The sequence below is a fragment of the Clarias gariepinus genome, chromosome 24 (assembly GCF_024256425.1).
Source record: "Clarias gariepinus isolate MV-2021 ecotype Netherlands chromosome 24, CGAR_prim_01v2, whole genome shotgun sequence".
Classification (NCBI taxonomy): domain Eukaryota; kingdom Metazoa; phylum Chordata; class Actinopteri; order Siluriformes; family Clariidae; genus Clarias; species Clarias gariepinus.
This window is the reverse complement of record NC_071123.1, coordinates 6,691,323-6,979,680: the sequence shown is the minus strand read 5'-3', so window position 1 is coordinate 6,979,680 and position 288,358 is coordinate 6,691,323. Positions and strand designations below refer to the sequence as shown.

At 39.0% G+C, this 288,358-nt stretch overlaps 11 protein-coding genes across 21 annotated transcripts; 9 read left to right on the top strand and 2 right to left on the bottom strand.

Moving 5' to 3' along the window:
* Positions 1-2,519: 2,519 nt before the first annotated feature.
* Positions 2,520-5,818, top strand: LOC128512511 (uncharacterized). Of its 3 annotated transcripts, none has more exons than XM_053485825.1 (6): positions 2,520-2,648; positions 2,769-2,959; positions 3,044-3,131; positions 4,813-4,914; positions 5,040-5,072; positions 5,244-5,818. In XM_053485825.1, exons 1-6 carry the CDS (start codon positions 2,579-2,581, stop codon positions 5,390-5,392), a joined length of 633 nt encoding a protein of 210 aa, XP_053341800.1. In that variant the 5' UTR covers positions 2,520-2,578; the 3' UTR covers positions 5,393-5,818. The 3 variants fall into 3 exon arrangements, with proteins under 3 accessions (XP_053341800.1, XP_053341798.1, XP_053341797.1); XM_053485823.1 differs by having other exon boundaries at positions 2,769-3,131; positions 5,244-5,306; positions 5,399-5,818; XM_053485822.1 differs by having other exon boundaries at positions 2,769-3,131.
* A 9,162-nt stretch (positions 5,819-14,980) lies between these two features.
* On the top strand, positions 14,981-19,314 carry LOC128512421 (uncharacterized). The gene is made up of 6 exons (XM_053485689.1): positions 14,981-15,093; positions 15,328-15,690; positions 15,802-15,909; positions 16,383-16,421; positions 17,188-17,250; positions 17,369-19,314. Exons 1-6 carry the CDS (start codon positions 15,030-15,032, stop codon positions 17,413-17,415), a joined length of 684 nt encoding a protein of 227 aa, XP_053341664.1. The 5' UTR covers positions 14,981-15,029; the 3' UTR covers positions 17,416-19,314.
* Positions 19,315-20,912: 1,598 nt separating this feature from the next.
* On the top strand, positions 20,913-24,638 carry LOC128512627 (uncharacterized). Of its 2 annotated transcripts, none has more exons than XM_053485982.1 (6): positions 20,913-20,968; positions 22,466-22,828; positions 22,940-23,056; positions 23,211-23,255; positions 23,871-23,918; positions 24,096-24,638. In XM_053485982.1, the coding sequence occupies exons 1-6, from the start codon at positions 20,917-20,919 to the stop codon at positions 24,200-24,202; spliced, it is 732 nt and encodes a 243-aa protein (XP_053341957.1). In that variant the 5' UTR covers positions 20,913-20,916; the 3' UTR covers positions 24,203-24,638. The 2 variants fall into 2 exon arrangements, with proteins under 2 accessions (XP_053341957.1, XP_053341956.1); XM_053485981.1 differs by having other exon boundaries at positions 24,093-24,638.
* A 7,174-nt stretch (positions 24,639-31,812) lies between these two features.
* Positions 31,813-44,742, top strand: LOC128512448 (smoothelin-like). 2 transcript variants are annotated; one of them, XM_053485726.1, is made up of 22 exons: positions 31,813-32,359; positions 35,275-35,377; positions 35,458-35,577; positions 35,703-35,876; positions 36,041-36,283; positions 36,378-36,500; positions 36,596-36,856; positions 36,949-37,254; positions 37,344-37,529; positions 38,081-38,317; positions 38,417-38,656; positions 38,781-38,876; positions 39,055-39,234; positions 39,776-39,883; positions 39,971-40,228; positions 40,770-41,000; positions 41,074-41,136; positions 41,220-41,283; positions 41,401-41,517; positions 43,047-43,167; positions 43,433-43,584; positions 43,667-44,742. In XM_053485726.1, exons 1-22 carry the CDS (start codon positions 31,853-31,855, stop codon positions 43,791-43,793), a joined length of 4,017 nt encoding a protein of 1,338 aa, XP_053341701.1. In that variant the 5' UTR covers positions 31,813-31,852; the 3' UTR covers positions 43,794-44,742. The 2 variants fall into 2 exon arrangements, with proteins under 2 accessions (XP_053341701.1, XP_053341700.1); XM_053485725.1 differs by having other exon boundaries at positions 38,399-38,656.
* Positions 44,743-50,037: 5,295 nt separating this feature from the next.
* On the top strand, positions 50,038-52,135 carry sebox (SEBOX homeobox). Its single transcript, XM_053484756.1, has 3 exons — positions 50,038-50,137; positions 50,566-50,768; positions 51,473-52,135. Exons 1-3 carry the CDS (start codon positions 50,038-50,040, stop codon positions 52,133-52,135), a joined length of 966 nt encoding a protein of 321 aa, XP_053340731.1.
* Positions 52,136-55,764: 3,629 nt separating this feature from the next.
* Positions 55,765-78,425, top strand: poldip2 (polymerase (DNA-directed), delta interacting protein 2). Of its 3 annotated transcripts, none has more exons than XM_053485625.1 (11): positions 55,765-55,965; positions 59,827-59,908; positions 60,992-61,089; positions 63,455-63,554; positions 63,691-63,766; positions 65,922-66,029; positions 66,846-66,982; positions 68,136-68,162; positions 68,330-68,455; positions 69,971-70,050; positions 76,228-78,425. In XM_053485625.1, the coding sequence occupies exons 1-11, from the start codon at positions 55,787-55,789 to the stop codon at positions 76,340-76,342; spliced, it is 1,128 nt and encodes a 375-aa protein (XP_053341600.1). In that variant the 5' UTR covers positions 55,765-55,786; the 3' UTR covers positions 76,343-78,425. The 3 variants fall into 3 exon arrangements, with proteins under 3 accessions (XP_053341600.1, XP_053341598.1, XP_053341599.1); XM_053485623.1 differs by lacking the exon at positions 76,228-78,425 and adding an exon at positions 72,242-76,087; XM_053485624.1 differs by lacking the exon at positions 76,228-78,425 and adding an exon at positions 72,242-76,086 and having other exon boundaries at positions 59,833-59,908.
* Positions 78,426-81,526: 3,101 nt separating this feature from the next.
* Positions 81,527-108,998, top strand: LOC128512352 (leucine-rich repeat-containing protein 75A-like). Its single transcript, XM_053485585.1, has 5 exons — positions 81,527-82,124; positions 83,496-83,789; positions 86,324-86,452; positions 91,675-91,787; positions 107,957-108,998. Exons 2-5 carry the CDS (start codon positions 83,559-83,561, stop codon positions 108,429-108,431), a joined length of 948 nt encoding a protein of 315 aa, XP_053341560.1. The 5' UTR covers positions 81,527-82,124; positions 83,496-83,558; the 3' UTR covers positions 108,432-108,998.
* Positions 108,999-117,900: 8,902 nt separating this feature from the next.
* Positions 117,901-127,392, top strand: LOC128512397 (adapter molecule crk-like). The gene is made up of 4 exons (XM_053485655.1): positions 117,901-117,983; positions 118,096-118,428; positions 121,163-121,740; positions 122,510-127,392. Exons 2-4 carry the CDS (start codon positions 118,209-118,211, stop codon positions 122,642-122,644), a joined length of 933 nt encoding a protein of 310 aa, XP_053341630.1. The 5' UTR covers positions 117,901-117,983; positions 118,096-118,208; the 3' UTR covers positions 122,645-127,392.
* Positions 127,393-129,935: 2,543 nt separating this feature from the next.
* Positions 129,936-148,968, top strand: LOC128512143 (14-3-3 protein epsilon-like). Its single transcript, XM_053485267.1, has 6 exons — positions 129,936-130,154; positions 138,560-138,759; positions 139,780-139,886; positions 142,178-142,384; positions 145,378-145,514; positions 147,859-148,968. Exons 1-6 carry the CDS (start codon positions 130,094-130,096, stop codon positions 147,909-147,911), a joined length of 765 nt encoding a protein of 254 aa, XP_053341242.1. The 5' UTR covers positions 129,936-130,093; the 3' UTR covers positions 147,912-148,968.
* A 5,388-nt stretch (positions 148,969-154,356) lies between these two features.
* LOC128512142 (sodium/potassium/calcium exchanger 3) lies at positions 154,357-202,309 on the bottom strand. The gene is made up of 17 exons (XM_053485266.1): positions 201,901-202,309; positions 189,991-190,101; positions 169,136-169,212; positions 167,230-167,304; positions 166,736-166,820; positions 166,191-166,294; positions 162,903-162,977; positions 162,705-162,730; positions 162,424-162,477; positions 160,924-161,066; positions 158,676-158,845; positions 158,183-158,387; positions 157,925-158,091; positions 157,691-157,805; positions 156,821-156,933; positions 156,597-156,662; positions 154,357-155,210 (listed from the first exon to the last, which is right to left on the bottom strand). Exons 1-17 carry the CDS (start codon positions 202,007-202,009, stop codon positions 155,100-155,102), a joined length of 1,806 nt encoding a protein of 601 aa, XP_053341241.1. The 5' UTR covers positions 202,010-202,309; the 3' UTR covers positions 154,357-155,099.
* Positions 202,310-211,683: 9,374 nt separating this feature from the next.
* Positions 211,684-286,101, bottom strand: zmp:0000001168 (signal-induced proliferation-associated 1-like protein 2). Of its 5 annotated transcripts, none has more exons than XR_008356261.1 (17): positions 253,823-254,051; positions 248,032-249,595; positions 244,474-244,598; positions 243,488-243,676; positions 241,790-241,964; positions 241,532-241,635; positions 239,764-239,921; positions 238,362-238,959; positions 236,514-236,788; positions 231,933-232,310; positions 230,910-231,039; positions 228,730-228,862; positions 225,399-225,497; positions 224,563-224,644; positions 222,481-222,559; positions 222,133-222,302; positions 216,295-216,434 (listed from the first exon to the last, which is right to left on the bottom strand). XR_008356261.1 is itself a non-coding variant. In XM_053485264.1 (16 exons), exons 2-16 carry the CDS (start codon positions 249,122-249,124, stop codon positions 216,291-216,293), a joined length of 3,762 nt encoding a protein of 1,253 aa, XP_053341239.1. In that variant the 5' UTR covers positions 249,125-249,595; positions 285,818-286,101; the 3' UTR covers positions 211,684-216,290. The 5 variants fall into 5 exon arrangements, 3 of the variants coding, with proteins under 3 accessions (XP_053341239.1, XP_053341240.1, XP_053341238.1); XR_008356262.1 differs by having other exon boundaries at positions 222,133-222,209; XM_053485264.1 differs by lacking the exons at positions 222,133-222,302; positions 253,823-254,051 and adding an exon at positions 285,818-286,101 and having other exon boundaries at positions 211,684-216,434.
* Positions 286,102-288,358: the final 2,257 nt, after the last annotated feature.

Below are 288,358 nucleotides of genomic sequence, written 5' to 3'. Positions count from 1 at the left end.
ACTTGCTTAGCACTATTGTCACGAATGGGGTGTAATGGCGGATGTTGTCGCCGTGGGCGAAAAGAGCAGGCATAAGCGCAGAGGGGTTTTGTAACCAAAAAGAGTCTTTTAATAAGGTCCACAGTATATAAATAATTAAGACACACAAAACAAACAAAGGAACAAAAACTCAAATACTCAAAAACATAGGGTGAAACATGGGCTCTCTGGCAAGACACAGGCAGTGTCACTCGTTACACGAAGCCTAAGCCCTGTGGCGAAACACAGGCTTAAGGACGAGACACATGACATGACTCAAACTAGGCATGGAGCTGAAACGGGACAAAACATGACGAGAGACTAGAGACACGATGAGACGAGGGACTAGAGACAGGACTAAGGCTAAAAACTAGGGGACACTCAAAGGCTAAAGACACAGGGAAACCAGGGAGACTAGAGATACGAAAAGGCTAGAAACACAAAGGGGCAATGGCTAGAAGCATGACAGTTAGCTAAACCTGATAATTAGCTAAACCTAGCAGTTAGCTCAAAATGTTTTTTAGCTAACCAAGCTCCTAGCCAAACACACCTAGCTACTTACCTATCTGGCTAAACACACAAGTAAACAGGAGGACAAACAACAATACTTACATACACATTAAACACACCACACTTGACATGACTGAGTCAGCTCCATAAACTTAATTACATTTACAATCCATGTTGGCAATGATAACATTTACAGTTAACATTGCCAACATGAGAGCCAAACCCTACAAAACTTAAATCAAAATATAAACTGAACCAAAACAAAATGGCCACATAAATGACAGTAGTACAACCAACAATGCTCGACCCAGTTTCCCAAACAGCTATTTATAGATGGTCTAATGGGCTACCTCGGCTCAGGTGTGCACGCGCGTCACCTGACCGAGGTGCCTTCTGGGAAACTGAGTCAAACTAAAACTACAAAAAACAAACTGCGACCGCTAGTGGTGGTCGCTTACAACTATGTGTAAAAGTAACACCACTCTCTTGCTCAATCATAAATGAACTGAGATTAGCTACATTTTATAAAAAGCTGAGTTACAGATCAGCCTACCAAAATATCTAGAACAATATTTAAAAACTTGCAGGCCTACTTGGCCATTAGTTTGTGACCTTGTTGTAAATAAAAATTAAATCTTCTGGATCTGACCAGAGCATTAGATGATCAAGGAATCAGGAGACTCAGAGCCAGGATTCAGTTGGAGAAGATAGTTTTAATTTGCATGCATGTGTCAATCAGTCAGCCTGGGCAATGAAATCCGAACATAAATGGCAAAACATCCATTTTATACTACGATGTAAACATCGACCCAAGGCCAAGAAAGGAAAAACAAAGGAAGAAAAATACAATCGAGGTTAAAAACATCATGTGAGAACTAAGTAAACAAGGACACTTATTAAGTAAACAAGGACATGTATTAAGTAAACAAGGAACTTATAAAGATCACGCTGACATAAGTCCGTTATTAATGATTAGTGCCATATTCATACAAAATATTAAGGAAAATTAGAAATAAATCCCTCAAGCTCAAGCGTACTTGATTTATGCAGCAGGACAATGATCTAAAACACCAGCACTTCTGAATTGATCACAAAAATAATAATAATAATAATAATAATAATAATATTTATATTTATATATTAATTTATATACCTAATTTAGACTTAGTTTCTTAAACAGGCCATTCATGATTAAAAAACACAAATGTGACTGAATTAAAACAATTCTGGTAAGAAGAGCGGGCCAAAATTCCTCCACAGTGACATGAAAGACTTTTCTCCAGTTATGAATACAATCAACGCAGATGCTTGATTGCAGTTGTTGCCACCAAGAGTGGCACAACCAGTTAGGGGCAATTACTTTTTTCACATAGGGCCAGTTAGGTTTGTACAGATTTTTTGAAATCATCATTTTAAAACTGCATTTTGCATTTACTCAGGTTATCTTTGTGTAATATTACATTTTGTTTCATTATTTGAACCATTTAAGCGTGACAAATATGCAAAAAATAAAATAAAATAATATTAATCAAGGAGGAGCAACTGTAGTTTGCCTATAAGAACCATTGTGTGGCTTTTGTTTACAATAATGTGATTTATGTTTTTTTTCTTCTTCTTTTTCTAACTACTATGATCTTGATGAATGTATTAAATCTAACTGGTCATTAAATGTACAATTCTAATATCTACAGTGTCTCAAAAGTCTCCATACATAGTTTTTTAGCAAACTGTTTTCCATTTTTTCAGATTAGCTATAAAAGATAGCCTTTACACGTGCATTTGTCAAAAAAAATATTTCGAATTCATTCCCAGGGCTGAATCTAAAGTGTGGTTACAGTCAAAGTGTAATCACATTTTGCTTAAATTAGCTTCATCAACTTTGTTTTTAGCGGTGTAAACTCTGTCGTAACTGGAGCTTGGTGTCTGTGGTTTGTTGGGTTGTAGCATTTCAGGAAGTAATGTTCTCAGTCACATGTTCTCACCATCATAGTTCTCACTATCACTGCTTTAAAAGGCTCATTTTAGAAAGCTGCAGCTTAATGTTCATATAATGGTGCAGCTTCTTAACACAATATGTTTCAGTCTGTGGATTCTCTGGTGTTGCTTGCTGTTTGTTCAAGGTAAGGTACATTCTGAATGTGGAAAAAGCAAGCAATCCATGTTAATCTGTTTAAACGTGCGTGTTTTTCCAGTCAGCTAGCTGTTCCTCAATAGTGATTTTGTTATGGGTTTATATGCAGGAGCTGAATGGTGTCAAAACCGCTGCATTAATAGAAGCAACATCTCTACTGAGCTCCAGTCTGATGTCCTGCTGCCGTGTAACTTTAGTCCAACTCTCCTAGGATCAGATAAGTCTGCGGATATAGCAGTAGTCTGGAGTCAGATAAACACAACAACACACAATCTAGTGGAGATCTCTCTACAGGGAATTGTGAGTTCCTGGGATTACAAAGGTGGACGTATCAAGTATTTCTTTAAGCCCTCTGAATCAGGAAACTTCTCCATCCTCATTCAGAAAGTGCAGCTGTATGATGTGAGTCTCTACCAATGTGAGCTGTTTAATGGGACCGGCTGCATCATCGCTTATCAGGAGATACAGCTTGGTTAGTTATTGCACTTTTAGACAATAAAGTGTTGATAAATTTTACTAAACAGTAGTCTCAGCTATTATTGTTTCTATAGTAACAACTTACACAGGGACTTGTATGAAAAAAAAGGAGGTCATTCTTTAATTAATAATAATTGTTAATAATTTATAATTAATTGTAATTGTTGGTAAAAAAAAAAAACTTTTTCTGTAGGAGAAAAATAAATAACTTTTTTATTTAAATAATTAACATTATTCCATTATCCACTAAGGTAGATGATTGCTAAGGTGGAAAAACTACAAAAACTCAATACTCAAGTAAAGGTACAAGTGCATACCTTAAAATGTACTTAACTACCAGTGCAGCCGTACCCAATTGTTTTGAGAATGACACAAATGTTAATTCAATTCTACCATCAGTTCTATGTCATGGTCATGGTAATGGTAAAGCATCCTGAGACCATTTGTGTGTGGGGTTGCTTCTTAGCCAAGGGAGTGGGCTCACTCACAATTTTGCCTAAGAACACAGCCATGAATAAATTAATGGCACAAAAACATCTTCAGAGAACAACGTCTCCCATCCATCCATCCAAGAACAGTTTGGTGATAAACAGTGCCTTTTCCAGCATCATGGAGCACCTTGCCATAAAGCAAAAGTGATAATTAAGTGGCTCTGGAACAAAACATAAAAATTTTGATCATGCAGGAACGGGCTGCCATCAGTCAGGATGTGGCCCAGAAGTTGATTGACAGCATGTCAGGGCAAATTGTAGAGGTCTTGAAAAAGAAGGGTCAAAACAAAAATATTGACACTTCACATAAACTTAATGTAATTGTCAATAAAAGCCTTTGACATTCATGAAATGGTTGTAATTATACTTGAGTATACCGTCTGACAAAAACACTGAAACAGCAGACTCTGTGAAAATTAATATTTGGTTCGAGCCCCAGCTCCACCAGGTTGCCACTGTTGGGCCCTTGAGCAAGGCTCTTAACCCTGTCTGCACCAGGGGAGCTGTGCCGAAAATTTCACAGTGCCGTAATGTATATGTGACAAATAATGGCTTAACGTTACTTAACTTAGTACACACTCTAAAATGTTATTTAACAACCAAAAGTACAAGTACTCCACAAAGAAACAGATCTTTTTGGATATTTCACTGACTGAGTTACTGATAAATGGGAGTTTAAGGGATTTTTAAACCAAGCTAAACTTGCTGGTGTTGATAACATGAATATACAGATTGATAACAACAACATGTGACATTAATTAAAGTAGCGCGATAATAAATTACATAAATTGTGCGGAGTGTTTTGGTAAGCTAATTGCTACCATTGCCACTCTGTAAAATTGTACAAGTATTTTATGTAGTTAAAAATGGTCATACTGCAAGCAAATATAGGATACAATAGAGTCAAAGAATGGACCTAAACATTCTAAGCGTAAATGCTGATGTTTAGATTAGAAAATCAACTCAATCGTTTGTGAAGGAACAAATCTAGTGAGTAAAAGTAGAGGTTTTTCAACAAAAAATGCAGTGAGTAAAAGTAAAAAGCATTACATGGAAAATACTCATTACAGATACAGATAGATTAAATACATATCTCTGCTCGGTTGTTTTTCGACAATCATTTCCTGTCATTACTTAACAGACTGAGATTACTGCCAGATTAATCTGCTTTATAATATTCCGCAGGTCTTGCTACTTTTTTCCATCGAACAGAAATCATCGCAGGAGCATCAGCAGGAGCAGTTTTTCTGTGTTTATTCATAGCATGTGTCTTTATTGGAACAAAGCGTAAGTCTTTTGTACAAACCCCCACATTAGTTACTTTTAGACATGACATTTGTCATACGGTCTATCTTCTAAACAAGGTCGTTTAATGCTGAACAGAATAACACATCTGTACATTGCATTTGCAGGAAAGTGTCGGCTACACCCAGAGAGCACTCACGGTAAGTCTTCATCAGAGGTGTGAATTTTTGAGAGGAAATTGAGACTTCTGTAACGAATTAAAGACTGCTGTTTTCTTGTAGCTTAAAATGATTTAAATCAGTAACACTGAAAGACAAACTTGATCAGTGATTGCAATAACCTATTTATACGTCTGCAATGTCTGTTTCTAGATTGTCCATATGATAACCCAATCTATGCCAGTTACACAGTACAGCTCAGCCATTACGGGAACGGTAAATACCTACTCTCAGATTACTATACTACTTTTTTAAATATCTGTTTCACTTTATCAATCCTTAATAAACTCTGTTTCCCCTAACTTTAGAAGCTCTTGTGAGTGATAACCCCATCTATGAGGCTGCTTGGTACAGAAGAGGCAGCATGTGATGAAGACAATAACCTTTAACAGAGAGCACGTACTGGAGAATTATTTATTCCTGAGAGTCCATACACATTTGCATGGTCATTACTGCAGTGATAGCTTTTGTAACAATGATATGTGATCCTGTTATATATATTTTTATAGCTCTAAAATTTTATGTTTCGTCAGTTCTAAACACTATTATGCATATATTATGTGAAAAATACTTTTTTCCTGGTGTGTTAGAGAATGTGGACAGAATTTAGAAGGTGGTGAAGCATCAATGGCTGTATCTGACTGGTCTGTTACAGTTACTGCAATACTATTGCTCTGGTTTGATAATATAATTATCCCGCCCAACATCAACAATAAAAAAAAGAAAAATGCTTGGAGTGTGTGTGTGTGTGTCACATTCTGTATCAGCACCTTTAGTACAATTAGCCGCAGTTGTTGGAGTATCTGACTACATTTACTTTGTTAGTGTAATTAAGTACATATATTCATATTTTTATTAAAGGTAAAAAGATTTTTCTCTGTAGCAGGTCATTGATTTCATAAATGCAACCCACTATAGTTTTCATACATAGAATAAAAGTAAAAAACAATATATGCAGTGATATCTTCATTTTACAATAGATGTCAAAAGTATGGTGCTCCTCAGGGGTTATGTGGTAAAAAAAAAAAAAACGTTCGCACTGATTACTAAACCACGCACACAGATTACTAAACCGAGCACACTGATTAGTTTACCTGTGTTGTATTGAATTTAGATCCACTATCAAAATACATTTTTTTCTTAGCGCTATCCCAGTGAAAATAGCGTATTCAGTAAAAGGCACGGTTTATTAATCCGCACGCTATGTTTTGTTTTCAGTACGCACAGTTTGTTTGGTTTATTTGCAGCCAATCATGGACGTCTATAATCTTACTCAAGCGAAAGGAGAGGATAGCTGTCATTAGAGTGTGTTACACAGCTGTGCGTGAGCGAGTAGTTCAAGAGCTGGCATCATGTGGTTCTAGTCTAGACTGGTAGTGGTAGTTTTAATGTGGGATCCCATGGGAATACAACTAAATTTAAGGAGAAAACGAGTAAGGAAAAAAAAGAAGAATAATTAATTTAACGCATGGTTGGTATATATTACTTATATCTAATAATCCCATTGTTTCCATTATTGACTCTGGAGAGTGCATCTAGTAGCAAAAGCTTCCTTAGTGCTTTTCCCCTCATGGTTGCTATGCCGCGTTTGTCCTAATGTGTCTCCTTTGTTTGTTTCATACAGATAATGATGGCCACTCAGAAGATTTCGCTTTGAGTGCTTCTCAACTTCTAAGAAAGTATTAAGATCTAGGTTAATTTTTTTGTCACATATACTTTACAACAGATATACATAAGCAGAGTTTAGAGCTTTGCTCAAGGGAATATACAGTACATTTACATAGATTCATCGGTGGATCTTATTGTTTATTGTATCAAATGCAGTTGAGAGCTAATCTTGCAGCAGGAAGCTTCTCAGTGACAGACAAAAAAACTGTCTCTGTGGAATGCGTCTCTTTAATTCTGGATTGGTTAGGATCACTAAGAGAAAAAAGAAAAGTGATACTGAGCAATATTTACTGATGTCTGCTGGATCCAGACAGGGTTCCTTGAGGATGGGAGTAATGCTTGCCCTCTTAAATGCAGTATGAACATGACCAGATGATATGGAACAGTTGATGATGGTTGTGATGAAGAGGATGAGGTCTTGTGAGATGGCCTGGAGCATTGTGGAAAGGGTGGGTTTATCGAACATGTGGTGGAATTGGAGGATGAGATGATGTGCTGGATATCTTTATTTATTAGGCTGGAAAATTCTGCTAGGTAAAGGGGAGAGAGAGCCCTGAACTTCTGCTGTAGGGGTAAAGGTGAAGGTCTGGCAGATTGTTACTATTTTCCCATCATAGAATATGGCAAAGCCATCAGCAGTCAGAGATGATTGGGCAAAAGGAAGAAAAGAAAAGTAAAGAGAAGATATTGTATAACTTGCCAGGATCATGTGAAGAAGCTTTCAGCTTTTCCCTGTAAAAAGCAAAAGTCACTTCACATGACAATTTAGAGGGAAGAGCAAGGTAAAAAAGAAGATCTGCATCAAGCTGTCATTTCTTCTTAATTCTCTTCTTTTGCTGCACAATACATCAGATAGCCAAGGAAACCTTTCTAAGTTTGAAAACAGAGAGCATAGGAGATCCATGGATGAGGAAAGTATGCAATGGTAAACGTAAGTTATGGATGATCTAAAAAGTGGATAAAGTGCTGGAATATAGACAGAAAGTGACAGTGCAGTAGTGTGTTTGTTAACATTCTATGATTAGATGTTTAGTGTGGTAACAGCCACACTAAAAAAGAAAGTTATTTTTCAGTCTGTTTATGCAGGCACTGAGGCACCTGCCCTATGGGAGAAGAGTGAATCGTCCATGATTGGGATGAGAGGGATCTTTGATAGTGCTGTAAGCATATTTTAATTAAATATATTTGTGTATGCAGCAATGTAACAATATGATAATATTAATCAACATAATATTAATCTTAGTGAAATAATATAAAGGTTAAGTGAGAAAAGCAGACAGGAGGTAAAACATAGCAGTAAGAGAAGGGTTAGAGTGACCCAGATAAGACAAGATAAGGTGCCAGGTGTCGGACTTGGCCTAATGAAGGATTGAAACAAGTGTTGGATATACGTATACATGTCTAAGTAAAATATAGACAAATATCCAAAAGACACACGATTACTTTTAGGAATACTGAGTTTAATAAAAGTAGACACAAAAATAAACTAGTATGTGCATCTACCAAATAAAGAGATGCTCATACATGGTCTGTCTCTTGAGAACTGTAGAATAAACCAGGAACAACCAACTGATAGAAAAAAATAAGGGCAAAGCAGGGAGGATAGAAAAATCCTGGAACAACCAACAAAAACCCAAGGACAGAAGAAATAATCAGGTGACAGACACCAGATAAGCACAAGAAACTAGAAACCAGATAAAAAGAGGGGCTAACGAGGTGTACGGGAAACTATGTAATAAACTATACACTGAAACTAAACTTGAAAGAATCAGGGGATCTCCCTGCGAGACAGTATGTGTGTGTGTAGATGGCCATGTGGGCAGACTGGACGGGCAGATAAGAAATAGGAAAAATCAGAGACACAGAGCTAGTCTTGTGAATAAAATATTTTAATAAGAGTAGACAAAGAATAAAAAGGCATATTTACATGGTAATAATATAAAATACAAAGAATAAAAGCCCAACGTAAAATACAAAACATAAGGGGCCAGGGTAAAAGCATTAATAGAAATAAAATTCCTCAGAAGAAACACGATCTGAACTGCCCTAGGTGTCCGAATCATCCAAAGGGATGAAGTCATCAATGGAGAAGTCGCAGTTGGCTATAAAATAGAATAAAATGTATAAAAACATTGAATGGGGTAAAATAAGGCAAATAAGTAAAATAGTGTAAAGGAGATGCTTACCCATGGCTGGTCTTTTGAAAAATGAAGAACATACCAAAGAAAAAACAAGGAAAAAGCCTTGAAAACAAGCGGCACCCCTATATTTTTATAAAAAAGATATGAAAAGTGTAAAGATAATAGAAAATAATTATTAAAGAAGATTTATTATAATGGAAAGAAGTTTCGAGCATAGTAAGAGTCAGATAAGCGCAGGAAGAAGTCAAATAACGAGGTGTAAATATAAAGGGAAAGAGTTATGAGCATGGAGAGGAGTCAGATAGCGAGGTGTATGACATAATGGTACAAGATGAGAGAAAAGTAATTTTAATGGAAAAATTAATTGATAAAAAACTGAATTATAATGGATTATAATTTTGCTGTGGTCAAACGAGGTGAAGGTACAGGGGAGGAGACTGGAGATCCCCCCCTCTTAGAAACTGTATAAAAGCTGTGGAATGGAGTGTGGAAGGGAGTCGTGGTAATTTTGGTTTGGCTCGAGCCATGTGAAAGACCCGGCGTACCGTTACAGTACCCCCTCTGATATGGACGCCACCAGGTGTCCTAACTGGAGCTTCTGGGTGTTGCCGGTGGAACTCAGAGATTAAAATTGGGTCGACAAGAAACCTGGCGGGGACCCAACTTCTCTCCTTTGGTCCGTAACCTTTCCAATCGACGAGGTACTGTAGGCCCTGGCCTCGACATTGAACTCCTCAGTTTGCGCACTGTAAAAACTTCACCTCCATCAATAAGTTGTGGAGGAAGAGGAGGGCAGGGGGTGGGGATAAAGGGCTGTGAGGGGAGCAGCCACTGAACTATAATTCCTGACAAAGCGCCTGTAAAAGTTTGCCAACCACAGGAATCGTTGGAGGTCTCGTCTCCAAAAAGATGGCACGTGCCTTACTGAAAACTTGCCAGAGGTTGCTTTACTCGGGTGGGACAGCTGCACAAAGACAGACAGGCGGGACTCTAATCGAAAATGGTGTTCTTGGCCCAATCAATGTTGGGGTTATGTCTGACCATCCATGAAGTCCCAAGGACGACAGGACCATGAGAGCGCTCCATGAGGTTTCTAGAGTGACTAGGGGTGTGCAATTAATAATGTGTGGTAGGAAACAGCCAACAAGGGCCTGAACAAACATGAGATTGTCTAAGGGCAGAAACGGAATTCCCAGCTTCCTTAAAGTAACGGCACAGATCAGGTTTTGGTTAGCTCCACAATCAATGAGAGCCTTGAGTGGTTGGGTCTGGTTGTTCCAGACGATCATAACAAGTAGTAAGGATTGTTGACCTGAGAGGTTTTCTTGAAAATGCCCCTCCAAGACTTCCAGTTTCATTGGGGGGCATCTTATGTTAACGGGCAATGAAGGCAGAAATTGCCTACTTGGCCGCAGTAGAAGCAGGCTTCCTTATCCCGCCTATGTTGGCGCCCCTTAGGAGAGATTTGGGTCCGGTCGACCTGCATAGGCTCAGCAGGGTGTTGGTAGTTTGTGGGTGCATGGTCGGTCTGTTTTTTACCAGGGGTTGAGTGTGTTCATGACGTCTGACGCGCATCGATGTGGCCTGCTAGATCCATGAGCCCATTTAGACTTGACGGCCTCACTCATTCCGTTAAAAAATACATCGAACATGGCACAATCATTCCTTCCACAAGAGGCCGCCAGAGTGTGAAACTCAATGGCAGAATTCTAGGCTGTAAGTGTTCCCTGACGAAGTCTCAGCATCTGCCCTGCCTCTCAGCCTAAAAGTAAGTTAAAGACAAAAGACTCTTTTCATCTCATTGGTGAAAGTTTTGCAATTGGTGCAGCAGGGATCATCGACGCCCCAAAGCGCCATTCCCCACTCACATGCTCTTCCAGAGAGGAGGGTGATAACGTATGCTATCTTGGAACGTTTGGTGGGGAATGTTGAGGCTTGCAATTCTTAGGCCTTATAGGACCCAAAAGCAGACACAACAAACTGAACTTTAAAAAGTTATTTGAATGAACAATGTGAAGGATAGAAAAAGAAGGAGAAGCGTGTGCAGTGTCCTTTGCGCAGAGTGAACCTGGCTGTGTGAGGGGATCAAAGCTGCAGCTGTGTGAGTGGGTCAGAGCTGCAGCACACATGCTGAATCTGGCACGCAGGTTGAAGAAGAACGCAGCCCTGTGAGGAGATCGGGGTTGCGAATTAAAGCGCTGGGGATTTAGAAAACATGCACCTGTGATTAGAGTTGCAGGAATCCTGGGGGTTTAGGCAGAGTTGAAGTCAAAAACTAAAGCAAAAGATCAAAGCCGGATAATCAATCAACATAGCGGACAATTCCAAATCGTAAGGCAAAGAGACATAACGGGGGGGTCAGGGACAAGTTTGTAGACCTGCACAAGGCTTGAATGGGCTACAGGACCATAAGCAAGAAGCAAGGAGGCAACTGTTGGAGTGATTATTCTTAAATGAAATAAATACAAAATAACCATCAATCCCCCTCACTCTGGAGCTCTATGCATGATTTTGGCTCATGGGTAAAGAATGATCATGAGAAAAGTGAAAGCTTGGTCCAGAACTACACAGGAGGAGCTTGTGAATGATCTCAAGGAAATGGAGTCACAGTCACCAAAAAACACTGGTAACAAAACATGCCCCATGGATTGAAAACCTGCAGTGCCTATAAGGTCCCCCTCCTCAAAAAGAAACGTGAAGAGGGCCAGGGGTACCAGGGGTAGCTCAGTGGTTAAGGCATTGGACTATGGTTCGGAAGATCCCAGGTTTAAACCCCAGAACCACCAAGTTGCCACTGTTGGGCCCTTGAGCAAGGCCCTCAACTGCTCAGATGTGTAATGAGATAAAAATGTAAGTCGCTTTGGATAAGAGCGTCTGCCAAATGCCCAAATGTGAAGATGCTTTTACAGTAAATGAACATTAAAATGATTGGGAGAAAGTGCTGTAGTCAGACAAGATCAAAATTGAGCTCTTTAGCATCAACTTGACTCGCCGTGTTTGGAGGAAGAAAAATGCTCAATATAACACTAACCCCACCCCTATAGTCAAGCACGCAAATGGAAACATTATGCTTTGGGCCTGTTTCTCTGGTAAAGGTATAGCCAGACTTTGCTGCATTGAGGGGCCAACAGACGGGGCCATGTTTTGTAAAATTTTGGATAAGAACCTCCTTCCCTCAGAGCACTGAAGATGGATTGTGGATAGGTCCAGCATGACAATGAACCAAAACATACCACCAAGGCAACAGGAGTGGCTCAAGAAGTAGTGAAGTGCTTAATCCTGGAAAAATGTAAAAAATCAATTCAAGCTTAATCCTCTAGGAAAATTATGGAGGGAGCTGAAACTTTGAGTTGCCAAGCAACCTTAAGAGAAGATCTGTAAAGAAGAGTGAAACTTAATCCCTCCTGAGGTGTGTGTAAACCTGGTAACCAACTACAAGAAACGTCTTACTTCTGTTCTTACCAAGTACCAAGTCATGTTCTGCTTAGGAATCAAATACTTTTTGCAAATTAATATTAATAACATTTGTATCATGTGCTTTTTTTGGATTTTTAGTTGATATTCTGTCTCTATCCTTTTCTAAAAACCTATAATAAAAATTATAGACACTTATAATTGTATACAAACACAAACTATATTTTGATATAACACAACAGCAATGAGTCCCAATAACAAAGTGGCGCCATCTACCGACAATAATTAATAATTGCAACTCATGTTGTAATGCACTGCCTGGCAAAATAAAATCACACATTGTATGATCAGAGGTGGAAAGTAATGAATTACATTTACTCGCATTACTGTAATTGAGTAGATTTTTTTGTGTACTTCTACTTTTTAAAGTGGTTTTTTAAAATCTGTAATTTTACTTTTACTTAAGTATGTTTTGTTTGAAGTAATGTACTTCACTACATTTTAAATCACATTCGCTACTGAGTAAAAAAATAAATGGATGAAAATGAAAAATAATACAAATAATACAACAGGGAAGGAAAAAAAAATTGCACCCCGGAAACAACTGCACTGATTGATTGATGGAGAACAAACAGATTTATTATGCAAGGGTGTTCCATCCCCCATCCCACACCCGCTGTTAAAAAAAAGTAACTCAGTAACTTTTACTCTGAGTAAATTTGTGATGAGCTACTTTTTACTTTTACTTAAGTAGATTTTTATACGGGTAACTTTACTTGTACTTCAGTAAAAGTTCGCTAAAGTAACAGTACTTTTACTTAAGTACAAAATTTTATTACTCTTTTCACCTCTGTGTAAGATTTAATATAATCACCTTTTCTCCTTTCAAAAACTCCATAGATGTGATGGATAAACCTGGTCATTCAGTACATTCAGGTCGTCAGCTGACGAGACCTCAGCAAATGAAGCTACCCCAAATCATAGCACTGCTTCCATAGGCCTGTACAGTAGACACTATACTGTACATGATGGTGCATTGCATCATAAAAAAATGCAGAACAACCACTAAAGAACTGCAGGCCACACTTGCTTCAGTTGAGGTCACTGTTCATGATTCAACAATAAGAAAGAGACTGGACAAAAATAGCATCCGTGGGACAGTTCGAAGGCGAAAGCCACTGCTGAACAAAAAAACACTAAGACTTATCTAACATTTGCCAAAAAACATCCTGATTATTTGCACTTTCGGGCAAATATTCTGTGGAATGACGAGACAAAAAAAAAGACCTTTAAATTTTTGCATATTTTAAATTTTTTTAAAAGGTGTGCATTCCGTTACATTTAGCATAAAAAATACACAGCACTTCATAAAACAAACATAATACCCACAGTCAAACATGGTGGTGGTAGTGTGATGGTCTGGTGCAGCTTCAGGACCTGGATGACTTGCTTAACTAGCTGGAACTGATACTGGTGTAGTACAGTGTAGCACCAATTACAAGAAGTGTGAGGAGATGTTCAAAACCAAAATAAAAGCACATGGCAGTTTAAAAAAATTAGTACCCATTCCACAATTACGAGCATTAAGGTGGAGTTGGTACATCACTTCCAGTTTCGTGGGAAGTCTTTCCACTAGATTTTGTTGCTGTGGGAATTTTTAATCCTTAACCAAGGAGTATTGGTGTGCTCAAGCACTGATGTTAATTTAAGAGGCCTGGTATGTAGTCAGCATTACAATTTTTTACCCTAAAGGTGTTCAGTGAGGTTGAGCTCCAGCTTGCGTCACTTATGTTTTCCAACATCGGATCTGGCAAACAATGTCTTTATAAAGTTTCATTTAAACATGTTTGAGGTCATTTAGTTTCAGTATAGGAAAATGTTACTGATCTAGAATTCTACTAAAATGTGCAGGATCCAGATTGCAACAATTTTTTTAGTCAAATTTTGTAGACGACCCACTTTTGTAGAAGGCCCTGCTTTCACTTTTTATGGTACTTCAAAAGGAAAATGACCTCAACTACACTATCCCTAATTTATCCAAGGTATTATGAAGTACCTATAAAAAATAAAAATATTCATTCTTCTTTTTTAAATTGTTTATTGAACACAGGTGTCGAAAAAGTGTTTATTCAATGCATAAAAACCTTTTATGTGGGGCAGATAATAATGCAAGATAATAATGCATACCTGTGCAAACAAGCACAAAAGTAAAACCCACTGCATCTAGTGTAAGGTGTGAGTGAGGCTGCAAGTCCATGCACTTGTGGTGTGGAAGTTGTTGCAGAAGGTGAGATCAAGTTGTGTACATGTGCCTGTACATTGTACACTTTTTTACCTTACTTTGTGTGTGCTTTTCATGTATTCACCCGACACCTTAATGTGTCAAATATACTTTTACATGCTTCGACATTTCTCACTTTGTACGAATAAGTAAGGAAGTAAGGAAAACAGCACAGCCAAACAAAAAGTAAAATAATTATATATTATAATTGTGGTCCTCTTCAAAAAAGGACCACAATTTATTATAATAAAAAATTGGAAATCTATAATAAATTAGATCAGACATTATCACTATGGGTAATACAGTAGTACAGCACTATGGGTAATGCATAATGCAAAAATAGTTGTCATAGCCGCTTAAGGCCATTTCAGGAAGTGTGAGCCAACGAAGCGCATTATATTGCATTTGTCTTAGTGTGAAAGTAACAGATGCAAAATGAACTCGAAGTGGTTTGATTTCCCAGCTGCATGGATTCTCCTCATTTTACCAGTTATCAGTGGTAAGTATATGGTTGTAACTACTAATGAGAACATTATATTCGATAATCTCTTATGTTGTTCTACATATACCTTCACTACTTTATGTAATATTAATTTTGAAATGTTGAAATATTAAATCATGTATTGTATTATAGCAAAAGTATTATAGTATTGTAGTGTAGTATTGAGTTCATTGTATTGTATAATTTGGGTACACTTCTTTTTTCCCCCAACACTTCACTCTTTAATTTTAGGAGAACGTCTGTGTAAACATGAACGTTTAAAGCACTTTAACATTTCTACTGAGCTCCAGTCTGATGTCCTGCTGCCGTGTAACTTTGATCCAACTCTCCTCGGATCAAATAAGTCTGCGGATATAAAAGTAGTGTGGAGTCAGATAAACACAACAGAACATTATCTAGTGGAGATCTCTCTACAGGGAGACATGAGTTCCTGGGATTCCAAAGGTGGACGTATCAAGTATTTCTCTAAGCCCTTTGAATCAGGAAACTTCTCCATCCTCATTCAGAAAGTGCAGCTGTATGATCTGAGTCTCTACCACTGTGTGCTGTTAAATGGGACCGGCTGCATCATCGCGTATCAGGAGATACAGCTTGGTAAGTTTGTGAACAGCCAACAGAGTAAAGTATGCCATAAAGAATACATTTAACTACATATCTTTATGAAATAGACCTCTGTACATATGCACTATATACTGTATGTTCTAGGCCATACGCTAGATCAGTCCTCACTCCAGTTGTGGATCACAGTAGGAGCATTAGCAGGAGTAACTGTGCTGCTTGTCCTATTTACCGCCTGTTTGTTACATGCAAAACGTAAGTCTCAGCTCTTTCTACAAGCACTTCTTCATGTTCTTTAAACCACATGGCCCTTTTTTTGCATGTACAGGAATTGTGGTTTATTGTTTTATTTTTAAAAAAGGCTTGTGGTTTTTATTGTAAAGACAAAAGCTAGTCCTGCAGCCTAGATGTGAAAAAATACAGGGTGTCTGTATAGTATAAAACAACATGAGTTAATAGCCTCTAGGTGCCTCTGTTTTACTGTAAATGCATATCATTTGCTCTTTCTATGAAATTTCCATGCAGTTATTTAATAGGTTTGATTGTACAACTTAAGAAAAGGGGCTTCTGTCCTGTCTACTGTTTCCTGTAGTAGAGTTAGTAAGTGAAAGTAATATAGTACTTCTACTATAAAGTGCTATAGTAGAAAATGCACTCTGACCTACTGCGAGTGTCTGAACTGATACCTGGACATATGTTTTGATCTTTTCTTTGATGTTGTTTTACAGGCAGAAAAAATCTCACTATGATCGAGGTCGAAGTTGAAGGTATGGTTGGTACATTATACAATATATATATCAGCATTGGATAATCCCTCTGTCTCTCTCTCTCTCTCTATATATATATATATATATATATATATATATATATATATATATCTTTTTTGAGGCTTGTCTTTGGCAAACGCCTTCATGTTGTTCTGTGTCTTTGCAGAAAAAGTTGTGGGCGTAGTAGAATACACAGACGGGGGAAGTAAAAAATCTGTGGTATTTGCTAACCAAAGTTTGATGTGTTATAAAAAACGAAAGCCTCTTGCAGTGACTTAGATAAACACCTGCGATAGTAATTGTCAGATAAACCATACTAAAGGATCTTTAGCTGCAGATCTTATCAATTTACAATGAATGTTCATCTACAGTACTTTAAGGCATTTCTTTGTATACTTTGTAGTCAGGCAAGAAAAATGTATACACTCAAAGAAAAACGTGATCCTGGCCATTGAATTCAGGGTATCTTTAATGTCATCTCCAGGTAGAATGTCAGGCTTGCATCATCAAGGGCCTCCGCTTCTGCCAAGCGACTTTCAGCTGCCTATTACATGATTTTTTATCAATAATACACTAGATAGTTGCTTCCCGCAAAAATCGAACCTGATAGCCTCTTAACTTGATCTTTGTTTAAATGTATGTTGTAATTAATTCGTTATCAATTATCACATCACCACTCAGCTGGAGTTAATAAGGGGTTGTAATGTACAGTAGTGGGTTGCACGGAATATCCCAATCTCCCCAATTCCAATTTTTCTCTATATAGGTAAATCAATTGAGAATCCAATATATGAAACGTCCTGTCAGACAGAAGCAAGAGAAGAAGAAGGTAAGACTGTTAAAAATAAAGTATACTATTAAATAAAATATGGTATAATAGTACACTTAAGTTTGCTACATTATTAAGTCACTGATCTAACAATAATTTTCTTTTTTTTTTTTTTAAGTATCTGATACTCCAATATATGCCATTGTCAAGAAAGGAAAAAAGTGAACAGCACAAAAATGAAGCCATACATACAACAAATTCTCTTTCATTTTGTCAGTGTTTATTTGTATTATTTACACAATGGCCCTCTCAGTTATCTTATTAGCATGTCAGTCATTGTTGTACCACAAGTTGCTATGCTACAGTTCCTTCCTTCCTTTCATCTACTTTTCTCACTTTCTTTCTTTTTTGTTTTTGCACCTGCTAGTGTGTGCTAGACTGTGATGATGTGTGAGAAACTTTACAGAGAAAAACAAATGAACGACCCCCCTACACACAGACATCCGCACTTACTACAAGTTAATAAATTTTCTCTTTTTCCCCCATATAAAGAGTTGGCCAAAAGTATTGATACAAATGTGAAAATTAGTGTTTTAATGACATTCTCAAAAATTGTAAAAAAGAAAAAGAAATGTCATTGTTCAAAACAATTAATATCTAGTATGAAGTCCTTTACTTTTCAAAACCTGCTGGCTCTGGCTGGGTATAAAATCAAAAAGACGTCTGGTGTGAATCGTTCAATCCATCCAATTCACTTAAGAATTCCCAGAGTTTTTGTTACTTTTGGTCATCACTGGATATTTACATTTCAACTCTATTTTAATTCTTGATCTGAATAAGAGGTACAGTATATAATAAGATATAACATCTACAAACACCCTTCTAATTTCAGCAAATATATCTTCTCAAAGGACAATACTATAGATATAACACTTAAATATGTTTTAGAGTAGTCAATGTGCAGCTCGTGTAACAGTATAGATTTCCTGTCCTGGGGAAATAACTCAACATACAGCCGTTATTAAACAAACAGCCATTATTGTCAAAATAGCTGGCAACGAAAGTAAGTACACCCTAAGTGATAAGACCTGTAGATCTTTACCCATGCTTAAGTCACATGTCCTATTCATGATGTTCATGTGCTTATCAGTGGCCGAGTATGTCCTCAGACCTGAACCCTATTGAGCACCTGTGGGGCATCCTCAAGCGGAAGAGTCATGTGTCTAAGATCCAGCAGCTCCATGATACCAGAGTGGAAAAGGATCCCAGCAACAGCAATGGTGCTCACACAAAATATTAACACTTTGGATGCAGTTTTGACATGTTCACTTAGGGTGTACTCATTTTGTAAACAATTAAGTCTGCATGGTGAGTTATTGTTAGAGGAGAGTAAATCTGTACTGCTATATGAGCTGTACATTGACTACCCTAAAGTATATCCGATTTTCATTTCTATACAAATAGTATTGTCCCTCGAGAACATATAATAAAGTAGTTGCTGAAATGTGACTCACTTTTGCGGCATACTATATGTCCTACTATATTAAGCAGAGTGAAAATTAATTAGCAGTTTTTCGGAAGGTCTGAAACTATCTGAGGTTGTTATGGTTTACTTACACTAAAAATCTTCCCATGTGAAAAGAGCCTGCACATTGTAGCCGGTGTTAGCCATCAATACAAACGTGAGAACTAAACGTTATCAAGATCGAGAACTTATCTTGGTGAACATGCTAGCTTACAGAATAGAAACATTCATCCAGAAGGTACGAAGGAAGATCATTATGGCATGACTAGATCTTCAGCACCAAAACAGCTTTAAGAGCTTTGTAAGCTGAAAATGAAACATGATAATATATTGTCCTTGTGATAGATTGGCACCCTGTCCAGGGTGTACCCTGCCTCATGCCCTGACTCGAAAAAAGTTTTCTGTGTTCTTTTCATTGGTGATGTTCTTCTTATCCATTTAGGTTTCCTTTCTCTCTTTCATAATCCTCGATTATTGTATGACTCAAACTGTATATTAGTTTGCTTATCTGTAGATATGATTTGTACCTCTTTTAATTTTGCACACAAGATGATGGTTTACTGCCTCTTGAGCCAACAACTTTATAAATAAATGATTTATTAAACAATAGAATGTATTTTCTTTTCTTTTTTTTACAGTGCAATATAGTGGTAAAATCAGTTTAGTGGATTAATGATGCTGGGTACACAAAATGATTGAACGTACATTTATCATTTACACATCTGTAACCCGCATCAAATCAGATAATCATGTAGCAGCAGCACAATAAATCCCTAGCAAAGTGCAGAAGCTTCAGATAAGCTTAATGTGAAACACTAGAATGGGGAAGATGTGATCTCTCTAAAGTTTTTGCTAGTTTGAGTATTTCAGAAACTGGTGAGCTACAGAGATTTTTTTTACACATAACAGTCTTTGGAGCTTACACAGAATTGTGTGGGAAAAAATGTATATGTGTATATACAGTATGTACATATACACCCAATGCCCAAACTCTAGCCACTGGTGCCAAGCCCAGATAAAATGGGATTTTGGCATCAGGACGGGCATCCGGCATAAAACCTGTGCCAAGTTGTGTGGATCGGGTCGTCCGCTGTGGCGACCCCTCAGCGGGGGCAACCAAAAGACTAACAAATAATTCACGCACCATGATGAAATTGGCTCTCATGAAGACCATTCCAGGAAAGCAGAACTTACCTCTGCTGCAAAGGAGAAGTTCATTTAGAGTTACCAGCGTCAGAAATCACCAATAAACAAACAGCAGTTAAAATTCGAGCCTTTATAAGAGCTTTACAGAGCAGACACATCCCATTATCAACTATTCAAAGAAGATTGTTGTACATTTTGGACGCCTTCAGTATTGTTTTATTATATAGACAGAAATACATCAGGAAAGGCCACGGAGTTAGAAAGCGTGTCCAAACTTTTGACTGGTATTATAAATAAGTGCAAAGGGCTATGGTAGATATTGCCTGAAGAGGAAAATCTTTAGCGATATCCTGCTTAAGATTATTCAAAGCAGAAACAAAAACTGACCTTTCACACATTACCAAGAACATTTCTGGTTTCTTTTTGACATCTCCTCTACACCTACATCCTGTCTCAAATGATGGCTATGTAGTTTATCCATTTATTTGTCTGTCTTAGGCACAGTATATTTGTCAAGAAAAATTTATGTATGTAAATTAGAATTATTTCATAAGTAACATACCACGCGTAGATTACATTACATAATCTAATGTAATTTAGTGTGAGAGAATGCATTACAGTACGTTAGATTAGTTTAGATTACATTGGATCCAATAATTGTCATTAAACTGAACAATTGTAAGTATTTTTACATCTGTAATCTTTCTGCACCGCAAGTGACGCATGGATATCTCTATAGATAGCAAGTTTCCAGGTAGAAGAGATGCTTATTGTTTTAATAACAAGTCTCAATCAAGAAGTTAAAGCACAAATCATGCTGCAGTGAATGGATCATTTGCACTTTTTATCGAATATTAAATAACCAGAAAAATAAAATCAAACTATTTTTTTTAAATGAGAAACATTTATGTCCTCTTGCACGTACCATTAAATTCTCACCTTGTTCGTTCAGGAAGTGTGTGGTGAAAGCACCCCTTTAGTCTGTCTGAGCTCTGAGAAATATTATAAAAACTCTCTAACACTACAACAGAGTAACAACAGAAATGTTCTATGGGATGAACCATTTGATATTATGGCTGTCAGTATGCCATATTACACACATTACTGGTAAGTGACTTTTTATTCCCACTGGTTTGTTTTTATTTTAGTTTTTTAAAGTTTTACTTGTTAATGTAATATATGTTACATTGTTGTTGTTTTTTTCATTCTAACAAAGGAAGAGCTGCTTTGAGCTGCTTTTTTATTCATTTATTCGGTTTTCAACTCTAAACTGTGTGTATAGTATATACTCCCCCCTCCCCCCCCAAAAAAAAAGAATGATTTGATATACTTTTTTTTATACGATGTGATGTTCTGCTTCCGTGTAACTGTAGGGTTTTGTAATATAATACATATTGAGCAAAAGTTAATAGTAGTTAATTACTTAAGTACTTTTTTTAATTGTAGCACTTGACTTTTTTTAAATTAAAGGCCATAGTGTTCAAATGCATTTTTTGTTTGCAAACTGCTCATTTATCCATATAAATAAAAAAAAAAGGTTTAATCTGTAAATTGTTGGATCCGAAACCACAAAAAAAAAATTTTTTTAAATAATGTCTGTCTGTCTGTTCAGCCAGATCATGTCACAGCAGCACACTAAACTGGCCAGACAGAATTTAATGAAACTTTTGCAGTATATAAATATCTGCCTGATGTTTAACCTGCACCAAGTGTAAAGTGTAATGAGTAAAAGCGATATTATGAACAGTTGCGACAGATTTAATAATCTACTTTAAAATAAGCTACTAATGCTCTACTCGCTCAAAGTAAACAGCACCAATAGATATTAATTAGAAAAGCTAAACTGAATATTTGTACTGGTCATTTGTCATATTTTCACCTCTGAAATAACAGCGCTGAAGTGCTATACTGTAAGTGAATTGGAGTGGTTTCAGGACAAAACTTAACCTTTATCCAAACTTTTTTGATTTCTCATCTCTGATTCACTGTCCGATGAAAGAAGTACAACTTAGTGTAAACAAGGCGTAAGATACTCAACCTTACAACATTTTTTTATTTCTTTTATTAATAAGTTAGGCAGAGAGTTCTGCAGTACAGAACGGCAGACAGACATGTACATGGGTTCTTCCTAAAATAATACTATCACTGATTACATTAAAGCTGATCAGATTATTTTTAGCTTTAAAGTTTTAACAATTCCTACAAACTCCTTTCCCATCTTACGCTAGTTTGCACATACAATAAGGACTAACTCGCACTTAAGACTATGAACAATCATTTCATACTCCTGATTTTAAATCATACTGCTGCTGGTATACCCACACACCATATTTATACACTTTAAAATCTGTTTAGTTTTAAGTTGTAGAGATTTTTTTTTTATATTCAGGTCACGGATGGTCATACTGTATAAGCATTTTAAACTGTGTGTTTCACACTGGAAATGTGACAAATAAAATTTGAATTTGATTTACATTTCTACATATTAAATGTGTGCATATTTTCCAATGAACTAACTGTCCATTAACAGTGATTTTGTCGATTGTGTGCGGGAAATAAATGGTGTCAAAACCGCTGTATTGATAAATTAATCTTTAATTTCAGGAGAACGTCTGTGTAAACATGAACGTTTAAAGCACTTTAACATTTCTACTGAGCTCCAGTCTGATGTCCTGCTGCCGTGTAACTTTGATCCAACTCTCCTCGGATCAAATAAGTCTGCGGATATAAAAGTATTGTGGAGTCAGATAAACACAACAGAACATTATCTAGTGGAGATCTCTCTACAGGGAGACATGAGTTCCTGGGATTCCAAAGGTGGACGTATCAAGTATTTCTCTAAACCCTTTGAATCAGGAAACTTCTCCATCCTCATTCAGAAAGTGCAGCTGTATGATCTGAGTCTCTACCACTGTGTGCTGTTAAATGGGACCGGCTGCATCGTCGCGTATCAGGAGATACAGCTTGGTTAGTTTAGTACAAAGATAGAAACAAATGTTGTATGCTACTGATGATTCATGAGGTTCTGGGCACAATGACTGTACATTCACAGAATGTTAATTTTCCTGTTTGTATTAGGTAAATGGACTGGTGTGAATGTTTTAGTAGAGAACTGGCCCTTCATTGCAGGAGGAGGAGCTGGTGCTCTCGCAGTTCTTGTGGTGTTAACGTGTTTCATAAAATGTGCTTGTTGCAGTGAGTGATTCTTCAACAATATATATTATATTATATTATATTATATTATATTATATTATACTACTGTATATTATATTATATTACTGTATATTATATTATATTACTGTATACATATTTTTTTTTCATTTTAATATTTTCTTTTAATTTTTTTCAGATGCATCAAATCAACACATTTATGCAAACTCAAGATTTGAGAAAAGTATTTTTTTCCCCTTTTTTTTTAAATAATGCAAATGTTTGTTCTAACTTTATCTCTTAAACAGTTTTGCAACTCTGAAAAGTTTAAAGTGTAAAACCCTTTACAAAGACCATTCATCTATTATGTTATAAAATGCTTTTTATTAATATAATATAATGTGTATTACTTAAATAATATATAATTCACATATTAGCCACATCAGACAAATGTGTTCTGTCACACTGTTTATAAGATAATTTCTGCTTTTAGTGTATGTCTGAACTTCTCTGCACTCAGAGAAGTGTATTAAACTAACAGTTAAATTTGACTTTTTTCATTTATACCTATTTAAAATAATTTTAAAAATTCCACACCTAATTATGACCTCCACTGCAATTTCATTTTAGGAAAAACGAAACAAAAACTAACAGCAACAAAAAAAAATTGTCCATCTAGTTTTGTTCCAAGAGCCTGACCTTAGACCATGATGTCAGTTAAATAATAGAAGCTTAATTCTCGATTCATAAAATCTAAGTGAAAATATATTAAACACATTAATGTGACATAAAACACAACAATTGCACGACTTGATTTGTGTGCTGCTAAAATCAGAATGTTACACTCTTTCCACTGCAGGAAATGACAGAAAGTGCGGTGAAAAGAACCAAAGCAGCGATCAGCATGGTGAGTATCATTAGTGAAAAGTAACTATAAAGTTAACATCGAAATCTTTTTCTTTCTTTTTTTTTTTGTGCAGATGTCGCTTTCTTTTCTGATTCTGCTAAGCCTCAGTCAAATACAGAACAGATACATGGCACGCATGCAACTATTTCACCTGCTTCTTTCTTTTTATTAAAGCAGCTATGGCTAAAAATAAAGTTCACGCCAACACGCCTCGAAACCACAGTAACATCTATGCCAACGGCTGCGCTGAACCTGAAGAGATTTACGCCAACCAGCCACACTGAAAAGAAACTATAAAATGAAAAATGAAAGTGTAATTTATACAGTATTTAATGTAGTCAGGACTCTGATTGTATTACTTTATGGAACGCCATAATGATACATTCTGTGGACAAAAGTATATGGACACCTGACCACACCAGTATGAAGTCTTTCTCCAAACCATTGCCATAAATTTGGAGGATCTCCACAGAACACAGAAACAGTATGTCTTTGTATCCAGTAACATTACAGTTACATTCAGTTAAATTAAACCCCAAACTTGACAATAAAGCAAGCTACATAGACAAAAGGTCCACCAGTTTTTGGGAAATTGAACCTCGGCTCTGTTGGATAAACTAGAATGCTGACTGCCCCCAGGTCTCATCAAAGAACACTGGTCTTTAAAGACAAATCCTCACAGCCATGCTCCAGAATCTAGTGGAAATTCTTTTTAGTCTAGTTACTAAAAAGGATTCTTAAATGGGATGCTCAACAAGCTGCTGTCGGCGTGATGGTCAGGGGTGCATATATTATTGTCCATATATTATATATATTATGATAAATGTTAACATTGTTAATATGTGCAATACTTTTTTTAAACATACAAACACGATTCCCAAAAAGTTGGGACACTGTACAAATTGTAAATAAAAACCAGAATGCAATGATGTGGAAGTTTCAAATTTCAATATTTTATTCAGAATACAACATAGATGACATATCAAATATTGAAAATAAGACATTTTAAAATGCCATGCCAAACATTGGCAAATATTGGCTCATTTAGAATTCACTACATATTCTAAAAAAGGTAAGTAGCAATAAGAGGCCAGAAAAGTTAAATGTCCATATAAAAATCAGCTGGTGGACCAATTTGCAACTTATTAGGTCAATTGGCAATTGGCAACATGCTGCAATAAATATTGGCGCAATATCAGAAAGGAATTTCTCAGAGACAAAGTTTAAAGTTATCATCATCTAATATCATCCAAAGATTCAGAGAATCTCTGTGAGTGAGGGTCAAGGCCGGAAAACTGAGAAAATTTATAATTTTAAGGGAAAAATAAGTGGATTTTTTATTTTATGGCATCAACACATCTCAAAGTTGGGCCAAGGCCATGTTTACCACTATGTAAAATCCCCTCTTCTTTTTATAACAGTCTGCAAACATCTGGGGACTGAGGAGACAAGTTGCTCAAGTTTAGGAATGGAAATGTTGTCCCATTCTTGTCTAATACTGGCTTCTAGTTGTTCAACTGTCTTAGGTCTTCTTTGTCACATCTTCCTCTTTATGATGCGGCAAATGTTTTCTATGGGTGAAAGATCTGGACTGCAAGCTGGTTATTTGCAGGCTGATTCTTCTCCTACGCAGCCATGATGTTGTAATTGATGCAGTATGTGGTATTGTCATGTTGGAAAATGCAAGGTCTTCCCTAAAAGAGACGCCGTCTAGATGGGAGCATATGTTGTTCTAGAACTTGGATATACATTTTATCATGGATGGTGACTTTTCAGATGGTTAAGCTGCCCATGCCACACGCACTCATGCAACCCCATACCATGAGAGATGCAGGCTTCTGAACTCTGATAACACTTGGGTTGTCCTTGTCCTCTTTAGTCCGGATGACATGGGCAGAGTTTCTCAAAAAGAACTTCAAATTTTGATTCATCTGACCACAGAACAGTTCCCTTTTAGTCAATTCACTTGGTTCAACACATATTGTATGGGATATTACGCCCTCTCGGGTACTGGCTGAAGCCACCTATATTCACGCCGTAAAGGCAGTCAAACCTGTGGTGAAGTAGGTGTAGCCCCACCTACACCTACAAACCATCATCACCACGGTTAACCCCCAGTTCTTACGCTCTTCACCTTGCTGTGAACACCTCTTCCGTAAAAGTTTTCTAGGTGCTGCTAGTCAACTATACATTTTACTTTACAAGACTGCGCATAAAATCAGCAACTGCTCTTGCTTCTGAGCATGGAAGCTAATTTGGCAAAGAAAAGGTCCGCTGTACGCCCCCTGTCCTCAGGACTGCGGCTTCTCCTTGCACAAGAAGGACCAGCACGAAGCGTGCCCTGTCTGTCAGGGAATTTTCCATGCTAGAAGTGCGCTAGCTGAGCCTGAATCATGTGCGTTTGTTTGGCGTTCAACGCTAGAAAGACGGGTCACGTTCGTGGAAAGAATCCTGGGGAAAAATATAGTCGCTTAGCAGGACCCCCTCCTTTCCGAATTAGCAGTCCCAGCTTCGCCAGTGTCTGCTGACGAGGAGTTTTCGTCAGAAGTCCCCGCACTTAGCTGGGCAGACCAGATGGAGTATTTCGAGGGGTCGGAGGACCGTGAGCTCTCCTACAGCGCTGGCCAGCAGCCAGGCATCGGGATGACATTTAATTTTTCGCTCTCTACCGCCAAGCGGCCGAGAGGCTGGAGGTGGAGTGGCCCTCCCCACAGCCGGCTCAAAAACCGTCAAGGTTCGCAGGATTTTTTTTCCAACTTTGTTGGCGAGTTAACGTCATCATGAAGCAAGCCGCTATCGACCCATGTATCAGTGCCCGGTTACGGACAGTATTTGAAATTGGACGGAGCTGAGAAAGCAGGACTAGTTAGCCCACCGCCGAAGGAGCCATCTTTGGCTGCTTATTTGGCACCCTGGCATAATCATGGAGTGTCTGGCCCTACTGTCCCTCCCTCCAAACACTGTAGATTCTCTTCTGCCCAGCTGGGGAAGATTTACCGCGCTCAAGCGGGCACTGCTCATGCGCTCAATTCCATTACGCTGCTTTAAAAATATCAGGCAATGTGTTTGGAAGAGCTCGGTTCACTGGTGCCTCAGGAAAGCTTGTTATGTGCGCTGCTTAACGAGGTCAGGACCGCGACAGACTACATTTTGTGCATGTCTCATTGTGCGGCTCTTTTCCTCTGTAGAGGGATGGCAAACGCAGTAGTAGCACAGAGGCATTTATAGCTCACGCTCTCTGACATCGCAGATAGAGACAGGGCCTCCTACTTGGATAAACCGCTGTCTGCTGAGGGTTTGTTCGGCCAGTCACTCGATGCCATTTAGGCAAAGTTTGACTTCAAGAGGAAACAGGCTGAGGCGTTGCGAGACATCATTCCGCGACGAGAGGTGAAGCCCAAACAGGCTCGAAAAGAGACCACTCCGCGGCCCCCTCATAAAAGACCACCGCCGGTGGGTAACTCGAGCTCTCGCCCGGTGAAGCAACAACCTCCCGGGCAAAACCCATGGCAGTCGGCCTGGAGTATGGGCCCCCCACCGGGCCTCCGGAAGGATTCAGCGACGAATGCTCACTTCTTCTGGCTCGGATTTTAAAGGGAGAGGAGCTCTGGCAGCAGGGAGACACTGTTTCTCCTGTCTCAATGCCGCCCAAGAGGCCGCTATGTTATGTTCAGGGAATCAGCCCCAAATGGCGTTGCACTTCCCTAACACAGTCTCCCAAGCACAAGATGTTTACAGTTTGATTGCCCCAAAAATGATGCCTTTTGTAAACCGTGTGAATGTTCCATTGTTGTAACTAATAAAGATTTTTCCTGTTTACAATGTTGCAAAACAAAAAAGCCCAGTGCCATCGATGAGGCTGCACTCTCATGCCCCCTTTGAGAGATCAATGTGAGCCGGTTGGCTTTCCACTTTCTTGAGTGTCGCGCATGCGCAGTCTCAAAATGGGCGCAAGGAATAGGCTTCACATGAACTATTTGGAGCTGTTAGCAGTGTTTTCAGCCCTGAGACATTTTCGTCTGGGACCTCCTTCTGCTTCCGAGGAGCAGGGAAAATTGCATAATTTGTGCCCTGTACGTGCTCTATGAGTCTACATAGACCGTACAGTGAATATGCGATGTGATCAACTGTTTGTCTGCTTTGCCAGTCCAGTAAAAGGTAAAGCGCTGTCTAAAGTGACCTCCTTCCCTTCACCACAACCATCATCAACCATTCCATATCATCTGGTCATGTTCCTGCTGCTTTTAAGAAGGCAAGGGTTATTCCCATCCTCAAGAAACCCTGCCTGGACCCATCAGAAGTTAACAACTATCACTTCTCTCTTTTATTTTCAAAATTCTTGAAAGAACTGTTTATAACCAAATGTCTCTTTATCTATTACAGAACAACCTTAATGATCCCAACCAATCTGGATTTAAAGTGGCACATTCTACAGAGACTGCCCTTCTGTCAGTCACTGAGAAGCTCCATGCTGCTAGATCTGCTAAACTGTTATCTGTCCTCATCCTCCTGGACCTGTCAGCTGCATTTGACATGGTGAACCACAAGATTCTATTATCTCTAATAGAAGACTCTCTACTGGTGTCCCGCAGGGCTCAGTACTTGGTCCTCTTCTGTTCTCCCTCTATACCCGGTCTCTTGGTAAGGTCATATTATCGCATGGATTTTCATACCATTGTTATGCAGATGACACCCAATTTACTCTCTCCTTTCCTCCCTCTGACACTCAGGTTTCCACCCGGATCACAGCATGTCTGGCAAACATCTCATCCTGGATGGCTGCTTATCAGCTGAAGCTCAATCTCAGTAAAACCGAACTGCTGTTTATCCCTTGTGACTCATCCCCATGTCAAGACTTTGTGATATTCCTGGACAACAACCAAATCACTCCATCAGCCACCGCCCGCAATCCTAGGGTAACCGTGGACAATCATCTGTCATTTTCCCCACACATCGCTAACTTTACTCGCTCTTGTAGATTTCTTCTTTACAATATCAGAAGAATTCGCCCATTTCTTTCTTTACAGGCTACTCAGGTGCTTGTTCAGTCCCTTCTTATTTCGAAACTGGACTTCTGCAACTCACTCCTGGCAGAAAAAAAATAACCTCTTCAAAGTTGTGTTGGACTAATGGCACTTAGTTATTAACCTAGTTAACCCAGTGTAAGTATGTATCTAATGATGTAAACTTTAAAGCACTTTTTGTAAGGAGCTCTGGAAAAGAGCGTCTGCCAAATGCCTAAATGTAAATGCAATGTCTAAACGGCTTTCCCATTGGATTGTGGAGGCGATTTTATTATCTTATAGCAGTAAGGGTGTCCCATTGCCTCGGAGTGTGAAAGCACATTCAACAAGAGCTATGGCAACATCATGGGCACTGTTCAAAGGGATGTCTGTGCGTGATATTTGTGCAGCAGCCAGTTGGTCCTCACCGCATACTTTTGTCCGGTTCTACCGACTTGATATAACGGCCCCCTCGGTGGCCCATTCTGTCCTCTCTGCGGGGTCCATGGTGCAGTAGAGTAGCTATCAGGGTTCTTGTGGCGAACTTTGGTAGATGCTCGACAGGGCGTGAATATATGTCTCATACAATATGTGTTGTACTGTGTGAATTGACTGAAAGGGAATGAATGGTTATGACTATGACCTCTGTTCCCTGAAAGAAAGAAACAAGGTACAACACATTGCTGCCCGCCTCACAGTTACGCTCGGCGAAGAGCGACTGTCGAACTGGGGGTCAACCGTGGTGACGATGGTTTATAGGTGTAGGCGGGGCTACACCAAAGTCACCACAGGTTTGCCTGCCTTTAAAATAGACTGTCCGGCGTAAATATAGGTGGCTTCAGCCAGTACACGAGAGGGCGTGATATCCCATACGATATGTGTTGTACCTCATTCCTCTCCTTTAGGGAACAGAGGTTATAGTCATAACCATTCGTTTTCCACTTTGCCACTGTCTATTTTAAATGAGCCTTGGCCCAGGGAAAAACGCCTGCGCTTCTGGATTATGTTTAGATATGGCTTTGTTTATGACCTATGGAGTTTTAGCAGGCAACGGCGAATGGCACGGTGGACTGTGCTCACCGACAATGTTTTCTGGAAGTATTCCTGAGTCCATGTTGTGATTTTTATTACTGTAGCATTCTTGTATGTGAATATGCAGTGCCGTCTAAGGGCCCGAAGATCACGGGCATGCAGTATGGTCTTCCGGTCTTGACCCTTACGCACAGAGATTGTTCCAGATTCTCTGAATCTTTGGATGATATTATGCACTGTAGATGATGATAACTTCAAACTCTTTGCAATTTGTCTCTGAAAAACTCCTTTCTGATATTGTGCCAATATTTATCGCCGCAGCATTGGGAGAATTGGTGATCCTCTGCCCATCTTGACTTCTGAGAAACACTGCCACTCTGAGAGGCTCTTTTTATATCCAATCATGTTGCCAATCGACCTAATAAGTTGCAAATCAGTCCATTGATTCTTATATGTACATTTAACTTTTACGGCTTCTTATTACTATCTAACTTTTTTAGAATCTGTAGCTTTCATGAAATCCGAAATGAGCCAATATTTGGCATGGCATTTCAAAATGTCGCACTTTCAATATTTGATATGTTATCTATATTCTATTCTGAATAAAATATTGAAATTTAAAACTTCCGCTTTATTGCATTCTGTTGTGGCCATTTCTTTGGCTTCTAATGAATTTAGTTAGTTTTTAAAATGTAAATGTAGGTTCTTTCAGACTCCTTTTTAACCATTTCAAACTGTGTGGTTTACATTTTGTTTGTCATTATTGTGTGAGATTGATTCAAAAGAGATTGAATGGGTTTGATTCTCAGTCAGTGAACCAACCACAGCCACCAAGGGCCTGCACATGCCAGTGCACTCTTAGTGCCGGTTCCAAGACTATATAAATGGAGAGGTTTTTTTTCTTTTAGAAATGCCATTATAAAACTTTCATCCTAACCCATGACCCTACTTTTTTTCTCTCTCTCTCTCTCTCTCTCTCTCTCTCACTCTCTCTCTCTCTCTCTCACTGACTCATTCTCTATACCGTTGTATCCTGTACAGGATAGCGGGAGGCCTGGAGCCTATCCCAGGGAACTTAGGGCACAAAATACACCCTGGACAGGGTGCCAGTCCATAACAGGGCACACACACATACACTACTCACAATATCAATTAGCCTAATCTGCAGGTTCTGTTTTGGAATGTAAGAGGAATCCGGAGTACCAGGAGGAAACTGCCATGCACAGGAGGAACATGCTAATTTTAAGCACACATACCCAAAGGCAGGACTTGAACCCTTGACCCTGGAGGTACAAGGCTACAGTGCTTTACCAATCAGGTGGAGAAGATGGCAGAATACCTTACGGCATCATACTGTGACCATGCACCTGCTACAGACTCAGGAGACTTTTAATTACAGTCCTGTTCCCATGTGATAAACTCACTTGACTGAGATGAGCTGATGAAGTAGAACATGATAGGAACTGATCCTGTACTAGAAATTTTTTAAATGTTTTTTAATTTAATTTCTGTTCTACTTTACTCATAAACTACCAAAATGAAAGGATGTATGAAAAATGCATCTTCTATTAGATGGAATTGACTCTATGCAGTTTGAACTAGCATTATTGAAGGTTACATCATTTTTTCACCCTGCTTGCCCTGACTTACCCTTCCCTAATGAAACATTAAGTCTAGTGACAGACTACCAGACAGCACATACATTCTAAAATTAGACCCCTTAAATGGGGAACCAGGCTCTCCATTACTCCCCCCCCCCCCCACCTCCTTTCACTGAGAGCTGAGAGAGCAAAGAAAGAGCCTGATCTTAGCACTCTTTGCTCACTCACCCGCTGGCGGGTAAAGGAAAGACACAAACACCATCTACACACACATACAGTTCCTTGAGCTTGCACTGTGATGGAATCGACTACAGCAAGTGGCTCAGGCACCGCCGTGCTGGCACAGTTCGAACGAGCTCTGCGTCTTGTTGTGCGTGACATCCATGTCGAAGTCGCTACTTTCAAACGAAATGTCGAGCAGCGCCTGGAGGAAGCCTGTGAAGGTGCGAAACCCCTGGAGACCATGGTTTCAAGGCTCCAGGAGGAAAATCAGCAGCTAAAAGAGAAGCTGGAGGCTCTTTCCCAGCTGGTAGACACACTTCCTTGGATAGCGAGCAAGTCAAGTTCCCAGAGGACGCATGATCTCCATGATCTCCATGATCTCCAAGGTCAAACCCAAATCCAAGCTGGGAAATGTAGCCCTGGAACTGCATCTCCTGTGGAGGAAGAAGAAACATGTGGGCCAACTGAGGCATACTTACTCGGTGGGTCTGTGTGTGTGGATTCAGACTCGTCTTCCTCCAGAAGTTCCCCTACTGCACCTGAGTCTAGCACCATCAACGTGGATACAAGTTATGAGTGTAAAGTAAGCTACTTATGAATGTCCTGTTCATATCTACACTTCTCAAAATGAGGTCTGCAATTTTTCACTTTAAACTAAAAGTAAGGAATAAAACAAGATCAAGTTTTTCCTATAACAGCACATCCTGGAGGGTTTTATTTCTTTTACACCACAACAAATGATTTACTTAACTAAAGGACCCCAACTCTCACTTTAAAATTAGTCCATTTAAAGTTTAATTTGGAACAAGTTAGCATTTGATATCACTTAACCTATAGCAGCTGTAAACACTCATTCCTTCAACATCCTTTCTTCTTTCTATCTCACTTGAAATTAGTATGATGCGGGTTGCCACAACTCCGAAAAAATCATTAGGACAAAGTGTCACAAATCACTGGCACTGGAGACTCCTTATATAAATGCTTGGTGTCTACCTACTGTATAGAAAGCTTCAAATCAAATCAAATTAAATTTAATTTAAAAAAATATTTTTTTGAATCTGTTTATTATTAACCGTAGATAAATTAAAGTCCACGACACAAGCCTCTATAAAAACAAAGTTCCTATGGGAACACAAGTATATTATAACTGTGATTTTTATTAGAGCTGCTCTACTGTCAGAGCTGCTGTTATAGGAAATTAAAAAACACCTTCTGACTGATTCTCATTATACTCATAAGTTTGATTGAATTTAGCTAAATTAGGGATCTGGTATAATCTGAAACTCTGTCATGTGAAACCAAGTATAAATAAAGTCATTACAATTTGAATACAATCTTTTTTAAAGTGAAATATTTAAAAAATGTGCAAAATGAACTTAATAATAGTTAGAATATGTTCTGTTATATAATACATAACTTATATTACAGGTGTCATGACCATATGTGTCATGACCATAATTGTTCAAAGGGAGCTTTTAAGCATGGGAAATGTGTGTGGGTGTGCATGTGTGTGTGTTCAGTTTGCAAAAAATATTTTATCCAAATAGTTATGATATAGTTTGTATAGTTTGTATAGTGTAAAATTTGAAAGCATTTAGTTTCCATTAATGACACATTAAGACACATTTAACAAGAGGCAGATATAAACGATAGTGATATATAGTATATAATAAAATTTTCACATGTGGCAGATCTTTGCATTACAGTTACAGGTACATTAGCACTGTATCTGCTGCATTTATGTAAGATGTATGTAATGACTTTTGTCTAGTTGGCTTTGGGACCTTTCCGTCTGATCTAACAGCACAAATGCAGCCTACCAAACTCATTCACAAACTCACTGCACCGTTCCAACCAATCCCTTGATATAATTTTGCCGATTGTATCCTTCACTAGTGACACAATTTTTTATTTTTTTTTTTTACACACGCACAGATTGAGGATGTGGTTCAGGTGCCACATGTTTATCACTCAGATCACAGAGCTCCCTCTCCCTCTTTCTCTTTCTCTAGGGAGCCCTAAAAAGCCTTGTGTATTTTTAGCAGGGCTGATTGATGTCGTGTTCCACTAAAAATGAGCACACTCCTAAGATAAGTTACAGTGTCCTTAGATATCGTCCTATAAATAACAGGATAGATCATAAAATGTTCTTTATTAAAACGATTCATGCACACAAGCACACAACAGTCTAATGAATATGTTACATCCTAATTTTTCAGTTGATGATATTTGGCAGATGTAACATCTGTAACATCTGTGCACTTGATATTGTTGAAAAAAAATTGCATTAGAAATATTACACATATTACACACATGGGGAAGTGAGTAGCTGTTCTGGCTCCTGACTGTTACCAAATAGAGGATGTGTGTCACAGATGTTGATCACCCCTGAATAGAACTTTAAAGCCTGAGGTCATCAGGTAAAGGCTATGCAGTTTGTGCCTTTAGAGAAAAAAAAATCTCTCCTCTAACCAGATGTACGCTCACACATGCCCACAAATGTATGGGGAATGTAAACTTACAAGCCTGAAGAATCACCGCTTAAAATACATACACACACACACACACACACACAAATCTGATACCCAACAACATTTATACCATGTTTAATGTTCTTCTGTTTATTTGAAACATGTGGAGGGGGATTTCACTCATCTCATAAATGAGATCATAAATTCTGAAGGTTCTGCCTGGATTATTGTGTCTGTTTCCTTATCAAGGGCTTTGTGATAGCCTTAGAGTCTTTCACATGTCCTCCAAATGGCTTCTTTAAATTACCCCTAGGTGTAAATGTAATGTTTCTTTAAAAAAAAGTAAGTGACCATGATTGGAAATCATTTAAACGCTGTACAAGTCTCTTAGGGCAGTGTTATGCTTCAGTTGGTCAGGTCAAGGCTCAGCAATATTATGTGGCAATAAACATAAGTCAGCTGGTGACCTGCATGTATTGAAAGACAAGGTTATCACATCTGTGAATTTTTACCTCTTCAATAGCACTATGAAATTTCAGGACTCAGATTATAAAAAAGTGATTCTTTAAGCACGAGGAATCATTTTTACACATGTACTGACCACCACAGAGTCCTGACCTTAACCCTATTGGGAGTATTTGGCACGCGCTGGAGAAGACTTTTACAGAGTAATGTAGTTCAGCTTTCACATCATCAATACAGGATCTCTGGATGGAAATAAATGTTGCAACATTGCATAAGTGAATGAACCCCACGATAGAAGCTAAAGACAGCCCAACAAATTTGAGGTATGAGGGTGGGGTGTGGCTGCCAGTGTACCTACTGCATATCCATACATATGACAAGTCTCATATGTGTTCTTACAATTTTTAATTGCACAAAAAATAAAAACAATGGATAATTGTATGTTGGTTTTACTAGGGGTTGCATGGTAACGGCTATGTGAAAAGACCTGTAATAATAATAGCTGCTCAAAGCCAGACCTGTACCTCTGTTAACCTGTCAGTATCATTTTATTTATTGACAGGAGATAACCAGAGAAGAGAAAAAAGTAGAAGAAAAACAAGAAGAAGATGATAAAGACCCTGTAACTTCAGCTGGGCTGGAGAATAAATCTGAACACACACAAGGTAGCAACCAGCCATACTGATTTCATTTTAATTCTTAATGGTATTAATAATCATGAATTAATCATACATTTATCTTAAAGAATTAAAAGAAATCCCATCACTGGACAGTATACAGCATGCATTTGATGATTGTCTGGCCATAACGTCTTCTCAAATACATCATACCACAGACCCTAGGCCTGAATCTCCTTTAGGAAGTGGTGAGTGAAACATTGTTCTTAGTCATATATATATATATATATATATATATATATATATATATATATATATATATATATACTTACCTCTTTTTTATATATATACTTACCTGTTTTTGTCATTTAAGAATACTCTGGATTGTCTGGATTTTCTGGATACTCTGTGTCCCAGGATATGATGTCATCATTATCCAGTCAGCATGTGATATCTCACGCCATGACTACAAGACAGCGTTCAATCACAGCCACGAGCAGAGCAAGAGATCTGGTGGTGCAAAAGTCTAAATCCAAGCTGATTACAGGTGACACTCACATTCTCATCCTGATCTCAGCCATGATCACAGCTACAAATTATTCAAACTCAGTCCCTTGTTTCATTGCACAAGAGGCATAACCGTTTAACCAGAATAGCAATTGATACATGCAGAATCATTTCTGTCTTCTGTATTGTCCTTTGGACTCACAGAGACGGAGGAAGTCAAGTCATCAACCAACACCCAAACCACATCCATGGTTTCAATTGAAGCGCCCCAGAAACCTGGAGATGCTGAAGGTTGTATATTAAGCCCTCCTTCCCCAAGTCCCTGGAGGAGAAAACATAATCCACGTGCTATTATTACCAAACTCATACCACCACCAGCGCAATTTAGCTATTCAGCGATTGATATCTCTACAACAGAACCAAAAACAGAATCCCACCATAAATCTGGTAGGTGCATACCACACCAATCTCCCTTAAGGAAGACTTCTAGTTATCAGTTATTTGGTGATTTATATCTATGGGTATTGTTTTCAACCAACAGAGGAGGTTCAGGAAGTCAAGACATCAGACAACCATAACTCTACGGCTCACAAACAGTTTCATCAGTTACCCTCTGAAAAAGTCTCACTAAAGACAATTGAAGAAAGGTCTTCCTTTGAAAAGGGTCAGTGCAATATCTATGTTTACCTTTCTTTTTATCTCCTCTGCTTTCCCACCAATTTCCCCACATCTCACCTTGTTAACCTTCCACTTATTTAGACGTTACGTTGGAGACGCAGGAATTGATGTCAGGAGGTGGCAATCTGGAAGATAAAGAAAAACGAAATCAAATTGCCAATACAGACACCAACCTGATCACTTCCCAGATCAGGCAATTAACCAATCAAAACACTGATCTGACTTTCAGCAAATCAGCTTCAGATCCACCGACATCTGCAAAGAACCTTCATGTGGCTCCTTTTGCTGTATCAAGTAAAGTCAGTGCCTCAAGGAAATCCTCAGAATCTATGTTTAGAACTGGTAATTCTTTTATATTTAAAATTTTTTGTAAATATATTGATTTTACCAATGTTTGCAAAATTCTGAAACCATCATTTTTTTCTTAATGTAAGAGCATGTGCTACGGTCAACAGTCACCGTTCAGACAAGCTTGGGGTCCATGACAGAAGCTCAGCAACCAGTCAGCATTATGAACATACCCCTAAGCCCCAAATCAATCAGGTCAACCAATCAACTTCCTACTCCATTTAAACCACTATGTACACCTGAGGCAACTGAAATGCCAGTTAAAGGTTCAAAGGTTGGCGAAGCTTCAGAATCCAGTGGGTCTCTCAATAATCACCACATGACCCCATTCTTAGTGAAATCTCCAACATCCGTTTGTTCTGCACAATATTCAGAGCCCTTCCTCAAATCTGGTGAATAAGCTACATTTCTTTCTTGTTCCATTCTAACCACTCATTATCTCATAATAATTATCAAGTTTGATTTCTGCTTCTTTAACTAGATCATTCTCAAGCAACTAGTTCAGCTCAACATGCAGAACCTCTAACTACACCACCTCCACACCAACCTTTAAGTAGTGAAACTGTACCTTTGAGTCCCAAGCCTCTAAGGTCAACCAACCAAAGCCCTACACCTTTCAAGCCTTCATCTACACCAAAACCAGCAATCAGACCACAACACAGAATTGGTAAGAATAGTCTATCATGTTTTATTTTTAAATATTTTAAAGTGCCTACTATTTGCTCAAGATTTCCTAAGAACTACCAAGACTTGTCAAGAACTGCCACAATTTCTCAGCTATTAACAATGACCTAGATATCCATTTTTTGGATACCTGTGACCACTGGAGCTATAACCCTGCACAATAAACATCATCATACACCTAGATCTTATCCGAAGCCACAAGCTGGGGAGCTTACATGCTTATTACCACACTACGGGCTATTTGGGAACACCAGTTAGCTTAATTTGCATATCTCTGGACTGTCGGAGGAAACCCACCAAGCATGGGGAACATGCAAACTCCATGCTCACAGTCCCCGAGGCGGGAATTAAACCCAAACCCAGGGGTGCAAGGATACAATGCTAAGCACTAAGCCATGATGCTGCATCATGACAAGCTCTGATTATAAAATACGCAACTTTACAACAGCCTGCATCATACAGGCTGCATTATACCATGCTTAATGTTTTTATTCCTTCCCTAAAATCAACCCTGTGTGTTTTTTTTTCCAATAGTCCAGACAGAAAAAAATTCATCTACCAGTAGTATTTATGAGGAACAAGCAGCTGTGATGGAATCTCAAGGTCCTGTCCAATCTGCAAAAGTAAATGTAAATGTTCACATGAGCCCAAACTCTAAGATTAAACCAGCCAAGATTAACCAAGATGAGCATTCTTCCATCAAACACAACTCCATACCATCTCCTCCCACAGTGAAGAAGCCAGTGCTAGATGTACCTTCACCAGTGTCTGGTGAGCTGTTATAATACTGTCAGGATGAAATTGCTCCATTTTGAAATGCATAAAGATTAAAAACTGTATTTTGTCTAACAGATTACTGTTCTTGCCCAGAAAAAAATAATTCACCTGAAAGTAACAGAGATCAAGAGTCTTCCAGCAAAAAGATTTCTCATTGTCCCGTCCCATCATTCACACAAATAAGCCCACGGCCTTGCAAAAGACTGACAAACCACGACCTTGCACAAAATCAAGATGCCAGTCTTGTCGGTTCTCCAGCTGTAATTTGTTTAAACTCTTCTGAGACATCTGGTGTAACCGTCGAGATCAACCAAACCCAATATCAAGTTCAATGTGAGTGCAAGTCTATTATTTTTCTCTGTTTATTGGCCCATTTGGAAAAAGAAACATATTTTCAAAGTAGCTTTAGATTGTTTAAAATTGTTTTTTATCCAATAAGATGGATTTTTTTTTTCAGTGCAACAGGAAATGAGGTCAAAAGGGGAGAATTTCTCCCAGTCTCAGCTGTCCATTGGTTCTCTAAGCAGACGTTCAGATTCACCATCTGGAAGCGGTAAAATCAAATCAATGTCTTTTACTTTACTTACTTTTTAATTACTAATATTTAAAATGTGCACGTCTCCAGATGATGACTTACATCTCTTTTCTTTAATAATATTTCTTCTCAATAACTCGGCTTCTACTCACTAGTCCAGTCTTCACTGGAAATCTTACTTTTGTTCCTCATTCAGAGTATTCTGGCTACTCGTCCGTCTATTCGTCCGTGTCTCAAGAAGTGAGGTCATCAATAACCGGTCAGCATGTGACTTCTGCCCAGCCTATTGCAACCTCCATAACTTGCTTGAGCCCCAGACGTCCAAGAAGACAAGCCAATCACAACACCGAGAAGTTGTTGGCATCATCACAGACAGGTAGTGATTCACTACATTTCAGCTGTATATCATCAGCTGTATATCATCTGCATATCTTGGATTTTAATAGATACTTTATGCAAACCTTTATCATAACAAGTGTGAACAAGAATAATGCAACTCACAGTACTATAGATATCCCGTATACTTTAAACGATTATGGATTAAATGTTTATCTAGAGGCACGGTGGTATAGTGGTACGCGCTGTGGCCTCACACCTTCATGGTTGACAGCTCGATTCCCTCCTTTGGGTCTGTGTGCATTTGCATGTTCTCCCAGTGGTTGGTGGTATAGTGGTGGTATTGAGGGTTTCCTACCACAATCTAAAGACATGCAGATTTGGCTAATTGGCATTTCCGAATTCTCCATAGTGTGTGAGTGAGTGTGTATGCCTGTCCAGGGTGGGCCCCACCTCGTGCCTCAAGTCTCCTGGGATAGACTTCATGCTTCCTGTGATGATGTACAAGATAAGCAGCATAGAGAACGAATGAGAGCTATGAGAGTTTAGAGCCTTATAGATTTCCTTTTTCGTCCAATCAGAGGCCTCAACAGAGTCACAAGGGAAGTCACATATGTCTCGTGTCTTCTCACAACCTCAGCTCTCCATAAGTTCTCTATCTAGACGAGCAGAATCGCCTCCTGATAGTGGTAAGTTCTGAATTTTTTTGTATTTTTTTACAGAACGGAGTTCCCAAATGTGTTCTAATTTTGCTGTTATTCATTGTTTCTGGTCAGAGTATTCTGGATACTCTTCAGTCTATTCTTCGGCATCACAGGAAGTAAGAACACTTGTAGATTCATCCATAACCACTGCAAAACCTCAAGCGCCTGTCACTTCTATGATTCGTATGAGTCCTAAGCCTGTCAGGAGATCAGCCAATCCCGGCTCATCTCTCCCTAACCCCTCCCCTCCACTAAAGGCAAAGGTGTTTGGCCAATCAACACTGAATATTAAATCATATCCATTAATGAGTGAACCTTCAAGTAAGTCTGGTGAGTAACACAAATGTGAAGTCTTCTATTTCTACTCGTTCATTAACTTCTTAACCTCATGATGGCAAAAGTACATTGAATAAAACTAATAGGGCCAGAAGGTCAACAATTTGGAGGTTTGATGTGGTACCACTCTGAACTTTGATCATTATTTTCCAATAAACGTACATCCCAACAGGTTTACGCCACTTCTCAGCATTCTATAGCAATCTGGTGTCACCAAATCCTTCTTGCATTCTCATCACCCTTTTCTTTCCGTTCTCCGTTGCTATTTTTTTTAGTGCAGCAGTTTGACGAGCATGCTAACCAAGACCTCAAACATCAAACATTATCAGCATGCTTAACCAAGATCTTTTATCTGCAAAGCAATGCTAAATAAACCTAATACTTTGCAAAGACTCCATTCTTATTTGTCGATTCGCATGCAAAATTACACTAATTTAAAAGTAATGCACACACGATAGTCATTTAGGACTATTTTTCTAGTATTTTCAGAAGGTTTGCATTTTAAATATATATATATTTAAAAAAAATTTATTAGGGATGTCTCAGGATTTGAAGTCACCTCTCGGCAGCCAATATCCAGCCATCTCATCACCACAGCTGTCTGCTACCCGCAACAACCAAGTCCCAAGAAGCCCCAAGTCCATCAGCAGGTCTAGTAATATTTCACAGCCGAACACTACGCCACATTTTAACGCTTTGCTTTTCAGCCAATCAGCATCTGACGCAACAGTTTCTAAACCCATCCCGGACTCTTCAAGCAGACCTGGTAAGTTATGTGTACTGGTAAAATTATTTATATCCCCAAACCAACTTTGTCTAAAACTATTATCTTTTTCTAGTGTCAGCAGTCAAGCCGTGGACCTCCAGCCCGAAGATAAATACAAGTTCATCTGCCTATCCAGGTTAAATTTATTGATACACCTGAACTTGATGCGTTTTATCTCAGTATGAATTTTATATATAATGATGCTCTCTTTCCCCCCAGACAAGAAGTCAAGCACATTTTCTAAGCCAGCTCAGTGCCTTGATTCCAAACCAGTCAGTGACAAGTAAGGACGCATTTGTTAAACTTAGAGATGTTGATTTAGAGATGTTGATTTCATGTCACACAACTTTCACTGTTTTTGTTTAGTTTTTTTTGTCTTTTTTTTTAATTTTGTCTGCAGCTTCATCAAGAAATCTGACAATGTGAATGGGAAAGAGAGTTCGATTGGATTTCAGACAAAGCAGAACAACCAGAGCAAGCAGGCCTTGTTTCAGAGAATGAATTCTGAACCTAACAGGTACATAGGGAACCATCTTTACTTAAAAATTCAAATATATTTCATGCGTGATATTTTTTAAATAATGAATTAAATGAACTGGGATTATTCATAGGGGAAAAATTGTAAAATTGCACATGAAAAAAACCTATCACCTAAAAATCGCATAAAAAGCAAGTAACAAATCAGGTAAAATTCCTGCGTGAAAATAAATAAACCATATGAAAACAAAGAAACTAGTAATCTATTCCTATGTGTAAAACTAACATTAGTATTTTTTTTTATTAGAAATGAAAAGTTAATAAATTATTCATGTACAAAATCGATTACATGTGAAAATAAATGAGTCATGTAGGAAGAAAACACTTGTAAAAGTTAGATTTAAAAAATAAACCAGTTGTTTGTAAAAGTCACAAAAAAGTAAATTTATTATGTATGAAGAATGTAATATGGGAATATTAATTAGCTAGGTGGAAAAATAATCATTTAAAAAATCTAATAAAAATTAAGTTCTTTAAAAAATCACGTAAATGACTACAAAATCATATTTGAAAGCAATCTAATTTTTTTTTTTTTATTACATTGTAACAGAAGGTGTTCTACTTGCTTTTTGTTTTAAATGTAAAGCATTCATGGGTAAATTTCCATGTACTTTATTGTGGTACTATGACTGCATTCAGCCATTCTGGAAAGGAGTTTATTCTAGGATCGAGAAGATAACTGATAAACATTTCACATTGTCCAATTCTTTTTATTGTCTGAACTACACTTCTGGAAATGTTTTTGGTGAGGACACTACATTACTGTTAACAATTCTTGTATTTCTGGCATAAAAATTTATTTTGCCGGTGGTCGTCTCCCAAGGTTCCCACAGTCACTATATAGGATAGATATCTCAGTTTTTTTCCCCTTGGAAAAACTTATGATCTAAACCATAAATCAGACAAATTCTGGAGATTTTGGAAACCAATGGATTTTTTTACAGAAAATTGATTGTTTCAGGACAACTATTTTTTTTATGCAGGAAGAAATGTGTACATAGTATTGTATGTATTTATTTTGATTTGTATAATTTTATTTGATGCTTTTTAGTGCTTTAGGTAGGTTTGTTTGTTCATTGATGTTTTTGTTTGTCTAAGATATATTTGAAATTCACTCAAATTAATCATAGTTTTAAAAAATGACATATATAAAATAAGAACAAGTACATAAAAACCACCTGTCTTGTTAAAAATAATGAATTGTGTAAAACAAATCAAAATTAATAAATTAACAATTACATGTAAAAATAACGTAAGGGAATCACTGACTAAACAAAATAAGGAATATGAAAACATTGCACTTAAAAATAAATAAATAATGTGAAAAACGCATATATACTACATAGACATAAAAAATGTGTAAAACATCCCATAAGGTGCTTTTATTTATTTATGTTTATGGGGAGGCTTCCAATATTGTTTGCAGCATTGTAATACACACACACACATGCAAACACACACATGGACATTTGAAAGTACCAAAAGAACTCCTCGTGTCTTCATGTCCAGAGATAAGAGTGTGGAGTCGAAACCTAAAGTGAGACGCTCTCAGAGCTTCAATACGTCCAGCGCCAGCGGCATTAAGCAGCTCCTGCTGGAGTGGTGCCGCTCCAAAACCATCGGCTATCAGGTCTGTACTGGAAAGCTACCACTTTTATTCTTATAAGAATTTAAAAAAATGAATTAAAAAACATTTTAAATATTGTGCATGAGATGTGAAGCCAAGCACAAAAGTTTGCATCCCTTTTGATTTCATAGCAAAATAATGCATTTCAAAACAGAATTCCATTATCAATTGTTTTGATCGTCTTATTGCATAAAGTGTTACAGTGCAGTCAGATATTTACGCAAGAAAACAATGTTCTCTCTCTCCCTCTCTCGCTTCAATTTTCCAGCAAATAGATATCCATAATTTCTCCTCCAGCTGGTCTGATGGAATGGCCTTCTGTGCTCTAGTGCACTCCTTCTTCCCTAATGAGTTTGACTACAATGATCTGAATCCTGCACACCCTAAACACAACCTTGATTTAGCCTTCACTACTGCTGAGTAAGTGTGTGCATGCAGTTTTTTATGCATGTGTGTGTATTTGACTGAGACAGTGATATTCTGGCTATTTCTTCTTTCACAGGGCGAAGGCAGACTGCATGCGTCTGATCGAGGTGGACGACATGATGGCGATGGGTCCCAACCCTGATCCCATGTGTGTGTTCACATATGTGCAGTCGCTTTACAACCACCTCAAAAAATTCGAGTGATTGCTTCCAACATCAATCATTCTCATTAGGGTTACAGCCTCTGCAATGGAAAGATGTTTTTATGTCTTATTTGTTACATTTGTCATTTTGGAAATATTTTTTGTTTACGTAGCGCACCAAGCAGGTTTGGTAAGGTATTCAAATGAAAAAGTTTCATCCGGAGATCGCTAGTTCGATTTCCAGGTGATGCTGTAGCCTCTCACAGCCGGGGGCCTAGAGAAAGCTGATTGGCGGAGCTCTCACAGCGGGGTGGAGTGGGAGGGATTTAGAGCTCTCACATCAATCAGGGGCGCCTGTGAGCTCATGCAAGTGGAAGGAGCTGTTCTGTGAGTGTATTACGCTGCCCTTACTGTGCGTGAGCAATCAAAAGTTTGAGAAGATGCGTTCGGCTGGCGTTTCCTCCGAACCATGTGATAGTCTTTGGCCCTCACTGACTGAGTAGTGGCCTTAATGTGGGAGCCCCCTAGTGACGGGTGGAAATTGGATATGACTAAAATTAGGGAGAAAATCAGGGGGAAAACATTCAAAAAGTTTTTCTTCCTCTGATATCACTGCAAACTGCAAATAATAACTTTTAATTTATTAATATAATTTTAATTTTATGTTTCCTGACTAGTTTAACCTCTTTTTCTCCAACAGACGCAAAAAAAATCTAGAGACTCCTTTAATTAATATTTAATACCTTTCTCTTTACAGAATCCTTTACCATATTGAAATTTTTTATTTTAAATTAAATGTTCTTATATTTATTATTAGCGTTTAAGGGTGTATGTCATCTGCCATACCACCCTGAATGTACATGTAGTTAGAAATATTAGAACAAGAGCCTTAACAAAAACCTGTTGGAGTTTATGGGTAGCTCAAAGATTAGGGCATTGGAGTATCAGAAGGTCCCAGGTTCAAAACCCTTCAGCAAGGCCCTTAACCATCAACTGCTCAGATATATTATGAGATAAAAAAAATTTTTTTAAAGTTACTCTGGATTAGGGCGTCTGCCAAATTCCATAAATGTGTTTTTTTTTTAATGTGAGGGTATAAAAGTAATTAGCTGTTCATTCTGTGTTTTCTTGTCTGTCTAATAGGGAGCAAACAGTACATCATTAGAAATGTTATTGAATTTGCAGAAAAAGTCTGGATCCATAATAATAAAGTTTTATTTTTTTGGACATAAGATAGAAATTTAACCAATAGAAAATAAAAAGGAACCAAACACTATATTTTTTTCTTTTCGGCTTGTCTGACACCATTAGTCTAGCATAACCAGCTCTGAACTAACATCAAATTAAAGGAGGAAATCATCTCTGCATGGATTAACATCAGTTTTGATGGGTCAGCTTTTATTCATTACATATGCATTACTGGCATTATGCGGCGGTATAACGTACGTACATGTAGTCTATGGATCCAGACCTTTTGGCTGCTTGTATCTCAGGATGATATGTCTTGAATGGTCTTGAATGTCCTCTTGTTGTATTATGGAACTAAATAGTGTGGCATAGATGATATTATACAGCCGGACTAATAAAAAATTGTAATGTGAAGTCAGATAACTTGGACCATCAGCTGAAATGAGCCAGATAAGATTGAATCGTCAATGTCAGATTGAATTTTAAAAGCCAGTAAATTCCAATTGTTTTAACAACAGCACTTGATGTGTTTCAGTTGTTTTTAGATCGGTCCATATGTGCATTGAAATTTGAAGTTGCCAAAAAGTCCCAACTTACCTGACTTCACTCTAATAAATTAAGTTAAAAACATTTCATTAATCAAGAAAGATTTGTCTGCTTTTCACAAGTATTTTGTCTTATGTATATTTCAGCAAAGTATATAAAGCATAGAAATAATATAGACACATAGACACAAGTCATTTGTTTTATTGTTGCATCTTATGTCATTTAGTTACACTATCCTGAACTTTAAAACATCTTCACACCACCTATGCTGCTTTATGTTACCATGCTTTTAAACTAAGGTTTTTCACTGGACTGTACTGAGAGAATGTGGTAAATACAGGGCCAACGACATGAAAAAAAGGGAAGTGTGTGTGTATTCGAGGGAGAGCTTCATCACATTGTGGGGAAGAGGGAAGTTATCAGAGGCTACAGGAGTTTTTGAAGAAAGCCGTTCTGTGTGGAAGGACGTGTGTTAAGTGTTGCACCTGAGGACGTTGCAGTGATTTCCTTTTGTCTTTGTTCTGAGGAGAAGATCGTGGCAGATCCCTTAGAGGACTGCTGTGATTAATAGGTTTGGGTAGTATAGATGAGACAGCGGGGTAAGACTAGATGTCTTAACTATAACCATATGGGATATGTTAAAATAAATAAATAAATAAATAAATAAATAAGCAAATAATTAAATAAAAACATCTCAAGAAGCGGCAACTAGATGTTTTATGTCTTAATAAGCAGTGCACTGGATAAATCCTGGAAATGCTGACGTAATCCATTAATAAAAAAAAGTGAGCATTGTCTCATTGTCTCACAACAAGCTATAACTTTAAGTGTCTGAATTAAATTTTACATTGTCAATGTAAATGGCATCATGTACATTACAAATAAATGCATCAAGCACCAGTTTATATGTTTTGTGATTTTTTTAATTACATCTAAAAATATAGAATTGTAGAAACTATTTTTATCAGTTGTAAAAGGATTATTTTCAGTTACATAACAAATAACTACATCATTATCGTTGCTGTTTTTTATATAAGTAACGACTCAGTCTGTTCAGTGTAAATACATCATTTAATGTAATGTCACAGACTCTTTATAGACTCTAAGAAATAAAAGACTGTAGTTTTTTTTGTACTCTGAGGTACTTGGAACATGAGAAGGTCTCTGTGTTGTTTTATTAAGAGCGAGGCTTACATGAGTGATCTTTAATTTTGAATACATTTTCACTACTTATAAAGGCAAAGTATAATCATTTTTCAAGACATATAGGCCACCTAAAGTTATAAACAGTGTATTTTACTGTTTTAGATTTGATGCTTCAACCACAGCAATAAGGAAAAGGATGGTTTGTACTGTATCATGGTGCAATGTCTAATATAAATATAAGTGCAATAAATATGATAATATAAACATTGGAGTTAAAATCTTGTTGATAGAATTAAAAAGTTTTTGGACACCAATTGTTTAAATGTACGAAAGCTTTCCAGAAATGCTCACATGACACTAAGCTGAGGCTGGAGATTTAGTGTAACACAAATACATTCACACCCAAAAATCATACCAGCAAAAGGAGCATGTGCATAATGCAAGTACAAGAACTCAGATATCCAACTGATTTGCATTAACTGCATTTAATTTAACATGTGGACAAATCTGACATTTAGATTTCTTATCCACGTCATAGTGATAAGGTTTGTATTTAAAAATCACCCTTTTGCAAAAAATTATTCCACACAAAGTGAAAATAAATATTGTCTAGCAACCTAAGCGAAATTAGTTAGTTAAATTGATCTATAATAGTTTCTCTATTGTGTGTCTCTGCGTGTTTGTTCAGCTTAGTTTACAGAAACAGAATCAAGTTTATTGCCCTAGTATGTTAACCAAAAAATATATTTTGATTCAGCTGTTTGTGACTCCCAAAATTACAGATCAACAAAATAACACTGTACATTTGTTTATGGATAAAACACTATCCACAGAAAGTTGTAACATTTAAGAATTATACAGATTATAATATATAGAATATATAAGAGATATTCAGCAATGTACATAAAGTGAGTGTGAATGTTAGTTTAAATAACCCTAGTGTGCATGACATATGATTTTTTTTTTTACTGTTTGTACAATACACAATATACAGTGCATTATGTGTGAGTTGTGCAAATAATAGTAAGGTTTGTCAAATATGGGGATGAAGTGATAACTGGCAATTCTTTCAAAACAGTATTTGTTTAATGTGCCATGTGTCCTTTCTTTGTTTCAATGTTGCATATCTCAGTTTAATGCTTGTATACTTTAATTCACTTCAAAGTGAGGAATTGTTACTTTGTGTCCTGTTGATGCCGTGTGCGGTCATATTGATTGACGTCACCTGAGGAGAACATTAGTGTTCCAGGGGGACTTAAGGTTCAAATTAAACGGGTGAGAGAAAGTCGGAGTTAAATCCTGATGCAGATAAGAATGTTTAGAGCGCTCTCTGTAGCCCGCATGTGTCTAATGCACACTGCTCATCTGGATGAACTGCATGACTTGAACTTTTGCATGAAGAGGATGTATTTTAGTGTCGAGGTCTTGAGACTCAGATGCTGTGTCTGTTTTTGTCTCGTCTTGTAATGGTCACTAATGATGCCGTTAATGGGCCGTTCGTGCGCGAGCCTCCGGAATCCGTCATGTCGGTGGTGTGTGTATTGGAGGCGCGCGAGCCCTCACCCAGCTTTAATTATGCTAACGAGGGCACGAGGGGCATCAAAAAGGGAGATCATATTTAAGGCTTAGCATCGCACATTTCTCTGGCTGTAAAATAAAATGTAAAAAAAAAAAAAAAAAAAGTTATAAAAACAAGACTTATTAAAAATTAAGGATTGTTTTTTTTCTGCATGATCCAAAATATTTTATTATAGTTAATTAAAAGTAAAAAAATTATAATGTACACCCTTATCTCACAAGGCAATGCATTTCTTTTATGCACTGTAAAAAAATCGATAAACAATAAATAAGAAATCAGCAAATAACACACACCTCCAACAGTTTATTAAATACAGGGTTTATATTCTCCTTATATGAAAGTTGCATAGTAACTCTATGTTTATACTTTAATGCAATATTTTTGCTTTTCAATAATGCATTTCTACAACAAAACGTTTCACTAAAGAAAATTATTTTATGTCCTTACAAATTAATAAAATATATGTCTTTACAAGTATTACTCTTATATTATGGTGAAATTATTTACCAATGATTGCAGTCTTACAGAAGTAATCTCTGGCTCAGATTGCTGTTTATTCCAGCACATTATTGTCTGCAGGTCTTAATCCTCACAAGTCATATCATCATCCATCGTCTATCATCATCCCCATAGCTTAGGGAATAATTCAAACTTTTAATATTAGAATAACAGATCAGATCAGATTTAGACAGGATGTCGCGCGCGTAAACATGGCTTGGTTTCTGTGTTTACAGTTTTACAAGATGGCTTTTCCTTTTGAATGAGCATGCACCATAATGTAGTGTAAACACCATGTTTTAATATGTTAGATATTTTAATTTAGGATCATGCAGCTAAAGCTTTTGCCCAGATATCCACATCAACAGGAAATGCACACCAAAATGTCCTTGGTGTTGATTCCAGCCCTGGACACCACTGAACACCATTATAATTAATTAAACAAAGATGTTTATCCAGCAAGCGGGATTTGTGTATAGACTGGATCAGATATCTCATGCTTCTTCGTTCAAAAGACAAAATGTTTAAACCAAAGGCCTGTAAGCCTTTGATATAGGAAAGAAATGCGTTCAGGTGAAAATGTGTGGTGATTTGCATGAGAAAAGGCCAATGATGACATAACTTCTATAGGCAGGACATCCATCAGACATCAGTGGAGACCTTCCAAATCACATACAGTTCACAAAGAGGTCTGCTAGGATAATACACCACAATATTATTTACATTGCAGTCAAGTTCACTGGAGCTTTTAATAGAATTAGGTTAATACTAAGTAGTGTATTTGGGGATCTACCTTTATTATATCAGGCTTAATATTATAAAGTACTATTTAAAAGTTGTCTCTTGGTTAAACTCACAATATCTCTCTTTCTCTCTCTCTCTCTCTCTTTCTCTCTCTCTCTCTCTCACTTTCAAGATTCAAAATTTTAAAGTTCTTTATTGACAAATATTGAAATTAAAATAGGAAAAAGTAGTAATTAAAAAAAGGAATAAACATTTAAAAATAGTATATAATAATAATAATAATAATAATAATATCGCCCTCGAAAAGGGCCAAATAAACTTCATCCAAATTTTAATTACTCCGTTCAGTCTAGACAAAGACATCTTGTCGGAATTAAGATGAGAGATCAAAGACACTAGCTCGTTGTATGGTGGGTCAAGCAGACACACACACGCACACACACACAGCAACACTTCACAGAATTGGTGATAGTGGTGGGGGTGATAGGGGTGTGAAAGGTAAAGATATAAAGGTGGATGTTGTGAAGTTCAGACAGACTCTAAGGCAGGACGAGGACGGATTTTAGAGAGCTCTCAGCTCGCTGCGCTCAAACCCATCAGAGTTATGGCTTTGTTTTTAGACCAGGCATGTGATTATGTTCATAAAATTAACGAAGATGGAGAAATTGATTTTATCTTCAACAAAAGCGAAGCTCGATTTGCAGGTGAGTCTTTAGAGAAGGTAGTGCTCTGTTTGGACTGGTCATTGTTTTAGAGTTTTATTTAGATTGGTATCATAATTTATGTTTATGTTTAAGGAAAAATGTATTTACATCACACGAAGTACATGTAAAACAATTATTATTTTAATGGAATCGAATAATAATAATAATTATAATAATAATAATAGATTAATTAGATCAAAAGCTTAAATACAGAGAGATTAGTATCCTATTTGTAACTAAAATGTATCTACCTTTTTAAAACAATAAAATATATTAATTAAGAAAGAAAAATAATAAATCACTGTGCGTGGCATTTTGTGGCACAGAGCCCGGCACTGTGTAATCCTTACTTATTTTGTAAAAAAAAAAAATAATATATATATATATATATATATATAAAAGCACTTTCTTCGTTTTTTTCCCGCCAGATGTTGTAAACGATCGCGCGCTGTCTTCTCCAGAGGCAGACCGGATCGCGCAACCAGAAGCCCAGAGGAAACGGAAAAGGACGATTTTCAGCCGGGCGCAGCTGTCGGAGCTCGAGCGCGCCTTCGGGGTCACGCCATACCCTGACATCACACTGCGGGAGAGACTCGCTGCTCTCACTCTGCTGCCCGAGAGCAAAATCCAGGTACACACCGGCTCAAAACACTGCAACACACTGAGCTGTTTTCCTATTTAATAAAGTTTTGCATTAATATTATTTTTAAACTTCTTATATGGACTTTTAGGCGGGGACTAATTTGACATGCTGTTACATGCAGTGACCAATCTGGATACTTTAATGTCACCATTATTAAAGGACATATTAAAGGACATATTAAAATAATATTTAAAATTGTATTGCTTCTTTATTTTTACCAAAAAAAAATATTTTAAAATAATTATAGAATTACCTTTACCTTTAATTATCTTTATACAGTTGGCCTATGTTTTTACTTAATCTAGCCTATATTGTCCCTGTCCCTGCACCTCCAGAGTCTCGGTTCGATTCCCGCCTTGAGTCAATGTGCAATATATACAGTACTAAACATTAATAAGCTATGATGAATACACATATAATATATTTTTACAAGTATTACTCTTATATTATGATTATTTACGTAATTGAAACTATTAAGCAATGATTCCAGTCTCGTAAATTTTGAAACAAAAATCTACATAGATTATTAACATTATGTAAAATCTTAAAGACATAATTTCTATATAAGAAATGCTTCGTCATCTGACGTTCCGCATTGATTTTTTTTTCCAAAATCTTACTTTTCCTAATTCCTTATACCATATTTAGTTTGAAGACTTTTTGAATTAACTGATTAACCTTCCCTTTAATAGGTGTGGTTTCAAAACAGACGTGCTCGGAGCATCAAGAGTGGCAGACTGACCAGACCGGTGAAGAAAAATCCAGTCGCAGCTAATCATAAGGCAGAAGGCATTTTTCCTCATCCAAGCCCCGCTCTTAAAGTCTCTTCTGATGCAGGCCAGAAGAAAAGACCCGAAGTTTACCAATCGTCTGACACAAACAACCAGCAGCAGATGTCTGACCTGGACTGGGTGAGGCAGGCATTGTGCCCCTGGTCTCAGAATCTGCCTCGATCTACACCCCCGGTCCCGTCCATATCCCCTGATCTCCCTGGAGCACTCCCCTGGGGAAACCAGCCCTCCAAAACACCTGGAAGTCATTCTGTCTCAACAGATCAGGTGGCAAGGCCATTCCATTCCCTACCCCAGTGCCAGTGGAGTGAGCATGCTGAGATTGGCACCCATACACCCTCAGCTGGAGGCTTTTCAGCAAAACCTCAGTGTAACATTACTCAAAACGGGTATCCGTCTTTTCCCATGGACCAGGTGGTTCCTTCACACTCCGCACAAACCTGTTGGCAGGGAAGCATGCATCGACAGGGACAGCCCCTTGTGCACTACCCTCAGACGTCCCTAGGAGACATCTCCGACCTGATCTACAGTGCTGCCGTAGTCACCAATCTGGCCGACTTCTGACTTCAGTATCTGGTTATTATTTTTTTATGAACTGAAAACAATTAATTGAACCCTTTCGGGTAAATCCTGGAGGGTTTCAATATAGTTTTTATTATGAGATGTAACATAAAGCATGCCCTTTCTAAATTTTATATTAGTCCGACATCTTCCAATCCTTATATTTGAATGTACAGTATTTGAAAACACCATTCATCATTCACTAATATTAAAAAACAAAGACAAGTATATAAGTGTAACGCTTTTATAATAACAGAGACACAGACTCATTAAAGATCTAATATTTTCCCAGTATTATTTGGTCAGTTTTTAATTAAATATGTGTGATTTTATATTTATATGATGTGTATTTCTATTTGTTTTTCAACCATTAAAAACAACAGAATAAACAGTTATTCAAAGTATGTAATCTGTGTTTTATTATCCCTGTTTGTTTGTTTTTTGCATTTTAGTTAATATGTTAATTTTAACAAAACGAAGAGCACATCTTTGTTTTTAATGTAATTTAAGGGATGGTTTAATGAGTTAAGTATATATATATATATATATATATATATATATATATATATATATATATATATATATATATATATATATATATATATTTATGAAGACAGCCAGTGACTTTACACAAGTCTAGATGGTTCATCAGATTGAGACATGCTAACATTTCATAAATGTTAAAGGGGTAGTTTTTAAAAAGCAGAACACTGTAAGGTAACGGAATACAAAATAGTATCATGTGCTGTTAGAGGAACATAATAAATAACCATGCCAGGTAATGAAGTTAACGTTAAACCCTTGAATGTATTCTTTTCCAACATGATTGGGTGTTTTATTTGCATTATACAACATCAAGTTGCCATGCTAGCAATTGTTAGTAACAAACGTCTCATCTTTAATGGTTTGACGTCCACAAATAAGCTATCTATTAGCATTAGCCCTTATTTATTTAGCCCCATCAATCAATTAATTGATCAATTAATTAAAGAAAGATTGTGTTTGGAAACTTTAGGTTGCACTCTTATCTGTGTTTATAGCACTGGACACTCACATTTTGTTTTTAAAACATAATTTAAAAAAGGTAATTAAAGGTTTTACAACAAATTTTGATGAATCAGTATGGACGGCATGGTGGCTTAATGATTAACACTGTTGCCTTTCTTCTCTCTGTGTTTTATGCAGATTAGGCTAATTGGTGTTCCCAAATTGCCCGTAGTGTGTCTTTGGGTGTGTGTATGTGTGTGCCTTGTACCCTGTGCCCTAAGTCTCCTGGGATAGGCTGCAGACCCCTGCGACCCTGTATACAGGATAAAGCGGTATAGATAATGATGATGGTGAATGAGTAAGATACTGCTATGAAGGCTGTACTGAAATTAAGGCAAAAGTGAGCATAACTTTTTTTTCGTTAACTGACAAGTTAATTAAAATTGCACCTGTTGATAGAGTCTCCAGCACAAGTGACGCATTTGTGCCATAACTGAGTAAGATAACGCTCAAAATCCTGTTTGAAAATCTCCTTTGTTAAGATTAATGGTAACGCTCCACAATGTTTATGGAGGGTGACAAGAGCAATGTGCACGGATGGAAGAAGATGTTTAAAAGAAGGGGAAACCAGCATTAAGGATAAATTACGCAATGTGAGACCAATAACTGCGACCAACATAGCAAACTGACATGTTTTTGTTTTTTGGCAGTAATTATCAGATGGAAGCTAGTCTTAGCTCTTAGCTATTTGCACTAATTTGGTGACTTTATTTATTATCTAGTTTATTCGACTGGGTAGTGTACTGTATAACTACTGTTGTTTGATTCTTTGATTAGGTGCTTCCTTTGTACTCAAAGATATTTCTGTTTTTGTTGTTGCTGTTGTTTTAAGTCCTTGACAACTTAAGCCTCAGGTGGTGATTTTGTCTAACAAATAATTCCCTTTCCTGGAAATACAATAAATGGACGTTCCAAACAAAGAATATCAAAAATGAAAAATATACAGTATGTTAAAAGCAATTTCTATGTCCTATCAGCTTATCAGGAGCTTAGGCTACATGTGGGTTTAAGGATCTGGATGGTTTATTAAACTTGTGGTTATTACACAGGGGATATGACTACAGCTCGGTCTTCTGGACACTGATCACTGTGTATCATAATAATCTCCATAGAGAAATAATCTTCAAATAAAATAAAGTAAAATCTCCTAATCCGGGTGTCAAATCTACACTCTGACATACCTTTGTGTGAGTTTGACTGTGTGTGTGTTCCAGATGCAACAACTACAGTACATCCTTTAATCTTGGGTATATCTGAGAGACATGCTCTTAATTTGCTACATGCTGGGCAGGAAAATAATACGCACAGCCAGGTGGACCAGCACAAGTTTCGTATGACAGAGGCATATAGACTGACCATGATTATTATTTTTCTGCTCAGCCTTTAACAAAATGATATAGGCTATACGATATAGGCTTTTATGTTAACAGTTTACATCAAACATGATCAAGGGCATAAACCAAGCCATAATAGAGGTATAGCTAAAAAGTGTGGACATAATTTTTAAACTGTCTAATGTATGAGGAAAAAAAGATGTGTGTGTATGTGTGTGTGTGTGTGTGATGCTTTAAAAAAAAACAATCAAAGCAGGTTTCTTTGCACATCCATTTACACTGACCTGAGATCAGTTTATCACCTTATTCAAAGCTAACCTCTTACAATTGTATTGTGAATCACCTCCTGTTAAAATGTCATTGCCTCCAATTTACCTTTCTGTTAAAACCTAAAAACATACACACTTAAATGCTACGGGCAATTTTAGAATGCCAATTAGCCAGAGTAACCCACCAAGCACAGGGAGAATATGCAAAATACATGCACACAGGCCCAAGGCGGGAATCAAACCCAGATCCTGAGGTGCGAGGCAACAGCATTGACCACTAAGTTGTACACACCAGTACACATCACAGTACATTACAGTAAAGTATATTATTACCTTACAGTATGACATAAAAGTTGAGGATACCTACTGATGCTGCCACTTCTCTAAGTCTCTTTTGTTTTACGGGTTTCTTATGATCACACAGCTGTTTAGTCCCAATCCCTGTGAGTTCTTATCACATTGTGAGTGTGAAAACGCTCTTACTTCGATCTACTGTTGATTGATTTAGGACTCAAATTCAGCAAGCAGTTAATTATAGATACTACTTTTGGCTGACCTAAGATCAGTTAAAATCTCAAATCTCAGATCAGACTTCTACTTCAGTCCAGTTTTGTTCTTGTGTAAGGAGGACTTTCGACTGCCTGTGAAAACAGAGCCAGACTGATTTGAACGTATATAATATAATATAATATAATATAATATAATATAATATAATATAATATAATATAATTTCAAATTCAAAATTCTAATTTATATAATATAATATAATATAAAACAACAATTATCTACTAATATGAATAGATATTGATATAAATATATACTGATATGAATTGATATACTTTTGATAGAAAGATAATGACACATAATATTCAGATAAAGATAATTATACTGTATATTTATATACTGTAGGTGGCGGTAAAGCGCACGAAAGAGCTTATTTAGCCATTAAACTCGAAAAAGGAGAAGACGAAGAAGAAGAAACAGCCTGGCTATCCTAAACAAAGATGGCGGCGTGTGCGTTACGGAGCTGGGGCATTTTGTCTACTGTTAATAAGTTTTGTAATAAACGCACACTACGGGTTCTGGCAGTGGAGCTCAACAGGCATGAAGTGAACCGACGTCGTTTGCAGTGTTCCACATGCGGGCTTCCGAATGCACAACAAAAACGGTTCATGTCGTCCCGGTAAGAAGTCGCTCCGTCTTTAGCTTAGCGTGCTAGTTAGCGTTAGCCACGCCAACCCCGTCTTACCGTACTGAAGAGTGCAGCACTGAGCTAAGGTCTGCAGCAGTTAGTTAAAGACTGCAGCACTGGGCGTGCTGCTTTTATATACTGTATAGTACGGTATGAGGCGATATTGCACATAACCGTGTTATACGGTATAATCTCTAGGTACAACGCTTTTCTTTGGGCTTATATTTCAGCTAGCTTTGTAGACTTGGAGACACAGAGCATGGTGTTGACATGTGGCTATGCTAAGCTAGCACTGCTGGCTTGGTTGTGCAATCGTGTAGCTAAATGCGCCAGCTAAGGTCAGCTGAGTTAGCAGTCACGCGAGCTGTGCAAGCAAGTGTGTATGATCCAGTGCTAGATTAAAGGCAAGGCAAAAAACAAACAAACAGCTGTGTACCCTAGATTGTGTTTGTGTAGCTGGGCCCATTGCTTTCTTTTCAAGTTCAAGTAGGCTTTATTGTCATTACAACCATATGGAACAACGTTCCTCCAGGACCAAGGTGCTACATGCAACATAAATTTACAACATAAATTAACAGAGACACTAAACTAGCTAACCAAGAGGCCTAGTTAGCTGGCTAGTAGAGACAGGACAGAGAGACCTAACATAAATTACAACATAAATTAACAAAAACTAACCAACTAAGTATAACTACAGGTTTTATAGACAACATGAAGTGCACGTGCAAATGTGCAAACAAGAGCAACAACAAAGTGACCATGACATTCTTTACATGAATGTTACATGAAGTTCAATCCAAGCCTGATCATGTTCACAATTTCATGTAAAAACTCGTACTTGGCTGCACGTTACAAAAGTAATCCTCTTTTATTACCCCAAGGGGGTATTATTAAAATATTTGATTATTCCATTATATACACTACACTGAGGACCCTGTTGAAGTTGCAGTGATTGTTAAACAGTCACCTCCCGATATGATACCTAGGTGTGGATTTGATTAAAATTGCGATATAGTGGTTCCAGAGGTGAGTTCTTAGGCCGAAAGTTCAGATATCGAAATACATTTTTCTAGGGCTGCAACTAACGATTATTTTAATAGTCGATTAATATGTCGATTATTTTTACGATTAATCGGATAAAAATAAACCAGCAACAAAGTGGCGCAGTGGTAAAGTGCTCGCCCTATCATCCGGGGATCGCTGGTTCGATCCCCGGGTGATGCTGATTGGCCGAGCTCTCTCAGGGGGAGGGATGAGAGGTACTCTGTGTTCCCACATTAATGATGGCTCTGCAGAGAAGGTGCACAAACATGTTGTTCCTTGATCTGTTATAATAATAATAAAATAAAATAAAAATTGACGAATACAAAAAACATAGACATGTATGCTTCACATCTGGCAAATGTATGCAGTAGAACCTTGGATTACGAGCATAATTCGTGCCGGAAACTGCTTGTATTTCAAAACCAAATTTAATTTTTAAAAACACACTAACGGAGTCACTGCTGTAAAGTATAAATAAAAAAAAAAAAACTTGCATTTACCTTCGCGACAGAGCAGTGTTTGTGTGCGTCTGTGAAGGCGAAAGTAGGAGCAGACTATAAACAGGCAAAGAGCAGCCTAAACCTTGAGCAGAGAGAGAACATGGATTTTTAACGTCTCTAATGAAACTTGCTATTGCTTTACACGCGGGCTGTACACACATGCATACAGACACAAAATAAAATGTTTTACGCGCGCATACACGTGTTCACAGTGTTATAGTAAACAGCAGCCTTCGCCTTGTATCTTTTCTCTACCTCCACTCGTGTTAATTTCTTTTTGCTCCGCCCTGTCTATGAGGCGCCGAACTCTTCTAGCATCAGTGCGCGAGACCGAGTGTGTTCACTCCGCTCCGCGCTTAAATAAAGTTTTTTTAAAAATAAATGTTTAAACAACGCGCAACACAACAAATCGATTCTAAAATTCTTTGCCAGTGCTTTTAGTAATCGATTTTTGCGATTTTAGTATATCGATTTTTATCGATTTTAGTTGCAGCCTTACATTTTTTTTTACAGAAAATGATGTATATTCAGATACTCGTTCCAGCCACTTAAAAAGTACCTTTTTTAACACTCATAATTGAAAAATGAAGACATTTAGAAAATGCATGTAAGTAGAATATGAAATAAATAGACAATAAACCTTACTAAAAATAGCTCCTCTTGGCTCTGGCTGCTTCCTTTTCTTCTTGCTACCGTTTTTGATAATATTCTTGGGATCCATGGTGCTATGGCTTCACCAAATCTTGCTTTGCTTGGTATTTCACTGGCGCAAACAGGTTTTGAACAGCTGTCGGATCTAGGCGCAACTTAGCTGGCTTTCGGTTTGGTCGATTGTTGATGCTGAGGTGAATGTGGTACAAAATAACAGTTCTTAAGCTGACAATTCTTAAGATTATTTTCTCAGTTTAACAGTTTTTAAACCTTTTGGTTTTTTTTCACTTAAAAACTAAGAGCAGGATTTAAACACTACAAACTAACTTCAAATACAGGAGTTTAACATTTAACTTCAGATTAAATTACGGGCCTCAAAACATGGTGCTTTGCGACTGGTGTAAGCATGTGTAAAGAATGCTTTGTGAGATCCATTCGCTTAAAGATCTTGGATAAAATGGCAGTTCGGAAGCTTTTTAACACACCCAATTTTTAATAATGTAACGTTATAAAAAATGCATTGACGTTGCTTCGCTCAGAAACTCATGCACTTGTTCATATGAATAAACAAAGTCAGTAGTCAGTTATCTAGGGCTATGTTTACACTGCAGGTCTCGATGCCTAATTCTGATTTGATGGCTATATCAGATTTTTTTGACCGTCTGTTTTTACTCGTTCTTTTAACCATGACTAATATCGGATACACGTGTTTACACTTGCCATGCCATCTGAAACATCGCGCATACTTAAAGGGAGGTTCTTGCGCTACATACTTGCCAAGATAGACAAAGGTGAAGTATGTTTGACGCTCTGCGATATTTGCAAAGTTCGCGAAAAGTCACCATGGTCCTAAAACGGAGGAGGAGAAAAAAATTTCATAATTGCAGCCTGGCTAGCCTGCATATGCTTCATTCACCAAATACTGATTTCTTAATGTTATTTAGCCCTAATAAGCATTAAAAATGGGGGGGCGGGGTTTGGGCTGGGTGCTTTTCCTTTTCCATGTCACCTGCGATGTTATAATTCCACACACGCTTCCACCGGAGAATAACATTACGTCATTAAACCGCGAAGAAGTCGCAGTTTTAATGACGTTACAGAACACAATGCCTCAGGAAATCCGATCTGTCCGTTTACCCGACAATCGCATTAGCACATATCTGATTTGTATCTGATTTATTTCCACATATGAAGGAGGCCTGAAACCGATCTCGAAATATCGGAATGCATGCGTTTTTTCCTGTTTACACGGACGTAGAACATATCCGATATGTGTCACATATGAGCAAAAAATCTGAAAGGGGTTACATTTAACTGACAGTGTAAACGTAGCCTAGGAATCATTCTGACCAGACTGGTTAGATATCATTTGTATAATTTTTTATAATGCAAAAACAAAGGTCTGGAGCAGGTCTTATAATAATATAATGTTGAAGCAGATTAAAAATGTTTTTTATCCTTATAATTAGTATTGAAATTTGTTGGTTTAATTCAGATTATTTTTTATTATTTCTGATCCCCAGCTTATGTTTTGAGTGTGTTTTAAAAAAATAACCTTTGTCCCCTACCTGTCTGTATAATGTACCACCTGTATGTGTATCCCTTTTATTTGCTAATGTATCTTTGGTCTTGTGTGTCTCTTCTACATTTTGGTCAGTAACAGGGCAGAAGGGAAGGTGTTGGAGACAGTGGGAGTGTTTGAAGCACCAAAGCAAAATGGCAAATATGAAACAGGACAGGTAAGCGTTTACCCACCGGTCTGTTCTCTGTAAGATAACATCAAATCTTGACTCAAGTTGCAGCACCAGAAACATAAAAGTAGTGAATTGATAAAACTTTAACATTTATTGCTTTAATGTACACACAATATATTTTTTTTATGTCACGTTGCTCCTTTGCCTTTCAGTTTCCATAAAAGGCTTTGGGGGTCGATCCGAAAATTTACCAATTCTCTGATTCCAGGTTTTGAAAACTGAGGATGCGTTCACACTAGGCATGATTAATTCGTACTGTGTTCAGAAGCAACTACTTCTCCTCTTCACTCCCTTGCTAATCAGCATTCACATTATTATCCTCCCTGACAGCATGTGGCAGTATGCACCTAGTTGTTTTGGGAGCTGACAATTAAATACAAGGAGAAGATGAGAATAAGGACGTCAAACTTTAGGCTAGACCTTATAATATTCAGATTTTGGAACAATGTCGAGCAATGCTCTTGTGTGCCTTAATACTTAATTAGCTAGAGTCAGATGGAGCTGATGACGCATGTTCTAAACAGTGGTCCACTTCTGTGCTCAGGTACTATTGGCTTCCATACCTGGTTTGATTAGTGCACGAGGAAGCTGTACTGTTCTTAAAACCTTTCCCAGTGGACTAGGGCACAGTTTCCGAGCCTGGAACGAATGTATTCTCACTGATTCTCACAAAATGGGCCAGACTGTGGGGGTCAAATGTTCTTGAAAGCAATCATGAGGCCCTGATGTAAAACCGCCCTAACGACTAGAAAGGTCCTGATGCTTGCTGGTCGATTCCACACATTAAAACACTACAAACTACCTTCAAATACAAGAGTTTAACATTTTAACTTCACATTAAATTACGGGCTTGGACTAAAGACTGATTAGTGAACGTGGCAAACATGACTGCAGAAAAAAATTGTAGCATTAGTTAATTCAAAAGCTGAATGGAAAAAAATGTGTAATTATTTTTTATATTTATTATATTTTGATGTAAAACAAGCAACTGAGGTATTCATTGTGTAATCTTCAATTAATAGATAATTAATTTTCTTAATTAAATGTTTTGTTTTTGTGTTGTTTTAGTTATTCCTGCACAGTGTGTTTGGCTACAGAGGCATTGTGCTGTTTCCATGGCATGCTCGACTTTATGACCGTGACATCACCCCTACAGCATCTGACAGGTGAGGAAAATGTTCTACACGCTCCTGTACTTAATGTATTTATTCTTTGAGGAGATTTATTTATTATTATATTTTTTTTTTAGTACGATCACATTTTATGTCTTTTATTTTTATAATGCGTCAGCTATGGCTGGGTGAAATTTGCTGAAAATAACATGATTGTCAATTACTGTTTTAAGTTTTTTTTCTTTTTAAGGTTATTACATAATGCAAATGAAACATTACACAATGTATTTAAAGTACACACAAACACTGAGTCACAGTCAGTAACAGCATGCACACACACAATTAATTAACACATGTTAATTACACCCAAGAAGCTAACAGCTTAGCTTGTACATGACTGCTACATACACACAGCATTTTCAAACACACACCACGTGTACATTGTTCACATTAATACTACATACACATTCCATTTTACATCAGTGTTACTTTCAGTACACGTACAGCACATACACTGCCTGGTAGAAGTCATTGCATATGTTTTGTTTTTTAATCTGTATTGTCGTGCTGAACTCGAGTGTCTTCCTGTTCCTGTGGGACGGTACGTCAGCGTAAATCATCAAATAGGCGGTAGAGGAAGCCGAGGCTGGAGCACTCTAGGGTAGTTGCACGCAGTTGTCCTTTTTTTCCTCTTTAACAGGAGGGGTGCGTTTATTTCCATCTGTGTATTGTCTAAATAGCTTCTTTTTTTTTCTAGAATAATGCTTAACTGGCATAAGTTGGTTTCAGAGTCTCATGTATGTATAATAGAGAAAAAATTATAAAAAAATAATTACTCATGGTTGTTGTTTGTGGTACATGCTAAGAGGCGGAGTCACTGTTATTATATAAGCCAATCTGCTGCTGCCTTGGTGCTGAGGTGGGTTGGGGTGTCGGAGAAAATTGATAAGTTTGGTAGAGAGTTGAGTTTGACTGGTGCAACGTTCGTAAATTTTGTATGTTTTTGTTTTTCTGTGCGTTGTTTGAATCACATGATCACTATTATTGTGTCAGCTAAGATAATGTGCTTTTATGACTGAGCAATTAGTGGACTTTTGTTATGGTAGTTGTACTTGGAGTACTCTCTCTCTCTCTCACACACACACATCAGCTATAATATTAAAACCATTCATGTTAACTCCACCTGGGTTTTGGGCTCCCTTTGTCACCCCGGACAGCTTTGCCCCCTTAGGGCGTGACTTCACGAGATCTTTGGGAGTGTGTTGTGGTCCCTTGAACTGGAACACCATGGGCTACAGGGTGTGGCCTCTGTGGATTGGACTTGTTGTGGTCTATTAGGTGTTTTGATAACTTTGTTTTGGCTAGTGGTGATTTAAAAATGTTTTTGTTTATTTTTTTATTTGTGCCTTTTCTGTGGGATCGGAGAGGATGGGCTGGCTTTTGGTCTTTGTTGACATGAGTAAGTCTTGAGTGCTCATCATCTTGTCACCAGTTTGATGGCAGGTAATTCATAATCGTTGCTATTCAGGTCACCTGGCAGTGGTGTTAGTGTTGTGGCTAATAGGTGTACATCACTTACCCGTGTTAGCTGCCCAGCTTCCAGTTTCCCCACTTTGTCTGTCGCGCATGCATGCATACATACATGCACATGAAATATGACACAAATGTCTTTTGAGACTGAACAAGATATGCAAAATGTGCATAAAACTGTGACTGTGCATAAAAATTAGCTGATTATTAATTCATATAAGTTTGCATGAAGTATTTTTTAAAACCCTTTTTTTTCTTTCAGCCATGTGTATTTCCTCAGTTATTGTAAAGAGCCCTAGTCATGTGACTTTCATAAATGTTTGGAGTTTGATAGAAAGACTTGTTTATTTTTTTTATATATATATAGAACACTTGTTTTAGGAGCTTGGTCATGTTATACGAATTGCTTGAGTATATCTTTAAAAACATGTTTTCGGCATGAGGTTTGTCTTATAATAAAAATTAATCACTGTATGTTCAGATTTTCTTCCCTAGGAAATTTTAAAACAGACCTTTTAGTAGATGGTAGAGGTTTCTAAAGTTCAAACAATAAACAGTAATAAGTAGCCTCTTAATGCTCCCTGACGATATAAAGTGACGGTAAATGATTTGAGAAATTTGTTTATTTGGTTCGGGACACAGTATCACATGATGCTGAAGTTTTAAAGGTGTCAGATGTTTTAGTGGAGTGAGAATAAGTAGTGTTCCTTTTGTTTGTTTTCCCTCCGTTGAGATCTATTAACAGCAGCACGGCAGTGGGAACATTGTGTACAGTCCCAAGCTGACAGCATAAGCTCAAATCATAAATGAAATCAGCTATGGTTTGTGAACACAGGTTATTTTAGCTGTTGTACCTTTTGTACTAACATATTGTGTTGTATTACTGCAGTAAGCCAGAGACTCCAGGAGCACACGGGTCAAAGGAGGTGAAGGGAAAAACACACACGTATTATCAAGTCCTCATTGACACCAGAGACTGTCCACACATAGTGAGTACACACACTTCATCATTATACACACCTCTGTTGCATGACAATCAGGCGTTTAGGGTTTCAGTCATGTACGGTACTTTTTGCAATGTTCTTAGCCCTGTCTATTCCTAATTAAATACACTTCTGTTGACAGTCACAGAGATCACAGACAGAAGCAGTCACATTTCTAGCCAATCATGACGACAGCAGGGCTCTGTATGCCATTCCAGGTGAGCATGTCGATGATGCGTGTGCAGTAGTGATGGGAATATGATTACGATATTATCATGATGTGTATGTATATACATTTTTTTTAAGACTTTGTCACAATTCTAAATAAACCTACCACACAGAATACTTTGCTGCCTGCCAAGTTGTGACTGGTTTATAGCGCACTATCTGTAGGATTATAGAGGAATAGTAACATTTTACCACTTCAAATGCATATGTACATACTGTATGTAAATTTAAATTTTATACAAAATAAAAAGAATCAAAATCAGTGGACATGGATACAAAAGAATCCATACATAACTGGATTTTTTATTTTATTTCCTCAACAAGCATGGCTTGTTCTTGACGACAGACTTTTTGGTTAAAGGTGTATTATGTAAGGAGTAAAACAGAAGCATAGTTAATTCAATTCAATTTTTTAAATTAAAATTTATTTGTACAGTGGAACCTCGGATTACGAGTAACGCGGTTTACAAGTGTTCCGAAAGACGAGCAAAGATTTTTAATAAATTTTGACTTAAAAATGTTTTTTACTGTTTTACGAGCTCCGAGTATCATGTATTAACCATGCGCTTCTTGTTTTGACACCGAGCGTCGCGTCATCACAACTCAGCCAACAGTTTTTCTCTCTCTGGCGCTGCGGGTATTCATCTCCCCTGCTGGATCTTAGTGCTCGTCTCTTACTGGTATAATCAATTTGTGTGTGTTTCTTTCTCTTGCGCTGCAGAGTGTGTGTGTTATGTGTGTGCGTGCATAATTTGACACCGCCGGTTCTCTCACACACACACACACACACACACACACACCCACACACACACACACACACACACACACACACAAACACGCTCCCTTTCTCTTACGCCTTTAATATGTGTCAGTGTTTGAGTGTGTGTGTTGTGTGTGTGTTTTTCTTTTTCTTGCGCTGCAGAGTGTGTTATATGTGTGCGCATAATTTGACTTCGTGTTGGTTCACACACACTCTCTCTCGCCTTTAATGTGTCTCCTCCGCTCCCTGCACTGGCTTCCTGTAGCTGCCCGCATCAAATTCAAAACACTGATGCTTGCCTACAAAGCCAAAAATGGCCCAGCACCCACCTACCTCTCTGCGCTAATTACACCACGCACTGCACCACGTTCCCTCCGATCCTCCAGCACTGCTCGCCTCATCCCACCATCTCTCAGGGATCGAGGGCGGCATTCATCCAGGCTCTTTTCTGTTCTAGCACCTAGGTGGTGGAATGAACTTCCGCTAGATGTCCGTACATCAGAGACTTTGACTATCTTTAAACGACGACTCAAGACGCATCTGTTTCTCCAGTACTTGGACTAACACCCCCCCCCAGAAAAAAAAAAAAAAAAAAAAACTCTTCTCAGATGTGTTGGACTAATGGTACTTAGTTATTAACCTAGTTAACCCAGTGTAAGTATGTATCCAATGTTGTAAACATTAAAGCACTTTTTGTAAGTCGCTCTGGATAAGAGCGTCTGCCAAATGCCTAAATGTAAATGTTTGTGTGTGTGTGTGAAACAGAGAGGGGGTGCTTCACTCACACACAACCGGCACGGTGTCAAATTACGCTTGCGCACACATTACGCTCAAATTACGCTCGCGCACACATAGCGCAGGAGAGAGAAAAACACACACACAGCGCCTGTGCGCATAAATGGAAACACTTATTGGTCGGGATTTATTTTTACTTTTTTTTAAGGTAACATGCAGGTTAATTTGTTTTATTTTTACTTTATATTTTGTGTTAATTATTTTTATCTATTATTTTTTTTTGCGCTGTGGAATTAATAATTTTAATTTCCATAATTTCTTATGGAAAAATGTGCTTTGATATACGAGTGTTTTGGAATATGAGCCCACTTCCAGAACGAATTATGCTCATAATCCGAGGTTCCACTGTATAGCATTTTTAACAATTGTCATTGTCGCAAAGCAGAAAATAAAGATCCAACATCTTCAGACCAGTTACATTCAAGAGTTCTGTAATGTGTAAATGTAAACATTGTGCAGGACGTACAGTTTTATATAAACACATTTCTGTGAGCTCAGTGTCTTTCTGATTAGCCTGTGATATGTCTCTGTCTAATTTTGTGCTGCTGTGGTTTTTTTTTTTTTTTTTTTTTGTTTTTTTTTGTTTTTAGGTCTAGACTATGTAAGCCATGAGGATATTCTGCCGTATAATTCTACAGATCAGGTGCCTATTCAGCATGAGCTGTTTGAGAGGTTCCTCATGTTCAACCCATCTAAAGGTATTTAGCATGGCATTACGTTTAGTCTTTTTTTCCTTTTTTTTTTTTTTTGACTCTGATCTTGACCCTTTTGAACATAAGTTACCAGCGTGGGCCACTATTTACTGCACTCATAATTATTTAAGCAAGTGAGTCTGTTTACAAGTCACAAGAAATAGAATCTGCTTTTCTTCTTATGCAAATGCTTTTTTTGAGATTATGGGTACCGCCACCTACTGGACTGGAGTATGGAGTGGAAGATTGAAAAGAAAAAAGGCATAGCATTTTAGTGTTGTACACTTGTAGTAGTTTTTTTTTAATGCTCCAAAACCTGTGTAAAAAAAAAGTTGCTTGAAATAAATCAGATGGCACAGTGGTGTAGTGATTAGCACTGTGGTCTTACGCCTTCAGGGTCGATTCGTGATTCAGCTCTGTGTACATGCTGTTTGCGTGTTCTTCCCCTCCCGGGTGGGTTTTCTGTGGGTATTCTGGTTTCTTCCCACAGTACAAACATGCATATTGGGCAAATTGCTATTTCCACGTTCCCCGTGGTATGTGTGTGCTTGTGCTGTAATTGCACTGGGACAGCCACCTATGACCCTGAACAGAAGTACCATAGGGAATAAGTAAGACTTAAAGAAAGAAATCAGGAGGTAAAATTAAATGCTATTGAATTAAACCAAATAAAAATAAAATAAAGTCTCCAATGTCTGGTTAGGTTTACTGTTATGACTCCACCCAGATATGTTTTAAAACGCTGTTTTTTTGTTTTGTTTTTTGTAAATATGTAACTAACTTAATTCCTAAAATGTTTTATATTTCTCATCGTTCCGTTAGTGCCTCCATTTGTAGCGAGAGACACACTGCGTGCATGGCAGGAGAAGAACCATCCGTGGCTAGAGCTGTCCGATGTCCACAGAGAGACTACAGAGAACATCAGAGTGACCGTCATCCCTTTCTACATGGGCATGAGGGTAAGACTGTACTTTAGACTCTGAACTACTTTAGAAAGACATTTATTACTAACTGCCATCTAGCATCCAGAAAACAACCATATGTTGTTTAAAACATTTACACGCCCACTCTCCTCGATAAGAGCTGTCACTTTCTCCTTGCACAATATAGTATACATATTCTTATGTTTACGTAATTGAGTACAGTGGAACCTTGGATTACGAGCATAATTCGTTCCAGAAGCGGGCTCGTATTCCAAAACACTTGCAAACTAAATTAAAGTTTCCCATGAGAAATAATCGAAACACAAATTATTCGTTCCACAGCCCAAAAAAATTAATACATAAAAAAAATTAACACAAAAATATTAAGTAAAAAAAATAAATAATTTAACCTGCACTTTACCTTTAAAAAAAAAAAAAAAAAAACTCAACAGATAAGTGTTTCCGTTTGTGTGCGCAGGCGTTGTGTATGTGTGTGAAGCTAAAGTAAGGAGCGCCCCCCCCCCCCTTCTCATCTTACACAGTTACCCTTTCTCCACTCTTTTTAGACACGCACACAACGGAAACACTGTTTTATCAAAAAAATTAAACAAGTAATCTCTCTGACACTTGATTGAGCGACACACTAACGGAATCACTGCTGTAAAGTAAAAATGAAACAAATTAACCTGCACTTCGGGGCACGGTGTCCAATGACGCGCACACAGACAAAGAGCAGGCTAAGCCTTGAGCAGAGAGAGAAAATAGATTTTTAACCTCTCTAAAGAGATGTGCTTTTGCTTTATTGATCACGCGTGCTGTACACGCACGCATACAGACACAAAATAAAATGTTTTACACACAAAAGTCGCCACGGTGTTATATTGAACAGTACATGGATGTTGATTATACCAGTAAGAGACACGCACTAAGAACACTCGCAAACCACGTTACTCGCAATCCGAGGTTTCACTGTATATTTAACAGACTGTGTGCACTTCAGATATTTTTTATTGCACAATGACATGACGACTTGTTTTTCTGTGGCTAAAATGTGCAGAGAGCAAGAAATGGACAGCAATTTTATCAGCACCATGTGATATCCTAGTGTTAGTGTTGTAACGTTGATATTGTTAGTCTACCTCTAGCAAGGTCAGTTGATGCCCGTGTAAACCTTTTTTTTTTCTGACAGGAAGCACAGAATTCTCACGTTTACTGGGTAAGTCTAAAGATGATCTAAAGCTATTCTACATCAAATTTATCAAACTATTACTTTGATAAACTAATAGTTAGTCCTTAAAGTCTTGCAACAATATTATTTACATGTTTAAATGTAAATGTAAACATTTATATGTTTATACAAATGCGTTTGTTTCTCTGAACCAGTGGCGCTACTGCATCCGTCTAGAGAACATGGGCAACGAGGTGGTGCAGCTCAGGGAACGACACTGGAGGATCTTCAGCCTTTCAGGAACACTGGAGACGGTCAGAGGAAGAGGAGTGGTGGGCCGGGTGAGTACATAAAACAAAAGACAGACAAACATTTCTTAAAATAGTTAAAATGCCCGACGTCAGGTGATCCTGAGGACGGCACAGCCAAATGAGCAACGTTGGCCGTGTTCTCTGGATGGGAAGGATGTCGTAGTTACTCTCTCACCTGTCAATCACAGCATCACTAGCAAATCTTCAGCCTATGTGATCGAAATGTATGCAGAAGTGAGTGGGATTTGACAAAAACAAAATAAGGAACGAAAATCTGATCAGATATCATGTGCCAGACAAGATAAGTGCTTGAAACTTGTGCACCATTTCTGCACTGAGAAAAATCTTTTTATCATCCCTTTAGCATTGTGTGCATGTGCAGAGTCAAACTTTAATACAAGTTTATTTTAAACCACTTGAATCTTGTGCAGATTTAATGCCTGAGGATTTGAACTAGAGATTGTGGCACTGGAAGAGAGAATTTGTTTAACCGGTTAAACAAATACCAGAGGGGAGATGAGGGAGAGTTTTAGTTTGTTCATGTGGATGCCAGTCCATCACACTGGTGATACAATGGGGCAAAAAAGTATTTAGTCAGCCACCAATTGTGCAAGTTCTCCCACTTAAAAAGATGAGAGAGGCCTCATTGGGCGGCGGCGGAGTAATTACCCTTAAACCCAATAACTCCCCTCAAGCGGTTGTTATAACTGGCAGTGAGTCTTTCACATCGCTGAGAAGGAATTTTGGACAGAATGGGGGCAAATACTTTTTTACAGCATTGTACTGTACATCTCCTACAGTTAGTAACTGCACAGCTGTTGTATATTTTGTTGAAGATTTAATGAAGTGAATAGTTTTGGTATGTTAATTAAAGCCATCTGTTTAACTGTTAACCCTTTGTTGGCCCCTTTTTCTTCTATGTGTTTATTTATCATATTTATTTATTTTTTACTTTTTCTCTCTTCTCATTCCTGAAGCATTACTGCTGTATTGTTTTTTCTGTTTACAATTAATGAGTAGTCAATGAAAAAGTAATTCGCCAAAAAGAAATAATAAAAAAAACTTTTATAATAAAATAAAGCATTGCAGTAATCGGCTCAATGCAGAAGCTCTGACGGCTCATTCTGTTTCTTCACCTTTTCCCCAGTAACTTTTCCCCTAGAAGGATCATTTAGGAATGTATAACACAGCAACACACTCGCTGAGCTGCCAGCTTGTTATATAACATGCAGTCGGAGGGCTCTACTCTCAGTGAATCCTGCTTTAACATCCTTTTTTTTTTTTTTCTTTAGATTTAGGGGGTGATAAGATATTAAAACATCAACAGACCTGTTGATACAAGTGTGCTATTTTAGTGTTTGGATAAAAAAAAAAAAAAGTCCTCTTGGCTCTATGTTTGTATTCATTACATTGTTTGAACATATATTTTTTGTTCTGATGTAAAGAAAAAAAGCATGCATATTAAATCATACAAATCTGTAAATAATATGTAAATCATGGGCATGAGGTAAACTCTGTGTGTTGCTTTGTGTGTTTGTGTAACAGGAGCCTGTATTGTCCAAAGAGCAGCCAGCGTTTCAGTACAGCAGTCACGTCTCACTACAGGCCCCGAGCGGACATATGTGGTGAGTGTTACGTTCACGTGCGAAACGTCAAAGTCTTCCACTGCATGAGGATGATTAGAATGGAGTAATCATTACGGCTTGTTTTACAATTCATTTCTAGATGTTATCTGTAGTTATAGTTGTAATTGAAGGGTTACAGGAATGATGTAAATAGTTTTTATTCTTTCTCTATTCTTAAATAATTATATGATAGCACTGCATTTAATGTGTGTGAGATGAGTCGGTTCGCGCAACAAGTAGTGCTGTAAGTTCTCAACAAACATTTAAAGCAGGTTCAGGTTTCAAGGTCTGTGCATCATCTTTTTTACTTGATAGAGATTTAAGAATAAAATGTATTCACATACAAGTCAGATATTTGTTGTGTGGTAAATCATGTATAAATATCGGGATATTTATGAAATCGTGATACTGGATGGATTGCAATACAAATCAAATCGGCACCCCAGTATCATCATGATGTACAGCTCTGGAAAAAAAAATAAGAGACCACTGCAGCATTGTTGTTGTTTTTTCCCCTTTCTTTACAGATGCATGAATTGGTGAGATGAACAGTTTTGTTTCATTTATTGTTAACTGCTAACAATATTTCTCCTAAATTAAGAGAAAACCATTTAACTAATGTTATTTAGTGTATATTTAAAGGAAATTACGTTGAAAACGTCAAAATAACATCATAAGCTCATACATTATTTGCAGAGCTTTAATAACTTAAATAAAACAAAATGCAAACAATTTGTAAACAAATTGTGTTAATGCTTCGGCAAAATAACATTAAGAAATCAGTATTTGGTGCAATATCCCCAATTTGCAATGACAGCCTTCATGCGTTTTGGCGTGCTCTCCACCAGTTTTTTACGTTGCTGTAGGCTAATTTTATACCGTTTAGTGTGATGGTTTGTCGCTGCTTTGCGTCTTCAGTACTTGGACAGTTTTTGCCTTGTAACTCTCCCATGGATGCCATTTTTGCTCTTTCTTATCTTTGAATCTTGAACACTGACCTTACCTGAAACAAGTGAGGCCTGCAGTTCTTTAGATGATGTTCTGGGCTCTTTTATGAGCTTTGTCATTGTGTTCTTGGAGTAAGTTTGGTAAGCTGGTCACTTCTGGAAAGGTTCACTACAGTTTTCTCCTCTTGTGGATAATGGCTCTCACTGGTGACACTGGTGTCACAAAGCCTTAGATGTGCCTTTGTAACCCTTTGCAGACTGTTACCTTGTTCCTCATCTGTGATTTTTTTTTTTTTTTTTTTTTTTTTTTTTACGATCACAGCATGATATGAGATGTTTTAGTTTGCGTCACTTTGTCAGACATTGTCTATTTAAGTGATTTCATGATTCAACATGTCTGGCATTAATCAGAGCTGGTGGTGCCAAGTGAGATTTAAATCAGCTTTCCAAAAATGTGGTTAATTACAGATCATTCATGATTTAGCAAAAAGGGTAGGGGCAATTACTTTTTTTTTTTACATATGGCCAGATAGTTTTGGACAGTTTTTTTTCTCCTAATAAATAAAATCGTCCTTAAATTTACAGCACGACTTTTGCACAGTACTGGATGTCTTAATTTGATCTCTGGAAAGCTGCTCCGTGACAATGTTTATTGTTAAAAGCTCTGTACAAATAAAATAAAATTGACTGGTTAGGTTAGTTAACTGAAAACATCCTCATATTATGGATGTTTTCTTTTTTGTTTGGTCTGTCTGTTTGTTAAGTTTAATGCCGCATTTAGTGTTGGCCAATGAAGTTCTACAGATGCAAATAATGTTAATTTAGCAACTAGTATTTGGGAGTTTAGCTTTGACTTTAGGTCATGGTTTCATGTGAAGAATAAAAAACTGTCTGAGGTTCTTCAGCTTTTATTGTCGCACACTTTAAACATCACAATTTAACAAGTAAAGAGTGTGCATGACGCAAAACCTTTTTATGTCTTTCATGATGTGTGTGACAAGTACACGGATTCACGTATTGGGTGTATAAAAAAAAATCTAGAGCATACACATATTCAAAAGATATTTAAAGTCTATACAACAGTTGTAGTTTGAGGTTAGTGTTTTTTTCTGAATATTGTATGTCTCTATCAGGTCATAGTTTGCTTTTGATTATGTACCCTTCTGGTTTGTCTGGCGAGCCATTGGGAGCCGAGGCGTCAGGTCTCTGACAGTGCGTCCTCTTGTGTCTTTGCCCCCCTCTAGGGGCTCCTACCGGTTCGAGAGGCCCAACGGCACATTCTTCGATGTGCGCATCCCTCCCTTCTCTCTCGAAAGCAAGAAGGATGATATGCCCAACAGCTTCCTGCCCGGCCCCTTCTCCTCACTGGCTTAAGTGCTCAGAGCCTTGCCTTGGTGTGCTCGTCCCAACCCCTGCCAAGCTCAGCCCGTCCTCCCGTCCTGCATCTTCAGCAACAAGCCCCTGTCCCACTACTTATCTGTGCAGCTCTATTTTGCCTAGCAAGACTAATCCATATAATGATAATAACAAAATACAATGACATCACTAAACTTCAGTTTAACCTTGCACGTTGTGTGAGAAGGAGCTTAAACACTAAGAAAATAATTCAAAAAAAGTATTAATATGAGTAATAACTTTAATTGAGAACTATTAAGAAAGAAAATTCTTCATCACTTCAAATCACTTACAAGCTCCTTTATTAATTAATTTATTTATTAGGGGTTTTTGGTCAGTATTTAAAGTTGAAAAAGACATACTTTCAAATTTAAAGGATTAATTGTAGAAAAAAAAGAGCCCATTTTATTAAGTAATTCTTTAATATTTATTTTGGTTAAAGAGTGTTAAATCTAGATCTGAGCTCACATTCTAGCCCTGACTATTATAAAGGTTACCTAAAACAACTTTTGTGTTTTTTAACTTAACACTAACGTATGACGTTATTGTGCCCCGTAATGACTTGTCCAGCTATTTTTTTGTAGAGTCTTTCTTTAAAGTCCTTCACTGGATCTGTTCTTAAGCCTCAGTCTGCTTTTACTCTAGCACTTCTCACTCTCTCATGCACTTGACTTTACAAACCTGCCTGCACTTTGCATCTTTTAGATCTGTGCTAATGAGCTTTTAAAAGTTGAGTGTTAAACACTATTGAACTAAAGTAGAACGTCCAAGAACAATCAATTTGTTTTTGTTTTCCAGTAAAGCACAACAATGCAGAATGTAGATGGTACAGTAAAGGTGTGATGAATTGTAAAGTTTTTTTAAGATAAGGCTTCACTAAATATGTGATGCTTCTTCACACCAGTTAAGACGGATAATTACATCATTTTTGGTGATTAAAATTATTACATGTTTTTGTATAAATATGGGAACGGGTACAGTTTCCTTCACAAATCCTTTTTTTAGTGGTTCTTTCTTTCAAGCCTGTTATTTGCGTTTTGATTTTGCATTAATGTTTGGAAATACTTCATGAAAATATATTTGTGATGGCATTGTTATTCAAAATTTGAATCTATGATTATATTTGTAAGTCTGGCCTTTCAGTGTGGTATAATTTACAGCTGTGCACTGATTAGGTTGATTTATGAATCATTTACCGTTGTTGAATGTTGAGTGCAATCTAAGGAAATGTATTATTTTAAAAGGACAAACAGTAAAATTACTATGGTTAGACAAGGACTTTTGTGGGTTTTTTTTTTTTTTAGGCTTAATGTATTTATATTGTCATGTTTATGGCTTTACTCTTAGGTTTTTGATCAGCTTACACAGTTTGTTCTTTATTCTTAGCCTAATTTATGTGGAAAAAAAAGGTGCACAAACATGTAACCTGCGATTTGTTGCCAGAAGTAGATTCAACAAGAGAAAAAAATACTCCTTACTGGCTTTAATTTTTTTGTGTTGCTATATTTATATTAATTCAGTATAGCACAAGCTGCAATGTCTGACTCCTACTGCCTGCATCACCACACATGGGCACTGATCGACAGCAGAGCGGTGTTTATAAGTCAGATTAATTAGCATGTGCGAATCACCATGGACCATGCTCATGTGCAAAAACAAGCCAAATAAACTGCAGCACAAAGGGACATATAACTCTATTGTACAACATGCAATTATGTTAGCGCTAAGAATCCTAAGAAAATAAACCTTGTTTAGACAAGGATAATCCTAATACATTTGGTTAATAAACTAGCTGATCATGTTATTTTATGATGTTGGTTACCACTTTCAGCATTTCCAGGGATCAGGTACTCCTTGTACAGTACTTGAAGTTGCCAGTGGAAAAGCTGATGAATTTGATTACCCTTGTAGTCCACTAAAATTGCATTGACCTTTTATACAAACTCTTCATTGTCATATTGTCGGCAATTGGATCCTTTGGTTTGTCCAGTGAGATCCATTTTGGAGGAAACATCATTATTTATTGGTCTGATCCTGTTCTGGAGAATAATATTTGTAATCATCATCAGGGGGACAAAAACAGAGAGTGAGTTCCCAATGTGATGCTGCACTCGTATGACAGTTGTGTAAACAAGAAATAGCCATAATATTAAGTGACATTTCAGACAAACTATGGATAAATGGTATGTCTATTTTTGCTCCGTTGCAGAAATGATCCCCGAAGAAGCCGCACTCACGTTATAGCCCGCAGCTATCTGGCTTGCTAGTTCGCACCAATTTGTGTGTTTCTGCTAAAGGTGTTTCCGGTGACATTGGTGTCACTTGTTCGAATGTTTCAGTAACCGTTTTTGCTGATAATGTTCCAAAATATAATGGAATGAAATAAAATAAGCACTTTTAAATGCTTAAAATAGTGGAGCACAATCAGCTGTTGTATAATACAATGTTCTGGTTGGTCAGAAGGTGCTGGTTAATTTAATGTAACAGCAGCTCTAGCAGTAATGTTGGTCACAAGTCAGAGGTTCTATAGAGTATTTTAATAAATGTTTAGCAGTGGTGATTTATTATATTTTTATTATTATTACCTGGACAAAAACCGTAATGCACACTACTTTAATTTAACCATGCTGAGCTTTGATTATGGCACAGTGTTGGTGGCTAACTTGTGTGAAAATTATTCCTCTTTCAAAAATACATGTCTTGGATTATGGTTGTCTTTAAACAAGGAAAAACTCCATAGATGTGATAACCTGGTCATTCAGTACATTCAGGTCGTCAGCTGACTTCATTTTATTGCCACATAATGTTGCTGAGCCTACTATAGACCTGACCTACTGAAGCAACCCCAGATCATAACACTGTCTCCAGAGGCTTGTACAGTGGACACTATGCATGATGGTGCATTGCTTCATGCGCTTCGCTTCTTACCCTGATGCGTTATCACTCTGGAGTAGGGTCAATCTGGACACATCAAAACACATGACCTCAGAAAGTTTAGCTCGCTAGCAAACTGCTGCCCTTGGTTTTTACACAAAATATTGATTCATGTTTTGTTTAAAATTTCTGAGTTTTTATAACATTGTGTGTGTGAAAAGCTATTAAATAGCTGTGATTTTTACTGTCAGTTTGTTTAATCATACAACTTCACCCAGCATTTAAGCGACCTCAGTTTTTCATCAATTATTCACGATCTCTTTCCGACCACATACATTCATTGAAGTTGATGGTTTGGCACTGCATTAGACAGTTCTTAACCCAACTTTAGTTATTTTAATGCTTCAATTATTTTTATTGTGGGCTGCGGTGGCTCAGTGTGTTAAGGCTCCGAGTTACTGATCGGAAGATTGACGGTTCGAGCCCCAGCTCCGCCAGGTTGCCGCTGTTGGGCCCTTGAGCAAGGCTCTTAACCCTGTCTGCTCCAGGAGCATAAAATGGCTGACCCTGTGCTCTGACCCTCGCCTACTAACTTAAGCTGGGATATGCAAAGAATAAAGAATTTCACTGTGCAGTAATGTATGTGTGACAAATAAAGGCTGATATTTTAATGTTTCTCATTGCTTGAAGAAAGCCAATAGTTAGCCAGGTTGCACATTAGAGAATTACTTAAATTCTTAGCTCAACTTAATTGAATAAATTTCCTGAATTTATTACCTTAAATCTTTTACACTTTCTTGCTGCAGAACATAGAATTCTGGCTTATAAGATTAATTCAACTATATTTAGACATAGACTTTACATCACAATCAACTTTTTTTTTTTTTTTTTTTTTTATACTGCAGACATGTTTTCTACCTGTATAAGGCTTATTGGTGTATAATTGTGGTTTGTCCCACAGGGGGACGTTCCGGATAGAGAGGACCGACGGCTCGCACTTCGACGTGCGCATCCCTCCGTTCTCTCTGGAGAGCAACAAAGATGACAAGTCCCCTCCTGCCGGATACAACTGGTAGAAGAGCTAAACGAACTGCTTTTACATTTTCTCATTTAAATCCCAACTCCTCAAGAATCATGAGCAAAGGATCACCAAGTCATCCAAATCCTTGGCGTAAACTTGGACTTCTCTTGAGACTGATTTGGGTCACACGGTCACCTATTCAATACTGTATCCATCACTTTACTACGTATCTGTTATAACGTAACACATCCTTGTGACGAGTATACTTTATGCACATTATGTTAAGACTCTTTAAAAGTAAATAATACGACTTTTGCGCTTTTAGTCACAGGCCTTTGAGGAACTTAAAAGGATGTGTGGTTTGAATTTCACGGTCAAACAAAAATGGGTTTTAATTTGTTCGTATTTGTTTTCAAACCCAGTTCCTCGTCCTTTTTATTTTATTCAACCATTTACTTCACCGCTTCACTCAACTGATGGAGCTAGAGCATTTTTCTTTTCTGGCGATCCAGTGTCGCTTTTTGCAGCATTTCTCATCCTTGAGCATAGGATCTGTCTTCCTGTAGGCTTTGTTTAGTCATAGAGATGGAGTGTGTGTGCATCTGTACATGAAGTGTGTGTGTGTCTGTATGGGACACAACCCAGTCTCCAATCCTTAGGATGATAGAAGATAAGTTGTAAATTGAGGACGAGATAAACAGCATGCTATTTGCAGTGTAATATGTGCCATGGTGTTGAAATAATAACACAACACACACACACTGAGTGAAATCCTGTATGGTTATTAAAAGTGTCAGAACTCTGGAGATCCCCCTTTTCTGTATACATCAATTTTGTTTCACACTCTAACACACCTGATTCAGCTAAACAGCCTTTTCTTGAGATTATTAATCCGTACTTGGCTGAGTGATATTCTGCTCTAAAGCCCTGATCCTGACACGACCGGTATCATGGTCCAGACACCAGTACAAGACCCCAGTACAAAGCATGACCGGTGTGTCCAAAAATCTGTGCCTTTGCGCCAAGCTCTGTCTCGGTCCTGATAAATAAATCTGTGAGAGATGAACCATCTAATAAGGAACTAGCTCTTTAGCTGAGAGGTCGAGTCTGATCACTAAGTTGAAGTGGGTGTGTTAAAGCAGGAAAATCTACAGGACATGGTGTTCTCCAGTTCTCGCCTAGTTGTTTAAGTGATTTGACATCCACTGGTGTGTGCTAGTATAGCTGTATTTTATTTTTTTTTCTCTTTTGTATGAAACTGGTACTTTAGAGAAAAGTCTGCTTCCCTAAGCAATGTTTTTTTGCTTTAGAGGGATTAGCTTGTGTAGGGTTAGTTTTTTTTTAGATTTTAACTTGTTAGACATTAGACTCAACAAAGACCAGTTTTCTCTGCTAAAACCGATATGTGAGTGATGATGCCAAACAATTTGTGTGTTTTGGGTGTGACTTTTAAAGGAAAATCCACCCTGAAACATTTGAATATTAGGAGCTAAGAGGAAAAACCTGAATATATCTGACATTTGTTACATTTCTGTCTTCATTAAACTCTGCAACTAAAGTGATTGTCATTGTGTCAACCAAATACAATTTCCTACAGAAATGTAAAGGAAAAATCTGACTGACACGATAGAATTCAGATCACGTGTGCATGGTAAAATGTATAATGTATGTTCAGCAAGGTGTTTTTTCTTGTAAAATGTCATATTTGGTATGAATGCAAGGTAAGATAAATGTGACTAAAAAATGTTTACGCTTTGTGTCCTGTCCAGTGTAAATTGTTATCCGGGTAAATTCTACGCACACTTCATGATATCACTATTTCCTAACTGGGATATTAGTACATTTTACATGTTTATTTTATGTTCTTTTTTTCTTCTTCTTTTTTGGTCTGATTTCTCTTTCTCTGGAAATATGAGCAGGTATTTGGCATGCATCTTGTATATCTGTTTTTTGTTCGTTTGTTTGTTTTTGTTTGTTTTGTGCGTGTGTAAGATGTTCTGCTATGCATTTTTCTGATTTATTCATTATGATGGAAACTAAATTCAGGCCCATAATTGACTTCCTGTCTTGTTTAGTTCTTTTATGAATGATGGAAGTAAGAAAACATTTTAATGAAATAAAGTTCAGGTTAATAATAAGTGTGTAAGCTTGATTAATTTACTTCAGTCTTACTATTTGTGTATTTCCTGTACAGCCATAACGCTAACACACTAACAACACAAGTCTGATTCATGGCGGCCTCACCCTGGAAAGGATCTACCGCTAGCATCCTGGTGCATCCATCCACAGCACACCTTCAGAGGTCTTTGTGCCTCGAGTGGTCAGAGCTGTTTTGGTGATGCAAATGGAACCACGTTTCAGTAAAGTTATGTGTAAATATGAGAGGGAGTCTAAAAATTATTCGCAATCTGTTCATATTAAAACTTCTGTTCATCGAATGGAATGGAAACATCTGTCCTGTATTCAGGGTCGCGGCACCTGGAGCCTATCTCAGGAGGCCTAGGGCACGAGGCAGGGTCGCAGGGCACACACACATACACTCATTTACACACTACGGGCAATTTGGGAAGGCCAATCAACCTAACCTACATGTCTTTGGACTGTGGGAGGAAAACGGAGTACCCGGAGGAAACCCACCAAGCACCGTGAGAACATGCAAACTCCATGCGATATAAATCGATCAGTTGCCAGTTGTTTTTCACACTTGCCAGTTGTTTTCATGCGGATTTTTTTTATTTAATCTCTATGGCCTGGCACACAGGCAAACACACAAGCACGTATAGTGTACGTGAGGAAAGTGCACTTTAAACAAGGTTAAATGTATTCCTGGTTGGTCAACAGGTGGAGACAAAAGACAAAAAAATTACACATCCAAGTAAGTGACAAATGTAAAAGGCTCTGTATGCCAAGATGAAAAAAAAGTGTTAAACATTAAGCTCGTTGTACTTTGTAATCACTGTGCAATTAGATGTCTTGGCTTGCTTTCGTCTACGATAATGAAAAGAACAGCGTCAGACTCAACTTAAAAAACATTTACACCAGCACAAGCATTAGGACTGAAATGTATACTTGACCTGGAAAGGTATATCACCAATTCTTTGGATTTAGTCACAAAGAAGTCCTAAGTCTATGCTAGATATCGTTTTTCCCAAGCTGTTTTGACTTGAATAAAAACCATGGCTATGATTATGACTATCATAAATAGAAGAACAAAGGTCCAGTTTCAAGGAAGAGGTGCAAAGATCACAAGGTGTACACGAGAAAAATGATAGAGTTTAAAGCAAACATTTATTGCACACACCTAATTTAATTCAGGTCTAGTCAAGGCAGCTTGGAACTCGCTGAACTCCATTGGTTAATTGTAAAGCTGCTCAGGACTGACAGAAAGAATTTAAGGCCAGAATATCCTGGATGTCGTAAAAATGAAGAATAGTACTTGACGTTTCCAGAGAAGCAGACTGCTTCGGAAAAAAAAAAAAAAAAAAAAAACTTGCATCGGCTATGCTGTAAAAGGTGAAAGAAGCTAAAATTTAAAATGGTGGATGAGAAGGTAGTGGTCAAAACATGATATGGGAGGAGATGAACCTCTCCACTGAGGGAGGAGTGGAAAACTAACAACCTCAGTTCCAGAAAGTGTTATAGCTAGTGGACTCTTTTAAAACTCAATAATAGGCATGTAGTATGTCCACTGTTGTAGTCAAATCACACATTTCAGAAGAAGTTACATGTAAAAAAAAAATAAAATAATTGTTTAAAAAATATCATGAAAGAAAACTTCTGTTGTAAAGGTACATGTGAGGAAATGAATCAAAGGAGTAAGAACGAATCAGGTATAACAATCACTTGAAAAATTTATCAGGTCTAAAAAAATTGTGAAAAATAAATCGGATTACACCTATTGTATGAATGAAGTGTAAAAATTATATGTGAAAAAATTAATCAAGTGTAAACATGAATATGAAACAAATATATGAGACGTAAGAATCATGCATAAAAAATACATCTTTTTAAAAACTCACGATAAATTTGGTGTTACAAGTAAAAAAAATGAAACAAATAGGTAAAAATCATGTAATAAATTATTTAGGTGTAAACTTACAAGTGATAAATAAATCAGGTATAAAATCCAAACATAAAAAAATTATCAGATAAAGAATAATAAATAAAATCTTTTTAAAAGTTGCGTTTTACATTTACATGTAAAAATATAAGTTTAAAAATTGCATTTGAACCTGATGCAAGTGTAAGAATCATGTAAAAAAATAATTATGCACAAAAAATCATGCACAAAAGAAATCAGGTGTAAAAAAATCATATGAAAAAAAATTGTAGTATAAAAATTCACATGTAAAAATAATTAAGTCTAAGAATTTCATTTGAACCTGAAGCAGATGTAAGCCACGGGGAAAAAAATATATATTTTAAAAATGAATTATATATTTTAAAAAATCATGCGCAAAAGGAATCAAGTGTAAGAAAATAATGTAATTTTTTTTTGTGTAAGGATTGCATTTGAAATTGGAGCAGGTGTAAGAATCACATAAAAAATAAATTATGCACAAAAAAATCACACGCAAAAGGAGTTAGGTGTGAAAAAAATTAATCATGTAAAAAAAAATTTAAATGAAAATAATTAAGTGTAAGAATCACATTTAAAAAAAAAGGCAAAATAAAAATCACACAAGAGGAATTAGGTGTAAAACAAATCATGTGAAAAAAATAAATTGTGTGAAAAAATTAATTGTGTAAAAAAATAAAATGTAAAGTGTAAAAATCACATTTGAAACTGAAGTAGGTATAAAAATCTGATGAGAATGAATTATACACAAAAAAATAATGCAAAAAAGAAATCAGGTGTAAAAAATCAGTTGATTTTTTTTTTTTTTAGAAAAATCACAGGTAAAAATAAGAATACAAATTAATAATTAAAATTATATGAATAATATAAATAATAATAAGAAAAAAGACATGAAAATCAATCAGATCTAAAAAAAAAAATAAATAAATTCATGCATAAAAATTATTAAGTGAAAATGTGATCATGCCATTATCAAACTACAAGCTGAAAAGTCCACGCGTGTAAACGTGTAAAACAGACCGATGTGTATAAGGTGTGTAAGGACGTTTCCACTATATTGGTGTGTATTACTGTGCATGCACGCGCTCAGTTTGTGAGCGAGGCGCGTGCAGCTCGGTGTGAGGGGGTTAACTGAGATGACAGGGAGAGAGTTACCGAGAAAGCGCGAGACACAGAACACCAGCTGCGCGCGCTCTCGGCGTTGAACCGTGTATCAGATGTAAACAGCACCGAAACGCTCGCGGAGCTGCTCGCTTTTCAGCGTGTGTGTGAACTCGGACGCCTGCGGGAAAAGGCGTGTTTTATTTCTGTCGGAAATGAATTCTTCTCCTGTTGTTGTTGTTGTTGTTGTTGTTTGGAAGTAAAAGTTGCTGTTTGGCTGCGAGCTCCGCCGCCGGGGCGCGCGCGTGAAGATCACGTTACACATCAGGATTTCTGCCTTGGCTTTAATTCTCACACAACTCGTCCTTACCGAAAACTGACTCGTTTAAGGGAAGTAACAGATAAACTGAACTGAAATCTGTTTGGACTCATCGCTCACATCCAGGGTCCAGTGTTGTTGTTGTTGTTGTTGTTTTACTTGTTTGTTTTTTTTGGCTCTTCTTTAACAACTCAGCATATAAAAACCTTCCGGAATAAAGACTTTCATCGTCATTATCAAACCTCAGTATTTGAATGGAATTGACAATTAAAGGACACCTGTACATCCCTGTACATCTGCGAACAGCCACGACGCTTCGACTAATCGGAAGAGAATCGGGTTCGTTTTTCGATTTTTTTTTTTTACAAATGCTCGTTTAACTGAGTCAAACGAATCGACTCTTCTGAAACCACTTTTTTTTAAGTTGAACTAACCACTGATTTTGACACTTTATTTTAATGATTCCATTCGACTCTTTTGAAGTGTGTAGATTCGACTCATATGAAACGACTCCTCTATGTTAGTATTGTGCACCGATTCATTTGAATGAATGAGTAGATTTTAATTAGACAATTCGTTTTACGTGACTCTTTTAAGCGAGTACATTCTTTTAAAATATACTCATTTTCAGCGAGTAAAGCAAATCGGTGATGTTGACAGTTTTTTCGGAAACTGATTTAGAAACTTTCTTATGATTTCATTTGACTCTTCTGAAACGATTCTTTTCAGTACGTGTGTGGAATCAACTTAATTGAAGACTCCTCTGAGTGTTTTCCTGTCTAAGATTATTTTGAAAGAATGAGTAGCTTTGATTAGTCGATTAGTTTCACACAATTATTCTGTACAGTTATTCGACTCGAAAAACGACTGATTTGAATTGATTCTTTTTAAGGCTGCGTTTTGTGAGTAAAGCGAATCAGTTCTTTTTACCTACTGATTCGTCTACTTTTTGTAAATGAGTATAACCAAAAAATGTTTTTAAACAACTTTTTATAACTTAGTAAAGTGAATATATTTCTATTATTTAATCTGTTTAATATGTTTAAATCAGTCATTTTAATGAGCAGATCAAATGACCTCTTTTAAAATATAATCTTTTTAAGGAGTAGAGCAAATTGATTATAATAAGCTCTTACAAAAATTATTTTACTCTTTTGAAATTATTGTTTCCAGTACGTGGGTGGTTTAGACTCATTTGAAACGACTCTTCTAAGTTATTAGAACTACAGTTTTAAAGAAGTAGTTTTGATTAGTTGATTAGTTTTACACGACTCTATTAAGCGAGTACAACTATTCGACTCTAAAATAAAACTTTCTAAAGGGTCCTTTTGACTCCTTCATTAAGGAGAGCAAATCGAGTTAAACAAATAAGCTCCTTTTTTAAAACTTCTCTTTTTGAATGAGTTTAATGAATCTATTTACATTTTTTTTAAATGAAGTGAATCTACAGTATTATGTTTAAATCACTGTTTTTAAGTGACCTGAGCGAAATTATTCTTTTAAAATTGACTCACTTTAAGTGAGTACAGCAAATCGATTCTTTTCAAACGCATCTTTTAAGTTGGTAGAGTTCTTTTTAAACTACTTTTTACACTTTTAATGGCATTTTATTTACCACATTGTGAATTGCAATTGCATTTCTAGCTAGCTTTTTTTTTTTTTCACTTACACATTCAGTACAAGTCAATCCCAACTGATTTGTCTTAACAGTAGTTTAATCAGCAAAAGGACTCGTGATGTGTATAACTACACCTGAGAATTCAGCACTGCAGGATGGGGGCTAGGCAGTCCAAAGGCCACGAGGCGGGCTCCGGATCGCTCCAGGGGGTTTGGAGACGAGCTCAGGCCTCTGTCCTGCTCCGTGCATCCTCCAGTGTGCGGCCAGAGAGTCCGGGGGTGTCTGCGCCATACCGCCGCCGCGTTGGAATGATTCAGGACGTGCTGCTAAAGGCGAAGGAGGGGAGACAGGAGGAGGCTAGCGAACTGCTGAAAAGTCTGAGACAGGTAAAATAATCGGAGTTTCTGTAAGTATCAGTTTGCTTAAAAGTGACGAAGGACCTTTCTTTCTATTTAAAGGTTCATACGTTATGTAGTTTCCTAATCTTATATTTTGTTTATTCTAGGCTTAGGAAATATTAACAATAATTTGAAACATTTATTTATGTTCGGTTTTATATTATGCTGTTAAAAGTAAACCCTTTTTTTTTTTTTTTTTTCCATGCCCGAGCCATAAGAATCATTTAAAACAACCTCAGCATCTGGCTCCTTTAGGTTTTTAAGCACACAACACTCTCTCAAGCACATACACACACATGCAGAGGATCTTGTAAAGTGAAGATGATGACACTTCACCCCCCTTCCCACAATATATTTTAGAAACATTATACCTAAGAGAAAAGACCATGAATATTTCATATGTCTATACGTTCATTAGTGTGTTCACGGGCAATGCAGGAGACCACCTGCCTATACAGATCCATCTCCTTTCTCTCTCTCTTTTCAAAACTGAACCTACTCTCTCTCTAAATCCAGTGCTGCCACTCACTGTGAGAACTAAGATGGGCATTTCATCATGTCACAAGCAGTCAGCAGATCTGTGGTTATGTATTCCCATCTCATGAGTGCACGCTAGGTTTTCAATCAAATGCAATAGTCTTTCGTAATGCTAATAACAAGCTTGAGGTGCTTCTGGAAGACCTTGTCTATCCTATTCTCTCTCACTCTGTCTCTCTCTGGTCATTAAAGTCTGTATAAATCACACTTAAGGCACACTCAGGGTCGAAATCTCTCTTTCTCGCGCTCTCTCTGTCTTCCTGTCTCTCTCTCTCTCTCTCTCTCTCTCATATGCACACACCCACACATTTGCTGCCATACCTTTCATTTCTGCAATGCAAATCAATACAGAACCCACATTCAACCCCGTCTTTCTGAGCGTCTCATACAGTCACCAAAACAAAAGTCTATTTTTCCCCAGAGGCAAACAGAGGCGTTGAGGAATAAAAGTGAAGCATCGATAATGTAAATGACTTGACCTTACAACAGCAAAATATAAAAGCACGGTTTAACTAAAACCTTTGAGGGTCTTGTCGGTTAAAATAATTTAATCACTGGAGGAGTTTAACTGAAAAAAAACAACAACCGATAAACGTCATAATGTGGCAAATTATTATTTATAAGTTGTCTATAGAAAGCTTTTAATTTAAAAAAGAACTTTTAACTCGTGCATATTTGTGCGACAGCAGAAATACAACACATGCATAAAGAGCCGGTTGCATCGCTACTTTCTGTCGTGCAATCAGTGAACTGAAAGCATCAGCTACAGAAAACAGTGGCTGCCATTAGTGAAGTAAATGTGTTTTGGAGAATGTTGAAGCCCGGAAAAAGTGTATTTAGGCCACGTTCACACGGCTCAAATCAGATTATTTAAAAAAAATATGTGACTCCGATCTGTAGCGTTACAATATGCTTCTCCCACAGCAGTTTCCCCAGCGTTCATGGACTTCTATGATAAGGTGCGCCTGAGCTACTGAAATGAAACTGAAACTGGTGGAGGGAAGAGCCTGACCATGCTGTAAATTGCAGTGTATTTTTTTGTGATTTAGTGTAAAACTCAACCCAGAACTGATTGATACTTAACTGCACATTTAAAGCACCACAAACAAAACCGCAGGCTGATTTATCTTTTGTGACTAAACCGTCAGAGGTACAGTTAAAGCATTTTGCATAATCGCACATAATTTCGGCATGCAGGTTTTTTAAGACCCCTGGGACTCAAAAAAAAAAGCATTTTGCAGTATGCCTCACATATTTGCAAATCTTTGTTTTTCTTGAAGTTGCCAGAGTGGATTTATCTCATTTTGCAGTGCAACCCTTGTTAACTGCATCATCCAGTAGATTATTGAGGAACCGGGAATCAGGTTCCCTATCCTAGGAACCCCATGAGAAAGAAACTTTGACTGGGACACAAGTTTATTGTAGGGCACATTAATCATTACAGAGTATCTTCACAGTGTTGGAATGTACTGTACATGGGGAAAATCTAAAGGGCTTAAAAATAATATCAACCTATTTAGAATGACAAAGGATTTTTTTTTAAAAATGCTCATCTTTATATTTGGTATGCAATCATGGGGTAGCACGCTCACTATCCCTGATTAGCTTTATAGAGTTATTAATGCAGAAAGTGCAGGAAGAAGAAACCGCAGACATGATAGTTAATGTTGCCAGTGTTGGGGTTTTTATACCAATTTGCAAAATTACTCCGAGAATGTCAGGATATGGCTTTGTAGCATGCAATCAATTATAAAATCTATTTCCAAGTGTGTGATTGGTTAAGGGGTTTTTAGTCTGGTTTTAATTCTTAATAAAGTGTAAAAGTGTGAAATGAGTTTTAGGGGAACGCTGCACCTGGAGGTCAGGGGTCATCTCAAGATGAATCTGTCTTACTGAATAATGAGACTTACCACGTGTTTCACTGGAAGTACGTTGATATACACGGCATGTAAATGATGTGTGTGTGTGTGTGTGTGTGTGTGTAGGATTTGGGTATGGAGTCGACGTCACTGGATGATGTGTTGTACCGGTACGCCAGCTTCCGCAATATGGTGGACCCCATCACTCACGACCTCATCATCAGCCTCGCCCGCTATGTCCACTGTCCAAAAACGGTGGGTTCAACCACACACACACACACACGTGCACAAGTATATAATACATGCGTATAACAATACATAATACATACACACACATGAACACACCACGCACACATAGATGCATGGACACACACGTGCAAACATACATGCATGCACGCACAAACACGCACACGTGTAGCCATGCTCATATGTCCATGCATGCACACACACACCAATGTGTGCAGACACACACTTACACACGCACACACACACAGAAGCAAAGAGGCACACATTCACACGCACACAAACAAACACACACATGCGCACATAACCATGCATGCATACACAAGCACACACACACATGCTCACACATACACGCATACTGTACACACGAACATGTTTTTTCCTTTATTTTGTCTTTACTTTGTTGTTTCCTTTGATCTGTCTTTCCTTCTGCCTTTTAACTTCTTCGGTGCTTCCTGCTTTTTTCCCGAACCCTTCGTTCCTGCCATTTCTCCTTTCATCCATCCCTCCTTTATTTTATCAATCCTTTCTTCTATCATCCCTTTCTTCATGCAATAAGGGAGGAAAGAAGGAGTGAAACAGCTGAAAGAGTTACAGAATAAAAGAGTGAATAAATAAATGAATGAATGAATGAATGAATGGACGAATTAAAGAGTAACGAGTAAATAAAAGCATGAAAGGAAGGGAGGAATGAAAGAAACGTGTCCCGAGCGATCGAAGGAATGAAAGAAGGGAAGGCATAAAAGGAACGAGCGATGAGTGAATAAACGGACGGAAGAAAGAAAGAAAGGAATGGATCGAATGAGTAATAAAAAAAGAATTGAAAGAATGAGCGACAGGAAGGAAGAATGAAAAAGATAAAACGACAGACATGAATTAATAATGAATGAATTAATGAATAAACGGAGGGGAGGGGCGAAAGAAAAGAAAGCGGGAAGAAACGTAGGGAAGGAAGGAAGCGAAGAAGGAGGAGTGAAGCTGTAGACATGGAGGATGAAGAACTCATCCTTTCTTTCTTTCCTTCTTGTTCATTAATTGATGTTTTTGTTAAACACTCAGACGTGTAGAGAAGCCTTAACAGCAACTCCTTCTGTGTATCGGCTACTTTACAGCTGAATCCAGGATGAAAAGTGTGTGTGTGTGTGTGTGTGTGTGTGTGTGTGTGCAGAGTTTCCTCATCGCTGCGCCAGTCTCAGGTTATTATAGAGAGGATACACAGTGATATAGGGCTCCATCACTCCAGCCTTATAGACAAACACTGGCTCTCTCTATATATAGCATCGTCAGCTTGGGGAACACACACTCGCGCACACACCCAGACACACACACACACACACACATAACACAGTCTTTTATTCTGCATAGGTTGTGAAGTTAATGGGGAAGCTGCAGGTCTTTCCATATTTATATTCACTTTATGAGCATTAATCATCATTTGTGTGTGTGTGTGTGTGTCAGAGTGTGTGTGTGTGTGTGTGAGTGTGTGTGCATGTTTAATCAGCGTTTTTGATGTTGCCTGAGCTCTATTGTGTCCAGTCAGTGTGTTTGTGTCGTTTGGCCGAGCTCCTCTTGAATGGGGGTACAGGAAGGGAAGAGAGGATGAAAGAGAAATTCTCTAGTGAGGCATTAGCACAGAGCCTGTTGAGCTTACACACACACACACACACACACACACACCCCAGCAGCAAGACCCCTGTTACTTCAAAATGAGTCACTCATCATAGTTCTGCATGGCTAGACTTCTAAGTTTTTGTTACAGTTAATGAACCACACACACACACACACACACACACACACACACACACACACACACGCACAGAAGGACGGAAAGCTGTCGGATGCAGAGACAGAGTAATGGAGACGAGGAGGTAATTTGAGTCTGATCATTTGTCACAGCGTGTGGGTGTGTTTGTGTGTCTGTGTATCTGTGTGTGTGTGTGCACGCTGTAAGTGTGTGTGTGTGTGTTTATGGATGCACACTGTAAGTGCAAGTGTGTGTGTTTGCGTGCACGTTCTTAGGAAGGAATAAGAAGAACAAAGTGAACAGGAAAAATAGGGTGATGAGGGAAATGTGAGACTTGATCTACATGAAACAAAACTCTAAGCGCGTGCACACACACACACACACACACACACACGAACATGCGCATACACACACACGCATTATCTGTAGCCGTTTTTTTTTTCTTCAAAGCACTTGGAGTGAAAACAGACATGAAAAAAAGGGGGTTTCTGATTGATTAAAAAAAAAATCCATCTTTGATTGACTCAAAATTTTATTTTAAAATTAAAGGTCATCTATTATGCTAAAATTTCTTTTAGTCATTTTTAGATATTTAGATGTGTGTGTGTGTGTGTGTGTGTGTGTGTGTGTGTGTGTGAACAAGAAAGTGAGGGAAAAAACAGTTCCTGCTTTATGTTTTTTCTTCATTGTTGTATTGCTCGGAGGCTTAAACAAGACAATTATATTTCCTCCCCTAATGTGACATCATATAAGAAGATATATGATGTGGCTCAGCAGTAGCTCATAAACATTATCTCAGAAACGGCACAATTGGAGTTTTAGGGATTAAAAAATGCATTATCTGAGCATTCATGCACATACACAACACACACTTTGTTTGGGGGAGCTCTGAGACTTGTCTTAACTTGTTACAGATATACAAGGGTCAGTCAAAAATTATCCGCACTCTGGCTGTAGAATTTGTTTTAATTGAATTTTAGAAAAGACGAATACGTTATTTTTTGGCATAATCTCCTCGCTTTTCAATACACTTTGTCTATTTGTTAATAAGCTTTTGTATCCCCTCATTAAGAAATGTTTTAGGCTGCTTTCAGGGGAGCAAACAGGTAAACGTCATAAGGAGTGAGATTAGGGCTACTGGGAGGGCGCTTTAACACCTCAAAACGAAGTTTTGTGTCGACAGTGTGGGCAGAAGTGTGTTAGATCATGACGCTAGTCCTCTGCTATCTTTAAACTTTAATCAGAAGTTCAGGCTTCAGCTCTTCAATAATCATCTCACTGTAACAAGCACTGTGGATTGTTGAACCTTTTTCCTGATAATGATCCAATACTGACCCTTGAGAATCTCAGAAAACTGTAAGCATCAATTTTCCAGCTGAATTTTTCTCGGCCAGCGATTTCCGTTTCCATTCCATACTATGCTGTTTACTCTCAGGCTCAATTTTGTTTACAGATATCCAAACGCTTCTGTATATGCTCTTCTGTGAGTTGTTCCGTGAGCACCAGGTACACCTTCAGACCACAAAAAAAACTAATCACTGCACGCTGCTCTTGTTTCGTGCAAATCAGAAGTGTGGCGTCTTGTGTCATACTTTACATCATACATACAAACCGCAATTACAAATGAATTGATGTAACACGTTCTCGCTTGCACCGCAGCGGCTGGGGAAACAATAGCCTTTCACGGACAATGCTAATAAGATAACAGAAGCTTTATAACTAGAGTGCGGATCATTTTTGACTGACCCTCGTTGTAGAATACATGACCTTTAAATAATGTCTCGTGTTTGACATTGTTATGCAGGAAAAATTTCAGGGAATCAGTAACCATGGCACGACTGTCGATAATGTTTTATAAACTCACATCAAAAGGATGTGACAGAAACACCTGGTCGATGGGAAAGGTCAGAGGAGAATGGCCAGACTGGTTTGAGCTGAGAGAAAAGCTGTGGGAACGACTTCATTCACAAGTAATTGCACCACAAGTCTCAGTTTGGCTTGAACGCACCTTGTATGTTAGCAGAAAGTCACACGGGGTTCTGCTTCTATCAACTTCAACTTGGTTAAGCAGGAGGTCCCAGGTTCAAAAACCATCAACACAAAGTTAAGCAAGGCTCTTACCCCTCAGCTGCTCAGGGCCTGTATTCACAAAGCTTTCTCAGCCTAAAAGTCATTCTTAGAATTAAGCCATTTCCTCTTAAATTTAGGACTAAATCTTAGTAAAGATAAAAATGATTCACGACACATCTTAGGCCTAAAAACAGCTCCTAAGATAGAAATTGTCAAAAGTAAAGAGGAGGACTTTAAAGAGGCTGAAGAGGACAAAATGGCAGAAAGAAGAAATATTCTCCAAACACTGAATACAAAGCTAAAAGTAAACACTGTTCTTCTGTCCAGTTTGGTTTTCTTGTTGTTTTACTTCCTTCCATCTCTCTTGGATTGTTGGCTCCATACCATCCAAAAGTGCACCTTAAATAGTCCTGTCCTGCAATCATGTAAATTGGTTAAAGGTGAGACATTTTGCTCCATCAATCTGAAATGGATTACAAGTAATAAAATACAGGTAATGAAATCAGTTTGGTAAATAAATGTAAGAACTTAAATATAGTAACTACTGTGTGGAAATCAGTGGCTTCAAGAGTAGACACATTTTTAACATTTGGCTGTTTTAATGAACTAGCAACGAGGTCAAAAACACCTCCACATTAAGATAAAGGTTTTTGTACTTTCCTTACTCAGAGTTGCTCTGAGAAGTTTCCTAAATCACTTTTAGTCTAGGACTCCCAGCTAGGACTTTTTAAGCTAAGATAGGAGCTCCCTTGGAGAATTCTAAGACGCTTTGTGAATACAGGCCCAGATGTATAACGAGATCAAATGTAAGTTGCTCTGGATAAGGGCGTCTGCCAAATGCTTTAAATGTACGCTAGGATCTAACCGAAGCTGTGTCTTTTGAATCACATACTCAGTCCTGAGTTTGCTTTCCTTTCAAACAGGACGTCGTTTATCTCTGGAGGCTCAAATACTGCCTACCTCGGGATCCGCCTCCAGCTTGGCAAGCATCTATGATCAGTCTCTGCCATCCATGATGTAATGTACAGTTTTACTGGCAAGTGATCCAAGGTCACAAATGTATATCTGGGACTCTGGAACGCGACTCCATTTTTGATTACCTGTAGCGACAGGCGAGAGCCATAAAGCCCGTGATTTGGCAGACAGACACCCCACGGCGCCCCTGGACCATAGAGAACTCCTGCTGGGCAGCTTCATGTGGGTGGGTGGATGGATGGAAGGATGGGAGGGGTGGAAGGAGCAGGAGGGGGGGGGGATTGTAGAAGAGCTTGAGCTAAAGTGATTAGAGCGAGTACACTTGTTGGGAAAGAGGCTCTGGAGGCTCAGTTTGAACAGATTAATATCCAAGCGCTCTGCGGATAAATAGTCAGCTATTTTTAAAACATCACCTGTCTTCTCTCTCTCTCTCTCTCTCTCTCAGGAGGGTGAGTCTCTGAGCGCCATGGAGAAGGTGTGTCGCCAGCTGACGTATCACCTAAGTCCTCATCCGCGCTGGAGGCGCCAGGGCCTTCTAAAAGGAAAACCCCAGGCTAGGTGAGCTCCTCGCCAAGCTGTTCAGTCAAATAAGATCCCTAGAGATTTCCTTTCCTTTCCTACCATTATAATTACATCTACACTCTTCTACATAACAAGCACCAATGCATGGAGCTATCCTGCTTTTTATTATTGACTGGCAAATTTGTCCATGAACAAAAGTTGTTAATAGACAGACATACAGACAGAGTACTTTTTTTTAATGCCAAAGATAAATTATAATGTTACAACAGCTAGTTTATGAAACAAACAATGTGTGGATGAATATTGCATGAAAAAGAATTACAATCTTAATGAAAAAAAGGGTAGAAAGAAACTTACACAACACAATACCTAGAGGTCTATGATAAACTGTACATAGTGCAGTTGATATTGTGCGTATGCTGTGCCAAATAAATGTTGAAACTACTGCATGAGGTGTTTAAAAGTGGGCATTTCATACTTTAGCTCTAGGTTTGATCCTACTCTTGGGTCAGTGTGGGTTTCTTCCTTAGTCTCTGGTTTCCTCCTACCTAAAATACCTAGTCGTGTGCGTGGTGTTTGAATGCTCTCCGGTGGGAAAACATGCAGATTAGGCTAATTGGTGTTCACAAAAAATTGCCCGTAGTGTTTGTCTGCCCTGGAATACAATTCTTATGATTGGTACCTGTCCAGGGTGTATCCCGCATTGCCCAAAGTTTCCTGGGATAGGGTCCAGGCCCCCCAGGAAAGCGATGAACAAATGACATTAATAAATAATCCCCTATAAATGTTATAAATGTGGGGGGTGTATATGTGTGTTTGGTAAAGCTGTCCAATTATTTTAATTATCATTGCAGTTAAATCCATCTTTTGTGGATCGATTCGATCCATTGAATTGATGGGCCAGTTTTGGTTAAAAAATTTATTCATACTTTTAAAATTATTTAGGTAAATTTGCACTGCTAGAGTGTCCAACATTGACAATTTCATTAAACTTATGCAAAGTCTTTATAAAATACTTACATTATCGCCTCATCAATAGGTTTTCTCTGGTCATTGGCATCTTGGCAGCTGACTCGACCTAAACCCTGGTTTATCCACAAATGGGCAAATGTTTAAACACGCCTACTTACATCACTCCTACTTATCAAAAGCAAGCTAGTTTAGCTTTAACTTAGCTAAAATTATAACGTGTCTAAACTAACTTAAACTACAACATTTACAGTTAGTGGTTAGCTCAAAGGGTTAGCTAAAGCCATAATCAGCCATACTCTTAATTATGCATACTTTTATGGCTGTAAGTCATTTTAAATAGAGAGTTATGAACATAAATGGGAAATCTAGCTATGGGGATTAAATGTATTTATTTATTTATTTCTATTATTTGTTTGTTGGGTAACAGGCTGGAAACGTTTATTTCTGATGTAAATTTGAACATTGTAACATGGGGGTCTACGGGGATTGATTAACTTTTGGAGTCAGCCACGGTGATGTAGTGGTTAGCACTGTCACCTTGCACCTTCAGGGTCCGGGTTCGATTCCCATCTCTGTGTGCATGGAGTTTGCATGTTCTCCCTGTGCTTGGTAGGTTTCCCCCAGGTACTCTGGTTTCCTCCCACAGTCCAAAGACATGCAGATTAGGCTAATTGGTGTTCCCTAATTGCCCATAGTGTGTGAATGAGTGTATGTGTGTGTGCCCTGTGATGGATTGGCACACTGTCCAGGGTGTACCCCGCCTTGTGTCCTGAGTCTCCTGGAATGGGGTCCAGGCCCCCCGCAACCCTGAATACAGGATCAAGTGGTATAGACGATGTCTATAGTGAGTGAGTGAGTGGACTCAGCCCCCAGTGGTCATTCAAGGAACTACAGGTTCCGCAGTATGTTAAGTTTATTACTTTATTTTAGTAGTTCTTACTAAACCTATAAGAAATATAAGTAAGACAAAGCAGAAAACTATTTAACATTATTTTAACAATATTGAATTGAATCTAAATTTAATTGTACAACAGTGCTGAAAGACAAACTGTTGTTTTTCCACCTAAGCCAGATTGCTAGTACTACTGGTACTTTATGAGAGAAATAACAGCTCCTCAGCTTGCCTGCACAGGAAGTAAAACAACGTTTGCACTAGGTGATGTCATTCCCAAGAAATTCTTGAACATTTTTTAGTGACAGAAGTAGCAAAAATGAAACTATCCAAGTATTTGCACAGAAGAGAGAAAGTCTGTTGTCCAACTGAGAAATGCTCGAAATGCATTTTAATAATTTTGAAAACGCCTAAATCATTGAATTCAAATAGAGGAAAATGAATTGAATTAATTTAATAATAATTTACAACTATTACTTTTTAGTCCAACTTTGTTTCAGTCACCCAAAAGATTGAAGCTTCTAATGGAAAGTCAAGTCACGTAGGCTTTTATTGTCATTTCAACCCCGTACAGTTCAGGACCCAGGACCAAGGTGCGACTGTACATACAACATACATTTATAAATCTACTGTAACTAGCTGAGACACATTATTGCTGACTAAGACAACAAATGAACATTATAAATAAATAAAAAACTATCTAGGAACTATACAAAAGACAACAAAAAAAAGAAGAACATAACATGCATGTGCCAAACAAGAGTGAAAAGAAAGTCAGAGGAACAGAAAGACAGACAGACAGACAGACAGACAGACAGACAGACACACACACAGACACACAGACAGACACACACACAGACACACAGACAGACACACAGACAGACACACAGACAGACACACAGACACACACACAGACACACACACAGACACACACACAGACAGACACACAGACAGACACACAGACAGACACACAGACAGACACACAGACACACAGACACACACACAGACAGACACACAGAAAGACACACAGACAGACACACAGACACACACACACACACACACACAGACACACAGACAGACAGACAGACACACAGACAGACACACAGACACACAGACACACACACAGACACACACACAGACAGACACACAGAAAGACACACAGACACACAGACAGACACACAGACAGACACACAGACAGACACACAGACAGACACACAGACAGACACACAGACACACAGACACACACAGACAGACACACAGACAGACACACAGACACACAGACACACAGACAGACACACAGACAGACACACAGACAGACAGACAGACACACAGACAGACAGACAGACAGACAGACAGGAAAAGACGCAATATGTCTGCAGATCATTTCCTATTTTGAATAACTTATTAATCCCACCAAAAAAGATCGTTCTTTTTAATGATTGGACTGACCTATTTTTATGGTTTGTGTGTGTGTATGTGTGGTTGTGTGTGTGTGTGTGTGTGTGTGTGTGTGTGTGTGTGTGTGTGTGTGTGGTGTTTGGTCTCTAAGCTTAGCTTGTCCCCTAGGATTAGGACCTTTCTAGCTCTGGAACATTCTTCCCATTCTTAAAGATTTCACTTACTCACACACACACACACACACACACACACACACACACACACACACACACACACACACACACACACACACCACATCTTTCTCTGTCTTTTAATATGTACAGATTGCTACAATGACTTCTACTGCGTGTTCAATTGGGATTTAAACCTTCATACGCTTTTGGATTTTTATTAGATATTAATGAAAAAATTATAAAAGAAAAAAATAAAAACACTCATATACATAATACAATTTGCTTGAGATTTAAGTAAAATTGTTACAGTTGCTAGGCAACCAGGAAGATGGCAACCAGATATAAACTAACTTTTTCAGGACTAACTCCCATCTTCTTATTAACCCTTTGATGTAAGGCACAATGACAGAGAAAGACAAAACAGTTATCAGTTTAGCAGAAAACAACAGAATCACATTAGCAGAAAACCAAACGGCTGCTGCGTTTTCCACCAAACTGAGACATATCCATAAATGTCGGCTCTTAATACCAAGAACACTAGAGGAGTCAACCATTTCTGAATTACATTGTCAGTGTGATTTGACACCGTGTGTGTGTGTGTGTGTGTGTGTGTGTGTGTGAGTGTGTGTAAAATAGTTGTTCAAATGATAATCATAATTAGAAGGAGGAAATTTATTCTTCGTTATACCTGCAAATGAAGAATGGCTGAACAATTAATAACATCTTAATTGAGACCATGATTTGTGGCTTCCTCAGTTAATTAAAAGTAATAGAGATTGTCAGGCTCTGCTAACGGTAGTTAATTGGCGAACATTACATATTGGTGTTCGCTGACGGTTCCGTTTATTTTCCGATTATATTTTAATTTGCTGTCTAATATAATTCATTTTTGGTATTTTCACACACACGTAGTGTGACGTTGGGGGCTTGGTGGGGTCAGTGGTTAGCACTGCTGTCTCTCACCTCTAGGGTTGGTGGTTTGAATCTCGCCTCCACTTTGTGTCCGTGGAGTTTTCATGTTCTCCCTGGTTTGGGTTGCATCAAAGCAATATGGAAAATGAAGGAGTGTGAACTGGTGAACAAGTCAAGTCAAGTAGAAAGTAGTTATAAGAACTCTCCTGTGCTTCATCAACACAAAGGTGTTTCCACCTGCAGAACTACTGTTTTTTTTTGTGTGTGTTTTTTCTGCACCACTCTACAGATGCTGAGATCACATTTTCTGATGTGAAATTAAGTGTAGCTCTTGAATATGTATAAGTATGCACCATGATATACCGCGCACACCGTGCTCGATCAGATCGGGATCTGGGAGTTTGGAGGCCGGGTCAGCAGTTTTGGCTCTTTGCCTGCGTGCTGGAAATGCTAATGTGCTTCCCAAATGTGTCTCCGTATGACTCACATGTTAATGACTTAAATTCTTTTGATGTACGGAATATATTTGACACAGGGCTTCCGGCCGTAAGGATTAAATATGATGTTCTGCTGATAATAAACCGAGAATTTCAGATACATCATGTGTGCGTCCCGGTTTTGGGGGCCAAGTGTATCAATGCACAGCGAAGAAATCAAGCATTTCTATTGTTTCCTTTAATTAATTTGAAACTTAACCACCAGCAAACTGGTGACAGGAGCACAGGCACCCAGGTCTCACCAAATTTCAGCAATTTCAGGTTCTGTAGCTCTTCTGTTGGATCAGACTACATGGGGAACCCATTTCTCCGCACGTGCATGAAGGAGCCTTGGTTGCCCATGAACTTGTTTACCCTGTTGTGTATACATGCAGTATATAAACACGTATACACAACAGGATAAACAAGTGGATGAAGGTCTTGTTAACAACTGTTGTGAACAAGACCTCGTAAGGCTATTATGCTATTTTATACTCTCACCCACTCATCTTCTATACCGCTTTATCCTGGGTCGCGGGTGGCCTGGAGCCTATCCCAGGAGACTCAGGGCACGAGGTGGGGTACACCCTGGACAGGGTGCCAATCCATCGCAGGGCACACAAATGCTATTTTATAGTTTTGGAAAAAAATCCAGGAATGTTCCAAATGTAAATAAATTCTAGTTTCTTTATCAGTTTGAAACAATGGTGTAACTTTTATACTGTATATATAAAACAATCCCAGGGAAAAGACAGACTTTCATAACGTTCATTAACAAAGCAGAACATAATCTGGACTTTGAGTATGGCACGCATTTAGAAATATGTTTTTCTATGTAGAAAACACTGCGTCTAAATATAGAAGTTGAGAGACGGAAAAACAGCAACCCAGTGTCAGTGTCCATGTGAAACCTTCCCTAACCTAAACAGACACTTATAAAACAGTGAGTCCTCGCTCGGAAAGCGCTGGTGTCAAGAGCCGAGCATTGAAAAAACCAATTAAGCTGAGTACCAGTGACAATTAAGGAGCGTAATCACATTTCCTGTGAGAAAGCGTTCCATTTCATTGTGAGCCAGTTTTCCTGTCACATGGCCTCGGACCTCTCAGCATGCTTCTGGCACAGGGAGAGTCCCTGTTAGCACAGTGACCCTGCTCATTATAGGGTAGTTAGAACACACACACACAGAGAGAGAGAGAGAGAGAGAGAGAGAGAGAGAGCTTTGTGGGTGGGAAGCAGAGAAACTGAGAAACAAACAGAAACCTGGAGAGGAGTCAGATTGCAAGAATCAGAAAGAAAAACACTGAGATAGTAAGAGGTTGAGAGACCAGAAAAAGTTGTTTAGAAAAAAAGACAAGTAGAGAATGAGAGAAAGAAAGGGCAGTTACGTGAGGGGGTTTGTACAGAGAGAGAGTAGAGCGAGAGCGAACCAGTGAGAGATGATGATGAGAAAGCAGGAATGCCCTTGGGTACCATTTGTACGGTCGTTTCAAATTGAAGTGATAAAAAAAAACGTATCACTGAAGGAACCAACTGATGGACAATTTACTCCCCAGAATCTATGCACTGTTATTAAAATGCCCACGGCTAGCTTAGTTCGAGACGTACATTAAGTTCAAGTATGAAGCAATATATTACAATCTGTAAAAGAAAATTATAACCGGAAAGAAATAAAAACGGATGGAAAAAACAATATTGCAACAAGTTAGCTCAATGGTACTCCGAGGGAAAATTATACAGCTTGTGCCTTGCTGTTTATTTGTTTATTTTTTTTGTAAATGAAAAAAATCAAAAATAGTTGCACATGGGAAATTTTGCCGCGTAAAACAGGTTTAGATCTCATGATGAGTTAAGACACACTCATGAGCAGTTGACTGACGTTCTGGCAGTATCAATAATTTTTTATTCGAACCTCAGCATGTGTGCAAAGATGCCACCAATAGGAAGGAGGTATAGGATTAATGCCAACTACAAATTCTATTTACTTTCACTTAGAGTATATAATCTTACCGTCTGACCCATCTGACATGCCTAGCACCCTTGTGTGGTGAGTTGCAAAGCAACCCGAACAGAAAACGATCATTATTACCTTGTTTTGTTTTGTTTGCTTTGTATAGTCCAGTAATGCATTGTGAAGTGAAGAACCCTAGGTAGGGCACTTGGAGGAGGGGGAACGCCCACATCAGTCATTTGTATGCTACAGGTTGTTTAGAGCTGAAATTATAGAAAGCCGTAGTTTTTTGAAAGTGCCTTTCAATATTTTCTAAGGAAAACCAATAAACATTTTTGTACTATTTTTTTGCTGAATGAAAAAGCAAATCACCATGGCAACAGGTGGACAACGTGATAAACATTATATTTAGTGGCAGGTAATTGTGAGTAAAATACAGTAGCTGAAGGTCACATGTTGCAGGCTTCACGTTTTTATTATACAAGGCATAAGCACATATCTTTTACATTTGTATGTTTAGCTCTGCAACTAAAAAATTACAAAACACCTGCTGCAGCTTTGTAAAATGCGGTGGAAGTGGGTGACCCTTCCACCCCTTTCTACAATGGACCCCAGCCTAGCATGTCTCTGACCGATTGAATCCCATCATCTTTAAGGTTGCATCAAAGGAATCAAGGAGAAAAGAGGCAAGGATGCAAAGCTGCTTTATATGTGACAGACTTTTTATTGGAGCGTGACATGAAAATGTGCCATATACCATCCAATATTCAAATAAACATAATGATAAATGCAAACATTTGGACGAGAAAGTATGTTAGAATCGTGTATACAATAGATTATAGCACTAACGTTTAAGCAAGTAATTATTAAATAACAAAATATTTCCTTGTAGGAAAACACTGAATGTCAAATTGGCGTCAGGTTTTTCTGCTCAAAAGTTAATTATTATTACTTATTAAAAAGCCGTCCCATAACGCTTTATTCCTCTTATGCCAAAGTAAGATTTTTTTTATGAATTCGAAATAGCACATTGTATATTTGATCCATTTCACATTATGCTAATGTTACTTTTGTTTTTTGGGGCGGGGGGTGGATAATGGTGCATGAGCGGGGGGGGGCGGGGAATAATGGTGCATGAGGGGGGGGCGGTGTCCAATTTCTTCCCACCACATTAAGGCTACTATTAACACTCAGTCGGGAGGGCTGAAGACTAACACGTGACGCTAGCTGACTGCATCTTTTCAAACTGCTTGCTCATGCACCGTTATTCACCATTATCCAGCACTATCCACTACGTGAGATTGGCTGTAGAGCTCTCCCCTCTGAGTGGGCTCGGCCAGGCAGCTCTCTCTAGGCCTCCAGCTACAAGAGGTTACAGCATCACCCGGGAATCGAACTCGCGACCTCTGGACTATAGGGCGAGCACTTTACCACTGCGCCACAGTGAGACACAACAGCTAGATTTAGGCTATATCACACATATATGTGTGATGCGGTCTTAGGCACAAGGGTGCGGCCCTAGTGCTGAAGGCATTACATTCTACCTTGAATGTAATATTGCTTTTATACAATAGCAATTAGAAAAATATTTCTAATATTGAAAATAGAAAAAGTTTTGATTTTTTTTTCCTTTGTTAGATGTAAATGATTCAAAAACAAATTTAAATATTACACAAAAATATCCTGAGCAAATAAAAATGCAGTTTTTAAAATGATGGTTTCATTTAATAACGAAAAAAAAGCCTATGTAAAAAGTAATTGTCCCCGAAATCTAATATGTACTGTTACTGGTTATGCCAAATTATTTATTTATAATTTTTAATTTTAATTATGGAAGAATTTTGATTCTTCATTGCAGAATTTTTAATTCAACCACATTGGATGGTTTTCAAGCAGGAACGACCTTTTTAAGGTCATGACATAGGATCTCAATTGGATTTAGGTCTGGACTTTGACTAGACCACTTAACTTTACTTAGACAACCTAATGGCTGTAAAAAAGCTTTTACAGCCATTACCAGGTGGACCTGCTGGTGTGTTTCAGATCATTGTCCTGCTGCTCCAAGTGCGCTTGAGCTTAAGGTCACAAACTGATGGCCGGACATTCTCCTTCTGGATATTCTGGTAGAGTGCAGAACTCAAGGTTCAGTCAATTATGGCAAATCGTCCCGGTCCTGAAGCTGGAGAGAAGCCCCAGACCCAACAGACTGTTGTTTTTTTATTAAATGCCCTGTTCGTTTTTAGATTATCAGCTCGGTTAACGTCCGTCTTAAATCCTAAATAGCGTTAAATAGAATGTAGGGTGTAGAATCATTTGATCCACAAATGGGATTTGGGATTCAGCCTTGTGTTAGAAGCTTGTTAGAAGCTAGTTTAAATAAAACAACACAGAGACATTGAATGACTTAGAAGCAGTTACTACATAGACAAAGTGTTGTTTAAGATGACATAACATTATCAGATGTGTTTTCTTGCTGAAAGTGCGTCCTTGAATGGTTTTGAATGTGGGTTTTGGTAGGCAGCTGCTCTCCCCTCAATATGGCAGACCGTACCAACCTACTTTCACCAATGTTGTGATCGAACTTAATGTAATTACCAATTAGTGGGCCTGTGATGTGGAGTGATACATGAAGTTAAACATCCAGGTGCTGTTACTGTCCCTAATCACGGCTCGGGAAATCCTCCCATCCACTCGGTCAGAACTAACTGTTGTATAAACAGCTTTAAAGCACCAATATGGCACTGGAGGATCACAGCAAACATCACTACAGTATGTCATCAATCATATCTCTTTATGTTCCATATCTACTGTACAGGTCCCTGAGTTGTTACTATAGAAACGATTTCCTATTAGAGTGATTTGTAGCCTTGACTTGCAGCCAGGACTATTGAAAATTCTTCTGACCAATGACGAGTGACTTTGACACCATTCAGTGGTAAAGCATTTGTTATATCCTGTTCAGCGTAACACTTCAGTGCACAAGAACAGGTAATTTACTGCAAATTTGTTTGTCCTCGATTTCTCATGTCCTTTTGAGGAGAAACAGCAAGGAAAGAAAACAAGGAGGGACAAATTGAAAGAAATGATAAAGCACCTGTACCATGATCAGCTTATTGAATCATTATATTTATTACAGTTGCAGGAACTTGAAAAAAGGGGGCAAAGTCATGAAAAAAATCAGCGGAAAGAACTGCCTGCATAATTGTCCGTAACAGTCTATACATTTCTGAATTGTTTCTAAATGAAAGTGTTTTGTTCAATGCAGTTCAATAAGTCTATACTACATATATGCTACACAGTTAACAATAAGTAAATTGATCATATAAATGAGGGAGAATTAAGAAAAGCTTGAAGATGACTATCTGCTTTAGTTTAAAGAATAAAAAAGTGAACATTAAGATAATGTTACTGTATATACAGTACGCTGCCTGGCTAAAAAAAACTTGCACGCTCTAAAATTGTATTGGCTTCCCCTTTGCTTTGATAACGACCATGGCATTGCTTTGATAAGCCTATGTGCAATGTCGCAACATTTATTTTTGTCTAGAGTTGCATTCATTTCTCTCCGTGATCTTGTAGCTCTTGAGTCTGAAGTCTTCATCGTCACAGCACATCACAAAGATTCCCAATAGGGTTGAGTTCTGAGAGTTCTCACAAAGAATCCTGTCATCGTCATCTTGAAATTTAAACATGCCATAAGAGAAGAAAAAGTCCATTGATGGAAAACCTGGTCATTCAGTACATTCAGGTCATCAGCTGGCCTGATTTTTTGGACACATGGATGCACCCATCACTCTGGAACAGGGTAAATCTGGACCACATGACCTTTGTCCGGTGCTCCACAGTCCATTCTTAATGCTCCATAGCAAATTGAAGCATTGTGGTTTTCTTAAGGCTACACAGCTGTTTAGTCCCAATTTCTTTCATTATATTAAACATAGCTGTGATCGTGTTGTTTTTTATGATTTGATTTCTCTTAGTGTTTAAGTGATCTCCCATGATACTAATTCAGGATGTTTTTTCAACCACATTTCGTTAAATATGATGGTTCACCACTATCCTTCCAGGCTTTGTTTAATGCGTTAACAAATTTAATCGTTTCAACATTCTCCTTAGTTGTTTTCTTTGCTTGACGGAGGCCAATAATATGACCGTTTTCAAACAGAGGAACATCTCTGCTCCGACCACAGGATACATCTTCTGACATGCTTGTTTAAGAAACAAGAACACTACCACTCACAGCATCAGTTAGGGTTAAATAACTTGTTGCCAGCTGAACCATATTAATCATTGCAGTAATAATCCAATGGATTGGAAATAATCCTCTTAGATTATTTTAATTGAACTCATTTCTACCTCACTACTGTTAGTAATAGTACTTCCTAAAAGCATAGTTAGCAAAACACTAAAGTGTAGCAATATCAAGAGATTTGCATATTCAGCTATTCTTATTATGCAATTACCTCTTGCCTAATCAATTGACATGAACCCACTGAACCTCGAATGTAATATGCATACATAAGAGGCTTCCTTTTGTTACTGTACTGTTATAGTTAATCAGATGGACATGCCCTAATACTCGACATCAGGAAAGCAGGAAAAGTACCCCCGAGCCATTGTTTATTAATATAAAATGTGCATATTTAATAGAAGAAAACAGCAGGACCTAGTATGTTTGGGCTGCGATGTAGAACATGACAGGTTGTTAACCTTATTTTCGTCTGTCATGAACGATCCTTCGGTCTGGTTTAAATGGCACAGTAACATTCTTATTTAATGTGTGCTTCGCATTTCCATCTGTCAGCCTCGTCCTCCTTCCCCCAACCCTCACTGAGTCACTGTGATTTACTGGCTCCCTTGCAGCATACTGATAACTTTTCTGCCTAATGGCTGAGATGGCAGAGCCTATAGATCTGAGCCACGGTGGTCGAAGCTGTCCATTATTGGGAAAGCCTCGCTAATTGTGTTAGTATTGAACAGTGAGCTGACAACTTGCCCTTTTAACAATGGCTTTTCACTTGCTTCAGTGTTCATCCCGTGCATGCCTTTCAGGCTTTTTGTTTATGTAGAGTGTGTGCTAGTGTGGCGGTCTGCTTGTGGCTTTGTATAAATAGGGTCTGGAGTCCAGTGGTGTCTTTTAACTGTGAATTTAATAACTAAGTGACCTAAACAGGACATAACAGAACTCTAGGTTCTGCTTTAATTTCCACCAAGTCATTTTCCCACTGAAAGATAACTAGGATGGTCAAAGTAAGAGCAACTTGTTTTATGTTGATATTTAAGATTATTACTTGGGAGAGATGCACAAATTATGATATTTTGGTCTGATATTGAAGGTAAAATAATAATTAGGCCATTAGCTGACATCACTGTTTTTTTTTTTCATTTGTTCTTTTTCTCTTGTGTCAACAATGGATCCCCTCTGAAGATACTAAGCTGTGGAAATGAAATACTAAGTTGTGACTAGGACTTACTGTACTAAGGTGTGGGAAGGAGATACTTTGTTGTGGCCACGACTTACTAAGGTGTGGGAATGAGATACTTTGTTGTGGCTACGACTTAATAAGGTGTGGGAATGAGATACTTTGTTGTGGCCACGACTTACTAAATTGTGGGAATGAGATACTATGTTGAGACCATGACTTATTAAGGTGTGGGAATGAGATACTACATTGGGGCCACGACTTACTAAGGTGTGGAAATTAGATACTATGTTGTGACCATGACTTACTAAGGTTGAGATACTAAGTTGGGGCCATGACTTACTAAGGTGTGGGAACAAAATAGTGTAATGTGTGGTCATGAGAGACTTTGTTGTGGCCACGACTTAATAAGGTGTGTGAATGAGATACTATGTTGTGGCCACGACTTACTAAAGTGTGGGAATGAGATACTTTGTTGTGACCAGGACTTACTAAAGTGTGGGAATGAGATACTTTGTTGTGGCCACGACTTACTAAGGTGTGTGAATGAGATACTATGTTGTGGCCACGACTTACTAAAGTGTGGGAATGAGATACTTTGTTGTGACCAGGACTTACTAAGGTGTGGGAATGAGATACTTTGTTGTGGCCAGGACTTACTAAGGTGTGGAAATGAGATACTTTGTTGTGGCCACGACATAAGAACGTGTGTTAGTGAGATCATTGATGTCCCAGATGTGACATGATGATTGTTGTGCTACATGTCAGTGAGTACATAAAGTTAATCATTTATCTATACTAACAGAGTATCATATCATATTGTATCATAACCACATAACTAAATGCTATGAGGTTATTCAGTTGTGACCAAAACATAATATTTTATGGCCATGCATTATACTATTTTGTTCTCACCCCACAGTGTAGTGTCTTGTTCTCACACCTTAGCTAGCCGTGGCCACAGAATTTCTTGTCACCACTGGGACTTTGTACGTAGCAGAGAAACAAAGACATTATTATAAAAACTCAAACTTTTCTAGTGTTTTAAAACAATCACACTTCTTATCTTTAATTGAGCAAATTTATTCATACAAATATTTGAAACAACCTTCTGTCACACAATGAATTTGTATTTGTGAACTGTCTTAAAAGCTTTTTCAGTCTCCAATGCAAAAAAATAAATCAGCCATAGATAAAATACACTTGCAAAAGCAATTAGAGAAACAAAATAATAAATTCTTGCTTGTAGCATCTTGCACATAATATGTCACTGAAGCATATATTACAAACTGTATATCTCTGGGGCTGTAGAATACTCCCACATGGCTGATTTTTTCTTTGACTTGAAAACACATTGCGAAGGTACAGAATGTACAGTTGTGGTATTAAAAAAATATATATATTTAGACCATTTAGCATTTGTAAGTTTACCTAAATAAATTAAATTTTGATTCGATTCTGAATAAAAGTTGAATCGAGCGATGAAAGATTGATTAAATAGCTTAATCACACTTTTATTTTATTACAGAGTTAATAATGGGGTTATGTAAAAAAAGGCATTTTTTAAATATTCAAACAGTAGCGAATTTGTAGCTATCCACGAGTGTCCATCTTCCTATCGATGGCTTTTACACAGGCTTTGTAGCAGCGCTCGTTGTGTTTAATAGCAACAACGTGAAATCGCCCACTAGGGGCGCTGTTGGATGGGGTGCTGGAGAGGGAGCATCCTTGCCTGTGGTATGGTGGGTAATCATAGTGTTGATCCCAGGCCTGAATGCAAAAAGAAGGGTTTCATCAGCAACGGCATCTGTAAAGCAAGAAAAAGAAACCGAAAAAAAAACACATTCTGCATGTCTTTAAACTGTTGGAGGAATGCGGATGAAACCCTCCAAGCACAGGGAAAAACATGCAAACTCCACACACACCGACGGGAATCGAAACCTGACCCTGGAGGGGCGAGGCCACTGGGATACCCATTACGCCGCCGTGCCACCCCCCAAAAAAGTATAATTTTGGTAAACTCTGATATTAAATGGAAATTTTTATGGGATCAATAATTCTGGTATTGATGGAGAAGAGAAAGTAAAAGCACTAAAAGCACAAGAAATGAACAACAGTGCAAAACCTAGCCTGTCCGATACTGTCACTCATTTTCTCTCTCTCTCTCTCTCTCTCTCTCTCTTTCTCTCTCTCTCTTTCTCTCTCTCTTCCCTCCATCAAACTGGTCCAGTCTGTCCTGTTAATACATGCAGTTTAGAAGAGGACAGAAATCAAACAGCACAGTGCTTCCTGATCATGACTCATCAAATAGAAGCACGCACTTTGTTGTTTACACTCAGAGGAACAGACTATTTGTGCAGGCGTGTACGTTTCCCTTGAGGGAGAACTACGCTCGTGTGTGTATGTGTGTACGTGTGTGCGTATGGACGCGAAACGAGTTGAGTTTGTGCCTGTGTTATTCTCTATGGGTTCCAACATGTACATGTAGAAAGACAGAGGTTTAGCTGTGTAGGAGAGGAAAATGTGTGTGTGTGTGTGTGTGTGTGTGTGATATTACTTGGTTATATTGTGTGGGAAGCTGTCAATTAATTCAATATTGGGTTTTGAAATTTCTCTCGCTCTCTCAAAACTCGAACACACACACACACACACACACACACACACACACATGCACGCACATTTGAATGCCCTGTATATTAAACATATTCATCATTTTTATACAAAGTGTGTCTTCCTCACCAGGCATCAGAGTACATACTTTTCTCTTATTCTGTCCCTTTTTATTCTTTTATCTCCTAACACTCTTGTTTCATTCTCATCCATCTTTATTTAATTTATGTTGAAATTCCACAAGAGCACACTGTAAAATTAAACATGTTTTTAAAAATTGTTAAAGATTATATGTTCATAGTCTTGAGTCTTTTAAGTTAAATAAAAAAACATTTTATTGTTATTACAATGTTAAACAGTCATCAGTTCAACTTTACCTTACTTATACTGTAATTAGACAATAAAATCTCAATTATTTAGAATACTATGATTAATATTTTATTTTAGTAATTGAATTTAAAAAGTGATAAGCACATATTCTAGATTCATTACACATAAAGTAAGATAATTTTTTCTTTTGTTTGTTTTAATTTCAATAATTACGGCATGAGGAAAACTGCACACCTAAAAATCGACACCTAGGAGGGTAAGCCACAGAAGGTGCTGTATCAAAGCATACAGTATTCATGAAAAGTTGACGGTAAGGGAAACGTGTGGTAAAAGGTACACAAGCAGCAGGGATGATAAAAAGATTGTCAAGCTGGAGGCTGGTGTCAGTGCATCAAGAGCCACCATGCACAGACATCCCAAGGAAATGGGCTACACCTGTTGCATCCCTAGTATCAAGCCACTCTTGAACCATAGACAGTCAAGGTTCTAGAGTCTGGAGGAAGAGAGCAGAGGCACAGAATCCTGCTTGAAGTTTCCATAGGCAGTAATGATCTGGGCCGCCATATCATCTGCTGGTGTTGGTCCACTGTATTTTAAGTCCAAAGTCAATTCAGCTTCCAAGAGATTTTAGGGCACTACCTTTTTTTAGATTTTAGGGTACCACTAACTCATTTTCCTATCATGATATTACTGTGGTTGACTGGCTTTCCAACTCGCCTGACCAGAACCAAAAAGGGGAATCAATGGTATACTGTCAAGAGGAAGATGAGAAAGAACTGACCGATTTTAAAACACCTTAAACATTTCCCAAACTGATCAATAACAAACTACAAATACTTTTGGAATTAGATAGTAGACCTGACCATTTATTTGCCACACATCTTTCACAGTCTTATTTACACAGAGGCAATTTAGAGTACCGAGATAGTCATTCATGTATTTGCGGGATGTAGGAAACCAAAATTTCGTTCTACCGTGATGGTACAAACAACAGAAACAGATTAAATGCATGTTATTTACAATGTACCCCTTTAATGGAACCATTTATTCTCTCTCTCTCTCTCTCTCAGTCTGAAGGCGGTTCTCTCCGTGTCGCCGGATGGCACCGTGGATTTAGCCGGCCTCCCACTTTCACGCCGTGACGCGGAACGCCTAGTGCTGCATCTTCAGCGCAACTCTGCCCGTATTCGTAGCATCGAGCTGGGTTTCACAGAGCTCACAGACGATACGCTGATGATGCTGCTGCCCACGTTGTCCGCTCTGCCTGCTCTCGAGAGCCTCGCACTCAACGGCAACCGGCTGACCCGAGGCGTCCTGCGTCAGCTCACCGACGCTCTCAAGGAGCCGAGAAGCTTCCCTGCTCTGGTGTGGATCGACCTCGGTAACAACGTGGACATCTTCTCTTTGCCTCAGGCGTTTCTTCTTAGCCTGCGCAAGCGCTGTCCCAAGCAGGGTAACTTACCCACCATACAGGAACAGCCAGAACAGGGGGGTGGGGCGTGCGCGGTTGCAGGTTTGGAAGAAGTTGGGGAAGATCCAGACTGATTAATCATGGTGGTTGGTGGAAAATAATGAACTATTAAGTTGTTGAGGATGTTACTACAAATTTGTGTTTGAGGGCGGAGTCATTTTATAAAATTTATTTCATTTCAGCAGGAATGAATTGATGAAGAATGTATGCATGACTTGTGTCCTTACTTGTGTCAGACAGGTCCATTGTCAATAGACTTCGTGGGCTGACACCAATCCTAGTTTTCGTCCAATGACAAAGGCTCTTGTCTCTTGCGATTTTTGTAAGATATACTGTACTGTATATTGAGATCAACAGGTTTAGGAGATATAAATGTGTTCCTGTATAATGAGCGTCAGAACTCGATGGAAAAATTAGGTGCCTGATGACTGAAGACTGTCCTGCATCACCCCATAAATCCAGGCATGCACTGTGCAAATCTAGGCTGTTTTTTCCTAATCTGATTTGTCATTCTTCTTAATTGGGCCAGATCTTTAGCTGCACTGGTGGATACACAGTGTACTTGGGGTAGAATTAATGGATGAAAAACATAATAACTGCTTAGATGCATCATGATATTCCTTATACTATTGTACCATAATGCGAATATATTTAGTTATATATATATATATAAGTTTCAGATTTGTTATATTCATTTTTTTATATATTAATTTTAATATAACAAATCTGAAACTTATATATATATATATATATATATATATATATATATATATATATATATTGTAGCGTTTTTACGCCGGAAAGGATGGTGGAGAGACGAGTGAGCTTATTTGCTGCCCAATGCAATGGCTGGGAGTACTTTATTAGGCACACAGCAGGTATGGCATGAGCAGCACCTTCACTCAGGAGCCTACATCCAATTCAGCGTCAGCCTGAACTGGAGCACATTTCACACGTCACACCCCCACACACACAAACAGGGCCGAAGCCACTCACCCAAACACCCTTCCCCATCATGGTGAGCACACCGACATCCCCGCAAGGCATGCTGGTCGTCAGCCGCCGCCCCGCCCACGCCACAATATATATATAAGTTTCAGATTTGTTATATTAATTTTATACTTCTTAGGTAAAAAAAAAAAATGCCAGTGGTTAGCACTGTCTCCTTGCACCTCCAGGGTCCGGGTTCGATTCCGGTCTCTGTGTGCATGGAGTTTGCATGTTCTCCCAGTGCTTGGTGGGTTTCCTCCGGGTTCTCCGGTTTCCTCCCTCCTGCCAAAGACATGCAGATTAGGCTAATTGGCGTTCCCAAATTGCCCATAGTGTGTGAATGAGTGTGTAAGTGAGTGTATTTGTGTGTGCCCTGTGATGGATTGCACCCTGTCCGGGGTGTACCCGACTTTGTGCCCTAAGTCTCCTGGAATAGGCTCCAGGGTATCCGTGACCCTGAATACAGGATAAAGCGGGATAGATGATGAGTGGGTGAGTGAATGATTTATAGGTCACTATGTGGTTGAACAAATTAAAAACATTTCTCTGAAACTGGCCTGGTGTAGGAACTAGACTGAAAATGAGAGCCCTCAGGACACCAGGAGAACTATTCCTCAAAATTAATACAAAGGAAGTTTGGAAAACAAAATATGAAGAAATTAGGGGTGACTCAAGACTTTTGCACTGAACTATACCAATTTCCAAATGGCTGTTTCCCCCACCAGACACTTTAAAAGGTTCAGTAATTTGTGCAGTCATCTAATCAGACAATCTCGTGGCAGTACATGAAATCCAGCAAATACAGGTCTTAGTTAATATTCACATTAAACATCAGAAAAAGGGAAAATGGAATGTCACTGACTTGTTGTGGTTACTGTTTGCCAGACGAGCTGGTTTGAGATTTTCAGAAACGGCAGATCTCTTGGGATTATGACACACAACAGTGACTAGTGTTTATACAGAATGGTGTGAAAAAACATCCAGTGTTCCAGTTGGCCAGACTGGTTCGAGTTTGACGGGAAGGCTGGTGACTCAAATAACCACTTGTTATAACTGAGGTGAGCAGAAAGGAAGTATTAGAGCATACCTCTGTCCTACCAGACAGGAACAGGGATCTGAGGCTCAAGTGTGCGCAGGTTTACTGAAACTGAACTTGGTCTTGTCATGTTTTAGTGAACCTGTGTCCAGTGTAGAACTTAGATAGTATAGTTAGAAACTATAGATTAACACCTTATACACTGTTTATTTATTTTTTATTACAGTATTTAAAGCTAAAGGACACATGATTGTGGATTTCACTCTCTCTGGTGTAGCTGATAAATGCTACTTAAGGAAGAAGCTGTCGTGACACTGTCCATAACTGCGTGGACTAATCTCATGGTTCTGACTGCCAAGACAACAAACGTTCATAGTGAAGTTAATGCCGCATATCAAACCGCATAATATGCAGTCAGGAGTCATAGCTATCTAACCATCTTGACAACTTGGGTAATGATACGAACTCCCAGTGAGAATAAAGTTTTCCTCTTGTACAGTTATATTAAATCTCTCTGACTTCAACTTGGTTTGTTTACTGTCTCTCTTTGTCTCTCTCTCTCTCTGTCTCTTCCAGATGGCTGGCTCTCGCCATTATTATTAGGGTTTGATTATGTTTATCGTATTTGATGACCAGTTCCACTCTGACACTCTTGACACATTTTAGTGACTGAAATACTAGTGCAGGGTCAAACACACACACACACATCTGAGGAGCATCCTTTATTCCACAATGGTTTTTAAGCTTAATTGGGAAAGGCAAAATGTTATAAAAATTATAATACAATAAACTAATATTCATAATAATAATGATAATTAAGCCAATAGTTTCTAACATAAAGACAATAGAAGCATTAACATGGCCAAGGAATATGTTTTGATAGACTTGCATTTAGGATACTTTTCTAAATGGGTGTTTTGCTAAGAAATAGTATTCGCTATTAATAGACAAATGTTATGACAATTTCAAATCAAACCATAGGCTTTGGGTGAATATGGTGATGGATAACAATATCCATACACTACTTACAGTATCCAAAAAATGTCGCCATTACAGAAGGGTCAAATTATTGTGTTTTCCGTCAGGCAAAGAAAACAACTAAGGAGATTTGAAATTGCTGGAACTGGGTTAAGAACTCTTCAACATATAATCAAAACCTAGAAAGATATTGTCAACTTTGTGAAAGAAATGTGGCTTGAAAAGAGATCACTTAAACATTTGGTGAAGTCGCATGGTAAAAAATCAATAGTTAGCTATATTTAGTAGTGAAAGTTAGAGCATTTTCATACACAATACAATGTGAGGAGAACTCACACATGAGATAGGAGCTAAACAGCTGTGGTGGCCCTGAGAAAACCACATGTTACTGAGACTAATTAGAAAAAAAAACGGTTGAATAAAGATCAATGGAAAATAGTCATGTGGTTTGATGAGTTCGGATTGACCCCTATTCCAGAGCGACAGGCGCATCAGGGAAGACGGGAAGCACATGAAGCGATGCACCCATCATGCATAGTGTCCACAGTACAAGCCTCTGGAGCCTCTAATTATTATTATTATTATTATTATTATTATTATTATTTATGGTTTGGGGAGCTGATCTCACACACAATGCTAACATCACTGGCTTTTTAACCTCTGAGATCTTTCCCAGTGTTTTTCCGTCTTTAATTTCCAACTAGATGAGATAGGTGACATTGCATTCCTCCCCTGGCGCAGTGCAAGTTGTCCTCAAACAACAGCTTTTCTCGCACTGTACAGCGTATGCCTGGATGCTAAGAAAGCACTAAACATAGGAGCTTTTTGACTTCATGTCTTTTAAACCCCTTAGCTACAACAAAGACTGTCAGTTTGTAATCCCGTATAAAGCGTCATTAGGAATTGGCTGGAAGAGTGTCACGCTTGCTTAACTTTTCTATAGCTCAGACCTGACCAGCAGACACACACATTACTCAGCTTTATCAGGTATTGACTTTGCTCCTACATTATTGTCCCAAAGACCTCGACCGCGGCCTGAAGTAATCTCACGAGAGCTACCGCTGTTCTATGGCACAAAGCAATTATAAATGATGTCATCAATTATTCATTATTTAGCAGCAGCCGCTAATTGGGTTGTTACTTCTAGAAGAGTACGTAGAACGGAGACTTGTTTTCTGAAAGGAAATAGCACTGAATAAAATGTCTGTTTATTTGTTTGAGTTAAAACAGAATGAGGACAGATAAAAAAAATTCTTACCCATCTCTTTATTTCTTTCTTTCCTTTCTTTTTTCTTTCTGTCTTTCTTTAGTTTCTTTCCTTTTCTTTCTTGCTTTCTTTTTTTTCTCATGTCTCCATTTCTTTCCTTCCTTCCTTCCTTTCTTTTTCTGTCTCTCTTTCTCTCTTATCGCTTCATTTCTTCATTTCTTTGTTTCTTCAGTTTATTTCTTTCTTTCTTTTACTTTCTTTCTGTATCATCTCTTCATTTCTTTTCTTTCTTTCTTCTTTCTTTTATTCTTTCTTTCTCTCTCATCTCTCCATTTTTTCTTTCTTTGTTTCTTTGGGTTTTCTCTTTCTTTCTTTCTTTTTCTTTATCTCTTCATGTATTTCTTTCTTTCCTTTGTTTGTATGTTTCATTCTTTTCTTTCTCATTTCTCCATTTTTCCTTTTTTTCTTTTTCTTTCTTTCTTTCTTTCTTTCTTTCTTTCTTTCACTCCTTTCTTTCTTTTTTCTTTTTCTATCTCTCTTTCTTTCTCATCCCTCCATTTCTTTCTTTGTTTGTTTCTTTAGTTTCTTTCTTTCTTTTTCTTTCTTTCTTTCTTTCTTTCTTTCTTTCTCTCCATCTCTCCATTTCTTTCCTTCCTTTCTTCTTTCTTTCATTTCATCTTTCCATTTCTCTTTCTTTCTTTACCTTTCTCTTTCTCATCTCTGTTTCTTTCTTTCTTTACCTGTCTCTCTTTCTTTCTCCTCTCATTTTATCACGCTTTCTTTCTCCACCTCCTCACCTCTATCTCTCCCTCTCAGTCCCTCTTACTCCATTCTTGCTGTTTTCTGTCTTCTGACTTTCTGCTTCTCTCTCTTTCTCCCCTCTTCTCTCATCATCTTTTATTCCTCTTTGTCACCTTACTAACTTCTTTTCCATGTAGCAGGAGTGAATGCACACAAACTGCAGAAACTGTAGCATTAATCCATAAATACTTAATAACGTAAAAAAATCATATAAATTTGTATTTTAATTTTAAACTCAGTTTATTTTAAACTCTGGCTTCAATAGCTGTTAAAGTAGCACTTACATACTGTACTTTGACAAAAGAAGTCTACCAGTGAAATACAAGAACAACAACTATCTCACATATTTACTCTAGACCTCTAACTAAAACTGTCGGCCTTTTTTAAGTGATTTAATACACACTGTACTTAGTGATGCAGAACTAATCAATCCAGGGAGAAATCAGTCAACTCCGTGACTTGTTAATGTGCGTTTTGGGTGTTTAGGGCCTCGTTTTCATCATTCTCGTGTCCATGCTGAGCTTTTAGTGACAGACTGTGAAGAAGGCCTGAGGGAAGAAGCTGCTGGCACGCATGGCGGAATATCTATAGTTAGTGTGAGGCACTGAGGCTCTCCTGATCGATCTCACAGTCTCCAGACAGACTCGCTAATGAACCACCATGTGAGAGAGGAGGAAACAAAATTACCGCCCTCTTCAACTTAATCAAGTCTCAAGAGTCCATATGAAAGGAGTTTGACAGAAGCTTTTACAGTACATCACGCCCATGTCAATCATTATTGCAAGTGGGCGAAACTAAATAAATAATAAAAAAAAAAAATAATAATAATAATGAAGATATTATAACTTCTACATTTCTAAAGCTCTGTTTTTCAAAGAGCTTGGGCGTAAAGTTGGATCCAAGAAAACACACATATACAAGTATCCCAAATGTGTTGTTATAACCATCCACTTCCTGGGAGGCCAGTGTTTAGAATGTAAAGTAGGCAGTCAAATCATGGCTCTGGCACACTGAGATAACGTTCAACTTTGATGGTATCCAAGCATTAGTGAAAGTGCATCAGTGCAGGAGATTATACTGAGAAATAAAGTGAGACTACAGTTTTTCACATTGTGCAGTCAAGCTGTGATTGAAGTTTAGACTTTCAGGTTTTCATTTTACAAAGTAATTGAAGACTAGATATTTGATGGCTAGTTTCTTTCATGACACATGATGTAGAGTTGATTCCAAGTGTTAAGTTTGCATTTGGTAGCTGTTCATGGGAACTCACAATTTCCAAAAAGTCAAAAGTGTTGTCTGTGCAATCAGATGAGCCCATCATCTAGCTAAAAGAATATTCTCTTTAAAAGAAGGAATGCACTGACAAGCTCAGCAACACCAAAAGAACCATCTAAGACACCTAAAGTGGAGGCTCACAGATGTCTTTCCTTGGTGAATAAAAACTCCTTTGCAACATCAAGTCAGGTCACGAACAAGAACAGGAGCCAATTGGATCATTGTCAACGTCTACAATCAAGAAATGTCTTAATAAATGTAAAAACAAATGGTTTGCTTCAAAATGACGGCGTGATGCCTTAGTGGTTAGCACTGTCGCCTTGCACCTCCAGGTCCTGGGTTCGATTCCCATGTCGGGTCTGTGTGCATGGAGTTTGCATGTTCTCCCCGTGCTTGGTGGGTTCCCTTTGGGTTCTCCGGTTTCCTCCAAAAACATGCACATTGGGCCAATTGGCATTTCCAAATTGCCCATTGTGTGTGAATGTTGAACGGAGGTCCTACAAAAATGTGAATAAGTACAGCGCTCACCACTGGCCCCCACAGTCCCTAGTCAGACTACAGAGGTTTCTAGGATGGATGACTTTCAAATGCAAACCACTGGTAACACTTAATAGCCCAAAGACCAGATTAGTTTTGCAAAAGAATATTTAAAAAGGTTTCCTTGCCTGCTCAGTGCTGCTACAAGATGATTTTTACCAGAATGATTAAAGGTGTGAATATGGAGAAGGAAAGGAGGGGCTCATGACCAAAAGAATACCAGATCATCTGTTTAACCTTGTTCAAGCTGTGTGTTATGGCGAGGACATGTAAATTAGATTAGATTAGATTAGATTAGATTAGATTTATCTTTATTGTCATTGTGCAAACTACATGTTCAGAACTAATGAAATGCAGTAACCACTTAAAAACAAACTTTGAAACACTATACTAACAGATTTGACCATTCGACTGAATCTAAACAAAACATTTAGCTCTACACATTTTAGAATTCATCCACCAGTGACCCAGGTCCATTGGGTATATATGTATGTACTGTATGTATGCCTGCCAATGGATCTGGGTCACTGGTGCATGAAGTCTAAATTGTATTGAGCAAAACGTTTTTCCATATGGTGTTTTACAGTGCAGATGGATAATAACTCAAATTATTCTGATTAAGTTTTTCAAGGGAAAGAAATAGAATGTTCTTAAGAACCCGGTTGAGGAAGTCACCTGACCACGACCCAACTGGGCATGATTTTCACTTACTGAAGATTACTGAAGGAGTTACTTAATTCCGAGCCAGACTCAATTCCCGTCTCTGTGTGCATGGAGTTTGCATGTTCTCCCTTCGCTTGGTGGGTTTCCTCCGGATATTAAAATTTTTTCCCACCAACCCAAAAACCCGAGCATTGATTTCACTTCAGACTTCCTTCTAATATAAATGCCTAACCTCAATACTGCTTTTGTTACTGAATGAGCACAATCCCCATGGTCATGCTCAAAAACTCTAGTGTAAAGCCATCCCAAAACTCTGACATTAATAAGAGAAATAGAAAATACATTTTGGTCATATAAACTCAAAATGTACAGCAAGTACAGTAGTGTGTTGGTTAACATTATAACCATTGTATTAGACTGCCACCTTTTGACCTGATGCTAGAACAGCAGGGTTTTTTTCTTTTCTCCAGCCAGAGCTTAATTCCAGATAAATTCCCTTATGAATCATGGGAGAGATTTGTTATCCAAACATATTATTCAAATTGAGTCACATTATTTGATGAAGCCATTTCAGGATTTTAGTTCTAAACTGCAATACCAGTAGTGTTAGAAGTAAGTGAGCTTTAAAGCTTAACTTAGGCATAAATAAAACAACACAAAGGCGATTCAGGATGACTTAGAAACAATTATTAAGTGTTTTTTGAAGATTGACAACATTATTGAATGTGTTTTCTCATTGAAAGTGCTTCCGTGACAGGGTTCGAATGAGAGTTTTGGCAGGCAGCTGTTCTCTCCTCATTACTGCATATTATACTGACCTACTTTCAACTGAAAGTTAGCATAATTAATGATCGTTAGCACACCTGTGATGCAGAATATTAGATATAGTTAAATCTCCGAGTGCTGTTACCATCTATTATCACCACTCGAATGCCACTTATCTAATCAATTTGGTATTTTCATCTGTCCATGTGCCATCCGGCACATCAGGCGATTGATACTCCCCACCCTGGAGATATATCCATCATGTCAAAGGCAGTTACCTAAGGGTTGGGTTGACGGCTCGATGCCAGATTGGTATTCACACACTATGGGCATTTCTTTGAACTGTGGAAGGAAACTGGGAATACTTAGAAGAAAGCCACCAAGCAAGGGGAAAACATGCAAACTCCATTCACACAGACTCCATTTCACCAATCCAGGTGAAAGGCAACAGTACTAACCACTAAGCCACTGTGCAGCCATATCTAATCAGATTACTTGGTCCAAAGTTACTGGTGTATTATGTAGAGTAACAAAGTTTATTTATGAGCTCGTTTAGTTTTATCATCAGTTAAGCAACCATGTACTGTTCATAAAAACACAATTATTACTCATTTTTAAACCACTGATTAAAACATCTATTGAACTAACTATAATACTGTAGCAATGTCCGGGTTTGATTCCCACCTCTAGTCTGTTTTCGTGGAGTTCACATGTTCTCCCTCTGCTACGGGTTTCCTTTAACAGTCCAAAGACATGCAGATTAGGGTAATCTAAGATGTTTAGGGTAATCTAAGATCATCTAATTGTCCTCCCTAGTTGGACCACAGAAGTTTCTAGATGAATGGATAGCTGGAACTATATTATAACTAGCTTATAACAACTAATAATGTGTGGTTGAAAGTCATTTCATTTCAATCATCGTAATAGCATTATTCATTCACTTATCGTTTAACCCGCTTCATTCTGTATACTGTACTAGGTTGCCTGGGACCTGGAGCCCATCCCAGGAGACATAGGGCACGAGGTCGGGCACACCCTGAATGGGGTGCCAATACATTGAAGGGCAGTTGTGGGAACACCAATAAGCCTAATCTGCTTGTCTTTGGGCTGTGGGAGTCAAAGATATATCCATCCATTAGATATATAATCAAAGTTATATTTATTGATTTGATATGAGATTGATGTGAAAGTGGACGACGCTTTCGACCTTAGGCACATGGCTGGTATTTGTAACCGGGTTCTTAGTTTCATACCGGGGCCTACGTCACATCCTGTCTGTGAGGTCTAACCTTCTCTCAACGTCCGCCATTTCAGTTTGAGACCTGGATGGGTTAACCGAAAGAGTTTATATTTTAACAAAGAAAAAGTTTGCAAGTTAGTTATTGCTCCTTTTTAAAAGAAAAAGCACTGTTTTAGTTAGCGTGTGTAAGAGTGGCGTGAGAAGTAAAGCGTAAAAACAAAATGCTGTTTTGTGTTTTTCGAGCAGGAGCTTTCTGTGGGAGCCGAAGTTTTTGTATGAGTTGACTGGAGTAAGGAGGAGGAGGAGGAGGAGAAGCAGCGAGGCCTGAAAGAAACCCTTGAGCAGGACTGAATTTAGCCATGGCTGGGCATTTTGACGCCGAGGACCGTGATAGCTGGTACTGGGGACCCATGAACCGTAAGGACGCCGTGTCGCTGCTGCAGGGCCAGAGGCACGGAATGTTCCTGGTCAGGGACTCGACTACCAGCAAGGGGGACTATGTGCTCTCTGTGTCGGAGAACTCCAAAGTTTCGCATTATATCATCAACAGCGCCAGCAACAACAGACAGTCCGGAACTGGTAAGATATAGACTCAGCTTTTATTACTGGAAAAATTCTCAAAAACGGTTTAACGAACTTTTATGGGCTCTCGCGCCAGTTTGCTAGCTAGCAAGTGGACTGGGAAGTGAATCCCGAAAAAGAAAGCGACTTGATTCCAAGCTTTGGGAATCGCGAGTCGACTCTTTTGTGTCCGAGAAACGCCTCGCTTAATACAACTCCCATTAAACGTAGGAAATTAAAAATGAAGTTTGTAAGGTTTATTTAAAGTAGTAAAATTTAATAATGTTTAAATGTAATAAAGTTTAATAAGTTTATTTGACCTTCGAGTAAGATTGCTCAGGTATCAACATAACGGTATCGTTTTAGTTCATTAATTGAAATAAAAACAATTACATTTGCATGTAATAACATTTATTTATATATATATATATATATATATATATATATATATATATAATAACACCACCTGGAAGTTATATATTTACCAGAAAAACTATTTTATACATATTGCCTTTTATTAAAGTGTTTGTTTTGTGACTCTTGAATTGATTCATGAAATCGGCTCATTTAACTCGGATCACTGAATTGATTTATCCATCCAGCTCCTTAAACAGAACGCGGAGTTATTTCCGCAATTTGAGAACGACCCCTCTTATTTTTTTCTCTACTTATAGTGTGTATTAAAAACCACAGAAGTACAGAAATCATTCGTTTTGTTGATCTTCTATTAGAGGGTTTGTTATGAGCCCCTTAAATTGATCTATGGAATCGACTTCAATTGACTCTGCTTACTGAATCAACTCCATCCATCCAGCCGGTTCATTGAATCAAATACGGAGTCGACACCTCAATTTAAAAATGACTCCTTGTTCTTTCTGGCACAACTTTTCTGAGACTTCATCTGATATATTGATATTGTTTATTTAAAAAAGCTAGCTTATGAGCTAGCCATTAATTTAAAATAAATAAATAAAATTAATCTGTTAGTTTGTCCAGTTGAATCTGGTCAATCCAGGATCATTCAGAGAGTCATTTAAAAGTATTAAAATTCTTCATCACTGAGGAAAGGAAATTAGCAGCACTGGGTTATTAAGCAAGCCTGTCATTCCTGGTCATTCTTTTTTTCATACACAGTGTGTATACATGCATTTGTGCCTGCCTTGATTTTTCTATACGTAAAGCGTTTGTATGTATTTGTGTTTTTGGCTTAGCTCCTCGAACTCCACAGACGGGTGTGGCGGATTCGTTTATACAAGCCATTTTTATTAAAACTCACTCTTGTACCATCAGCAAATTTCCAAACCACAGAAAAAGGAGTGTGCCACATCATTTAAAGTGTCTCTAACTAGTTCAGACTCACGCATTTCTTTTTTGTATTTTTTTAAGTAATGACTCACTGTCAGTATACATATGAGATACATAGCAGGAAGTCTTAGTCATCTTGGTCTGGCGTTAAGTTGAAACTCGCCGATTTTATCGTGGATGGGCGGAGAAGTGGAATTTCCAGGAGGAAGTGTGAGGTGTGAGAGCTTTGCCAAGGATGAATGGTTGGAGTGTCACTGTCAGGGTGTCATCGTGACTCTTAAGCACAGTGTAAATGACGTATGTGTGTCGGGGAGGGGGGGGGTGGATCTGTTTGCTGTGCTAATACGCAATCGGATGTGCTTCGTATTAAAAGAGAAAAGATTCTGATGTTTAAAAATACACAAGCTGTTACATGCTTTATCTTTTGCAAATCAGCAAGCTAAACAAGCGTGATATGTTTTTGAGCTTTAGACTGCTCGGATGTGTCTTGTGCATGTGCAGTGATTTAGTGCTTTCACAAAGATTTCATTTCATTTTTTTTTTTTTTTCTCTATATCACTAATGTCGAGTCTGATAAAAGCGTAATGTGACTGTGTGCGAATGCTCCTGACATTTACTTTTTCTTTTAATACAGCCGGAAGTTCAGGTTTTTGTAGTTTTATGTTGGTTAATTCAAAGTTAGGCATCAAAGTTAGTTACTAAATGAACACCTTTTTTCATTTCATTTTTTCATAGGAAGGGCGAAGGCTATCACGTGTTTCCTCTGAGACACATAACGCCAGTCTACCACATCTCCACTGCCTTTGCATAATAATATGCACAGGAGCTTTTACCTATTTTTTTATTTATTTATTGTTTTTTTTGTTTTGTTTATAGGATTGTTTTTACCTTATTTTTTTATTTTCTACATGAAACTATCTGTGGACTGCTGGATCTTGTGAATTTCCCCATGGGAATGAATTAACTATCTATCTATCCATCCATCCTAACTGCTTGCTCACACACTGTTCAAATCGGCGGGACAAAAACGCTTTCTGCCACTTCTGCTTGCGTGAGCTCACAGACGGCCATGATTGGCAAGCGTCACAATGGATGTGAATTTGTGATTGTTTTATAGAACACGTGACCCTAATTTCAGTCTGCTGGAAAGGGTGGTCTTGAGACACGTCATCATCAGTGCCCGCAGTCTCCTCCACAATCTTCCTGTACGTGTAGCACGTGCCAATCTCGGCCTGTAACCTACACAGCCATAGCTGATACAGTAGGAAGGCACACAAGAGCTTTGCTCTTGCCACTTTTTCCCCAAATATCAATGATATTAGGCATAGCGTGACTGTTAACTCCTTCATTCTTACCTTTACTTTTTAATTAACAAAACTGCCTCTAGTTTTGTTAATTTAATCTAGTTCATAATTTGGGTCCTAACAATCTATCTCTCCCCAACCAGGTCCGGCTCCATCTCGATTCCGTATTGGCGATCAGGAATTCGACACGCTCCCAGGCCTGCTGGAGTTCTACAAGATCCACTATCTGGATACCACAACGCTTATCGAACCCGTCGCGGCACGTTCAAAGCACGCCAGCTTGATTGGACAAGCGCCTGCGGGTGTCCCAGCGAGGCAAGACGAGTCTGAGTTCGTCCGAGCGCTCTTTGACTTCCCAGGCAGCGACGAAGAGGACCTGCCTTTCCGCAAAGGGGACGTCCTGCGAGTGCTCGAGAAGACCGAGGAGCAGTGGTGGAGCGCTCAGAACGCTGATGGACGCAAAGGCTTGATCCCAGTGCCATATGTAGAAACCTACAGACCTGCTTCGCCAGTCTCTTTAGGCGGAGGTCCCGCAGGGCAGGCGCCGTCTGCCCTCGGAGTGGTCTCTGATGACAACGGAGCTCCGCTTCCTGGAAAGCTGGACTACGCCCAGCCTGTGGTCAACACACCGCTCCCCAACCTTCAGAACGGGCCTGTGTACGCCAAGGCCATCCAGAAGAGGGTGCCCAATGCGTATGACAAGACTGCACTTGCACTCGAGGTATGTACTCTCTCCTCAACTTTATCCTAGAATACCAGTGGAGCTTTTCCATTAATAATAATTTTTTTATTTAATACTTATTTACTCATAAATCATAATCAACTTGGATAAGGACTGATTTATTTTTTAATTGTTTGTACAAGCACTCATGCATGGGTTTTAATATTCATAAAAATCTGGTTATTTCTGAAAAAAGGTTCATGTCTAACTCGTTGCTTGTGTTTTCTGGCTAATTAACTAATATAAACAAATGTATAACTCTGTTTCTCTTCAGTCACGCATACATTTTTATTGAAACTCTCTGTGGGGAGGAAAGTTGAAAACCTCCACTGACTGGATTCAGATTGTCTCTAAAAAGGCGTTACTGCATTTTTATCTGCAGGTTATACTGTTATTTATACTAGTCACATATAATCCTGTCATCATGTTATTTTATAGGATTAATTATTTTATATATAAAATTAAGCCAGCGAATAGACTTAAAGAAAAATGAGACTTGTTTAATCAAGATGAAACGTTAGTGTGTAAAAGCAGAGCAAGCTGCCCTGTGCAGATGGTAGCTAAAAGTGTTGGTGCAGATGGCAGAATAGTCACGATCCTGTGCAAGTTTTTATATGTACTTGGATTTAAAATAGAGAATACAGTAAGAGACCAATCTGGTGTGTTTCACCCTACAACAAGTCTCATACTGCGTATTCAGTCTGTACTGCTTGGCATGCTTGTTGCATTCAGTCTCCATCATGCAGCTGTGAATTTTGTGTGTCTGTAGGTGGGCGACTTGGTGACGGTAACAAAGATCAACGTGAACGGCCAGTGGGAAGGCGAATGCAAGGGCAAGAAAGGCCACTTCCCCTTCACACATGTCCGCCTGCTCGACCAGCAACAGCCTGAGGAAGAGAGCTGAGAAACATACAAATACACACACACACAGGCATATGTCCCTGCAGTTTTAAACACTTATCCTTTTTTTTTGTGTGTGTGCCCACTCCAAAATTGTTAAATCTTTGCTAAATCTAAAATCCAGACCTAGCCACATCAGAACTGGACGATCCCCGCCATGCAAACACTCGGATATCAAGTTTCACTTAAGACACAATAATTAACCAAGGGTGTAGAGTGTGTACACACATCTGTGCTACAGAGCACCATTTAATGACACTCACAGGTTTAGGCACAGATTAGTCACAACTGTGACTGGTGAATGAATGCATACGCAGTAGGAACATTTGGACAAAGAGATCATCTGCCACAAGCCTGCTGAAAGAGAGCGAGAGTCTTTCACATGTTAAAAGTGAAGACTGGATTTGCAAGTCCCTCATCTAAAGCAATGTCCTGATGTGGTACTAACACTATCAGTCACCCTGTATACTGACATATGGAAACTATGATTATGAGGAACAATGTGCTATTACTTGAGATATTTGTTTTTTTTTATTTTAATGACCTACTTTTTACATTAGTCTTTTATTAGCTTTGTCATTCCTGACTTGATGCATTTCCACAGGATTTTTTCAGGAATATTTGTTTGCCAATAGGACCTTTTGAAAAAGGAATTCCTCAGGAGATGTTGGGATTTCACATTCCAAGGTTTCTGTGATTCATTTGCAGGAATGCGAGAACTCATGATATTATCAAGAGTTAAGGAAAAGGCTTACTTTCCTTTTTTTTTTTTTTATTGTCCACATCCATCTCTGTTTGATATTTCTGCCTTTTTCTAATTAATATTAGTGGAAGAAAGTTTAGAGACGATGCAAAACCGTGTATACACCTCCATTAAGCAGTTTAATTGTAACTTAAACTACACCCTTTACTCCCGAAAAACTGACCCCACAGAAACACTAACCACACAAACAGAAACTGACCACACTCTTCCACATACACCTTATCTCTGACCACTCCCACATAATCTCTAATAGGAACTCTGAATCTCCCATGAAGCTCCAATCACGGCCATTTACTCCCACGAAACTGCTGACCACGCCCGTTTACTCCCACTGCAATGCTGGCCACTTCTATTTTCTCCCACAGAAACGCTGACCACACCCGTGTACTCCCACGGAAACACTGACCACGCCCGTGTACTTCCACGGAAACACTGACCACGCCCGTGTACTCCCACGGAAACGCTGACTACACCCGTGTACTCTCACAGAAACTATAATACAAAGTTGCAAATTTCACGTTTCTCTTAATTAGCTAATGATTAACCATTAACATTTCTAATATATACTTTGGCTTCGTCTACCTACTGACGACACCTACTTCCACTGTGTCTGCCCGCTATCACAGAAACTGACAACGCCCACTTTCTACCTCAGAAAATGGCCACATGCACCCAGTCCTACAAGAACTTACTCCTTCTTGCATTTCTCAGGGAAACTGCATCCCTCTGCTCCAATAAAAAGTTTGCCTATTATCTTAAACAAAAACCGACCACACCCACTCTCTCTCTTTTGAAACTTGCTTTTCCGCTCAATTTAATTTCCTTGTCATTCCCCCCTTAAAATAAGTTTTGTTATTCCTCTAGGACTCTAGTTTTACAATTCCACACATCACCAGCATTCTTTCTTTTTTTTTGGTTGGGTAGATGTTTATGCTACCACTGTGAGCAGTAACATTTATTCTGCTTTATTAGGGACCGTTCTGTGGGATACAGCGGATCTGTGCATATAAAGAAAGGCAGTACAGATAGACACAGACAGGTGGAGAATGTGGGGTGTCACTGCTGTCTTGCTCATGCTCTTTTTGCTGAGTAAGTGACACAGAAAGACCAGCGCACAGTCATGAACATTTCATCGGTGCTGGTTTGAACAGGTCCTTTTCCTTTGCTTTGAATTACAGTGTAATCTATAATTATGGGATTTCCATTAGTTAAGGGTGGGTTTTAATATTAATATACAAATTTGGTTATAGGGTAAGAATTTAAGAACTGAAATCAGGATGTATTGTATCAGATTAAATGCTGAACTGAAATTAAAGCTAAAGCTCACACTGAAAGTATTATGCTTAATAGTGTCATTTGAACATTTTTTGACGATGAAATATGGGTAAACAAGCAGTTGAATACATGACCCTCTTTTCCTTCACTAAACACAGAAGCATACACTGATTAGGCATAATGTTAGAATGCAAAACAGTAAGCTCAGTATTGTGTTGGCTCCTTATTTGCCCCCGTGCCAGCTCTGGCCTCTCAGGGCACGAGTCCGCATGACGTCACTAGACCTCTGGCGGTGTGCTGTGGTGTCTGGCACCAGGATGTTGGCAGTGGATCCTTTGAGCGCTGTGAGCCAAGGGGTGTGGCCTCCGCTGATCGGACTTGAGCAGTCGGAGTTTCGAGGCTAGGTCGGCTTGCTGGACATCATGTGTAGCAGACTGTGATGCACAGGGTGTTCTGATGTCTTTATATCAAGACCAGCATTGACTTTCAGTCATTTTTGCTGCATTTGTTTTCTGTGAGAAACGAGATGGGATCAGGCCATGATTCTTTTACCTGTTTACTCGCATATAATTAATAATCGATGCTAAAGTTTTAATGTTATGTGGAGGTAATGCTATGGCTGATCTGTGTACTGTTTCCACAGTATAATTTTATACTTTCATTTTTTTTTTTTTTTTTTTTAAATGGTGTGATTTTTTTTTTTTCTTATTACTTCTTACGTGGTACATTTCCACAGAAAGAGGCAATTTGAGCATTTTTATTAACCATTTTTTGACAAAAATTAACAATTGGATGCCAGTTTATGACGTAAAATGTTGACATTCCCTGGCACATGATGTAATCTCTAGTCAGTTAGTTGATTTAATGACTGGATGAGGATTTAATCTTAGTGGTTTGCAAGTGCTCTAGTATTCTCACACAGCAGCGTATATATGACTTGGTTATTTCTGTCCAGTATTGTGTGCTATTCTCGTTCAGAACGTTACAGAGGTTTAACACATACCAGACGGCGCCCCATGACAGCTTTGCAGCTGCGAGGTTGCATATGTCAAATACGGATATGACTAATGCATGTCAAGAGAGACCTCACAGTGTTGTCTTTAACACTGACTCACGGACTTTCCCATGGTACATTCTATTTGGGTTTACTCAAGCAAGGTCCTGTTTAGTCCTGGATGGCTGTAGATTGACCTAGAAACCACTGTGGTTTTAATGTTAGTTTTTATTATAACTCAAGCGGGATAGGTCTCTGCTGGAAACACAAAATTGATTTAAGAAAAACAAAACAAAACGCCAAAAATGTCAGGTAAAGCCAAAGTTATCAAGATCTTACTTTTAAAACACATACATTTACCGACTACCTGAATGTGGGAAGAAATAGGTAGTTTTTTAGTCATAGAAACAACTGAAAATAACCATAAAAACACAGTCATATGTAACAGTTTCATTGCATCTATTTTTTTTTTTTCCTGTGTTTTTCCTCCTTTTTTTTGCTTGGTCATGTTGATGCATTTGGTTAAAATGAAATAAAAAAATAATAATTTCAACATACTACATAGATTGTGCTAAATATAAAGGATACATCACTCTATATTGCACAATCCTGACCCCAGTATATTTATTACAATATTGTAATGCACAAAAAGGGTTTTAAGGATCATGCAAAGCTAACCAGACTGTGCTAATCGTTTCCTGTTGTAATAATATATTGACATCATGATGTTGTTACTCTCTATATCACGTGCAGTCATGAGAGGAAGTGGGTGACAGGGGTGTTGATAAACAATACTGAACCTAGGCTTTGGATGACGACATGGTATTGATGTTACAATTTATTAACATCATTCTATGCTAATCTGGAAATATGGAAATTATCAGATGTCAGCGCTCCTGTAACTCTGTAGTTACTCGCTGTACCAAGTTTTTGATTCGACTTTATTGTAGGTGTTGTTGGTTCATTATCCTGTCTTACATGCATTCATTTTTGTACATTTTGTAATTTTTTTATTTTTGTAAATATTTTAAAAATGTACGAACTCTGCTTTTTCATGACATGTTTGCAGAGTATATTGTGTTTTATGCCTTGCTTAAAAAATTGTGATGCATAGTGTTATTTGTGAAAAAGTATTACGGTACAAAATATCTCCATCTGTTCCTAATAAGGTTAATCACTCACTTTTTTATACCCCTTATTGAGATTACAGTGTTTAAGCCTTTTCTTATTATTATTATATGTTTTACTTTTTTTCCCTGGTGCATTTCCATGTTTTAACATTTTTTTTTCTTAAAGAGGAAGCATAACGATGCTTTTCCCCTGATTATCACAAGGTTAATCAGCATTTCACACTCTATACTAGTTTTTCCGTTATTTTATTTACACACTGTCTGTTGGCAGAATCTAATTCTTTCTCTATAGATACTAAACTGAGAAAATCTCATGCTTTAAAAAAAAGACATCTTTCTGAAACCACTCTATTTATGTTTATAAATGCTCTGAGATATTCGTCTACACAAATGTGTATTTGTATGCTTTGGACTGAGAGTTGTTTTTACGCGTATGTAGTAAATGTTAAAGACTTTCTAGAGGAACAGGATGTTGTAGATAAAAAGTCGTTCATCAGCCACGCAAAAAGGTCGCTTCTAGGTTTTCTGCGTTTGTCCAAAACATCCAGTTTTTCAACTTTTACTACACTTTTAATAAATAGTTAAATACACTGCATTGTTTTTATTTACTGCATATACAGTATACACCCATTTTCCCTTTATAAATGACACAGGATTTTTTTGTTTATTTTCAGTATTCATCAACTTTCAGCCTATTTACATGTGCTTCATGTGTATCTGGCACATTTTACTAAATACTAATCAAGTGGTTAAAGACAAAAAGGTAAAAAAAATCTTAAAAATGCAACTTTCTGGTGCGATCCATAATTTTAATTTTGTTTACAATTTTTTTTTTTAAGCAATATTTTAAACCTAAAGCATACTGTTATTCCTTCAGTGTGATTAAAAGCATTTCATTCAGGAGGTTTTTTTGTTATTTAGACAAGTTCATTATATAAACTTTGTTCACCACATTGACTTGTGGTACTAAGCACCTTACCTCCTTAAACCACCCCATCTTGTTGTTGTTTATATATATATATATATATATATATATATATATATATATAATTTTATACATTAAATGCTTTGCTTCCATTTTTACTGCATGGAAGAAGAGTGGAAATTGTTTATATTGATTTAAGAAAGTGCCATTGTATTAAAGCTATCGAAGTCTAGGTTTTCATATTATGGGCCATGTAATGTGTTATTATACTGAATAAATAAAATAAATAAAAAAAACATTCTCAAAGTTTTTTCGATAACAGTGTGTTGTCCATGTAATTTAAAATTTGTAAACTTGTATGAAATGCTAAAGATCAGAATTAATTTTATTTTCCAGTTATAAAGCAGCACATGCTAGTTGGCCAGAAGGTGATTAATACTGCTGATTTTTTAGCTCTAAACTGTAATTCATGCACTGTTTCTAAAATATTTCTATAGTAAGAACTCATTCACATAAATTTAGTATGATGTTGTATAAAATCCAGGTTTACAGCCTGGTCCTGAAGGACCTCTTGCCCTGAACTTTTAATGCTTTCCTGCTCTACCACACCCACTTCAGTTTGGGAAAATGCGGTTAATTAGTTGATTAGTTAAATCGGGTGTGCTGAGAAAATGTTAAAATGTACAGGGACTTCAGAAATCTCCAGAAATAAAGGTGAGGACTATAAAGGTTTAACACACAATGGTACCTCGGCATGCAAATTTAATTAGTTTTGGAGACGATCTCTTAAGAAGAAAATTCATATTGCAATGCAAATTTTTCTATAAGAAATAATGTATATGCAGATAATCTGTTCCAGCCACCCAGAAATATTACCAAGATTACCAATGTCTAACACCATAATCATATTTTTGCACATAAACAATCCAAACATTAAGAATTAACGTAATATATTAAATTGATATTAAACCTCATTTAACATTAATTTATGATCCCTCTTGGCACCGGCTGCCTTTTTAGCCACAACTTCTTTCTTAATTTTCTCAAAAGTTGCTCCCTTTTGTTCTTGCTAACTTCCTTGGCCCCCTTGGTGGAATGTCTTAACAAGATAATGTACAAAATGCCAAAAAATTCAAAAACTTGGTTAGCTTGGCTTTCAACTGATGCAAAAGTTACTTGCGTTGACTAATTCATTTGTTTAACCATATTCCATATTTCTTGCAAAATTTACATACTTGAGTTGAAACTTTTTAAGGGAGGGCATACAGATTCCGCTGTATTTGGAAGGAGTCTCCAGTGTCAGAGTTTTGTCAATAATGTTTTCTTTGTTCGAAAGTCTTCTCATTTTCTGGAAACAATGCAAGTTGTATTACTGCCCATTAGATTTGGGGGCATAGTTCATGCACACTTGCACGTACACGTGAAACCTGGTGCTTATATTATATCTCATTGAGCTGGACACCTTTCAACAGGAAGTCAGTTATTTTGGATTGTTTGCAGAATGCATCCAATAGAATTTTATATACTCCTCCTAGGGGATTTATACGATTGGCATCCAACCAGGCCAGTGTGATCTCAAGACAAGGAGAATGCAAAACTGTGAAGACATTTTTGATATCTCAAACTGTTCAGCCATGGTGAGTCCTTAAACGTATGGCAAAAAGTAGTTAATGCCTTATAACCTCAGTTGTATCTAATTATATAGTTATATATTGTCATAATGATATTGGTATTTTCCCTTTAAATGTCTTTCTGATGTGCCGGGTATTCGTTGCTTTGGAACTATATTATTATTATTATTTAACACAAAAAATCTCATAATTAATGAGATCTATAACTGAACGATGCGAAATAATAACGAGTTAATTTTACCCATGGAAGCTCCTCAATGTACAGTAACTATAAATGGATATGTATATTGGAATGTTATTTTCAGCTACAGCCTTGAAGAATATTAAAAAAATTAATTGTGGTTTTGCGCCACGAACTCGTGTGAGGAACAGCACCCTGCTTCCTGTATGGAGCCCCGACGCCATCTTTGGAACCCATTTTTCCCCCTATCCGTTTTCTGTTTAGCCCCTCCTACTCATTGAACGGCTGTCGCACATGCTATGATTTGATTGGTTGTTCGTTCTGGGAATACGAGCTCTTAGGAAGCCAATTGTCTAACGGGAGGCGTGGCTCTATATTGGAATACGGGTGCAGAAAAATGACGCGTTATTAGCTACCGGTAGAGAGCGGGAAGCCCGGCTGCTGTGGTGTTGCTCGCTCCTAAAGGAACCACTGACTGTCTCGGACAGACTCGCCCACCTTTTGAGCCTTTCTTTCCCCTCCTTTTCGTCGCTCTGTCCCGAACGCCGAGCACCATGGACCGAGAGCACTTTGTGTACCAGGCGAAACTTGCCGAGCAAGCGGAGAGATACGACGGTGAGTCTTCAGTGTTTGTCGCGTGAGGTCTGCGCGCGCTCCTTACTCCACACCTCCTCCTGTTAGCATGTTAGCTTCTTTCCAGGCCCCCTTTCCAAGTCGTTTTAAAACACGTTTAATGTCTAAGTGAACCCCGAACCTGGTGTGAGCAGGTATATCTACTTTGTGAAATATTATTTACGCACATAAAATGCAATTCTGAGTTTTTAATTGAGAAGGAGTGACTCTTTTATTAAGCCGTTATGATTAATGGAATGGGATGGGATGGGAGGGGGGAGTAGCGCGAGCACAGCACAGCCGAGGCCCTATTCCGTTGAAACCAAGCCAAAGTCAGTCCTATTCTTTGCAATAACATATATTTTATAATTATAAAATTAGTTACAAATATTAAACAGGATTAGATGGTAATGAATGTCACAGCGTGTGGTCGGTTGGACACGCTGACATTGTTAGATCAGATGAAAGCTTTATTTCCAGGCTAACGGCGTGCTAGCTAGCAGGCTAGCCCTGTATCCCCGAGTCACCTTATTAACATTTGGCGTTTCATGTGGATTTAAACTCTAAAATTAATCAATAGAGATGTATTACGTATTTACTTAAATCCACATTTAGACCTTAATCAATTGAGGCTGACTTGGTTTGTGCTATAGGTGTATTATATTTATCAAAATTAGCACCGTTCATTTGTAATAGCGTTAGCCTGGACTCGAGTAACGCTGCAGTAAGCAGCTAGCTTATTTTATTTCACACCATGCGTTCCTAACTTGATATTTAGACCAAGTCGTATGACTCAAACTTTTTTTTGGGGCGAGAAGCGTTATAAATAATTGCATTGTTTTATTAGCCGTATTAATGCTGCTCTCAATGCTCCTAACCTGAGCGTTCCCATACTACCCAGGCAGCACATGTGGTTTACAAGACTTAGAATGTAATCTGGTAAAACAGGACTAGCGCTACAAACCAGAGCACTGCTGTGACTGATTTATGTTTAATAGACTGCGGAGAAATGCTTTCCCGTGTTGGAGCAGTGCAGTTTGCTTTATAGGCATGCATAAGGAGTGAAAAGCAGCAGGATTTAAAACGGAGTTAAAGGAAATAATTCACCCTTAAACATAATACACTTGTTTATCCTTTTACAAGCTTTAAAATTGTTCTCTTCTTAGGTATCCTGGTTGTTGTAGTTTTAATATTATTCCTGCGAGATGTTGCTATTGGTTTCATTGCATCATTTTTAAGAACGGTTGACCCCAAAGTCTGGTTCGCTTTTTTACTAGTGAGAACATAATCGTTCCACGCTTAAGAACCAAGTCGGCACGGATCAAATCTGATATTGAGGTCAGTTGTACCTGAGAACAGGAGTAGATCACTTACCCGAAATCTGTCCCTGCACACACCAATCTCATCCTCTGACTTACACAGCTATAACTGATAAAGTGGGAAGGCATGCACAATTTTGCTCTTAACATTTATTTATTTATTTATTTATTTCAGGAATATCAGTAATATTAGGCGCAGAGCAAAGATAACTTCCTTGTTCTTCTCTTGTGTTTAATGGCGCCTCACAAACCACCTGCTGTATAGAAGAGTGTAAATACTTAAACTTACCAGAGTATGGAGGGCAAAAAAAAAAAAAAGTGAATGCAGGGGAGGCGGAGCAATCGTTACTGGGCACGATACAAATCAGTTGTGCCTAATGTGAAAACTTAGTGTTTAAAAAATGGATTCGACTAGGCATGGAGGCAGAAACATCTGCAGTACTCTGGTATCACTTGCTCGTTCCATTCCTGATTGATTGCTTCCTGAAATGATGTTTAGAATTTTGCCACAGGAGTTTACAATTGATCTGAAAAAAGTTTTGGGGACTTTTGTGCAGAGGTGCCCCCCGCCCAGCTTCTCAAAGTAATCAAATTAGTCAGATCGGCTGATTTGTACACATGGAGAACGGTAATACATGTTATATGATGTACTTTTGACCACCACTGAACAATGGTGTTTAATTGACACAGTTTATCAATGTTAAGTAAAATTTTCTTTTTTACTTAATTGATTTATAGACACCAAACCGGTGATGAGATTAGATGAATCAAATGGCAGCACTCCAGAAAACAGATCAAGGCCAAGCGGTGGTGGCGTTAAAAGCAAACGCTCTATAGGCTTGAGAAATTTATGATCTATGATGAACAGAGTGTACGTACAAGGAGGTAAGAGCTCAGGGTAGACAAACACTAAGGGTGCTTTCACATTAGGGCCCTGGGATAATTTCTGATAACACTTCACTCCAAAGTTTGATTGGTGAAAACAATCGTTCCGCGCTCTGGTACAGCATACCTGGGCACAGATATGGAGGGCAATCGTACTTAAGCACAGGTCGCTGTTTAGAATTGATGTAATCAGTTCCCCTCCGGATGCATCAATTGCATCCTCTGACCTACACAGCCACAGCTAATGAAGTAGGAAGGTACATGAGGGGGTTACTTTTGAAAGAAAAAAAAATTCTAATATAATAGTAGGCATAGCACAGAATTGTTTTAACTTTTGTTCCTGTTTTTAATAGCGCCTTACAGATTTTTTGTTCTAGTACTGTGTAAGAATAACTTGAATGTACACGCAGAGCTAAAAATAGTCCAGATCAGATGAAACTGTTTGCGGGTCACGTCAGATGCCAGCATTTTGCAAAAACTCTGGCTAGAAACGCTTTTCACTTGGGCAGCATGACACTTCAGACGTTGTTTCTTTTTCTCCCTAGCTTTAGGGAGCATTCTTACAATTTATCTTTAAAAAATTTTTTCAGAAATGATTAAGCATCAATAGTTTTAAGCTAGGTTTGGCATTTCTTACACAAGTTATCAAGTGATGCCAAATGCTAGTGTTATAGTTAACATTAGTATATGAAGTAACCACATTGTTGAGCCAGTATAGTGCACTACAATAAAGGATGCTTTATTTTGATATGCATGTTGCATTTGTATGTCATTAGTCTGCATGCCATATTTTTTATATTAGGTTTTAAAATTATCAGCACCCTAGCCTTTGCTTCATTCTGCTGTTATACTAAAAGCCGCTTAGTTGGTTATATAACAGGTTTTAGGTTGGTTATACATCAGCTTTTTCTGCTTTCTCAGGTACTCCAGAGTACCAGTGGTTCTGGATTTCGATGCATAACCGTAGAGGGAGTATTCTGCGCTAAATTAAGGACTGATCCAGTACGCAGGCTTGAACATGTTGGTGCAAGTTGGGTCACTTTCAGATATCTAGGGCAAGTAAAAGTGGTGTGATTAGAGGTTGTAGTGAGGATGTACTGAGAGCAGGTTGCTGATGAGAATACATGCTTGTACATGTTTCTTTTTTTAAATGATTTTTTTTATGCACTGAGCAGCGTTCGCCATAGAACCAAGAAGGATTAAGAAATGACCTTTCTGTGAAGTAAAACTCGTGTAGTCCAGTTGTCTGGTCCGACCTGTTCAGCAGGTATCTAGGTATTTACCAGAATGCCCCAAAAAACAAACAAAAAACTTTTTCTGATTTTTGTACGGAAAGGAAAAATATTTTTTCCCCTTTATTGCCCCCACCCTTTTTTTTAAATAGGTTAAACGAAAAAAAGTCAAGATCCTCACATGTATTTAACTTTCACATTTTTTTCAGTGCTTTATGACGTTTTATTTTAGCACATTTGTATTTGACTTGAGTCACTTGAGCTTTTAGTCATTTGTTATGAACTTGTTAACATTTTTATTGGTTCTGGTTTGCTTAGTGTCCTAGTGTACTTTAATTATATGTAGTCACTTTATCAGAAATTAATACATTGCTTTTGATACACATTTTAAATGATTTGCTGCATTTAAAATGTGTATCCTTTTACACTGGCTTGTATTTTTATTTATCAATGAGTGCGGGAAGTGTTGGCTCACTGTCAAGGTTCTGTTTCTGCCAGGTCATCAATGTTGGATCCTTGGGCAGGAGTCTTAACCCTACACCCCTATACAACCCAGCCACTGCATACAGTGCCATTCCAAAGTTAGAAAATGGGAGAGTTGCAACAAGAAGGGCATTGGGAGTAAAACCTGTTTCAGGTCTTGAGGATTGAATGATCGGATGTGCCGATTTTTGTGCTTAAAGGGAAAAAAAGCCCAACAGCAAAAAGTTGAGTGCAATTTTAGTAAGCAAGTCTAGGGTCCGATGCCCCTGTCATAGATTGCTGTCTCATCCAGGGGGATTCTCTGATCCTGACCAGGATAACGCAGGTTCTAAAGACGGAAGAATAGCTGAAAATCAGCAGAACTGAATAATATTTAGCTTAGTACATTCTGGTTTTAGGTTCAATGGGGTTTATTGCACTGATATGTCACCGCTGTGTTGTATACTTAAGTTACGGCACTCTTAGAGACCCTAGATGAAGGTCGATAAATTATTGAAGTCTACCTTCTAGAACTTTCTACGCAGCCGGCAGGATCCCAGGAGGCAGCGGGTACAGCTGGAATCGAGCCAGCCCTGAGCTCGCGGGGGGGGGCGCAGCCCAGTGTGTGAAAGAGTTCAGGAGAAGATGGAAGGGGAGCGGGGGTTCTCCTTCTCTTACATAAGCTCAGAAGAAAGCAGACTCATTCTGTACATTTCCCCCTCTACTCGTCTTTCCAGGGGACAAAAAAAAATCCTGCTTGAAGCTCCTGACCTGTGAGAATTCCTGTGCAGTGCTGTAATACTGATGCCCCCCCCCCCACCCCCGCCTGCTGTGTAGTTCTACGCCATGCATTCTATAGTCAGGAACAAGTCTTGCGTTATCCCTGGCTGTCAAACTACCTTAGACACGCATATAGGAGTTTAGTTCATTATGTGACTTAAAGATTTTGTCCAATGTTTTACTCATTCTAGTCAAATAACACATAAATCAACATTTTTAAAGTTCAAAGATTTGTTCGTTCCATCTCTAGAGAACAGTCTGCAAGAGCACCATTACTGGTATGAGTGTTTTTGCTGTCTTTTCTTAACGAAATCGAAATTTGCCATGATTTAGATGTTTTCCATAAGCTTGAGTGTCATTTACTCAGAAAACTTTGTCATGTTCAGCTTTGTTTGAACTGGTGTGGATTATCATCAACCAGTCGCACAACTGCCTCAGCAGCATTAACCTGTATTGCAGCATGAACTTTGGCAAAGCAGGGAACGTACACATGGTTGTTAAAGTAGCTGCAGTTCTCTGATGATAAAAAGCTAACAATCTTCAGTGTTTCCTTAGCACAGAAATGCTGAAAAGTGGAGTTTAGTGGACTGAACACAACGCACAGTAAATATGCTGTGCCATTTTTATTTTTTCCTCCTCCTTTTTGGAAAAACTGCATCCGCCTTGGCTCGAAGATCTACTACGTTATGCTACTCCACATTCCCATTCCGATGAGATCATCCCCCTGCTTCCACTGCTTATCTTCAGAAAGTGCATTTGTCTGTCTGACATAGGCGGCTCCTCTGGGACGGTGTTATGAATCAGCTCCTCGCTGCGTGTTTAGGCTCGCGCCGTGCATGCCTACTACCTTTAGAAACGTCCGTTAGCTCATCATACAGAGCACTGGAGCATGTCATAGAGCTAAGCAGAGGGTAATTATTATAAATTTTTATACACTCTACTCCTGCGCATGTAATCCGGTAAAAATAGATGCTAGATGAACGTTATAGAATAATAATGGACATTTTCTGCATTCTGCGCAAAACATGCTGGCAGTTCTCCAGCCTCTCCATTAGCAAGAGGGAGGAATGACACTGTTAAAGGGCATCTCTTTATAATCTCTTTAATAAAGATCTATGGATAAAGAGGAAAAAAGTTTAAAGACAGTGCTTTATGCACTTGCACTTAGACAAGGTCTTTGTTGAAGTTTTAGTCTCCATTTAAGGCACCAGTTGCTAATTTTTTTTTTTTTTTTTTTTTTTTTTTTTAATTTAAAATACCAATAGATTGACAAAATATTTCCTTTAGGATGTAAATTTGGTTAGTGTGCTTGCATTGGTAGAAGTCTATTAATTTCTTACCAGTGTTTTTTTTAAATTAATTTATTTATTTTTTATTCAGGGTGGTTCAGGTTATTCATTTTAAATCGATTGGTTCCTTGCTCAGGAAGAATTGCTCCACACTCCTCTGCTGATCTGTGATCACATTATTATTCTCTGTACCCGGGTACACTTAACCACATTGTTGGTATTTTTACTCTCCGATACAGCGTATGGCAGTATGCTCTTACTTGGATAAAATTTCGGAGGAGACTGATGTCACTGATTATCTACTTCCGTTCTCGTGCACGATTGGCCTTTTATATCTGATTTGATGTGCTGTGTTGTGCCCGAAATCACCTCTTTATGTAGACTCTGGAACGGTTCCTGAGTGTGGAACGATTGTATTGTCACTGATTAAGATGAGACTGACTTTGGGCTCAAGTGTTCTTGGGGTAAAAATAGGCAAATGTAAGGACATGAGCGAGTTTCACAAGGGAATTCATCAGATTTTCCAGAGAACTGGATCAGAGCATTTCCAAAACAAGTGTGGTTCAGCCAGGGTCCTGGGGATGGGGGGGTCCAAGACTCAGTGATGCAAGTAGGAAAAGGCGGCTAGCCCATTGGTTTGTTCCCACAGAAGAGCCACTGAAGCAAAAATTGGTGAAAGTTCATGCTGGCTGTGATGGAAAGGTGTCGCAGCTTGCTGTGTAAGCTACTGATTAGCTGCAGACTGGTGAGAGTGTCACCGCTGTCCTCCGTCCTTCACCAAAAACCCCAACGAATAGGCATGTGAGCATGGAGCAATGAAAGAAGTTTGATGACTCCATGCACACAGACCCTAGGATATGGATGTTGCCGTTACTTTTGCCTTTTATCCGTGGATGCCCTAATGAATGCCTGTGATTTTATAAACGAGCGAAAACGAGAGAATAAACGAGAGAAAAAGCAGTGATCTCATCATAACCATCTAGTGTGTCAGTTTTAGATTGATCAGAAGTATTATATTCTATAAATACTTGTTCTAATGGGAACTTTTTTAGTAGTTAAATATTTACGGTTCATGCTTTGCATTCCCGGCTTTCCAGATTAAGGGGTTGTTTTCTTTGTGCTTTTATTTTAGTTAAGTGCTGCGTTTAAAATCACAGAATCTGAGCAACTGTCCATCATTCTAGACTCATGATGCATTAAACTTGAAATCTGTGACCTCGGTATTGAAAATGGTTAAGACGTCAGTAATAATTAACAAAAGGTTAATGACTTTTTTTTTCTGATCTAGAAAAAAAATCCTTAATCACTGCAGTAAAGCCACATTTAACTTTTCTTTGAGCTAATTTTAGTCCGTCATTTCCAGAAAGCTGAGTCACACTACCAACTTGAGACGTACCATTACATCTTTGAGAAGGCAACTTGATCTCATGTACTATAGTAGTGAATTTAGTCATGCCTTTGGGCAGAGTACATGCAGTTCTTTCTGTCTTAGCTGACCTTGTTTTTAAACTAACAGCTTTTATTGTGTAGTGCTGACACTTGCTGTATGGCCTGAGGCCTTGAACGCTCTTTAACCTGTCATCCCAGTTCTTGGGCAAAAAAGATGTAATGGCCAAGAACCTCCCCCTCCTTAACTTGAGGGTTGCCTGGCAACGTGCTCAGTGGGAAAGGTTAAAGGTCACCGAAATAACTTGTATTAGAAGCCATTTAGAAATGGCTTGTATTCCTTCAGATCTAGGCTTTAGATTTAAGTTAAAAAAAAAATCTATTTTTGTCACGCTGATTCGGATCATAAAACTAATTTTAATATTAAAGATAAATCGATTGAATACAGTTTATTTTATTTTTTTGGTTGATTTCATTTATTATTCGGGGGGTGTTTAAGCTGTCCAAACCTACCTGGCCCTAAAAAAAATGAAAAAGTAATTGCCCCTTTTAAGACAAGAATACATTTTGATTAACCACATTTTTTGAAAGGCTTGGTTTTATTTCACATGCCACACCCAGGTGTGACACATGTATGCAAAAGAAAAAAATCAGGTAGGAGCAAATACACAAACATTTGCCGTAAAAAAGTAATGATGAGAGACCGAGAGGGACGTCTAATAAACTTTCACCGCTAAATTTTCATTATCGTACATGATTTAAAAATTTTCGTCTCTGCCTTTTTGAAAACGTAACCTAGCCTCGATAACACACACAGACAAAAGGTGATGGATGGACCTGTCCCTGTCTAAATCAGGTATTCAATGTTTGCTAGTCATGGTGTTGTGTACTCTAATATATTTTTCCACCGTAAATAAATTTTCCTTTTCTCAGTCACGACTGACATGCTCACATCAGGTGTAATGAAGTAAAAACGGACTGACAAGTTTCACAGGCCGTCCGTATGTATTCGATTATCTTTTATTTACGTATCATGATGTGTGTTTGGATTGCAGAAATGGTGGAGTCTATGAAAAGCGTTGCAGGGAAGGATGTGGAACTAACGGTGGAGGAGAGGAACCTGCTGTCTGTGGCGTATAAGAATGTAATCGGTGCACGGAGAGCTTCGTGGAGGATAATCAGCAGCATCGAGCAGAAGGAGGAGAGCAAAGGCGGAGAAGACAAACTCAAAATGATCCGCGAGTACAGGCAAACGGTAAGGGCGCATCATTGTCGAGCGGAGGATTTGATTTTTGAAAATGTGTAATACGCCTTATTTGTTTAGACGTCTTATTTATGATGCTTTTACACTAGCCTGTTTCCTCCCCACAGGTTTTTTTTATTAGTACTTGTATAAAAAGCAAGTTGGTAAAATTTGAGTAAAAAATATGATAATTTCCTTAACATGCCACAACTTCTGTGTCCATGTTTTACTACAAATTATTCTCATTTTGTAAGATATTAGCAATTCGTCCCAATGAGTTAATGGCCAATTTGTTTGCATTACAGCCACCTGCTGGGCTGGAGTGTAGAGCAGAAGCTAAAGCAGTAAATAAGATTTATGAGACATGACACTTGCACAACAACCTAAATTACTTGTTATTCGGTTTAAAAACCTGTGATTCACAACTGTAGAGCTCAGGTTCTTAAACGAATGTAAGTAAACTTGTGACATGCTGGGGAGGGAGGGTGTTGTCACGTCGTATCGCAGATGTCTCGACTCCTTTAACTATGACTGGTATACGCAGAGTCGCACAAGAAGCTCAAACGCTACTGTGACATAAACCTATTTATTTATTACTCGATAACTACACTATTGTTAGCCGGCAAGTATATCACTGGAAATGTTATGGTTACTGTCATGTGAGCTAATATTTGATTTAAAAAAAAAAAAAGTTTTTTTTCTTCATCTTTCCTTCTACATTTTAGCCCCAAAAGCACTCCAGCTGGTGTGACAAGTGTGAAAGTACCCTTGGGTTGTTGAGTCTTATTTTTTCCTGTAAGCTCATAGAGACCAGATGTTCCTTGTGTAGAACAGACATTTCACTTAGTTGTTTCCAGCCTGCATGGACTTTCTATGTTGATAACATTAGTCTAATCTGATCTGAAGTAAATTGTGTATATCCTCTTGTTAATTCTAATCGTCTGTGTTTTAAATGCTCATGATTGATCTATCGTGTACCCCTAGAGTTGGCTTCTTATCTCTTGATTTAAAACAATTGTGCTTCCTTTATAGGTTGAGAACGAGCTTAAATCTATCTGTAACGACATTCTGGATGTACTGGACAAACACCTCATTCCTGCAGCCAACACGGGCGAGTCGAAGGTTTTCTATTACAAAATGTATGTTCACGTCCACAAGACACACACACTAATTTTTTGTGTTAAAGATGCACCAATTGCAATTTTATGGCTGATAACTTTAAAAAAAAAATTTTTTTATTTTTTTTTTATTGTTTTTGGAATGTTTGACCTGCTGATTCCCACTTGGAGACAAGGTTACAAGGTTCAACTGTAAATTGGGAAGCACCTGATTGGTTAACGTTACTACAATTGCGATTGCACCTGTCCCCACTAAGAGCTTCCACCTACAGACGGCAGAATTTAAATTTGTGCTCCGCGGATGAATGATTCCCCCAAACCTAGAGGCCGTTGTTGCAGAACAGTTACCCCACAGTAATCTTACAGCGTCAGAGAGAAGAACCATTGGCTCAGTTATAATCACGTGACACTCGGCAAACAAAGAGCCTAGCAGTACTACAGTACTCGGCTATCAAGACCTCGCTCGTTTAACAAGTTCATATTTATTTTAAAAAAATTAGCTCGTCTTGCAAAACACTCGCAGACCAGGTTACAAGGTTCCACTGTAAGTTGTGAAGCACCTGATTGGTTAACATTGCTACAATTGTGATTGCACCCATCCCCACTAAGAGCTCCCACCTACAGACGGCTGTTTTTATTTTATTTATTTATTTTTTTTTTTTTTGATTCGTGTGCATGATTGCCACAAAATTTATTTTGTCTGAGGCTGATCACCGGTCATGGACGATCAAATTGATTCTGGTCATAGGCTGTTTAATCGGTGCATCTTAAAGATGCGATATTGTATTATCCTCGCATCTTTACTGAATTTTCATGTTTTATGATTTTTTTTGACCTTTTCACACTTTTTATTTATTTAAGCAGTGTCTAGAGCAGTATTTGTGTTCATATGTGTAAGAGGCCGAAACACCACCATGAAGGATTGAAATAAAAGAATTAAATCTAAATGAAATCAAAAATTTGCAACAAAAATGTTTTGTTTTGAACTTAAAAAGGTGCCTTTTATTATTATTTTTTTTTTTAAAGGGTTAAAATTGGACATTTGACCACCAAAAAAACATTTTGATGCTCTGTTGTTGCCCATGTGCTTATTTTATCCCAGAAAGAGAAAAAAAGAAGCTTGGGGTTAATTTAAAACGTTGAATTTGTAATTGGCTTTTCAAAGGAACCCTCGATAAGCTGTATATAGATGAGTCGATGTGAGTGAAGATCATTTGGGCTGAAAATTTGAATCAACAATGTATTATTATTATTATTATTATTTATTATATATATATATTTTTTGAGGAAAAACATTTAAAAGATTTACTTGTACTCTGAGCAAGTAAATGTGGTAAATTTACTAAATACAAAATTTATTAAGACAAGTAAAATGATTGCAGGAGCTGAATATGGAGAAGGAGAGTCTTATAAAGAATTATACCACATCACCTGTCTAACGTGGTGGAGGTAGTGTGTTGTGGCACGGGCATGTGACCTAGTTCCACGGCTTCCTAGTGGAACTAGGTCACTGTTGTCATGGGTCAATGTTGTCATTAGACACGGCAGACTCATAACAAAGCAAGTTTTTTTTTTTTTTTTTTTGTAACTTTTGCAAAGAGACGTCAGTCATATACACACACGGCAAGCATATGAGGGAGGTACCCGCCTTCTCTTACGCCCTTATTTTACATCCCAGTTCTTTTCCAAGTCCTCTCTGCAGAGAAAATATACCAGCAACACTCTCTCTCTTACATACACACACACACAAAAGATGTTCCTTGCTCACACATTTCTTTTTTTGCCTGCACTCCCTTCTTCCTCTGGACACAGTGTTTTTTTTTTTTTTTTTTTGCATTCACACTTTGAGCCGACTTTGAACATGTAAATTTTTATTTTTCTACCACAAGTCACCTAATCTGAAATAATTTTACTTACTGAAGATAAAACTAAAGACAGGAAATAACTTGCAGCTGCAGTAAACGCCTGGAAATGCAGCTCAATGAAGGAAACTTAAATATTTTTATTAAACAAAAAAAAAACTGCAATCTTTTTGTATAATATTCCTAATTATCTTAATTTGTAGTATTGTTGATCCTGTAAAAATAGAAGGACTTCCAAAGAAAACAAATGGCTGTAATTGGTTGAGTATTTTTTTGGTAAAAACCTTGAATTAAACATTTATTTTATTTCAAATCCATTGTGGTGGTGCACAGAGATTGCGTACCTGTCCGAATAATTGAGGCCAACAGTGCGTTTTTTTTTTTTTTTTTTTTTTTTCCCCCCACTCAACACAATTAAGCTTCAAGATCATGGTGTGTTTGTCTGTACAGGAAGGGTGACTACCACAGGTACTTGGCAGAGTTCGCTACAGGCAACGACAGGAAGGAAGCCGCTGAGAACAGCTTGGTAGCGTACAAAGCAGCCAGCGACATCGCCATGATCGAGCTGCCGCCGACACACCCCATCCGCCTGGGCCTGGCACTTAACTTCTCTGTCTTCTACTACGAGATCCTTAATTCTCCAGACCGCGCCTGCAGGTCAGCTCCAGACACAACTTCTGGGATCCAATCTCAATCATCAGCTTATTTTCAAGTGTGCTGCTTATTGGTTCATTATGATGTATTCATATTGCAATATCAAGGATGTAATTTATTAAGGAGTTAATCGGTACAAAACCAAACGAGTAACTCGGGTAACGGGATGCACAGATTCAATGCAAAAATCTACTAAACTTACCAGAATTAATCGCACTTGGCGGCTCTGATCCTTGCGAATTCCCCGAATGTGGGACTCTTGACTGCTTAGTTTCTAATAGTGGAGGACTGTGATTACACTTTTGTGTTCTCACATTTGGCCAACGCTCTTACCCAGAGCAATTTTTGACTTACCTACTGTGCTTTGAAGTTTTCATCATTAAATAAATCCCTATACTACTTAATGAGGTTACTAACTAGAAGTACCAGCAGTCAAACAATGTTCCGAAGGGATTCTTTTAAATATTTTTGGGTGGGGAGAGGTTGTGGTTAACCAAAATAGCTAAACGGATGGGTCTTTCGACGTTGGCAAAAAAATAAAAATCGCCAGTGACTCGCTGTATGGACACCTTAAGGAAATTCATTTCAAGTTTTATTGTTAAATGCACAGTAAAGAAACATGTCCGTCCCGCGTACCCCAGCCCCCCCACCTCGTGCCATTCCTTTAATAAAATGAAGGAATAGCATGGAAAGAGAGAAAATACATATAGGAACACAAAATAGATTTTATTGTATTAAATATGTATTATTCAAATGTATTAAATACAGTTTTACGAGCAGAATATATATAAATAATATATACATGCATGTACAAAAACAGTTTCACTGTGCTATTATGTACATGTGACAAAAAATTTTATCTTACCATCATGCCTGAGGGCTTTTTCACACTTGTCTATTAGCTCTAGTGAAATTGATGCTTTCATCTGTTTCCCGCTTGATCTTGACGGGACACACAATTTAAAATGTTTTCTGAGGGGTGCAAACAAACATTTATCATAAATAAAAATGCACATCGAAATCACTTGAGAACTCACAAAGAGCCCAGAGCTGTAGATCAATAAATTAATTGATGATAATACAAATGTCGAGGTATGAACTTTGAAAATTTGCTTGCTCAAGTCTTTCTGCAGCACTCCAGCTCTGCTCTTTGGCCCGGTTTGCACCTTGAAGCTTAGTTCAGCAGCTTGCATCTAGAAAAAAAAAAAATGCTGCAACCCAAAAATAACAAGTTTGTTTAGTTCATTTCCTGCAGTCAGGTTGATTTAGGGTCGTCCCGCTGCACTCGCTTCCTCGATGCAAATAAAGGTGTGAAAGCACATTCATAGTATCAGATCAGATTTGTTATATTTTCTGATCTGATTATGTTGTGGCCTTAATCGGTAATTATTTACCTATAAAGTGCATTGTGGTGTAGTTTTACCTGAATTAATGACCATTAAGTGTGGCGTATAATATCCTGCACTTCTTAAGCTGTGTTTCCTTTAAAATGAAACCAAGAGTTAGAAGGGCCACTAGGTTTATTTATGGTTCAAAGACAAACACACGTGAGTCAGCTTTGAGTGAGTCAAGCGCAGCAAACCCATCAGGCATTTCAGTTGTGCGCCACCATGAGATAAACGAAGTGTTGAATGTAATAACGGGGAGAGGTTGTTCAGTGATTTTTTTTTTTTTTTTTTTTTTTTTAATTTTAAAAAAAGCTTGTTGTATTCAAGTTGCCCGAAATCAAAGTGATTTAGACAACACGTTCACCTTCATTATGACTCCTTGCTTGTATCTGCGTGTATATAAATGAAAAATGCCTCCAGGTTCTTATCTGCATCTTCATGTTGTAACAGATTTTTTTTAATGATGCACTTACACTTGCCTGTCAGGTGTTTGGAAATTTTCAACTAATTTCTTACTTTATTTTTAAAAGAACGTGGCAGAGACCTTGACATGAAAATGCTTTATTCATCCCAGGTCCTTATAGCATTCCTATCCTCTAACCAGATCTTACCTCTGGAGTGAACGTTTAAATTTGAACGACACCGGTTCCTGATCCCAGTGCACAATGTCTTGACTCCAGTTTAACTTCGTATTCCTCTTAAGCGTATATATTCATGAAGAGCACTCGCACAAAAGCAGTTCTGGTGATGGAGAGTCTTCTTTCTGATTGTGCCGCATTTTATTCATCAGCCACCTCCAGGTTGAGTGTAATAGAAAGCTGCGTTAGAAAAGGCTGATGTTTACTGGGTGAGGTGTTAAAACATCAAACCAGCCCTTTATGTCCTTTGTGAATCATCAGCTTTGCATCTGATGGGGAAGCTTTACCACAGCTCGCTAATTTATTACCATCTGATGGTCTGTTAGGCGTCTGTTAGGTCTGATTCGTATCTGGATAACTGTCTTCATTATATAGCACCTTTTACTTTTGTTCCTTAAATTGCTTTACAACTTTCTTCCAATGCCAAAAAAGACAGTGCCCCCTTTAGTGATCTGTTGTATACCTAATGTTAATTCCTTTTAGCAAAACTTTATATAAAACTATATTAACTAGACATGGGGGAGGGGGGTATTTAGTAATGTATCACGATTCTTTTGTGTAACAATTAATGTATTGTCACACTGACTTAAAAATAAAAAGATTAATAGTTTTTTTTTATGCATATTTAAAATATTTGTGTGCATTTGAGGTGGTAAAATGTTGCAGTTCCCCTATAATCGGACAGGTTTTCGACACTGAACTATTCACACACTGACAAGTGCAAGTTATTTGGCTATTTTGTTAACATTTATAACATGTATATAATTTTGGGATATGTCCAATAAAATCGGCACCTGGGTGTTATAGTATACGGTGATGGAACGTCTGAAGGAAAAATATATTTGAAAAATCAATACTGTTTGAAGTATTTTTTTTTAAGTAAGTTTTTGAGCAGTTTTATGAAGGAAGTTTTAAAGGGAAGCACCTCGCCATCGAGTCTGACCTTTGACTCTTTGTTCTTCTTAAATAGGTTGGCAAAGGCGGCTTTTGATGATGCGATAGCAGAACTGGACACGCTCAGCGAGGAGAGCTATAAGGACTCGACACTTATCATGCAGCTGCTACGCGACAACCTGACACTATGGACTTCAGACATGCAGGGAGACGGTAAGAGTGCGGCCCTGAGGTGTTGTTCATTTAGGTCGACAGCTGTACTTTGATTGACACATGGTTCATTGAACACTTCCTTTCGTGGCCCTGATTTCTCAGCCTTACAGCAAATACAATTTCCGATCTTTACCATTCTGCCATGTCTCTCGTTTCGATCAGGGTTTATCTTTATATTATATTTGTTTACAGCTGTTTTTTTTTTTTTCTTTGTCTGCCATGTCTTCAGTTCTAATTAGCCAGTTTATTTAGTTTCTATTTCTTTTCCTTTTCACCCATTTTTATTTTATTTAGGTTTTTTTTTTTTGCTCTTTTATTTTACTTCTCTGTAACACATTCTCATTTCTCTAACCTCTTGCTCTTTCCTCCGTGTCACTGGCGTAGATTCATAAGGACCGCCACCCCCCTCCCTCATTTCCCACTAGAGCTCCTTTTTGTAAGTTATCTATCTTCTGTGCTTCTCACCTTTTCTTTCTCACCCCTGCTGCTCCTCTGCTTCTCACTAACTTCACTGGATCCTGCTGTGTGTGTGTGTATGTCCTTAGATCTTTGTCATGAGGGCGGTGTGTTCCTTCTGTTCACAGTAGATCAGTCTATATAGCTAAAATTTTGCGCGAGTCTGAAGTCTTGCTTTAGCTAGCTTAGCTTGTATGACATCACCGATTTCTATTCCTGTCCCTTTTGTTTCTGGGCCTTTGTGTTGCTCCTTGCTAATTCTTCACCACGCGTCGGTGTCAGGCAGTTGGCCGCACTGTAGCCTTGGTAACGTCGCCAAGCAGCGAACGGCCCGAGAAATCCCAGTGGTGTTCCTGTGTCTAAACGAATTTACAGTTCAGTTAACATGGTCGTGTGTAGTTTATATTTTTGTACAACACGGCACCTTGTGTCTGAGTGAGCTTTTTGGACACTTAACAAAACAAAACGCTCAGTCTTTGGAGCATCCCTGTGCGTGCGCGCTCATGTTTTAGGACAACCAGTGCACAGTAGTGCATCACTGTTTTTATAGCACTTTCTTCACAGGACACAATGAGGTACAGCAGCAAATCATCGATCCAACTTTTTGCTGTTATTGTTTTTGCCAAGTGACCCTGAGAACCTGTGCTTTTGGCAGAGTACCAGGAGCATCAGACAGATGGATCTAGAATTTGCTGCCAGTTTGGAGGGGCGGACCGAGGGGGCGAACTTCCATTAAGCAACTTTAGTTGACTTTTTGTTTTAGCTTTTTTTTGTTGCTGATATTTACTTTCCACTTTAAGGATAAAACCATTAACAGCATTAACATGTACAATTCAGCTATAGGGATTCGTTGACCCAGGCAGTGTTTCAAACCACGGTGTGCTTGTAAAGGGCGCTCCCTGTTTCCTATGCAGAGAATGTCTTTTAAAGGAATTTCCCTTCATGTTCCACCATCACCAAAATGTGACAACACTGGTGCAGACGATGCTTTCTTCGTGCGTTATGCTGGTAACATAAGCACCTTGGATATGTACTTAATGAAGAGTTTTTATCAAAATGTGTCTAGCTAAGTAAATTGATTTAATTTGCAAGATGAAGAATCACTAGCCTATATAATAGTAAGGATTTACTGATCAAATTGAAATTGTCATATTAAAATTGTCGTCCTTTTCGACCTCCCTAATAGCTGATCCTATAGTCGGCTGATCCTAATAGCTAACAGATTGCTATCAGCTCCCTTTCGTAACCACTCAGAAAGCAACTCTTGTTTTCTGCAGAGGAAAGTGCTGTTGAATATAATATTTATATATTTATATATACACACACACACGCGCGCGCGAAGACGAGTTGCTTCTTGGATGCGTGGTCTGCGGTTCACTGCAGATGCGGCTGTGATCGTTTTGCTTGGCAGTTGCCGTCCGGCAAAAGGCACATTACTGCCATTATTCAGATTGGAGTCTGAAACCACAGATTTACCTGCCTGTTAAGTGGCTTAATATGCGCAGACATCAAAGATCTCTTCCTTCTGTGAGAAGCGAGAAGAGATCTCTGATGTGAGAAGAGTTAGGGTTACATTTAGGGTTCGGATTAGTAATCACCCTTGTATTACACAGTGGTGGGTAAAAAAAAAGCTTTTATATATGTAAGAATCTAATAATTAACTGGTGAGACACTAATAGAAACGCTCATTATTTATTAATTTTTATTAAATAACTGCATGACCATGCAGGTGTTCCTAATAAAGTGAAAGGTGAATATTTAGACACATTACATTTTATTAATGTAATGTTTCTATGAAGACTGTAGTGTGTGGGATTGTTAATATCAGAATGATGTCTATGTATATGAAATGGCATCTCTTCTGACATCTGATCTGCTCATGTTTCAGGTGAAGAACAGAGTAAAGAAGCACTGCAGGATGTGGAAGATGAGAACCAGTGAGACGTCACCACGTGGGACGGTCTTTTCTCTCTTTCTCTCTGTCTGTCTGTCTGTCTGTCTCTCTCTCTCTTGCATCCCAAATCTCTGGTCCCGCCCCTCTCAGGTCTTCATGGTGTCAGCGAAAGAGCTCCGAAGTCACCCTGTCTCCTTCAGCACTCGCTCTTTCTCTCTTGTATGTCAGTTTATCGTCCTGCTTTCTTGGGTTACTCCCTGGGCATTTTTAAATGTGGTGTTTCATCGCCCCCCTTTCCTCCATCAGATCCACACATCATGAATTGACCTCCTGAGCGAATAGGCATTGTGGAGAAATTCCCCTGCTGGTTTATTTGTATTAAACTCGCCAAGTGTTGTCTGTGTACCGGCTTATTTTATGTCTCACTTTGCTTTTAATTCAGCATGCGGTAGCGGTACGGCATCATTTTCCTCTGTTCCATGATTGGCAGAGTTAATATTTCTATAATCACGTACACATTGCTGACTGTGTCATGGCAGCTGGGATGATAAATCTTAGCCGTCTGTTTTGGGAGATGCAACACCCTGCGAAGGACATTTTTATTTTATCCCCCCCTCTGCTTGGTTTTAAAGGGATTCCTATTAAATTTTTTAGGTGTCCATTTTAAAGCAGGCTCTCTGAGTCATTGTGTTTTGCTGTCCCTTTATTCCCGTTGCTTTACACACACACGCACACATCGGTCTCTATGCAGAACGTTGCTACAGCACTGTATTTGAACACATGCTTCTGTCTAATCATTAAAAAAAAAAACCCAGGGGAACTCCTTAGATTTTTATTAAGTTTTTTTTCTTTTTCTATTTGTCTAAATTGGTTCAGAATTCCCCCTCCCCCCCGTCAGCTATATCCCTTTTTCCTGCTCCCATTTTCTCTCTCTAGAACTTTGTCGTTTTCTTCTCACACGTTCAGTATGTGTAACTTGAATCTGATTTGTACTACTGGATATTCTGATCGGAGCCAACACGCACCATCTGTATTCTTACTGAAACACAGCATGGGATTAACTTTAACCCTCAAATAAAACCAAACCTAAGTTAAAAAAATAAGTTTGTGAAGTGTGTTTTAAAATGCCTTGTCTACAGGCTGGTCCGAAAGTCTGGATCCAAAGTCAGAAATGTTTTAAGGATATAAAGTAGAGCAAATGCCTCTGACCTCATGGCACTTGTGTGTATGCTGAGAAATACATTACGATCCAGCTTACCTGGCCTGTGGTGACACGTGATTGTATATAGAATGGAAATTTAGTAAAGTAAGGTAGTAGTCAGTACTCGTACTGATGATGATGACCTTGGTGGGATAATGGTTATTTTAATAAGTCACTTGCTTTAATCTTAACTTGTACTGTTGTAGGTGAAGTACTGATTTACTGCTGTTTAATGAAAATGTTATTCCTGCATCACATGAGGTAATTGGGGATGTCTGTAAAGTAATCTGAGACTCTCATAATGTCATAAGACAAGCAGAAATTGGAAAATCTATTTAATTTATTTTCAGTTGTCACAATCCCTGATTTTAAATTTAGCAGTGCTAGCTTTAGTATGATCACGCTTTATTACTAATATGATGCTATGGCAAAGGTAATGTCTGAAAATATTTCTTCCTTTAGAATAAAATATTCTGAAAATAATAAATGGAAATATAATATTACTTTACATTTTTGCTTTGATGGAGACTTGTACTTTTCCCCTGACACACAGTTGTCAGCATGTCAACCCTGGCCAGGATGTTATTTATCAATTTTATCTATACAGCTATCTTTCTAGTCTATCTAATTTAATCTATACATCTTTTTACCTATATATCCAATCTAATCTTTCTGTTGATCCAATCCATCCTATTAAAAAGCTTGTTAACAGATAAATTGTATAAAAAAACAGGAGATTATATATATATATATATATATATATATATATATATATATATATATATATTTGTCTCTAAATTTAATTAACAAATTCTACACTTGCCTTCTATCTTACCTAATCTATCTAAAGCGCTCCCTTTAAATGAGCTAGTTTGCATCATAATATCTGGATTTGGTTTTCATGTGGAGGGGATGAAGAGCATAAATCAGAATTTAAAATAAGTTATTTTTTGTTATCACATAGTCAGATCTGTGTCTCACATAAAAAGGCTATGAGTAACTGATCAGAAGGTCGTCTGTTCGAGCCCCAGCTCAACCAGGTTGCCATTTTTGGGCCCTTAACCCCGTCTGCTCCAGGGGTGCTGTATCATGGCTGACCCAGCGCGCTGACATCAGTTATGCTGGGATGGAGGAATGTCAGTGTGCAATAATGTATATGTGACACAGTAAAGGTTTAACTTTTGCCTTGAAACGTCTTTGAGTGATGCGGTGTTACACGAGAGTAAACAGCAGAGGGAGCTAGTGAGCTGCAGAAAGTTCACCCACTGACTGTTGTGTATCTCAAAACCACAGGGCTAATTTACAGCAGTGCTAAATCCTGGACAGAAATATACAAGCGCTACTAATCTTATTGCACATTGGTCTGTTTATTGCACTCAACAACATACAAAGGTTTCTAATAGTTACTTTATTTAAATCTAAATGATACAGTTCCCTTTCTTCTGTGGTGTCATAGGTGGAATTTGAAAGCATTTCGGAGAATGTTTAAATCCTTCATTAAAGCTGGTGACGATGAGGAATTCTTTACAGATGAGCACAAGAATTCAACACAAGATTTGGAGTGAAAAAAAAGGAAAGGGGGAAAAAAAAAACTTTTCTAAGTAGTAGTGTGCTTAAAATAAACCGTTACAGTCCTCGTGTGTGAGGATCGAAGTGACAATAGAGTGGAGAAACAATGTTCAGTAACATGAGTAATGTAGGATATATTTATATATATTAGGGTGTGTGTGTTTTTCTTTTAAAGTACAATCAAGAAACAAGACAAATAATTTGTAAATAAATATATACATCAACTAAGACATCGAATTCTTGAGGAAAATATTCTGACAAATCGGGGGGATAATCAATAATTTGACTAATTAACAACTCATAGCCTACTGTAAGATATTTGGAAGGATGCAGTCCATCAAACACAGGTTTTAAAACATGCCCTAAAATATAAGTCACACTATATCAACATACTTCTGTTTTTTTTTCTTCAGTCTTATTTTTTGATATAAATATTAAAAACATCACAAATCTAGGATTCTGAACATCTGCTCTTTATAAAACTATGTCAATTGTTTTTTTTATATAATTTTTCAGTAAACATTCAGCCACGATAAAGAAGACTTTTTGTACTTTTAATACTAATAATGCTGTACACACTTATATATATATTTTAAAGATCTCAGTAATATAAACATTGATCGTACCCTAAACGTACACAACCAGGATAACAAAACCCGTACAAACTTATCAAACACTGTGACGCTCACTGCAAAAACTTAAATAGTAACAGTGCTATTCTAGAAATGCTAAAAATCCAAAGGGTTCACGTCACTGTTTCTAAAAATCTGTTTCAAAGCTGTGAACAGAAACAAAACAAACAAACAACAAAAAGACATAATGAGCCTGTTTTTGTGCAGGAAATGCTACTAGTGAAATCTCTGTGGCTCTAATTGACGCTAAGAATAAAAGTCTGAAACACAAAAGGACGTCCTCGTCCGCTCTTCTGAAGTATTGCTACAGTCAGTGCAAAACAGTTACTTTTTTGTTACAAACACAAGATTATGTACAGTATACAGACACGACTCGGACTAATTGTGACGTCAGAGGTGAGAAATCGGAGCCGAACAAGCGAGCCGTTCCTACCTGATGGGGGCGCATGCAATGTATCGCAACACGAGCTATTATTGTGGGGGGGAATAAATCACAGCACGTTAAAGGTCAACTTTTATAAAAGACCTGAAAGCACTTCTCTTCATTTATACAATAAACACCTGCATGTGGTTGCACCAGCTGAAGTCAAAACTAGCGAAGGCAAGTCTCAAGGTTAATGGCCACCATCCTTGAGTTACTACTTAAAAAAAAATAACAATTTAATGAAGTGGGGCGTTCAAGTCAAACCGGGACTTTTGTGATGCCATTTTTGGCATAAAACCAATCAACATTTGTAGACACGGTACGATGATGAGATTCTCCACCGTAATAAAACATGTAAATAGAGCAAACGTCTTAAAGAAGGCCGTACGCCTGTGAATAACCAGGTTGCTCTCCAGTCAGTCCCTGTAAACATTCAGATAGTGAAATCCCTGATTCTTGGAAATCAGTGGATAACTTATCGCCAGCTTGCGGAAGAGATGCATCTGTGTGTGTGGGGGCTGTACACACAATCGTTCACAAACACCACTTTACACATTACAGGGACTCAGCTGAGAGTTATCGCCACATCCGCCAATTAATCATTCATTGAAGGAGTTCCTGGGAGGCCGGCGTTTGAGATGTGAAGCAGGCAGGGTAATTATGGCTCTGGCGTACCAAGAAAACTTTCCACCTTGATGGAATCCGAAACACTGGGATAAGTGAATTAGTGTAGCAGGGGATTATATAGAGAAATACAGAAAGTTTTTACTCTCATAACTGCGTTGTTATTCTACGCCGTCAAAAGTCCCACTTTGACTTGAACGCCTCCTGTAGACTGGATTTAATTCTTCGCCACTTAGGTGTAGGCTGAGTGGCGTTCCCAAATTGAGGTGTGTGTGTGTGTGTGTGTGTGTGTGTATCTGTGGCCATCCAGGTTGTGCCTCTCATGACCGCACCATAAACAGGATAAGCGGAATAGACGAGGGATGGAAACCCTACCCCTATCGCTAGCAGGTGGAATGTTTGCCCTAAATAAAGCTACGACATTGTCGTGTCATTCATTTATCCATGCTTGGAGGTGGTCAAAAGTATTCGAACGACAGCCGCCATGTACTGTACTGTATTGTAGTGCACAAAACAGCTGATGGCACTAATCAGAGTCAGGAACAGATATGGTTCGGTGTATTTGTACTGTACATAATGTAATGTGATTTACAGTATTGGAACATTTTCTTGAGCTTTGTTTGTTTCCTAAATGTTCACACGTAAAGGTTACTCAGTTTGTTATTCTTAAGTTGGTTTGAGTCGAGAAAAGCAGAATTTATTCCACATTTTTTTTATGTTTTATCTGTTTTTCTTCCACTGCGTGGGATCCAATGCTTGCGAATGACCGATAGAGAGAGACTGCCAAAAACAATTTACTGGGTAAGACCTGGTTATTTTCACTCACCTCGCACTGTAGATATTTCTCTCACATAAGCTAGTGTTCACGCACTGCCTGAGTTTTTATGTTGAAGATGATAAGTCAGCGTAGTTACTAGTGATGTGGGAGAAAATCCCAAATCCATATGGGATAAATATCATGATTATCATATGTATGGCCACATTAACTGCAAAATAGATGATTTTAATGATTTCTATTTTACAGTGGAACCTCGGTTCACATAACCTGATTCAGTTTTCTCCATAGGAATACACTGTCATGAGAATCAATCTGTTCTCTCTATGACTCTATATAATTATTTTTAACATTTGGTGCATTTTTTTTTATCACAAAGTATGAAAAAGACATAATTTTACAATAATAATAGAGTACATTACATTTCTACTTGTACACATAGCATTCGAGCACTTTTCTTAGACTAGACTCTGACGTGATGGATTGGAGGAGAGGAGGTTAGTGTTTGGGAGGAGAATCATTTCCATATACGTTACGGCATAGACGCCCTTATCCAGAGCCGCTCACATTCTATCTCAGTATAACATCTAAGCAGTTAAGGGTTAAGAGCCTTGTTTAAGGGCCCAACAGCGGCAACTTGGTGGGTGTGAACCTGGGACCTTCCGAACTTTAGTCCAATGCTTTAACCACTGAGCTACACCTCTACAGAGTTCCAGTCCATAATAATACTGGGTTTTCTCCCTTTTTTGTTTGTTAAACATTTGATTCTTCTGCACTGCACAAAAATAATTTTGTTCAGATGATACATCTTGGCAAAGGCTTGGACATCACCCCAAATTGCACAAAATTATTTTATGTGCATGATCTGTGACCACGAACTAATGGACCTGATGCTACACGATGCACTCGCGGTTTTATTCAACCAATAGCGACAGCAGGTTTCTGGGTCGTGTTCCGAGGAGCTTTAGGCAAATTTTTTGGTCGTAAACCGATTTGATCGTACTCTGAGACGTTCGTGGACCGAGGTTCTACTGTATATACGTTCTCCAGTTGAGTTGGTTAAAATGTTGCAGTTCCTTTATGATCCTGCAGGTGGTGCCCTCTGAACTATTCACACATTGGCAGGCGACACAGCAAGTTTGTTCAAAATTGTAACAAAATCTAAAAATAAATAAATAAATAATATTGGAACTGGACTTTTACGCAATGCACGATATCTATTCGAATCAGCGACTAGATATCCTGATAATATCGGCAATACTACGTAAGTGTGTATATGGCACACAGAATCAAACCTCAACCTGAGGTGGAGTTCAGCTGGTGCAACTGGTTTCTCGTCTTGTTTTCAGGTCTCATACCATTTTTTTCATAAATGTTTCGTCCTACAATGCTGCGAGCTCAAACCTCTCACCCTCGTCTGCTCGGTAGCGCTTGGATCAGATTCTGTGCTCGGATTTTCCCTCTCCTGTACGCCACTTTGGATGAAAGCGACTTCTGGATGGATTAAACAGTAAATAGAAACATGAGAGGTGATTGTTCGTCCAGGCTGATTTGTTTCATAGTGTCGTGTTCCTAAATGTGCAGCCACAATAAAGAAGATGGACATTTTTGTTTCTTTTTAGAGCAATGCTACAAAGTTTAAACCCGGGACAATGCATGGTCACCTTTCCTGTTGTTGTATCCACACAGGCGTGGACGGCAGTGCCTTTCTGGATGAAGCGGAACTCTGTTTAGACATGATTCAGTGTGTGAACTGAAATAAAAAGAAAACAAAGCTGTACATGTACAGTGTAACTGCATTAGTCGTCCGTTCGAAGGCGGCTTCAGAACCTTTCATTCTGAGCTTTTAGTCTCTGTCTTTAGTTTCCTCCACTTGTCTCTGCTTAGCCTGAGATTCAGCTCAGGTTAACATCACGTCCAGTGTAAATGAATCGAAACGAAAACTAAACTGGTTTGACTGCTGGACTTGGATGGAAGTCGGGATGTACACAGATTTATTATTATTTTTCTTTAAAGCTGCCCAAAGAGGATGGAGCAGAGGAGGAAGATTGAGTAAAGCAGCATGAGGCCCAAACCCAAACGCCGGTCCAGCTTCCAGCCATTCAGGTGAACACTCAGCACCTGGGTGCACAAGAAAGCGCACAAGTAAATACTTGGATGCAAAATAAATGACACAATATGTATAAAACTGATATTTTAACATATTTTGGGGATTCTGTTGGTTATCCTCATGAAATTAATACAACAAAATACAAAAATCAAAGAATAAGATTAATGTTTATGTGTAGCATTGTTTAGTTCACCAATGAAAAGACCTCAACTACAGAAACAACAGGATACAGAGCCGTGAAAAAGTGTTAAAAAAAAAAAAAAAGTGCCACTTTCCAGTTTTTTTTGGCATATCAATCACACTTAAATGATTGTGATACAGCTTTTAATGATACAATGAAACCTTGGATTGCGAGTAACGTGGTTTGCGAGTGTTTTGAAAGACGAGCAAAGATTTGTAATAAATTTTGACTTGGAAAACGAACAAGTCTTGGTTTATGAGCACCGAGTATCATGTATAACGCATGTGCTTCTTGTTTTGACGCCGAGCATCATGTGATCACAACTGAGCCAATGTTCTTTCTAATCGTCTCCCCTGCTGGGTCTTAGTGCGCGTCTCTTACTGGTATAATCAACATCTGTACACTCAGGTTTTTTTACTATAACACTGTGACCACGTGTGTTTGCAAAACATATTTTATTTTGTGTCTGTATGCATGTGTGTACAGCGCGCATGTAAATTTAAGTTGTATCAAATTCCTCCCTGGCACTAGGGGGCTCCACATTAAGGCTACTACTACCAGTCAGTCCGGAAGGGAGGGCCAAAGACTATCACGTGTTTCCTCCGAACCACGTGATGCCAGCCGACCGCATCTTTTCGAACTGCTCGCTCACGCACAGTTGGGGCCGACGTAACACACTCGGAGGACAGCGCTATCCGCTTCTTCCGTTTGCTTAAGCTCACAGACGCCCCTAATTGGCCGTAGAGTCGTAATTAAGGTCAGAGCGCTAAGGGACTCCCACTTAGCTCGGCCAATCAGCTCTCTCCAGGCCCCCAGCTGCAAAAGACTACGGCGTTCGTGTTTTTTTTTTCGAGATTTTTTACCGTGCTTCACTTTGTCAGACGGGTTTTACTTGAGAGATTTCTTGATTCTACAGGTCTGGCAGTAATCAGGGCCTGTATGTGGCAAGTGAAATATAAATCTAAACAATAAATAAATAAATGTGTTTAATCACTGTTCATTCTGTGGTCTTTAGGACAGTTTGGAAACCTTTTTGAAATCATAATTTAAAAAGTGCATTTTGTATTTACTCGAGTTATGTTTGTGTAATATTAAAATTTCTTTGATGATCTGAATCACTTAAATATGCAACAAAAAAAACGGGAAGGAGCATATACGGCACTGTGGGTGAAAAAATACTGTGTGTGTCAGCATAAGATGAATGTGTGTTACTCACAGTGAGGAAGACGGATGCTAGTAGCAGGATAACTGAGTAGACCAGACCTTTATTGTTGATTGACACCTGGCAATACATGAAAAGGAAAAAATCTAAATCTAAATCTAGTACAGGTTTCGTCATCCTGAGAACTAACAGCAATAGTAATATCAGAGGAATAATCAATAGGAACATTATGAATATATAAAAATGCAGTTAGAGTAAAGGAGCAGAAGCGCGCTCACCGATGATCCATGCTCGACCACCAGCGTTCTGAGCATCCATGGGAAGCCCAATCCCAGCAAGATGTCAAATATATTACTGCCTATTGAGTTGGACACCGCCATGTCTCCCATACCTAACACACACACACACATATATATAAAGCAAGAACCTATTACATTGTATTACTATTTATCCGTGGGCCTTCCATGCTCCCTTGATATCTAAGTACAATCACACACAAGCCTGTCTACTCTGTTCGAACCTTAAGATAACATTTAGGTAGACAGAAAAAATAGCACTTCAAAAAGCTTTCTCCATCCACATGCAGAGGTTTTTTAATTGCAGGCTCATTGTCTTCTCTGAATAGAAAGAGCTGATTGCCGAGGGTAGTAGAGTTACAATTATTGGTCACACTGTCATTTGTCACATCATTCAGGGTTGACAATCACTTGGCTGTGACTGAACATACTGTAGCAGATCTGCCTCTTTATCTCATGCCAATACAAAAAAAAAAGTATTAAGACAACACGTTGGCATGTATTATAGTTTTCCCTATGCACAAAAGAGATAGATAGATAGATTTTTTGAGTTTTATTATGACCGGAGTGTGGATAATTTTTGACTCACCCTTCTAGTCTTATTGCACTTTGTTCTAGCCCATATTCATATACCCTTCATATTAAATTCATAGTAGAATGTCATTGAAACATTGGATTTTTCTTTCGCCCTGATTTTTTTTGGCCACCACTGTACTGTTCTGCAGTCGTAATCCTCGCGCAGTGGATCAGTGCATATAAAGATGTCACTAAACAATAATATCTAATCAATCTAATGTTGTTTATGGAAAATAATCATAAAACATCATAGTCAGATTCATAGTCAGCATGTACCTTGGCGAGCTACAATCAGGCTGGCCATGCAATCCGGCACACTCGTGCCCGCTGCCAAGAACGTGATGCCCATGATGTAATCCGGGATATCCAGAGTGTGGCTGATAATGGTAACCTAAAGAGACAAACAAACAAGATTTCATATCGCGCTCACTCTTTCTCTATACTGCTTATCAGCAGGCTTGGACATGGGGAACCTGGACCACACAGAAGCAATCACACCAGCTCTCTTACCATCCACACCATCAGGTAGGAGAAGATGGCGATCCAGAGTGTCGAGCTGATGAAGGTGACCATGAACCAGCGATGCCAGCGTGGCAGAATGCAATTGGGGACGGTGTAGTACAGCAGCACACCGAGTGGCCATGATACTACCCACTTAACGCGGGCTGCGCAACTATCTGGCGGAATACACGACCATGATATCAAGATAAGATTAAATAAGACTCGTATTTAAGACGTCCATATGACGAGCAGGAGGTTTGGGATTACCTGGCAGGTGCAGAGGTCTAAAGATTTCATCCCCCTCCTCCTCTTCCTCAGGCTGAGGGTTATCTGCTTTCACAGCTCCATCTATGTCTATCCTTTCTCCATCCTGAAGGGGTCTCTCCACACTCCCTCCGTTCTCAATCCCGCCCGAGCCAAATGTTTTCACTGGGCTTCCCCTCTGCCCTGATTCCCTTATCAGCCTCTGTCTCTGAAAAACAGAGTTAATAGTTTCTATAACTTTTAACAGAAGTTACAGACTGAAAGCTCGACACCTTGCAGCCTAAATCTATATAAACATTTCATTAGTATCACAGCCTAGGGGAAAAAACATGCTTTTTTTATGTTTCTAAGTAAACGACTTGAAACATCCCAGTCTGTTCTCCTGCGGGCTCCATGCTATGTTAACTACAATACACCAATCTCAAAATGATCGTTAGACATCAGTGATATCTGAATAGTGTGTGTGTGTTGTGTAATGGTGTGTAGTGTATCTCACTTCGCTGATGACTACGCGGCCGGCCATGCTGAGACGTGTGCGAGGTGAGAAATGGGGCGTGATCATGATGCGTAGCCCCGCCTCTGGAAAAGAGAGCTGGTGAGGCCTGAGGATCAGCAGCTCATCCACCATCACTACTGGAGATTCCTGCTGCGCGGTGCCAGACTGACCTGAGAACAGTACGATGATGTATTTCTCTACACTGATTGGAGAACAGAACGGTGATATTTTTACTCTACACTGATCTCAGAATAGTAATATATTACTCTACACTGATCTCAGAACAGTAATATTCTACTTTACACTGATCTCAGAACAGTAATATTTTACTTAACACTGAACTCAGAACAGTAATATTTTACTTTACACTGATCTCAAAATAGTAATATATTACTCTACACTGATCTCAGAACAGTAATATATTACCCTAGACTCTCAAAACAGAACAGTAATATATTACTCTACACTGATCTCAGAACAGAAATATATTACTCTACAGGATCTCAGAACAGTAATATTTTACTTTACACTGATCTCAGAGCAGTAATATTTTATTACTCTACACTGATCTCAGAACAGTAATATTTTACTTTACACTGATCTCAGAGCAGTAATATTTTACTTTACACTGATCTCAGAGCAGTAATATGTTATTACTCTACACTGATCTCAGAGCAGTAATATTTTATTACTCTACACTGATCTCAGAACAGTAATATTTTACTTTACACTGATCTCAGAGCAGTAATATTTTACTTTACACTGATCTCAGAGCAGTAATATTTTATTACTCTACATTGATCTCAGAACGGTAATATTTTACACTGATCTCAGAACAGTAATATTTTACTTTACACTGATCTCAGAACAGTAATATTTTACTTTACACTGATCTCAGAGCAGTAATATTTTATTACTCTACATTGATCTCAGAACGGTAATATTTTACACTGATCTCAGAACAGTAATATTTTACTTTACACTGATCTCAGAACAGTAATATTTTACTTTACAATGATCTCAAAATAGTAATATATTACTCTACACTGATTGGAGAACAGTAATATATTTCTTTACACTGACCTTAAAAATTGTAAGTACAGTAATATATTACTTTACACTCACCAGAATACAAGTTTATATATTACTCTACACTGATCTCAGAACAGTAATATATTACTTAACACCGATCAGAGAATAGTAATATATTACTCGACACTGATCTCAGAACAGTAATATATTTACATCGACCAGAGAACAGTACTGATATGTTGTTCTCTTCTGTTGGTACTGTTCTTATATCAGGTTAAGTTACCATATAACCTCAATTTTCTCAGTCACTATAAATATATCACTGTACTGTTCTCAGATCAGTGTAGAGTAATATATCACTGTACTTACTATTCTCATGTCAGGGTAGAGTAGTATATTACTGTTCTGCGATCAGTATGATACAAATAAATACAATAACAAGATAAATAAATTAATAAAATACTTTTTATTAAAAAAATTATAAAGGAATAATAATGCTTTACTAATGTCAAAATAAAATAGAATCTAAGAACAATATTAAGATCTATTAATCCACACTGACCCGAGAACAGTACTGTATTAATAAGTCTTGGCCTCATCATAGTATTGAGATACAACCAATTACTCCTTACTGACCCGAGAACAGTACAATACTACAGTACAACACTGATGTATGGACTATTATACCTGCAGCCAGGACAATTCAGTGTTTGTATAAATTGTGTTAAAATACACTGAGAAATGTCAGGCTACCAGCGCTCACTGTCCTCCCCAAACACACAGAGATCATCAGTGATAGTAATGTGACTGTTACTAAAAACACTGACCGAGTCCTGACAGCACCAAACACACACACAGACACAAAACATATGAACAGACTGATGCAACAGCATAAACACACACACTGTCTCGCACTAAATTAGGAAAAGAAACGACGCCGCAGCAGCAGCGTGGCGTCCCTGTCCAGAACAGCGCAAACTCCCCAGTAATAATGTGACCTAATCAAAACACTATTTCAAAATATTATTGCAATCTCTCCTGAAGAACAGAATAACTAAATAGTCAAGACGACACATTCACATTTGGTAAACTATTATTTCAGAGACTGAGTAACCAAAGGGTTGTACAAATGGATTTCATAAATTCAATAATAGAAGCCTGGGTTAAGCTCCTTATTATCAACGAGATACACTGAAAGTACAAAAACTGATCAGACCTTTCCTCAGAAGCACCATGGACGTATTGCAGTTTGCTCCGTCCTCCACAGCGCCGTTGTTTCGAGGGGTTTCTCCTCGGAGGCAGCACCGGCCTGGACCACCGCAGTAGCGCTCCACGAAGCCCGCGATCTGACTGTTAAATCTACACACAGGAGAGCGATGTGTTGTGTTCTCTTTCTACAATAAGACTATCCATAAATCTTCTTGTGCAATATGCTCAATACTGAAACTAGTAAAATAAAGCAGCAGCATAACAAGGATAAAATTATAGTGTAGTGCAAAAGTTTGCATCCCCAAGAATTCTGGCTGTCAAAAATAAAAGTAAGTAGACTTACTCACTCATCATCATCATCTATACAGGATCGCAGTGGGGCCTGGAGCCTATCCCAGTACTATGGGAAATTTGGGAACACCAATTATGATCTGCATGTCTTTGGGAGGAAACCAGAGTACTCGGAGGACCCGAGGTGGGAATTGAACCCAGACACTGGGGGTGCAAGGTGACAATGCTAACCACTAAGCCACCGTGCCGTCTAGAAAATGTTTACACTCACAGAAATGATCAGCTGTTGGATATGTATCCTGCAACATTAGAATCAACATAAAAATAATTTAATAAGAAGCAAACCAAGGAGTCAAACAGATCCCCCTTGGACCCTATTTGTGTATCGCGGTAGAAACAATGAAAGAACATCTTATCTTGATTCACGTTATTGTGTGAAAGCGTGTGCCTCCTTATTTATTTCAAAAATCAATACAGTCTTATTTTAGTGATGTAGCATTGCATCTTACACATGATCAACATGCCATGGTCCAGTTCTGCATGTTTACTATTAGGAATACATGTACACTACCAGTCGAAACACTTGGACCTTCTAACTCCATGGACTTCAGATTTTTCCTGACACTGTAAAATAATACTGAAGGCGTCCAAAATATACAATAATCACCTTTGAGCAGTTGATATTGCGATGTTTCTGCTACTTATGCTGTGTAAAGTCTTTATAACGCCTCTAATCTGAGGTGCTGTTTGTTAATTGGTGATTTCTGAGATAATGGTAACTCTAAATGAACATCTCCTCTGCAGCAGAGGGAAGTTCTGATCTTGATTCCCTTGTTCTTCATGAGAGGCAGTTTCATTGACGGGTTTCTGTTCTTGCAAGAACTGCTCCAGTTCAGGAAAGATCATGGAATTATAAGTTGTGTCCAAACTTTTTTGATTGTATTAAATATGCAATAACCAGATTCCACCAAAAGAAAACCTGGTGCATGTTGTATATAAAAAAATAACATCGTGAGCAGTTCTTGATGAAGTTTTCTATGTTTTCTATGTATTACGCCATAACACTACCGTCTGTTGTGTTTTACTTCTTGCTCAATAAATCGAAAAGAAAAAAAAACAACGTCTGGGTATGTAAACAGTACATGTAATGTCTTCATTGTTGTCCCGGGGGTATGCAAACTTTTGCACTGGACTCCACATGGCTGCATTGACTTACTTCATGATGAGAATGTAAACGCCGTACATGGAGATCAAGAGCATGGACTCCCACCTGGAAGAGTGTACAGATAAATAAACGCTCAGTGCCAGATCCATGCTCTACTTGGAAGTGCTTCGGCGATGCTCAATGGCTGCGCTTGCACTGTCACTGATTGATCCCTTTTTTTTTGTTGTTGTTGCTTTGGGTCTGATTTGATTTCGAAGGCTGAGGTAATAAGCCTGTTTGATGCATTCATTCATTCATATGTAAAAGTAATGAAGGGCTGTAATTAGACTCACCACACAACCCTCTCATCATAGATGACCTGGAGGAGCAGTTCAGGAAATGAATAAAGACAGCGAATTAATGACAGCGAGTGTTAGAGCGTGTATCAAATCAGAATTTCATACATTTATTCCTGGCACCGATCTAACATTTGACTGGCTTTTACCAGTGTTATGTCTCTCTCACTCTCTCTCACACACACACACACTCACCAAGATCAAAGCCAGAACTGAGAGGATGTAGTAGAGCGAGTCTCGGAACAGAGACCACCAGGTTAGAGCCACCGTCTGCGAGCGAGAGACAGAGATCCACATTGCTGATCACACACAATGACGCTGACTCACAGTCACTCATGTGTCAGACAGACGACAGGTGATACATACTGATGCGGATGTGCTAGCACTGCTAACAAGTAGCTCCTACCACAAAACCCTGGTGTTTTATTGAAACTTTATCCTGCAGAAATAGTTCCATTTATTAGCTAGGACTACAGCATGCAATCTGCTTTACGTCCACGTAACCGTTTTTAAGACACTAATAGCAAAATAATCTCCACAGTTCTGAGTAACCAGGTGCATCATGGAACATTTCATTTAGCTATGTTTATGTTGGCTGCTCATGTTTGTTGCTAGCAACGACCTTCTCGTGCTTAGTTTTTTTTTTCTTTTGTTATGCTGTTTAAACCTTCAAACAAAGAGTCATCAACGAGTGTGGTCACTGGGTGAAGACTTGGGCGAGCGAGTGGAAAAGAAGCATCCCAAGAGCTGCGAATCAAACTGTAACACTGTAGAATCCGATTTTTAAGCATAGCGAATATTCAATAGCAGTAATTAGACCTAATGGTCTGATTTTGTCTTAAGCAGCTATGTTTTGTTACAGGTTTTGACATATTAAAAAGTAATAAAGGTACCTAATAAACATCAGAATGCATTTTACAATAACCACCATTGTATCTTGTTTTTCCTGCAAAGTTTCCGATGGCCCTTTGGAACAACCACTTGTAAACTTAAAAGAAGAAGAATACTCTCGCAAAACACGAGTATTTGCAGAAGCGAGTTTAAGAATTCATCAATTTTAGACCATTTAATGTTTGTAACATTTGTAAATAATGTTTGTTTAAAAAAAAAGCCTAAATCATTTTTTAAAAAGTGTCAATCGATTCTGAATTGAAAACTTGTGCATCCATTCAATTAATTGATTCGACCAACAAAAGATCGCTAAGACTGCATAATCGCTTAAATCACCCAGCTCTGGTGCTTGCAAAAGTAAATTACTTTCTCTCTTTGCATGCTTCACTGCTCTGTGTTCAAGGTTTCCTTTGTGTGCACGCACCTTGCAATGCCATCTGCAATGCTTTGATTGCTAGTGATAATCACAAAATAATCTAGTCTTATGTCACATAGTATCACATGGTGTCAGAATTTTTGTTGTTGTTGTTGCAAAAAATTACAAGCATCTAACTTGTATCCAATAGCAAGTACAGTATCCCATCAATGCACCTGTAATAATAAATATACAGATTATAGTCACAAATTTCACACATCCTTTATAACCAATAAATAATCACAATTAATTAATCATTGATAATTTATGCGAGCAAGAGTTGCATATTTTCTCGGTTTATGTATTTTACTTAACCAATCTAGCAGCACAATCCCAACAAATTAGTTTCATGATACGATTTAATAAAGTTTAAAAAATTCTTTTAACATACAGAATGCAAAAAATTACAACAAAGCTGAGAAAGAGAAATATCATGCAAAGCAAAACATTTTAAATTTAATACATTTTAACCAGGTAAATTCTTAAATGCATTTATTAATAACGTCCCTAATACGTCTTAATACATGCAAGAGGAACTTCCTCGAAGTTTAGTACTGACAGTAACGGAAAACATTATTTAAGGTAAAAGTATTCAATATATAATTCTGTATAATAATAAAAAATGTTTTAGATCTATTTTAGAGGAGATTTATATATATATTTTTAAATCATAAATGCCATGGCTGAAGCCATAGATGTCCCCACTTTTGTCCTAATGGCCGCACAACTTATCTTTCACAAAACAGCCATTAATGCAAAAACAGGAGCAGCCTGCCTTTATGCATTTATGCTTTTTAGGAAATAAAAACAAATACTGAGCTTAAAAATAGCACAAAGCTCTCAAGGCTCACAGACCAACAACTAACGCAGAACTCTGGTCCCATTATCAGCAGACCGAACAGTCACAGATCAGAGACGTCTGGGAAAACTAAAACGACTAAATCAGACTATAAATCATTAAAGGCCACAGAAGCATTAATGTATAAATAACGTTACTGTGTATTATACATTAGAAATTTCCACACTTTTCCTCTTTTATTCTTTTTTTTATACTTCCGGATTATATTATTTTTTAAATCATATTTTAAGATAAACTGCCATAATGGTTTGTTTTTCTGTCTAAATCATTCAGCTTGTTATGTGTAAGAGTGCAGTGTGCACCATGTAGGAAAGTCTCAACACTGGGCTGAGCTCTGCTCTTAGAACTTTTGAAGTGTCAATCAAGATTTTCATCAAAAAACAGTAGTCAGGCTGTTTCTAAAAATCTTTCACAGCTTAAAACACGAGAACAAGCAGTGCATTTCCACCTGATGGAAGCTGTTTGTTTGTTTTGGTTTTAATTTACTAACTTTTAGTCTAATACAGTAAGTTGTCAAACAGTATTGTTTTCTCTTAATCAGTCTGCTGCAGAGGTAATATTAATAATAAAACAAAAACTATTAATTTGGCACAATTAAATGACACTCATTTAAACCGATAGTCTGCATTATACTATAAAATACCATACTGTTAAATTCGTAATTCTGATTGGTCCGAAGGTGTGGATTAATTTTCTAAGTAAGTTGTTTGCTGCATGACAAATTCCAAGTATTTATTTATCCCGAATGTAATTAGAAAGTTTATATTACACACCGGGTATAAACACTGATCAGCCTCACATAACATTAACACACTGATTATCTATTACACATCGGTAAACTGGTGACAGGGTCATGGGCACACACGGCATGTGGGGAGCAAAGTCTAGACGGTCTGGTTGGATCCCACACAAAAGCCAATGTAGCACAAATTACCAAAAAATTCAGTGCTGGCCAAAGTAGTAGGGTGACCTTTAAACTCCACAAACCCCAATCCGCAACATAATTTAAATCATGACGGCCCCATGCCAGACCCCAGCAGCACACCCCTAGAGGTCCTGTGAGGCGTCAGAGGCACCAAATCGTGAGACGGTGATAATGTTAACCTTTTAATGCTGTCTGAGTAAAACTCAAATACATGCTGTTTTAGGAAAATGAACGACTTGAGGGTGGCAACAGTGTGTCTGCTTTGTTGTTGGTCATTCTCCTGTAACATGGACATATATTTAGAAGTGCAGCAACACGTCCACCCACTTTTCCTGTTTACTGCATCTGCGTGCGCGTGTGTGTAATAATTAAACAGATGGAACAGACAGTTACCTGACCGGCGAAGATGCCGCACACTCCGATGATGACGAGGATGTTGAAGACAGCTGACCCGACAATCGTTCCCACTCCCACATCGCCCTTAGTTATGAATACACCTGTCAATCAGACGCAGACCACGGTTAGCTTTGAGGGATTCCTGCTTTCAGAAACGGCTGTGAAACGGTTTTCGTGCAGCATCCGGAGCTGTCACAATAATCCATCATCATTTAACTGATGAATCGGGTCAAGATTATATATAATTGATATAATGAAAATTATGAATATACTGTATTTGTTCATTTTTCTACGAATAATTTATAGCTCTATTTTTCATCTAAGAGCAATACTTAATCAAGGATACAAGCTGTGGATACTATTAGACAGGTTTTATGGTATTAACAAACTAATGCATGTCTGGAGCGCCTGTAAAGAGAAAAAATCTGAACAAATAAATGTTTTTGGGTTCTAATTCCTTTAAGTGGCTGGCTTCCCAGACCGTTTTTTTTATGAAAAAAAAAAAATCACACTAATGACACAAAAGTGACTTCTAAACTGACCAATCAGAGAGGTGAAGAGCTCAGGGGCGGAACTTCCAGCAGCCATAAACGTAGCCCCAGCTACATCCTCGCTGAGCTGCAGGTTCTGTAGCAGATAAAGAAAAAAAACGTACAGATGATTATGCTGTTAAACATCCTAAAAACACATCCTAAACACACCACAAGGATAAGAAATATAGGTCAAGTAACAGGCACGGTAGCAGAAAAAAACAAAAAAATACGGGGTACATATCTCGCGGGATTATGATCCGGTTCAATCTCATTTCTTCGCCTAAGCTCCCCACAAAAGCTGCATTATCTGAGGTCGTTTAAAAAAAAAAGCCCCACCAGCGAGGAAACGCACTCTGAGGTTCTTCAGAGAAATGAACCTTCCAGATGCTCCTCATTAGCAAGACCTTTGGTGAAACGTCACGCTAACATCTCAAATGAGGAGCGCGGAACAAATTGAGCTGTCATCGCTTCGTATATGCCGTCCATGCTTTGTGACTTCTCACCTCTGAGATCTTCTCCAGGGAGGGAACGAAGTAATCATCACAGACGATAGCGAGAGCATAGAACATGTAAATGGCCTGGGAGAGAAAGAGGGAAAGAGAGAGATAGCAATATGACAACCTTAAAAAAAAACACAGATTTGTAGATATTTTCGCACATTTTTATGATTGAATAAATGTATCGTTTGATTGTTCACCTTGTTGTTTAGATATACTCATTTTAGAAAATATATTACCCTAGACTGGTGAGTAACCATATATAATAAAATTTCCGGCCTTGATTTGCAACATAAAAATTATTTTTCAAAGGTAATTACAAAAGTAAAAAATTGATAAATGATATGTGCTGCTCAGTAAAATGTAGTTTTTTTTTTATTTGTGAGAAAACTAATGTTATAAGCAATGAGCTACATTTAGTTACTCGTGTTTAGTTTAGTTGTGAAGCTGTAGAACAACGCTAAAGTACAAAACATTCGAGTTTTGCCACCTTTTTTTAAGGTTCACGGTCTTAAAATTGTAATAAAATCAGAAAAATCCTCATATTGAACCGCTTACAGAATCGCAAAAATGAATTGTCACTGACCCAAAAAATCTGAATTAAACAATGTGGATTGTAATGTGAATGCAGCCATAGACGATCCAACTTTTTTAAAAAGATCATGTCAAAATAAGGCCTTTGCATAAGAAATGTTAAAGCTGCAATGCCCAAGACTTATTAAACCAGTCAAGTAAATAAAAAAAATAAAAAATAACAGTCCAACAACAAAAAAAATGTCTAAAACCTTGATATAAAGTTTGTAAATGTACTTTACAGTTAGAACTGTCGGGTGCAAATTGGTGGGTTTTTTTTATTATAATTTTTTTTCTTAAATGCATGACAGACAGGGTGGCTTAGTGGTTAGCACTGTCCCCTTGCACCTTCAGGGTGTGGGTTCGATTCCCACCTGGAGTCTGTGTGCATGGAGTTTGCATGTTCTCTCCCTGGTTGGGGAGTTTCCACTAAATACTCCGGTTTCTTCCTAAAGACTGAGACGTATAAACAATAACTGAGTGACAGACAGCCCTGTTCTACTCCCTTGTGTGATAACGATTTGCAAAAATGAATCGTTGTGCGTGTACTGATCTATCGCTCTGTGTGTTTCTGATCATGCATACGAATTTTAGGAAACAATTTAGCGAAATATGTTTATTATCTACAGGGTCATTGCTTTATTATTTATTTTGAGGCAGGTGCTTAGAGTTATGTATATATATAAACCTGTGCGTTTGCATGTGTATGTGTGTGTGTGTGTGTGTGTGTGTGTTGTTTGTAAGCACAGCAGGAGCCTTAAGCACTCCGTGTGTGCAGGTTAGAACAGCAGTCTGGCAGAGGACAAAATGAACTTTAACGAATGAAATGTCTATTTTTAGCAGCAAAGCATCACCACGCCACCCGAGGCTCGCATGCATATGTAACGAGGCTCCCTTTCTTTATACAGCGTATAGCGCATACTTTTACATCAGGTCGTCTGCAGGGTGTTTTAAGAGCGGACAGGAGGATAAGGATAGGGACCCGGTTGATTGGGGCGGGTCTAACGATTAACGTATCGGCACACTGACTCCCAAATCGTTTTTTAAATTCATAGGAATGAATTTTAAATGTATCCGTTTGCATTTGAAGTAGTAAAACATTGCCATTTCTCTGTTGTCCTACAGGTGGCGCATTCCAAACTATTCATCCCATGTGGTAGGAGGGATCGTGATAATATCGCATCAGCCAGTCCCTGGTGATTCCCATCCTGATTGATTGACATCTCTAAGCAAGTTCAGGATGATGATGATGATGATGGAGACGTGATTTCTGTTCTCACTGCTGACTGTTTGCGTTTTTTTGGAAAAGTCGGAAGCATTGAAGAGAAGTGTAACTCACACATAGCACATGTAGCAGCACGGCACCCTTTTTCCTCTGTTCCTTAGAAAAGATGTCTTCAGGGAACTCATGGATGGCTGTGAGAAAGAGAGAGAGAGAGAAAGAGAGAGAGAGGTAGAGAGGGAGAGATGAGGAAGAATGACCCTTTGCACATATTTTTTCGCTGTTGGTTTAAGCACTTGAACCAGACTCATGATGATTAAGCATGACGAGATGTTAAACATGATGACAACACAGATGACTCAGTTTCTGCCCAACACAACAGAGCTGATATTTTTTCCAGGGCAGAACACACATTTTATTTATTATCTTGACAGTCATTCAATATTATATGAATCTAACATTCTCACAAGCTCCATTTTAAACACCCGGGATCTTTATGCCTCGCCATGACGTTGGAGCGCTGAACCGTACCTGCACGGTCAGAGTTATCTTTGGCTCAGGTGCTCCAGGTTATGTGTATACCTGTGAGATTGCGTGTGTGTGTGTGTGTGTGTTGTCATGTTTGTAAGCACAGCAGAAGCCTTAAGCACTCCATGTGTGCAGGTTAGAACAGCAGTCAGGCAGAGGACAAATGAACTTTAATGATGAACTGTCTATTTTTAGCAGCCGAGCATCACCACGCCACCGGAGGCTCGCATGCATATGTAACGAGGCTGCATTGTCGCGCCACAACCCCCCGCCCTCACACACACACACACACACGCGCAAGAATCCTGTCTTCTGTTGCAAACGTGTGGTGATATTTTCCCCATCCCTCAGTTCTGACATCCAGACGGTGTGTATTCTGTAGTAGTGCGGCCGGTGTAACCTGTGTGTGTGTGTGTGTGTGCATGTCCGTGTTCTCGTCTTAAGACGTAATAGAAATCCTTCCTGAGTCTCTCAAGCCTGATATGGAGCAGTACAGAGTCTGTGTATATATCGCACGCTTCGGGCACAGATTTTGTAAATAGAGTAAATCTCTGGAGTGCTCAGCATTTGATTAGATTTCTTTATTATCGGTGTCATGATGCGATTATGAACTGATTATATTTTTATATCTGTAGCCTACATTTAGATTTTTTTTTTCACTTTCAGATTTGAAATCATAATATAAACATACTGTATTAGGTTCCCGCGACCCTGAAAACAGGATAAAGCGGTATAGAAGATGAGAGTGAGTGAGTGAGTTATGGCGTTCAGGTCAAACTGGGACTTTCGATAACATTTCTCATGAATGGACAAATAAAAATCGATGTGATGAGACTCTTAGTGACAGTATAACATTTGAATAGAGAATTGTTTTTAAAGAAAGCTGTAGGTCCCGGCTGAGGTGCCTCGGAGCGCACTGCAGTCGTTCCTGTGAACATATGGCAAAAGAAACGCTTGATCCTTGGAAATCGACAAATAACTTGTTGCTAAATTGCGCAAGAGATGCCGTCTGTCTGTGGGAATTGTACACGGAATCATTCACCAACACTATTTACACATTACGAGTAATTCAGGTGGGAGTTACTGCCATTTCCACATGCTTAGGCCATTAAAGGAGTTCCTGGGAGGCTAGGGTTTCAGATGTGAAGATCATGGCTCGCTAGTGAAACGCTGGGATAAGTGTAGCAGGGGATTATATACACAAATAAATGGCTGCACAATCTAATAAATATATATATATATATTTCAATTGCAACTTAAACTACGATATCTAATTATTAAATGTGCCATTTCCATTTCAAATGTATTTATCGGGGCTAACAGCAAATAATGGCACAAATGATCTCATTAAGAGGATGTCTGCCTATATTTATTTTATAAAATGACATACACTTCAATTATTGCCAAACTCTACATAAATTCCCAACTATGTGTATACTACTGTACTGTCTAGCCCAATGGTACCTCAAGGGGTTACTGTAAGTCTGTGGGTTACTGATCAGAAGGCTGACTGTTTATGCTGCCATTGTGGGCCCCTGAGTAGGACCCTTAACCCTGTCTGCTCCAAAGGTGCCGTATCATGCGCTATGACCCCAGACCCCCAAGTTGGGATGTACAGTAGGAAGAAAGAATTTCACTGTGCCGTAATGTTCTTCATTCAATTATCTTCTATATCGCTTATCCTGGGTGTAGTGGTTAGCACTGCCGCCTTGTACCTCCAGGGTTCGGGTTCGATTCCTGGGCAGACCCGATTCTGTCTCTGTGTGTATGGAGTTTGCATGTTCTTCCCGTGCTTGGTGGGTTTCCTCCGGGTACTCTGGTTTCCTCCCACAGTCCAAAGATATGCAGGTTAGGCTAATTGGTGTTTTCAAATTGCTCATAGTGTGTGAATGGGTGAGTGTGTGTGTGTGCCCTGTGATGGATTGGCACTCTGTCCAGGGTGTACCCTGCCTCGTGCCCTAAGCCTCCTGGGATAGGCTCCAGGTACCCGCGGCCCTGAATACAGGATAAAGCGGTATAGAAGATGAGTGAGTGAGTGAGTGAGTGAGTGATTGATCGCTTATTCTGTATACAGGGTCGCAGTAACCCTGGAGCCTATCCCAGGAAACTTCGGGGTACACCATGGACAGGATCTTACAACACACCGTCTACACCAGTAATGTAAATGTAAAAACAAACAAAACAAAAAAAAACCTTAACTTAATTACCTGTAATAAATTTCAGCCTTTTGCGATTAAAGAATTGCACAGGTCCATATCGTGTTTTTTCGATTTCAAGCAATTATTTGTGCAGCTCTATTAAATACTATTAATATATTATTATATTATATTATTGTGTATTATTATTATTATTATTATTATTATTAAATGTTGTTAATCATAGTAGTTAAAAACATATACAGAATTTTTTTTCCTGATGTTATTATCTGCTGAAAATATTTTCTTGCTTACACTTATGTAAAATCCACTATTACAGCGTTTTTCTTCCTCGATGAAGTATCACAATGGGAATCCTTGTACATGACAGAAACTCAACACAAAACACGAGTTTAGAGGTATGTATAGATGGAAGTATATATATATATATATATATATATATATATATATATATATATATATATATATATATATAGACACACACAGGTGCATACACACTCATACACAGGATCAGTTTTGTGTCTTTAGTCTGGACTCTTGCAGCTCAGACTGTTTAAACACACATTAGCGCAGCAGGGATGCCACATGGCCCGGGGATAATCTCACTATCTCTCCTTCCTCTTCCCTCCACTCCAGCCTGCACGTCGCTCTTCACTTTCCCTCTCTTCTGCTTTTCTTCTTTTTCCTCTCCTTTTTCCATCACAACCCACTCCCACTCGAACTCCATTTTTCTTTCCTTCTGCTTTCCCCTTTCATAAGCTCCTCTCTCTCTCTCTCTCTCTCTCGCTCTCTTGTTCTTCCTGCCAAAAGAGGGGCACGGCAGCAAGAAACCCTGGAAGCCCGAACGAAAGCCTTTTTCGCCGAGCGGCTTCGGTACAGGCAGTTGCCATGGAAACCCTCTCCCAGGGGGGAAGCTGGTTTGTCGTCGGGCTGCCGTGGCAAGCCTATGGAAGTCAAGTGGAAGAGTGAGAAACCGGGTAGAAAGATGGACTTTTCCCATGCACTCGAGTCAGCACATGGAAAAAAAAAAAAAAAAAAAAAAGCTAGGAACGTCGAGGGTGAGAGAGGGAGAGAAAATGAGATGACAGGCAGTTGAGTAGTGCAATCGCTAAAAATATTTATTTTTCCTCACCAGCTCTCTGGAGAGAGTCTGAGTACGAGGGAACAGAAAGGCCGTGCCTGTCATGATCAGGAGAACAAACTGCATGTCTACCCCCAGTCATGTGGGTCTAGTATTACTGTTTAACAATAAATTCTATATGGGACCTTTGCCTTGGCCACAATAGACTTGTGTTTATTTCCTTTAAAGGTCCCCTATTATACAATTTTTTTAAAAAAGTTAATACTAATCTCAAAGCTCCCCTAAAGTGTAGGTGTTAACGCTCAAGCTGAAATTCTCAACTAATACCTTTAATAAAATAACTAAGCACCGTTTCAGTGTTTATGTAAATGAGCTACAGCTGAGCCACGCCCCCCAGAGAACAGCAGAGCTCTTTTTACTTTGAGAAGTCTATGAGGACACAATAGGTAGAAATAATCTGATTGTCTTGTTTACACGTCGAATAATACAAAAATGGAGCCTATCCCAGAAGACCTAGGGCATGAGACAGGGTACACCTTAGACAGGGTGCCAATCCATCGCAGGGCACATACATATACTGTACACATACTCACACACTATGGACAATTTGGGAACGCCAATTAGCCTAATCTGCATGTCTTTGGACTGTTGAGGGAAACCCACCAAGCACAAGGAAAACATGCAAACTACATGCAAATTGACCTGAGACGGGACTCGAACCCGGAACCTGGAGGAGCAAGGCGTCAGTGCTAACCACTAAACCACCATGCACAAAGAACATTAGGGAAATGAGTATGAAACGTGTGAGAAAATGTGTATAAATCAAAATGACCAGATTGTTCCTGATGAGCAAGCCGACTACGATGGTGCTGAGGGAAAAACTCCCTGAGATGGCAATAGGAAGAAACCTTGAGAGGAACCAGACTCAACATGGAACCCATCCTCATTTGGGTGATAACAGACAGCAGGGAATTGATCTGCAGTTATACTGTGTGTTACAAGACCTTGATTTGAGATAGAGCTGGATTGTCTAAAAATAATTAAAAAAATTTAATTTGCATAATAGAACGTCTTGAAAAACAAATTGTTCTTTGAAATCAACTGTTTGGTTTCTCTGATTCTTTCCCCATTGTGGCCTCAGATTCGTGTTCTTCACTTCAGGAGTGGAAGCTGATGTGGTCTCCACTTGTGTTTGCCATCTACTTCATTGTTTCATGTGTTTACCATCTACTTTTGGTTTTTTTGAGGGATTACGTAAGTTACCTTAGCCTTCCAGTTAATTCAGCCTATTGTCATTTTATTTAGGTTGTTATTTCATCATCATCATCACCATCACAAAAACTGTGGCTGCATCCAAATAGATTCATCTGTGTTTTACTCTTTTGTATTGTTCTAAAAAATTCTTTAAAAAAGCTCAGATATCTGACAAGAACTGAGGCTCGTGCTTGACCTAAAGTGTCAAAACACATACTTATCACGGTAACCTTTCACCCCATGGCCACGACCTTTCGATCCTTTCACTGAGCCCCGAGTTCCAATCAGATGCTGATCTGATCCCCGTTGGAGCCGCGTGCTCCGCAGCCCTGAGCACTTCCCAGCCTTGTAACCACAACAGCTTGTAGTCTGGCTTACACTACTAGTTCTTGTGTTTTTATTTTCCCTCACTAGTTTCACAACTGATCCTTTCATTCATGCATGAGGGTCAGAAACGGAGCAGTGATGTAGTACTGTATAGTGTAATCTGTGTGAGCAGTGTGTGTGATTTAAGAGGAGTGTGGAGGAGTGGAGAGCAAAAGCAACAACGGAATGAGTACGTATCTGTATTTCACTAGTGTGTGTATACTGTATGTGTAAGAGAGAGAAAGAGAGAGAGAGAGAGAGAGAGAGAGAGAGAGATAGAATGTTGTGTTATTGACTGCAGAGTCTGCAGGACATCCTGGAATCCAGCTAAGTTATCAAGTGAAAAACACTCCGACCCCAGCAGAGTCAGCACCAATACATGCACTAAAACCCCATGCTGTCCCCCCCAGCACACACACACACACACACACACACACACACACACACACACACAAATACAAATCCTGGTCACATGCAACCCCCTGACACATTTCCTTTAAGCGCACACATTCGGGACACCAGACTGTGGAAAAATTTGACCTTTGCAGAACGAAATTGCTGCTTAAGGAATGTTAAAGACCAACTCTGCCTAATTCCATACGTTTAAACTTAATATTAGTCTCTAATAACCATTATTAAAAGTTATTTTAAAAGCTTTCCGTCATGCAAGATATACTTCCAGTTTTATGTGACAAAAGTGTGATATGCTCACGCACTGCTCACCGTCATACAAGCAAGCAACATGTGGTTTATGGCACTTTTGGGAAGGGTTTAGCTCGTGGCCATAGCTTGGAAAGCCTGTTTTTAAGAAGCTAGTTAAACAACATTACACTAGCTAGTTTTACATTAATAGATAAAATAATACACTAATTACTGTGATAACTGGTTGTTTGATCAATTTTACATACTAGCTACCTTAGCTCACTTACACATGTACAGTACCATCAATCCGTGCCACAGTACTTTATTATTATTATTTTTTGTAATATATGCATTTAATGAAACATTGACCACATTTGCAATAGGATTGGTTCCAAAAATTATTCGTGGCAACGGTTTAGATTAGATTTGTCGCTTTATATCATAACTAGTTTAGCATAGATCTGACTGATGATAAGGATATACGCGGTGTTGTCAAAAAGACTAGTTGTGTAACGCGCCAACAGATGGCAGCAGGCACAGTCACAGGGAGCACCGACCTTCATGAGTCAGTGTGCCAAAAGACATCAACCTGTGTTCATCAGGAGCTGTGCGACCAGTGCTATTCTGACCACATGCGATACCACCATCATGGACAGCAAGTTAGAACAAAGAGTTACCGTGAAATTCTGCGTGAAACTGGGCAAATCTGCCACAGAGATGTTTAACATGATTCGGGACGTTTAGTCATTTGTTTCAAGAGCAGAAGAACATCACTGGAAGAGATCAGAGATCAAGAGAAAACCCCCGAAATAGCGAAATCATTCGGCAACTTGTGCGCGATGATCGTCGGTTAGTGATGGGTCGTTCATAAACGATTCGTTCTTTTTGAATAAATCTTTAACGCGATTCAGAAGAACGAGTAGTTTAGAAGAGTGATTCGTTCATTTTCTACTGGGCGCGCATGCGCCAAGCATCTCAAAACCTCCGTGGGTTATGTACAGGAAACAGAAATGAGTAGTAACCTTTGAGTATTTTGGTTCGAATCGATCGTTCTTTTGTCACGCGACTCCCATAGACGCTATGCAGTGCAATAGATAACAAAGAACGAGCGACTCGGACCAGAAGATATGAGAGGTGAGCTACTCATTCTGTTTATTATGATATGTCCTTAGCTGCATTGTAATATTTTCATTACTGGAACTAATCCAACCAAAATTTGTGTATGTAGACGTTTTGGGGGTCTGTTTATTGAAAATGTACCATTTTATTTTATTTCTGATAAAAAGAACAAAATGAACTAAATGACTCAAAAAAAGATTTGTTCATTTTGATAAACAAGATTCAAAGAACTGAGTCACTAAAATTCAAACGATTCAAACTTCCCATCGCTATCGTCGGTGGTCAACAAGCCACAACATTGCTGCCACTGTCGGTGGATCATCATATGGAGCAATCCAGGCGATCCTCATGTGTGATTCGAACATGCACCGTGTTGCTGCCAAAAAAGCGTCCGGATCTGTGGCGTGTGAAAAACTGGATGGATGGTCCATGATGTCACCCTTTTAACATCAACAACCAGGTTGTTGCTCAGCTCTGTTGTTTGTAGTCTCAGTAGGAGCTCATTTACATAGACACTGAAATGCCACATTTGGAGAAGGAGTAAAATAATGTTGTGGAAATATTAATTATCTGTGGAATATTTCAGCTGGAGCATTAACAAAAAAAACATTTGTGATCTGTGCTAACTTGTTAAAGCAACAGTAAAATATGCGACCTTTAATGCATTAAATTAAACAAACAGGCAACACCACGAGGAAGCTAATGCACTTTTCAAAGGTAACAGGTTTACCATATATGGTAATATACAGTACGTACGGTATAAATGGTCCGCGAGCCGAACCTATTTTTTCCTATTCACAGAAAATATGATGTCTGTACAGATTTTAAAGACTCGGCATAAATGTTGTCAATGAACTTACAAAGAGTCTTACAAAGAGTGTGTGCCCTGTGTGTAGACTAGTAATAGATGCTGCAGGGCTTAATCATAATAGTAATGGGGACCGCCCCCCAAATTCAATATCATAAAGCAGGCGCCGGTGTGTTTTTCGCAGTTCGCGGCTTCAAAATCAAAACGCGAACGTGTGTAATGACTGAGAAGACTACTGCGAAAAAGCATTCGAGCAAGTAAAAAAAAAATAAAATCAATAACAGCTGTTTGCTTCCAGTTTCCACGTTTGTGGTTTGGCAAATTAAAATGACCGCATGCTGAACGACCTCTTTAAATCTCAATCATCATAACATTATTGACCGCTCACTAACAGGCACAAACTGCTTAGAGTGGAACTAATCAGCTTGATTTTGCTATTTATGTAGTTACGTGGCCATTTCTGCCATGGTGATTCTAAAAAAAAAAGAAGAGAAGAAAAAAGAGCTTTTAATTTAATGGCACTAGGAGTGAAAAACTGAGCATAACCACAATGCAGACCCATATTACTTTCATATGAAAATCCGAGAGGCGTTCGTTGTTTGTACAGAATAGCACAACACAATAATGAAAGTAAAATCTCCCTTTATTTCTCTATATAATCCCCTGCTACACTAATGCACTTATCCCAGCATTTCACTAGCGCTTGGATACCAACAAGGCAGAACACTTAATATGCTGGAGTCATGTCTGAAACACTGGCCCCCCAGGAACTCCTTTAACAGCCCAAACATGTGGAACGAGGTCAGGACTGTACCGAGGATGTGGCGATAACTCCCAGATGAGTTCCTGTAATGTTTTATTGCAGCTACTACAGTATAAGAGCCTTATCACCGTACTTAACACCGTGCATGAACTCTTCTGTAAATGTCAATCGGTTTTACGCCTTCATTTACAAGAAATTTTATTATAAGTCCCGGTTTGAATTGTTATCATGGATTATATCACTATTGTTACTTTTATGGTTTAAACACTCGTAAATTTGTGATGTTAGCCTAGTGTACAATGTCACACTGACAAACACAAATTGAGAGCACTTAATGCACAAAGTAAAGCAAACTGTGGTATAAAACCTACAGGAGCAAGCATCACTAAATGGTGGACCACGGACGGTCTAGATCCGGACCCTGATGCCCGTAATCTAGCGCTTTTCATAAGAAGTAGTCGATTTTCAGTAACTTCTCAACAGAGCCAATCAATACAACAGTTTATCGTGTATAGACAGTATGTGCTGAAGAAACACAATCAAAAGCACGACACAGCATGGCTTACTCCTAGAAACGGAAACGCGACTATGAAAACATAACCTTCCAAGATGAATGGACAGATCAATAGATGTTTACTCTTCCTGCGGGAAGTTAAAAACCAGCTTATTCCATATGTTCCAAACCTGTGGCTTTAAAAAAAAGGAGTAACGTGAAGCATCACTATGAGATAAAACACGGGTCGTTTGAGCAAACATATCCGAAACGTTCCGAGGTAAGGGCGTGTAAAATACCCGAGTCCTTTTACATATAGTCCAAAAGATTGATTAAAAATTGTTGTTTGTATTCCATGCAAACGTAAGGAAATACACAACGCCATCAAACACAAGTTTAACGTAGTTACTAAAAAAATCGACTATTAATATTATTGAAATTCTATGGAAAATTTTAAATGCTTATTTTTTTTTTATTTACGATAACTGCATATATAGAGACCTGAATCCTAAAACAATCATGAAATTTTCCCCCTAATTTGGTCGCATCCAATTCCACCCATCACTAGGGGACTCCCACATTAAGGCTACTACCACAGTACCAGTCAGGGAGGGGTTGAAGACTATCACGTGTTTCCTCGGAACCACCTGACGCCTGCCAACCGTATCTTTTCTAACTGCCTGTTGGGGGTGGCGTAACACACTCGGAGGACAGCGCTATCCGCTCCTTCCGCTTGCGTGAGCTAACAGACGCCCCTGATTGGCTGTAGAGCTGATTGATGTAAGAGCGCTAGAGTGCCTCCCACCCTCCTTGCTGAGAGAGCTCGTCCAATCGGCTCTGTCTACGAGGAGGCTACAGCATCACCCGGGAATCGAACTAGCACTTTACCACTGTGCCACTAGGGGGCCCACAAAGACACTTTTATTTGACTGGACTTGATTTAATCTTAATTGATACCCCTTCATTAGACAATTTTACTTGTGTGCAAGCCAATGTGAGCACTTCACGTATTCAAACATTGAGCAGAGACACACGAGTGCCTCTCAATTTAAGATACTACACGCGATCAATGCTTAAACATAAAACTAGCAGCAACCAACATGAACAGAGCTAAATAAAATAATCCAGGTTAACCTGAATGCCTAATTCTAAGTACACTACTCATTTCAGGATCAGTGAGCACCAAAACGTGCTTGTCCTCAAAAAAACGAGGTTCATGCATCATAGATGGATAGACAAAGAAAGCAAATGAGGGAGAGAAAAAGAGAGACAGAACCAGAGCGAATGACGAGTGCGGGGACCTTAATCAATACTTTCACTCCATCAGACTGTCTCCTCCTCTTTTTCTACACGTCATATGACACCATGCAGCGAAGTAAGCACACCCACTGAGAGCCAGACAAAAAAGACTGATCGTGGAACGAGGAAGGTGAAGTTTCCCATTAGGGGTTCACATCTACTGGATACAAACCATAAGAATTCCTTTACCTTTGCTACAGGAGCGTATCTACAGTACGTATATAGCTATAAACTATAGCTCAGTTTGGACAGCATCACCCGGGTCTAAATTCTCATAGCCTCCCTCTGTTTATGGTCATCACTCCAATCATTTACATCTGATCTGACAAGAGTGCAGAACTGGCCTCCTGGCTACAAGGCGACCTCCGTAACAGACATTTTATGAGACATTTTGTCAGCTTCACATTCTCACCAGTGTCCACAAATGTAGACTAAAATATCCTGGAAAAAAATAATAAATCGATTGCGGAGAAAATGCCTTTTCCTGCTGGCCAAGGCAAACAAAGGAATGCATGAAAACCCCGCTGAGCGATCGTTATTGACACGTCTAAAAATAGCGCCTTCCTTTTTATTCTCGTTATTTATTTATTTCCCTGTGCGCTCTCTCTCTCTCTCTCTCTCTCATCTCAGCCTATACTCCATACACACACACATCCAAATTTTAGCATTCAGTTGCCTGGCAACGCCGGCCTCAAAGGCTACTCGCCCGAACACTGGGGCCGCCGTCTCGTTCTCTTTAAGGCATGGCGGAACACTGAGAGAGAGGAAGCAAAAAAAAAAGAAAAAATAAAGACGCAGGGGGAAGAGGAAAAAAAAAGAGTAAAATCGGATCAACCTCTTCCTCATGCTGTCTTTGCAGGCTGGATTCCATGGTGGCAGAGGGGCTAGTCTGAACACAGGCTAATTGCATAATCATCACAAGTGTTCGTGTCCACTAGGGAGCTGAAAGAGTCTCATTTCATATGTATAATACGGCTCTGCAGCTGAAAAACCTCATTTGAGTTTAGTGGGGGGCTTTTTTTGTCAGGCTGTAATTGACCTTCTGGACATGTAATAACACGGGAAGAGCTTCATTTGGAGTGTCACTTACACTGCGCTCAAGAGAGTGTGACTGGAGTGCTTTAATGAATTAATTTATTTATTCATTCATTCATTCGTTCATTTAACAAACTAGGGGTTTTGCCTGTCTCTTAATAAAAAAGCTCTGAGGCAGTGCTGATCTAAACCTGAACCCAGCACGGAAGAGCAGCTTGACTCATCTGGCAATCAGGAGTCTGTGACTAAAGCACTATAAGTACAAACTGTCCCAGTCACTCATGGCTGCATCTGGACTCGCTTCATGTCTGCCGCTGTGGGCAAAGTTGGATCCCCCACTGATCAATCACTGCCATTCAAGCTCTAATCAAACTCCACTGAAGCAACCCACATAACCCATTCCATAGACTATGAATGTAACTGAACACAAATACGTTGTTTAGATTGAACAGATGATGTGTTTATGACACCGGGGGCGTAGTCGAGCATCGCTTGCAGCCAGACAGAGAGAGACTGGTGAAGACAACAGGTAACACATAATGCTGTCCAACTGTGGCTCATTATGAAGTTTATTTTTTTGGTGTGTTTTTCTGTTGGCAGGAGAGAGAGCTGAGCCAAGCAGCACAGAGCGGTGACAGTGTGTGAACGCGTGCAAGTGTGTTTGCTCATAACCTTTACTGAAAAGTGAATTTACGTTAATGAGACTGAAAATGCATTTCAATATTTCTACTCGCAACCTGCCTCCCGTCTTTCAGTCCTTGAACCTGTGACATTGTGCAGAAACCTGGGAACTGTAATAGAGTATGTTGTAATGGAGTCCTCAGCCTTTGTTGATATTCACCTCACTGGTAACCGCCACAGCCAACACTGGGAGCTCCTCCAGATGTGAGCAGAGTAGCAGGATCACTTCCAAGGACGAGAACCAACTGGTACTGTGGAGTTCTAGCAGTCCAGGGGTGCACTAGCCAGGGAAATGACTGACATCACGCCAGCTAAGTTGGGGCAACACAAGGACCTCATGGCCTTTTTGGAGTCTGCATGCTGCCACCATTGTCAGGTGAGGTGCAGCTCACTCGCCCAGGAACTCTTTGGCAGCAGCAAGCTGGTGTACCCTGATGAAAGTGATCATGCAGCAGGTGGGCCGTACCTCTGAAGGACATGGGGAGCACTTATGCGCGATGATGCTTAACAAGCACCGTGTCCAAATCGCTCACATGCAGCAGCTCCATGATACATGCTGGGGGGTGGCTACTGGCAAAGTTCACCAGTTCTTCAACTAGCTACTGTCAAGGACAGTTAGTGGGTCAAGTGTCACCAACCAGTGTTACTGGCAGGACAGTTGAGCTGGGTGTGGACCACTAATAATGGATCGCTCCTTTTGGTCCACTAGCTGTCTAGTGCTGCCAAATGATGCGTTTCTGAATGTAGTCCTGGCTCCGCAAATGGCTAAATGACAAAACACTCCTCTAGCCAATTAGCACTAGGGGGAGGGATCCTGTTATTGTACACAGGAGAAGGAGAGGGGGATGGGAAGGGGGCAGATGATATTGTTATGAGCTTCAATCAATTTTTACTAATTGTAAAGACAAAAAATTGGCTAAGCAAGAGCCAAAGAGGAGAAGATCAGAAGAGCAAAAATGAAGATAACATTATTATATTTAGGCATTTTGGAGACACCCTTATCCAGAGCAACTTACATTTTTATCTCATTATACGACTGAGCAGTTGAGGGTTAAGGGTCTTGTTGCTCAAGGACCCAACAGGCACAACTCGGGGGTCATGGGATTCGAACCTGGGACCTTCCGAACTGTAGTCCAATGCCTTAAGCACTGAGCTACTCCTGAACTCTCGCTTTATTAGAAAAGTCCACCCATTCATCTAGAAACCTCTGTAGTCCAACTTTGGACCATGGAGGCCAATGGTGATCATTATATTTATGTGACCAAAGTAAATACCCAGAGGAAACCAACCAAACAAAGGGAGAACATGAATACTCCATGCATACAGACCCCGAGGCAGGAATCGAAACTGGACCATGGAGGTACAAGGCGACAGCACTAACCACTAAGCCGCCGTGCTGCTATTAGAAAAGTACGAGTGGAATTCCAACGGTGGAAAGACCTCTGTGAGCTAAAAGCCATGAAAATGGATTATAAGATTGCACTGTTCCTGCTGGCCAGTAATTTAAACATTTTCCTTCAGTTTTTCTTTTTTTTACATAAATAATAGTTACCTTCAGTTAGTTTAAAAAAAAATCATACCTAGTAAACATTCTGATGACACTGATTAGATTTATCACACTCGTTCATGTCAGAATCTGATTATGCCATAATGTCAGATTATCTTTTAAATTAAGCTGTGTCTTTAATGGGATGAATGCAGTCTAATATTGTTGAAATAATACAGTTTGTCGAGTTAAATTTCTATTTGTTTAAAGAAAAAACTCTCCTTTTTGGCAGCAGCTTGCTGTAGTTGCTAAGACTACCCCTGGGTTTGTGGCACAATAAGCTTATATCTGTAATCCCTCGTTTAAAAATGTCATTAATAAGGATTAATAAAGTATAGAAGCTATAAAAAGTAAATAAATCCTGCTTCAATACTGTATCCAAATACTGCTATGCATTAGATATTCTGCAATGTAGGCAACTTTGTAGAATCTTACCCAGGTCATGGCTTTTACAGATGTTCCCTAAATGACTTCATTATTACTGTATGAAGTCACCCTGATCAGCATTTGACTGGTTAGATTCAGCAGGTTCAGAGAATCTTGAATGTGCATCAATGGTCCAATAACAAACTTTGTACCACACGTGCACAGCGATGCTGCTGTATTTAGCCGTTCTTTCTTTTTAACCAAAATATCTCCATATTTTACTTTGGGCTGTGTCTCTCAGTGCTGCTACCATCTCTTTAATACTTGCCTCTAAACAAAACAAAAAGTGCCTCGCAATCTCTACTATTGCTCACGATTCAATTAAAAGCTTTCTGCAACTCAGATTACAAACTTCATCAGGTTTTTCTCCTGCTACTTTACACAAATGCCACTGCTTTCAGTCCTGTGATTAATGAGACAAATTTCTATTAGCCAGATCAAACTAACATCAAACAGTAAAAATATTGATTTTTAGTTTTAAATTCTACTACAGCATTACTTTTTTACTACCGGTATACCATATGACAATAGTGTGCACTGTAGAAAATTCTATTAGTTCCTAAATGTAATGCATACACCCAAATGCCTACACACTCACTCATTTTCTATACCGCTTTATCCTGTATTCAGGGTCGCAGGGGCCTGGAACCTATCCCAGGAGGCTTAGAGCACGAGGCAGGGTACACCCTAAACAGGGTGCTTATCCATCGCAGGGCACACACACATACACTTACTCACTACGAGCAATTTGGGAACGCCAATTAGCCTAATCTGTATGTCTTTGGACTGTGGGAGGAAACCGGAGTACCCGGAGGAACCCACCAAGCACGGGGAGAACATGTAAACTCCATGCACACAGAGACGGGAATCGAGCCTGGCCGGGAATCAAACCCGGACCCTGGAGGTGCAAGCCAACAGTGCCAACCACAATTTGGCAATTAATTCCAATGTCTTTTAAAAAAATCTTTTCCACATTCAGATTACAACAATTTGCGACACTTGTGTTCAGTTTGTTCCAAGCTCCTGTGATGTTTCAGGTTTTACCGTGGCCTATCTTGACAACATCTATGGTAATGCACACGTGTTCATTGCAAACCCAAAAAAGCGTGCAACTGGGCTGGTTGTATATAATATCTGGGTTTCCCCTCAGGACACAGACAGGTGCATCCCCAAAATGATAAGAGTGTAGCCATTGTGGCCTGCCAAAAGACATAAACACCAAAAATATGGTGAGATAGTTCTTGGCTGCCCGGCTATTATAGATGTTACAAATTTTTGTGACACTGACTGACCTCACTAAGAAGGGGGCAAAGATAGACTGAGCCATGCAAACAGGCTTTCAACCAGGGAAAAGCTAGTTTTGTTTGGGGGCCTGTTGTTGCATTTACTGGATTTCTTGCTCCCTTTTCTCTTGCAAACCGACCCATGAGATGGAAAGCTGTGGTCCGTTTTGTCCAGGGTGGTAAAGGGAGAGGAGTATCTGATGTTGTACATTGGATGCAAACTGTCTGTGAGAAAGATCAAGTATAGCACCATTGAGGAGGACTGTCTAGCCATCAAGTGGGCCATCCTCAATCTTATGTACCATCTCTTGGGGAATCCTTTCACCCTCTGTCCTGTCAAACCTCCCCAATGGCCTCACCCCATCAAGGATGCAGACACCTTGATCATCTGGCATTTCAGCCGATCAAGATTGAGGTGGTCCACAGGTTGGGTGTACAGATGGCTTGGATAGACTCCTGTTCCTTTCTTGGGGCAGACTGGATGGCTCCCCAGCTGGGGTCTGGTGTTGAAAATTTGTGGCAATCGAAGCATGGTCTGGCTGAAGGCTGGTGAAGCCAACAACAAGTAACATTTATTTCCACCTGTGGCTCATTATGAATTTAATTTACTGGTGTATTTTTCACATTTGCAGGATAGAAAGAGCCAAGCCTGTGTGTGTGTGTGTGTGTATTTGCTTTTATTTATGGCATGCTGGCAATGCTGGCATTTCTACCTCTGGAGGGATTTTTCTGTCCCCAATTCAGTCGGCTGCCAGCCAGCTCTCTCCTATCATAAGACAGCTACTAACCAGGGAATGTGAGGACTAACATGTGCTTCCTCTAAGACACGTGAGGCCAGCTAAACCCATGTGTTTTGAATGCTGCTTGTGTTGCATCACAGGGCAGCATAACACACTCAGAGGAAAGCGCTACTTGTTCACATCTTCATACATAAGCTCACACATGCCCATGATTGAGAAGTGTTGCTATGACAGTGGAGGAAGAGAGTATGGCCTTTCTACCAACAGGGTGAACCTGTTTCTGTTGCACCATCAGATAGGGTTCATATTTCATAATTCATATTAAAAACAAACAAACAAATAAACCAAAAATAAAATGTGGTTTGGGATACACCCACATTTAAATCTGAGCACACATACAGACAGTGTCACAGCACCTTGGATAAGACCATTGTCATTTGCACCTCTATTCCCTTCAGTATTACATCTTGGTATTTAAATTATCTGCTTTGTTTATTCCCTTGATTGTGTGAAATTGTCAAAAACCAAATAGTCTCGTTTAGGTTATGAATCCTTCTGCAATCACCTTGCAGGTGTTTCGTTAAGGCGGAAGCATAAAAAGGAAGCATATATGGAAATGGAAATGTCTTGATTAATAACAATGATTAGGGTTTGCCTACGATTTCACCAGGTTTCACACAAGGATTGTTCCTATGTTTAGTAATGCAAGCTGTGAACATCAAGTAGGTCTCCTACGAGCACTTAATAAACACACTAATATTTCATTTGATCACATTTAGCTTTGATTATCGCACACAATATGGTGACCAGGTCAAGAGTGACAATGATTCCTCACACTCCCTGAGCCTCTCTTTCACAATTTGAGTCCTGGAGTATGAATGCTTATTTAAATTAGTCTGGGTTCTAGCAAAACATAAGACGCTATTTAGTGATGCAAAGATGAGAATAACTGTAAGAGATTCCTGGGAAATTAAAATTGAAATAGAACAAATCTCACTATTAGATACCACCATCGATAATACATACTTTCACTATTTTATATTTTTTTATTTTAATTACATTTTTAAAACTTTTTTTCAAGGGAAAAAAAAAAAAAATATATATATATATATATATTGCTACAATTACTTAGTTGTTGATAAAACATTTTCTGGATGGCTAGTGCCAAAACTCACACACAAAACCAGTCACGTTTGTCTGTTGCGAATAAGTCCAATTTCCAATTTCCAATTTTTGTATTAATCTCGGGATGGAATACCTGGCAACAAAGGTTTAATGACATGGATTCGTAGTGTTTCAAATGTAACATATTGTCCCTGATATTTTTTGATCCTTTACAAAGACATACAGCAGCATACCGATAAGTATTTGTAATGGTCTTTGTACGGGATCAGAATATCCCAAAGAACATTTTCCTGTTTTAATATTTGTTGTTTTTATATTTGTTAATACGTATCATACTGTGCTACAGAAAAGATCAAGCATTATAAATATAAAGTGAATTAAAGCAATAGATAAATTATCTATCTATTATTTTATTATTAATAAAAGTAAATGTTTATTAAGTCCTGACTGAAATCCTGCAGTTTTCAAGTGTGACTGGACAAAAGAAGAAATTGGGCTAGTTTTTATTCTATTTGGGCTGGTTTTAGAGTTACATTGGGCTGGATTTTTATTGGACCTGGCAACCCCAGAACAGTTAGCTATTAATTAGAAAGCTTGAAATGTCAAACATTGGTTAAGGATACATCCACATCATTTTATGAAGAGTTCATTCCATAGCATCATCTCATTTTCAACAGAAGCACTGATAGCGCTAATGCTAATGCTATAACAAATTAAAATAATATAATTATTCCCTTCTTCATCCATTTTCACATACTGTTTTTCTTTTGAATGATTTAGGAAGTCCACTGCGACATACTGCATGTGAAAATAATCAGCAGAAGAGAAGCAGAACACTGATTGCTAGGCTACTCTTCCGTCTGTGTGACAGAGCGTCAGGTAATCTGGTAGGTCATCAGGTAATCATTCTGCAACCATTCTATCTTTGGCTCTAAAATTTACCTTAAACGTAGCTACTAACAAAAATACAGAATAGCCTAATGTCGGTAAATGATACTTCCACTATCCACTGTTGTGACTGACATCAAAGGGCCTAACGTTATTTTTAAAAATGAATCCGCCATAAGATGTAATTCCAGACTTTAATAGTATCAAACAAATTTTATGAAATTGGACCACTAAAATTATTTTATTCCTGGCTCCTGAAGGTCCTTAATTTTGTCCTCAAGAAATTACATGAAAGAGTTTTCTGGGATGAAAAAAAATCCAAGAGAAGCCCTTTAAAAATTTTTCCAGCTAATAAATAATATTTGAGTTTTATTCTCTAGTGCAATATTTTGATTGCAGAGAAATCTTTATAATTTAGGGCACGGGCAGTCATATAAGCATTTCATTGCATGTCGCAATGTGTATGGTTACATGTAACACTTAACAATAACACTGAATCATAGGCTATTAGAGAATTATATAAAGCCAAAAGTTCATGCTTTAAAACTACATGCTTAGAAAAAACAATTAAGGTTCTTTGGGTATCTTACTGGGGATAGCCTTCAAAAATAAATCCAATTATGCACTTTAAAACTTGTCTTAAGTATAACTTTTCTGGGAGCCGAAAAAGAGTGTAAAGTACCCATGAGATGATTTAAAAGCCATTGGATTCGGTGCTTGATGTACAGTTTCAAAACAGCAAGTCAGGTACTGTAGACCTCAAACTCTTACCGCAGTTTAGTCAGTGTTGTAACTTAATGAAGTACAAATAATCCGTTAATGGACTTTACACATTATTAACATTTCTGGAAACATTGACTTTTGCTCCACTATATTTGCTTAATAAATTAAGTACTTTGATATGTTTACCCTAAGCATCTTTCTCGTTTCTTGTTACTGCACCAGTTCAAGTTGGTGACATAAATAGATAGATAGATAGATAGATAGATAGATAGATAGATAGATAGATAGATAGATAGATAGAAAGAAACATTCTTTCTACAATGTAAATTTTAATTTCTTGAAAGATAAGTTGTTATGCAATAGGAGGCTAAATATGTAAAAGCTGTGCCCTTGAATTCTTTATGCAGCTAGATTAACCATGTTTTAATAAAGACCAGCTGCCTTAACCCACAGTCCTCCAGATGAGACGCCTGTTATGCCTATCCGAAAACTACTTTTGATAAAGTGAATATCAGACACGTTATGATTTTGACTCAAGCGAAAATCTAAAAGGTGACTTTAACTTCTCCTACTTCCTCGTAAAATACTTGTACTTTGTCATGTTCCTTTTCCCACAGGAGAGGTTTACAACCATCATGTATTGGACTGGTAGTGAGCTGTGGGTCATTTGTCACTGGTTTGTTACAGCAGATTTTTCCCTCTCCCTCTCCTGCCGTGAGCCTCATGAGGCAACCAGGGCATCGGGCTTCCCACGGGGGGAAAAGTCTGCTGTCTAACAAGAGGAAGTGAAATAAAAGTATTGAGAAATTAGCTTTCTGCACAACTCTCTCTCTCTCTCTCTCGCTTTCTCACTGTTATGTACACAAACACAGAGCCTTGAAATAAACCTCCAAATGTTGTCTCCTCACCATGCTATAGAAACACATTTGCTGTATATTAACCTCACATCACGACTAGCGCAGCCGGTCATGTTTTTGGCGTGAGATCAAATATGTTCAAGCTGAGCTCAAAGTTTTGTACGGAAACTAAGCACACACATTTTTCAACACAAGAGGGTTACTCTGGAAGGGAAATTCAAGAAATTCACGAATCTTCTGCTGCTACTGGGGATCAGTTGCTACCTACAGTACAGGTTGTTTTAAAGCATTTGATTAGATTCAGATTGAATGAGTACAATATGAATCGTCAAGTTGTTTAAAGTAGGAATGCTAATGAGACAATATATATATATATATATATTTTTTTATATTATACACCAGATTATTTCAGCCCACAATCCCAACAGACGAGTATAAAAACTCTACAACACCTTTTTTGATTTTATGGGCACTTAGCAATTACCGAGAGCCTCTAAAGAGCTTATCGAGTGGATTATAGCTGCCATGTGCTCCATTAAGAAACCCTTACGATTTTGAACAACTATTACAGCATCCATTCTTTCTAAAATTATATCCAGTGTATACACCATATATGTACAGTATGTATATGTGGTTTGTGCGCGTATCATGACGGCATTACTGATTGCTCGTATTTCGTTCTTATTCACGGAAACCTCTTCTGTTTACTCTCATCCATCATTCTGTTTACTCTCTGTTTTCTCTCTCTCATCTCCGTCACTACAGATTTTTGGCAAGCTCTTCCAGCCACTTCAGAACATTTTCTCTTCTGGAGAAGCCAGCTTTACCCTTTGCTGGTTCTAAGTTTGGAGAAACACACAACTACTGTTTGCCTCCATGGCCTGCTGACATAAACTTACACACACCTAAGTATACACAGAGCTCCAGCCACACACTATCACAAGGACACGGCACAAACGGTAAGACCATAATCAGATAACCAAACATGGTTTGTGCTTACAGTTTACATTTTTACGGGTGACTGTAAATCAAACAAGTGTTAAATAATTTGTTACATTCTTATAAACGAGAACCAGTTCCAGAACCTTTCCAAACACCAATTCTTTACTGGTGAACTGTCAGAGCTGGTCTTACTAGTCTAAAACAAATAGGATCGTACCTGCTCGAGGAGGTTCTGAAGTGTTGTTCTCGATTCTGTCCTGCAACAGCTTGCGTCCAGTCCAGTCATGGCTGACGTCTTCTGCCGGGTCTGAGCTTGAAGCTTCTGTCGCTGTAAGACGAGGAGAGAGTGGATTGATTTACATGTTCAAACATTGACAGTCTCTGCTATATAAAGTTTTGACAGCTGGTATCTGATCACAAACTGAACTGATTCACCAATGTTAATATAGAGGTTCTACCTCAAGATGCACGTCCCTGATAACACTCGAGAACTGGAAGGAACTGCTAGAAAACATCGGTCAAACATGGTTGAGGCAGTGTTATGACACGTGCATTTATGACTGCCAATGGAACTGGAACTGGGTAAACTGGTGTTTACTGATGGTGCGAATGCTGTTAGAAATCACGGGATGAATTATGTAGTGTACAGAGCGGTGCTTTCTGCTCATATCCAGTGAAATGCTGCAAAACTATGTAATAGGACAATGTTTCACAATACAGATGGAAAAACGACATTAACCCTAACCCAAATGTACTTGCCATGAATAGCTCGAGGCAAAGAAATGGAATGACTTTAAAGGGCCGAGTCAGTTACCTGACCTCAACCCAATCAAGCTGCTTTTGACTTACTGAAGACAAACATAAAGACAGAAAAACCCACTTCTGTAATAACCCTTATATTTATATTTCGTTAGGTTGTTCAATTACTCTTGAGTCTATAAAAATGGAATGGCTGTATTTCTGAACAGTTGCTACAATATTTTTCAACCCCTGTATACAGAATTAAGTGGTACAGACGATAATGATGATGATGATGATAAACAAATACCCACATTTTTGACATACTTGACATAAATTCCTGGTGGCCCTTTTGTGGATTTTACTATCGACATTAAGCATTTAGCGCATTTAGCGATTCATAAATTGCACTGGTCCATATATCGATTTCAACGGTTATGGAATTCATTGTTCCGAACTCAATCACACCTTAACTGTTTCATTTTAAATTCACTGTGGTGGTGGAATTGGCAGAATTGGCCCGATTGTATATTATTCTTGTCAGCTACAGCAACTTCCAACACATCCAGATAATCTTGGACATGTTTTTTTTTTTCTGTGGAAAACATGAGTGGGCTCACTTGGAAGCGCTTTTGACTACAAATAGTATTTTATCGACCCCTGACTGATTCGAGTCATCAAGTAACGAAATGAACAAGACAAATACTGGAGGGTGGCAGTGGGCGTTTGAAGTCACTGGTGTTTGTTTCTCGTCCTGATTCAGGCTGGCTCACTGAATCACTGCGAGACTAATTACGACATTTGGCCTCGAGAAACCATGAGTAATGACATGTTAATGCAGAATACTGTTAAACATTATGAACAGTTGATTTGATGGGTCACTTCTTGGCAAGTCGCTATTTCCGAAGAAAATAACTAAATTATACTTTCTGAAGAAGCCATGTTTAGTTTATTGCAATATGCGACAGATTTTTATATAGTGGGCTATTTTTGTGTCAAAAGTGTGTTTTTAAACAGAACTTAAACATTCCAGAAAAGTAAAAAAAGAGCTACTTACCTACAGTATTCGTACTGTATGACGAGGCAACATGCAAAGCGAGCAGTAAATCCATAACTGGCATTGTGGGTAAACTGTTAACTGAATAGAAACAGATGTACAGTACTATGCAAAAGCCTAGAGCACCCCTGATTTCTTCACATTTTGCTTCCATTGAGCCAGACATTCTTGTATTTGTGAAGCAGTCTTGAGGAATAGCGCCCCAGGCTTCCTGAAGTACTCTTTTGACTCTCGTTTCAGCAAGTTTTGGTGTCTTACTTTCAATCCAGTCCCTGTACCTGACCAGTTTCAGAGGAATGGATTTTGTGTGTGTGTGTGTGTGTGTGTTAAAAACAGACAGCGACCAATGAATCATTCAAGCACTCACTCTCACCGCTTTATCCTGGCGGGGGTCTTAGAGATATCCCAGAAGGCTTAGAGCACGAGGCGGGGTACACCCTGGACAGGGTGCCAATCCATCACCGGGCACAAACATAAACACTTACTCTCACACTCATTTACACACTATGGGCTATTTGGAAATGCGACATGCCTAATCTGCATGTCTTTGGACTGTGGGAGGAAACCGGAGTACCTGGAGGAAACTCACCAAGGAAGGGGAGAACATGCAAACTCCATGCACACAAAAACAAGAATCGACCCTGGTCAGGAATCGAACCCGGACCCTGGAGGTGCAAGGCGACAGTGCTAACCACGACTGTATGTCACTGTGCCGGCTATCATTCAAGCATTTAAAAAAAAAAAAACATAACTTAACTTGAACCAATAAGAAACAGGTGCAGAAGATGGCAGATGATCAGGTCAGTGTTTAGTGTACTGGAACAGACGAGAAGGGAGATGAGGCTGCTGCTGAGGTTGTTATATAAATGGCGCCTTGCAGCCTGGCATAATAAAACATTTCTTCCCATTTCTTTCATTTAATCTACATCATTTAATTAGATTTAGTATGAAGATGTGACGGAGCAATGGTTTTGCACTGTAATGTGAATGTCAATTTAAAAAAAAACAGTTTTAACATTAAACTTCGTCATTCCTGAAGATCACTGCTAATTATAAGTATTACTGTGCCAGTGGTTCGAGGTGGATTTCTCCTTTAAAGACAGTACAGTAGATGTGTGAACAGGCTGATGGCTCTTTAAGACTTCAAAGCCCAGACAGAGACGGCAGATACGAGACCCTTACCAATAATGCGCCTCTGGCTTCAATGAAGGTTCGTTTATTCCAATTTTATGAGCGCCCTATTTTTGTTCTCATCAGCAACTGATCTCTTGGATGAAAACCAAGATGAATATTTCTCCAACATTGAATCATCGAACATGCTTGAGTGAACCCCTGAAATTGAAATATTTGTGTAAATAGGTTGACCTCCTCAATACATTATAACAGGATTGAGATAAAGACAGAAGAAATCTATATACAAAAGCCATTTTTTCACTTCCTTCCATAAACACTCATACACGGTGCCTTTGCTAAAACAAGTCTCTGAGTGGCCAAAAAAAACCCCATCCCTTATCATTCTCTTTTCCTCAGCTTCTTATGGACATGCTTTATTTGGACCCTCCATTTTGCCAAGCTATATATGGAGAAAATCAACAGTGTGCTTTACTGCTGTTACTCCATCATCACACACAGACAATAAAAATGAAACATGGTTCTCGTGCCACACACAGAGATGATCGGGTTTTCGGTAAGGTGGGTATATTTACCCGCTATGTGGTACACATAATCATGGCAAGACAGAAAAGGTGTGTGTGGGGGGGTTTGCAGACAGAGACATGGCGGGCGAAAGAGAAAGGGAGGAGGCAGGGACGGGAACAGATTGTTCTGTTATCTAGATCTGTTTAACGATCATCAGGTAGCACCCAGCGCTCGTTCTTTTTCGCTTCCTTTTACATTTCTGTTATTCAGCCACGGTTAAGGAGAGCATGGTGGTGGGCACACTCGGCCAAATGCCGTGCTGCGATGGGTCTTTCATGCTGCAAGCGTGAAGAGAACGTGGCCCACAGCCATATGCAAGTCAAATGAGCTCCATCAACATCAGCGTGCGGCAGACATCACACGCATAATAAACACATGCTTTAAAAGGTTTTTCAGGAGGGGGGGGGTGGCATTCTGTAGATGATTAATGATTCCACGAGACACCTTTAACAGTGAAACTCCAAATTGGAAGAACGCTCCGTTGTATTAATGCCACTGTGGCTGAAAAAGGTTTCATTTTTGTGTTCAATTCTGTATATGGAATTAGGGCTGTATATTAAGAATTAGGGTTGTGGTAAAGAAACAAAGAGGTGGGTAAACTATCAATTATGTGATCAAGGTAAGGCGGACCACAATCCATCATGCACTTCAGTGAGGAAAAAAACATGAATATTCTAAAAACTATAATTCACATCACTACCTGGGTAGCCCTGCAAAAATATAAAAGCATATTCACACAAAATTGAATATATACGTGTATTGATTGGCATCGGCTGGAAAAGGCTTGTCATTTCCACGCTTCGAAACTCGTTGTATATCCATGTTGTCAAACTTAAAACAATAGAAATAACCTGAGCTGTTGAAAAGCCATTCCAGGAATAATTTTAGCAAACTTCAAAGCTGTGTAACTGCTAGTCATAAGTGTGTAAACGGTAGTCAGTGGTACTTAAACCCTAACCAGAGGTGGCTAAACACTAGTCAGAGATGAAAAAACAATGCTAGTCAGAGGTGAAGTGGTGAGCAAATGTGGAGTCAATGATAATCAGAGATGAATGCATGCTAAAAATGAGTAAAAACCAGTCACAAGTCTGCAAATGCTAGTCAAAAGTGAATAAACGCTAGCCAGAGGTGAGTAAGCACAAAGTCACAGGTGAGTAAACGCTAGTCAGAAGGGCGTAATTGCTAGTCAGAGCTGAGTAAGCGCAAAGTTACAGGTGAGTAAACGCTAGTCAGAAGTGAGTTTATGCTAGTCAGAGGTGAGTAAGCGCAAAGTTACAGGTGAGTAAACGCTAGTCAGAAGTGAGTTTATGCTAGTCAGAGGTGAGTAAGCGCAAAGTTACAGGTGAGTAAACGCTAGTCAGAAGTGAGTTTATGCTAGTCAGAGGTGAGTAAGCGCAAAGTTACAGGTGAGTAAACGCTAGTCAGAAGTGAGTTTATGCTAGTCAGAGGTGAGTAAGCGCAAAGTTACAGGTGAGTAAACGCTAGTCAGAAGTGAGTTTATGCTAGTCAGAGGTGATTAAACGCTAGTCAGATGTAAGAAAATGCTAGTCGGAAGTAAGTAAACGCTAGTCAAAGGTAAAAGAAAACGCTAGTAAGAAGTGAGTAAACACTAGTCACAGGTGAATACCGCTAGTCACAGTTGAGTAAATGCTACTTAAAAAAATTAGGAGGTGGTTTTAGCCTCCACTACAGCTCTGTTGAAATCCTGTTGAATTTTTATTCCCTTTTGGTTTCTTAAGAACTATATTTGTTATTTGTTCATGAAATTATTTTATAGAATCTGATCTACAAGCTTACATCAGAAAGCAGAGCTATATTTTGAACGAAATATCTTGTTGGGCCGTACTAAGACTGATTTTTCATAAAAAAAGTATTAACAAAGAAACAAGCAAAATCATTATTTCTTTTTTTGCAAGAAGACTTTTATGAATATTTTGGTAACAGGACAAGCAACTTTTTTGAAAAATAAATAACATAAAAAGAGACAAAAACTAGCAGTTTAAGGGAATTACTGGTAAACTGGTGCAGTATACCAAGAATAAAATATTTCAGTATGAGCTGTAATTAAAAAATAATCACTTTTGGGAGGGGGACAGTAACTGTGCCACATGTCTCACTGCATTAATTACTCTCTCATTGCTGTCCATCAAATTATGTTCATGAGTCAGGTTGCCATATTTGTTCTGCTTCATAACGCACAAAAGAAATTACTCATCCTTACCACTGTTTTATTTTACATACATAAATAATATACATACGTATAATAATATGTTTATGTAAAAATATTACATAAACAGACAGACGTGTGCATGTGCATTGTGGATTGTGGATTGGCCATACAGTTGTGATATGCGTCTTATGCAATACATCTGGTATGAATTCTTGGCGATACAGCTGCAGCTAAATAGCACTGAACTCTCACGCTGATTCAATGTGTGTGTGTTTTTTTTTTTAAGTTTATGTAGCTGAATGAATATGAGGCAGCGGGTTACTATTGACCTTTGGCCCTTAAATTTGAAATCTGTACATCAGGGTATGATAGAGCGCCAACTGAACTTGCCTTGATGTTATAATTGAAAGATAATTTCTCTTTAAAATGCTGTTCAAGGCTGAGTCATGTCCTATGTCCATGGGACAAAAAGATTACCTTTACAAGATTTATACATATATCCATCCATCTATTCTCTACAAGCACTCACAAATAGTCACACAACCAGTCACACACTCCAGGCAATTTGGAAATGGTAACTGTGTTAAACCCCAAGCCTTGAGGGATGTACTATGATGTAAAGCAATGTCACTGTCGCTAAATGTCTACTGATCCAAATATCCACAAGTGTGTCCGTATTCAGATCTAAACCCAAACTGGGCATGATCTAAACGGGAAGTGTTCTATTACTATAGTTGTCAAATTGCTAGTACTTTATATACATACACACTTTATAGTGAAACACATTTTAATGCTGAGAAAACAGGCCGCTATATTTGCTTTAAGAGGATTTGGTGAAACCTGCAATGACATTGTATCCAAACACATACAGTATACTTTAATATGGAGTTGGTTCCCCTTTTGCTTCTATAACAGCTTCTACTCTTCTTGGAAGGTTGTCTACAAGTTGTTTCTGTGGGAATTCGTGCCCATTCATTCTGTAGAGCATTTATGAGGTCGGTCACTGATGGTTGACGAGAAGGCCTGTCTCACAATCTCTGTTCCAGTTCATTTCAAAGGTGCTCGATGGGGTTGAGGTCAGGGCTCTGTGTTGGGCCCAGTCAAGTTCTTCCACACTGAACTTATCAAACCATGTCTTTAAAGTTCTTGCTTTGTGCTCTGGGGAACAGTTTCCCCAAACTGTTCCCACAAAGTTGGAGCAAAGCTTTGTCTAAGATATCTTGGTATGCTGAAACATTAAGATGACCCTTTACTGGGAATAAGGCGCTTGATTAAAACACCTGAATTCAATAATTGACAGGCTGCTTCAGGCTTGGCCAAATCCTTTTTTATCCATATAGTGTACATAGATGACAGATAAAATTTCAAATGAAAACACTAAAGACTGAATATAATATTTATATTTACCTTGATATTATTACAATAATAAATACTACTATGTCTAGTCTGTTAAATTATCAACCAAAATACAGCACATTAGAGCTTTTATTCAGAAAGTTCATTCAAAAATAACATGAATGTGCACTAATCAGGTGGCTATATTGTGCAGCAATATTTTAGGAGATCAGGACACCCGATAATTCTAATAACAGACTATATTATATCATTCATCATGAGACCTGTCAAAATTAATTAAGTGAAACTAGATTTTGCGGTTATGGTCCATACCACAACACTGATTTGAGGAAGAAGTAAGGTGGGAATTTACATCTTCAACACCTTTTCTTTATTCTTTCCTTATAGAAAGTGAGGAATGTGTGGTGCTAGTGTGATACCTATGTGTCACTGGTGCTAATTGCGTGGAGTAAAATAAATGTTGGAGCTTAATTTAGACAGCACCTATATACAGTACCAGGGGTACAGTGTAGACTGTACCATCCAATGAGTACACACACAGTACTGTTTAAGCACCTTGAGCCACCTCTCATTTTTTCATATTTCGCTTCCAAAGAGCTAGATTTTTTTTATGTAGTCCAGGTTTCCTGAAGGACGTTTTTTGGCTCTCATTTTTGGCAAGTATTTGGTTCTCCTTTTCAGTCCAGTCCCTGATCAGTTTCAGAGGAATTTTTGCTTTGTTTTGTGTTAATCCACACTGTGATCTATGAACCATTCAGGCTTAGAAAAACACATCTAACTTGAGGTATGAACCAGTGAGAAACAGGCGCAGATGCTGACAGATGATCAGGTCGGTTTTGATCAGGTCTGTGATCAGTATAATGGTGATGCTGAATGCTGAATGGTTGGAACAGACGAGAGGGGAAAAGAGGTTGCTGCTGAGGTTTTTTCCCCATTTCTTTAATTTAATAAAGCTGTGGGGTTAGACCTTTACACAGTAATGTACACCATAAAAAGTCGGTCAGAAGACACAAATCACTAATCACTATTTTGGGTTTATCAAAACCAAGCACACTCGACACTTCATGAAAAAATTTAATATAAACTAATTGAATTGAAAAAAAAGGGGAAAAAACATGCTAAATAAATATTTCGAGTTTTAACAGATGGGATCACATGGTTACAAGCTAAATATTTTAATCTCCACTGCATACATGTATATACAGTATAATATATGCCTGAGACTAGTCTTAGGCACATGCAAATAATTAATTAATAATAATAATATTGTGCTTTGAGTTCTACATATCTGAAAACCCAAATGCACTGAAGCCTTCCCTGTCAACACACATTTGCACGACTTCCGTATTTTTTTTAATAGGTCATTAACCAAGATCGCTTTTTTTTTTTTTTTTTTTTTTTTATGGGTCAATCAAGTCCTGAGTTTTTTTTTTTTTTTAAGAAGAGCCTGTTCACTATGTGAAACTGTCTTTCTCCACAAAAAATGTGCGACCGTCAGTACCCTCTTACCATTCTTTTTACGATAGCTGACATCTGTTGCCTTTACTGCCTCTCAGTACACCACTCTCGCGGTAGCAGAATCGAGAGGGAAATGATTGGCGGCGTGAGAGGAAACTGTCCGCTATAAGTTAATCAATCGCGGGTGGCATTGTTCTCCCAGACAGATTTTTAAAAAGGGTGGGTAGATATACTTGGGCGGCCATCAGTATACCTTGGCAGCTCTCCCAAGTGTACTCTACGTGTGGGAAACACTGAATTAGCTACTAAGTTTTACTGAGCATCCTGTAAAACCACCCACAGCTTTTCTTAGGACTTTGACTGTTGCAACTGCTTCATTTTTTGCATGCAAAATCTAGCAGGTTTTCTTTTTATTTTACAATTTATTTTTCTGTAAAAAAAAAAATTGTTTGTACTTAAAAACACATTTACTATATATATTTATATACAGTATTTATATTATCATTAACAATCAAACAATCAGTTTAAGTTGCATTTAGCATTTTTAGTGTCATGTCACCTACTACACAACAGCCACAACACCTCCATGTGAATTATATAACACTTACATAACCTGCATGCCCTGCTTCTCTTCTTAGATTTTTTTATTTATTTTTTTATTCCCAGCTACAATCAAAAGGATAAGCTGATCACCTGTGGCTTTATTGTGGAGCTTGCTTTGTACGTTTCCTAATTAACAAGTGCTGATCAAGGACAGGCCTACACGCCGGCGCTAGGAGAACACAGATCCGCTCTCCAGAGTCGACACGCACAAACCTAATCCCTTCTGCACGATTTTCTTATTTTGGAATTTAATTTATTTCTGTGCCTTTTTTTTCACCCCTGTAACACATACACCCTTGTTTAAAGCAATGCATGACAGGAAAAAAAATACATTTTTCCATTTTATTTTGCAGGCGCCTTCTCCATCTTATGTAAAAACAAATTATGGATGTAAATGTGATTTTCATACTTTTGTCTTTACCATTAAGTAATACCTTTAGCAGTTTATTAACACCATTATAACTTATATACATTGGTACTGTATATAGATTGTAATGTACAGTTCATACTCTATATACAGTACATTATTTTACAATCTCTTTAATTTGAACCATGCATTAATGAAGGGGTTATTACCTAAAACATGTTATGCATATATTAGATTTTTTAGTGACACAGAATTCCTGCTTCATTTCCCCTGATTTTACTGAATACTGACATTAAGCTTAGTGTAACTTTTCTTAAAATGCACCAAGCTGCTCTTTTTAAATAGCTTTAAGTTTTTATTTATAATCTATGAAACGCTTTATAAAATATGCACATGTAAACATGATTTTTAGATAAATTCTACATCCTAACCGAACTTTACACACTGACGTTCTGCAGTAATTCTTTCACGCAGGTAATAACAGCCTACAGGCTCCTTAGTTACGATAAAGCAGGCATGTGCTTTAGAGGATTAGGCTGTGACAGCTGTGAGATTTTCATACTTATTGCTTCACGTAATGTACAAAACTTTATCCACCGAAGAATCGCTTTGCTTAAATAATTACGGTGCTCTGTACATAATAACTGAATATGTGATGAAGGATATAAGCCTGAAGCAGCTTTAACAAGATGTGAGACAAGCTCTAATTGTTTTTTTTTTCTTGACTCAGTTGGAGAAACATAATTTAATTGTTTCATTTTCTAGCATAATAAGGCATTATTGAGTCTGCAGATAGGGAAAAAAATTGGTAATATGAAGTTCTTGGGCTAGTACCTAAACTACATCATGGACTCACTCTCTGAGAAAGAAAGAGGCTTGTCTATGTACGTGGTGATTGGCAGGAGCTGGAAACCAGATAGGGAAGCGATCGAGCAAGAGTGAAAATGAGAGAGAGAGAGAGAGAGAAAGAAAATGTAAATCAAAAACATAAGTGAAACATTTCATCTGTATGATGTAAAGATGGAGTTTTTTTTTTTTGCTAATCTGGTCAGACAGATTTGTTCTCTAATTTTTATGGGAAGCCAGTGACCGATGGGTGCAGTAGTCAGCAGATTTGTCCACATTGTGGAGTGCTTGTGCAATCAGCTTGTTTATATCCTATGCATGCTAATACTGGTTTCTACCAGATTTTTTCTGACAGTCTGAAAAATAAATCCACTGATTAGATAACAAAATGCGCTCTGAGTTTTAGCTAGCTAGCTCGAGTTAACAGGCATCAGGCAAATGCATTAGCCCCAGAGATGCACAGAACCACAGGAAACACCCCTTCATTCATTCAGTGCATGCTGTGAGATTACACTGGAACAACTCTTTATCCATCAGCAACAGCTTACATTGTCGCTAAGTGATTAGACGTTTCAGCTACACCACAGCTTCAGGCACTGCTGCTTGATTAGGCAGTCATAGTAACCCAGTTGACGCTACCTAGTTTTCGGTTAAGCTTTCGCTCTTTCATTTGCCACAATTACTACTTAAAGTTATATTCATTTCATATCACTTCTGTCGCAAAACGCAACCAAATTGGCACAATATAAGATTAAAAGGTTATGCAGTGTGCATTATGCAGTTAAAGACTTAGATTAGTGCAACTTTACTGTGTGTATTGCTCAACCAGAGATGAGCTTCTTTTTTTTTTTTTTTAACCAGAAAGGGAAGGTCAAAAAATTTTAAACATATAGCTGGAGAAATATAGAGTTTGTGTAATTTGTACACTGTTAGACATTAAAATTCTTATTTAAAAGTTTACGCAGGAATCAGAGTGCGTGCATGCTGGGTATGATTACAGCTTCCAGAACCATAAACCATGAACTAAAGCTCCAAGAGATGGTAGTCGCAATGGTAGAAAATGCATCTAGTATTATGTCTAAATTGACAAGATTAAAAGTTGGGCTTGGCAAAGAAATTTCCTCTTCTTTGGAATTTTATAAAGATTCATGGTATGCCAGATCAGATGTAGATGCGCAACATGCAATAGTAGTAGTAGTAGTAGTATAAGTAGTGGTAGTACTACCTACAGTACCTCTAAAGATAGGAAGCATTTTCTTATTGCCATGTACCAACTCTTTCTTCAACACCCAATAAAAATACAACAAAAAAAAAGCAGAGTGCAAAGAGGTACATATATTTCGATAAATGCTCACATGAAAGCATGACCTCTTTATGCATGCCATGGATGGGGTCAAGCTTCATTCAAGCCAGTCAGGGTGTGGTTCCTGGACTTAATTGCATGGTACTAATGACCATTTTTTGCTCAGGGACAGGGTTGATATAATCTGTTTCTCTTCAAGTGTAGAGTAATGAAGCATGATGAAGGCGCCAGAGATGCTGAAGGTATGACGCAGGTGTAACACTGATGGAGATACTAAAACAACCCATAATGCACAGAAAGAAATAAGATCTGATAATAATGAAAGGTGTTGTTTCTATCCCTGGTGCACAGTAAGATTATAGTCTGTTGTTCATGCATGAGACAGACTAGACTAGAATAAAAAATAAGCATGTATCCAACATACAATTGCTTTAAAAAAAAACAAAAAAAAAAACTGGAGCACATTATTAATGTGAGATGTGTGCGCACGCGGCTGTGGGTAACGAAACGATGCGCTCGCGCGTACTGTACCTGTCAGGTGTTGGAAGCGCGCGAGGCACGCGAGCGCGAGCAGCCCGAAGCCGCCGCAGCAGAGGCGCGCGAGGGGCCGCCGCCTCCCGCTCCGCGTCACCGGCTTCATCGCCTGTTTTATTCTTCTCCTCCGTCCCCGCTTCAGAACATTATTCTTCACCGTCCCGGAGTCCCGTGGCGACGCGTCCTCTCCGTCTGACTTGTAAAACTTTTGCGCTCCTACGCTCCGTCTGCCTTCGACTCCAACTTGTTCGGATGCATCCTCAGCGCGCGCGCCAATACGCTCGAGCCGCTCGACGAACAGGAGGTTTTTTTTTTTTTCCTTTTCTTTTTTTTTTTCAGGATTTACTCACATGCCTCGCGGCTGGGAAACGTCTCCCTCTCTGGTTCACTCTTTCTCACACACACACACACACACACACACAAACACTCTTTTACACACACACATGCAAGCACTCACCACTCCCACTCAGGGCTCGTGCCAGTGGTCGTGGTCTAGTGTTGCAATCAGTACACTGGAAGAGCCACTAGGGGACGACAAAGTGCACGGGAAAAGAGTTGGCAGGAATAGATGAAAGGTTAAAGCTAAAAATCAGCAAATGTACTCACTCAACATCTATACCGCTTTATCCTGTGTACAGGGCCGCCCTGCTTGGAGCCTGTCCCATGAGACTTAGGACATGAGACGGATCAATTGCAGTGCGCACACACACACACACACCTACTGGCGATTGGGGAACGCCAATTAGACTAACCTGCATGTCTTGCATGATTGTGGGAGGAAACTGGACCACCTGGAGGAAACCCAAGCACGGGGAGAACATGCAAACACCATCCAGACAGACCAGACGCTGGGAATGGAACCCTCGACACAAGGCGACAGTACTGTACTAGCCATTAAGCCACTGTAATTTCACAAATTTTCATTTTTTGAGACACTACGTTGTGGCCATGACTTACTAAAGCATGGGGATAAAATAACATGTTGTGGCCTTGACTTACTAAGGCATGGGAACAAAATAGTTTAATGCGTGGCCATAACCTCACAGCATTTAGCCTCTTGTAAACTGCAGAAAAATGGTAATTGATTTTGTTTATAACTGTTAGTATAGATGGATGGTTATCTTTATTTACTTATTGACATACAGTACTCACAAATCATCATGTCACATCTGGGACATCAATGATATTATTATCACATGTTCTTAAGTCATGGCCACTACATACTGTAGTACCTCATGGTCATGCATCAAACTACAGTATTTTGTTCCCACTCCTTAGTAAGTCATGGCCACAACATAGTATCTCATCCCCACACATTTTTAAGTCATTTAATAAGCAATGCCGAGAAGGTAAAGGTGTACACATATGTATCCAGTGAATTAATGACTTTCTAGCCCATGGAAAAACAAAGCCTGTTCTTAGGAGGTTCACTATTTAACCGGCTCTAAACCAGTATTAGCACCAGACGTAAACCAGCACCTGGTTCACTTTAGTGGAAAAGGGATACGTGTCGTCAAACGCTGTAAGCAAAGCAGGAAATCACCATGGATAGGATGCCAATTTATCACTGAGCACCAAGTACACACACCTTGTTCATTTACAAAGAAGTCAGTTTCGTGAGAATAGTCCAATTCACAGCATGTTTTTTTGGAGATAAGCGGAAACCCACATGAACACAAGGAAAACATGTGGAGCCTGAGCTGAAGATCCAATCAAGCATTTGGTTTTCCCTCAGCAGATATACTGCAGTTTAATAAAATCTAATGCAATTCCAGTTTGTAATGTGTTGAAAAAAGTGTCATAAAGCATTCCGTTTGCAGAACCGTTTATTTGGCAAAAAAAACAAATATATATATATATTTATTATATTTATATTTAACGGTTCTGCAAATTCCATTTGCAGAACCGTTTATTTGGCTAAATATATATATATAAAAACTGCAACAAAAATATACTTTTTAAAAACTATATTTTAAATAACTTATACCAATGAATTGTGTAAAGATTTAATTAAAAACATGACTCGAGAAGGTAAAGAAGATCAGGTTTGTTTTCACTTTGTCTTTAATTCATCACTGTGTGGGTTTGTTGAGCATTTGTATAAGGCTGGATATGCACAAAAACAGTCACAGGCAATATTTGGCTTATCCTTTGCTTCAAGCAGCAGCTTGTGTTTGTGAATTTATGCATCAAAATTAAGGCTTTGAAATGCAAGAGGATTGAATCTAGGGGCAAAATGAAAGGGAACCTGTTTCATTTGAATCACTCGCTTCATGTCTCTAGGCATCACTAAAGCATTATCTCTCTCTCTGGCTGTCGCTCTCTGCCTTCTGTTTACAGAACACAGCCACTCTCTGCCATGTTTCTTCCATCACGCTTAAAGATATAAGCCAAATAAAGACATAAGCCAGCATCTAACTGTCATCAGTTGTCTACAGGTGTCGTACCCAGAATATTAAATTGTTCCTTGGGGCACACACTGTTTAGTAAAGCTCTCACTCTGAAATACTCCAGCCAGCATGACTTGATGACCCTCTCGTTTATGGATGGCTCTGTAGAAGAAAAACAATTGCACTTGATGCAAGACTCAGGAAAGTGTACAGTTAAAATACACAGGTTAGTGACAGGACAAAGTGATGGATTTAGACAAAATAGTCAAGATATCCAAGGTAAAATATTATTCCAGTAAAAGTAGAAGTCCTCCATGTACTATTCTACTTGAGAAAAAAGCACTTACCTTCAAATGTACATACAGTAAGTATCAAATGTACTGAGCTTGTATTAGCTATCTGTAGCCTTGAAGTCATAGTAAGTCATCTCTCTCTCTCTCTCTCTCTCCTTTTGCACTACTGTTTTCATCGTAGTCTGAAACAACCTCCATTTCTGATTTCAAACACCTGCTACATGATTGAGCATTTTACAGAGGGAAAGCAAATCACACAGTTACATATAATAGTCAGCAGGTGGCGATATTACCGCTTTAAATTACAGATTGCTGTTACGTAAAAGCTGTTTTAAGCTTCTGTGACAAGATCTCACCTAGAATTGTAAGTGCACATCATGGCAACACAGATCGCAACAACTGCGATTGGTCTGCATGCTAGCAACACCTTTTTGGAAGGATTTACGGCTTTGTCTTCTTCACCTCCATTCAAAATCTACACGAACATGGACGACTGCGAAGCAAACCTAGTGGAATAAGTCTTTTTTTTCCCCATGGCAGTAAATTAAATAAAAGTAACTTAATTTGTTGCTTAACATTTATTAGCGGGACCCCCAACAAGAAACCCCACTGCCCACTAGTGGTTTGGCAGTGTAATTGCAGCATGACACAACTACACCAGCGCACAAATGGAGCCTACGCCAAAGTCCACTTGCATAGCCTAAGACGTAGGCTCCATGTAGACTTGATGCAGAAGCATAAATCAGCCTTAACCCAACGACAGTGGAGTAAAAGTAAAATGTAATCACTAATAAAACTGCTAAAGTACACTTAGTTACTTTTCACCTTTGATTATTTGTAATATAATCACCTGCAATGCGAGTCAAAAATGTAATTGTTTGGGCCAGCAGCCTATCAGAGGTAAGCTATTGAGTTCAAGGCATTGTGTGTGTGTGTGTGTGTGTGTGTGTTGTGTTGCAGTAATGGAGGCACCAAAGCAAAGCCAATGTGCATAATTTGTCTGTCATTAGTGCCCATCTACTGCACTATGCACAGGATGCTGTAGGTCCTGATACTGTAATACTGTAAGTACTGTAGTGCGCATATGCAGTGACAAGGAGCACATGCGCGATTCGAGCATTTAAAGATCACATAGGGCTTTAGAAAGTGTAGCTCAAGCCAAATGTAAAAAAATAATCTTTAAAATATATTTTTGTTTCTAAAACAGATTGACATTACCTCTTAGTTTTGTTTTATTTTATGCTTCTTTTTTTTTAACCTAAATTAATAGTCGAGCACCAGTTATGCTGTGTGTGTGTGTGTGTGTGTGTAGTGTGTTTGATGGACAAGACTGTGGTGCCTTGGGTTTTAATTTATTCATTGAGCTGCCTAATTTTAGACTAAAAAGTAAAGCTGTACCGTATAGTACATACAATCCTTTCTCCTGCATTAGTGTGTGTGTGTGTGTGTGTGTATTTAGGCACTGAATTGAGAATGTAAAAAGGAAGATTTCAGTCACAGATCCTTGTGTAAACATGTGTGTTTGGGATTTTGTTTCAAGGACTGAACAGGAATGTGCATGAAGGTCCGGGGAATTTGCATTCAATTGACTTTTTGTTATTTTTCCATCCTTGCATTCAAGAGATAGAAAGAGTGTGTGTGTGTGTGTGTTTTAGTGCCTTGATGTGTATGTGTGACTGAAACGTCGCAGTAAATCCGTCAGCTCTGTTGAATAATCTTCAGGCCTTCTTGTGTATGACTCCTGTCCACTGATAACCCTGACTCACTCACTGTGCTTGCTCGAACAATGCTTCACTTGCTTTTAAAACGGCATGTTATCCAATTAATTTGATATTACAAGTCACAAGAGGCATCATAAGCCTGATGAGATTCTTGAGCGTAACACTGTGCATAATTTACAGGAAAGCCAGGCTGCTTAGCGAGTCAGATCACAGCTGGGATTTACATAGCTGCACAACTAGGTCACTTAATAACTCGATTTAAGACCGGTTGCTGCGCAACAGTATGTTGTCCTCAAAGTTAAAGGACTGTGGTGCAACACATACAGTCATCTCCACCAGGGGACAGAGCCTAGGAACCATTTCAGCTATATGACATACAATTCCTTCTCAGGGGGGAACAACTAGCTTTTGTGATGGAAACTTGAGGTTGTCAGTATGAAGAAGATGTGCAATTATGCACTTCTCCAGCAGGGGGTGCTGCCACTGTTCAGCCTTTAAGTAAAGTCTTTTACCTTCAACTGCTCAGATACAATTAGCTGTCCAGTGTGTACCCTGCCTCATGACCTAAGCCTCCTGGGATAGGCTCCAGGTCCCCCTGCGACCCTAAATACAGGATAAAGCATTACAGAAGATGAGTAAGTGAGGTATAATGCAATTTGTACAATGTTTAACAAGCGACCTGATTAAGCGACAAATTTATTTCATGATTCTAATGTTTTTATTTGACTGCTCATACATGCTGTAAAACACAAGGTCATTTTTTTACTCACTCACTCATCTTCTATACCGCTTTATCCTGTATACAGGAGCCAATCTCAGGAGACTTAGGGCACAAGGTGTACCAGGGTGCGGTACACTCGGGACAGGGTGCCAATACATCGCAAAGCACACACAATCTGCATGTCTTTGGACTGTGGGAGGAAACCAGAGTACCCGGAGGAAACCCACCAAGCACAGGGAGAACATGCAAACTCCATGCACACAGAGGCGGAAATCGAACCCGAACCTTGGAGGTGCAAGGCGACAGTGCTAACCACAAAGCCACCATGCCGCCATTTCTTTACACCTAACTGATAATAAAATAAGACTTATAAATAGTGTGCATGAACAAGACATTAACTGAACAAGCTAATTTTTTGGTGAATAGTGAACTGACCAGATCAGTTTACAAATGAAAAGTGTCGCTAACATGCAGGATGCTAAATGTGAGTGGCAAAGGCTTTGTTCATTTGTTTTAAATAATATTTTTGCTAAAGAGCTAAAGAAAGAAGTAGAGAAATTGCACGAGAATCAGAATACTCAAGAAAGGGTAAAGAAAAAAAACCTTAAACCCTACGCCCTAACCCTAACCCTAAACCCTAACCCTAATAGTTTGGATGCATTTTCACCCAATGGCACCGTTTTATTTTTTAAACATGATAGAATTTAATTTGGTCTGGAATCAGTTTGTTTGTTTTCCAAATATCATAATCTGCATTGGCTAATTTGTAACAAAATCTCATCCCAGTGCCTGTACTCCAGCCAGTCTATCATTATGAGGTTAATTCCCAGACAAGCCCACTCCCAGAGTGATTAAGACATGATGAGACATTGTATTCTCATTTATTGATTTATCAGTTTTTTTTAAACACATTTACCTCCAAATAGCAGCCTGATGTTAGAGTTAAAATGGCACAATGGGAAAACCCTAAAAGAGGGAGTAAGAAAGTCATTTTGCATTTTAAATTAAATTTTTACATGTCTACTGTATATAGATGAAATGTAAAAATGATAATAAATTATTGTGTTTTTGATTAAATAATATCCAACCTATGAAAGCACCGTGTGTGTGTGTGCGTGTGTGCGCACTTACAATAAATGTGTTTTACTTTATCATATAAATTAAAAACATATTTAATATTGCATTAAACATTATTCTCGTGCAATACTGTAAGTGCCTGTGGTGTCTCATAGCATTTTTTTAATTCCTACCGTTTTAGGTTAGTACAGCATATTTCCCATAATGCATCAGTATAAACTGCTCAAAATCTACTTGTCAGGAGTGTGGATACTGCAGATGTGAAAAACATAGCTACATTAAATTTATTACATTTAGTAACAATAAAGGCTGTTTATTAAAGCAGTGAATGTTATAATACGGTGATGGTGATCTTTAATACAATGCAAAGCGAAGCATGAATCTTCCTCAACGCTGGTTAATACACTTTGGCAGCTAAGCAACAGCATGGACAAAGATTAAGATATTTCATGGACAGGCTTGAGTGTAACCTCAAAGGTTACAGAACAAAGACTTGGAGATGCAACCGTAGCTGAGTGTGTATTACTAGGGCTGTACCTTTTGTAGGCTGTTCAAACTGCAAAGATCCTCTATACAAACGTCCTCCTCAATACATCAAAAGCGATGCATTTGCACCATCATTGACCCCAACCTTTGTATCCTCTTTGAAAAATTCAGGTGTGGCAGGGGTCGTATCAGTGCTGGCAGTTGATGCTCTCAGCTGGTTTCCACTTCTTTACACTGTTTTATCCATCTGTGCTCATTGGTCTTGTCAGTCCAGAAAAATTCTGTAGCTTCTTGTGAACATCTGACAGTCTGCAGCCCTCCTTTGTCAAAAACCCAAGGATGAAAGAACAGGATAAAGATTTACTATAGAGAAAGAGTTGCTTTTGCATTACTTTAGGTACGTCCCTCATATATCGAAGATTTTACATTGATCCGATCAGAATTTTTCCAATAGTATATAGAAAAGGGGTCAGTAATTGAAGTCCAAAATCAGTCCAATGTCTAAATTTCTTCCACCCTCTTTATCTGTCCATACTGTAGATACTGGATAATAGAACATAAAGTTCAGTGATTTCTGACACAGTGTTTATCCCTGACGGACTTCTCCACCTTGAAGACTAACTGTCATCCCTGACTGCTCCAAAAATGGCTCCGCCAGTCAGGTCGTACCAGCTTTGTGAAGGATCTACTCAGAAGATTAGTTGCCGGGTTGTTTCTATCAGAAGTACAGGATTGTGCAAAAGTCCTGATCGCTCCTCATTTCTTCATATTAAATTAAGTATTTAAATAAGTTTGCATGATCTCCCTGTGCTTGGTGGGTTTCCTCCCACAGTTCAAAGACATGGATAATTGCCGTTGCCTAATTGCCTGTAGTGTGTGAATGCCCTGTGATGGATTGGCACCCTGTCCAGAGTGTACCCCGCCTCATGCCCCTGGGATACTGTAGACCTCAGGCCCCCGCGACCTTGAATACAGGATAAAGCAGTATACAAGATGAATATTGAATAAACATTATTTTGGAGAATGAATGTTTCCATTTCAGAATTGAGCTGTTAAAGTCTTTCATTTTCCTATAATGTTACTTACAGTTTGCCAGAGAAGTGACTGGTATGAGTACAGTATATAATATGGACAAAATAATGGCACCACTACGCCACTGCACTGTTTTTACCAAATTTGTTTAGCAGATTTCCAAACGTTTCTGATTTTGCTCTTCAGGGATTTGTTTTAGCACCAGGTACATCCTCAGACCACAAAAACTAACCACTGTGGGCTGCTCTTCTTTTGTGCAAACACAAGTGCGACGTCCATTTTCGCAGTGCAGCCAACAGACTTTTCCAGATCATTTTTGACTCACCCTCGTAAATAATAAATGCATGGATGGATGGATGTGCAATATGTCTACTAGATCCATGCCTAAGCCGGGAGCAGGCTAAGTCACTAAATATTGAAAGTGGTTATATATAATTTCCAAACTTATTCTGTCAAACACAGATTTAAGTCACTGTAGCATTGCTTTTTTACTCAACATGCTCTTTTTACTGTTTGAGCTGCAGGAAATGAGAGAAAATTGCAGTTATAATGGTGATGGCCCATGAAATGTATACTCATTTATGTAAATGAATGTATATTAAGTCTAAAACATGCGTTCCCCCTCTGTAGTTGTTGTATTTAAGTTGTCAGAGACTGCAACATGAATTTTCCATACATCCCCTATCTACTGTAGGCCACACTTTTAACCAGATATGATACATACACTACCCGTACCATGGTCGAACTAACTGCATGGTATTTTTGACGGTACCCTGGAACTTATTTGTTGATATGGTACCACACTACACATGGCATTGCCTATAGTATGGTACTATGAAACCCATACAGAACATTTTTCTACCGCCTCTTACCAGGACACTGTTATATGTGCCATGTACTTATAACAGTATGTGCCATAATGGTAATATTTATACAGTAACCTCTACCGTGCAAATTGTCCTGTTATTCTAATTGTGTTAATACACAATACTTTGGTAAATACCATGAAACTTATTAGGTACCACATAATATTATTATGGTACTGAAGTGCCACAGTGCCTGTGGTGCCACCATGATAATTAAGACATTTACATTCAGCAGACCCCCTTATCCAGAGCAACTTACATTTTTATCTCATTACACATTTAAGCAGGTGGGAGTTAAGGGTCTTGCTTAAGGGCCCAACAGGGTGTTCATGGGGTTTGAACCTGGGACCTTCCGAACCGTAGTCCAATGCCTACTATGCTATATGTGTGTAGAACTATATGTATGTATATACTGTGCAGTATCTAGTATTTATGCGGTATAGTATATTATGGTACCATAGTATATATTATACCATAGGACATACCGAAGTGTAATATCTTATCAGAAACAATTACATAAAATTGATGTGATTAAACAACAGATGGAACAGATTTTAAAAGCAGTTGCATTGAAGTGATGTATATACAGTAAGGTATAGGACAGGCAAAGCCAAGATCCACACACATTTTATACGGCAAGGTTTTTCACTCTGGAGGGCATAGTGGTACTATAGGCGTACAGTAGGGTTCTTTCATTTTTTAACAGTTCAGTGGATGAAGTGGTTATTGAAGGGGTTGGGTTGCCAGCTCATTCACATTATGGGCAATTTTTGAGAGCGCCAATTAGCAGGAAAACCGTAGTACCTGAAGCACAGGGAGACCATGCAAACTCCATGGACACAGACCTGAGGTGGGATTCGAACCCTAACCCTGAGGTGCAGGGTGACAGCGCTGACCACTAATCCACCGTGCCACCAATTTCTTCTATAGCATCTGCAAAAAATCCAGGAATCCAGCCAGAAAGTGAATCACCAGTGCATTAAAGACTTCTATGGAGTTGCCAATTCATTCCTGTGGATCCCTTTCTTCTGGCGGTGCATTCCAGCTTAGAGTACACCTGAATCAGCAACAAATAAGCTATAAAACATCCTGCCTTATATCATCATATCCGGAACTACATCCTAAAACTGTTTATTTAGATATTTATTTATTTATACATGTGCTTGGAGGAAAAAATAGTCCAGACTGTGTTTATACAGATAAATGTTCAGGTTTTTTTTTTTTTCAATTTTTATTGCCAGTATCCCTTCAGTTCACATAGATGAACAACACTCAGTCATTAAGCCCATCGCACAAACAGGGTTAAAGAAACACAGGGCTTGCACAGCTGAATCACTAACCTCCACTTTGTGTGTGTGTGTGTTTTTTTGTACATTCCACTGCCTTTGGTCCTGTTAACAAACCCCTGTGCAGACCACAGGCCAGTATGCATAGTGCAGGTGTGAGTGAGTATGTGAGTGTGTTAGCTTGCGGGTTTTATACGGGTAAATGCGTGTGGTATATAAGCCTTTTCCATCGAGATTCTTAAACGTTTTGCCGTTTTGTGAGTTACCGGAACTGTACAATGCAATTTACAATGGTATCAAACCAACTGCTAGAAAACAAAGCTTAAGGAAATGAGGTAAATAAAAAAAAAGAAAGAAAAGAATAAAGCAAGTGCAGTTTTGCTCCACATAAGATTAATTGACAGTGAAAAAAAAAAAAAAATCAAATCAATGCATTCACATTTTTGCGGTCCCATAATTACACCTAATATCTGACTCTATATTATTATATCTAAATACGCCAGGGACGCAGAAGCACATGTAAACCCTTAAAGTGCATTAAATAATTGCTTTAAAAACCTTGATAATCCTAACAGCTTAAAGAGCTGTTCCAATAATCTATTAGCACAAGTTGGATCATATACAGTACAGTACCGTGCAAAAGTCTCGAGCCAACACTCACTTCTTCAGATTAAATGATGCAGAATAAATGAGACAAAAAATGTTTTATTGTGACAGGATGCAATGTGCCTAAAGATAGAAGTTTTAAATTGGTTGTCTATCTATCGTAACAACCTCAGCAGCAACCTCATTTCCCCTCTCATCCGTTCCAACATCACCGGCCTGATCTCATCATCTGCACCTGGTTCATGCCTTAAGTTAGATGTTTGTTTTTGTTTGTTTGTTTTTAATGACGGACCGATTCATTCAAGGCTTTCCTCCGAGTCCTGCAGGAAGCCTGGAGAACTGTTCCTCGACTACATCATGGACTTCTGTATACTGAAAATACAAGAAAGTCCAGCTCATGGTAAGCAAGATAGAAAGAAATGAGGGGTGCCAAGACTTTTGCACTGTACTGTATGTAGTTTAGAAGATATACTGTACGCGATAGAACTCTCCTTTGAAGAAAAAGTCCACCCTGAAAGACATGCACATCAATATTTGTAATTATCAGTATTTGGATTGAACTTCTCTCGTTAACACGTCTGTCTCTTCCCTCGTCGTCTCTACACCCCCATCAAAAACTTCAATCTTCGTCTTAACACTTCTTTTTAATTTCAAGCTAAAAATCAAGCTCTTTATTTTTAAGGGAAAGGATTCATTTTTTTTCCTTCCACTAAACGACCCTGTGAAATCAGTGGGATACACGTCCGCTAACTTCTCACGGGGATAATTAATAAATAAATAAATAAATAAATATGAAAACCAACAAATTAGCACCAGACTCATTAATCGCATTGCAAATATTTTAATATTGTATTTCATGTGCTTCAGGGTGGACGTTTCCTTTCCTGCTTGTACTGTAGGTTATATGTTAAAAGATTAATGGCATACAGGGGATAAGTCTTAAACAACAATAATAATCATAATAAAAAGGTGCTAATAGTGGAAGAAGACATGGCAAGGTCTGTGGATTGACAATTTTGGCCAAAAATAAATAAATAAATGTAATTCCGTATAGCAAGCCACAATACCTTATCTCACTCTTATCTCACAGCGTCTCAATCCCTTTAAGCAGGATTATTTTTACTTTTCCTGTTAAGGCATACAAAAATCCTTGTGGCATACAAAACCTGAAAGGACCAACACCGTTTATAATAACTGATTTGCTTATTGGTACTTACTTAAACCTAAATACCATGTTGTATGCTTGAGCTCTTACAAAATAAAACTTCTTACAAAGAAAAAAAAAAAAACGATTTATACCTGCAGAGTCAGTAGTTCAAGAATTGTCTTCCCCTCACCTCTAGTTCAAAGACATCAAACAATAAAATCCACATTTGCAAGATTAATAAGTTATAAGGTTTGTTTTTCTTCTTCCTTTAAACATACACACATAAAGAAGGGGACGTCGGTGCATTCCCAGTCTTCACGACCCCTTACATTCTCTAAAACTATGCAACACACAACAGAACAGGATTTTTTTTTTTTTTTTTTTTTTAAACATTTACATTTGGCTAAATATATCCCACAATGCATCACTAGAGACTGCTTGCAACGAACTCGCCTGAGCACACGTCGTCTCTGCCTGTTGATGTTAAAACTCCAAGATCAGGCAGAAACAAATCGAAAAAATTTGAATTCACTGAAAAAAACTATTTCAGTCACGACTGAGATGAGTGCCGTTTAAACCCGTCGAGTGTGTGTGTTGTGTTTATCATCACAGTTAGACCGAAACTGGCCAGATTGAGCTTGAGGATTCTGAAGTGCTGGACGTTTCCGAAGGAAGTAACACTGAAACGTTTTGGCTGTACATCACATAGACATAAAGATATAATTTAATCTTCTTATATGAGAATCTGCTGGTACCGGCCTATCACAGTGACGCTAAAATCAAATAAAAAAATTACAAGAAGAAGATAAAAGACTATGTACAACATACAGTAATAGTGACTAGGTTCTGGCTGCTGTGAGAGAGAGGGTGATACATGTGTGTGTGTGTGTGTGTGAGAGAGTGATGGCTTGAACGATGGTGCGAGCTGATTTCTCTGAAACCAACACTTCACACACGTCATTCTTGAAATCACACTGCGGTTTCACCATCACTGGATCTTCACGAGGTAACAGGTGGATGAGAAGATGTCGGAAATACATACGTGTCCAAGTTCCCAGCAGTGGAGGCGTTTCCTCCTTCAGCCAGGAGTCACTTATTAAAACATAACTATCAGTCAATCACTGGTTCTTTGAGTACAATGACCGAAGATGATCATCGTCATCATCATCAACATAAAAAAAACGGCTCAGTCTTAGAATTAAAAGCAGGAATCCAGACTTTTTCAAGTCCTAGTTTCAGTTTGCAGTCAAGCACCACGTTCCAGTGTTACAGTGTAATGCAGTTCTCTTCATGTCCAGCAGGTGGAGACATTTACCTCCAGCTACAGAAGGCTTTTCCACCTACTCACTTTGCATCTTTTCTTTTTTTTTTTTTTTGCAAGTAGTTTAAATAGGCATCACATTACATTAAATAAAAAGAAAAAGAAGCCAGTCCTTCAATATGAGGTTTGCAGAGTTTGTAGAAAAAGGTGCCAGGTTGAGTTCCTGCGCGGAAAAATGTCACCCACGTCGTCAAGGCTATGTCTGAGTGTATGGGGTGTAAATCTAACTGCATGTGGATACCGACCTGCCTCGAGCTTCTGTAATTATTACACATTTCTGAGATTGTCCACAATTATTGGAATTGTTGTTTGGAAATGGGGACTTACGAAAGAATCAATCAATAATCACAATAACCTCAGACACACGCTAATCAAATATCACACGCAATAAAAGGCCCCAAGATTCTCCAAAGCAGTCAACATGATTCTTTTTCACTGAGAGTGAAAGTTATGTTAGCGTATTGTATTGTGTTGAAACATTAACCTGGCTGAAAAAAAAGAAAACATTAAGATAATGTTTAGAATGTCTATTTTTCATCAATGCCCTATGGATTTGTCCAAATCTATAAAAAGGAAAAAGGTTCAAGCCACATTCCAGAAATGCTAACTTTTTCGAACAGTGTGTGAAAGCTACTGCTGGCTCATGGTGCTAACGGGACGCAGATAACTTTTACTCAGCATCTCAAATGTCAGCATTTTACCGCCTTGAGGACTGCCACTCCGCGGTCTGGTCGTTAAATAGGAATCATGCAGTAAAGATTGTGCTCTGCAGTGGCTTGCGTACAATGTTGTCTTTATGTCTCGTCACTTTTTCTTCTTGGAACTGGAAAGATCTAAAAGTCCTGATCAAAAACGCGAGATGACAAACTTTCACGATATTGCTCTTTGTTGTGTCGGATGCAAGTTAGCGAACAAGCTTGGACTAATTTCTGTAATATTAGCGCTGATAATTCATTTTATTTAGTAGCACCGCCGATAGGCTGCACCACACCCATAGAGGCGGCTAAATAAGCTGAAAAAAGCTACGCTTTTCTATGCTAGGTCTCATCTCTGATTGTTTTTTGATGTAAAGTATATAAGTTTTCACCTTACAGCTAGATAAATCCTTTCTTTACTAGCTAACTTTTGGTATGTTCCTATAGATGGCAGCAATTCTAAGGTTTGAATCTACGTCTATCTTTCGTTTAGCAGTTTGCTAGCGTGGTAACATATGCTAATATGCACATATGTGGGTCATTCTTCAGCGGTCTATATGAGTCAGTGTCTGAGGTCTGGGTCTTGCATTACTTTGCTTACACGTTTGTGTCGTTCCTCAGTAGTCTATATGAGTCTATGCATGGGCTCTGGGTCTCGCAGGTCTGTCTGGATTGCTTTGCTTGCATCTTGCTAGCATTCGTTGCTGATCTTCACTGGTCTGTGTGTATCTTGCTGGCCTGTTCTACTAGCAGGGTTTGGTGACATTGCACAGCAGCTCGGTGACTTTGATGAGACGTGCCACGGTGCTCTGCGATTCCTCCTGCAGCCGCTGGTTGTTCTGTCTCAGGCTCTGCACCTCTGCCTGCAGCATGGCTTTGTCCTCTTTCTCCTGCCAGCATCACACACAATACAACTAATCAACAGGATGCTCTCTTGGAGCACAGGATGGATTTGGAAGAGTAGGTAAGTACAGTGGGGATGTTGGGGGAAGCGTTTGGAAGGGCAATTTGGCGAAAAATCAGGTTAGTTAATTTAGGAAGGCAGCGTATAGAATAGTGTTTGCGGCCAATGTTATGCTTGACGTGATTGCATGCATAGCTCTGTCCACTAGGGGGCAGAAGAAATAAAAAAATCATCACTGATCAGCAGGCTTTCCCATTCTGGGTTCCAAACGACCAATGTTAACTTACCTTCCAAATTTCCTGGCATCGTCATAAGCTGTGTCTCAAATGGCGAAACCTACCACGACCCTTCAAAACATTTATCATGAGCTTCCTAATTTCGAAGAATGGGAAAACTGGTTCTCAGTGTGGAGTCTAGAGCCCTAAATCCTAGCCAGGAATTCTGCACTTTTTCATTTACTTCTTTCTCTTTCGGCTGTTCCTTTTCAGGGGTCGCCACAGCGAATCATCTGCCTCCATCTAACTCTATCTTCTGCATCCTCTTCTCTCACACCAACTAACTTCATGTCCTCTCTCACTGCATCCATAAATCTCCTCTTTGGTCTTCCTCTAGACCTCCTGCCTGGCAGTTCCAACCTCAGCATCCTTCTACCAATATAATAACATTATCTCTCCTCTGAACATGTCCAAACCACCTCAATCTGACTTTATCTCCAAAACATCTAACATGGGTTGTCCCTCTGATGAACTCATTCTTGATCCTATCCATCGTTGTCACGCCCAAAGAGAACCTCAACATCTTCATCTCCACTACCTCTAGCTCTGCCTCCTGTCTTTTTCTTCAGTGCCACTGTCTCCAAGCCGTAGAGCATCGCTGGTCTCGCTACTGTCTTGAACACCTTATCTTTCATTCTCGCTGATACTCTTTTGTCACATAACACACCTGACACCTTCCTCCACCCATTCCAACCTTTTTCATACAGGTGCAAAAACAACATGTTAAAAACACTATTAAAGCAAAAAAAAAAACTATCCAAACCTAAATAAAGTTTTTTATTATTGTTAAATAAAATACACAAAAATTGCTGCACTGATTAAAATCTGGAACCAGAGATTTAAATAGTTCTGAATGCAGGACGTGGAATGTTTTTATAGAGTTAAAGAATCCCTGCATTTGAGTGCTTTTACCTTTTTTTTAACATACATCACCAAAGAATAGTACTGTACATAAGTATGCAATTTGAGACACAGCTTTAGTTCGTTTAAGTTTGCCCCTGAAGTCATCGCCATATTACATCCTGCCACGCTGCCCCCACCATGTTCTCACTGCATCGTTATATTATTCTGAGGATGCCAATGACGGCAGGGTGCTTTTAGAAATATGCATGGGTTAACTCAGGGCACATACACCAGCCCCAAAAACAAAACAAAAAAAACTTCTATACATGGTTACAGACTAAACAACATTGTAGAACTACAGAACTCTAGACTATACGAAACTTCTCAAGCACTGTAGATAAAGTCATACACTACAAGGTCACTTATCAACTAACAAACACGAAACATTTATTGCAGGAGACGACAAAATCACATCTGCTATGACTTGCACATCTGTATAGGAAGACACACACCCACAACAACAGACAAACACATGTGAAGAGAGAACAGAAAAAATCAACTATGGTTGTTCATTCACATTAACCGAGTTATACTGTATAAATGTTTACTCAGTACCACACACTGCCTGGCCAAGAAATGTCACACACTCATTATGGAAACCAATTCATGTGTGAAAATGATTTCCTCATGCTCCCAGAACCACTTTTTCACAATTTGAATCCTGGATTGACGCCCTGTGCCATCAGGGAAGAAAAACTGCACAGATGTGATACCCTGGTCATTCAGTACATTCAGGTCGTCAACTGCCCTTTTTGTTTTATGGCCACATGACGTTGCTGAGTCCGGACCTGCCCGACTGAAGCAACCCCAGATCATAACACTGCCTCCAGAGGCTTGTATACAGTGGGCGATATACAGGATGGGTGTATCATTTCATGTGCTTCCCTTCTTCCCATGACGCACTCATCACACTGGAATAGGCTCAATCCAGACTCATTAGACCACATGACCTTTTTCCATTGCTCCCAAGTCTAATCTTAATGCTCCCTAGCAAACTGTTGTTTTCTTGAACACGTGATCAGTAACGCAGTGCCTTAACCCTCTGATCTATCACTGCTCTTGTACTGGTAGCATAAAGATATTTTACTCTCAGTATTTACTGTAAGTAATGAAATGCAACAATTTTGGGTATTTTATTACTCTGTAGAAATTATTCAAAGCTAAAACTGTAGAGGAAATAAGGTCATGTCTAACTAGCAGTGTTGGGGGACGTTACTGTTTAAAGTAACTAATTACATTACAAAATGACTGTCATTAAAAAGGAATCAGTTACATTACAGCGTTACTTTCTGATAGAAGTAACTAGTTCGAGTACTTTTCCATTGCAGAAAATGAAAACTCCTTTGTGATTCCTTATACTGTACATGTGGTTTTAGTCAAGACCTTTATAATTATTCCACCATCATCACTCAGTGAAGTTTGACCCATAATCTGTTAACTACTAATACCTCTAATCTCACCTACGCGGTTTTGCGCGATGACTGTAAGCAGGTTCCAGTACATCTTTCTGCGCGTTGGTCCTCGCGGAAGCTTGCAGACCTTGCAGAACTTCGCGGAACGTCGGGCGGTCACTCAAACCTCATAGGTGAGATAGGGGTATAACCGCAGGAATAACAGAGGGGGCGGGTTATCGGGGACGGGGCTTGTAGGACGACTTTCACACACACACACGGATTACATAAATTGTCTGAATAACGGATTACATTTTTGAAAATATAACTAAATAACTGGGTACTTAATTGGCAGACCTAACGCGTTAGATTATTTGTTACATCAAAAAAGTAATCCAAGTACTCTAACGCGTTACACCTATCACTGCTAACTAGTGAGCAACGGTACTATGTATATTTTAAGGTTAAGAATAATTTAAATTGTAAGGTGCGGTTTTGGGGTGAGATGAAAAACACCAATGATGTTTATTTAAAAAGGATGATTTATACAATAGATTAACAGTGGGATTAAATAGATTTCAAGGTAAAAGAAGAAAATTTTTAACAAAAAAAAAGGGAAAAAAGGCCTACACCAAAGTGTCATATTTTCATCTAAATTGTGTTATTTAAATTATTATATTTTATATTATTATTATTATTATTATTATTATATATTCTTATATTTAAATTATTTAAGATATAATTTGGGATGATCATGGGTAAAAAACATTAAAAGAGTTAAATTACACTGAGCTGATTTGGAGAACCACCCATAAAATAAGCGACTACAGTACGATTTAATAAAGCAGCTGCTGATGATGTTAAACCAGAAAACATGTTGACAAATCTCATTCCAAGCCACTGTTGAAGAAAAAATGTTAAAAGCTTTTTTTTTTTTTTAAACTGCCCCATGGTTCTCACACTGTATTTTTCTTACCATCTCCATCTGAAGGATAAATGGAATTCCATGCCCTTAACAAACATCCTGCTTTTACGTTCGCCGTTTACTTAAACCATCGGTTTTGTTTGTGAGTGAAGGAGAGCGGGAGCCGATAACTTGGTCGCCAGGGGCAAAAGATATTCATAGCCGTTTGGAAGGAGAAAATGAAGAGATGAGATACAGAGAAATGAGTTCAGGTGCAGAGGGCAGTTTGTATGGTTTCTACTATACAGTAACCACAGGAGAAATGATGAGGTCACTGTATGTTTTAGTTAACGATAATTTATAGGTGTAATGAAATGAATTAAGAGGTCATCACAAAGCAGGCTTAAGTGCAACAACGTGAGACATACATAAACACCGTATGACAGCTATTAAGTGTTCATGAGGTATATACAAAATACAGTATGTAAAGACAACATGATGAAAACATATATATTTTTTAAAAAAAGACAAAAAGCCTGCAGAACTAGCTGTACATGCAGATACTTAATAAAGCAAAGTAATTTATGTTTTTGTCTTTCGAAGCTGTCATTTTCAGTTTATGCATATTTAAATGTTGTTATACTTATCGTGCGATGTGACTCGTTTCTGTGGTATTATCATCAACCGATGATTTGTTATTATCAATAACAAAATACTTCCAATACATATAGTGTTGGACTTCTAATTCTTTCTAATTTCTGGAAAAAAATTTTTTTCTTTTTTTTTTTTTGGTTTTCTCCCCGATTTTCTACCTAATTTAGTCGTGTCCAATTCCTCCCCGTCACTAGGGGGCTCCCACATTAAGGCTACTACTACCACTCAGTCGGGAGGGCCGAAGACTATTACGTGTTTCCTCCGAACCATGTGATGCCAGCCGACCGCATCTTTTCGAAACTGCTTGCTCACGCACCGTTGGGGGCGGCGTAACACACTCGGAGGACAGCGCTATCCGCTCCTTCCGCGTTCGCGAGCTCACAGACGCCCCTGATTGGCTGTAGAGCCGTGATTAATGTGGGAGCGCAAGTACCTCTCATCCCTCCCCCCTGAGAGAGCTCGGCCAATCAGCTCTCTCTAGACCTCCGGCTGCGAAAGGTTACAGCATCACCCGGATGATAGGGCGAGTGCTTCACCACTGCGCCACTCGGAGGCAGATTTCTGAAGAATTTCTAAACATTTTTCCAAAAAAAAAAAAAAAAAAAAGTTTCCTTCTTATACAGATATTTGATTTGGAAATTTAAAAAAAGGTAATATTTCACATTTAAAAAGTATAGTAATTCCAAAACTATACAATAATTTTTTGTTCTTGGATCATGGACCAAACAATGTAAAACCAATTAATCCTAAAGATAATATCTAAAATAATAATTTGATAGACAGATTAATTGAATAGAGAATCCGTATTTAAACACGTGGTGAGCAATAATGCGTCTTTGGCAGCACACATTCCTCATATGTGACTGTGCAGACATTGCTACAGTGGGATAACCCTTTGGAAGAGTTTGTGGTCCATGTGAACTTCCCTAGATTGATGATAACACGGCCGAAGGTTAATGATGAGAGAGAAGGGGTAAAGGGTTTGAGAGACAGATGAGGAAAATAAGTAAAGACGGCACTGCTTTTGTAGTCACACATGGTTATGGTGTTAAGGCTCCGATCTGATCAGACCCCGTCTTGTTTCTCTATGGAGGTTCTCACAGATTATCATTCACACTTCATGCATCATCTCTGGAGAATTCTTCTACTAGTCTCTGGTTTGTTAGAGTTTTTTTGTTTTTTTTTTCTCCAGCTCTTATTCTCATTTTTGCTTTGTTGCTTCATTTTCTTTTCATACTCCAGGTACCAATCAGACAAAGTGTGTTATAAGATTTTGCTTTGATTTTATCCTGAGTAAATTTGCATTCAGGACCTCCATTTGAGAGTGTATTCACTACAGACGTGGACTGATGATTATTTTAGATTTTTATCCACATACCCCCCCTCCCCCCCTGCATGTTAGGACAGATCTTCCTTTTAACAGATCTGACTTTCAAACAGCCATTTTTGCTTCCACAGGTTAAGAATTAAAAGGTGTTACATGATATTATAAGGTTGTTTTCAGCTGCTTTAGTCGGTTTTTGGCGTGACGGAGGAAAAATTTCATGCTGTACTTGCCTCGACTGCCACTGGTCGCTTAGTGTTGAGAGAGGGAGCCTGTCCCTCTGGCCATCTTCTCATCTCCTCTGTTCACCCTGCCCAATGACAAGACAGATTTCTTTGGCTTGTCCCGCCCTACCTCTATTATCCCTCAGTCTGACTGGCTCTGTGAAATAGCTCTGGGGTAGCTGAGGGTGAGGGATGGGTGAGGGTGGGGGGGGGACGGGGGTAGGGATTATATGGACAGAATGAGCGATAAGGATGGGATATTTATGGGCAAGTTCAAAGGTCACTGTGTGGGCTGTAGAGGTGGGAACAGGGCACTCAAATGGGTTCAGTGGGATTTGGCAAAGGAAGTGGAAGTACCTTTTGGAGGTCATCCTGTAGTCGTTTCAGCATGGCCTCCAACTGGGACACCTTCTCCTCCAGGTGACCGGGTGAGTCACTGAGAGAGGCAAAGAGAGAGAACGACTTTAATAATAATAATAGTAATAATAATAATAAATCATTAAAATATAATTTTTTTTTGCCCTGAATTTTCCTCTGAAATAAACATCCATGCAATTCAATTCAATTTGAATCCTACAAGAACACTACACTCATAATACCATAATATTGATGAAATCCCAATTACAATGGCATGTAGCTTTGACCTCAGCTTAAAAAAAGTCAATCAAAATATACACCGCTCTAATATTTTATTGGATTGCCCTTTGCTTAGATTACGTTTGTAAAATCGGTGCAATAACTTGGGCGACGTCATAACATTGATTTCCATCCACAATCGCATTCATTTCTCTCTACAATCTTGTATTGATGATGGGAGAGACAGACCGCTGTGCCAGCACATCCCAAAAAAATGTTTTGTCTGGACTCAGTGTTGGCCAATCCATGTGTGGAAATGATGTCTCATCCTCCCTGAACCACACAATTTTAGCCGAATGAATCCTGGCCGTGGCATCAGAGAAGAAAAATCCATTGATGGAAAAAAATGGACCATTCAGTATATTCAGGTCATCAGCTGACCTAATGTTTTTGGCCACATTTCATTGCTGAACCTAGACTTGACCAACAGAAGCAACTCCAGATCATACCACTGCCCCACGGGCTTGTAGAGTGGCCACTAGGCATGATTGGTGTAAATCTGGATCCAAGTCCCAATAGCTTGATGTTAATATCATTTATAAACATAGCCATGAGTTCTTCTGTTTGTTTTTTTAAAGATTGGATTTCACTAAGTGTTTAATGATCTCCCACGCTCATTTAGGATGTTTTTCCGACCATTTCTCTTCCTTGAAGTTGATTGTTCATCACTATCCTTCCAGGCTTTGCTAATGCATTTGACCGTTTTAACTCAATTTTAGTAGTTTCAGCAATCTCCTTAGTTCTTTGCTTGACGCAGGCCAATAATTTGACCCTTCTGAAACAGAGTAACATCTGTTTGCCATGACCACAGGATACATCTTCTGTCATGGTTGTTTAAGAACTCAGAAGCATCAGTTAGGGATAAATAACTTGTAGCCAGCTGAAACATATAAATCACTGCATTAACCATCCATAGGCTTGACTTTTTGGGTGGGCAGTGTATGTGTATAGAACAATGCATAAACATCACATGGGTATTTCAGGAATTAAACAATATTACTGATGAATTATTAAAGATTCATTCCATTAAATAGTCAAGCGGTACACATTCTCTCAATTACACATGGATTTGTTATTTTAAAAAAGTCATCAGGAGTCATTTTAAGTTTAATTTCTTTAAATGCTTGTAAGTTACATTACATTACTCTGTATTTAACCTAATGCATGTGATTAATCTAGACATTTTAATGCGTTACTATTTTTTTTATGTAAATAAATCACATGACCAAGTTCGACCCTAATGGCTACCCATAATCACAGCGCGGTAATCTAATGTTTAGCGCGGATAATAAGACGACTGAGGAAACATCACCAAGTGTGCTGAATGGCAAGATTCATTATACAGTAAAAAAACAACAACAACAAAAAAACTTCTAGATGGAAGTTTGGATTAAAAACTAAGTTGTAGGCTTGAGCTACCTTTAAGGGGAACTACAAGAATGCATTTGCTAAGATTATAGGTAATGATTTTCAGATCTGAGGGTCCAGGTTCGTGATTAAGCCCGGCTGTCGATGGGTTTTAACATGTGTTAATGTTTGAGATATTATAAAACTGCATAATCTGTTTCCTTTAACCAGTTTGTCATGCATTTCTTTATTGCAACATTGCACATTTATAATACAAGTAAATGTAACAAAAAAAATTTGTGATTAATCATGATTGAGACAAACTATGACTGTGATAAACTTTTCAAATTTCAGATCAAATTTTTTATCGATTGACAGCATTAATAAATACTCACAACAGACTATAGTAGCCCATAAAAAAACCCATAAACTATGCAATACGTAGTTGCTTCTCACCTGTCTTTAACATCCTTGAGCTTGGCATCTGTCTGCGTCATTGTGTCTTCTCCTGCCTGAGTGCCGTTCCCAGCCTTTCGATCTAAAACACAATCTAATTACCCAACTGCTAACATAGAACCAAAGTCTAATCATCCTGAAACAGTCAGAAAATTCACAGGTACAGTATACACTAGACATTTGCTGATACATAATGAACCACATTTATTATAATGATCTGCTCTTCACGCTTTAAACTAAAAAGTTGCTTTAATTTGCATTCTGTTAATTATCCATCAAGTCCAGCTTCTACAGTAAGTACGTACGTTTCATCAAAACCACCCAAACTACTAAGTGCCATCTCAGAGCAGTATTAAATTATGAAATAAATTGCCCACACTTCAGCAGCAACTGCCAAGAACAGTCACAGTGTTTTTCACACTTCCTGGCACTGTCAGTATCAGACAGTCCTGGGTGCTCACTGTTGATCCGTGAGGTTCTTAGTTGAATCTGCCTCGCGATCATTATTAGGAGCTGAAGTATACGACTGCTGTCAAGTGAACGGTTTTGGGCTGACAGTCAATTAAGTCAGGTGGCAGCAAACTAACGTGGTTATTACGACTACCACTATTCATAAAAACACTCAATAATCTTTCAGGATCTCACTTTAAAGGTGTCCTGATAACGACCAGATATCAGTTACCGTGGGTTTGTGAATTGTGAATATAAGAAAAATACCTTGAACCTGACTGCTCCTTATAATAAACTCCGATCGAATGCTGTTTTTTTTGCCTACTCAAATATAAGCATAACAGCTCAGATGATCGACCCTTGCGGTTGTCTTTATAATCCCTTACCTTCTCGTGATAAGGCTTCTAGGATATTCCTGCATGCCGTGGCGAGATCTGAAATAGACTGCCATTCCTCCTCTGACGAATCTGCTGTTTCTGAAAGAACTGAAACACAACAAATCCATCTATCAATAATACGATACAGACAAATTAAACAAACACATGGATGAGCATGTGACATTTTAACGCTAAAAACCTAACCAGTGACAGAATATCTCCAATAGGGGGCGCTTAAGCTTTGCTGGTCTTGCTGCCATCCCGAAAAAAACATTGACACGAATACTGTGGCTTAGGGCATCAGCCGAGTGTCCGATGTGTCTCGGTTTCACACATTTATCCTAACAAAAGCTTTGAGCGCAAATATATAAATATAACTGGCCAAATGTGCATGAGTCCGGAGAAGAGAGTCCAGCCTGCGAAAAGAGCCCAGGGACACAGCAGATGGTCAAGGCAGAGTCTCTCGATTCGAGGCGGGATAAAATCCTCTCCCCTCCTTTTACCCCACCAAGCCCCCATCTGTCCTCTGGGTCTGGTGAGGCAAGGAGCAAAACAGGGAGGAGGGGAAAGGGGGCATTTCCAGCTCAACACAACTGAAGGATGGAATGAAGCAAAAGTGAAAGAGGAGAAGACAAAGAGGGACGGATGGGGAGAGAAAGATGAATGAGGAGAAAGAAACATGGGGATGAGAGAGAGAGAGAGAGAGAGAGAGAGAACGTATGAGTAAGAAGAGAATAATATGGGGGTGTTTAAGCGGAGATAGATAAGTGCCAAAAGGCACAAAGCAAACAATTTGGGGCGGAATCACACCAGTAATGATTTTTGTTACTGCCTTTATTTTTAAGTCGGCCTTTAAAGAGACACAGTGCGCAGAGATTGCAGGATCCATTTACAGCAATTAACAATTATCCCAAGCAACATGTCTGCACTCAGTGCTTTCAGGCAGGGACACCATGTCATGACACACTATACACAAAAACCAGGAGAGAAATCGCACCATGTAACATTAGCCTTTTTAATAAAGTTACACGGAAAAATCTGTATTCGTTGTTTATTGGAGAATAAAGTAGCATGCTGGGAAGAGGCATTGTGGAGCAATGGAAGAACAATAGGATAGGATGATAATCATAAACAGTCATCCATATCCTGAACACTCCTGAAATGTGTTTCATTTGCACTTGGATTTGTTTCTACACTGCACCTGTATATATAGGGACACCCAAGGGTCTGGATCGGTACACACAAATGAGCAGCGACTTCTCTAGATGAATAATCTTGTCTCAGGACATGAGACGAGCTCTCGATCATCTATTGCCGTCTTTTTTTTTTTTCTTTTGATCAGAACATTTTAAATAAACAGACCCCCAACACGTCTACATACACGGATTATGGCTATAGTTCCAGTAATTAATATTTTACAATGCAGCTAAGGACATATTATGATAAACAGAACGAGCCGCTCACCATCATATCTTCCGGTCCGAATCGTTCGTTATAGCATTACACTGAAACAGAATTGAGCGGTTCTTCTCATAAGTCTTCTAATCTGAGTCGTTTTTTTTTTTAATCTATTGCACTGCATAGCATCTATGGGAGTCACGTGACCAAGGAATGAACGACCGGGACTAGGAGACTCACGAGAAGAATCGCTCAATTCTGTATCCTGTGTAGGCCACTGCATAGCGTCTATGGGAGTCACGTGACAAAAGAACGAACAATTCGGACCAAGACTAGAGAGGTCACTACTCGTTTCTGTTTTCTGTACATAACCTATGGAGCTTTTGCAATGCTTTACGCATGCACGCCCAGTAGAAAATGAACAAATAACTCTCTAAGACTACTTGTTCTACTGCTGGTTCTTACCACACTGGACCTGTCTCAAGGCTAAAACAATCCATATCTTCTGCCATTCCACACATTCTGTCTAGGAGACAGTCCCAATCAGTCATGCATCAGTAAGACCACCTCCACACCACCACTCCGAAGGCCTGTGTGCCTTCAAGTCTGCTGCTGTTTATGCTCTTGACTCATGGCCAGCCTCATCAGCAACAATGATGAATCAGCATCCAGGGCGGAGATGAAGCAGCTTGCGGACTGGTGCAGAGACGAAAGTCTATCGCTCAAAGTCAATAAACTGAAAAAGATTATTGTTGAGTCAGGAGGGGCCAGAGTGATCGCTTCACTGCACATCAGTGGGAAAACGCAGAGAGTTTCAATGTCTCTAAGGATCTCTGGAGGGCACATCACCTAGTCAGAAAAGCCAAACAGTGTCTTCATTTTCTTCTTCACCACTTTTATATAGGGACAACAGCAAGCTTTCTATCCTTTTTGTATCGATGTTATATATTTGAACAAATGCATCTGTCTCAGACTACAAGATCTGACGGCGGATTGTGGGAACAGTTGAGAGGATCGAGATCTCTTTACATTAACCTCAAGCAATACATCCACAAGACCACCAACTCTCATGGACTCTTCACCTTATCTGGCTTATGTTAACTTTATCTGGCTTCAGCTTATCTGGCTTCATGTTATCTCTCAGTACAGGATCATCCATTCCACCACTACCAGAAACCCCAACAGTGTATACTGTCCCAACACCCAATCTGAAATGCTTTTTCAAATACCTGCTGATTCCAAACAACTAGCTAACTCTGAGCGTGTTTGCTTTATGATGTGAAGCCAGCCAACCACATCTTTTGCAGCTGGTGCTCATGATACATCACAAGAACACACTTGGAAAAAACGCTGTCTACTGTCCTCTTCCACATACTGCACTAATAATGCTCATGAAAATCTCATACTCATCCATGTCTTTATGGGCCTTGCTTTGTGCACTGGTGCGTCGTCATCTTTGAACATGAAATCGTCCAAAATGTCTTGGTATGCTGAAGCATTAAGAGTTCCTTTCACTGAAACTAAGGGGCCAGGGAACTTATAACTCCTGAAAAATAATCCCACACCACTTCCAACACGACTGCGCACCAGTGTACAAAACTAAATTTGGTGTGGAAGAACTTGACTGGCCTCCACAGAGTCCTGACCTGACCCCGATAGAACACCTTTGGGATGAACTAGAGCGGAGACTGTGAGACAGGCCTTCCCGTCAGTCAACATCAGTGTCTTTCTATTGTCTTGTCTAGTTAGCAAGCACCATGCCGTGCATTTATTGCCCCTGTATGTTTATTATTATAATTTTACACACGTTCTGCTTAAATGTATTTCCACTTGCAGTATATATGCCTTGGTAAATTGTTGTGTCTTGCACTACAGTCCTGCAATTTAGTTCTAATGGCTATACTATACATGACACTAAAACTCCATTTTCAGTTGCACTTACTCTTGGTGATGGAGTTATGGATGCTCAATGCTCTAGAGTTCCTCTCTGCTCTGGAGTTCCTCTCCAAACTTTCTGAGTGAAGGGGTGTCTCACTTCCAGATGCTCTCTCCTCACCCAGAACATCTATTCCGACCTAGCAAAAGAGAGAGAGAGAGAAAGGGAGGGTAAAGCGTTAAAGGAGGTGCTGGATACTGACGCCGTTTTCTGATGACTAATGATCTCTGTGTGATAAATGACACATAGAGGCGAAGAGAAGTGAGAGAAAAGAGACAAGAGGTGGAGAGAGGCTAAGAAAGATGAGAAAGATAGCTCATGGACTATGAACCGAAGCAAAAAAAAAAAAAAACAGAGGATACAGTGGGAGTGAGATTGTAGGAGCTAGAGGGTGAAATGTATGAGAATATGAGAATGGGAAAGTGGGAGAGGTAAATTCTTTAAATGTGTTTAAAGCAAGTTTGTAGAATGAATCACATCCTGAATGTTAAATATTTATAGAATCTCCTGCGTGAGATGTAGAAGAGTATTATCTAATGATAAAACAGCAGCTGTGCGTGTTGTGTAACTCGACGCTTTAAGCTGTTCTGTGAAAATCCATTAAATATTAAATCGAAGGACGGCCATAATGAACCACTCCATCCACTGGTATAAATATAACTATCTAAATATAGCCTCGTTAAAATCGGAACTTAATGTCGGATTACACGAAAGAGTACAGTGCTTCTTCTACAGACTGGTTTTGCCTCACATCGCTTTGATCATTTAGCCGCAACGTTAAACGTAGCTTAATGTTCTGTAATGCATCAGGCACTAAAAACAAGACATAAAAATTTGGTTCCATCAAACGTCAGTAGCTTTTCTAAGAAAGACATGAAATAAAAGTCAATGCTTACGCAAAATAATAATAATATTAAAAATAATAATATGTTGTTGTTGATCTTTTGGCTGTTCCTGCTGAGGAGTCGCCACAGCGGACCAACTGATCTGCACAACAACTTGGCACAGCTTTTACGCTAGATGCCTTTCTTGATGCAACCCTTCCATTTTATCTGGTCTCCCACTAGTATCCGGACCGGCACTGCATCCAGTGGCTGGGGTTTCAGCATTGGCTGGGAATCGAAGTTGCATCGTAATAGAAATGGACAGCAGAAATCACAGCTACGCTATATTTAATAGTGAAAGTAAGGGAATTTCCACAAACCAAATGCAATGAGGATTTCACCAGAATAGCTGTGTGACCGTAGGTTGGTACGGCTGATCAAAAAAAAGGCTTGCATGCATAAACGTTAGACTTTGGAGCAATTGAAAATGAGGTCCAGATTCATCCTATTTCAAAGTGATGGGCGTGTCAGGTTGAGAAGGGAAGTGCATGAGGCAAAGTACCCATCATGCATAGTGTCTACAGTACAGGCCTCTGGAGGCAGTGCTATGATCCGGGGTTACTTCAGTTGCTCAGGTCTAGGCTCAGCAACATTATGAGGCAATAAAATGAAGTCAGATGACGACCTGAACGATCAGGTTACACAATCAATGCACTTTCTTCCCTGATGGAACAGACATAATCCTGAAGATTGTTGTTCTGGGAGCACTTTTTTTGCACATGAATTCTTCTCCACATCTCTCACCACATCAAATATTACTGTATTTATTTATTTTTTTAAATAACAAGCTGAGAATTCCATTATACACAGATTCAGTGGGGAAAAAAAAACATGTACCTAAATCCTCAGTGGAACCAAGTAATACAATGATTTACACCTGCTTACTCAATGTTTACTACATTGAACATAATACGCAATCAATCTTACTTCTTGTTTCTCTGTCAGGTTTTGTGCTGACTACCCACATTGTGAGATCCTCCCAGAAATACAAAAGTAAGAATGTGTACTTTGTGTGTTTCCTCCTTTACCTGCATAGTGATTAAAGTTTTGTACATAACATGCCTTTTTTTGTGTGTAATGCACATCTGTCCACCTTACCAACACATCTGGGCCATTATAGATCAGATACATATACATATAAGTAAGTTTACCAATCTTACCACTGTAATCAGGAAACACCAAGTTCACCATTTAATATTCTGCGCATAAAAAAAACTGCTCTAAATTTCATATCCTGTTAGCCTAAATAGCATATATTTGTGTTTTCATTTTTGCATAATTCATATGCGAGCTCGTACTGACCTGTCCTTCTTCCTGTAGAGGAACTTTTGGTTTGACAGCGAGTATGAGGTCAGGGGTCGCGTCCCTCAGCTCCATGGGGTTCTCGTAGATGTGCCTGTTCAACCTCATCCCGACGTTATCGTACACGTGGCTGAAATACACACGGGGAGATTATTACGCTGCTATAAACACTGAAGTCCGTTCGATCGAACCTGAGCGCTTAAGTGACGTTTCAAGCCTGAAGGGTTTCCTCTTGCTTAATGATTCAGGTTAACTGGATGCTCTTAAGAAGCTGTAAATAGAATGTAGAATGAAACGCGCTGCAGAATCGTATATATATCTTCCATGGTAGCTTCTGATGATGCGGGGTCGCTTTTGAATATCAAACAGTACGAGAACAGAAGGGCTGAGTAGCGGAGTTGTGTAACACCACAACGACACATAACACAACTTATACTAAAAACAACTCGATGATTCAACAAGACCACTTCCCATGCTTTTTTTTTTTTTTCTTTGGTGCTAAAATGAGCATCAAGAGTTCAAACTAAAGCACTTCTCTATAAAAGCATGCTATATGAACATGTAATCTGCTGGGCGTTAGAGCGGAGCGCTCGCATCCTGCGTAGGACGGGAACGGTTTCCTTATGCGTTGTTTCTAGACGCCTTCATTGCAGGTCACTGCGCTACTGCTGTTGTACTGCAGCTAAAAGAGCATTGCGGTCCTCACACTTGTGACTCGATTCTTGGCACTGATGATGGTCTGAGAGCTGGTTTACATTAAAATGTTATGCAATAAATTCTTTTCAGTGGCGTTTAAAGACCAGGAGTGACTTGTATTGTTTTCTGAACCACAACAGAACATCTGTTTGGGGATTATTAAAGAACTGGATATACAGTAGTTTACACCAGATGTTTAACATGGAGGGGGGCTAATTATTTCTGCTAATAATCACATTGTTTAAATGAAACGAACAGTATTTAAATGGATATGCAGTCATGAGAATGTTAGTGTGTGTGTGTGTGTGTGTGTGTGTACATATATACCCATCACAGATGTCCTGATAGGGCATGGTTCTCTCGAGGGAGTAGCTGCGTGTGAGAGACGAGGGCGTGATTTCCATCGTATGGGATGGAGGATTGTCTTGCAGCGATGTAGCTCTGAGAAGAGGCAGGCTGGGTGGAGAGAGCAGGCTACTCATGCTTGGAGTTCCACCCTCCTCCTTCTCTCTCATATCTGATTGGGACACACTGTCTGACTCCTCCCCTTCGCCCTGCTCCCGCTCCTCCTCTCTCGCCTCCTCCGCATCCTCGTCCTCCTCTTCTTCGTCTCGCTCGTCCAGGACCCAGGCCTCGCCCGAATGGCCCTCACCGGACATGCTTTCTGCGTCTTGGATAGACTTCTGATAGAGCTCAGAAAAGCTCCTGTGCATGAACAAAAAATAATAAAATGGTAGATTCTGATAATCTGAATAATGGCTAAAAAACAGGCAGGAGAAATTCAAATGTCAGTCAATCTGAATGAGTGGAGGATTTTGATTTTCTCCCTAATTTAGTCGTGTCCAATTCCTCCCCCACACTAGGGGGCTCCGACATTAAGGCTACTACTATTACCCAGTCGGGAGGGCTGAAGACTATCACGTGCTTTCTCTGAACCGTGTGACGTCAGCCAACCGCATCTTTTCGAACTACTTGCTCACGCACCGTTAGGGCGGCGTAACACACTCAGAGGACAGCGCTATCCGCTCCTTACGCTTGCGTGAGCTCACAGACGCCTCTGATTGGCTGTAGAGCCGTGATTAATGTGGGAGCACTAAGTACCTCTCATCCAAATGTTCTTGCCACGGTAACCCTAATACTAAACGTCACTTGCTACATGCATCTTTAATTTATAATCATTAACATACAACAGTGGTGTTAAATTCTCGATTCGGATTGGTCAGAACGTGTTGATTTATTTTTTAGTAGTTTTGCAACTTACAGGTTTAAACATCTCATGTTTCTGAGTGATGTTACACAAGCAAGAGTGCAGCTGTATGGAATATTAACACTTGCTCTTGATTAACAGCTGCTGAATCACAGCTGTGCTGATATTTAATACAACAGCATGATTGCTTGTGTGCTATTGATTTTATACCACATTTCTACAGAATAATATTGATAAACTCAAAAATATATATATATATATATTTGTTTTATTTTTGCTCTGCCAAAGTATTTCCAAAGAAGCCTTGGCTGGATGGAGCCATGCAAGCACAATCGTCCTGCCAGACCATAATAAACCCAGTAACAGTTTCCAAGCAATTAACAAGTCAGAGTGTTGCAATTCCAGCAACAGCAAAACTGACTAACAGCTTGTTCAATCAAACAGTTGTATAACTAATATGAAGGGCGTTCAAGTCAAACCGGGACTTGTGACGAGCTTTCTTGTGAATAAGGGCGTAAAAGCGATTGACATTGACAAACGATGGATAACTTTTCACCAACTTGCAGGAGAGACACATCTGTCTGTGGACACTGGACACACAATCATTCACCAACATCACTTTACACATTACAGGAACTCGGCTGGGAGTTATAACCTGTACAGTACTGACTTCGCTCCAAGGCATTTCCACACGTGTGGACCATACAAGGAGTTCCTGGGAGGCCAGCGTTTCAGACGTGAATCAGGTCTTATTGGACTGAGAAAGCTTTCTACCTTGATGGTACCCGAGCACTAGTGAAACGCTGGGATAAGAGCATTAGCTCTTACCAGCTCGGGCCAGGGGTAGCTCAGTGGTTAAGGCATTGGACTACGGTTCGGAAGATCCCAGGTTCAAACCCCACAACCACCAAGTTGCCACTGTTGGGCCCTTGAGCAAGGCCCTTAACCCTTAACTGCTCAGATGTGTATTGAGATAAAAATGTAAGTCGCTCTGGATAAGAGCGTCTGCTAAATGTAAATGTAGTGCAGCAGGGGATTGTATTGAGAACTATGTTGTGTTATTGTGCAAAATCAGAAGTCCCAGTTTGACTCGAACGCCCTTTGTATAACATGCCGCTTCGGGGACTATTGAGCTATTTTCTAGAACAGAAGCTTTAACAGTATCTCCAGCTGCAAGGTTTAAATTAATGCTCTTTTTGCAATGTGTTATTGTTTCTATAACACAGTATTTCACACGTTTGTGCTCTACAAAAAAAAAAAACATTTTTGTTGAAATGCTAACATTTTCTGGAAGGGGAAGTCAGTTTTACATTCCTGGAAGGACTCCGCATTGTCAGCCCTACTGTATTTCTTTAGATTCTCCAACGACAGAGGGCTTTGCATTTCCTCTATTCTCTATTAAATTCACTCACTCAGTCATCGTCTAGACCGCTTATCCTGTACAGGGTCTTGGGGGGCCTGGAGCCTACACAAGGAGACTTAGGGCACGAGGCGTGGTACACCCTGGATAGGGGCCAATCCATCGCAGGGCACACACACATACACTCATTCACACACTACGGGCAATTTGGGAGTCCCTAATCTGTATGTCTTTGGACTGCAGGGGGGAAAACCAGAGGTGGGAATCGAACCTGGACCCTGGAGGTGCTATAAAAGGCGTCAGTTTTACCCACTACTCCACCATAAACTTCAAGAGAAAAAAGAGAACGGTGGTTAGCCGTGTCGCCTTGCACCTCTAGGGTCCAGGTTCGATTCCCGTCTCTGTGTGCATGGAGTTTGCATGTTCACCCCGTGCTTGGTGGGATTCCTTCCACAGTTCATGTAGGTAAGGTTAATTGGCGTTCCCAAATTGAAAATGTGTGTGAGTGTGTGTGTGTGTGTGTGTGTGCCCTGTGATGGATTGGCATCCTATTCAGGGTGTACCCCGCCCCGTACCCCAAAAAAAAAAAAGTTCAATCTTGAGTGGTCCCATTAGCCGGGTGTCTTTACATCACACCACCACCACGCCACTGATTGTTTTCCTTTAACGCCATATCCTCATGTTTAAGTGCTCATGCTCAATCTGCGATCCGGATGTGCTTCAGTCAAATCCTTCCAAACAATCACGCGAGTTTAAGGTTTTAAGGGAATCTCTACTAGAATCTCCGGCTCAAATGAGACCAAATAAATAACCAACGAGAATATTTTGGCACTTACTGTTAAAAGCTTAACTCGCTGATGCGCTGTTTGAATGGAGCGAGCTTGTGACATCTACTGTACTGGCATCCAAGGAGCGGCGGATTTTTTTGGGAAGCATGCCTGATATACTGTTTCTGCATTTCCCTACCGTAATGAGTCAGTTTTTCTGTGATATATTAAGCGGCTCCTTTCGCTGCTGGAAGTGGGTAGCTATTTTTACCCTCGCTGTCACCATTTTGTCAGGCTTCGTAATTTCCAAACTCTGCACCACAAGGGATACATTAGGTCTGTCTGTCTGTCTGTCTGTCTGTTCGTCTGTCTGTCTGTCCATCCGTCTGTCTGTCTGTTCGTCTGTCTGTCTGTCCATCCGTCTGTCTGTCTGTCCATCCGTCTGTCTGTCTGTCTGTCTGTCCGTCTGTCTGTCCATCCGTCTGTCTGTCTGTCTGTCTGTCCGTCTGTCTGTCCATCCGTCTGTCTGTCTATCTGTCCGTACGTCTGTCCGTCTGTCTGTCTGTCTGTCTGTCTGCTGGAAAACCGGAGAACTTCTCTGCAGTCTCGCTCCCTCTGCCTCTTTTCCCTTTAGCAACGTGTGTGTGTGTGTGTGTGTGTTGTGAACTCTGGTAGGCATCATTAGTAGAATTAATTGTTGGTTCTGCAGCTGGTGGAACGGCAATTCGAACACATCATTACCAACCAAATGAGATCTGACCCCTTAGCTGTCCGTCATCCCTTCTTTCTCCATCTGTTCCCTTTTGTTTCCGCCCTCTATCCGTCCTTTTCTCTCTCCCCTCCATTGTCTCTGGTTCTTACCTCGTTCCCACGAGTCGTGCTCATCCTCCAAAACATTGCACGCGCACCTTATTCCTACGATACCATTTCTCTCGTCCTCATCCGTTATCGTTTCCAACCCGCTCTTCCGGCGCAAAATGAATATCCCTTCCACTAGTTCTCTACTCTTCTGTCAGTCTCGCAGTTCTTCATCTATTCCCAAATCGGATCTACTCCATCATTCATTTCATCTCCCTCACACACACACACACACACACACACACACACTCCTGCCTAAACTCTGACTCTTCATTTCTTACCTCGGGGCCCCCCCTCCTCTCATCTGTCATTTCTGTCTTCCCCGAGATGTACTTTTTCACCTTGACAGTCCTCTCCATCACGCCTCTATCATTTTATCACGTCCTTTCTGTTTTCTCATCTCTCTTACACCATGTTGTTTCTCATCCCTCATTTATGCTCGAGACGCTCTTCACACTCGCTCGTTTAAAACCTCTGATATGAAATCATCAATATTTGATTTGTTCCAACTCTTTTATGCGTCCGTGCGTCTCCACATTTCTCTCTCTCTCTTTCACTGGCCCGGTTTGGCATCCACTCATTCAGAAATCATAACACAGAATGTTTAACCTTTATCATGCTCGTAGATATATAGCCTATATTTTTTTGCTTTTTTTCTTATTCCTCCGATTCGAAATCATTCCGTTTCCTTTGGCTCCTCCGTCTCTGTCTCTCACCTGCGGGGTTTGCCGTTCCCGTCGGGTGGGATGACGGTGATGTGAATTTTGGGCGCGGTCCGCAGCAGCCTCGTTCTCTCGTCCTGGCTGAGATGGACGAGCGTGTGGCCGCAGAGTCTCACCACGCGGGCGCTCAGCTGTAGTCCTCCGCTCTCTGCGTAACCGAAGCGCTGCAGCTCTGTCACGAAGCCCTCTGCGCTCATCAGGAAGCCCGGCTGGCCCGTGGCGTCTCTCAGAGGGGTGATTTCGCGTGCCTCGCAGCCTCGTGTCACCAGCTGCAACATAATAATAATAATCAGAATAATCAGAATAATCTCAGGAAATTTCATTACTGTGGATTCTTCCTCTCATAGGACGGAAACCTTAAACTCTTAAAGAACTACTTAAACTAGTCACAAAACCCTTCTGACATCTGACATATCATTTTTTACCTTTATGCTACAGTATGTATAAAAAAAAAAACTATAGTGAAATCGGGATTTTATTTCTGCACGCAAGAAAAAAGTTAAAATCTAAAGAAAGGTTACTTTTAAATGTCTCTTTGAGTCCTCCTAGTATTTATGAAATAAACATCCGTCCTTAAATTATCCACCTGCAGCAGAACAAAAATGCAGGCTGCTTCTGTGTGACATCATCCTTTTATCGCGTGTACTGGAGCGTGCGGTCAGCGGTTAACCTGAATCAAACCAGAGCTCGGAAAAAAATAAACCGCGTCCCGTCGGGAGCCGCACATCGGCACGCATCACGCATATTTTGAGCGACAAAAAAATTCATTATTTTAATGTTACAAGATCACTATAATCTTTAAATTTGAAATAATATTTAAAAAACTAAGTAAATAAAATACATTTAAATTAAATAATCATTATTCATTTTTTAAAGCCACGCGGAGACGCAGTAGAGGGATGAAAAGGGCACATGTGGCTCCGGAGTTTGCATGTTCTCCCTGTGCTTGGTGGGTTTCCTCCGGGTGCTCCGGTTTCCTCCCACAGTCCAAAGACATGCTAATTGATGTTCCCAAATTGCCCGTACTATGTATTTAAAGGAGTGTATGTGTGTGTGGGCTGCGATAAATTGCTGCTCTGTCCATGGTGTACCCCGCCTCGTGCCCCCCGTGACCTTGTATACAGGATAAAGTGTTTTAGACGATGAGTGAGTGAGAAATCGCAAGCTATTCTCTTAGGTACAGTAAGCAGCAATCGAAATGTTTTATTCTTCTACGTCGGTTCAACTCACATTAAGTGTCTAAGGATTTGCACCTATATGATCATTAAAGCAATAATTAGGTGCAATTATAATAATGGAGCTGTTCTAGCCAGTACTACTGCTGCTGTTAATAATAATAATAATAATAATAATAATAATAATGAGAAAAAGAAGCAGAAGAAGAAGAATCATCAATCATCATCATCATCATTTATATTATTAATAATATAATACAAAATGGCAGTTGTTTTGCTTCTCTTTTCTTGCTGAAAATGAAGTGCATGTTAAAGCAGACAGGAACTAAAGGTTCTGAGAACAGAAACTGGAAAACCCGCAGCATATGACTAAGTGGGAAATATTCCTCATTTAATCATTTGGATTGTCATTTCGCCACCTAATTAATTTTCATTTGTCGCATTTCATTTGTCACTAATGTCAGAAATATTTCTCAACTCCATATGAAATAAATAAATCTTTCTGCCGTTCGCTGATTCGGGCATTAATACATTAATAATGTAAAGCCGCGATCTAAGAAAAACATAATGGAAAGCAAATGTTGCCTGAAAAAGGTGTGCACTGGCCTAAAAAAAAAAAAAATCATCAGCCCGGCACCGGAGATGATTAATGAGTATCAATCCTCACCTCAAGCCTCTGCACCACCTCTTTAATGTCCTCCATCTGGCTCTCTAGCACTGTAATTGAGATGGCCTCACCCCTCTCGTAGAAAATATCCAGACAAGGCCCACCCCTGATGCCAGGCTCAGTCACCGCTTTCCACCCGATCACGTCGCGGCATGAGCAGTTGAAGATGACCCGCTTGCTGCAGCGCTCGATGAGCACCACGGATTCGGCGGAGACGCCCAGCAGGCAGGCCAGTCTGTGCCCGTCGTCGTCCTGGCTGGCGCAGACGGCCCATATCAGAGCGCCGGCGCTGTGGAGCTCTGCTCCCTTAGCACCCTTGAGCTTGTCTTTGCGTTTGCCTCCCAGGGAAAGCAGGGGAAACTTGGTGGAGGAATCAATGGGTGTCGTGGTGACATAATTCTCCGCTAAGTCCTTTAAGTATTCCTGACGCGTACGCGTGGCCATCGATCGGAACTTTTCGGATTTTTCCGCCGCGTTCTCCGCGTTTATGGCCTTGGCTAGCAGGAAGTCACGGAAAGCTTGTGAGCGTGGGAAGCGAGCACCGTTTGGGAAAAGTGGGCCAAAAAGAGGGATGTCCTTGGAGCGAGTGACAGCAACGCTAAAAACGGACAGGGAAAGACATAAAGAGCATAAATAGCTTAACTTGGTCAAAAATTTCAACAGTGGGTCAGCAGTTGACTCGTTCATTTTTTAACACTAGCAAAGAATAATCTGAGGTCTCTAGTTAAATGTAGGCGCAAGCACTGTACACTAACACCAGGCCTTTTCCAATCGGCTTTGGCATCGTCCGACTTTTTTCCTGTATTTGGCCAGATGCTGTTCTGTTGTCAGAGATGATTGGGCCCACGCTAATGTCCACTGACATAACAAGAAGTGTGACAACAAAATCTGTCAGCGAAGATATTAACTCCATTTTGATGCACTTTGGATAGCATTACGCCCTATCAGTAGCCCTTCTGTAGGCCCAGATTTGGACGTGCAATACTTATGATGTCACCTTATATTAATATATACAGGCTACTTTACTAGTATGACAAACAAAATGATCGATAGCAAACCAGACTTCATTCATTAATCAACCCACATGGACATTTCTCATAATCTGTATCTCTATAATACTAGAACTGACTGTATACCTGAAGATAAGACCATCTGCTTTGGGTCATTTGACTTGCCCTAATTTGTGCATCTTGTACTAATTAGCCTAAGACATGCAAACAAATTGCGTTTTTCGACATGCGCTAGCTCAGGGCAATTATTTCTCATGCATCGACTCTGTACTGTACGTTTAGAACGCTCGGGGGTCTGGTTGGATATGTGTGACACTGCAGTCTCCGGTGAATGGAATTCATTGATTTCTGCTTTCCGCGGCTTGTAGTTGAACGCCGCTGATCGTTCTTACCGATAGTAGGTGTTTTCCGTGCAGGGCTCGTGCACTCGGACGATTATGAAAACATGCTGGAAGTGAGACCGGATGGCTTTGGGGGTGAACGGCATTGCCCCTGGCTCCTGGAAGACTATCGTCACGATATCGTTTCCTATATGTCTCTTCCTTAGTAACTGCAAAGAAAAACACAAAAAAACAGATGCCAGTTAACATACTGTAGAACAGAAATTGACCTTTCAATGCACAAGACAATCAGTCACACTATACACCATCATACAACTGGGGAAGGTAAACGATATTTAATCCTGCAACACATACAGAGGTGGACGACAACAAAATACATTTACTTTGTTACAGTACTTAAGTGCACATATATGTACTTCATGTGAGTAGATTTACTGGGTTAATACGGTACGTTTTACTTTTACTCCACTATATCCAACAACATGTATCTGTACTTTCTGCATCACTATATTTAAGCATGGTGTTGCGTTATATAATCACGATGCTGTGTAGTGTTTTAAGCAGTAATATCGCCACCTGTTGACTTTTATAAATAAGGCTTGATTTGCCTTCCCTCTGTGAAACGCTCAATCATGTAGCAGGTGTTTGAAATCAGAAGTGAGGCTGGTTACAGACAGCGACGAAAACAACACATTTAGGCATTTTGGCAGACACTCTTATCCAGAGCGACTTACATTTTTATCTCATTATACATCTGAGCAGTTGAGGGTTAAGGGCCTTGCTCAAAGGCCCAACAGTGGCAACTTGGTGGTTGCGGGGTTTGAACCTGGGATCTTCCGAACCGCAGTCCAATGCCTTAACCACTGACACGGTCACAGTTCGGTACAACACTGTCACAGTTTGGTAGCATCGAAAGCGAGCAAGAGAAAGACTCTTTTACTAGGGTCTGAAAGGCTACTTGATACTTTTGGAATTTTCCATCCATCCATCCATCCATCCATCTAGGAACCTCTGTAGTCCAACTAGGAACCGTGGAGGCCAATGTTGTAAAAATGGTGTATTTATTCCCCCGATACGATCATGATATGACCTCCAGTCAACATTCACACACTACGGATGGTTTTTGACCACCAATTAGCCTAACCTGCATGTCTTTAGACTGTGGGAGGAAACCCACCAGGCTCTGGGAGAACATGCACAGAACCCGAGGCAGGAATTAAACCCCGACCCTGGAGGTGCAGGGCAACAGTGCTAACCACTAAGCCACTGTTGTACTTTTACTCAAGTAGCAATTTAAATGCAGGACTTCTACTTTTACTCGAGTAGTGTTTAACCTGGGATCGGGGTTGTGTGGTTTGTCCAGCACTCATTAAAAAAAGTGCTATACAGTTCTGTCCTACATTCAAAAGCTCAACACACACTCATGATTGGCTAATGCCTACCCGTAAGCACTTTGCTTCTTCATTGCCCTTTTATATGCAAATTCTCTAAAAATAACTGCTGTTATTACACTGAGTAATTCTGTAATTCTGTTTATGGGACTCTGGCTGGTTCTGGATCTCACTAATTGATGACGCGAACGCAACTTAGTTAACTTTTCTAATTACAAGCCTGACTAAGAGGATCTTTATCGTGTAATCTGACATGAAGAGAACAATCCGTTTTGTCTCTGATTCAACTGAGATCATGTTGTACAGTGTGATGTTAGACGCATACAGTACTGGAAACGCTGCTATCTGTTGTAATCCATTTCTTTCTGTTGTCATTATATGTTGTTTTTATTGTCAATTTATATGATTCACATGTATGTCATGTTCACCTGTTGCGTGTTGTTAGCTGTGTATGGAAGCATGGTGGAAACATGGAACATGATCTCATAATCTTGATAACGTGTGTATAGAGAGTGTGTCCCAGTGGAATCCGCTGTGAAAACAGAAGGAAAATAGCGTAAATATAATAGATCATCGTCTTCTTAGGCTGAAAAAATATATATATATATACCATTAACCACTGATGCACTTTACGTCATACACGTTATACCGTTTAACACGACGTATATAACCATCGTTATACTCACTCTTGGTGTCAAGCTGTGCTCGGTACTTCTCCCAGCCCTTCAGTCTCACTCTCTCTCCCAGCAGATCCAGGAACTCGTCGAATGCCGGTCCGGCGCTCTCGTTGTTATACATGTCTTCTTCTGTACTCTGTCCCGCCCGGCAGTACATCACACCTACCTTACGCTGGAAATTCAGCTGGACACATCAACACACAACAATCACGAATGTGGATTAATGGCCGGACCGTCTCTCTGTGTTAAATATTAATAGCAATAACGGTACCATTAGGTCGCAAATATGTTTACCCCTAGGAATGTGTAATAATACAAAGCAGGGAGCCATTTGGAACCCCGCCCTTTTATTGTTTTTGCTTCATTTCAAAATCCACCTCCTACGCTGGTACAAGTTAGCAGATTTATTATTGATACAATGCCTGGGAAATCACCTGAGCATTACTGTACGTAAAGACTAAAACATCACAGAGTGGGCCTTAATAGGAAATAATATTTTTCTATATATACAGTGCTGTGCAAAAGTCTTAGGCACCATATTATATGACGTTCCAATATGGTTATATATGTTTATTATGTCTGCATAATTATGTACAAAATCATTCAGTATTTCCATACATAACTTAAAAATGAATAAATAACAATAAATAACAACATTACAGGAGAATATATGCAAAGAAAAAAAAATAGTACAAGACAGACCAGTTTTTAGATGGAAACAAAAAACCCTAATGTACACTCCTTGCATAAAAATAGAAAGGAACGAGTGTGAGAAAGTTACCAGACGAACTCGTATTCTCCAGCATGCTCAGTAAAACCTAACAGCTGTTTTACTTAAACTGCACAAATCTGTGTCTACAACTCCTATTGCTAATATAAGCAAGGAATATTGACTGTTTATTTTATCGTTCTATATTGCTTCTTTTATGCAGAAATGTTTTCATATTTTTGTATGTGCCCGAGACTTTTGCAAAACGGTTGTTAGGTTTTACTGAGCTTGCTGGAGAATGTGGGTTCTTCTGGCTTGGAGTCTATCCCACAGAACTCACAAGCTGGTGTACTACTTCCCACTGTCCTGCTTCCTCTGTTCTACTCCTTGTTTTCTCTTTCTTCTTTTACTTCCTTACAAATAAGCCATCTATGACAGTGGCGTGCACACGTTCACACAACTCGCACACTCAAGCAAGTTTGGGTTTGCTTCACGATGTTCATCCAAGTCTCTTGTATGGAATTAATTAATGGTCTGTCCTGTTCTGTAGCTACACCCCCTGTATATACTACACATCATATCATATAACCCATCATAATCACATCAAATACTCGTACTCAGGCTAGAAAACATACTCTTCCTTTTACCACATAATCAAAGCTAATTTATCCCCAGACACTTCAAATAATACGATTAACTTCTATAACCTAGGCACGTTAGCCAGACTGCAAGAAATCTAAAAGCACTTGAGAAGCTCAATAAAGCATCCACACCTTAAAGTGACTAGATCACTTCTTAGAGGTACTGTAGACACTGAGCAGAGCCAAAGACGTTAACACGGATAGGAATAGCTCCTCTATGCAGCTTTTTTTCAGCGACGGTCCCAATGGACAATGTAAGTGTATTCAGCTTTCTGCATAGCGTAAAAAAGCATCCTAACGCGGCAACTTAGGAGCTCGGGTATAAACCCGGCCCGGGATTACTGTAAGCGCGCTCACCCCTTGCTCATCCAGCTTGAGAAGTGTATCGCGGACTTTGGGAGACGTCGAGGCGAGCCTCAGACAGTGCAGGTTGAGATCGGGGAGGATGAACTCCAGGAGCCTCTTCGGAGAAAGCCCTCGCGGGGTTGTGTGTCGCGCTGCAGATGGTACGGACTCTTCCAGGATGGAGCCGCGGAGGGTCTTGAGCTGAAGACGGAAAAAAATACAGTTTAACTATTTTAATGTTTAATTAAACTCAACGACTTGAACATACTTAACAGATATAAATCTGAGAAGGCATGAATCCTCCACCCCTTTTTTTTACATACAGGAAAAAAAATAAGAATACAGGTGCACAAGTATGAGTGCGAAGATATGTGGATTATGTGACTGTACTGTATATGAAGGAGTGTGTCGATGTGTTATATAGACAAAAGCAGAAGACTTTAAAGCTGTGTATGTGTGTGTGTGTGTGTGTGTGTGTGTGTATGCAGTGGGGAGGTTCCTGCCTTCATGTGTCTGACTGCTTAATAGAAGGGTAGAGAGAGATAAGATGAAAGACGAAGCGTAGAAGAGAGACGTGTACGAGACATGATAGTACTGTGAGTGATATTAGGAGAGACAAAGAGAGAGAGAGAGAAGTAAAGATATAATACTAATGTAAAACAAAAAGACAGACTTCAGGATAAGAGGAGTCAACGGCGATAAAAGAGAAGACGATAAAAGGCCGACAGTTAATAAAAAAGAGGGAAATACGGCAGCCGAGAGAGAGAGAGAGAGATGCAGACGGAGATGCGGCGCTACAGACGGTTAGGTGAGCGGTTTGGCAGATTAAAGAAAGGAGAAGATAAAAACATGACCGGCTGAACAAGAGGGAAGGAAACACAAATAAACAGTTGTATTTACTTCACCAAAGAGAGAGGCTGAGCTCAATGGAATACTCCTGTATAAACATGGTTATGAATGTGTGTGTGTGTCTGTGTGTCTAGTTTTAAGTTTGTCACCTCTGTGGTCCTGAATATGATCCTGTATGTATACTGAGCGCCGCTGGAGCCTTCTTTCTCCTCGCGGCGGAAACTGATTGCCACCGGCCCCAGTCGCTCGTCCATGCCGAAGAAATTCTGATGATCTGCGGAGCATCAAGAAACACACAAAAACGCCGCGTTACTTTTTATTCTATAACATTTTTTGGGGGGGTTTTCCGCAGGTACGTTTGTGGTTACTCACTAGCCTAAGGCAAAGATCGGCGGTTCGATCCCCAGCTCCACCAGGCTGCCACTGTTGGGCCCTTGAGCAAGACCCTTAACCCTAACTGCTCATGGCCGACCCTGCGCCCTGACCCCAGTTACGCTAGGAAATGCGAAGAAGGAATTTCACTGTGCTGTAATGTAACAAATAAAGGCCTAACTTAAAGATCACATCATGAAAGGTATGGTTAATCGGAAATAATCCGAGTGAGGTCGCTCACTCATCGTCTACACACTTTATCTCGTATACAGGGTCGTCGGGGTGCTGATCCATCGCAGGGTACACATACACGAAATCGCCAATTACCTGAGAGGAAACCCACCAAGCACGAGCATGCAAAGTCCATGCACACGGACCCCGAGGCAGGAATCGAACCCTCGACCCCGAAGGTGCGACTCGACAGTGCTAACCACTAAGCCACCGCTAGAGAGTGAACATACATCAAAGCGTTTTGGTGTGAAGTAGACGGGCGGGAAGAGTCAAGGTTAGACACAGAATCATCTCAGTCAGCAGAATGCCTTCATCAAAACAAAAAAAAAAGCTGTGAGGTAACACTGACCACGTAACATCCTGTCTCAAAACAACACCAAGACAAAAATCACAATCTAATACTCATACACAGCTAAATCCCCAGCACTGAATTAACAGCCACAGTGTTACTGTTACACCCTCCTGTCGAATCGTCTGCAGTGTACGTCTATATACGCTGCTTAGCCGAAGAAAAGTGTACTATCAAAGTAAATAGTGTATAGGTTTTCAGATTTGGATGGACAGCATTGAACTATCAGGAAAAAAGGGCTCTAGTTTTTGTGATGGATCATAAAAACACCAATTTGGAGCGATGAAATGTAAAAGTAATGTGGTCTGGTGAGTTCAGATTGGACTTAAGGGTGAAAAGGGAAGAACGTGAAGCGATCACGCATGGAGCTGGCCTACTGTATGATCTGGGGTTGCTTCAGAGGTCTAGATCAAGAAACATTTCGGTTACATTTTTACACCGGATGCTTTCATGTGAGTGACAGAAGTACATCATGTTATAATTAAACTGCTGTATGACTGACCTTTGTGTATTCTGTCTTTTTTATTGTCAGTGTATCTATCTGATGCATGTCACAAGTCATCTCAACTGCGAACGTCCGGTTTCAAGTTGTCTCCGCTATGCATATTATTATACAATCATGTTCAAGAATTAATATTAGTATTAGTTTTATTCCTCAAACCATATAACTTTTTTCTCCCTAGCACCTTGGCGTTTCAGTGTAATAAACCTTTATGAAAAATTATGCAAAATGTTGATGGAACGTGTTCATTCTAGTACAAATACAGCCTTAATTATATTTGCTATTTTTAGAATTTTATTCGAATACCAATTAAACTGTGCAGTGTATATATATATATTTGTCCATATTTTCTCTGTGGCTTTTCACTGGGCATACTGTATAGCGCACTAAGTAGGTCATATACTGCCATTCCACTGGACATGCACTAATGCACCAACATAGAGAAGGTTAGGTTTAGAGGTTCATCTTTTGCTTGACATTCTATAGTATGTAAATGCATGAATGTACGGTCTAAACAATAGTTTACAACTGTTCCACATTTGTTCATAGTAAGGGACTGAAAAAAGAGGATCTGTAAAAATAACTCTAATAGCTGTTCACTTCTTCTAGTGGGGAACTGATGTAAACAGTAAGCAAGAAATACAAAGAATAAAAGGGTAGGAAGTCAGACTGTAGATACGCCGTGACTGATAAAGCATGTCACAGCTGCATCACAGGGCCGAAACTGACGCAAGGAACGACGCGCGCTTTGGCATACGCTGTTCTACTTTCGCCCTCACAGCATCCCCTTTTTGAGTCTGGGAGCTGAAGCCAGACGACACACAGACACTGAGAGGGGAAGTACAGAGAGGGAAACACATTCGCCACATAAAGGCAGGTACGCACACATAAAGACGCACGTTTATATTCTGCTTCCTTATCAAACTGTATGACATGAACACACACACACACAGAGCATTGAACCGCAGAACACACATATACAGTATCATCCGGTATAAAACCTCACCTTTTATATGGAAACAGGTATCTCTCTGTATCTGATCATACGACATGTACACATCAAACTTTATTTAGGATATTAGTGAGCTTGGCTAAGGGTTACCACTTAGACATGAGTGTTTATAGACCCCCATTTATATAGTCAAAGTGATCTATAGACAGACATACATATGAACAGACAGACAGACAGATAGATAGATAGATAGATAGATAGATAGATAGATAGATACTTGTATGGTCAGTCCACATAATCTAACACCAATAATGAATTATTTAACTTAAAATATTCAGTACTGTGCAAAAGTCTTAGGAACCTTATAACCTTATAACCTTATAATCTTTTTTACTCGATCAGAATTTGAAATATTCGCTCATTACTCCAGTATAAGTAAAACACCTGGTAGGTTTTACTGAGTGTGCTGGACAAAATGAGAGATTTCTTCTGGGAACTTTGTCACACTTGCGCCATTCTATTTCCATCCACAATCCAGAGGCCTACTTTGTTTTTTTGTTTCCATGTGAAAGCTGGTCCATCACGTACTTTACAGTAATACGTTGCTTTCTTTACAGGCATGCAAATATTCTCCCGTGATGTCATTCATTTATTGATTTTTATGTTAACTTTGGAAATAGCGAACGGTTTTGTAGGTAACGGTGCAGACATAATAAACATATACATGTTTATTATACTGTATATAATAAAATTTGTACTAAAGATAAAATGGTGCCTAGTACTTTTGCACGTAGAGTGTACCTTCGATATGGTGAAGCTTTCTGTAAGGAGAGAAGGAGCCTCCAGTGTCAGCTTTGTAAAAATCTTTGGCTCAGATATTCCACAACATTAAACGAATGCATCTTTCTTTAATTAACAGGGAAGTGTAATCTATGGCAGAATTCTGGAATGAAACACTTCATTGGTTGTGTTTTATTCCATAATAAACAATATGGACATCGGTTAGAAGTTATCGTTTTTCGCAGATCAACTTCGCAGGAACTTGTACTTTATTTTGGCTGGTGGGATTCTGATGCAACAACGAACACAAACTGTCCTAAAGCATCAATTATGCGACAAAGTGTTGGATTTATTTTGAGGAAGCTGTCAGGATTGAATCAGGTATCAGTTGATACACATTGTACTGATATCTCTATATTTTCTATCTAATGTGCACACCCTAAGGCAACATCTTCTGTGCAGATACTTTACACTCTCTCGCATGCTTATCAACTTAATCATAAATCAGTCTTCCTCCTCACCTTTCATGTAGAAGTACTTGTGGTAGTAGCGTGCCCCCAGGTCTGCATGCTCAATGAAGTAAGTGCTCTTTCCCTGCTGCTGCACATGGCTTTCTCGAGGCTCTTCTAATACAGACACGGCATCGTTAGGGCTCTGTAGACTCCTCCATCGCCCGCTACAACATTGGGTTATCCCAAGTCCAGCCCTCTCCTCTCCTCCCATCTCATTTCTAAAGTGCGGGCAGCTCAGCAGCAGATCATTGTCATTGCCGTCTCCTTCGTCCAGCAGGCACGGTTCTGGGTCCTCTGTGCAAGTTGTACCAACTGTCCCACTACCCAGGGTCTGAGAGGGTGAGGCAGGAGGGGCCTGTGTAAGAGGCCGAAGCTGTGAGGCAGCCGAGGCCCCTGAGGTGATGTTCTTCTTGCGCCCGACGCTGTCTCGGTTAGTGGCCGCCTCGCACAAATCGAACAGGATGCTTTGAACGTCATAATGGGCAAAGTTGCGCACCCATGCACCTCCTGATGTCTGATCGCATAGTGTGGAAGTGACCTGAAGAGGTGATGGCTTTGATTTCTTGTTCTGAGCATCAGGTTTGGGGGTCTTGGCTGGTTTCGGGCTATCGAGGGAACGGAAAAAGCCATCTGGCTCAGGCAGGGTCTCCTGGAGTCCGAGCAACAAGAAGGGATCTTTAAAACGAAGAGCGTTGGGACTGAGAAGGATCTGCTCCTCACTGCAGGGCTCTGGAGGATGAATCTGCTTTTCTAAAGAGGAGAGACTCCCATATTCCCGGTGGAGGACTATACTAGACTCACCCTGTCCCACCTGCCCTGCCTTTTCACTTGCCGACCTGGCTGCTTTTGCTCCTGCCTTTGCCGCTGAGTCCAGATCTCCCAGAGTCACATCGCTGTTGCTGCGCTGCATGATGTGGCCACGAGCAACTGCTCGCTGACTAAGCCCTGCCCTGCTAGGTGTTGTCACACTCTCACCCTCTGCTCCCTCTCCGTCCCTCCTGGGTGGCCATTCAGCCACCGCCGTCCGCTTGGGCTCAAACACCGGGGTCGGACGCGGACTCTGCCGGCGGAACTTGCGGATAAAGAGGTCGTCTGACTGCATCGTGCACTTGTCTGGTGTATCCTTTGGGCTTTTGCTCTTTCTTTCAATCTCCTCTCCTGACTATCCTCCTCTTTTGGTCTGGGATGACTGATGAATAGCTTCTAAGAATCGAAACGATTGATGTAAGCACACAGGCTGTGAAAGAGAAGTCATAACTCAATCACTTAGCGGACGTCTTGTCTGCACAACACAGTCCTCATCAGCGTCTTCATCTAGTGCGCGGCACTCACTACTAAACAGACTCAGGAAGTCATTTTGGGCATGTTAGAACAAGACAGCTCGCTTTCATCATTTGGAGGAATCTCGAACGGGGGGATTCTGTCTCATCTCATGTCTTGGCAATGAAGAACCAACCCAACCCAGGTTGTAAAAGAGCATTCGAATGGAGCGAGGGCCAAGAAGAATGCAAGTCCTCGCTGTCAGTCTGCTTCTCTACAGACTCATAGAATCTCCATCACAGCATTCAGCATCCTGCAAACACAGACACAGAAGAGCATAAGGTCAGCATGCTCAATCTGACTAACATTGTGCAAACACGAGTGACACACAGCACAAGCGATATAAGATCATTACTCCATCTTGCAATCAAAAATATGTTTAAACCACTGTAATTACTGTATAACTTTTAATGCAGTAAGAATTACAGCATAATCCCTACAACAAGCATACCCAAGGATTTTTTTTATTCCTTAGGTAACACATCAAACACAATTCTGTTATGCAAAAATTTCATCTGCAGTCGAGCACGTCGATCTGACGCATTGTTCCACTTGGCTTTGCTACCTTTGTTCTTTACTATTATTTTCTCCGTTTGACGAAAATAGCTGCCGCTAGCCAACTGTCATACGGCGGCCTGCACAATAGCAGCTCCTCTCACAGGGGAGGGAGCTTCCTGAGCACGGCTTCAGCAGCGGCGCAGTAAAAACAGTAATATACAACACAATGATACAGACGCGGCCAATCTTTCTCTCTCTCTCGGGTTGCTTGCTTGTGAAAAGTTGAAAAAAAGAGGAAGCTTGTGTTCTTATAACATGAGCAGTGCACACAGACCACACATGTGTACGGAAGAGAATCAGGCCACCAAAAAAAAAAAAAAAAACATATATATTTGAGTTCTGAGGTTTTTTTTTCTTAGACTTCTGACTTTAAACTTTAAATTCCTAATCTAGGAATTATAGATAAAAGATAAAAAAAAAATCCACACTTTCAAGCCAGAATTTTGAATTTCAACTCAGAATTCAGATTTTTTTTCCTTAAAATTCTGATTTTAAACAGTTTCTTTGTTAAAAAAGTCAGAATCATGAGTTTAAAGTCAGAATTTTAAGTTTTTTTTTTTTTTTTTAAACTGGTCCTACCTAATCCTCTTTCAAAAAAAATATGCACTTATTAGATTAGGAAAAAATCTTTCATAGACTAAAGTAAGAAAGGACATATAATAGTAAGCATAAGCCGAAAACGGAAGTTAGTTTACTAAAATAGCCTACGCTTGTGAAAACTTACACCACTACCATCAGACTTAAATTCCCTCCTTTTGTCAGAACAAAAGAACTAACTTAAGACTAACATAAGAGCATACGAAGGACATTTGTAAGTTATGAAACCTCCACATCCCCCATGCTCTGTCTTACCCTGACGTTACTTGGGTACTCAACTGTACATTAAGTTTTGCCCAGGGTGATCTCCTCCCCATTCCTCACATTCTACAAACTGTACTGAATATTCTGCATCCCCTCGTCTGTACAGTGATCTCACCTCCTGTAGTACATTGTGGAATTTAGGAGTATACTAAATACCCTATATGTTTGTAGACATGCTTTATGAAATATTAAATGGCTTAGCTCGTTAATTAGTGCACTATTCTATTCCTCCCAGACATGGGAATGGTTTATATTTCTGAGGTTATTTCTAGATTTCTTACAAAAGACAGCAAATGACCCATTGAATAAGATGTTTAAAAATGTAATTACAGTATATGTTTCCTCGCTATTACAAACCTCTACAACCTTTTCTTGGTTCCCTTGACTGGTTGATATGTTAATTGGATGGGTCAAGCAACTTCCGCAAAAAAAGAAAAAAAAAGCCTATAATTTGCAGGTTGTGGAACCGTTTTGTGTAAACCAGCCAGCGCGCTAAATAGGTTTGTATCGCATACTGTACATAGCAGGTTCACAAAATGGAGTCTGTAATTAAAGAAATTGCTACACTGGTGGAAATCAGAGTCGCTTCACATATCGAGACTCCCATTTCAATCTTCCACACTGTCTGTTCGAGCTTCTCATGTTCTTTATGTGTCCATGTGGGTTTCCTCTGGGTTCTCCAGTTTCCTTCCAATGTCCAAAGAACATATGGGTAAGTTGACTAGTTTAGCTAAAACAGCCCTGGATGTGAATGCGTGTTTATTTTATTTATGATGTTATGTGTCTTAATCAGGCCGTGTTTCTGCCTTTTAAAATATATAAAATGGCTTAACTCATTAATTATTCGTACTATTTCCAGCATGTTCACATGATTAGCTATAGTGTAGCTATAAAGCATGGTGCATGGAAGTCCGGCACAGTAAGTTCTCGCTCTAAGAAGCTTTGCAAATGTCTATGGAGAGACCTACGATAACCAGCAAAATGACAGTCACAATCCTGGCGTTTTTCCGTCATGTAACACGACGTAGTAACACAGTTGCTCTGGTCTGTCACAGCTAATCATACAAGTAGTATGCCATAGGTGCTACAGTAAAAACCCCATAGCTCTGCAACAGCTCTCTGTGGTTTTGTGTATGGCTGCCTGTATTTGACTATAGAGGACCCCAAATGAAACCTGACATCGTTAAAAAGTTCACCTAAAAGCACCTCGATAATTTTTTTAAGCATGTAGCAAGATGATACAGCACACGAATTAATAGTTTGTCACTACCTTATCGGGAAACAGTAAATGCTAAAGAAGTGAATGTACAATAAAAGTGAGTGGAGCATGTTTTGAAACTTTATTATAACATATATACAGTATTTATTGGAGAATTTATTTCATGTAGCATATTCTAAAAGATAAATATCCCCCATCAAATAATGCTCCCTGCACATAATCGACAAAATTGATGGAACAGTTCCCAAGCTTTACAGTTATTGCATGTGTAGAACCCTTACTGTAGGTAATGTGGCTTGACAAAACACAGGCATTATGAACTAAAATAATGGCCCCCTGCCATAGATTGCCTGGCCCCCACATAATTGCTATCAAATACAACATTACATCTTTATTTTGATCAAATATTACATTACTCTAATAATAAGCCCTAGTCATGTGACAGCTGACTAAAAAAAATTAAAAATAAAAAAAAATTGGCATATAATTCTATATATTTATTTTGCATGGGTTTGTGAATGTTTAAAAAATGAGTTTAAACAAAATACACATTGTAAATAAATATGTTCATCAATATTTTACCATCTTTATACTTAAACTATGAGGAGATATAATAAAATGACTGAAAAAAAATTCATTATAAACTAAACAATATAAAAATATACATGGTGTGTATGAAAACTCGAGCATAAACACCTACTGTTTAAAAATACATTATTATTCAGTCATTATTTTAGTTTAGAAAGACGGATTAAAAGGAAATGCATCAAAAAGTGCATTTTATATGCCATCGTATATTTCACTAACATTCACAAAGAACAGATGCTGTTTATTCTAATCGAAATGCGATATTTAATCATGGAAAAAAAAATGTATGGGCAGAACAGTGGCTTGGCGGTTAGCACTGTCGCCTTGAACCTCCAGGATCGGGTTCGATCCCTGCCTCAGATCTGTGTGCATGAAGTTTGCATGTTCTCCCCGTGGTTAGTGGGTTTCCTCCGGGTCCTCCGGTTTCCTCCCACGGTCCAAAGACATGCAAGTTTGGGTGATTGGTATTCCCAAATTGCCCGTAGTGTGTAAATGATCATGCGCGCATGTGTGAGTGTATGCCCTCTGATGGATTGGCACCCTATCGAGGGTGTATCCTGCATCGTGCTTAAAGTCTCCTGGGATAGGCTCCAGGCCCCTGAGACTTTGTATACGGGGTATAGAAGATGAATGAATGAATAATTTTTGCTATGTAGTGCCAGGCCATGGCAGGGGGGAAGGGGGATTTTTGTGCATAACACGGGAAACAGTACAGATGGCAAGCCACGATCATACTGTAGGAATTGTAAATATACAGTGATTTGCTGCACCAAAAAAAAAAATCAACTGAAAGAGGACCTGGACGAATAGGTAAAATAATTAATAATAAATAAATAAATAAATGCATCCTGGAACTGGTTGTGGAAAGTTTAAGTGTAAAATGCACTATGGCTTGAATAACTGTCCAGAATATTAGTTTACATATTTAAATAAACAAAACAATGGCATTTGTTTATTTTATAATTAGTAATACTGTAGGTGTCTGGCTGCAAAAAAAAAGAAAAGACAAGAAAAGAAAAGAAAGCTGAGCGCCACTGGGGTTGTTTTGGTCACGCGAACTGACAAGCACGCCATAAAGATCCGACAAAGATAAACAAGGTGACATTTCCGCCTTCACCACCACATTAAGGTAAATTAAAGTTTACCGTTTTTACATGTTTACATAAATAAAAACGCGTCAGACTTCCGCTGTTCGGGAATGAATAAATGTCACGCGTTTGCCGGAAATGGCGACGCGGAGTGAACGGTACTTACCGTTAGACAGAGCGCGGCAAAGTAACCGTTCATCAATCACATCCTTAGTAACGACGTCACAGCCAGCAGAGGCGATGATACACATCAAAGAAATCCGAACAAACAAACCCCCCAAAAAGGCGGGAAAACATTCCGCAGGTGTTCGCTGTCAGAAAATCGAAGCAGGTTTGTATTTAATTAAACAGCGACGCAGAGAGAAACGGCTTCGAGCTCAATACAGCCGCGTCTGAGCAACTCTCTCTCTCTCTCTCTCTTTCACACTCACTCTTCCGTCTTTTCTTTCACTTCATGTGCTCATGGTGATTAGGATGAATCTGACGCGAGGTACGTCAGTATTTACGTGTGAAGTGGGGGGAAGAAAAAGCCACACGTCTGTGAAGTTTGTTCTCGTCGGGGTTGAAAAAAAAAAATCTTGCGCGCAAACAGGTGCAGTAATGCTGGCTTAGAGAGAGAGAGAGAGAGAGAGAGCGGATGTGAAAGGATGTGACACTTCCTTGTCTCTCTTTCTATGTCATATACGCACACACACCCTCACTTTATGTCTCTCAATCACTTGGTACTTTTTTACTTTTTTTTATTAATTTATTCATCTACATCGCTTATCCTATGCAGGGAACTCCCTGAATGGAGTGCCAACCCATCACAGGGCACAAGTGCCCACTCACACAGCCAATCTGTACACTGAGGGCAGTTTAGGAATCCCAATCTGCCCACACTTAGTGTTCAGGATTCGATTCCCGGAGTTTGCATGTTCTCTCCGTGCTTGGTGGGTTTTCTCCGGGTACTCCGGTTTCCCTCCACAGTCCAAAGACATACAGATGAGGCTAAACAGTGTTCCCAAAACGGCCCATAGTGCATAAATGTGTGCAGTGTGATGGATCGCTACCTTGTCCAGGTATACCCAGTCTCGTACCATAAGTACCCCGAGATAGGTTTCAGGCCTCAGGAAAAAAGCGGTAAAGAGAGTGAGTAAGAATCAGCCTACACCACATGAACTGTGGGAGGAAACCGGAGTACCCGGCATGCACATTCTACCAGCTCAGCCCTAGCTGAGGTTTAAACCCCAAACCCTGCAAGTCAACACTGCTAACCTTACATTCATTCATTTATCTTTAAGGTGCATGCCTTCTTCTGGTCAGGGTCCTGGTGAATCCAAAGCGGAACAAGAAGATGGAACAGCCTGGATGGAAGTCCATCACATGACAAATAGAAGGAACCTGGAGAACCCAAACACATACTTTGCCACTCACACACTCACTCTTTGTCTCTCAATCACTCTATCACTTTGCACTGTAGTTTACTTTTCATTCATTCATCTGTCCATGCACTCATCTACATCGCTTATCCCTTGCAGGGCACTCCATGAACACACCCAAACATCATACACTACAGGCAGTTTGCAAACCCCAGTCAGCCTACACCGCATGCACTTGGACTGTGTGAGAAAACTGCAGTACTGTACCTGGAGGAAACCAACCATGCAAAAGTGGAAAACAAGCAAACTTCACCTGCACAAACCCTGAAGGTGTGAGACAACGGTGCTAATCCTGAGTGCACCTAATTTTGTTCAGGGCCCTGGTTAATCCAAAGCCGAACACAGAAATACAGACAAATAGGAGAAACCCGGAGAACCCAAAGTACACCCACACAGAAGTGATGTTCATTATTTTCTGTCTGGGGATTTCTAATACTATGAATTTTTTACCACGGAAAATTAAATTAAAAAAACTGACTTTAAAAATTCAATTTCAGTTAGTTTTTTAAAATAAACTTTAATTAAAGGGACACCCTATATACAGTATACTGAAAGAATAACTCCTCATTGTATATTCCTGGTACTGCTGACCTGATAACTATTGAACTTGCTCAGTTTCTCTAAACAGGAAGTTTTGCAAAAGAGTAATACCCAACGGTCCTTCGATGAGGATCTTACAAGGATAAACATACGAGCTGAGAGAAAATGTGTTGTCCATATTAAAGACAAAGAGGTCTCATGAGGCTATTAGCACCATCCTAGAGACAAAGTAATGTTTAGTTTGGTAACTTTATTTTTGAGTGGGCTCAGGATTAAGGCCGGAGACTGAAGCTGCGAGGAAGCAATGCTATAACATCACAGCTACATGGAAATACAGTGTGTGTAGTAGTGCAAGGAGCATGTACCTACAAGGTAATTAAGAAGATATCTAATAAAGTGGCCGGTATGTGTTTAGCTAATATTTACAATCCGTGCTATCCTTGCGATCATTGTTGCTATGCTTGTTACGCTCGACACACACTGATAACAAATCATGCTTGCCCACACTTACCACTTTTTTCTGGCCCACATACTGCTGTCATCTGAAGCTGGATGCCAGAACACACCCACACCCACAACCTTGATGAGACTGTAGCTCAGTAATATATGGGTATGGATCAAAGCTTTTCGCAAGGCCAGTTTCAACCCATCTTTGAAATGCCAGATGAGCACTAGCTGCATTTTGGCCATTTATTTATTTCCATATTTTTGACCAATCCACCCTTATTAAAATCATAAACAACGCTTTTTAGTTTCTGTGAATTCATAAAAAATATACAAATTAGTGTAAAGTCACAGGACCTGAATTTTTACCCAATGAGTAATCAAGTAGGGGAAAAAAAAAAATATGGTTCTTGGCCCGGGATTAAAAATAATAATAATACCAATAATAAAAATATCCTCAAAATCAAAACCTAAATTTAAACAAAAACGAAACATTGTTTATAACGTTGCACAGAGCAACAGATGAACTACTTTTTGCAAAAGGTTAGTGTCGCCACAACTGCTTATGTGTTGTGTTAGTGAGTATGTGTCCATGTCAGTATGTGTATGTGCCCACACACATTACATAGACATAGATGAGCTCTACCATCCCACAAAGGGGCCCTGTAACCACACCACATGCGACCCCGTTCTGTTTTTACGTCCCCCAGTGTCACGCACTTCATATTGATTCCCGGCTCTACCGTCTTATATTGCTTCTCATAATGTGATCTTATATTGCGTGATCAAATTAGTTTATCTTGGAGCGTCTCAGTCCGTTTTTAAAATAGCCTACCCATTAGTGTACCCACCAGGCATCCTCTAAAACACAATAAAGTCTCAGCAATACAAAAAAAAAAGAAAAAAAAAAACATCCCAAGCAGTAATTTTTGGCAGAAATAAACGATGGTACTGCTTATTGCAAGCCTACAAGCCTACATCAATTCAAAGTTAATTTGATGGCTTGCAATTAGAAACGTATCTGTATGGCCCTGAGAATTCACAGGAGGGCCTTAGAGTAGCGGCACATTATTATTTTTTTTTTTAGAATCTAATTATGTAATAATGTGGCGGTTAACTTTTTAAAAAGAGAACATACTTTTTTTCCAACTTCAAGTTGGAAAGCGGAAGAGTGAGAGTAAGGCCATGCCAACTCCTCTTAAGGGAGTTAAACATTTAAACTAACGTAATACTATTAAAAAATCTTTTATATTGTGTGTCATTTATCTTTCCGACTACAAAATGCTACAAAAAGCAGTCCCAGCAACGCAGCCAGCAGAAACTATAAAATAGTCTTGAGACCACTGTTGCTAAGCAACTGGGAAAAAACACACACACACACACATACCAAGTGTGGAAGCTATGTAATAGCTGAGGTTATTAATTTAGCTAGGTGACACTAAGCTGTTAAGCCTTTAATTTACCTGATGTATAAGCGGAATGAAACTGGAAATGTTACCAAACCACTGAGAATATCAACATTTACACTAAATGTGTGTATAAGTTACCTTAGAAAGGCCTCCGTTTGACTACAACTACATCTAACAATATTTCTATAGGTTTACACGAAAATCTAAACTTTGATATGATGTCTAAGTTCTAAATACTGCAAATGTAAGCCGTTACACACGATAAGCACCTACTGTAACTACATTTGAATACTGCGGTCTGAACCACATCTTATTTGAGAATAATAGAGTACCGTCTTATAGAGAATGTAGGACAGGGGTCTCCGAGTCCTATGAGGTTCATATTACTTGTGTATAATTAGTAAATATTCTCACTAGCCAGTTTGTTATCTTCACATCTAATCAGTCAATCACATGTCGGCAACTCAATGCATTTAAGCATGTAGACACAGTCAAGACTATCGGCTGAAGTCCAACCCGAGCATCAGAATTGGGGAAGAAAGGTTTTTTAAGTGACTCTTAATGTGGCATGGTTGTTGGTGATAGACAGGCTGGTCTGAGTATTTCCGAAATCGCTGATCTACTCGGATTTTCATGTATAAAAAATGTAGTGTTGGAAGAAAAGAAAATATCCAGTGAATGGCCGCTCTCTGGGCAAAAAAAAAACAATGCCTTGCTGATGCCAGAGGTCAGAGGGGAATGGAAACAGTAACTCAAATAACGGCTCATTACAACTGAGGTATGCTGAAGAGCATCTTTGAAGTCGAACCTACAGTACAGCAGCAGATGACCACACCGGGTGCCACTCCTGTCAGCTAAGAACAGGAAACCGAGGCTATAATTTGCATGGGCTCTCCGACGTTGAACAATAGAAGATTGGAAAAACATTGCCTGGTCTGACGAGTTTCTGAGCTATTTCTGCTGCAACATTCTGCTAGTCGAGTCAGCATTTGTTGTAAACAACATGAAAGCATGGATCCATACTTCCGTGGACCAACAATTCTGGCTGGTGGTTATGGAGCAATGGTGTGGAGGAGATTTCCCTGGCACACTTTGGGCCCCATAGTACCAACTGAGCGTCGTTTAAATGCCACAGCCTACTTGAGTGTTGTTGCTTGCCATTTCTATCACTTTATGATTCCAGGATAACGCGCCATATCACAAAGCTAAAATGGTTTCTTGAGCATGATAATGGGTTCACTGTACTCAAATGGTCACCAGATCTCATTCTTAAGGAGCATGGGATCTAGTATTAGTAAGATTGGCATTATTGATGTGCAGCATTTACTTTGAACTTTCAATTAGAACCAAAACTTTAAGGCATGTTTCTAGGCATCTATGTTATGAAGAATTGATGCAAGGGGGTCCAAACCAGCATTAGAAAAGACATACCCAATGAAGTGGCCAGTGAGTGTTTAATTAGCCATTCTGATCACATAATGGCATGATGCTGCAGCCGTACTTACAGTAAAGACCCTTGACCAGACAGTCCACTAGTATTTGATTTAAAGTCTTTGATAAATGTGAGACACTGAAATACATACTGATTGTAATGGGTGATCAGCACCAATGTACACAATAATGAAACATTTCCAATCGCATAGCCTTCCTGTATACAATGAATCAGCACCGAAACAATATACAGTATTGTTGTTTATGACTCATACAATCATCCAGCATAGCAGACGCCCAATGCAGGAACTGTTTTTTTACACATCTGTGCCAAAACAGATTTAGAGCTGTCCAAGTTTTACAAATCCAAGTTTATTGTTAAACCTGAACCTGAATCTGTCGCAGGTCCAAGTGTAGCGAGGACAAGACTGAGAAGGCTAATGAAACTTTGTCAAAATTGCCAAACTATCCTTCTATTCCTCATACAGTAACCAGCTTTTCATGAGCTTAAACAGTGTCCGTCATGATCTCGCTGACGCTAAATGCTCATTTAAACTTCCCTCATCTCAATTCAGGTTAAACCATTTGATGACGTGGTTGTTAACACTTTCATTTGTGCATTGGAAAGCACCCTTGTTCTTGTGAACAGCATCTTCTCTATTTTTGACCAACATTGGCTTGACTGAATTGTCATGACTATTTCCCACAGTCATCCAGCCCAAACATGCTCATTGAGAGAGGTGTGAATGCACGTCATCATAGCAGACAGTGTGATCTGAGGTCATTGTGCTCCTCTTCGACCTAACTCCTGCACCATGTTCTCAATGGAAAAACCTACTCCAAAAAAACACACTGCATCATTTAAAAAAAAAAAATAATATATATATATATATATATATATATATATATATATATATATATATATATATATATATATATATATTTCCATTCATGCAACAAGACCAAACAGCTTATTTGTTTCAATTGAGACATTGACCATACTTGCAGCACTTGGTTTTAGACAATTTCAGACAAATCACACATTATTAGCATTTTGCACATGCAACCAAAATGCACTGATTTTCACACAGGATATGCATTGCATCGGTGCAGCTTTCTGTTTATAAAGATGAACAAACCCCCCAAATAATGTTCACATTTAGTACATTAATTTGTAACACAGTGAGCTAGGGCGATGCAAAAAAAGAAAAGAAAATAACAAGCATGCAGGATTACAGAATAGCTTTCCAGATTGGTGCAGTCCAGAGGGAATTTTCAATTGGCTCAGAAATGGTTCAAGTGATGACAGTGTTTTTTCCGTGTCAAAATGATTCTGTCTGTATCCCTCCATACATCATGAAATAAACCCGTGTATCCTAGAGCGGGTCTTTTTATAGCTGCTCTCCTATGTATTTTAAAGGTTTACAGCTTTGCAAGTACAATAGGTTTTTCAAGAAACGTCTTCCCTGACCTTCCTCCTCCAGTCCAGGACAGCACAAGCATAAATAACTTAAACAATTTAAATGAAGAGAACAAGTAGTGTATTTTGAACTCCCTCATTGTATTGTATTCACCGCATCTCAAGGATCTCAAATCTTAATTTGTCCGTCAGCTCAAAAGGTCAGGCGTCTCCGTTTGAACAATCGCTCTAGACTCGCTCACATAGGCCTCAGGAAGCTGAAGAATAAACTCAACTGTTCAACTCTGTGACACGGAGGCAAAAGATTTGCTACGGCTTGACTTCAGCAGCTTTGTCGCGGTGTAAAACAGGCAGCCGGTTGGCAACGCTGCGTTTCCTGAGCACTGCATTAAATGAGACAAATGACTGCATTCAAGTGACAGATTTGCAATTGTAATCCTCACAATTCATCTCGAGTCGTTCGAGTTGGTAAACACTCGACGGTTAATAAATCAGAGCCAGATCAGAGTCAATCAGCACCTTCTCAGGACTCAAGACTAGATTAAAAAGACAAGAATTTTGCAAACAGAATATAAAGAAATGTGGAGTGGCTCAATAGTTTAGCACAGTAATTTTGCCCGTATATACAGTATATCAAGAGTCAACTTTAATAAACACACATTGCTTAAATCTCAACTGTGATTTAAAAAAAAAAAGATGTTAATAAATTTTCTAGAACTGCATGGCTCAGCTGCAAAACAAATCACAGGATTGTACGTATAGGATAGATAATAAATAATAAATAATATAATTATAATAAACATACACAGGGATTACGTATCTATAAAAAACGTACATAGGAACTTGTTTTGGCAGACACTGTACTCGAACAGGTGTGTCTTTACAGTTTTTCTTAATATGGTTGTTTTGTTTTGTTTTTAATGAGGAAATATTTATTTATCATTTTTGGAAGGAGTCTCCAGCGTCAGCACATACCAGTCATAACTGTCAGATGTATTGCTCTTCGATTCGAGTTTTCCGACAGAGGTGTGTCAGTACATGACAAGCTATCTTTTTTCATCTTATTGACTATTAAGGAGGTCATTTGTTTATATCTGCTGTAAGCGTTAACAGAAACTATCTTGTTTCATACAATAGATGTTAAACCATACAGAATATATAATGTGTAGTTCTTTTATAAATAAGAAATTGCTAAAACAATAATAATAAGCAATAATTCTAGCCATCTTAAACTAATAATCTCTGTTTCGATTATTGTTGATTCCAACAGCCGTTTGCTGTTTTTGACTGATCGACAATTCCACATGAGCTTGTGCAAACTCTTCCTGTTGCGCTAGACCGCGAGTAGACAAAAAGCCATCCGAACTGCAACGTTTCTCTCGCCTCTGCCAGGAGATTAAGGGAAGACAGATTACACTGGACAGCAGGCGGAGGCTTAAACTGGACTCACAGAAGATTGGGGAGGTTATTAATGAACTCTTCGGACTGTACTTCCTACACAAAAGCTCCCACAAAGTCCCGGCTGACTGTCCTTGATGTCTTTTCCTAAGGGGCAAGAGAACCCTATGCATACACGTGCATGTAAAGGACAATGCGAGAGTTGATAATAAATAAATATTATGCATGTTTGCTCACTTTAGATTGTAAACACTGATCATTTTTGTGTCTAGTTAAAGTGATAATGTAATAAAAGTTAAATGCCAGAAATGACAATGAAGATTTACAGCACAAGCATAATTATATTAATAATTTGCAGGGCTGCTGTATAGGGAATTGGTTGTTATGCCGAGTCCTGGGGACAATGTGTTGTTAAGAAGTTTGTATTTTTCTACAGGACTCAACTTGCCTGCCAATTTCTATGATAAATAATCTGGCAACAAAAAAAAATTGCTTTAGAAATTGAATAAAACATGAAATTCATCACTTTCTAGCTTTCATCATACAGCCTAGTGCAGATCTTCTTTTACTAAAACAAGTCAACTTTGCCGAACTGCAATCCGTAACGTACTGTACAACCTGACCCAAACTCACTGTCTATGACGTCACACGTAGGGGTTTCTCTTTCCTCTTCCCTTCCTGTAGACAGTTTATCCTGACCTACGCTCTGTCATGGGCCAAATCCTGACAACGCTGATTGCAGCGGTATGAAGTTTGCCCGTAATAAATCCGAGGGAGGATTTCAGTCATCCTTCCTGTTTGGTTCAGACATGCAACCGCGGACAAGGCCGGAGTGTCCACCTCTTGTTTTGTCAGGATGGAACAATGGAAAAACGGGGTCAGAGGGCGCAGTGGCAGGTTGCTATGGATAGAGAAGATTCATCTCTTGGACCTTTTTTTTTTTCTTGTACTTCCTAACCAGGACGTGATGTCACACAAGCGATGAAAAGTATGTCATTGTGTCCTCGTTTACAAACCAAAGGAAGACTCTTTTGAACAAATGTGGGAGTTCTCTCATCACATGCGCTTTCCTTAATCTTTTTTTTTTTCCATTACTCAACAGTTGCATGCTAATTTTTACAAACAGTTATTGGTCTGTGCCTGTGCGAGTGCAGTCTTATAAACAGTTTTGCAACGACTGAGAATATTGACAATGATTATTGAATCACAAAAAAACAGTGGGTAAAGGTGCAAAGACACCTTTGTACAATCCGACCTTGATCCTGTCATTGTGCATTTTATTTGACGAAGGAATTTTCATTGGCTTGATAGAATTTGGTATGAAACTCCTCACACATGCTGAGTATCGTTAATAATAATTGCACCAAGGGGGGAGGTGCGTCTAATTACAGCTATAATGTAATAAAAGTTAAACGCCAGAAGTGAAGTCTGATTTACAACATGACCAGTCATTACACACACACACACCCACACACACAATTGGTACCTTTGCCATACAAACGTGCCCTTTTTTACCTTAAGAACTTAATTTTGCATAAATTTTGCCTCGGCATACGAAGCATTTTCAGCATATAAGTAAACAAACCAAACCAAACGGCGGCTAGGTTGTGCGTGCATCCAGGAGCCGATAAAAACTTTTTGGATTTGTGTCAAGGTCGGTAGCAAGAAGAAAAGAGAGCCAGTTTTAATTTCATTTTTTAAAGTAGACGGTGCCAAGAGCAGGAACCATAGATTAAGGTTGAGTGAGGTTTAACGTCTGTTTATTTCATGGTCATCTTTTGATTGTTTTTATCTGCAAAAATATAATTATAGTGTTGGAACTTGTACTATTTGGAATATTGTTGGGTTTTGGGTGGCTGGAACAAGTGATCTGCACTTACATTATTTCATTATTTCCTCTGGGAAAATGGGATTCACAGTACGAAATTTCACCTTAAGAACCAGGACGGATTAAATTTGTATGCTGAGATATACATATATATCCCAACACACCAGTTATAAAATTGCAGTGTATTATCACCCCTTTAGTGTTGCATTATCCTTTTACAATGGAAAATGAAGTTGACTTTAAGATGATCTTTCAATTAGGTATCAGATTTCTGCAAGGATTCCTCAGCTTATACAAATAGAGTCTGGGGATAAGCCTATGTTCCCTTACAGTAAGAATACAGATGTGTAGAATGATTCAAATAACATGGCTCAGGTGATAGTTCTAATCATCACTGAGAATGCATTAGCATCTGTATACTCGGAATATCATGCTCATGTATGAGTGACTATAACAACAAGGCAATTCAATACAATAAAAACAATAATGTACTGTGATAAGGTAATCAGTTAACTATAATACGTTATACTAAGAAGTTACTAATTTTGGTATCAATCTCATCACTGGTATCAAGCATTATCAAAAAACATGCGCCCATACTCATGCTCGTCATACATCATAATCTCATAAGCGGACTGTCCATCAGCAGCAGATAAGCATGAGAATAATTATCTTAGTTTATCCAACCATGATTTGTAACTGCTCAAAAGTCTGGTGAAAGTTAAGAGATGAGATGACTGAGATCTTTAAGGCTCATTAAGTCATTATGAGTCTTCTTATTCGTTCCATCTGATTTCATTCCTGTCAAGGAGCATATTTGGTGATATTAATGATCTCTTTTTTCAGATTTTCCATTCCTGGCATGTGATAAATGCAATGTTAGAAATGGTAACTCCAAGCATAACTCATCCACACCCATGAGAGGTTATGTAAAGTGGAGTATTTAGAATGCACCAGAGCAGGGACCTGAATGTTTTTGGGCCAGCAGCCAAAAATATTAGCTGATTGTTCAGCTGAGAGCCAAAAAAGATCATGTACAAACATGTGATGGTCAATTTACCAATTCATCAAAGAGGCCACGGTGATGCTAGTAGGAAGCATGACGCTATCCTTAGACGAAGCTTCGGAAACGGTCGTCCCTGTTATCCACTCTTCTGCGTTCGCATGGGGAAGATCCCATATTGGATAATAAGAGGCATTGATTTGGGGTAATTGTTTAAAAAACGTGTGGTTCTTCCTGCTCCCAACAGCCAATCCTAAGGCCCAGTATTGATTGCTTTATTGCTTTCCACTACTCCTTGCATCTTAAGATGTACTGCAGTCTTTTTTTCCTAAGCAGAGCCGAAATGCTGCAGTAGGAAAGAAGTTGATGCCGAATATCACACTGAGTGACTTTATGCAAAACGATGAATACATCTGTATTCTCACAACTTTTTCCTTTAATGCTTGCATGGCCTTGCTCTCTCTCTCTCTCTCTCTCTCTCCCTCGTTCTGTCTCTCTGACTCTCTCTTTCTCTTGGATTACATCCAGAGCTGAAAGACTGTTAAGTAATTGGCTCTGGCTGGCTCTCTCTCTTTGTCATTCATTTGATATGCCTCTTTTTTATTTTGTACTCTAAGCGGCGGCCGTCTGGCTGACTTATTGCTCTCCCGTGCCCTCTGTTTCTCTTTCTTTCTCTGCCTGGACGAAAAAAAGAGGTCCACGTCCAGTTAGAGGTGACTTTGCTCTGGATCTGCCCTCCTGTCCTGACCATAGGCGTTACTTAGAATGTTTCACAACCCTTCCTGGAGTCATGTTGAGCATACAGTATGTGTAACTGGTTCGCTCTCTAGTGGGAGTAGAGACATTTTAAAACCACATACATATGCCTAGCATACTGTAAATCCTGCTTTCTGTTTTCCCGTCTCTTAAAAGCAGTCAGTGCTGTACAGACGGATGCTAAAGCAAAGAATCCAGAGCAGAGATTCTTATCAATCAAGGCCCATAATGAGAACTTTTAACACTCTTACGGAACTCATCTCAGAGCTAATTGACTGGAGATAGCACAGCAGCAATAAGGGCAGTCATTTGTTTTCTAATGTCTCTGGCTGCTCTCCAAGGGTGAGTCAGGAACTAACATGCACACACATGCATTTTTCTCTCTGCCCCCCACCACCAAAGAACTTGGCCTTACAGTGTTTGAGATGGGAATACCTTCGGCATGTCTCACCAACACTCTCAGGCTCGATTTGCCATTAACCTTTACAAAACGTCTGCCGCATTGTAGCAATAATTGGACACGAGCAAGGAGAATGCAGCTTTCCGTGTCGCATGGCAGTAACCCAGCCATTTGGCCCGGCTCCCACAGCAGAGCGAGGTCAATCCCACCTTTGGGCTATGCTGTTTTTAACATCTGCTGATGACAGACACATAAAAATACACCCCGATAATTTTGCTGACCCAGAATCTGTCCTTCAGTAAAAGAACTGGACATACATCTGGTGTGGTTTAATAATTAATAAGCATGGCATGGTTTAGACATTTCTCAATTATTCATGGGAAGACTAGCCAAGTCTCCATTCAGGGAAACAGATGCATGTTTGGTGAGCTCTGAAAAACTGAGATTTATTCTCCACATGCTGCAGATGATGATGATGATGATGATATTATTATTATTATTATCATAGTGTTTATTTATCTGATCTAGTGTAAAGTTTTTGTTTCAGCACAAATGGGTTTATGTCAGTTCAGTTTACAAGAACTAACCTTAAGTATGGTGCAACTCAATAAGTGTACACTTAGTATCGATTTACTGTAAAAGTTATGTTTTCCTGTACATGGAAACACGAACAGGTAAAAGCAAACACGATGGATAGAACCAACCTCAGGTCAGGAAGTTGAAGCAACCTACTGCTTAGTCTTATCTAGTGCAAAGGTTGCAAAAGTACAGAAGTGGCATTTTTTTTGTTTCTTCATTATGATTGGACAGGATTATGATAAAATCTGCTCTGACAAGAGTTCAAGCAAAAGTCACATAAAATCTCTTAGTGCAATATCTTATTGTTCGTATAGTATCAAAGGACATAGGACACATATATATGTTATTTGTATAGCACAAATCCCACACACACAGATTAATATATGATATACGGAGGTTTTTTTTGTGGAACCTTTATTTTACATTTTTGGAAGGAGTCTCCAATATCAGTGATTTCTAACAGGAAATCTCCAGGATGACGTTTAGCATGTATACTTGCATTTTTTTTTTTGGTAGGTGCCTTCACCAGCCAGAAAGTTCAAGCTGAACCCTGCAACACATATTTTAAGTAAGTTTCACTGCTTGTGTCAACCACATCTATCTAAGAAGATGACCATAACATAAGATTACAATTAAAGCCAATATAGCCATTTCAATTAAGAGAGAATAAGAGCATTTGTGAAACATTTATTTTAATGAAGTTTTCCTGTTCTCCCCATGCTTGGTGGGTTTCCTCGGGGTACTCCAGTTTCCTCCCACAGTCCAAAGATATATAGATTAGGCTAATCGGCGTTCCCGAATTGCCCGGAGAGTGAGTAAGTGTATGTGTGTGCCCTGCGATGGATTGGCACCCTGTCCATGGTGTACCCCGCCTCCTGGGATCAGCTCCAGGCCCCCCCTTGATCTCGAGTACAGGATAAAGCGGTATAGATGATGAGTGAGTGAGTGAGTGAGGGTATTTTAATAAAGCGCATGTATGAGAAGATCATCATGTCAAACCAGCAAATTATACAGTAGTTTCGATCACAAAGTGAAAGGTATGTAGTTACAGCAAGAAATGTGCAGTAAAACATGGACGATAACCAGTTTTACCAACTATAACAAGTATAGGCTAGCTTAGAAGGAAGCTTAAAGGATTGCAATAATAGTGTACTATGGCACATTAGCTATGTGCTTCCTTTTGTAGGCTGATTAGCTAACTGGGTTTTATGGGTTTCATTTCTCTATTTTGATAAACTGTGGGGAAATCCACCATACTATTCAAGTTATTTACTGCCTATGAAACTAATGCATTTATTTATTCTTCTATACAGATCCATCATAGGCAATTTTGGATCACCAATTAGTCATAATCTTCATGTCTTTAGAGAACAAGGTACTTTTAGTACCTGAAGGAATCCCAACAAGCATGGGGAGAACATCTCAACGGACACAGACTTGATAGGGGAGTCGAACCCTCAACCCTAGACGTGCGAGACCACAGTGTTAACCACTACGCTACCATGCGTCCTATTCATCCAGATCAAACTATAACCAACTGCTAACTAGGACCCCTTTTGACTATGCATTCGTCAAAAAAATATATACACACCGCCATTTGTTTTTAGAAGCTGTTAAACCATTTTACTCCTGAACTTTCCACCCACAGAATCCAAACCGGTTACAGCGTGTTAAAATGCTTTTGTTTCACACAAACAGTGCTTTTCTTAGTTTCATTAATATTGGAGCTTGAGTTCAAGTGGCCAATGCGTATACATGTTTTTGAACTTTAGATTAAACCCACTCGATTTACACAAGCACTAAATTAGACTTAAAACTACAATAAGCTCATAAAAACAACAGTTAAAGCAATTTTATAGTGCTTGAGCATGATACTCATCACCATCAATGCAGTCAATCATCTGGTCATTCAGTCAGGCAGTCAGTAAACAAACCAACAATCAGACAAATGAAATAACGCTCCTGTTTTGTGTTCGGAACAGGAAGATAGATTTTTGTATGCCTTTGCACACACTTGTGCATGTGCTTACACTTTACCTTTGCACCTTTGCTTTTTTGCGTTGTCTGTGGAGCCGTGCCTCGTTGTCATTCCTGTGATCTCAGTACCAAGGCTACGCTTTCTCTTTAAGAGTGTATCACTAGGCAGAGAAGCGAATGATGATGCTGGAGTCGTGTCAGTCTGGCGGCCCTATGCGGTCACACAGCATTGGCTATTAGCGCAGCTTCTCAGTTTAAAGCATGTTATCTCGTTAAATTGGGTGAGAACTGATTTCAAGTTAAAAATAATACAGTTCAAGGGCAGCGTGTGTGTGTCTCGATGAGTTTCTTTGACTTCCTCTTGTGTCTGAATGTGGCTGCGTGCTTCCTTTCTGTTCATGTGCATGCGTGTGCAAGTTCCTGTGCAACTGCAGTGTGTCTGTGCATGTGCGCGGGGCCCCTGCGGACATGCGGCCTGTTGCCCAGGGGAGCAGGAAGAACAGCTGTCTCACTGAAAAGACAGAGAAAAAAAAAGAGAGAAGGAAAGAGAGAGAGACTGGGATCACTGGGATCATTATGTTTGGCCACACTATGCGCTGTGTCTCTGATAACGTATCCATGCAGCTGGGCCTTACAGAAAGATGCCATCTGAACTACTACTCCTTCTTCTTCGTCATTTACTTTTATTCACGTCAAGAAATGTGACCTCCATAATTTCAGAACCACTATTGTACTCAGCCCGACAACTTTTTAAACAATACACCCCCGCACACGTAAAAAGAAACCCACCGCCTCGTATTCACACACACACACACACAAGCATGAAGGTCAATGGACCTCTGGTTCTCAGCATGATACCGTCCACAGCAAAGATCTGAAGCTGTGCCATGAAAGGCAAGCAGAAAAATAAATTACTGCATTACTGCCGGGATCTTACTTTTCTCTCTCAGCTCTATCAGCAGCCATTTAGATAAGCAAGCATGCATGTGCTGAAATATCATGACTTCAGCAAACACTGAGCCTCAATATCGCTTTCAATTATGCAGTACACATATGGGGCCAAATATACAATACTTGTCAATGTGGCCGTTCAATAATATCTTCTTTCACACAGGCATGGGCAAAATACATTATAATGATACAGTAAACAAAATGTAGTGTATATTAAATATGCATAGGAGACATAAGACAAGTAGTGCCAATGAATGTTATTGTTATGATGCTTTGCTAGTGTTTTTTAAAATCCTTAGAAGAAATATGATCAGAATCAGGAATGAACAATACTTTAGCCAAATATATTTTGTCTTTGGTTTATAAACATTTACAGTACAACATAATTGCTGTTATTTTTTCCGGAATGCTAATTTTATAATGCATAATTTTCTTTTACTATGGTATGTACTATGGTTTAGTATGGTAAACTAGGGGACTTACTGTACCATAATATACATTTGTATTACAGTGGTACATCAGATATTAGAGTACCAGAGCAGGTACTATGGCATTTCAGTGAGTAAAGAGGTAGTACTATGGTGTGTACCATAATACTTTGGAGAATACAAAAGATATGTTAGTACATACTACTGTTATGTTATAGTACCGTATCATATTAGTATCATATTGTTGTATGTAATATTAAAGCACTACGGTGCACTATGGTACTTAATAAACGCTCTATAATATATAAATATTACTATTATGGTACAGAAACTTGCACAGCATATTTTTTGACATCCTGGTACATGTTCCATAGTACCATATGGTACATAGTAGAACCACGTCACATTGTGCCAAAGTATGTAGAACTGTACCATAGTGCAGTGGATGTACAATATCAGCAAATAAGTACCATGATACTGTTGTGATACTATATACCCTGGTAAAGGTACAGTGGTACCTCGGCATAAGAATGTCCCACCACATGAATTAACGCTTTAAGAACTGACATTTTGCCAAAGCATTTCTAGCCTACGAGCGACCGAACTGAGCTACACTGAACGCCAGCTACAGTGATTTGTGCATGCGTCCGGGAGTCGTTCAAAACTTGTTTGTGTCAGTGGAAAGCCAAGTTAATTGAGATTACATATTTTTGTGTTTTTTTTTTTTTGCATTTTGTACAAGATTTAGTGAAAACATAGAACAAAACATGAGTCCCACAAATGTTAGCAAGGACAATAACAAGAAGCAAAGGGAGCTGGTTTCATTTCTAAAGCAGCATGTGTCAAGGGTTAATGTCTATTTCATATTTTACTTCATTTACATGCCTTGTTTTTATTTGCAAAAATATGTTTTTTTTGGGGGGTGGCTGGAACAAATTGGATCTGCATTATTCCCTATGAGAAAACGCGTTTTGCAATATGAATTTCATACTCATATGCCAAGGTACCACTGAATAAAATTTCTTGTGCTTCCAATAGCTACAATATCATGGGCTTTGCTTGCTTGCTAGCTAGCATATACCTAAACACACACTCTCTAGTTAGCAAAGTAAGTTACATCTAGTTTTTTAGCTAGCATACAAATTCACATCTAATTTGCAAGCTAGCACAGTCATGCTAGCATCCTGCTGACTAGCTAACAAGTTAGCATCCTGCTCACTAGCTACTGTAGCATACAAACTTAAATACAGCTCTTTAGCTAGCATTTAAAATAGCTAGCATTTAAAAAGGTAGCTCGTTAGCTAGCATACAAATTGACATCCAGCTTGCAGTCTCATGTACAAAGCCACAACCAGAAACATATTTAGTACAGAATATTAACAGCTTTCATACTGTATCTTTAGCTCTCTGTTTTTATTGAGAGTGCCCTCAGTAAAGTCTCTTAGAAAAACCAGCATGTACCAGAAATAGTGCCCATCCCTTAGCTCGCATATCCTTCCTATTGTACAATTCAGATCATTTTATTCTTTTCACTTCCTTAAATTTGCCTGCACCTGGTAGTCTAAGTATAACAATGGATGCCATGTGAAAAATTCACCACCATTTGTTTGACCACTTGTGAAGTCCTGCTTAGGGAAAGCTTTAAATAAAGCAGCTGTTCTAGAGCTATTGATTAATTGATCCATCGTTACGCAAACAGATGGTAAACAATTGATGAGCAAAGAAAAAAAAGAAATTTGCATAATCACAATAATCTCAGATCAATCCTGATGCATGGTAAAGACAGATTGAGAAATGGTTTATAGGAAGGTTGTTTTAAGCTGCCACTACATGCCACAGCAGTGATGCCAGAGGAGTTGAAGCGTCTGATGAATAGACTGCTTCATATAGGAACACTGATGCTCGCTTTCAATACTGGAGCCATTTTACTGCCACTGCAGCCAGCTAGAATATTTCTCTCATGACACACACTTGTTACTGGAAACAATGAATGATAGCATGCGGCAATGAAATATAGGCATTGTTGGACGCTGACAGCGGAAGATTTATAGCAAGTCGTGTGGATTCCTCTAATTCTATAGTAAACACAGTAGGAAGACAACATGGTTACTGGAAACTATGAAAGACAGGATGGAGTATTTATCCAGAAATTAATCATAACCAAACTACACTGTATTGCTTTCGTTGAATTCTGAATGCAGTGGAAAGCTATAATAAACTTGCGTCCATCCATAGTGAATTTTATGTAATATCTTAGATTCTTCAAATTGTATAAGATATATTGAGTGCAAAGCAAAAAGAGCATTGATGTACAGATAGAAGCAAGCTTATTATTATAGAATTTTTTAATCCTTAATAATCTTAATTTAACCTTAGTATATTGAATTGTATGTAATGTTATATCTTTTTTTTTTTATTGTACTAGATAAAGGTTAGTGCAGGGTAAAAGGAGCATTGATGCTTAGAGGTACTGTAGGCTTCTCATCTGCTATGCAGAAGGCTTGAGTTTACCCGGGGACCTTGGATGCAGGCATCCGGCATAAAAAACCTGTGCCAAGTTAAATGCATGGATCAGATGGTCAGTCTGCTGAGGCAACCTTTTTAATACCCGGAGCAGCCGAAAGAACAACACCATAGTTAATAAAGGATAATAAGCCTGGATGTGAAAAAGAGTTGGAGGAAATTGTGAAATAGAATACGTTACTAATCTGAAATCAAACACAAACAACACCTAATTACAAAACACAGACACACACACACATAAAACATATTTTTTTTATGGTTGGATTTACAGTATCTGCTTAGTGTATAACTACTTGTAAGTATTTTTTTTCATCAGGTCATTTACTTAAACAATAGTGTCATAGATATGCAATGCTACCACTGTAACAGGTCAAGTTGAAGCATTTAGTCACATGTTTATCCTTCAAGTCATCTTGAAAGCGAGGTCTATACTTAGCTGTCTATACCACCTACTCAGTCTAGCTGTAGATTAATGATGTGGTTGGCATTCAATGTTTTAATGACATTTCTGTTTAAACAATGACAAGATCAAAAGAATAGTTTTACAAAGGAATACAAAGGAATGACTTATCTGCATAGGCTTTCTGATCTCACTGTAGAATTCACAAACGCACACACACACACACACACACCGTTGGGAACAGTTTTTATTTATCTGGCCTGATTAGTACATGTATATATAAGATTGGTGAGCGCGGGTGAGAACGTAACACGCAAGACGCGGACGAACTATCGCTCTGTGTCTGTCTGGTTGTCTGTCTGTTTTTTTTCCCATCGCTTTAATGGCCTGGCTTCTATTGAAAAGCACCTTTATCAGATCACAGCTGGACTCTAGAGCAGCATAACTGGCCTTAAACAATCGAGCAATTGTCAGAACGCAGACAGAAGTAAATTGAAACGACTCACAAACGCCTTCTGTGTGTATGTGTGTGTGTGTGTACTCTGGTATTTAGCATAAGCCCGAGTTAGAAAACCCACACTCTTTTGGTTCTCAGTTACTCTATCTGTCTGTCACTAGGCAGCGAGAGTAAAAATGTAATGCAACCACATTGATCCCACTTTCAATCAATGTAAAATGGGATCATAATGTAATGCGTAGACACTGCTAACAGTGGCAGCTGTGTCGATACATGGAGTAATGTATGAGTGCTGATCTAGGAACAGCTTGCCAGATCTAGAGCTCAAGAGCCAGATCTGTATGCCAAGGCAAGCACGAAACCCAGAAATTGAGAAAACTCCAAATGAACTAAGTGTCTTTAAACCAGCACTAGACTGAAAAATGTGATTATTGGATTGTTAAGTCCAATTATGTGTGCGGCAGCATGGGAAAGCCCTTTCGCACTGTGGAATTTTGACATCTTCTTATAACAACATGCCCCGAAGTGCTTTATTCTTTACACAAATAAAGTTCTGTTTGCCCCAAAATACCCCCAAACTGTTGACATAATTAGCCTGTTTGGATGGGAAAAAAACGACAGACTTGTTAACGCTAACCAGATGCAAGCACAACTGTTATGGACGCAGCTGTGATCCAATCAGCTCTCCGAAAACAAACCAAAAAATCCAAATCAATCATCATAACTCTAGAATATCATCATCCGAAGGTGTCAAGTAAAATAAAAGACTGTAAAAGTATTTATACCCTGATGCTGAAAATGAAATTTTCCGTTAATAGAGATAAATAAGTAAAAAGAAGCAATAAGAAGAAGATCAAACATACAGTAGAAATGGAGTAGTAACTGATGGACAGGATATGTGGTGGAGAGAAAGACAAAAAAAGCTTTCCGCTCAGTGTGCAGGGTTGAACTGGCTTGGTTGATGCCAAGGCCACACCAAAAGCGCTCACAACTGACGAATGAGGTCACATCCTATCTGCATTTCCTGCATAGAGAGGATGGAGCTCGAAAATAAAACATCTGGCAACTAAACTACCCTTCCTAACAATGCAGCCCAGGGCTTTAAAATGCCAATTACTACAGACATCATTTCTTCACTAAAGACATCATCTCTCTCTTTCTCTCTTTTAGTGGCAGTACAGGAATCAAGCGCTAATACTGAACGCTCTGTAGGTTCTCTGAATTGAAGCCGGTGTCCCCGTTTTTCCCTCTCAGACGCATTTTCAGCGTGATTTTGTGGCTTTGATCATCGTACGCTGATAGCAGAGAGAGACACAGCGATGATGTGAGATGCTGCTGCACGAACCATCATGTCTTTTCCTACTCACTGCGCTGAAGCTCTACCAACCTAATAGCCTAATGGTTTCTTACGCAGATACACACACACACCCAAATGAATTGCATTTGCTTCGCATTTTTACCTCTTGATGTACCCGATTATTGAGGAGGTCACGTTAATGAAGGACGTTTTTGTCTCATATTCGGAGAAGTGCCTAAACAAAGTAGTGTGTTGTCACAAGCGGAAGCTATCAAACCAGGGTTTTTTTAGTAAGCTTACTTCGCTGAATACAGATTAAAATGTAAACCAGTGGGACGAGAAAGACTGAGGTTTTTACAGTAGGCTTTTTAATGAAATACGACACTGTCTAGAAATTAATGTCCATTCCTCACAGAATCATGCTTATACGTTAAATGCTTTTTTTGTGCTATAGACTGCATTACAGAAACAGAAAGTCAGGTTCCTTGAAAGCAAAATATAAAGAAATAAAGGATGGTTTAAGACTTTTGCAATAATATGCCATAATACTGTAGATTGCCTATAGTACGCCAAAAGTATGTGGGTACCTGACCATCGAACCTCTCATTCCATAACAATCAGCATTAACATGGCACTGGTCCCCCTGCTGCAATATATACTTTTTTTTTTAAACAGACATTCCACCACATTGTGCTCACTCACCCATAAGTGACATTTGACAAGAAAGCCAGGTTTGACATTTGTGTTCCCGTTCAACCCAATAGTGTCCAATGGGCTTGAGGTCAAGGCTCAGCACAGTTCAAGGGTCAAATCATGTTCTTCTTCTGTCATATGTTTGGGGCGTTTACATGCGTCAGGCCAAATAAAGTGTATTTGTGGAAGTGAGCAGACTGCTATCCAAATTAAGTAGTGTACAAAACAACTATACAGGAAAGGGCTGAAAAGAATGTGGCGATGATTTCCAGAACAAATCGTGCCGCGGGCTTGCACAGCTAATCGGTCCATGTCTTTCTTGTACTTTGGTTTCTTTCATTCATTTCATTGTTTGAATCATTTTCCATGTTGCTGGGCATCCGAAGCCTAACCCAGGTCACAGACACAGACACAGACACACACACACATACAATCATACACTATGGGCAATTCGGAAGCCTCAATCAGTCTACATCACAGGTCTTTCAATTGTGGGGGAAATGGGAGTACTGAAAGGAAATCCAAAACGCATGTGGAGAACATGCAAACTCCACACACACACACACACACAGACCTGGAGGAGGGAGATAGTCGAACCCCTAGCCTTGGTGGTGCCAGGTTACAAGATAACAAATTGATGATAAAAATGTACCATTGTAGGGTGTTTCAGCGGACTGCTGCGTTTAGATTAAACATAGATAGAGGTCACATGCAGGAATGAAGGGGAGCCGTCGAGAAAGAGAGATCTGATCTGAGACAAACATACAAGATAACATACAAAGAAGCTCGTAGTGTCGATTTAGTCTTTGTGACGAGTTAAATGTTTATCATTTTTTTCATTTGTTTTTCATTTGTCCATGAAACAGATTTCTGATTGCACATATGCAGTATGTTTACTCTTCGCTTGCATTTTCTGACCTTTAAATAACTGGTCTTTGTAATATATAACAGCAATTATGTGTCTTTTATTTTCTTATATGTTAAATTTAATAACAACGGTAAAGATAATGTTCGATGATAATATCAACAAAATAAATTATGCACCAAAGAAAATAAATCATAACTGGTTCAGCGCTCGAGGCCGTTTTTGTTTTGTTTGTTTTTTTGGATAGGGGTCTGTACTTTGTAAAAGGTCGATATCTAGAAAGGAAATGCTTGTATTTAACCCTTTTTTTCTTTTTTAATTGCGTTTTCCATTCATTTCGAAAAATCAAATGCAATGCAGAGATGATAAGAATCAGCTCTCTCTTGTTTTATCTCTCGCTGCCTCGTCCTTCTCTGTCTCTTTTCTGCTCTTTTTGTCCTCAGCCTCCATTATGCAGGCAGGCTCCATGCTCGGCCGGTGCTGAGGGATGAACATAAATCTCAGGATGACTTCCGCAGACACAGCAGAGAGAAAGAGAGAGACAGACAGAAAGGACAGCTTTCCTGATGGAGATTTAGAGGGCAGATAAAGAGTGAGACAGACTGAGGGTGTGTACAGGAGAGAGAGGGAGAGGGAGGGAGAGGGAGAGAGGGAATTGGGCTCTCATGACTAACATGGTACCAGAGGACTGGTGACAAAAGCAGACACAGGCATTCGTGTCACCATGAGCCGATTAGGGTCTCAAAGGAGAGGCTTAAACCTCCTCCATCGCTCTCTCTTGACGCTTTCGCTCACACAAGCCCTGTCCTCAAGAGGAAACCTCGTACTCCGCTCCATCTTCTGCTACTGGAGGAATTTATTATTCCTCTTTCTGACATTTCTTTAGCCATTTTTGACTTCAAAATTCAATTACAGCTTTCAGTTCTTAAAATGTTTTAAATCTCTTGCAGAAGAGTTACATGAATGAATGAATAAATGAAACATTTTAATATGCGTTGTTTTTTTTTCTTCCCTAAAAAAACTAAATATGATTCTTTTATTTACATGTGATTTTTACATATCATGCAATTCACTTGTATTTGTATCTAGCTAATACTGTCCCGGTTCATTTATTTCTATGTATTTTAACCATGATTCAGGTTTTTTCCTCTTGTGTTTTTTATATGATTTGTGAATTTTTTCAAATATGCATTTTACAATTTGTTTTTTGTTATGTTTTTTTTTTCATGATTTGTATAAAAAAAATGTAATGTGCATTTTACAATGTGATTTTTTTATTTATTATAAAATAAAAAAATATATTTATTTTTATTTATTTTCAATTAGGGATTTTTACTATAATTTTTCCACATGCAATTTTTTTTATCATTAATTAGTTATTTTTATTATTTTTTTAAGCTAAAAAATTAGCTGACATATTAGTGTCATTTTACTAAGAAACCAAGGAACAAGAGCAAACAGCAGCTAATTACAGTATAATTATACCCCTAATCTCTCAAATGATACGTAGCATGCTTATGAAGCTAACAATAGTAGCTTGCAAGCTGTAAGGTATGTTAAGGTTACAATGTGGAGGGTATTAGATCACTAGCGCCTATGTTTTTTCAGGGATATTATTTGAATGTTAATTCTTTCATTTTTAATAAAAACACTGAACTTGCAGAATCTGATTGTAGACTGAAGATGCTCTGCAACATACAATGTAAAACTTTTCTTTAATAATCTTGTTCTCTTAAAATGTATGTTTATTAGGAATTTTATTAAACTAAAAATAGATGTCTGATGCAAACAAGAAATTATGCAAAGAACATGTAGAAAGTGACACAGAGTAACTGTTTTGAATTGTATCACAAGGTAAATAACCTATAATTTTTGTAAAAGTTGTAAATTATAGATACCTAAAATTACCTAAAATTTTAATCACTTCTCATCCCCCCAAAAAAACAGCCAGTTGCTGTACGAACACCATTTTTAACGCAAATGTTTACAAACACTGGGGTCTCTTGTAACCATTTTGGCTTTGAAGTGGGGTGAGGGTTGGAGATAAGCAGCAAAGAATCTCATCAATCACATCTGATGAAGCGACATTGATTTGACTTTATTGATCCTCTCCATCTGAGCCGATGTGAAAAGCTCTTTTCTCTCCTCAGTAATCCAGTACTCTATGTGTGTGTGTGTGTGTGTGTGTGTGTACTGGTGGGTGGGTGAGTATGTGGGTAAATGGATGGGATGTGGTGCCATGACTGCACCAACTTTTTATCACTCAATCATTTCTAAGTATGATTTGAGTGTAAAAGTTTGTGAACCCCTTAGGATAAAATGACTTGACAGCAAGATGAAAAATTGACACTAAGCGAAACCATGTGTCTTGAATGTAGTAAGAATGAGCTACTCTGGAATGATCCTAATAAACAAAATATACACTTATTTATTTATTTTTTATTTATTTTTTTTTTGTAGAGATTCGTAAAAAAAAAATTCTTGCTCTGTTGGTAGATACTTTGTCTAATTGTATTGATTAATTTCTAAAACAAAAATCTAATTTCTTTGCCAATTAAAGAAAAAAAACATATACAATAAAATTTCTTAAGTTTCTATGAAAAGTAAAGCTAGACATGTATAATGCATCTTGAAATAGTCATATAGATATATAACAGTTATATATATTGAAACAATTTCATGATGAGAAATATTAGATAAATTGGTAAATCTTTACCTGCTACAATATCTTTTTATTATTATTATTATTATTATTATTATTGCAGGGAATGGAATAGATACAGTATATCCTTGAATATTACTGTATTGTATGCCCACTTGTTTGTATCTTCTCGTACAGTATCTTGGACAGTTTTATTACACTTCCTTCCTCACACAAGGTTCTTGTTACATGATACACTGACTTTTCATAGATAAAGTATAATATTGACACAATACATTTGAGTTCTCTCATTCAAAACCCATAGGGGGTATAAACTTTTGTAAACAGCTCCAACTCTTCTGCAGGCAATGTGTTTAATGAGTCTGTTTTGTTTTTTTAATGTGCACTCTTCGGTGTGTAGGAGACTATGCAAAATGCTTTAATGTAACAGAAGTAGTTGTCAAAAGGCTATTGTGGGAACAGTTACAGTAACACACACTTGTTTTTCATGCTAATGTGATCACTAGGAAAACTACTCTTAGAAATGTTTTTTTTTTTCATGCAAAACCCAGCCTCCCGCGAGGTTGAACACGAAAGTCATTTGATGTTTAAATGCATCAAGTCATGCTTTTTTAAATGATATTTAAATGCAAAGTCAGCCGCTAGAGCTAGCTTGGAGCACAAATCCAGTACAAGATGAATTATTATCCCTGTAAGCCCATCAGAAGAAGCACACCGTATATATATAAACATACACAACAATCAAATCATTTAATTTTCCCCTTTGCTCCATGGTTCATTGCTTTTTTATTGTTGTGCAAGAAGCCTCTGTAATCCTTATTGCAATAATGCTCCACTCTCACTCATACAAGGTAGAGAATCCTAATCGGCAAAGCAAACAAGTGCTCTGGGAAAACGCTGCATTAATGGAAGGAGTCTTTTCTTCTTCACTTAATGCAGTGTGCCTTCGCTTTTGTTCAAGGTCGGAGTGTGGAGAGTGGGTTGTAGAACTGCACCATAAGGAGGCAGTTGGAACACTTAAATCATGATACTCAACGTGCGACACAAATCAATATAGGTCTACAGGGTGAGCTAAAAAAAAATGCCCCAATTTTTAATCAGGCATAACTCAAAAACTATTACAGCTGCAGAATAAAAAAAGAGAAAGTAAATCTCATTCTTTCCTCTATAAAATAGTTTATATAATACTATTCTATGTATTCTATGTGATACTTACTATGGAATGGCCATCATGAGCATTTGAATCAATAATACTCCTCTAATAAAAAATGTTGGCTAAAATCAAGACCACACTGCAAAGGAGTTTTTCTCAAGAGGAACTGCCCCACCACCATAGAGCCAATGATTTGCCCACCAAGCAGCCCTAAAACAAAAGGCTTATTGGCAGATACTTTGTATAATTGCATAAATAAAAAAGAAAAAAAAAATAATAATAATAATAATAATAATAATAAATACTTGCCAAATAAAGAAAAAAAAAAACAGTTCGAATAATTTTTCTTAAATAATTTTTTTTTTTTTTAAACTGGGCAGGTATCTATCTATCTATCTATCTATCTATCTATCTATCTATCTATCTACTGTAACTAACAGTATTACAATTCAGCTGAAACTATTTCATGATGAGAAATATTAGATAAATTGTTCATCTTTACCTGCTTATATTTCTTTTTTTTGCAGCAAATAAGATTAGAATAACCTTTATTATATTGTATGCCCACTTGTTTGTATCTTCTCATATATCTGACAGTTTTATTACACTTCCTTCCTCACGCAAGGTTCTTCTTACATGATACACTGACATTTCATAGATAAAGTCTAATATTGACAAAATACATTTGAATTCTCGCATTCAAAAACCATAGGGGGTATAAACTTTTGCACACAGCTTCAACTCCTCTGCAGGCAATGTGTTAACTCTATAGGATCATGGTAAAACACAGTATATCATGGCCACCATGACTGTTTGACCATTTGAATCAAAAACGTCAGAAAAAACGTTGCAATGTTTTGACTCTCATGTTGGCTAAAATCGAGACCACCAAGACCATCAATGGAGACTGGAGCCATTCTCGAAAGGAACTGCACCACCACAATTGAGCCAAAGATCTGACCACCAAGCAGACCAGAGAGGTTAGAACATTTGCAAGATGATTATAAAATAGTCTGCAGGATCATGGGAATAACCCCCATGTCAAGGCCACCATGACCAATAGAGTTAACCATTCTCCCCCTGAAAACGTACAGGTTAAAAAAAAGCAACACTTCACTACTGTGCAGCAGGAACCAAGCAAAAACAAATTATACTAAAAGATATTACGATGAAATGTTTAATGGCACCATTTCAAAACGACAGGGCTACTTACAGTATATGTTGCATGTAAATGATCAACTTCATCAATGCACTTGTTCTATTATGTCCTCAAATTTGGTATTTCTATTATAACTCACATAAAGTCTTATATATTATATAAAGTTTGTAAAAGAAATGCGTGTTATTGTTGATACTGTGATGCTTTCTATAAGAGATGTGCAATTTCTCATTTTTGGAAGGAGTCTCCAGTATCAGTGCAAACATACTGTAGAGAGAATTGGGGTACTACATAGTAGGTACTAGAAGTGAAAAAAGCAAGGTCAAACTGTTCCTTTTCAAAAACAGGAAATACTTTTCTTATAACATGGCAAGCTGTTTTATTCACTTCAAGGGTGGAGGAAAAAAGAGGCTGATGAACGAATAGCTATTAATAGCTGCTGTAATGTAAGTGAGAACAGAAACTAATTCGCTTCATGGATGTTACACAACTACATCATAGGGCCAAAAGTTTGTGGACACCCGGCCGTCCCAATTACACATGATTGTTTCCCAATCTGTTAGCACCAGGTTGTATAGAAAGTCAGCAGCTTTACAACTTCCCTTTAGTGGAACTAAATGCACCGGGCCCAGTTCCAGCATGATATTGTACAAAAACGAGCTCCATGAAGACACGGTCTGCCATAATCGGCGTGGAAGAAATCGAGTTTCACGCACAGAGCCCCAGCCTCAAACCCACTGAACACCTCTGGGATGAACAAGAACGCGGGCAATCGTCAGCCGACATCAGTGCCTGACCTCACTAATGCTCTTGTGGATGATGAGCGAACCCTCCCAGGCACACTCCAAAAACGAAGGCTTGTTATAACACCAAAGAGGGACTGGATCAGTCAGATGGAGGATATGAGACACACAGTACATATGCTTTAACAGGCACACATTAACGCCATATTGCAACTCAAACAGCCTGATGTGCATCTGATGCAGAAGACCGACTATAAAGCATCAGTCATGTTATCTGTCCTGGACTATTTAGGTCAAAGCACGCAATATTATATTTAACGTGCTGTTCTAACACACAACAATTTTAGCATGCTGGCATGATGTGTGAGATGACGAGACGTAAAGTGTTCACCTGTAAGCGAAATATTTCACAGATTTCCAACAGCGAAAGCTGAGGATTTTTAATACAAACAAAAGGAAGAAAAGAAGACATTAAGGACATAATGATGGACTGATATTTATGGACTGATGGTGTGTTTTTGTGGGGTGTTGGGGGGGGGGGGGGTTGTGGGTGTGTCTAACACTCCACTGACCACACGTCACAGGTTCTGCACTTATCTAACACTCGGCTGCTGTTGACATTTTACACTGGCTCCATTTATTATGCAAATTGAAAGCTGGCTTTAAAGCCCAGTAGGTCTTATTCAGCTTTAACACGGGTCTGCTTTAATGCTTTCCTGAAAGGCTATTTTATTTTTTCGCTCATGTTTCTTTACTTCTTTAGACAGGAGCCTTTAACACCACAGTGAAAATGAGTAGGTATTTTACTTTAGCGTCTGTATTTGCATGAACCTATCTATCTATAGAACAGTGCAAAAGCCTTGAGCTTCATATTTTGCTTCCAGACTACCTTGTATTTTAATAAAGTCTTGAGAAAAAGCTTGAAAGTCTGAATAAAGTCTTTTTTGTCTCTCGTTTTTCTCAGTCCGCTCCCTGTACCTGACCCGTTTCAGAGGAACGTTTTTTGCTTCTTAAGCCACACGGTGACCTATGAGTCATTCAAGCGTAAATTAAACCCCTAACGTAAGGTCTGAACCAGTAAGAAACAGGTGCAGATGGTCAGGCCGGTGATTCCGAGTCGTTGCAACAGACAGACCAGAGGGGAAATGAGGTCGCTGCTGAGGTTGTTACATAAACATCAAATTTTTTGATTGTAGCTTTTGGCACTGTCGTAGGAGAAGAAGCGTGTCGTAGGAAAATAATAGTTCCTATTTCTTTCATTTAATTGATGTCATTGAATTTTATTTATTATGAAGAAATGTGGGGGGCGGAGACACATGACGTCATGACTTTTACACAGTGCTTTAAGTTTTTTCTTCTTTTTTTTTTGCATCCTGAAAAGTTTATGCTGTGTTAAAATTAAAGGATGCATATGTCAAAATGTAACGAAATTATTAGACCACAACTGTGACTAAAAGAAACAAGATTGATGGTGCAGAAAGGCAGGGCTTTATGGTTTATACACTGCGAGCTGTTGGATTGATGAGCTTCCCTGTGGGAACGTGCAAGGGAATGCAAGCAAATGTCCTTTCGCTGGGTTTAATAAATGGACAAAAATCATTATGTTCATGATGTTTTTTTTTTTCTTTTCTTTCAGATTTAGACACCAAATTGCATTAGAGCTATTAGACAATCCCTGTATCCAAGAAACCCGCCCAGGATAAGACACACACACACACACACACACACACCTACTGAGGAGGTGGCCATGTTAAAATGCAGGTTTTATTGACAATACTGTGCATAAAGACGGATTTCCTAAAAAAAATGCTTAAACTTTTTTTGTTTTCAAGGAAAAAAAACCTTGCAAACGTTTTGTTTAGTATTTACAGTGGTTAGTATTTGCTCAGCTTTAAATAAAGGTTTCTTATCTTATCTCGTGAGATCAAGTTGCTTAAACATTTGGAAGGGTTTTGAGATAATAACTTTTATTATGCTTAAACAGAAGTAAAGCTGACGTCTCTAAGTATCTGTCAGGCAGCTCAAATAGGAAAAGAAAGAATGGAAATCCAATTTAAAATACAAAGATTGGTGTTGGGGATTGGTGTGAAGTTGCCAAAACATTGTGGCTTTACCTTTACTCCTTTATTATTTCATAAATATTCTAATGCAAAATCTGTGCCAGCCCTCAATCACTAACTGATCAGTAGGGTCTGGTGAGGGCTGGTCACATGCTCCCTTCGAGTCACATGTATTCGACTAGTAGAGTCTTTTGAAAACTGTTTCTCACGCGGGAATGCTGGTAAAAGTGCTATCCACCCTCTTCTACATACATAAGCTCACAGATGACCATGATTGACTCACGGACTTGTTTTACTTCCTTGGCTTTCAAACCTACAGTAGCTTCGGTATCATTGGGATTTGAACTTGTGCACTTACAACGCCACAGTGTAGAAAGAAAATGGACCAATTTATCCAACGTTATCCAAGCTGCGGTTTGTGCATTTCTAGGGTTAGGGTTAGGGTTAGGGTTAGGGTCAGGGTTAGGGTCAGGGTGAGACGGTTGGACTACCAACATTCAACCTCATTATACTTACATATCTTTTACAGTTGAACCATTGGGACCATGTGTATGTGTGTTTGCTATTAAGTGTTAGTGTTATCCAAGCATTAACATTAACTCCAGGGTTGTTGTTTTTAATTTTTCCCCACGTAAGCATGACCTCTTTGGAGCCGTCTCCCACTATGCAGATGACTGAACGAATATAATATTAAGCACCGATCCCAAATCAGCACCCCCTGCTTCGGTGCATCACGTAAATGGGGCCAAAGCACTGATCCTAGACCGGTGCAAAACAGAGATGTTGTGAGCGGCAGGGGATCGACCGACGCAGACTGACATATGTTCGACGCTTCCGATAAATACGGAAGACTCCACAGAGCTCCCGGCTGTGCGAGCTGACGCCATGCCGCAGATTAACACACGCTCTGATTTACTCACAGATTAATGATTCGTTTGTGAGTGGAAATGTTTGGATCTGGATCTGGGATTAAGGGAACGGGAACGCACAAGGCCAGAGCACTACAGGAGATGATGTAGAGTGATGATGTAGCATCCTCACCCCAAAGGCTAATGCATTTATCCTGAAATGGCATGTCATTGTGCAGTGGAACTACAACCACATCATCCACACACACACACACTCAGGGTCAAGTGCCATTATAAAAAGGCATGCACCCTTGCTCTAGGCTTTATTGCTCTTGGTTACATAAGATGCCTCTTTATCTTCATTCATCTCTCCATCTTTTACCATCTCTTTATTATTCTGTTTTTTTTTTTCTTTCATCAGTGCACTCCAGGGACAAAAAGAGGAAAAAGGTGGGAGGAAATAAAATACATCTGCATCCTTCTCATTTTTTCCCCCTTCTATGTGCCACCTTGAAAATAACACCCTCATCTTTCAGAAGAGCGGAAGTGGTTGAGCTGCATCTCTCCGATTCTTATTGTTTCGGCATGGTATGTGAGATGCCTTCACCCTTTTTTTTTTTTTTTTTTTTTTTACAAATACCACCACCTTCTTATGTGTCCCTCCATCCCTTGTTCCATCTGCAGGATGTGACTTTGTGCAAGCACATAAAACAGATGAATATGCATCTTACCTTTTGTGAGATTGCTTCTCTTCTCTTTCTGTCATTCTCCCCTCTCTCTCACTCTCTCTCTCTCTCTCTATCTATCTATCTATCTATCTATCTATCTATCTATCTTCACCTGCTCCACATCTTCTGTCCGGTCCTGCGGCTTTGCAGTCCTCGCAGCAAGGTCTGCAGTGGCTCCCTATCAATGTCATAAAAGTGCTTTGTGTATATATATAAATATGTGTGTGTGTGTGTGTGTCTCTGAGACAACAGCAGTCAGTGCAAGCAGCAAGCACAGCTCGTACTAAGCCCTCGACATCATTTCCTCCTAAGCATTTCCCCTCACTGTGTTTCACACATCCTCTTTTCGCTTCTCGTAGCTTATTTTCTGTTTCCGCTTCACTATCACACACACAAATGCATGCACACACACGCACACACACGCACACACACATATGCACACACACATAGGGCAGGAGAAATATTGGGGTTTCAGCAAGAAAGGTGAAAGTGTCTGGTAGCGGATCAGATCACAAATGTGTGTGTGTGTGTGTGTGTGTGTGTGTGTGTGTGTGTGTGTGTGTGTGTGTTTAATAGAAATGCTCTTACCTCTGCAGGTCTGCTTGCCCTGTCCTTATTCCATCCTGCTGTGCTCTGTCGTCCCCCCCTTTCTTCGATGACAGCATTTTTCTGCTCTCCTTCTCCTCCTCTCTCTCTATCTCTCTCTCTCTCTCTCTCTCTATCTCTCTCTCTTGCCTTCTTTTCTCCCTTTTTCGAGTGTGTTTGTCTCACAAACAAGAAAATCCTGCCTGCTTGCTCAGAGCCTTCTCGCTGGCTTATTGTGTCCCCGTTGTTCTAACTGAGGCAGGTTGATTTCTCTCTCTCTCTCTCTCTCTCTCTCTCTCTCTCCCTCGCTCCCAATTCCATTCACATCACACTAAGACCAACCCCCTCCTCCTCCTCCTCCTCCTCCTCCTGCTGCTGCTGTGATTACATCCCCTACTGCTCTCTTCCCCCACCTCCCTGCTGCTCTCTCTCTCTAGCTCTCTCTAGCTCTCTTACAGAAATTGCAACAGCCACCAGTAAAAAAAAAAACCCACTACCTACGACATCTCTATGTTCCCTCTCTTATTCTTTCTATATGAATACACAGATGATTCATGTTGATGAGAAATGAATCGATTAAGGATTCATCAGGAGTCGATCCTGACAGATTCTGCCTTCATTCCGTTGCTCATGATAAAATGTCTCGTTCAGTATTTAATACATGCTGTTTAGTATTTAACAGCATTTAAAACTCTTCGGATGCGGACATCAATCTTACGTGTGTAAACCGTGGAAGATGAAAATGTTGTGACTCAAGGAGTCAGTTATGGAAGTGATTCATCTCTAATGTCATCAGTTCTGATGTCACTTTTTTTTCCCTTCAAAATTAATCTTTAACTTGTTATAGTTCATGCTTTCACACAGATGCTAGTTTGGTTCCCAGTACACAGTCACTTCCATGATGCATAATTATTGGCACCCTACAGGCAATTTTTTTTTTTATTCAGATTTGTATAAATTGACCTATTTTAATTGAAACTATTTTGTTGTTTTGATTAAAAAAGGCTACAAATTGATACATATTGAAATTATGTGGATTTTTAAAAAATAAAAGAAATAGTGCAGGTGGCACAGTGCCTTAGCACACTTGTCTTGCCCCTTCAGGGTCTGGGTTTGATTCCCAGCCAGACTCGATTCCCGTATTCTGGATTCCTCCCACAATCTCATGCAGATTAGGCTAATTGGTGTTTTCAAATTGCCCATAGTGTGTGAATGAGTGTATGTATTTGTGCCCTGTGATGGATTGGCACCCTGTCCAGGGTGTGCTCAAAGCCTCCTGGAATAGGCTGAAATGATGTGCTTTTTTTTTCTAAACAGAAATAGTGCAGGTTGCACAGTAGCTTAGTGGTTAGCATAGTTGCCTTGCACCTTCAGGGTCCGGGTTCGAATCCCACCTAGGGGTTTGCGTGTAAGGATTTGTGCATGTTCTTGCCATGCTTGGTAGGTTTTCTCCCACAGTCCAAAGACGGGTTAAGTGATGGTCCCAAATTGCCCATAGTGTGTGTATGCCGTGCAATGGATTGGCACCCCGTCCAAGGTGCATTCAAAGTCTTAATACATCTGGGAAAGGCCTCAAGCCATTCTGCGATCCTGTGTACAGGATAAAACGGTATAGACGAAAAGTGAGTGAGAAATAGTGCACAAACTCAGGCAAAACTATTAAGAATCCTAAACATTGTTTTAAACCGCTCATAAACAGCCTGCATCTTTTCAGCCAAATATGAGATCTCTGGGCTGTCTGTCACAATTAAAGGCTGTAATAAAGTCTAAACCAGTTTTCCCCATGACGGTATTCAAAATAAAAATATTTCACATTGTGTTTAAATTAAACCTAATGTAGACATTTAAAACAGGTTTTATGTAAATACTTTAGTAATTGATTTAAAAGCCATCACTGAGTACAGATATAGTTTGAAGACATTCCTGGGCCTAAATGTGTGTTTATGTAAAAAGCTGGTGATGTGATACAGGTGTTTAAATCCTATCAGCACAATCAGGATCTATTCCTTATCTGTAAAGACGAGTGTGGTGTAGGGTGTACAGGGTTATAGCGTGCAACCCTGCTCTGATTGTGTCACCATGCCAGAGTGATGGTGTCAGTCAAGCAGCAGATTGCCCGTGTGTGCATGTGTGTGTGTGTGGTGTGTGTGTGTGTGTGCAATCTTTTGTGAACGCCCACCACCCCGCCTGCTTCTCAACAGCAAATTAACAGCAGTTCGCCACGGAGGATTATGTTGCATTTAATTTGTCTTTTCCAGACTCCTGCTCCAAAATATTTCCCTGGCTTTCTCTCTCTCTCTCTCTCTCTCTCTCTCTGCACCTAGTGTAATGATGCAGTTTGTGTCAGCACACTTCAGCACACAGCACAGTAGCATTTATCATATGCAATAGCTCAATGCAGGAATCTTCTGCATGCAAACAATACCAACATAATGTGCATGAAATTTTCCGGTCATCCTTTATAATCATGCAAATACAATGAGACAAAATATTACATCTACAGGATTATAAAATGAGCAATATCAGGACTAACATAACAGCATA

Bases quoted from the DNA above. Each gene is read 5' to 3' on its own strand.
- LOC128512448 (XM_053485725.1), top strand. From the start codon at position 31,853: ATGGAATCGACTACAGCAAGTGGCTCAGGCACCGCCGTGCTGGCACAG. The intron at 36,857-36,948 runs GTAATTCTTTTA...TCTTAATGTAAG, and splicing joins AGAATCTATGTTTAGAACTG to AGCATGTGCTACGGTCAACA. The intron at 38,877-39,054 runs GTAAAATCAAAT...TTCCTCATTCAG, and splicing joins AGATTCACCATCTGGAAGCG to AGTATTCTGGCTACTCGTCC.
- LOC128512511 (XM_053485822.1), top strand. From the start codon at position 2,579: ATGGTGCAGCTTCTTAACACAATATGTTTCAGTCTGTGGATTCTCTGG. The intron at 2,649-2,768 runs GTAAGGTACATT...GTTTATATGCAG, and splicing joins TTGCTTGCTGTTTGTTCAAG to GAGCTGAATGGTGTCAAAAC. The intron at 3,132-4,812 runs GTTAGTTATTGC...AATATTCCGCAG, and splicing joins TTATCAGGAGATACAGCTTG to GTCTTGCTACTTTTTTCCAT.
- LOC128512143 (XM_053485267.1), top strand. From the start codon at position 130,094: ATGGACCGAGAGCACTTTGTGTACCAGGCGAAACTTGCCGAGCAAGCG. The intron at 139,887-142,177 runs GTATGTTCACGT...TTGTCTGTACAG, and splicing joins AAGGTTTTCTATTACAAAAT to GAAGGGTGACTACCACAGGT. The intron at 142,385-145,377 runs GTCAGCTCCAGA...CTTCTTAAATAG, and splicing joins TCTCCAGACCGCGCCTGCAG to GTTGGCAAAGGCGGCTTTTG.
- zmp:0000001168 (XM_053485264.1), bottom strand. From the start codon at position 249,124: ATGCAGTCAGACGACCTCTTTATCCGCAAGTTCCGCCGGCAGAGTCCG. The intron at 238,960-239,763 runs GTAAGAACGATC...GTCCGTTTTTAG, and splicing joins ACGGAAAACACCTACTATCG to CGTTGCTGTCACTCGCTCCA. The intron at 236,789-238,361 runs GTGAGGATTGAT...ATTATGTTGCAG, and splicing joins AGGTGGTGCAGAGGCTTGAG to CTGGTGACACGAGGCTGCGA.
- LOC128512421 (XM_053485689.1), top strand. From the start codon at position 15,030: ATGAACTCGAAGTGGTTTGATTTCCCAGCTGCATGGATTCTCCTCATT. The intron at 15,910-16,382 runs GTAAGTCTCAGC...GTTGTTTTACAG, and splicing joins CTGTTTGTTACATGCAAAAC to GCAGAAAAAATCTCACTATG. The intron at 16,422-17,187 runs GTATGGTTGGTA...TTCTCTATATAG, and splicing joins GATCGAGGTCGAAGTTGAAG to GTAAATCAATTGAGAATCCA.
- sebox (XM_053484756.1), top strand. From the start codon at position 50,038: ATGGCTTTGTTTTTAGACCAGGCATGTGATTATGTTCATAAAATTAAC. The intron at 50,138-50,565 runs GTGAGTCTTTAG...TTTTCCCGCCAG, and splicing joins AAGCGAAGCTCGATTTGCAG to ATGTTGTAAACGATCGCGCG. The intron at 50,769-51,472 runs GTACACACCGGC...TCCCTTTAATAG, and splicing joins TGCCCGAGAGCAAAATCCAG to GTGTGGTTTCAAAACAGACG.
- LOC128512142 (XM_053485266.1), bottom strand. From the start codon at position 202,009: ATGAAGCCGGTGACGCGGAGCGGGAGGCGGCGGCCCCTCGCGCGCCTC. The intron at 158,846-160,923 runs GTCTGATCAGTT...TACTGTTCTCAG, and splicing joins CATGGTGCTTCTGAGGAAAG to GTCAGTCTGGCACCGCGCAG. The intron at 156,663-156,820 runs GTGAGCGCGCTT...ATGTATTGCCAG, and splicing joins TGGTCGAGCATGGATCATCG to GTGTCAATCAACAATAAAGG.
- LOC128512397 (XM_053485655.1), top strand. From the start codon at position 118,209: ATGGCTGGGCATTTTGACGCCGAGGACCGTGATAGCTGGTACTGGGGA. The intron at 118,429-121,162 runs GTAAGATATAGA...CTCCCCAACCAG, and splicing joins CAACAGACAGTCCGGAACTG to GTCCGGCTCCATCTCGATTC. The intron at 121,741-122,509 runs GTATGTACTCTC...GTGTGTCTGTAG, and splicing joins AGACTGCACTTGCACTCGAG to GTGGGCGACTTGGTGACGGT.
- LOC128512352 (XM_053485585.1), top strand. From the start codon at position 83,559: ATGGGGGCTAGGCAGTCCAAAGGCCACGAGGCGGGCTCCGGATCGCTC. The intron at 86,453-91,674 runs GTGGGTTCAACC...TCTCTCTCTCAG, and splicing joins ATGTCCACTGTCCAAAAACG to GAGGGTGAGTCTCTGAGCGC. The intron at 91,788-107,956 runs GTGAGCTCCTCG...TCTCTCTCTCAG, and splicing joins AAAGGAAAACCCCAGGCTAG to TCTGAAGGCGGTTCTCTCCG.
- poldip2 (XM_053485623.1), top strand. From the start codon at position 55,787: ATGGCGGCGTGTGCGTTACGGAGCTGGGGCATTTTGTCTACTGTTAAT. The intron at 55,966-59,826 runs GTAAGAAGTCGC...CATTTTGGTCAG, and splicing joins AAACGGTTCATGTCGTCCCG to TAACAGGGCAGAAGGGAAGG. The intron at 63,767-65,921 runs GTGAGCATGTCG...TTTTGTTTTTAG, and splicing joins GGCTCTGTATGCCATTCCAG to GTCTAGACTATGTAAGCCAT.
- LOC128512627 (XM_053485981.1), top strand. From the start codon at position 20,917: ATGAACCATTTGATATTATGGCTGTCAGTATGCCATATTACACACATT. The intron at 20,969-22,465 runs GTAAGTGACTTT...CTTTAATTTCAG, and splicing joins CCATATTACACACATTACTG to GAGAACGTCTGTGTAAACAT. The intron at 23,919-24,092 runs GTGAGTATCATT...TTTTTATTAAAG, and splicing joins CCAAAGCAGCGATCAGCATG to CAGCTATGGCTAAAAATAAA.